This window comes from Ciconia boyciana, chromosome 3, assembly GCF_034638445.1.
Source record: "Ciconia boyciana chromosome 3, ASM3463844v1, whole genome shotgun sequence".
Lineage (NCBI taxonomy): Eukaryota > Metazoa > Chordata > Aves > Ciconiiformes > Ciconiidae > Ciconia > Ciconia boyciana.
The window spans coordinates 92,832,436-93,078,889 of record NC_132936.1 but is presented as its reverse complement, the minus strand read 5'-3'; the positions used below and the strand labels follow the sequence as shown (position 1 = coordinate 93,078,889).

At 39.1% G+C, this 246,454-nt stretch overlaps 1 protein-coding gene and 1 long non-coding RNA gene across 8 annotated transcripts; both read right to left on the bottom strand.

The window, feature by feature from the left end:
* Positions 1–26,229: 26,229 nt before the first annotated feature.
* On the bottom strand, positions 26,230–229,970 carry LTBP1 (latent transforming growth factor beta binding protein 1). Of its 7 annotated transcripts, none has more exons than XM_072856615.1 (33): positions 229,047–229,970; positions 228,284–228,354; positions 213,633–213,921; positions 184,092–184,267; positions 166,122–166,289; positions 144,303–144,527; positions 140,478–140,524; positions 128,446–128,548; positions 122,666–122,737; positions 108,723–108,845; positions 107,006–107,173; positions 103,544–103,777; positions 101,528–101,550; positions 100,424–100,526; positions 99,729–99,827; positions 97,530–97,655; positions 96,245–96,370; positions 95,406–95,528; positions 90,728–90,847; positions 82,605–82,727; positions 80,420–80,542; positions 74,423–74,545; positions 70,709–70,834; positions 62,704–62,829; positions 60,275–60,418; positions 52,824–53,006; positions 51,412–51,498; positions 48,901–49,029; positions 47,441–47,581; positions 44,954–45,124; positions 34,347–34,469; positions 30,592–30,741; positions 26,230–27,239 (listed from the first exon to the last, which is right to left on the bottom strand). In XM_072856615.1, exons 1-33 carry the CDS (start codon positions 229,511–229,513, stop codon positions 27,070–27,072), a joined length of 4,782 nt encoding a protein of 1,593 aa, XP_072712716.1. In that variant the 5' UTR covers positions 229,514–229,970; the 3' UTR covers positions 26,230–27,069. The 7 variants fall into 7 exon arrangements, with proteins under 7 accessions (XP_072712716.1, XP_072712712.1, XP_072712713.1 ...); XM_072856611.1 differs by having other exon boundaries at positions 140,478–140,755; positions 229,047–229,968; XM_072856612.1 differs by having other exon boundaries at positions 99,729–99,824; positions 140,478–140,755; positions 229,047–229,968.
* An 11,154-nt stretch (positions 229,971–241,124) lies between these two features.
* Positions 241,125–244,829, bottom strand: LOC140650164 (uncharacterized). The gene is made up of 3 exons (XR_012041866.1): positions 244,620–244,829; positions 241,979–242,060; positions 241,125–241,301 (listed from the first exon to the last, which is right to left on the bottom strand). It is a non-coding gene; the product is annotated as an uncharacterized lncRNA (long non-coding RNA).
* Between the last annotated feature and the right edge of the window lie 1,625 nt (positions 244,830–246,454).

The window sequence follows — 246,454 nt, the reverse complement described above, 5'->3', positions numbered from 1 at the left end:
CAATTCCTGAAAATTCTCAAAAATTTTGTAGAGGGTTTATTTTTTTCTGTTCTTTCCTATTTTGAAGCAATACCAACATACAAAAAAGATAAGGTAGCTAATGCAGACACAGTGAATATAATGTTGTGTTCTTATATCTATCAGATGGCATCTTCTGTATGACAAAAGCTTTGCTGTTTGTTACACAACAGTATATTAGCTTCTCTTTCTGTTGAGAAAACAACTCAAGACTGGATTGAAAAGGGTACATTTTTCTCTGTGGAAATTGATGTCTCAAATAACTAAGAAATGAACATAGATTTCTCAGACATGCTATGAGAAGTACTGAACAGGAACAACAAAACATGAGTACAGTTAGCACTGAATTGTGATAGGGATGGGTGCATATAAGGTTAAAATTTTAATGTCAGATATTAGAAAAGTCACAAAGAACTAAAGAATGGAACAGTTGCCCATTTTGGTTCAGTTTGAGATCAGGAAGTTGTTTGCTTTTATTGATGCTGGATAAATGGATCCAGAGCCTCTCCTCACTGTAGGGAGGCTTTATTTCATGACTTGTTTTTAACTATTGTTTCTCTTTTCAGACATGCTTGGCTATGTCTTGCCTATGCGTCATTTAACTAACTGTAGGTGCATTCATTTATAAATTGATTGCTGATAAAGAGCTTCTCTCAGCATCAGTGCTTTGATACTGTGCAAAATTTTGGAATATAGAGTTATTTTCTGAATATGGCAATTATAGATGGCTGTTTTGTGGGTTGCCTGAAAATGTCTTTTTCTGTTAACGTGCTCTTCTGGAGTTTATGTAACAGGAGGTAAGATTCTCAGTGGACATAAATGTCAGGTTATACTGACTGCAAGTCTGTGTTACTACATTTGTTTCCTAAATGGTTTCACTATGATTTGACTGCAGCCTTTTAGAATATGTGGGATCCATAACTAATAAACTAACCAGTGCCTGGTTTGCTGGTCTACCTCACTGCCTCAGATATTCTATAGCCTTCGCTATCAGCAGAAGTGAATGAAAGCAGACCATGGAAGCCTTCACGAGACAGGATGTTTTGTAAATACCTAAGTGCGATTAAAAAGTCTGCTATAAATAGTCCAACAGCTCTTACACTAAGCTGCCAGCTGAAGGGCATCAAAGGACATAATGGAAAGGAAATTTTGCTGAAAATATTTTTTATAAGTCTTTCTTTTTACATTACTTTAAATCAGTTTTAAACATCTATAGGCTATGTTATATCCCTAGCAATCTAAGTCAATTCCAAGTTCTTCACTTTAATGCTCTAGGGGGCACAGGAGTACTGCAAATGCACTGTGTACCTCCCCTTTCACACCCAAGGGTACACCCAATAGTCATGTTATAGCTAAAGAAAGCAAGAGCTGAGAAGATAAAGTATCATCAAATTAGGTCATCCGTAGATACGACCCTTGAAATCAGTCCTTTCTTTATATCAGCAATTATGTAATAGGTGGAGCCTATAGCAATGCCTAGACTTAAGGTTGTTGGTTGCTTTCCACTGGAAAAAAAATGCTTTTGAGTGATTTTAAGTATATGAGAATATACTAATTTAAACTGAAATTTGATATGCTGTGTAACTGCCTGAAATTTGGAGTTCGTGAATTAAGCTAAAATATCTGATAATTCCATTCTCAGAAATAATGGGGGGAAAAAATTGTGCTCTGTTAAACTTTTCTTCCAAGTGTGGCATTGAAAAACAATAACACTTCTAGGCTCTGAAGTACAGACCTGCCTTTTGACAGATCAGTTGCATCTTGGCAGGCAGTGGGGGATTTTTTTTGTTAACCTCGTAAACATTCAGCCCAGATGTATGCTTCTGACTAATATTTTCACTTGCTCAGTAGAAATTTGGGTGTTTGTTACTGTGGCTGCTGAATTCTCTGGGGATGAAGCCACTCTGCCAATGGTCCATGTCCTCAGTGCTTCTCATGCCATGTTCCAGAGGTGCTCCTACCCATCCTCCCAGCCATCTTACCACCACTTTTGGATGGCTCTTAGTTTTCTCCTAAGCACTTGGTCTGCATAGTGGAAAACCCAGAAGCAGTATGCCTGGAATGGAGGGGAATATGGACAAGGGCTTACTGGAGTTAGGAGGAGGGAAGTGCAGTGAAGGTGCTAAGGTGCAGAAGAGGTGGATAGGAGAGAAATAGAATAGAATAGAATAGAATAGAATAGAATAGAATAGAATAGAATAGAATAGAATAGATTATTTCATTTGGAAGGGACCTACAATGATCGTCTAGACCAACTGTGAAGCACAGATGTATAAGAGTGACAGAGGGGATCCAGGAGGTAGAGGTGGGAGGTGGAAGGATGAAGTTTGACGATAAGCGTGGATTGTATGTAAGAGTGGTGGGAATAGCATGACCAAATCACTTAAGGCAGCCTTTTCACTCATGTACATTACTAGTGGCTCCCCTCTCCTTTTCCTTCTTTCCTCTTGATGTCCAGCTTAGAATCTGTGCTCTGCTTTGTGGAAATGCTGTGCACTCACAGCTGTAAGTCAATGGTAATTTTGCCTTAACTCATGTAATATTTTCTCTGAAGAAATATAGGGAGATACTAGATTTTAGGGATTACAAATTTGGCGTGAAAAATAGGGGATAGTCTTAATTTTTCTGTACCTTTGGTCCTCAGATTTAGAAAGGGGATGGCAATGACTAATAGGGTGAATGAGGAGATTTTTTTTTAATGCATGCAACATTTCGTAAGAAACCTCAAACCTACTCAAAAAAACCCCAAACCTAATCAAACAAAAAACAAATCCACAAAACCAACTTTCCTCCCTTATTCCCTCCCTCCCAAAGCCCACAGTATTCACAGAGAAGCTGGCAATTTATAGGTCCTTCCTTATATCAACATATGTAAGAAATTTGAATTATTAAAATCGTTACTATTATTGTAAGACTACAATATTTTTTATTTCCAGTTCATTTTACTTGGTTCTGTTTCACAGAGAGAGGTCATAATTCTTATTTTTGTATTTGTCTTGTTGCAGGACATGTTTGTAAGAGGAATCACCTTGTTCAAAGCCTGCAGCGTAAACTGAGCGCTAACTGGCTGTTTCAGTGAAGAGGCTGTGGTGAAAAGTGAGTTTTTTTTAAAGTAATATTAAGACCCTTATCATATTAAGATGCTCAGTATTATTTAATTATTTTAGGTGATGTGTGGGTGAGCCAATAAATTTGCCTTCTACCCAGCGTATTGTCTTCAAACATGGAACTGCATCATAAACATCTCTTGATGATCAGTCAAGGTGCTTGGGCAGACCAGGATGAGGAATTCCTTATGTCTTGAAAAGCACCAAGTGACCAATGGTATGCAGCATAAGGCATTTCGTTTTCAAGTTTCTCAGTGCTTTCAGCAACTTTTTCTTGTTTAATAGATTCTTAGTTGCTCGATGACAAGATTGCATGCTGCTTGTGAGTTTATCCACAATGCTTCTCCTTCAGTACTGCGACGTCCATTTTTACAAAAGCAGCAGGAGTTCATGAAATAGCTGATCCAAAGCAACTGATAGACGAACGTGTATATATTTCTCACATTGTCAGTTATTGAAATGTAAATGGTTTCTTTTAGAAAGCATTTTTAGAAAGGATTTGTTTTCTTTTAGAAACAAATGAGAAATTTTCTGTTGTAATCCTTGAAGTACAGAGATGGATTGACAAATGTAAGTTGTTCTACACTGTGAATGCTAAAGGGTAGTGGTGTTGCCTTTACTAAGGCATAGGGTGAAATTGTGCCATGCAGTCAAAGCAGGTGATAAGGACCTCTTCTGTAGCAATAACAGTATATTAATGATTGCTTAAAGAAACCAACAAAACAAAGCAACAAAAGCTCTTCACTGTCTATTACCAACTAAATTGAATAGCTATTCCACAGGGTGGATATGCTCATTTCAGAAACAGAGCTTGAAGAGTGTGTTCTAGATTATAATTCTAGACCTAGATGCACACTAAGCACAAAACCAAATCTGTCATAAAGGGTGTTTTTTCCAATACTGCCTTGATTGTTCTGAAGTTTAAGATTTCTAAAGACTTGAGCATTTAGAAGAGGTTTGTTTTCTAGGTTTCTCCAGCCATCCTCGTTGTGGATGACCTGCTGAACAAGGATGGGGCATTGCTGCAATGTTGAATGTACAGCGGCTCTCAGTTTTTGTTTTCTTTTCTGCCTCTGGTAAGTTTGAATTAATCAGCAGTTCCTTTACTATTTAGAAATCTTAACAAGTATGTTTTTTTACCACAATTGTTGCAAATGAGTGCAAGTGACATCAGCGCTTTTTTTGGAGTTCTTCATTATATCCTCACTCAGACATGAAATGGAATGAGAGTTGCACAAAAAGTTTTCAAGTCAGTGAACGTATGTTTTATAACACATTTATTTCTGTTTTACAGAAAGTACCTAGCTTTCTGGGACTGTTGTATTTTACTTGTCTCTCCTATTGTAAGTTCAACTACTTTCAGCTTTGTCTTGCATAAATCAGCTCTGAGTATGCTTTTCACTCAAAATGTACATCAGAGAGAATGTTATTCTGCCAATTTTGCATTATACATAAGTAGTGAAAAATGTTTTTTCTGTTTTGTTAATTTTGATATACATGTTGCCACCACTGATGTCACAGTGGTTCTTGGTTTGGTAAGTCAGTCTCTTCTCAGTGAGGCAGCACGAGCTGGTACTGAGTATCTGAGTATCAACCTGAAGCAATACATCCCACCTTGCAGTTTGACATAGTCCATTTGCATTGACATTATAAGAGCAGAAACAATGGAGTCTAGTAACAGACCCAGAAAAGAGCAAAAAACCAAACCTCTTTCCTTCCTCTCCCTAGAAAAAAACTGAACATTTTTTTTAACAGTTTCTGTCAAAATAGTAAAAAATAATGCACCACTCCCTTGTAAACAATAGCATTTTAAGCTTGTGCTTGCACTGTAAAATGAGGCATGGATCACAAATGCCTAACCTGGTAGAATTGGCAGGCGGGGTCTCCTCTAAGTCCAACACACAGCATATTTATCAGTCAGACTATGTTATCCAGCAACCTGTCTGAGATCTGCTGCATTGCATGCAAACATCTTGGGGTCCATGCTTCCAAGCTTACTGTGAGATGCATGAATTTGGATCCATCTGTACCCTTTATGTACTCTATGAAGTACCCAGTGCAAAGATGAGAGAGAGGCTGTTGCTTCCATGCTCATTAGTTGTGAGGACATTTGCTTATTATAGTCACAACCCTTAATATTTTTGTATGCCAGACCCCCCTGGGACCAAGGTCTCTGTATACATAACTCTGCTGGATTTATTACACTTGTTTGAATCTGGGCCTTTCTCTGTAATGTTCCAGTTTCATGTCTCTTAATGGTATGAGGACACTATCCTGCTTTTTTATCTTATTTCTGCTTTAAATTATTGCTTAAGACAGTAAATCACCCTCCTACTCTAATAGAATAGATGTGAATGAATAGAATAGAACTATAATAGAATGATGTGCTGTGTCCAGAATTCCATATAGGCTGTGTTGCAGTATAAAACCACAGCATTATATGAAGGTGGTATGGAGGTTCCTTTTTTTAAGAGAAGGAAGAGACTAGCAATGAGTGAGAGGAAGGTCAAGCAGCTTGGAAGAAGTCAGCATTAGTCTACTCCCCTCCCTTGTCTCTTCCCATTTCTGAAATTATAAAGAATACTTTGTAGTTCATTTGAGATTGAATGCTATTTCAGTTTTCCCTTTAATAATGAGCCAGCTGATCTTTGAAGATGTATCTTTGACTCCAGCCTCCCAAGACCATTGTGACATGGTAATAATCCAAAATAGCAATCAAACATTTTATGATACTATATTGGAAAAATAAAGTATGTTAGGATATAAAGGATTCTAAGAATGCTGAGCTATCTAAAAAGAGATGCTGGTACACATTAATTTTTCTTCTCTCTAACTAAAGTGACCTACAGCTTTATAATGTAAACTATCATGAATTAATTATTGGGACAATGCCAGACCTGTTAGCTTGAAAGAACATTAAATCCCCCCCCAAATTGAGTTATTGCACTATTGAGTTATTGAGTTATTGCTTGAATCATGTTGGTAGAGCAGACTACCCACAATGCTTTGTATCACACCATAACTGTCCTGGCTGATAGTACCTTTGTGCTATCTTGACCAAGTGGCATTACTTCTTTGCAATACTGGCAACAGACTGGCCAATCTGCATTTTCATATTCCTGAAGGTGTATGATCCTGCATTATAGAACTGTTACAGCAGGGCTATATTTTGCATTGTGCAGCTGCTTGAGTCCACACAGTCTGTTTAGGGACCACTGCGATAAACTGGTCTGCAATCATTACTAAATAGGTGGCTGAGAAGGGTCATTTCAGAGATGATATCCAGTGCAGAAATGAGAGCAAATTGCTGAAATAAGTTTACAGGAAAGCTGAGGACTGAAACATAGTAGTGTGCTTGCCATTATCCCCTGCTGTCAAGAGCTGGGACAGGTTTCTCCTTCCCCTAGGGTACCTCTGCTTCCCAGGAAGTACTGAGCTAAGTAACAAGGAGATTGCCAACCCTGAAACTCAGTGGAAATAGGAAGAAGATAAAGACAAGAATACTTCTCAAAGCCAACATGTCTTTTTTGTGCTAACCCAAGACATGAAGATGCCTGCATGGTTACTGAACTTGCAGGCTCCTTAGAGGAGTCTTTAGCCAGTGTGTCCTATTGTATTTTTGATTAAGTTTTGCTATGAACAAGCATTGGTAATACTATGTAATATGGTGGAGTTTTGCTTTGTTCTAGGTGTTCTGTGAATACAGTCACTTGGGATGTATATCAGCTTCAGCATTTTTAGGCTCTTAGTCACATAAAGCACAGGCCATCCCATTTCCCCTAGCTGTGTTTTCAAAGAAGCCCTGGAGGCTGTACGTTCCAACTCCTCTGTTCTGCTGCAATGTGGGAGATCCTTTGTAGTCAAAGGATCTTTGCATCCTGGGAACAGAATATGAATTGTGGGCAAGGTGGACTTGTACTCCAAGACAGTCTTTCTTGTTCCCTCTCCCTTTGTTTTTTGTTATGACCGTATGTTGTATCCTTCCACAGCACTGTTCTGCTGTTGTGTGTGTTCATGTAATATAAATCCACTGTTACTGATCCTTGTAAAGGAGGTCCCAGGTCAAGTCTCCCACTTTTTCCTCTTGTCTTTTGTTCAAATAATAAGTCTTTTTAAACTGCCTACGTGTGTTCAAGTGATGATAAGAGATTTGACAATTTCACTTTTGCTGTATGTTTCCATTTGGTTAACACTTCTGTGTCTCATCTGCTTCTGAACACTGGCTCCTTATTTTGTACTGCAATTTGCACATGATCTGTGGGAAATGAGAGAACCAAAGACAAAAAAATATAGCTGCACTTTGGCATGAAGATTGACTTGTAAAGCAGCTTTTTCATTCATCCTTGCTTATGCAACAGTACTTCTCTAGTCCACTAGAAGAGTAGGAAAGCAACCAAAGTAAAGTTAATGGCTTTTTCTGATGGCACATAGACTTCTGGGAGAAACAGTCCACCTTCCATATACACATTCACCTTCACCCTTGTGCAGTAAGCTGGTACAAAGCCTGTGCAACATTTAATTCCCATTTGAGCTAAGGGATTTGTGTCAACTTGAACAGTTCTCACTGTAGTGACTTGCTACTCATGCATGTAGAACACCATGATCTTTCCCTTAAACGTTTATCTTGAACATACTATATCCATATGTTCTGTTGTAAGCAGGCAAGCTTTTGGGTTTTGGACAAGAGGAATGGTAAAATTTGCATGCTGTGTTTGAAGTCAGATTAGATGATCTAATGACTGCCTGGCTTTAAATTTTATCAGCCTGTTGAAATAATTTTGCTTGAAATCAATGGTACTACTCATATGCTTAAATTTAAGCACCTGTATAAACATTTGCACGAGTCAGGATGTTATTCAGCACATAGTTATAAGCTGGGTTTTTTAGACACTATCAAAGAAATTATTTTTTAGCACTGACATTTCTGTTGTAAGTGCTGAGCAGCTGCGTCTTTTTGTAGAACTATTTTGATGCTGTCCAATATTGAACTTTGATTTCTTAATGTGTTTTAGCTGGGTTTCTTTTTATGTTCCCTCTCCCCCAGTTCTGCTTTTTGAGTGAGACTACTGTAGACTGTACATGTGTTCTCAAAAAAATCTTGCTTTGACTGCCCCAAACAGACACACTGGTACTTCTAAGTCTCTGCTCTTTTTTTCCTGTAACGTTAGCAGGATTGACTGTGACTTGGAGCACAAAGCTCCCTTGTAAGAGCGTCTGGTATAGTGGAATAGGGGCTTAGGGAGAAATTAAGATACACTGGAGCAATTGCAATGAGCAATAAATCCTACTAAACCTGAGTTACCTTTGCATGAAACCATGGCGTGGTTTGTCTGTCACCCAAAGTGCATTATTTTTTGACTCGTGATTTTCCTTTGTCAGTCAGCTTTCCTGGAACCAGAAACCCACGCTGCCCACACAGTAGTGACAGTTGACTGAAGTATTTGTTTGACAACCCTAGACTTCTTTGTATCTCCAGGAAAAATAATGGCAGGGTAGGAAGCATGTGAACATCCACTTCCTTCTGGTATATCAAATTCTCCTATTTCATTTTTGGCTTGGAGTCTTAATAATTGCAACCCTGTTAGTACTTGTGAACACTCAAAAGTGTTTATATACAAAGAATCTCTTGCAGAGTAATTAGACTGTAGCGGGTAGAAGATTTTATAAGGTGCAGGGGTGTAAATTTCATTCTAAGGCCTTCTGGAATGGTTGTATCTTCAGGACAAAACTCTCAGTTTGCAAACTTTCAACTCATGAACCTGTGAACTCTTGCAGTTTTGAAACAAATCTTTTTATGTGTATGGGTTTTTTCCCCTAAAACTGCTACTTCTGTGATTATATGACTACGTAAGGCAGTTTCTGTTTTTTAAACTAAGGTTACTAACTCTTGCAGTTACAGAGACAAGCTTGAAAACACTGGGTTTAAGTTCTCGAAGACAGAAAACCTAACAGTAATTTCTAAGCTGTGTTTTTTCTAAGACAATCTGACTTATTTGGAAACAGCATAGTATGTTTTGAGCACCACTAGCTGTACTGCTGACACATTTTCCCTGATTCTGAGTTGCTTTTAGCCTGTCCTAGATGCCAAAATGGGAGAAGGGATTGAAGAAAGAGTAGGGTAGCTTCAAGCTACTGTCATGTTCCCTATATAGCATACTGTAAGAGGTAGAAACTAGTTGAGTAGCCCGTGGAGTACGTTGTCCTTATCTTCAGAACAAAGACTGTTCTCAGTGGTGTGAGCAACTCTCTTGGCTTCAGTGGGTTTGCATTTGTGCCTCTCATCAGAATTTGTTCTGTTAATTCTTCATTAAGGATATGAATTTATTAAGAGTATTAATTAGGCAATTTCTAAGTACCATCTATAATTTCTTTTCCACAGAAAAATGTGAAAGTTCATTAGTACATTATTTTATCACCTCTTCCTGTGTAATTACATTGTAACTGGCTGATTTGCAAATGATCTTCTTAAAGCTAAGCAATGGTCTCTGTTTTGCTACATTCATGCAGTGATATCTAGCTTTAAAATGATGTTGTGGTGAGTGCTGCAGATCTGAATAAATCTGAATGATCCAGTGTTTGCTGTTCAGTTGTATTGCAATAGCTGTGCAACTGACATCTCAGGGAAATTACTGCATTTGTTTAACAGCAGAAATTGCAATGCTTCTTTGCTTGGGTGAGTATTTATCCGCAGATTTGCCTCCATTCCTTCCCTCCATCCTATGAGTTTTACAAAAGCTTATCTAGTGTTACAGTGATTACACAGCTTAATCTTAAAATTTTTTATTAAAATCCTTTTTTTGGTTTCTGCTCAGTCTTTGTGCAGGGGAATCAGTTACTGAAATTCAAAGCGAGGAATGTTACCTGAATGAGAGCATGCTATGCTAGTTACTCAAATTGCAGTTTAAAGAGCTTTCTCTTGCAAATATCTGTACAGGCTTCTATTTTTACTCCCATTATAAGTGTTTTATTTTTCACAAGACCAGGCTTATAACCTCTGGGAAATGAGAATTACTGTAAATAACTGAGTACTTTGAAATCAGACAAAGAAAAGCCTGATCCTTTCTATAAGCATTGACTAACATCTGCTTCATTGGAGTTGCTGCTTGGCACCTCCCTGGATCAGATTTTCAGCTGACTGCTGCTGTTTACAATTGTTCTATCGCAGCTTTTCACCTACATGGATGACATCCTGCCTTGCTATCTTCACAATAACAGACTCTAAACATAATAGCATCCTACAGGGATACAGTAGAATAACAACACATCACACTTCCTTTTTACTCACCAGCAACTTTTTACAATAAACCACTAATCCTAAGCAACATCTGAATAACAAATTAATAATCTGAATGGCATATGCATAGAGGTAATGTGTTAACACAAGTGAGACTAACACAAAGGTTATTCTCCTAGATCGTTCAAAGAAGATGAAAATCGCGTGATGAAATCATGAATCTAGTATTCTACAGCTTCTATCCTCCTGCCTTCAAATCACAACAGCATTTCCTTTGTTAGAAGAGCAAAGGACATGTTGGAAATCGAAGAAATCAAACACAGTCTTAAAATAACTTTTCATTTTTCCCTCTAAAAGTCTGTTTTGTTGATTCTAATTCAGTGAATTAATATGGTCTGTACACTGGTATGTCTTAAAATGGAGCTTTTTACACATGCAGTCATGATACTGTAACTCTGTGTATAGTATCTGAAAATAAGCAGATTAAAAATTTCTACTCATATTCTACTGTCAGTTTAAATTAGACCTCAGAATGGCAACTACATGGTATTGCAATGCAAAACCACAATGAATAATATATATCGATATCTATATATAGTATATTTTTATGCACGCACACACACACAAATTACCTGCCATAATAAATTCTAAAACTATAGAAACTTTCAGGTGCTTTAATTTTGGCTAAGTTCCTACCTTCAAATGTACCTCATGAGTATAAGACTAAATTCTCACAAAATGTCAATTATAAATTATATACATTTTGATATGTTAATGTATTCTAAATTAATACGTTTTGTATAAATATATATTACATATACTTCTCCCTCCCTCTCTCTGTCTCTAAATCTATATATTTAACCTAGTGCGGAGCTGACTTCATTATTTCTCTTTAGGGCATATAGTTTCCATCAAGTGCATATAGTTTCCAATTAGTGCTTAATTGCAGATTATAAGATGAACACAATACAGGTGAGGAAAACAGCAAAGTTATCTTGTGGCAAAGGCTTCTTTTGCTTAAGGAAAGTTCTGAAGAACCCATAATTGAATTCAGATTTCTTTATCTAAAAATCAGACATCCTGCCAAACCTTTATCTAAAAATCAGATACAGTTCCTTCTCCAAAGCTCATTCTGTTTTCATTTACCAGTCTGGCCGCATCTGAAAAGACATGGAGAATGCAGCAAGCAGAAATGCCAGAAGGAGATACTTACCTCAGTTTGACAGGTATCTAACTTTCAGCACGCTCCTTTTTTTTTTTAAAGAGTTCTTCTCACAGTGTTGAGATGCTGAGATTATTTGCTGCCTGGCAGTGTCCTGTACATGACTCTCACACTCAGCAGCCCTAGCAGGGCCCTGGAGAGAGAAGCAGGATTGTGCTCTGTTCACTCCCAGCAGCTTCACTGAGGCTGAGGCTCTTTTGAGCTCAATTAGTTCTAGATTGTTTGGCTAAATGGTAACCACACTTCCTTCTATTCTTTCCCAACTTAGTTTTCCTGCCTCCAGTGGTGCTTTTTCCTTTCTTTGGACTATAAATAGGCCTGCCACAACACAGTCTATAGCAGTAAGGAAGGCAGGAAATGCATTTAAACAAAGGAAAGATCTTAGGTTTTTTTGCCCTCCCCTGCCAATATAAGTAAAATAATTTGATAAAGATTGCTCTGCAGACACAGGTCTCTTGCGTGAGGAAAACACTTGTTCAGAAAACATGCTAGGATGTCATATTTTGTACTCTACAAAAAAAATGAGGAGACACAGTAGCTCTAGGCCTTTTGACCTTAGTCTCTTGAGTAATTATCACTTCCCTTAAGTATTTAATTTTGATTAAATATTTGAAATTGTTTCAGACTGGAGAGTTGGAACAAAGATTTTCTTTGGGTTAGAAAAGAGGATGAAGATGGCTAACATTTTAGGATGGCAAAATATGTGTTATAGGAGGTGCAGATCTTGCATGGGTAAGAACGATGTTTAAAGTCCGTGAGTCATCATTTCATCTGAGTACTTTCTTCCTCAGTGAAACTTACCCTGTACCCTCAAGCCAGAGACTAAGAGGTTGGAAGCGTTTAAGCAAACTAAGTGCATTTACATGCAGGGAAACAGAATTGTTGTGGATGTATTCAATGAGGATGGCTGTGCAGCTACAGCTCTTGAATAGCAGCTATGTTAAAATCCTCAAATACGTTTTATGAATTAGAGATAAAGAATGATTTTGATGGGCTTTAGGTCAGTTTTTTGATCAGAGGCTTTCCAATTTTAATTATTTTCAGCATAGTAGTTTTAAAAATACATACCAAGCTTCCAAGGCCCTGTCAAGCTTAAAAAAAAAAATTAACTATTTTCACATTATATTCAGTTAAGATAATATAGTTCTGTACTTACCTGGCTCTTTATCTCTTCTCCCTGTTCCCACTTTTTCTGCTATCTGAGGTACATGCCTTTCCTTCAATTTATACAAATTAGGTAAATTGCTGTAAAAAAGCTTTCTGCTGGTCTTTACAGTGGTAGTTTCATGTTAGAATAGCAGCATGCTTATTGAAGATAGTTAAGACTGTAATGCATTTTTTGGGATTGGTGATTATTTTAGTGGGAAGGTCGAGACTTAAAAGATAAGTCTTGCTATGTGGACAACTAATTTTTCTTCTGTTTAAGATTTGTATGTGAAATATGCACATACGAGTCCTGCTGAAAGTGGTGAGAGTTAAGGACTTGTGGCATTTGAGGAATTTAGAAAACTTTAAACCTTTTGTTTCAGTCATACTATGTAGGCAATGATCATGACTGTTAGCTGGTATGTTGTTTTATGTATGAATTTGCAAATCTGTGTTAGCTTTAGGTAGACTAGATGATGCCAGAACAGTTTATATAAAAATCAAGAGCATCTTCAGTAAAGTGCCTGCCTTGTTGAACTTTGCAAAGATCCTGTTTCTCATGACAAGAATGTGATTGTTTATGAAAAAAGAAGAGACATACAAGTGGTGGGTGAATAAACATTCTTGTTGATTTATTGAAAATTAATAATAACTCAAGACCAAGGTTTTCCTTGAAAGTACTTTTGTGTAAAGTTAAACCAAAATAGAATGCTCCAAGCAAAACTCCTCTCAAAATCAGTAGTTTAATTTAAAGAAGGACCTGAACATTACAATATTTATGATATTCTTTCTTGTGTTAATATTGGTAATTAGCAGACAGGTTTAAAGTCTTAGGAAGATGTTGATCTTTGCAGATTACATACTACAAATCTGACAAAGAGGAATATAATTCTTTGTACTGAACAGTGGATCAAATACTGACTTCAGCTGAAGCAGGAACCAGTTTTGGCTGAGAAGATTCTGTTGTAGAGATGACTGAAGGCAAGCTGCAGTCTTTCTGGCTCTTTCAGACCTTAGACCAAGACTGAAGGACTGGCAATGTGTAAAAGTTGATTGAATTAATTGTTATGGAACAGCTGTGGAATAGGCCTAACTAACCCTGTTTCTTCAAAGTTGATCTCCACAATATAATAGCACTGAAATGCAAAGCTGCTTAGCAGTATTTCACTTGTGCATACCTTTATTCAAATATAGTTTAGTTTAAATCTTAAATCTGCTCAGTGAGTTGCTAGTGGTTACAGACTTGAATTTGAATTACATGTTCTCTGTGTGCTGTGGTGCAGTTAGCACCAAGCACTGCCAGAGCCCTGGAGAGGCTTAGTCTTGAATAGCTGCCTGCCTTGTCTCAGCACAGTGTCAGTAGAGACCAATTGCAGGAGCCTGCTTGCACTGATTTTGCTGGTAGCCTTTCTTTCAAACACACACATTCTTTCTCAATGTCATTCAAAACATCTCCAAACATTAAAAATAGAATGCAAGGTTAAAGCAGGATTTCTCTCTGTCATTCTGACTTTGCACACTGGAAGAAATTCTCACCCAGTGTGCAGACTTTTTCACTCCCACTTTACCCTTGCAGTCTTGAGGAGAGAGTCTGTCTTGAGAGAGGTCTTCAGAGTTTCCACTTGAGAGTTTCCTTTGGGGATCGATTAGGTAGCTGGTGGAGCCACAAGAGAGCTAGGAGCAGGGTGGGGAAGAGTTGCTGAGGGCAGATGCTTGTAAGGTGCAGTTAAATTTTTCTGTGTCAAAGCAGAAGACATGTATTTTCTCTCACAGCCCCGTTCTTACTAGTCTTTCTTATGCATTAGACTCTAGGACAAACATTGGCTGCATGAGCAGATGCAGAGTAACACTGTGGTGGCCATAACTTCTGAGGGTGTTTCTGGTCCCCTGGAATTCAATGCATCTTGTCTTCACAGTTCACTTACACTCTGTGCCCTGAAAATACATGCATGCGTGCATGTGTTAAGGATGTAAGCAAACTCTTTCTTTTCAGTGAGTTCCTGTGTGCAGAGTCAGCTTGTTCATGTAAAGAGAATCGTGAATTCTTCACTACAGAAAACTTAGACTGAGCTATCCCATGGCAGCATGACAAAATGACTGTTTTTTGGTGGACACCTCAAAGGGGCTTCACACAAATAATTTTGATTTCTACCAGTGAGCCACAAAACATGAATCTAGATGCTTTGATATGGTTTCCCCCCTAGTGCTGATTACTGAGTTAGTTCTAGATCTGCATCAGGCTTTTCATGATTAGAATGGTAAAAATGGTGTCCAAATTTCCATGAAATTTGAATATGGAAGCTTTTCAGGCAGCTTCCAAAATAAAAAGCTGAACTATCTGAGCCTTCTCCTCTGCTTTTATGCTGCCCCTCCTTTGTGCTGCTGAGCAGCATTGTGTTATGTCACTTTTTCCACTGACATCAGTGGGATTGGGTTTGACATAAAGTCAGCATGAGCAGGGCAGCACACTCTAGTTGTTGAGCTTATAATTCATTAAATAGCTTGAATTCTTTATAGTGTTATTCCTGTCCCTCTTCTCTCCTCAGTTGTCTCCTTCTTGCCTTCACGTTTCATTGCCTCATGGAATATGTTGCAAGAAATTACATAACTTTTCCTGGTAAAGCTATACTCAGGAAGATAAAAACCAGTTTTTATCTCATATAGCTCCTGTTTAGTCTACCTGACTTAACACCGTGGAAATCACTTGCCTCAATAGTTTTGAGTAAATTATAAGGACACAGAATTTCCTTTTGATTTCTGATCCTGTTAAACACAGATGGTCTGTCTGGACTGCAAGTGCAGGCTGTGGGCCAGATCCCTAGCTTCTACAAATTGGTGTTGCTTCATCAGCTTCAGTGGAGCAACACTGATTTGAGCTGTCTGGGGAATCTGTCCAATTGGTTTTAATGGATCTGTGCAGTTTATAGCAGCTGAGGAGCTGTGAGTTTAAGGGCCTTTCTAATTGTAGCTTATATTCACTGTATAGAAAATGTATTGTTTTCCTCCCCTCCGCCACTCAAGCAAATAATCAAAATATAGAAATATCCTAACAGATCTGCCGCTTACAGCTATGGGGCAAGCTGAAGAACAGTTCATTGTGATCTTAAAAAAAGAAGTCAGGGAAAACCGCAGGTCATAGTCAAGCTGCGAGTCAACATACAGGTAGAAGATAATGTGCTGGTTGTCTGCCCTGTGTGTTTGTGGCCTCATGAGGTTAGCACAGTTGTGGTCTGTAATCCCTCATGCCATAAACTCTCTGTGTTTTAGACTGGTTGTGTGGTAATGAAGTGAGAATATGAACAGAAGTCTAATTTGTTTTTCACCTTCTTGCTTACTAAAATGCAATGTATATTTTTTTCTCTGTTCCTTAAACAAACAACATACATTAAAACTGATGGCAGCATAATAGTGAAGATTAAAGTTAAAGCTCCATTTACAAAATGTTAAAGTTCTTAAGGCCCAAACCTTCTGTACATCCCCATCTCTTCTCTGTGATTGATTTCTGTACAAACAATCAGGAGTTTAAAGCTTTTAGGGAGGTGGTGACAGCAGGAAACATTATCTCCGTGGTATTGATGAGGAAATAGAGTAACTTGCCAAAGGTCTCACAGGAAGTAATACTTTTATCTGGAAAGCTTGTTCTGTTGGTTGTTTCTGCTTTTCATCTTTTTTCCCCCTTGTATTTTACTTGTCTCCTATTCCCTTTTCAGTCACATCTTTGTATTCAAGGTTCTTTGCATTCTACTTCTGTCGTGCTTAGGGTGTACGTAATTTAGTCTAGCAGAGCTGATCTTTGCTTCCAGCCAGCTCATGATTTCATCTTATGTTCCCACTTGTAAATTTTACATGCAAGCACCCTTGTGTTTTCTCCCCCACTTGCGAGAAGCTACTATAAACAACTGCAACATTACCTCACTGTTCTTCTTCAAAACTCTCCTTTGTCCTACCATCCTCCAAAAATGTCAACACTGTTGCTGCAGGGAAGCAGGTGGTGTTTTGTTCCAGGAAGGTAAAAGGGGCTACTTAAAATTTCAACAGGTTTTTGAACTGTCAGAAATTACCTCCAACAAGTTCTTCTGGTGCTGCCCATCTTTGTGGGTGGCTTCTCTGCTCTCCTGGCTGCTCAGGATGCCATGTCAGAAGTCCCCATTCCTGACAGCATCCCTTGTTTGTACAGGGTGGGCAGCTGCTCTCACTATTACTAGCATTATCTCATTATTTGCATGCATACTTTTTCCACCTGTATCCATCTTATTTTCTCATTTTATACCTCTGTTGAGAGAAAGCCTTTTTTACAGCACGTGGCACAACAAGGTGCCCATTTTTGACTCCCATGCACTATGACTCAAAGGTAATAGTAATGGATAGAAGACCTCAGGCATTGTAGTCCTGCACTTCAGCCTTTAGATATTTGATCTCAAAAGCCCACGTTTCTACTCTTGTATTTATTTTCATGTGTGTCTTTTAGAATTGGAGTTTCCAAGAAAAAAAAGGGAGAAAACATATAGCTATGACGAATTGTTTCTCCTTTGTGTATAATGTACTAATAACAGAGCAATAATGTGTTTTACAGGTAATGCATCTCTAGCAAAAAGACTTCTGTACAGGAATCTGTTAACTTTTTCATGGTTGCTAGAAGCTGGGTGCACACCATTTTACTTATCCCTCATAGGCCAGGTGTAGATTAGGAAAGAAAATACTTTCAAATGGCTAAAATCCATCTGCTTTTTGTTGGGCTGATGGAGTTAGGTTCTCATTTACACTAGTTTCCCCTTGCTGCAATCCACTGACCAAGATGAGTTACTTTCCCCATATATCAGTGTGAATTTATTCTCCTGTAGTTTCCTTTGCCACTCTTCCAAGGGGCTTCCATTTGTTGACCAAACACTTCTGGATTTCAAGGTGTTGCTTTCTTGTATCTGCCAGAACAAGGGAGACAAGTTAAGTTGTGCTAAACGCTGTTGTGTCAGCTTATGGAAGACACTGTAGTCTAAGCCCCTTTGCTGCCATTTGAGGTAGGGCAGTCTGTACTAACTTGCTTTTTGGGGTATAGCTACACAGTTCTCTGTTGGAGTCTGGGTCATACTGACAAACATGTGGTCTTCTGCTGGAACAGTGAATTGAACACCATAAATCATACCGGAACATGGACCCCTTTTCTGGCACATGTGCTGGGAGGGGAAGCAAGTGATTTGGCCTGCCACAGGGTGACATCACTTCAGTGCCAAATCTCTGTTGCTTGCACCTGTCCTGAGAGCAGCTGACTGCCGCAGTCTCCTCTTCTAAAAGAAAGAGGAAGAGTTGCTCCTTCATGGTTCCTGTCAGGTGCTGTGATAGCGTGTCACCTCCTGGCTGACAGCAGTCAGGCCTTTGAGAGGCCCCCCGGGGACAGGAATAGCAGCGTGCACAGTGAGACTCCCTAACCATGAGGTTTCTCTAGTGACTTCCTGGGGACAAGAATCACACAGTGGATATCTGTTTTGTTGTGTCGGGAAGATGAGTGTCTGTTTGTGTGTTTTGTTTTGTTTTGTTTTTTTTTCCCCTGCATTCCTAGGAATTGTTCCGGTGCAGTTAATGTTTTCCCTGTCTCTTTGACCTGCATGTATGACCTAACTTTACATGAGCTAGACCAGCTGCTCACAGCCTGTGGTAGGAATTTTGTTGTGCAGGGAGATTAAATAGTTTATTTTTCATGCATCAGGAAGAGTCCTCAGAGTGTTAGTCAGCTGGGCTTTTTAGGTGACAGCTTTTACTTTAGGCTAATGGGTGTTTTAAAAATAGCCATTGTTAGACTCTAATTGCTCTGTGGGAACCTTTAAACTTCTAGCATGCTTTTACTCTGATTTTCGGTTCAGGCTTTTAGGTTGCTGCTGTTTTCTTCTTTTTTCTGAGGCTTCACATTTCTCCCATTGCAGAAACACAGATTCTGTCTTCTTGGAGGTGCTTAAGACCACTGTTTCTCTATAAGAGTTGTGGATTTTCTTATCATTCCTTAAATGTGAACAGTGTGGCACTTCAGATGCTGTGCTGACCTCTAGTGACAAAGGCAGGAGAAAAAGTATCTTTGCTGTTAAAACCCGTGAACAGCAGGCTTCCCCGGAGCTCTCCTCTTTTCTGCAGTTTTCAGCCCAAACAAATTATAAGGGCTTAATCTGTCCTACTGTATCTTCAGGTCTTCATGATATTTGCTTATATGTCTGTCCAGTTGTTGAACAGCTGGTGCTGGATTCAGATCTTCTGGTGGTTGTGCAATGAGAGAATTCTATTAACTTTTATTAATAAATTTATTAATTATAAAATTAATAAATTTTGCAGGCTGCTGATACTTCATCCCATTTATGATCCTACAATAAACTGCTTTATATAAAGATAACTTAAACCCCCAAACCCCAGAGTTTAAAAAGTTTGGTTTGGCTCTTACTATTTGCCCTTTAATTACGTTTTAGTTCATGTTTCATGTTGTCAACAGGGGAGTTGGAAGGGTTCAGTGAGATACTACTTGTTTTGAAACATAGAAAAAAATGTATAATTAGCAAATTTCTCCAGCATTGCTAGATTTTTTCCAAAAGGTTTTAAACACTTTATTCCTCACAGTTTTGAATTATTTTATTTTTTTGAAATTTTGAAGCATTAGAAAATTGCTGTGGTTCTTTATGTATTGGGAGCACAGCTACTCCCTGTGTGAGTCACTGAAGTCAGTGGAGTTGCACCAAAATTAGGTGGGAGAATGTTAATACAGTGATATTAACAGATACTGTCAATTGTACTTGTACAGAAGAATGAAGAGATGACAGTGGAAATCACAGAGAACTGAAACAGAGACATTAGAAGTATAAGGGAATCATAGTGAGAGAGAGCTGCTGCAGGGACCTTTTGTTTGGTCTGCCTGGAGGCTGGTAGACCATGTGCAAGGAGCTCTTGGTCAAGGTCCTTGCCCTTGAGCCCTGTATGCTGCTGAGTCTCTTGGAGCTGTTTTGAGTTAGGTGTTTAGACAGGGGAAAATACCTATAGTGTTAGATTTTCCTGGACTATCTTCCTTGTGGTACACATTTGCAAGTGTTTTGTTAGGTCTAGGATGTGGCAGATGTAATGTTTTTAGCAAACACTCAAACATAAACCAAGTTTTACTGGATAAAGTAAGGGCCAGCTTGGCTAAAAATAGTTACTGCTGCCTTCTGGTGGAATAACCCAATACCAGAACTATTACCAGATGTGAAATTAATATATATGTCTGGATGCACTATGTATTGTTTCACTCACAAGTGAAACCTTCAAAAGCTCCCTATCATCTGCTTTGTTTTATATTCCATGTACCGAAATGAACTAACATTGCAATGATCAATATAGTTAATGTAGTTAATTTTTTTTTCTTTTCATCTTAAGGGAATTTTAAAATAATAATTCTCTATTTTTCTTTAGGTTTTGGAAAAAACATCTAAGCATGAGTAAATGTGAATGAAAATTCCATGTTCATTCATCTCACTGTTGTACAAATCAAAGGATTTCCCTTTCCTGTTTTATTTTTGAAACTTCCTTATTCCACGTTTGCTATTCAGCTCAGTTTGGTGATGCTGTAGGCCAAAGAAGAATACATTCATTGCTAAAAGCAGACTTGAAATTTCTTGCTTGTGGTAAAAGAAAGAAAATGAACACATCACATCTCTCTAGGTAGTTTTGGGAAGAATACAAAGTTGACTCGGTGGTGGTGCCTCCTGTTTCTGTGAGGAGAGAGACCACTGTGACAGATGTGATCAGTTTACCTTGGCGGAAGATTTTTCTAAGTACCGGATAGTAGCTATCAGTTTCACCACATGCCAAATCTGTATTTAGAGACTGAAAACTACTTTGTGGAGTCCAGTGCCGATGAACAGGAAGGAATGGGTGCATGGCATGCTGAGGCTTTGGGTCATGAGCAAATGACAGGATGTGTTGGAGGTGAAAAGCAGAAGCAGGACTGCAGTGAGGACTGGCCCTGGAAACGGGTATCAAATGGGACAGAAAGTAGGGAATGCCCTTGTGGTCAGAGCTGAGTTGGATGGCTGCTTGCAGCAGGAAGGGGAGGTGTGGATCATGAGAATGGTGCCCACTCACAAAGTGACAGGGACCATTTAGATGACAGGAAAGTTTAATTCAGTTTTAGATGGAAACAGGCTATATCCTGCTGGGGATTTTGGAACAGGTCCTACCCACCCTTCCGGGCAGTTACCTCCTGGATGAGAAGTGGCAGAAATTAAACTTTTAATGTGAAAGAAATAAAAAATCTGCTTAGCTGTACTCAAAAACTTTTCTGCCAGAGACATTCCTCATTAAACACACATGGTGGGATTTTTCAAAAGATCTTGGCACAGCCTTTGCTCTGCTCCCATTGGAATCCATGGAGGTGCCACGGGTTTCGGTGGGAGGTGAGCTAAATCAATATGGAGTGCTTTGTACAATCCAGCCCAGAATGGATCCTGGCAGCATGAGTAGATAGGGATTGGAGGTGATGCTGAAATTGTCACGTAGAAATTTTCCATGCTGGCTAGCAGTATCCTCTCCATCCCCCTTGGTTCAGAGCTAGTGGAAAGCAGTGTGTGGCGAAGCATGACTTGAGGGGAAGGGAAAGTCAGTGTAGAAAGAAATAAGAATAGCCTAATTTCCTCCCTCCTCTGGGTCTTTTGTCAGGACAAAAACTTTACTGCAGAACTTCCCTTCTACCTGAGGTTGTCACTTAACTCTTCAAGAACATATTGGTCGATAGCAAGCAACAGTGCACGTTGTGCATAATGCTCCTTCTGGATGGGATTCTCCTGAGACGGGCTGAGCAGACTGGTGTTCTGTTTTCTCCAAAGTGAAAGGCATGCTCCTGGCATGTGCTTAGGTGTGGGAGAAGAAGGGAAAGGGGTCACATCCCCTCTGTCAGGTTCTCTGCCTCACATAAGGATAGGGAGCAGAAGCTGCTGTGTCAGGTCACAGCCTCCTCTCATGGAAGAATGTAGTTTGGAAGGGACCTCTGGAGGCCCCTACTGCAATCTCCTGCTTCGGGCAGGGCAAACTTCAAAGTTCAGTGAGGTTGCTCAGCTGCTGAGGCACAGAGGTATCTTCCCAGCCCTACAGCTTGAGAGGGAGAAGAGCAGAGCAATCACAGCAAGCCCCAGACAGCTGGGACAGAACACGCAGCCTGAAGACTTCCATTAAGAGTCTCTGAGTCAAAATACATATCTGGTGATTCAGTGGTCTTGAAGGAAATCTGACATGGCTGACATGCTGCATTTCTTTGGTTTACACCATTCTTTCCCCACCAGATAGTAAAATAACTTATTAATGCAGGTCATCACAGGATAATCCTGTTTCAACACATGTTCTCTTTTTGGTACATGGGCGCTCAAATGGTAAAGGTTGGCAGGGGTGGTGTGGTGTTGAGGTTCAAGATCTTTCACAGCTTGGTGTGCAGACACAGCCTGTGCCAGCTGTGCAGGTGGTGCCTCAGAGGGTCCAAATTTTCTAGTTCTCCTGCTGTGTGAGGTTATTCCTGCAGGTGAATGCAGTGACTGTAGCCCAGTCCTTGGCATTCTCCCCAAAAATGCTGTTACTCTCTCTCAGGCTGACATTGTCACTCTTTGGGAAGCCTTCAGCAAATGGCTGATTCTCCTCATTCACTCACTCTTAGTTATTCTGCTTCTCCTTTGGACACATCACTTAGCTTCCCTAGGTAAATTTCAGATCTTCTGATAGAAAAAGCTATGTAAATACCAAATAATGATCTCAGAAGTGAGCAGTAGCCTCTGTCACACAGCAATTCACCTCTTCTTTGGTTGAATTGCTCCTTAATAGCTCCCTTTGCCTGCTTGGTGTTAGCAGAGTCACCAGCAAGTACAAACCACTTTTCAAAGTGGGTGGCATTATTAAAAGAACAATGCTGTAGTCTCTTCTAGAGGCAGCAGTGGGGTTTTTAAGTTTGCTGTGCACTTTGAAAGAATCCACTGTGGTTCAATTGCTGGCCAGATCAGGCCCATGACACACTCTAATGGGATCTGTCACCTTTCCTTTTTGAGAAGTTAGGAAAGAGTGCCAAAGCCAGGAGCCCCTCTGCTGCCATATGGACATCACTCAAGGGGCAGTGAGGAACCCAAAACTCAGATTCAAACCCCCATGAGGGTGAGGATCACTGGGAGCTAATAGGTCATGACAACCACTTTGGTGCCTTCAGTGTTTTAGGACTTCTCTTAGTCAGGAATTTATTTGAGTGCGTCAGTTGCCACTGACTAGCTGAATATTTGTCATGACTGCCAGTTTTGTCTCTTGGATTGAAATGATCTGTCCAGCTGTGACTGTTTTTTCCCAAGGAATGTTTGCGCTCACGTTGAGTAGTTTTAACATTGGCTAATTTTTCACTGAATAGCATCCCAACATGAAAGCATCTATTCATATCAAATGTCTTTCTAGCCGAAACGTGTGCCACTCTAGTTCTGTAGTAACTTAATTCTCATTAACACAGCAGCATTATAAGGGAACTAGCAGAATTCAGTTCTACCATGTCAGCAATTTCATTTTTTGTAGCAAGGAAATGGCTGGCTGAAAAAGGACTAATATTTTTTTTTAAAGGGTCCATATGGATGTAAAAAGTATTGGTGCCACTTGGTATAAATTGTAATCAGTTCCAGACTCTGCTGCACTCAGAAACTTGAATTGTGGAATTGTACATGGTGGTTTCTTTATTTTTAGGGCTCTCACCTAAACCACAGCTCTTGTAACAAGTAAATGGCTACATCCATGGTGTCCAATCCCTCGTCTTAATGATGTTAAGAAAATGTTTGCTTAACTATGAATCAAAATTGTATTCCTGAGCCCTGCAGCTTTTCAGGTGAAATGACAGAACCAGCCTTGCTACACTGGGGCAAAGTAGGTGGGCTTGAGAGGCTGAGGTCAGATCGGCTGAATTTCACTTAATTCCTTCAATTGTGGTTCCTTTGTTAAAGCACTTCTGAAGGCCTGGAGCCAGGCAACGTGGAATACTAAGCACTGGCATGTAAGTGGAGTTTAGGCTGTTTGGTCTGCTTTTGGCTCTCTGTGTGTGTTTTAAGGCATATTAGAGGAAAGAAGAGGCAAAAGGGAAAGGCAGAAGCATGCACAAAGTATGTTGTTTGCTTATATGGTGTCTGTAATAGAAGAGTGCGGCTGTGATGAGGACAAGGCTATTGAACCAGAAGAATGTTTTCAAGCTTCACTCAGGGTTTGGGTCAACTGCTGCCCTCTTGAATCAGGCAGGGGAGATGGAAGGTGGCTGGACACACCAAAGCCTCTTCTGTGAATTGCTGGTAACAGAAGTTGATAGGCCAAGAGACCACTTAGGCTTAGTTTTGCTGGTTGGTTTGTTTTCTGTGGAACCAGAGCCAGTGTATGCCATCTCTCTGAATCTACTGGTAGCTTTTAACCCTCTGACCAATTTCAACTATGTGTGTAAGGCAAATGAGACAAAAAGGCCAGTACAATCTGAGGTCTGTGAAGTTTGATGAACAGCTAGAGACAAGTGACCCAATGCAGAAAGCATGGACAACATGTGGTTTGGCAGCAGTTGTGTCAATGCATGTGCATCTGTCACCCTGTCCTGGCACCCACAGCTGCAGACGGGTGCTGCCTGTGCTTATAGAGTGGCAGAGATGCCAGGAGCTTGAGCTGGAGTAGTCTGCTGAGGAGAGAGTTACAAGGAAAGGTTATAGGAATTCAGGCTTCATTTTAGTTTTGTGGCTCGTGGAACAGCTTGGGTTTGGGTTGGTTTTTTTGTCTGAAATAACACAAAGTAAGGGGGTGAGAGTGTATATTGTCTGAGAATGGCAAAGTCCCAGGCTATTCTAAACTTGTTGTTTTAAAAAGATGTAATAAATCAGCAAGGAGCCAATCTTGTAGCTCAGAATTACATGTTCAGTACAGTGTTTGTCCCCAAGCAAAGACTTCTAAGGGTACTGAAGTTTGAGTGTTACTTCCTCAGCTGTCATACTGGTGTACTCCCAGGAAAAGCGGAGACTTGTACTGCTATTTTAACTCCCTAGCTGGGGAAGGATTGAAGGAGTACTGGGATGTTGAAAATCTGAGGCTGTGGTGCCGATTGCAATGGCAGCTTTGGGGCCTAGGCTGTCTTTCAGAGGTGAACACAGCCAGTTTCTGAAGCAGGAGGCAGCTGTCTGGAAGTGGGAGTGGGGGGAGCACTGTCTTGTCTATGAATTTTTGTGATAGCTGAAAGCAGACCAGAGCTCATCTTGAATCCAGTGAAAGGTTGTAACGGTGACTTTGGTTTTATTAAGACTGTAGGATTAACCTTAAGCAGGACAACCAAGAGCTCTTTAGTTACAGAATTCCCTAGTAAGACCAGACCTTCCTTCCTTCTTAACCACAACTGGTAAGCAAGAATGATTTTTTTTTTTGTAATTATACACTACCTGTAGTGTTTGTAGTCTACCTCTTTTGACTGAGAAGAGCAACTGTCCCTCCACCCCTCTCCTGCTTAAGTCTAGAAAAGTCAGGGGAGTTGGGCACTTCACAAAGAATCTCTTCCTTAAAGATCCCTCCCCTTACAGTTTTATTCTGAAATTTTTCTTGCATTTTACCATACCATCAGTTCTTAAACGTACAATATCTTCACTAGTCCTAGTGTCAAATTCCAGCAGATAGAGAGGAGGTGCCCTGGGAAGGACAGATGCTTCTGCACGTTAACAGGCACATGGGCTTTAATGAAATCTACTGAGTGCACAGTACTGAAAAGAATACAACTTATGATATTTTTCATTCAGTAGCTGACCTAAATATTGGAAAAGAAATTTGATTCAGAACCAAAACAAGTATTTCTTTTTTTGGTGAAATGAGAAATAAAAACCTAATTTTTGGACAATCGGACCCAATTTGACCCACTTTTTAAAGTCTCATGTTATCCTTTTCCTTTTAATACAGGGCAGGTCTAAAAGACAGCAAAAATGTTTCATTTGGAAAATGTCAAAAGGACCTGTTTGGGGATTTCCAAAGCAAACTCTTTCACTCTGGAGAAGGTCAAAGTGAAACATCTGTCAGTCTCCTAATCTCTTTCTCTCCTTCCACTGAAAAATAGAGCTGATGGGAAGGTACAGTTCATCAAGAAAAGGAAATTCTCCCCCTTCTCTTCAGTATTTTCTGAAAACCAGGCCATCATACTGAAGAGCCTTATTTGCAGATTTAGTGGGAAACATGCCTAAACCAGGAAAGAAGAAAAATTCCATGGGAATCGCCTTCCAAGTCAAACAGTTTCTGTAGGTCTGTGTTTGAAATCTTCCCTCTGGAAGTCTAACTTCAGGCATCAACTAATTCCTATTCTGGTCTTATTAAAACAGCATGAGAAGGAAAAAACAGCCAGACAACTCCCTATAACTATTGTAATGTAAATTAATTCTAGTACTGTAAACACCTGAGGGGTTGATTCTTGTAATATAAACACCAATAAAAGAAAAAAGCAAGCCTACAATTAGTAAATAGCTTTTTTGTAAAAAAAAAGGTGATTTTATTGAGTTTTAATATACAGCTTTAATATGTTAGGGTAATCATACAAGATCTATCTTGTGTTCAATTTACACATTACAATACAGACGTGAGCTAAAATCTTTTGTTTTAATGTACAAAAGGAATCCAATGTTGTCCACTAGCAGCTTTGAACTTGGCAAGAAAGGTTCTAAAGACTTTAAGTGCAGTAACAACCATACAGAATACAAAATGAATATAAGGACTTTTCGCCAAGGTATATAAACATTTGAAAACAAATGGTGCCTGCTCCACAGGGCAGACAAGTAGCAAATTAAAAAAAAGTCACTGACCAATGTTCCAGAGAAGGAGGAGCATTACCCTGTGTAACAGTTCTTATAAAATGGCCTAAGAATATCTGTATTATAGAATTTGTACTGATCAGAAAAAAGGTCTGAAAAGAAACAGTAGGCAAGGAACTGAACAATCAAAAAATGACATAGTAATATAAAATATTTCCATCACTATTTAAATGCCAAATTAATCAAGCAATAGTAAAAAACAAAACAAAACCAAAAAAACCAAAGCTCTTCTGTTTAAAATAACAGCACTGTTTTTGCTTATTTTCAAAGATACTTGTTTTTCTTATGAACACACTATATAGTTGATTTTCTCTCATACAGAGTAATGTGTCCATTTGGTCTGTCACTTCAGTGAAGCTGATACACAATCAGCCCATCATGTCTCACCTTTGACACATTTTAATGCTTTTCTCCCCTTACATTCGCTACTCCGGTGCCTTCTCTTCTCAAGTTAAATACTTTTCTTCCGTTTCTTTATACAGTGCAGAGTATATGGGCTTAGGATATGGAGATTTTCCTCTACTCCAGTTCACTGTCTAGTTCTGAGTTCAGTGGTGTGCAGTAGTTTGGCTTGTCTGAAGGTACGTACCCTGGGAGACACAAACACTTGTACGAACCTTCTGTGTTAATGCATTTGGCATTCTTGCAGAGAGACATCCTGTTGTTCAGCTCATTGCACTCATTCACATCTGCAAAAAGGGGACATCAAAACACGTGCACTTAAGTCTGGTGTGTAGGCAGAACTATTTATTTCCAGCATTGTCGGGGGTAGAATATGCTGTATGAATACACTGAGAACTATATTTTCAGTTCAGATCAGGTGGAATTAGGCTGGGTCAAAAGCTGTAACAGATGAGTATTTTATTGGGAAGAGGTGGAAGTTATCATAGGACATCAATAGTGTATTAAATGGCCTTAAACTGTTAGATCACCAAGTCCAAATTCAGCCTAAGCTGCAAACAAAAAATTTAATAACCACTTACAGGTTTTTATGTGATGACTGAAAAGTGGCTTACAAGAAAGAAGCTCCAAGTTCTTAGTATAATATCTGTATTTTAAAAAATTAAATACTTTAGGAGCTGTTAGTGTTGTCAAGTAAGTAGTTGTGAACAGCAAACTACCTGCACTCAATATTGTGCAGCACTGGCCTGAAATACACAGGAGCTACATCTTTTCTCACTAAGGATGCCAGCTTGCCATAAAGCCCTAAAGATTACAAGGCATGCAGGCAGCTTATGATACAGCTGGGAGACCTCAGATGTGGGTTACAAAGCATAATGCTAAGCAAGGTTAGTACAGACATTAAACTGAAATACCCACACATGGTCTGTACTAGGCTTCTACACTGAGAGGTGTTATTTTGCTCCATCTTCTCACTGACACTTGCCGTTCCTGTGTTTTGTTGTTTTAATTAAAGACATAGTCATTAGATGGCCTGGTTAGTAGTTGTGCAGATTTACTAGTTTGAGAGTGAGAGGAACAGTCTGGTCTGTTGACTGTTGAAAACCATGAGAATCAGGGGCCAAACTCCACCAAGTGGTTATCTGCATGTTCAGGTGATTCAACCACTCTAAAAATCTGCTCCTAAAATTACTCTTCAACTCTGGATCCACTTCCATCCTCTTAGCTCACTAAAGCCTTTGAAAAACATTTGTTCTGTATATTAGTGTTAAATTATTGAGTCCAGGAAGGCTGGACATTCTTTAAGGAGGAAGTGTTAAAGGCACAAGAGCAGGCTGTCCCCAGGTGTTGAAAGATGAGCCGGCAGAAAAGACGACCAGCCTGGCTGAATAGAGAGCTTTGGTTAGAACTTGGGAAAAAGAGGAGAGTCTGCAGCCTCTGGAAGAAGGGGTAGGCAAGTCAAGAGGACTACAAAGGTGTAGCAAGGTTGTGCAGGGAGAAAATTAGAAGGGCCAAAGCTGAGCTGGAGCTCAATCTGACTACTGCTGTAAAAGACAACAAAAAATACTTCTTCAGATACATTAGCAACAAAAGGAGAGCTAAGAATCTCCACCCCCTAGTAGACGGTGCAGGGACCACAGTGACAAAGGATGAGGAAAAGGCTGAGGTACTTAATGCCTTCTTTGCCTCAGTCTTTAATAGTAGGGCCAATTGTTTTCTGGGTACCCAGCCCCCCGAGTCAGAAGATAGGGATGGGGACCGGAATGGAGCCCCCATAATCCAGGGGGAAATGGTTAGTGACTTGCTGCACCACTTAGACACTCACAAGTCTATGGGGCCTGATGAGATCCACCCGAGAGTAGGAAGGAACTGGCAGCTGTGCTCACCAAGCCCCTTTCCATCATTTACCAGCAGTCCTGGCTAACCAGGGAGGTCCCAGATGACTGGAGATGAGCAAATGTGACACCCATCTACAAGAAGGGCCAGAAGGAGGACCCCGGGGAACTACAGGCCTGTCAGCCTGACCTCGGTATCAGGAAAGCTGATGAAGCAGATCATCCTGAGTGCCATCACACGGCACATAGAGGATAACCAAGGGATCAAGCCCAGCCAGCATGGGTTTAGGAAAGGCAGGTCCTGCTTGACCAACCTGATCTCCTTCTACGACAAGGTGACCTGCCTAGTGGATGAGGGAAAGGCTGTGGATGTTGTCTATCTAGACTTTGGTAAAGCCTTTGACACGGTTTCCCACAGCATTCTCCTGGAGAAACTGGCTGCTCATGGCTTGGACGGGTGTACGCTTCGCTGGGTAAAGAACTGGCTGGATGGCCGGGCCCAAAGAGTGGTGGTGAATGGAATTTACTCCAGTTGGCGGCCGGTCACAAGCGGTGTTCCCCAGGGCTCAGTATGGGGCCAGTTCTGTTTAATATCTTTATCGATGATCTGGACAAAGGGTTCAAGTGCACCCTCAGTAAGTTTCCAGATGACACCAAGCTGGGCGGGAGTGTTGATCTGCTTGAGGGTAGGAAGGCTCTACAGAGGGACCTGGACAGGCTGGATTGATAGGCTGGGGCCAATTGTATGAGGTTCAACAAGGCTAAATGCAAGGTCTTGCACTTGGGCCACAGCAACCCCATGCAATGCTACAGGCTTGGGGAAGAGTGGCTGGAAAGCTGCCCAGAAGAAAAGGACCTGGAGGTGTTGGTTGACAGCTGCCTGAATATGAGCCAGCAGTGTGCCCAGGTGGCCAAGAATGCCAACGGTATCCTGGCTTGTATCAGGAATAGTGTGGCCAGCAGGACTAGGGAAGTGATCGTCCCCCTGTACTTGGCACTGGTGAGGCCGCACCTCAAATACTGTGTTCAGTTTTGGGCCCCCCACTACAAGAGAGACATTGAGGGGCTGGAGCGTGTCCAGAGAAGGACAACGAAGCTGGTGAAGGGTCTGGAGAACAAGTCTTATGAGGAGCGGCTGAGGGAACTGGGGTTGTTTAGCCTGGAGAAAAGGAGGCTGAGGAGAGACCTTATCATTCTCTACAACTACCTGAAAGGAGGTTGTAGAGAGGTGGGGGTCGGTCTCTTCTCCCAGGTAACAAGTGATAGGACGAGAGGAAATGGCCTCAAGTTGCACCAGGGGAGGTTTAGACTGGATATTAGGAAATTTTACTTCACTGAAGGGGTTATCAAGCATTGGAAGAGGCTGCCCAGGGAAGTGGTTGAGTAGCCATCCCTGGAGGTATTTAAAAGACTTTTGGATGAGGTGCTTAGGGACATGGTATAGTGGTGGCCTTGGTAGTGTTAGGTTTACGGTTGGACTCAATTATCTTAAAGGTCTTTTCCAACCTATACAATTCTGTGATTATTGATATAAGTTTAGGCTTCATTACACAAATGTGTGTCTGCCCATTTCTAGGCTCTTAACTGAACACAGCTGTAATGACCAAGATGAACTGAGGAACACCAACATAGTTATTTCTGTAACAATACTTACTGGCCTTTGCAATAAATTAAACAAAGTCGGCATCTTTAATACAATTCAGGTGATCACCTGTAACTCCTTTGTTCTAGCCCCTCCTTAGGTCAAGTGACTGAGTAAACTGACAGACTAACAGAAGAAGGTGAAGTAATAGGCTATCCTCACCAACACAAGTCATTTTGGCCATGTCCAGGTGATAACCATCAAAGCAGTCACAGGTGTAGCCTTCCTGGACTCTAACACATCGGCCATTTTCACATCCATTCAGAATACCACATTCTTCTGCTTGTAACTCCTCAAAGCTGTTCAGAAAACCTGGGTGGAGAAAGAATTGCAAACAAGTAAGTTACAGAGCTGTTGAATCAGAATACCCAAATATATAGTGAGAGTCTGAAATTCTCTCAAAAGTCTACTGGAACGTGACTTGACTTTGCAGAAAATAGGTCAGCTTTAGCAGATCTGCACCATCTGGAGTTTTACATGCGCTAGAAAACTGCTGTGATATGTTTCAAGATGAAAACTGAGTAACTTTGTGAACTCTTAAGTTTTTAATTTGTGTTTAAAATCTACCATTTTTTTGTAAAGGAAACTGCATAAATTGACAGTATTTTTTTTTAAAGGATAAATCAGTGTTTTCTAAATAGCACCTTTTATTTGAATTGGTATGTGTATCAACCTTTATAGAAACAAAGGTAAGAAGTGGTAGTGCAGTTTGGAGTAAAAGTTCCTTAAAACAGTATTCTAGAAAAATAAAGCATGCATGGGGGGGAAGAGATGCATTCTAATTTATCTAGAAGAAAAAGTATTTAAAAAAAAAAAATCAATCTCAACTGCCTTAAGGAAAGTAAGAAGAAATCAGAGACTGCTTTCCTGTTGTGGTTTTGGTTAACAACCCTTTGGCTGGTACTTCAGCAACTGGTGCCAGTACAAATACCTATAATCTACCACTTGCTCCTGGTCATAATTCTAGATGGTGAGTATTCAAAGCTAAAGGGTTGTCTTTGTATTCAGTGGTTTGCACAATGCCTTTTGTGCTCCCTGTCTTTGGCCTTTTTTGACAGTTATGCTTTTATGTATAAGGAAGGATTTATACTTAAAAAATTATTTGACATTTTTACATGTTCAGAGATTCTCTCTAGGACTGAATTGCTCCTGTTAGTCCTGCACACATTTTTTAACTAGCTTTCTATTCATGGAGCAGAGATGTAACAGGACTGCAGATGGCAGCCCATCACATCAAAAAGACTTCTGAGGAAAAAGTCAAGAGCATTTGGGAGTCATAGGTTTACCAGCATAATGAATATATAGCATAGAAATGGAGGGGAAATTGGAGCTGGAGTGGAGTAGAGTATGATACATCTCCCCATCTGCCCCATAACTATTATAATTAATATAGTGACTCCACAAACAAACTATTGATTTATCTAAAATCTGTTTACTGATTTATATTGCTGCAACAGTTGTGAAATGTAGATTCGCAATGCTACCTAGGAATATGAATTTCTACCTTTCCTTGTACTTGTTCTCCTGTCTTTTTATATTTACTCCATCCTGACTTGGCTCTTGAGGCCCTCTTTTCCTCTTGTCCTACTTTGCCTTTCCTACTCTGCCCTTTCTGTATCATCCTCCATTTAACTTCTGTACTGTCATTTCCACCCCAATCCCCACCCCCCTTTGACTACATATATTGTTTCTATCCTGGATTTTCTCTAGCATGGTGGGACTCTTAGTAAGGATCATGCTGGTCAGTCATACACTGAATAAATTCTGGAGACACTGAACATATAATGTGACATAAGTACTTGCTGACATATGCCACATCTCAAGAACATATACAATACGTAAGATGTATACAAGTACACCTTAAGTGGGAAACATTACAGTCTTTTCCACAAACCTAGGAAATCACATCTCAGTGCAATAGCACTGAGGATATGGAGCAGGCTGTCATGATGTATGGTTACAATGTAGTAAGAAACTTGACCAATATTCATTATGTTCTCAAGTGCTCTAATAGACCTTGCAGAGGGCTCATGAGGGTGCTTTAAAGTGAAGATCTTTGCTAATTTAGAAAACAAACAGTGCCAAGAAAGGGAAAGGTGCCCCCCCCCCCCGATATTTTTTAAATAAAGAAAAGGCATCATTTGACATAGAATATATGTACATATATATATGCGTGTACATAGACATGTAAACACATATATACATATGTTTTTTTCCTCTCTCATAAATACAGTATGTTGTAATTTTAACTAGCTAAAACCAAAATATTTATCACTTGCAGCAAGTTCTACTTCACAAAATATTCTACTTCAAAACAGCTGAATGGGATCTGGGTTGTAATTCTAATTATGTGTGTTTGGTTTTGTAGAAGTTGATTACACACAGGTGACAAATATTACACTGAAGTATATGACCCTGCCATGGGATGGGAGGTATTGTCATATTCCTCATACAGACTGCAGCAGGATTGTGACTTAGAAGTCTTTGATGCCCTAAACATGTGGCAACTGTATCTGTCAGGGAACATGCCTCTGATCAGGACAGAGTCATACAGCTGTGTGTTTTGGGGTTTCTTATGCATTTACTTGCCCCTGTATCCGATTCAGTGACAGGATGGGAGCAAGAGACATGAGCTATTAAGCCTCTGTCCCTAAGATAGTGGACTCAGCTGTGGATTCAAAACTGTCCACAATTTTATTGTATTTATTCATCACTGATTATAACTTGTGAAGTGCTTCTTTCCCACTCAGTATTTCAGCTATCACATTGGTTACCCAAGTCATCCTTCTGGCCTTTTATTGTGTTTGGTAGTTATAATCTGTGTGACATTTCAATTAGACATCAACAATCAGTACTGTTTAATTAAAATCATCTGGATATAAAGAAATAAGACATTTTACAATTCTGTGTAGAACTAGAAGGTCATTTAGGTGCTAAATAGAAATGAACTCATTAACCTGATTTGTGTAGTTCTGTATAAATGTACAAAGTGCAAGAATGTGTGCAAGAAATGTATATCACTCTTCTAATCGTGTGCTGTAATCCTCCTGCCCTGTTTTGACTTATTACCGTTACTTTAAAAATAACTCCTTGTACAGGAGAAGCACTTTGGGAAAGAGCATAGTGGCAACTTGTAGGCCATGTGTATAAAGCACAGGGAGTTACCAGTTCCTTCTGATACCTCCACTTTTCTTCTCTAAAACTGTGACAGAATATGCTGGACCTATACAGGGTGGCTGATTTTGAGGACAATGCCGAGATCTGTAAGCATTCCTCTCCCACAAGTCTTAACAGTGAGCTGGGCCAGACCCATAAAGAACCCTGATACTCCTGAAGTACAACTGAGATGCTGTATACAATCCCTCACACCCTGCTTGGCAGGCCATTCTATCTAGCCTGAAGGCTATAGGCATGCATACTCTCTGGTCATACTGTGCTGTACATTTTCTCCGTTGAGCGAGAACAACTTGCATGCTCTCCATTTTCCCCATATAAATTCTGCTGGAAAATCATGGAAAGCTGGCGTGAAGGGAATTTTTTTTTTTTTTTTAAACTAAATGCATTCCAAAGAAATCTGTCCGATGCTCCAAAGGAAAATTAACATGTGAGAAGGAAAACTGGCAATCCTTTTGACCTTTAGCTGTAAATCTGTTGGTAAATACAGATTTAGTACACTTGGCACAAACTATTTCACTATATTAAAAATTAATATTGTACTCTGAGCCCAACTGCACTCTTATACAACACTGGCTCTTGAACCAGAACACCTGACTGAAAGCTAGTGTCATAGGAATAACTAAAACATAAATAGGCCACATTACTCAGAAGCAAACAGAAGAATGAAGCCAGCTACAGGGAAATAATCCAAGTTATAACCCTCATTTCAAGTATTTTACATAACAGAGAAACTTGCTTACGGTCTTCGACAAAGTATGGATTAGTTTCTGGAGTGTAGTGCTCCTCGAAGTCAACCAAAGCATCTTGTCCATATGGCCGTCGAGATCCTGGAACAGGAATGTTGCACAGCTGGGCATAATCCTCTGAGGGGGGAAAGAAAATAGGATATAAAATAATCACACTTGTAACACAGGCTGCATTACATTAGTCCCAGTGAGCTGTGGTTCGTATTAGCTGGAAATAAACTTATCTTCCTAGAAACACCATAAATCTGCAATTTCCACAAAGCATTCTCCCTTCAAGAAGAATGTCATTAAGATGTTAATGAGCCAAACACAGACTATTAAGTCATAATAGGGATAACACCAGGGATAGATTTGAGTCAATAACTGTACAAAAAGTTACGGGTCAGGTTCTTCTGGCCTGCACGGGAAGCAAGAGCAGAGGGATGCTATGTATCCCACTGCCAATGCACCCCTCTCCAGGGCTAGCTATGGTTACACCCCTCATTCTGGTGGAACAAAGGCTACCCCAGACCATCGTGGCTGCCAGCAGAAGCCACCCCAAAGGAAGCAAACTGGAGCAGGTGGGGCCATATTTCTGGCACTGTCAGCCAACCTGCAGAAATCACAGAATGGAAAATCCTTCTAAAATAGCACACGCTCATCTGCAAACTGTATCTTCAAACCACAGGCTTAAGTATGAGTGCTGTTCAAAGTCTCCTTGGCCGTGAACCTCAAAGGGCGAGGGGAAATACACAGGAGAAATAATTATACTCTGATTTTCTGCCTCTTTCCAATAGCTAGACTACACAAGTTGAAGCAGACCAAAGCAACCCTTCATTTTAGGAGTCAGAGCCCATGTCTGAAATGCTGATGCAGAGTTTGATTTTTCATTTGATTTAGTATGTAACCTCTGTTTCCATTACCATTTACTAAAATATATACAAGACAATTTATTTGAAAATAGAAACATTGTTAAAATACAGCAATCCAGGTACTCCTTTACTGTCGCTACAGACTAGCATCTGTTTCTGTGAAGATTGCTTGGTGTTCTGAGAATCAGGCAGAGTAAAGACGGGAAAGAAAACCACCAAAAGAGAGAGAGGAAAAAAAGCCCTAAGCAGATACAAAATCCAAGAATTGCAGATGGTTACAGAGCCAGAAACCTCATGCTGTGTAAAACTGTCCCAGACAGCAAATAGTTGGATAAATCCAGACTGCCTCTAGACAGTGCAGAGCACAGCCCTGCTTGCTGCCCAGCATTGTCATTTTATTTTCACAGGTAGTATCTCCTCCACCTGGAATGGTTTTATTTTGTACTGAAAACAACAAAGTGTTCAAAAAGTCTGTTTGAATTCTGCGGTCAACAACTTGGCTCTTTGAGCGCATAAAACTGTACAGTACAGGCAAAGCTTGTTTGTGCACATCACAGAACTGCCATGGGTGCTAGTCTGAGTCTGCAGAATTAACTCCCCAGAGAACTTACAAATCATTGTAAATCTCACCACCTTCTTGCTTCAAGTGCAAGGTGATTTCCACTGATGTGCATCCTCCAGAATATATTTATACACAGTAATAATTATATTCAAACAACCCTCTCCCAGATGAAAAAAGTACACTGCCCAAGAGGGACATCCCATGGCACGTGAAACAAAGCCAGCATGAGAAAATAAGCGGCATATAGCAAATGTTACTTACATCCCTTAATGCACAGCTTCCCACTGAGATACTATGATAATGAGCATAGCTTTAAGAGCTGTCATAGGACCAGAAACACCCTATTCTTCCTTCCCCACATCTAACCCCAAATAATATTCACATATGGGGACAGCCAGGTTATCATCTCAGACTGACCCCTTTCACTGTTTTGTGTTGAGCTACTCATGCCCAAGGGCTCTGATATGTACACAGAGAAGGCTGTGCAGAAGTGTAAAAGGACTTTCTCACAGATGCACACAAATGTTCTTGGCAAAGGAAATCTATGCTCTACCACAAGATACTAATTCATCTGGCCTGTGTGTCAGAAACCACCACACAAAACCAGTCAGTGAACGGCAAGGGGACAAGGCAAGCAGGTCTGAGGGATCACTACTACTTCCACATGAATGTGATCTGATGGAAAGGATTGGACAGAACCTGGACATTGGCTTCTCAGATTACTCAGTGCTAATTTTGCACTTTAGTGATACTGGTAATAGAAACAATGTTTTTCTTCTGAAGGAAGCGGTCAAAACATTTGAAATCCATAGCGCTGGAGCTCTCATGTACATGACAGTTGGGTAGTTTGAAGATTGTGCAAGACTATTTTATATTGCACATTTGCCAATGCAAAGTTGTTTATTATCTAAAGAAGAATAAAGAAATGTTGACAGTAGAAACTTGTTTCCTGCCACACTGGTCCTTCGCCAATCAAGTTCTGGATGTCTGCATTTTTAGGTCTCTTTGTAAGTAAATTAGTGGCTACAAAATGATGAAGAGCTGTTTTAGGGCATGCTGTAAACTTGGTATTTGTTGCAAGGAGTTGTAACTATATCAAGGTTTTCGACAAGGCTATACATATAACTGTAATAATCTATTAACACCTGAAAGTCTATTATGCTTAATTAACCGCTTGTTAATACACTCTAATCTTTCAATAATTTATACATTATTTGTATATAGAGCTTTGATACAAAAGCTGACAGAGCATTCATAGTCTTAAATCCCTTTAGAATGTACACACCTATCCTCCTTATATATAATTTGTATCATTGTTTTGATACATACTGTGATGATTTGGAATTACCTATAATACTCTCTTAATACTGTATGTCCTGTCTAGTTATCCAAGTAGTGTAGACTTTATCTCTTGTCTTTTGTAATGGGTTGATTCAGTTACTAGGTGCTTGGGAGATAAACCCAAGGAGAACAACAGCAACCCACCTAAGAAACCAACAGTAGACATTCAGGACAAATAACAATGGCAAATTATCTATGCCACCTTGCTGAGCTTGTCTTTTTTTTTTTTTTGCCAGGGAAGAAAAGGGTGGGCAGAGAGGAGAGTACAAAGACTGAAAGGCATTTGGGGGGCCACATTCTGGAAAGATCACGAGAACTGGCATTTTGAAATAAGTTAAGCTAGAGACTTGCATGCCTGAAAAAAATGAACCCATCAGAGTCCCCCCTGGAGGATAGAACAAGTTATGGCAAGACAGATGTGTACGTACAATTTCTGTTGTTTTAAACTTTTCCCCTTGCTATGCTATGTCCTACAGTTCAAATTAAAAACAGTGTATTTTGGGTCACTGTGCTCTATGCTGGTCACAATTTTCCAGGGAAGGGAACTAAATGAACAGAGTGCCGTAAGATTTGTGGGTAAAAGCATGACACACAAAGTTGCACAGAAAGTTGCAGCAAGTATACAAATGAGAGAACAGCATGATATTGCCCTAGGAAGATGACAGTAAGAGACTTAGATCAAGAAGGTGGTAAGGGGGCAGAGAGCAAGAGAAAATCTGTAACTGCCCCTGCATAGCAAAAACATTTTAGTTGTCACAGAAATTAATGGTCACTTTCAAAATAATATTTCATGTAAAGTAAACAAAAAATATGCATTTTCTGTAATTCACAATCAATGATAAAACCTTTTTCTATATGGATTTATTTTCTCTGCTCGCTCATCTCCTGGCTGTGATGAGGGACAATACAGCTGTGGTTTAAGAGGAAAAAAAAACTTGTGTTTTTAATATAGTCTACATTGTTCCATGTGTTTCTAAGTTTTTCTCATAACTTGCAAATGAAGCATTGAGACAGCTTGTTAATAACTTAGGATAGCTATTATAAAAGGAAGCTGATGTATGCTTCCCAAAACGTAAAGGACATTTTTAAAGTCAGCTATGTGCACATAAAGCAAGCGTGCTAGGGGATTACAGCTAGATGCGCATGCGTACTAGCACAGATGTTAGCCATAATTGGTGATGAAACCTAGGCTGACAGAGAAGACGCAACATAAATTGGATGGACTGACTGGCTTTTAGGTGCTTGTTAGCACAAGTGCAGCTGTGCAAATGTGCATCTAATTTGCATATACAGTTGTTGTAACTGCGCAAGCCTGTGTGGGCCTTATTGCATTCTCTAGTCAGAAAAAATACTCCACATTTCATGTATTTAAAGCAAAATATTATATAAAAAAGCTTTTCCTGACATAACCATGAAACAACTGCACCACAGCCAATCCTACCTCCTGCCCATAAAGCAAGCTTTATTTCTGTTCCAGCTCCTCAGAATTGCCACCATCACACACACAAAAAAGGAGCCAAAGCCATCAACGCCAAGGCAGTTCCTTCAAATTATTTAATGCAACAGTTTCACCATCGAAGAAATCACTGGAGAGAAGGACAAAGCCAAGAAAGCATTTATTACATGTAGTATATGTCCCTTCCCAACCAGAGGTTCTGGACATCAGTCTGAATTAAACTTACGCTCTCTCAGGAGATTGCAGCATCTGTGAACCAAAGCTGAAGATATTCTGCTCTACATTTAGATTGTGCTATTTGACAATTTAGATCATTTGACATCCTCCATGAACAGATGTGAGGTTTGTGGTGGACAGCATTCACATATATTCTACAACTCTTGGTGCTAAAGAAAAAGGGAAGGGTATAGTCTTAAAGGATTTTTTTCATGAGTTAAGAAGGATATTCACATGCTTACATGGAGATACTCTAAATGAAATCACTGAGGAAAAGCTCACAGGGGATGTAAAACTCTTGTTAAAATTGAAGTAATTACCAACCTGATTATTTTAAAACCTCTTGGTAGTCACCTTTTGCTCCTCAACTAAGGCTGCTCAAATTTCCTAAAACAATCTTCTACTGCTCAAGGTAGATTGATAGAAATTGTAGTAAGAGTCAGGTTGCTTCTGCCACAATCTTGCAAATGGCTTTCTGACTCCTTGCTGACTCCCATGTACACTTGGAATGTGAGGTTCCATGAGGAAAACCCTTCCAAGGCTATTCTGCATGTCTCTCCTAAACTTCAGGAGAAGCACTGAAAATCTTCATCAACAGAAATGAAAGCAGCCAAAAATCTGCACAACTGAGCATAAGACTTTGAATGTTCAAGGCCCAATCACTGTAATATTTTGAGCCCAAAAGATAATCCATTTGTCCAGAGTCCTTACCAGAAAGGAAGGAGGCACAATGCCATCCTAAACAGAAAGATGAACAATGGTCTCCAGAAATGAATCCAGTGCCTCCCTCCCTGCTGATCTTTACCATCTCAAAAGAGGACTGATGAAAACTCATCCTTTACACACATCAGTTTTCCCTGTACTTCCAGATCTTCATGAGTGACATTAGCCAGAACTCGAAGGGAACACCATGTTCTCATAACATGAAAGCTCAGCCCAGAATTAACTCATAATGTTTACAAAGGATACACTGAGTTCCTTGCAACAAAAATGCAATCCAAACAATCTGTCCTGCCAGAAGGGGTAGAATTAAACAACTACATGTAGGCATCTCCCAGGGTCTGCACCTGAGTTAGTCATCCAGTGTCCCTTTTTAGTCCATGGAAAGACATAACCATTTCTAGGACACCATCTAATCCTAAAGTAGATGTCTACAACAGGTCAGAAGAATCTAATGCTCAGGGTGCCTATTTCTCATTCCCGATGGAAGGGGAAACTGGTAGGACCAGCACAGATGTGGGTTTCTGTGTAAAAAAACATGTGAAATTGGCCAAGGGAAATCCTACATGATACGACACCCCAGATGAATCATGTTACCCACTACCCTCAGTATTCTCCTAGTCTGGGCTTTGCAAACGCTAAGGTGGGGATAAAGAGAAACTTCAACTACAACATGAGTCTTCAGCAGTTCTTTATGCGACTCCTAGTCCCACAGAACATCTGTAGCATCTACTGACTGGAGTTCTACCATTGTCCTTTCTGCAGATCTTCTAAACATAAAGCAGTTCCATAAAAACCCAGAAACTACAGAAGTTAAAAGTTACAGTAAACGAGTACAAGGCATGTATAAGGTTACACAAATAAGCAGGCTGATAAACTGAATGCTGGTGTCCTTTATAGTTGCCTAAGAATGTGTTCATGACATTATCTTAGTAGTCAGACTACCAACAAGTTCTTAGTTATAGATGTAGTCATGTACCCCCACCCTCAATAAATAGTAAAACATGTTAAAACTGCAGAGTCCCAGTCCTACCTTACCCCCTTTTTCCATATTAAAACTTCCCCAGGCAGCCACCTAACAGAAGGAGAAAGCACCCTCCTTAACAGACCGGCATATCTTTAGTTCAAGGGCACCGAATTCCACTTTCCTAGCATCCTAAGGTGTTACTGAAGCAAAGGGAGTACTGCACTGCAATAACAAACTCCAAGACAGGTTTCCAAAGATCACTTTACATACACAAAAATAGGTAGTCTCCCTAAATTAAACACTGACCCCAGCACACCACCTTACTCAACATTTTCTAGCTGTTACTTCTATCTCCTCCCTTCAAATTTCCTGTACCCTGTAACAATACACCTCATCTAAAATCCACTCCAGTCCATAAGGGTCTCACAGGAGCTAATGGAGGCTCAGCAGGTTTATAATTCAGGTGTTACATGTTCAGGTTAACATGAGATGTGTATGGCCTTATTTTAGATTCCAGATTTTTTCAGTCTTGGCCAGTTGCTCTGTTTTCTGGCATGGATGCTTTGACCCCACTGCTAAACCCATTAGTGCCTGTCCTGCTGCCAGTTACTAGAGCATGGACTCTGGATGGAGACAGTTGGGTCTTATGGCACCAACAGTAAACTGACCAAGGAAGCAGAACTTCTGAAGGCAGGTCATCTGACAGGTTTTTTGGGGGGTGGGTGCAATGAGGAAAGGATGTTTTGCTTTTGTTATCTAAAACAAAAGCATCCAATTTTCTTATTTTCCTCAGTTGGTCAATTATTGCAGATTGGAAATGACAAACCTCAAATAACACAGAGGTTCTTAAGGATAATTACTAAAAGTTCTTTGGGCAAGTACAGCCTAACACCACAATGAGCCCTGAGAGAATACATTTCAGTAGTTAACATTTTGGCATTGGATGCAATCTGTGAAAGCCTTTATCTGTACTATGATGATATAAGGTCATAACGTTAGAACGAATGTAATGGAAAACAATCTGTCTTTGCTTCCTTTGTTTAATGACAAGAAGGCCTGCCCCACAAAATTGTTTGTACAAGATGGACTCAATCACATCACTACAGTTCACGTTTGCCCTATTTTGATCAGGATTTTGAGCTAGTAGTTTGAGTTTGTTCCTAGATGTTGTCATCAAAATACTTATCAGTCTTACTGCTGTTAAGTTGCAATACTTTAACAAGTCCTACTTATTTTTGTCTCAGGCTCTGATGTTTAGTGCCATTGTCAGTGGGGTTTGTTTGATCAAGCACCCATTAGTAGTTTTTAGAAATCTTAGCAGCTATGTAAATTCTGTTTTCATGCTGATGAAAGGCTGGATTTCTTTTTCATTTATATAGATCAATTCTTATAGAAGTTCTCTATCTTCCCGCTGGTTTTATGCTGGATGCTACTTAAACAGGACATTTAAATATTGTCATGAAAAATGGAAGTGCTTTCAAGAAAAGCTGGGACACAAGTTAGAGGTTATTTTTATTAAAGTGTGAATTTGTTTTAGAAGGGACTTGCAAATGTATCACTTGTGGCGGTAGGCCTGTATTTCCTTCTAAGTGCAGCATCTAGATCCTCAAATACAAGGGGAGTACAAACAAGATAAAAGGAAACCACAGATCAGTGAATGATCCGTTCTGTGATCCAACCCATTTCATGGTGAAAGTTTTCCAGTGATAACACATCCCCAGGTCTTCTTTAACACGTGTTACAAATCTTCAGAATGCCCCTAACTTGGGAAATAAGCAAACACCTTCAGCAGTAAATCTAGCCAACACAATACACAAGTATTTAAAAATGGAGAAATTCCAGGTTCCCCAGCCAGGACTTGAACCTGTGACCTGCTGGCCCAGAGGTGTGAAAGCACTCTCTTGAGCCAATGATATCACTTTAAATGCTACAAAGTGAAGACATGTCAAATGAATCATTTATTCAGTTCAGTCAGCTTTAAATTTTTCTTGGTAAATGTTCCTGAAAACAGAGAAAGGCTTCCAGATTTCTGTGTGCGTGCGTGCACATATGTGCAAGGACACATATAGCACCTCCACTAAGAAATGTAAGCTTGTATGTTTGTTCTGACATAATGAAGATTCAATATGCGTTTGTTTCTTTAACGGTCTCTGTTCCCATCTACAACGATGATTCAAAGTATTTGGGATCAAAGTATGCCTTGTAGTTTCAGTTAAAGCAGATACTTTTCAATGCATATTAAACTTCACATAAAAATTGTCTTATGTCTGGGGGAAGAAAGATGTTATGATCCAACATAATGCTCTTCAGCTTTGACTGAGGGTCATCCAAATTACATTCAGCATCATGTTATCCATCAGGAACCTTTATGTCATTTTAAAAATTAATTTCTCAAGTTTCTTCACAGAGCTAGTTTGGATCTGCACCCCACTGTTGTCACAGGATTGCTGCTCCAGAATCCTGTGGTCCTAAGGATCAAAATTCATCTAATTTCAAGCCTAAATATGTTCAGACTGAACTTGTTCCCATTTTTTCCTCACATCAGCACTGTTATTTAACTTAAAAGCTTGTGGGAATCCTCCATGATCATGCTGTAGCGGATTTACCATTTGCAGCCTTTGTTCTGCATCTAGGTTTGGTTTTTTTAATCTTCCCTTGTAAGACATTCCCTGACCATCTCAGTGGTCCGTCTCTGTTCCTTTTCAGATTTACCCTGCTTTAAATGTAACTAGCTAGAAATCTTCGGAAGCAAGTCTCATACCTACCTGAACTCTCTCTACCAGGAACAGCTTTCCTTCCTTCTCTCAGGGTTGCATGCTTGCATGACACAGATGGGTTCCTGTCACCATGTGATGAACTTTGTACAAAGAAAAACTCCTTTATTCTGCTCTGTCTTTGCACCCAAGTAGCTCCAGGTCATAGCAACAATTCTGGCTATTAGCTATTGCCCTGTATTTTTTCCTTCTATTACATTTCATTTCATTGCAATTGTTATTCTAGCAGGTGTAGTAATTCAATGCCTGGGAATGTCCTCCTATAAGATTTGTTCTGACAAAGACATTTCAGAGATTTCCATATCTTATAAATCAAGCTGCTGTCATGCCCTGTTTTTCTTCTTCAGTCTCTTTCTGGGGTAAGCATTGGCCAGCAGGTACCCCAGCCAACACCATCAAAATCAGGTGCTTTTTTCAGTTGCTGCACTTCCAAAGCAAACTCAAACAAGTAATGATATATAAGAACAGGTTCAGGGACCTTGCAAGTAAATTATAAAAACATAAAACCCAAGCAGACACAAACCACCACATTAATGCTTCACTGAGCTTCTCTATGTAGTTTTAACTCCAGGGTTCCTGCTACAAGTAAAACATGTACTGCTTTAGCCACCACATTAGAGTTAGAGTAACACAAGCCCAAGTAAAAATCCAGGTACAATCAGAATAAAATGCTTTACTAGTGTAGCACGGTATTCCTACATGGAAAACCAGATTACTGAAAAACACATTTGTAGTAAGAAAGCTACATCCAAACTAAGGCCTTGAAATAGTTTATATGGGGGAAGAAGTTAGTATGGTACCAGACTGTATATACCAGGGCTGACATATCTCAGACACAGCATGACATATACCTATGCTGCTTCCACTGGTCTCTTCTCCAGTCCTTAGTCCCCAGAAATAAGCCTGTGTGTCAATGACAAAATTTCTCTCTATATCCATTTAGCTTTTGTAGTCACCACAAGAAGAAGCTTCTACCTGAAATACCTTGGCACAATGTCTAATTTCTAAACACATAAACAAAATACAGTCTTTCAAAAATATGACTGTGAGTCAGCTTTCTTTAACGTCAAGTTATATTCCCTGGAAATTCTTCAGTCCTTCTTGGTAATCCATTTCCTTTATCTATCTTAAATTGCTCTTCTATACATTTCATAATATCTGAGCATATAGCCATATAATAAAACTCATTCTCTGATAGGTTTAGTGATTCTAAACCACAACTTACCAAATCCTTATCAAGCAAACACATCTAATTGCAGCCAGCCTGGCAGAATATCACACTGAAAAATGCATCTGAATGTATAATACCAGCAACAAAAATCCAAACCAGTTATGTAGCCTGTTGAGTGTCATGCATGTGTGTGCACATGAACTGCATCAGTATTTTCACTGATAGTTTTTAATTTGTCAGTCATGTTAAGGAACTCTGCTACCCTTAAAATGCTCTCCTGTTTCCACCAAGGTTCTACGTTGCCAGTCACTGACAATTCCACCTGAAGGAAACGGGTCCTGTAAGTGCCAAAAAATAAAAGCAGCCACATTTTCAAAATCTAGACTGTAATGATTTCCCTTTAATTAATGAGAAAAATTTCCATTAGTTCTTGAAGGGTTAGGGTTTTTTGTTCTTTCTTATGTTAGTAGCCCTAGTATAAATACAAGGGATTAAACTGATTAAGTATTTCAGATTTCATTCCAAGAATTGACGTTTCCTTACCTGACTCTTTCATAGGACACAGTGCGCACTGCATGCCCCAGGCTTCGCCGTATAGGCAACAGCACTCAGTGTAGGTAGTCTGCTTTCCAACCAGAGGTCGACTACAAACAAAATCATCACTTAGATGCTGCCAGCAAAGATCCTGGTAGACCTCAGTTTCTTCAGTTTGTTCTGATGGAGAAGACAGTATTAGATCATTATCGCAGCACTGTTTTTTAAAAAAGATATTCACATAATGCAGAATTTGCTAAACTTAGATTAGGAAAATAACCTAGCTTTACAGACTTTGCTGAATACAAATTTAAGCTTAGAACTCACGACCATTTTTAAGTGCCTGACGTGGCTCATCCCTTGAGTGCTCAGCTTTGGAAAAATCTTAAAAGGTTCTGATTTGGCGCTATTAGGCCAATTTAAAAGCACATTGCGTTGGACACCCAAGAAATAAAACTTCCTAAATCAGTAGTCATTGCTGAACGCTTAACACTGACTCAGCTCTGCTCTCATGGAAGTTAACAGAGCTTGACAAAAAACAGTGTTAGGACAGAGGTGAATATTTGGGGAACTCCATCCACAGAATGAATCTTTAAAAGTTGTTATTTTGCTTTTCTTACATTGTCATCAATGGCATCTGAAAGAACTTTTACAGCTAGGGCAGAGCTGAACAAAAATTTTACATGGGCTCAACGGGAGACTGGACAAATACTTGGAAGAGAGTCCCATTAACTAAACAGACAAACTACATCAGGCTCAGGAAATCCCCTGAGCTGAAAATAGCTGGAGGCTGGGAGAGTGAGAAGTATTGTTTATCTGCTCTTCTGGTCCCTAATCATCCACTTACAGCTATTGTTAGAGACAGAATACTGCTGTGAACTACTGTCACATTCTTATGAACATTAACAAAAACATGTATTTTTGTCAAAGCTGGACTATTTCAGAGGCATACTAGTTCTGACAAAGATCTCAGTAGGAACAACTCCTAGTCCTAGCAATCTCTGATCACTGCTGATCGGAAGGAGAGGAACTGTAGACTTTATCTTCCACTTGGAATGTAAAAACCTCAGCACAGTTGTTTTGTAAAGACATCTGCAAGGTTTTGATTTTGTTCCAACACAGAGTGAAAAATAAGCATCACAAACCAAGATTCTGTTTTGTCTGTGCATATCTATTAACTGCATTTTTACATGATGCACTGGTACGTGGGCGAGTACAGAACTGAAACCTAGCTCAAGAGTAAAACAGCGAGTTCTGAAAGTGCAAAGGTGATCAGAATTTAGATACCTATTCTGCTAAGAACTTGCCAGAACACGCAGTGAAGAGCAGCAGTGGGTCTCTGCAACCAACTCCAAATTCTGCTGGCAGCAAAGCAACCAGCCTGCCCCTCCTCCCCTGCGTTAGGGAGGACATTGCCAGTAGTGATACAAGGCTTGAGCGCTTTGTGCTGGGTGAGAAGATCGTTGCTGTATCAGCCCCAATATCCCATGACGGAAGACCCTTTGGGCCCTTGCATTCTCTTCACATCCTGGATGAACCCAAAGGACAATCCTGCTCTTGGTTTAACTGAAGATTGAACAATAGAAAGAACCACAGGTTCTTTCACAGTTTCAGGCAAGAGGATGACCACATTACTCCTCAAAAGTATCATCCTTACAATTTGGAGTGACTAAAGCAGGCATTCAGTCTGTATTCCCATTTCCTTTCACAGAAGCATCTTAGGAAAATTCACTGCAAGTTGCAGGGACCAGAGGTCTGGATTTATGGCTATACAGTGCCAATATTAATCAAACCCATTGTAACATTTCTTTCAAAGATGCGTGTGGCATAGACAAAGCTGTGCAGACTGCATCATGCTCTGGATTGCTGAGATGTTTCTAAGAATCTCATAGTATCTAATATTTTTTCTGAAATCAGTGTCTACTGAAATTGAAAGAACATGCAAAAACCTTACTTTAATAGTGACACTGCAGCCCACAGCTTGAAAATGGGAGCTTGATGTACCCTCAATATTAATCAATTGAAAGCACAGATACAATTTCAGCTATTTCCTCCTGTGTCCTGTTATTCCTGCTCTTATTCCTTGCTTTGTTAGAAGCAGTCACCCACCCCAAACTGAATCTCCAGAGTTAGCCCACAGCCAAACCCCAGCCTTAGTGAGACAGCAAGCAGGCTGTGCCTCATTACCTACGAGACTGGACGAGGCAGAGGCAGAGCTGGTGAATCAGGGGGCTGAAGACTCCCCAGCCCAAGCCTAACCTCATTAATACTTCCAGCAGTCTCCTGTCTGCATTGGCAAAGTGGAGCCCTGTGGAGTCCTACATCATGATGCCTTCTGGATCAACAGATGATGGTCCAAGCATTGCCTTCCAAAATCCTCCAAAAGAGCAGGCTCATCCAAGCATGACCCAGCCTAAGCTTACTGGGGTCTGTAGCCATGTCAGCACCACCTTGCAGAGGTGTACTCACTTCAGTAATATGTATAATGGATCATACCACTTGAATCTGCTGGTCTGATGCATCGCTTTTCTGTTGCGTCCAGAACCATTGGGTGTGTACAGAAACAGTTGTAAGATCCTTCTGTGTTAATGCACTGGCCATCAATACAGCTGTTTGGGTCCTGACATTCATCTGTGTCTTTAAAATGGAAGGAAATGTATCAAGGAGAGCCAGCACAAAGTAGTTGCACTGTGTTAATCCATGTTTATATTTTCCTATATTAGGAGCAGATTTCCCTGCATGCCTTCTGTTAATTACCACAAATACCAATTGCTGGCAGCAAAATCCTGCCTGTGCCCATGGAGAAGGACAGACAGATCAGCAGGATGCTGACCTCTAAACCTCAAGTACTAGGGAGCATCTGGATGAGGAGGCTTGCTGGTGGGGTTGGAGTGCCAGGCATACCCTGCATCCAGTACAGCTGCAGCCGCTTCCCATGTTCCTATCCCTTTAGGACAGTACCAGCGTGCATTAGAGGTGGGCATACTCTCTGAGACTCTTCATGAGCTGGTCAGGAGAAGCGATCACCTTATCTAGCCACAGTAGTTCTACTCCTTAGTTTGTCTTGGAGAGGAAAAGCAGAAATTTAGCTCAAAGGGAAGAGCATGCCATTGTATTTCAAATAAATTACGTTAAATCAGCAAACCCCCCACCCTTTGTAAAGAACAACCATAGAATCCCAAGGTGAAAGGCTCGCTCACTGCGGTTGCAAAAATTACTTCCTTTCATTATGCTATTCTGCACATTATACATGGTTTTCTGCTTACCAAGCAAAAGCCAGGGTCACAGCTATGAGTAATTTTCAGTTGAATACCAGAACCAAAGGAGTATAAGGTTGTGCAGACTAAAATGGGCTTATCAGTGACCTGAACTGTAATTTCACATTGCATATTAACTCCTTGTGGAAAATATCTGTCTTTGAAAAAAAAAAAATCTGCGTTAATTTGATTTATTATAGTGAAACCAGCACACTTGCCAAATGAAAGGTGAGCTTCAACATACAGGCTTTCACTGCTCACCCCATGTACAAAGAACAGAAGGCTAAATTGTACCTTGGCAGAGTGAAGCAGCAGTGTGCATATAAGGAGGAAGCCACCTCCGATCACTTTGTGCTGCCTGCATAAAGGCTGGTACCAGCTCAAGACTGTGCACTCAAAGGAGCACAAGGGACTGTTTTGGAGATGCAAACTCCTGGGAGCAATTTGCTGAGAAAGGAAGCAAATAAAGCAAACCCTGCTCTACATGCCATCACCATGTCAGAACTGTTGCCCAGCCAAGCAGGAGGGAAGGGAAATGACCCAATGCCTGTTAAAAAGCTGCTACAGGAGTTCGGAGGCCCAGTGTTCTTCCCCTTGCTGGGAATACTGCAGTTCTGATGGGAATCCTGCCGTATGAGTCTGCTTGTTTTGCCCATCTGCATACCATTATAGTGACAAGACTACTTTAAATAAACTTACCAAAGCACTGGAGCTTAACAGGGTCATAGTATGTGCCTTGTTTGCAGTAGCACTCGTAACCTGGCTGCGTATTCAAACAGAAGCCATTTTTACAGATTTCTTGTCCAAAGAGTTGGCATTCATCAGCATCTGGGGAGAAAACATTAAAGGCTGTGTTACCATAATTATTATGAGGCCATGCAGAGGAGCAAGATGGAATGAAGCCTATACACTTCTCTGTTCAAGCAAACTTCACTTTAAACAGAGGGCCCCAGGAGCACAGACACCCACAGGAAAAAAAAAAAAAAAAAAGTGTGGAAGAGGCTACGATGTGCTCGTAGCCAGAATGGGAAAGAGAAAACTGGTGGACCATAACTTTCCCTTTCCCGTGTCAGTAAGTCCTGTGGCACAGAGAGACTGGAATAATCTGCAGCTCCCTTTTCTTTCCTCTGGTAACACACTGCTCTCAGCACCAAGCAAAACAGATGAAGAATATGGCCTGTGTTTTCCAATATAATTTGCTTTACCCAAAGGATTCCCACCATGGATCTAATTTAATCACACCATCTAATTACAAAACTAAGCAGTTATGCTTATGGATGGACTTTGTGACTGCTCTCCTCTCTCCACACAGTTTGGTGACTCTGCTGTGCATGGGAAAGCCTGGGAGTAGAGTCAAGAAGGCTAGGTGAGTATATTCACTTCTGACAGATAATTCCAAGTAATAAAAGAGGAGTTGCTCCTACAAGCAGAAGCTTGTGGACAAAAGCGACAGGAACATATGAGTTAGTGTAACAGAGAAAGATCACATTACTAAAAGTACTTGTCCTTTTATTGTTTGTCCTTTGTGCCATTCCTACAGTTATTACAAAATAAACTTACTGAAAACAGAAAAAGTCTTATTATGGCAAGGATTTGTGGAAGTATTTCCAGATGAACTATTTCCACCCTTCAATATTTATGTCAGCTAGAGATACTATCAACCCTGAGGTAGCACAACAAAAACAATGCAGATTTTCTCTGAGACACATTTGGACATGCTGACACACAGCATGTCCCAAACCTGCATTGCAAAGATATACAGAAATCTTAGATCTGCAGAGATAAGCACCACACTTAATCCTTGAACAAAAATACTCTCAGAGAGTATTAGGCCCTTTAAGATGAGCTCTGTGACAGTGTTCTGACTTGTCTAAATGTAAATTGTCAGTCTGTCCACCACTCGTCCCTGCTACCATCAGTCTCAGGTCTGGATTCGTCCCCTGGCACTTTGTTCTTTCCTCCAAGTTGGTGGACAAAGCAACACCTCCAGAGAGTGGAGGTCTTGAGTGAGTTACCCCATTTAAATGCCCGCATTAGTTTGAATGAATCTGGGTACTAGTGCCTTATAATCTTTAGTATCTTTTCATGTCCCATGCACTTTCCAGGTGCAAAGAAACACCTGTTGAGGATAACACAAGGAGATATTAGTAGGACAGAGAACTGAACTCAACCATCGTCTACTCACTAACTTGACAGGAAGACCAGCCTAGTAGTGTCCTAGTCAGTGAGGAAGGATGGTTTGAAAAAGTACATGTGACAATCACTAGGAAAAAAACCAGAAATCTTTTAAGTCCCACCAGTTTTTGTCATCTCTCAGAATTAGGTCTGACAGATTAGTGATTTATCTAGAAGCAACTCTGACAAATGCTTATCTACCAGCCATGTGATACTATGCCTCTATTAAGGTCTTTTAAAAATAGTACATTTTACTGCATTTTTATGTGATATGAACACACAGTACTTTCTGCATTTAGTTCTTACTTGTAAAACAGCAATTCCAATAGGAACAAATATATAAAATGTGTGTGCTTTTCTAAAGATCCAGTAGCTGCTATGTAACCCAAAGATAATACGTTGACTTCATTTTAGCTAACACAAATACAGTGTATTTATGCCAAGTAAAATTAATTTCACAAATTATTAATATTGATGGCTACTTCTGAAGCTTGAAAAGGAATTTCGTGCCTCTCACTCTTCCTTCTTAGTGATGCCAACTCCCTCCCGCCCGCACCCACAAATCCCTTCTGTCACTCTCATTCCTCTGCAATCTTTTGTTCAATAGTTATTTCATGGAGTTCTGTAATAAAAACATCATTGCTGAACTTCTCGTCAGTTTTTATATTCATTCTCACTTGTAAGTCTAATGTTTAACAGAACTTTTTTTCTCTCTCCCAACTCCCCATACATTTATTTACAAATTTAAGGTGGCTTTGTGTTTCATATGTAAATGAGTATTTGAGGTTTGTGGTCTCAGCACTTACTCTCACGGTATATAGCACTTAGTATAAATTAAACCAGAGTATTAAAGAGACTGTATAATTGACATTCTTAACAATCTGTCAAACGATGATTTTCAGTAATGTTTCATATCACAAGCTGTTTTTGTCACCTAATAAAATTTGAATTAGTATGTTTACATTACTGGCTCACATTTCTAGTCAGTCAACTACCAGAACTTCTGAAATAAACTTAATACAAGTCAGTACTGACCTTTGTAATTCTGAGCAAGAAGCCCGTAAGATGATTCTCCAGAGGGAATGAAACCTTTTCCTTCAGGACACAAATCAGTAAATTCAGCTAGGAGAGAGAGAAAACAAAAAATTATGTTGTTAAGAAAAAGTTACTCACATCCGTACATGTTACATATGTGTTTCAGGGTATTTTGAGAAATCTGAGGCAACGTTTTGCCTTTTTCACATCTATCAGGCAATCACGCACACCTTTAGCTAAATGGGGATGCTAGTGCCACAGCCAGACTTTCCCCTGCTCTCAGTTTGCAGAGCTAGGTTTGAAAAACCTAGCTAGGGTACCCACAGCATCACAGAGCTCCACGCAAACTAATTTCTCTTGCTGCTTGGCAGGAAAATGTAGTCCTTACTGGGTTTCATGGTGCACTGCAGTTATAACAATACCAGTAGCCAAATTATCTTAATTACAGCTAGCATGGGCCTCTCTGAGCTATACTGCAAGCTGCAATCTAGACATACCCCAACTGAGATACAAACCCCTGTCCACATTCTTCAGTCCTTATACAGGAAAAATACTAATTGACTGCAAGAGGAGAACATGGTGTGGATTACAAAGGGAAATTATTTAAAGTGTCTTGGAGACTATACAGAATCAAATGAACCTATCCAAGCAGAGAGAGTCTTTTCGTAACCCATTTCACTTCAGTTTCACTGATTCTAAAGTATAGTTAAAACAGGAATTAAACATGACGATACATTTGTGTGAAAAGTAATCTTTAGTGTTTAATCTCAAAAAGTTTACACATGTTCTCTCTTACGTGATTTTCTCCAGCTGGATTCTGAATTTCAGCCATCACTGTTTATGTTTCAAGTACTGTTTTCAATATTTGTGACAAACATCACATGGCTATGTTTTTCTAATTTAATATTTAGAGGTTAAACAATGGTCTGCAGACAACATGATTAACTGAATTGTTCAGTAAGTATCAAAATGTAAAACTAATGTCACAATATATATCAGTAATTCATAGTGCTGTGGAAACAACGTTACAAAGAATAGCTGCAGACTCGAAAACACTGTGATGCTTACCTTTGTTTTCCAGCTTGTGGGAAAAAATCTAACATGTTACCATAGCATCTGGAAAAACTTCTGTGAGAATCCATCTTTGTTTAAAATCAGTTGGAGATAATACTGTTCAGTAACAGGCTGTTTTTATCCCTAGGGTAACTGCAGTGAAGCCAATGGATTCACACCAGGTATGAATTATTCCTATTAACTTTTCCTCCGTGGAAGTCTCCCATGGATAAGTCATGACTAAATACTACAGAATATGGGATTTAATGGGCAAGCCTTCTCTGAAGGCAAAGCAGATTACTGTTAACATAAACACAATCCTTCCAAAGTTTGCGAAGGGACAGAAGGCCTCCTCTTACCAGTTCCAAAGACAGGGCATGGGAAGATTTCACAGTTATCACCCCAGCCAGCACCCAAGGTACAGCAGCATTCTTGTTTGGTTACATTGGATGTAAGCACATTGTCACAGAAATTAGCATCGTTCAGATTGTAGTAGCACTCCTTCTTTCCATCTTCATGTTGATCAGCCTCTATTGGTAATTCTAAAGGTGAAAAGAACACATAAACCACGTAAGATGACATGTGAAATGAATCAGTTTTACAGAATCAGGAGAGCCACAGTACCTCAATTTCACCACAGTGAAGAGCAGCATTGTCTGGCAGGGAAGAAATTGGTTAAGTACAAATTTTGGTTTAACTTTTTTGTTCTTAGGAAGAATGAGGGAAGTATATAACCTTCCTTTGACTTTTTCAGACCTGTTCTCCAACTTGGCCTCAAAGGGATTGTTCACATTCACACTTCTTTCATTTTTAAGCAATGCATGAACTGCCTGCTCTCATGTTCAACTATCTACCTACCATGCCCAACTACTGACATAGTGCTTTTCATGTATGAATCCTGAAGCTCTTCACAGAGGTGAGCAAACATTACAACCTAATTTTACAGATAAAGGAGCTAAGGCACAAACTGAAAAGGCCTGATTTTCAAAAGAACGAACATTTCCAGCCCCTTTTAATTTGACTAGGAAAAAAGCATGTTCCACACTTGAAAACAAGGCCCTCTATGATTTTTGCAAAAGTAACTAACTGACTCCACAGTAAGCAGAGGAATATAATGCAGATGTCAAGTTAACTGACTCTGTGCTTTACTTCAAAATAGGCATCCAGCCAAGAAGTCAGATTTTCTGCCTTTAGCAGTTGAGTGGGTCCTCTCACAATATTTATAAGCACTGGAGGCAAAATAGTCTCTCCCATAGATCCAATAAAAAACCCTATTAATAGTCAAAAACCTTTCTAAAGCAAGGCATTCCTAAAGTACACCAAGAAGCGAGTTTGAAAAGAAATATGTAGTTAAAGCTTCTATGTTTTCAGAACTCTGTCTGTCTAACCTTGCACTTCCACAAAAATTCTCATCAAGAGCTCAGAAGTGGGAACTATCACATAAAATTGTCATTCACACTTGATCAATATGAAAAACTTTTCATAGGCCATCCATAAGGTAACCGAGTTCTAAAATTACAAATGCTCACATTTATTAATCAAAACCAAAACTCTGTTCAGGAACTCAAGATAGATAAATCTTGAGGCGACTAGTTTACTTCCTTTTTATCTTGGGAAATTCTTCATGCTTAGCACTTAAACGTTTAGTTCACAAAAACCTACTAAAAATTACTGCATGTGGGCTGATTTTCCGTTGTTTGAGATGTCATTCATTTCTACTCAGGCTCTTGCACGATATGCCAAGCATGAGACATTTCTCAAGTTAATGCATGTATCCAGGTGGGAATCAAAACCTTATTTTATACCCGAGTGACAGTCCATTTCAAAATGCTAGAAGATTAGTAAACCCCAAAGAGTTGTGGCATATAAACTACCTTTGTTTGCTTTGCAGCTCTTTTCAAGAGCTTAAGGCTGGCCCACTTACAAGTACTGGTATACCTGGGAGAGCCAAGTTCACTTGACCACCTCATCTGTCTGCCTCTCGTTGTCTCTTGGAGGTCAAGCTCAGCCTCTTTATGCCAGTTATAGGGTGGATTTTCATCCAATCCCATCCACTTAAAAAATAATGGTTGTGAGGTGGGAACTTGAAAATAGTGACTGTCCAACAAACGCTGAAGGAATTAAATGAACTCCAGCTCTTGCTACCTCAAGCCTATTATCCCTGCCCACCCACATTCCCCCAGGCAGATGGGGCAAGGCAGTTTTACTGAACATGCAAATACTAGATTTGTTTTGAGAAAAGCAGGTTTCAAAATGCCAGTATGGATTGCCCATTATTGCACTTCTATAGTATGAACATGTGTAACAGTTCTTTTGGCTTCTAATTCCAAACAGACAATTGGATTTATTTCTGTGTTCCTCAGAAAAGTGACTGTTCCTGTTTTGGGAGGTTGAGGGGCTGGCAGACACCTCTATTGAAATTTAGTACAATGTTGCCACCTATAAGGCAAACTTTCCTTTGCTGTTTTGCCAATACAACTAAGTTGTACATTAAAGGAAACACCCAGCTGAGTGCTCATTTCATCTTTGTTAGTTTAGCTTGCGGTCTCCCCTCATCAGATAATTACAATTTTCCATAATGTGCTGAATTTCATAAAGTGCGGTGGTTTTGCGGTATCAGCTGCTATCCAATAGGAACTACGTTAAGACTATCATGTGTCACAGAAACGCAACTGAACTAAATCTGTTATTCCAAGGTGAGAGAGCAGTACTTTAGCCACAAATTATACATTTTCCTTGGCCATTTGCCATCTGTCTAACTGAATCAAAGCCAAATCTTCAACAGGGGAAAAAAGCATGGCAGTTTTCACGCTGTTTACCAGAGAACACCAGAAGCTGCCCCAGGAGGAAGGGGAGACAATCTCATCATGTCATTGTTTATTCCCATTTTACATATGATGTGTTGGTTTCTCCTCCCATTATCTGTTCAGCAGCTTAAAAGTCTGTTGTTTACACAGCTGTGACTGAGGGTTAGTCAAGCAGGCGTCATGAATGTTTGGAAAGCAAATGAGACACAAATCTTTTATTATTCTTTTTTTAAACCAAGACCAGTCTGTGTCTACAAGCTCATAATTTCTCTCTCATACATTATTAACCATTTATTAAACAGGTTGTTTTTGAAAGTGGTTTCATCAGGTATGTTGACAAAATATGATAGGAAATGGGTACTTTTTTTTGTATCATTGTTGTTTCAGTTTTTTTGTTGTTAGAAAATGTAAAATATCTCTACTTAAGGCATGCTGGTGAAGGAACATAATTTTATCAGGTCGTTGATATGACTACTCTATTAACAGCCTATAGAGAGATTCTGTATAGTTGCTGCTAGATTGAACTCCAAAATATTTATTAGAAATAGATTTATATACATTAGCATAACCTTGATCCAACAATATGCTTCAGCATGTGTTTGATGCAAAAATGTGCATTAGTAATATAGGATTCAGTGGATAATCAGGATATTAGCATATGCTTAGACTTCAGCATACACTTAAATATTTGCCTAAATAGTAGCCTGTTAACAACCGTGATCTGAAAAAAACAAAACATATAGAACTGATGGGATCTTAAATACTGCGACTGTGTACTGACGCCTGTTATTCACAGGTGGAATCAGTAAGGCGGTTGCTAAAGTGAAAAATCATCATTACAAGTTCATGACTTCTAAAACCTCAGCAAAGACTCCAGTGACGCTGAGCAAACAGCTTGAGTAACACAGACTTTCAGAACCTGGTTTTCAAAAAGACAGTAAAAATAGATTAGTACGTGCCTATAGTCAGAGTGTACTTGTTTAGATTTCTCAATTGGCTCCACATGTGGCAAGCTACACCACCTAACGTGTGTGTGTGCAGTGTATATGCATATACGTGCACATGTACAGTTCAGGGATTAGTGATGCACATTTAAAAATTATATCTAAGACTATGTTCATAGATGACTGAAATTCAGATTGTTATTTACCTTAGAAAACCATGCACATATTGCCATTAAAAAATGATACAAATATGAAGAGTTTTCTTTAAAGTCTTAACATTTAGAAAGCCCTTAAAGTTTAGGAAATTTAGAATCTGTACTCAGGCACCAGATTTCTAGCCTTGAGGAAGCTTTTGGATCAGATTTATAAAATGTTACTTCGACAGCCTCAAATTTTTTGTGCTGGTGGTTGGTTAGATGCAGGGGGGATTGATTTTGTTTTAATACCAATCAGTCTAGAAGGGACTCATGTTTGGACACCAAAACTGTGATTTGTACTTATAAACCCTAGTAAATACTGTTAAATATCTTGCCATAAATAACTGGTCACATTTCATGTAACCAGGAGAAAGCAACATCTAAATTAGCTGTAGGTACCCAAGTGGGCCCTGGTACCTTAGTGGAGTTCTGTCACTGGAATTCTTTTTATTGGCTGAGCTGTAACCCAAACTTGTGATCTTACTGACCTTTGTATATGTAAGCCAGATTCCTGCTGATGTACATATGTTTACATACATGCTTTTGTTTGCAATTCTTATTTTAAATCACACCTATTATAATCCTCAAATATATACTATCCTTTATAGCTTCTGGATTCAATGCAATGAGATATATTAGTAATATATTAGTATATATTAGTAATTTAGATGCACACTAGAATATGCATTTTTTCACAATGCATATTATCAACCATGTTAATACGGATTATTCCTCAAACTGCATTCAGCTTGGTACTTGCTAGAAATTAATCATAAATGATATCTTGTTAAAAGAATACATGAGAAGACTTTAACCCAAACCAGGCATTTTTTTCTCTCTAGGTACAAAGATGTATAACAGCAAAATTTCATCTAATACAAAAGAGTTCTTTCCTCCTTTATCTTTTCTTCCTTCTGAAGCATTTGCTACATTTTGTGAACAGCAGGGCAGAGAGGAGGGGAATAAGACACTCAAACCTTGCACTATTACTTTTTTTTGTTTTGCTACTGGAACATGACAATAGGGGCTAGAATTGCTGATACATACACCGAGAGGATTGTTTCAGGACACAGCTAACGATAGATGAATTTCCAGCAAGTGAAATCTAAATAGAAGGAAGTCTCTAGAGCCCTAATGGCCGGTGAAGAAAAGCATGAACACACCCCATTCCACAAAGCTAACAGCCTTTAACGACATGCAGAAAAGTTCCCAAATTAAAGTATCATTTCAGCAATCTTCACCTATTTCCACTTGATAAGAGGTGGACAAACATTTCTTTATGCACAAAAATACAAAATGAGAAATAAGCAAAAGCTGAGTAAACCACACTGAACTACAGATATCTGCAACAGGATAATGCAGATTAAATCCTTCCTTTCTGAAAATAGGCATGATGCAAGCTAATGCTGACAGATGATGTCCACATGCACCGTAGCTCTCAAAGCTCTCACCATGCCTGATGTGAGTATGTGGCTTGTCAAAGCCAGAGGATGTGTGGCTATTCCATTGCTCTTTGCAGGGAGGTATCATGCTATTCCTATATGATCATGCTGCAGCTGGTCTTGGGGGAGGCTGAAGTACTCATCATTGGGCAAACGATGGACTCATCCTGCAGTGAGCACATGGGGTTTATGCCACTTACAAATGGGAAGGAAAAGATTGGGTTTGTTCCCTCTTCAGTTTACAGCTGCACAAGGGCCACCCATTGGTTGCCAGAAGAAAATAGGAACAAGCAAAGTGAGCAGATGTAGAAGAATAAAGTGTGTATTGTCAGCTGCTGAAATGTCAAATCCAGAGGTACATGGGGCAGCGTCACCACTTGACTGGTCAATCTCTGAGGTCTTGAGAAACAGAAGCTAACTGATAAGAGAAAAAAAAAAAACAGCAAGGCTACAGGATGTACAGGAAAGCAAGAATCCTTTTTAAGAAGAACTAGCAACAGCACTTTCGTCCTTTTACTTTGGAAGAAAAAAACCAGAATAAATAGTAAGATCTCTGTTCCTAGTACTGCCACTTTTCCTTATTCTAATTCAAGGGCATATGGTGTATAAAGTACATCTCACCGGGTCCTAATTTGCCTGTCTTCTGATCTCCTATGTGAGATCTTCCTCCTTGATGACCTTATCAGAGGAGAGACAAAGGTGAAGCACATGTTTTGTTTAGGGCCTGATGAAGGCTGGAGGGGGAGGAAGAATGGCTTCTTTCCAAACTGATCACAGTAAAGCTATGCTCACCGGTGACAACAAAATGGAGTTAGTACTGACAGTAGCGTATTCATCCTGACAGTACAATCAGCCACACTGGGTTTTTCATCCCCTCCCTCCCCACAGTAACGATTGGGTATGTCCTTGAATGCTCCTTGGACTTGACTTCTTACATGGGCTCAGGTCCTCTGCTAATTTCTTTAGCTTTGGTTTTGTTTTGACAAGTAGCTGAATTCTCCCAAGTACTACCTCCTCACAGTACCAAAACAAAGATGGCATTTGCATCTCCTGCAAATCCTGAAAATATAATTTAAACACTCTTCTTCCATAAATTCATGCAAGAACTTTAAATGCTGCTACTTCAGTTATCGTCAGCGGGTATTTAAGCTAATCTGCCTCACGGTGGAAAGATACTGCAGTATTTTCCCTTGCAAACAGGAATGGAGCCAGTACCACTGGGTATTGCTCTGCTGCCTCAGCCATCTTACTTTTTTTTTTTCATTTCTCCATAAAACAAGCTCCTGTAAGCCTGAATCTTTCTCTCAAGATTTTGTAAAGGTTTCAGTTTGTCAATCAGCTGTTAATGATATTTCACAGGCATTTCTTGAGTGCTGCTGAGTGCTACACTCAGTGATCTAAATACTTGTAGCAATTAGGTCACAGATATTTCAACCTCGTTTACAAGTCTGAAAGACCATGAGTGATAAGAGAAAATAGCCACAGCCTTGTAAGCTGTAGAGTCTGCATCCTGGCACTAGAGCCAGTTATTTTAAAGATTTCCAGAAGCTAGATCAGCCTGCAGTGTAAGAACAAAATAAGAAAAACACCAAGATTTGCATTCTGAAGGGGAAAAGAAGCTGTGCAAGTAAATCCCTTCATTTCTTGTACTCTGTTGCTCCTTATTGTGGGCTTATTCCTTTCTGCAAACTGGATCAGTGTAGAAATGTGGAGGCAACTTTAAGAGTTCTAAACTAATTGTTAATGAGCGTATTTCCAGTAGTATTTGCAGCACCCAAACCACCTGATAACAAAAGCTCACAAATCCAGTACAATGGAGTACTAGGAAAAACAGGACAAAAGATGGAGTAAAACAGGGAAGGACACTCAAAAAGGCACTTGAAGAGACTGACAACAATTCAGTGTTTTGGTTTTTTGCTTTCCCAACTACCTATTCTGAGGACTTATGTTAGTACTAGATAATGCTAAGAGGATACCGCTATATACAGATTTTGGTTTTACTCATATGCTCCCTTAAACATTGTCCAAGCATACCAGTGGATGTTTGTAAAAATTTGAACAAAAAATAAAATCACTCAAGCCATAGACTTGATTCCATATCATATTTCATTGTTACAGTGCAGCAAACAAGAGACTGTTTACTCTCAACTCGTGTAACTGTTCATTATTACTGCCAAGTCTGTTGACGTACAAAATTTAGAAGGTGTTTCTGCTATATTTTCACTACTAATGATTCAGTGATAACATATTCCATCCTAGAAACGCCTCTTCTCATGCACACACACTTTCAAGAAGACAAAGTTTTAAATTTTTCTGTTGTAGTTAAAGCAACACCAGCATTTAAATCAACTTTACCTTTCCATTGGTTACATATGCAGTGGAAATCATGCCAAGCATGCAAAAATCCGCTGGCGTTTTACCTGGTGAGGTACGGAAGCGACACTGTCCGGTCATCGGATCATACTCCTGGTTTTCATCAGAGCACAGGCACAGGAAAGAACCATCAACATTTTCACAGAGGGCTTCGCCACATACTCCACTCAGCATTTCACATTCATTCACATCTGGGGAAAAAAATCCAAAACATAAATCAATTCAGACCCATTACTGACAGTTTGTTCTTTTATCTGCTGTATCTGTGCCAATATTGTCTGCCAGATTACAGATGTGATCTCTGGGGAAGGATTAAAAACTCACTAATACCTAAGTGGATTCATAAACAAGTAGTCAGTCCTTTGAAATAAAGACCCCTGAAAGCCACAGTACAGTTTTTATAGACTATTGGTGCTGATTAGGTGCTGCCTGCAGACCAGAACACTGCCTTTCATTTTTTTCAGGGTTTTTTTTGGTTTCTTTCTCATTTTTAAATACTTGCTTTTCTTTGTACCCTTTTCTTGGGATTTAAGATTCAGACTCATTTCATTTGTTTTCTTAACTTACTTTATTATCAAACTTCCACTGCATTCAAGGAGCAAAATGAGTAAGTTTCGGTGCGATTCAGACTGCACTATGAAAAGAGAAGTCCCTTTTCTCCTCAAAATCCCATTTTCCATGTGAACATCCACTGAACAGTGAATTCCCCAGCCCCACCACCCCCACGTGCCTCTTGTATGCACGGCCTCACAGGCTGTTCTGGAACCTACAAGGGTTATGCCCAGGTCACCCAGGGAGCCCCTGCCAAACACTGCAAATTTCCTCTCCCCAAAAAGACCCCACATATTTTTAACTTGGATTTCGTATACCTGCTCACTAGTCTACCCTGAAATGCTTTTTGATTGATGGGAGGGTTGTCTGCTGTTTAAACAAGGGTTACCAAATACTGTCGGGATCACTTAACTTTACTCTCTTCTCAGTTGCTGAAGTTTACGTTTGAAAGTCTACTTTGTGTACTAATGACAGCATCCGAAAATTATAATTTTCACATAATTATCACAATTCAGAAATATCTATAACTGAATGTGGTCTAAAGTATAACTCATGAGGCAATGTTTTATCTTTTGTACCTGTTATCCAGCAAGAATAAATATCTACTCATATGACAATGTTGATTTTTGTGTTTTTTTTTAAATATAAATATGCATTTTAACTTACGGTTTGCTCAGCACTTTTAAAATGTACTTACATTTTTCTTTATCTTTTTGCTGGATTCCTGTCATAAGGAATGTCTTCTCTGGGGAACGTTGCCTGGCCAGGAACTAAAGAGACTTACCTTTTCCTGAAATTGTTTTGGTAGATAACTGGCATCAAAATTTATAAGAGTATTTTATATTATATAGTGTATACAAGAAAAAAAACCTAAGACATTATTTTATGGTGCAGAATCAGTTCAGTGGCAACTCAAAATTAAATTTAGTTTCACACCAGCTTTTGCTTTCCTTTTTTTTTTTTTTCCTTTCTTTGCTTCATTTGTTTTCATCTGTGAAAAGTCACTGTATGCAAAAATAACATTGGTATGTTGCAAACTACGCGCCAAATGGCATAAAGAATTTTGTAATAAAACTATTTAATAGATTAGAAAACACATACAAACACTTCTGTAAAACTTCTAACTCCTCCTCTCTGTTCAGCATTCCATTTAGGTCTCTGTTCCTGGTAAGTGTGTTTCATCCTGAGTCTGGCTTGAAAAAATTGGTTAATGAATACCTTTCCTTGATCTGGTATTAATTTTATATTAGAAACTTGTGCTGCCTCAAATGGACCTCAGATCCAACCATCACTATTAACAACAGATCTGGAAACCTATTACTCACAAGAGAAATGTGCAGTATTTACACATCTACAAAAATCTCACATCTTTTCATGGTGATAAGTGTCTTTCCTGAGCTCGAAGCCAATGTTAAAATCTGTTCAAATATGATGTGCCTAGGGAGGTGTGCCATCTAATTCAGACTGGCTGTACCACATGCCAGACGTTATTTCCTGTAGGGGGTAGTACAGAGTTCTGGTTATTCAGCTAAGAGACTAAACAGATGTTGCATTTAAATAGGCTAAAGTAGTAAATTCAATCTATTATGATTTATATTTGTGAATGGTCCCAATGTGCAGAAATAGTGGGTCGTCTTGTTTTTTTTTTAAAGAGATAAAATGAGTGGCTCAGCTTATTTGCTGTTGGTTTCCATTCAATCCTAGTAACAGGTTCTCATTAAATGGATAGACAGTTAAGTTCCCAGCTGGCACAAAGTTCAGTGAGTAAAGCACAGCTCAACCTTATTTTACTCGTAAGTGGTACAACTTAAACAAAATATGTCAGAAAACAAAAACGTTCTTGTGAAGAAATGCATTTTGCTCATATGCCGCTTTTTGCTCACTAGAACCTTGCAGGAATGACTACTTGCACCTAAGAACTCACCTGTACACCCTTGCCCATCCTGTGCATCCTGATACCCTTGGTAACAGAGGCAGCGGTAGGAGCCATCCATATTTTCACAGAACCCGTGACTGCCACATATTGTGCCATTCGCACATTCATCAACATCTGCAAGGAAGAATTTTAACATCAGATGGGCCGCGTGACAGTCAAAGGCAGACATTCATGAATAGTGCAGAAAAACAACAGACAGGCCATTTTTGCAAACAGATGCAGCGATGTCCCTCTATCCGTTGGGAGGCAAACACAAAGGACAAGACACAAAAATTTAATGTAAGCAACATGTACAATTTAAGAAATTGTTTCAGTGTTAACTTCACAGGAAATATCTTCTGTCAGACAACGGTTTTGGTCAGCTGTCTCTCAACTGTTTCACCAAACCCACCAATCATGGCACGATGGCACAGAGTAAGATATAGTTTAAATATGACCATCTCTCTGACTGGCTTACAGATTCTGCCAGTGCAGCATTATACAGTCAATAACACGGGTGAAACTGAACCCACTGTGCCTACAAGAGCAGCTCACAGGTATGGTTGCATCCACTGGGCAGAAGTGCTGCACAGATCTCATTCAGGCTCTCAGCACAGAAGATAATTTCACGGTGTATGTGTAAGTGGTAAATATCTGCGGACTGAGCCTTCTGGCTTTAATCCTGTAAGTTTACACATATGAATAATCTTACTCAGGTAGGTGAAGTAATTACAATGCCTGCACGCTTTCTGTACTGGCCCTTTCATTTGTAGTTCCCATTTGTGGTTTGCCAGCCTTACAAGTAAGAGTCACTTGCATGAGTAAGTCTCTTCTTTGACTCAGCTGCCCATCAGCCTATAATGAAGCAGAGCCACTTGTGGCAGAACGTGGTTTATTTTTGTAAGTGTACTACAAGTGCTAGGAACATATTACTTTTATCTTCACTCAAAGTAAGACGTAAACCCAAGGCTCTGACCATCTGTGGTCATTAAAGATGTCATGGTGTGTTTTTCAGGAGGAAGAACATTAACTGAAACTGGGAACCTGCCAGCATACTAGGACTAGTACCTTCTGCCTTCTAAATTCCTCTGCAGTTAGAAGCAAAAAAATTATTGCTATACTTCTTTCCTAGAGACCATTATGACTGTTAAGTAAGGTTGCTGTCTGCTTAGAATTACCTTCTGCACTGTGCCGCCTCAGGGGAAATTACATTTTAAATGGTGAATAAAGTGATTCACTTTTGATTTATCTGGGTACTAGCTACTATCATTACATCTGCACATTAGAGTAGACCTTCATGTGATGGAGCCTACCATAATTCTTCACTGGAGCAGTGAAGGCCTTAGGGCACTCGCTGAACTAAAGGGCTGGTGGGACCGAATCCTGCATTGCCACAGAGAGGGGGCTGCTTTGAACAGGTGAACAGCACGGCTGCTTGGTCTCTTTCTGAAGGGAGAAGGTAGAGCTGTCTACTCCTCCAGCTGTGCACAGCTGTGTCAAACGAAGGCCCAGAAAAGTCAGCAAAGATGCACCTTGTTCTTCTTGTGACAGTGCTCACCAAGCAAGGACATTTTTTACTTTTAAAGTGTGTCTTACGCTCAGCTGAATTCTTGGTCTTTGAACCACGTGGTCACAGCTCCCCAAGCTACCCAAATTTGAGCAGCACATCATTACCATTCACACGATCCCTAATAGGTTACCTGTTGTGTGGCGCTCTCACTCCCCAAGTGCCCAAATTCATCCACACATGCTTCTGTCTGCCTCAGGGAGAGGCTTTTTGGGGGTCTTGAAAACCAGCTTTTCCTATTTGCTGTGGTTGGGGTTGGAACATGTTTAGAATTGCACATAGATTTTTAAGGCCAGAAGAGACTATCCACATCATGTAGCCTAACCTCTCAAATAGGTTAAAAAAAAGTGTCTGGCAAATTTTGTGAGTAAATTGTGGATTCTAACATCTTTTTCAGAAAGGCATCTAATTTCACTTTAGGATGTTTAAGTGATGGAAAACTTACCTCTTCTCCTACTAGACTGCTCCACTGGTTAACAACCTTCAGCTAAAACAAAATTCATGGAAAACCTGTATGTACTACATACACTGAAATCTAGGAGACATGAGTACAATTGATAATTGTAAAAAAATAATACTTGCAGATGGAACTGGCAGAATAATTTATTTGGTTTGTTAATAAAGGCTTTAATATCTTTATATTAATAAGGCTCTTTATATCGATTCATTAAACAAAGGAAAAATATTCAATGAATTTATCTTAGAAAGGGTTTATATTTGGCAAAGAATACAATAGCTCGTATGTTTGTTCTCAAGGAACCAAATATGAAAATTTGGGTGGTTTCTGCATACTGAACCTACTGAAATCTACCACAAACTCTCCCTAGTAGAATTAATTCAGCAATAAGAGTAAGCAATATATATCTGCATTGAAGACACTGTCAAAGGCGAAAGGTCAAGTATTACCTTTGATACCCTTTCCTTTTCCAGTCACCATAATGACAGAATTATAAGAAGATGCATATGGAGTTACTGGGAGAAAGAAGATACAAATTCTTTACAGTTGTGTTTTTCTGGTCCCTCGCTCTTGCTGCTGTGCATTATACCTGCATAACATACCTTATTTTAATTTTTATTTTCATGTGATCATCAGAGTTTCACATATCTGGTCAAAAAATCTGAATACTCTATCTCTTATTCAGAAAATCCTGTTAAGTTAAGAAAGGGAATTAAAAATGAGTAAACAATGGTGGATTGACCGCCAGGAATTTAAGACAACAGACAATAATGCAGCCTTTGTATTTTCAGTGGCCAGCTACAGTTTAATAACAAAAGTTCCTGAGCCACAGGACAGTTACTCTGTTAAAAGCCTAGACAGAAGAAACTACAACTGGGGATTTTAGAATTACCTAAATTACAGTATTTGTCTTACTTAATAGCTAAATGTTAAAGGAAACAGATAGAGGAATGGATCATGCAGCTGGTTCTCTGAAGGTAAACTAAGGTAATTGACTGAAAAGCTGCAGAAACAAAACCTGTGATTGTAGCAAGTGTCCTAATTTAGTATATAAGACAGCCACAGAAGACGGTTTTGTTTTAAAGAACACACAGTCTGAACATGACTGGATCTTTCAGTGTATGGGAAATTACAGAGAAGGTCCAGGCACCACATATTTTTCCTTGTCTAGACAGCTCATTCGAAGGACTCCTGTTTTACAGCCGGAAAGGGCATTTGTTTCTTTAATCACCCTGTAAAGCATGAGGCTTGTAATCAGTGATTCTCTTGCTATATGGAGACAAAGCAAGGGGAAAAACTACATATGAAACTAATACATCCTATGTCTATACAGTGACTAAAGCAGTTCTCTGTAATTATGACCTGTTTTAGAATCCATGACTCAGTGCTGCCTGCTTTAATCAAAACTCCTTTGATCTGACATCATCAGGATCTAAAGAAAGGTAAAGCATGTGTGCGCTCAAGCACACTCCAGCTCAACACTGTGTTCCTGTTTTCTGCCAGCCTGAACAAGATGAAGGCATACTCAACCTCAGGCGTGATATTTAAGTCTCACCGAAATCTACTTACATGGCAAAGTGTCTGGAAGAGGAACTGTTTCCTAGCAAAGTTCTGTACAGTGCTTAAGGGAACAGAGCTCAGAGAGTTCCAGGGCTGCCCGTAACACCCATACGTAAAAATCACCATCATGAGAAAATTAGAAAAATGAATACTTGAATGAAGACTTTGGCCATCTAGAGGCAATAATGCTGGATGGTCATTTCAACATTGCGATGATGTGGGTAAGAAAGAGATTCTTGTTTTCCCCTTTGTGTTCTTACTTCTCTAGCCAGCATCCAGATAAGAAGTAGTTGATGCCCTAAAACATCTCTATCAGCAAATGTGAGAAGGCTGGTGAAGTCTGTGAATGCTCACTGTGAAACAAGAAGGTAGCTCACAGGGGCACACTCTGGAGATGCATACTTGAATCTATGTTTGGCAGAAGGCCGAGCTTTCTTACTTCAGTATTTAACCAGAGATTTGGTGAAGCTGTGAAGTTGTCTACAGCATAAAATTTACTCCACGTAACAGATAATACTCTGCCCCAAAAGGAGTCCTAGATTTACCATACCCTTTTCCTAAAGCTGCCCTGTCTATCTTACATGGGCAGAATTATGGTTGTGATGTGCAGTTACAGCAAACATCTACTCTCTTAAAGTGTCTTTGGTGGCAGAGGTAACAGTTGTGCACTGTTCATAGCTCTGCTCTTTGTTTCGCTGATTTTCAGACTTCTTAGGTATGCAGCCACCCTGAACGATGGACAATCTAGCATCTTTGTGTACAGATTTGTAAATTATTCTTTCATCACAGAATGATCTGTGGATGCTCCGTGCAAGCATCCAAAAGGCTCAGACAGGTGACTTATTCAGTGGACAAGGAAAGGAGAACAGGAAACAAGACAGTAAGTGAGGGGAAAGGAAGAAGCAGAGGTTGGAGAGCTCTGGTGGGATGTGTACTTTTTGTGCAGTGCCTGCTGAGGCAGGCAGTGAACCTCGGGGCTTGGAGCAGAGAGAGGGAAAAGTGAGGGAGCCACTGAGAGACATATGGGACTGGACACGGAGACAGGAGAGTCGCTTGGGCAGGGTACTGACTTAAGCATCAGAGAACCTCTAACTTCAGTTTTTGTCAACACAGTTGACTAGCAGCCAACTGGGTAAAATGCTGCCTTTACAGGAACCCCAGAGAGCTCGACAGGGAACTAGGGAGCGCTCCGAGAGCCTCCTGTTGAGAGAGCCTCCTGTTGAGAGAGCCTGGTGCAGCCAAATTGCTGAGCCTGCGGCCAGGCGGCAGTGGAATGTCACTGCTACAACAAAAGTTTGTCTACACCTTGGAAGAAGACACAGTCTCCACAGCTGTTCAGTTTACCTTGGCCAATGGCCATAAAAACTCCATACCAGAACAGAACCACATGGGTTACTTAAATGTTTTATGTTGTTGTTGTTTCTGACTTTTCAAAAAAACGAGTCAAACTCGTACAAAAACAGTCTGGAGATATGGAAAATCTGCTCCCCAGGTACAGAGAGGCGTCTGAATCCAGCAAAATTTCCTCAGGTTCTTTCTCTGATGGTATAAACAGTTATTCTCACTCACTTAACTAAAAGTAAATTCACAGAGGCACCTAGTGTAAAGAACAGTAGCTCCTGCAGCTGGAAGCCACATCCTTTCTCAGTACCTGGAATGTCACATGTTCCTTTTGTTTCTGATGCTTTTGTTTTGTCTTGCCTTTTCGCATGAAGCTGACACCACTACAAATATTAACATTGATGCCATCAGTGCTCCCTTTAAATGCTTTTTTTCAGCTCTAGAATTGTTTTTATTAAAATGACAGAATGGAGAAACTAATCATGGTAGAAAAGGAGTGCTGCTGCTTCAGAAGACTAGAAGTACCCTTGCTTCGCCAAGTTATTAAAATACTTTTCCAAGTGCTGAATATAAAGTCTGATCTGTATTCCATACACACCACCAATTACTTGTGAAGCACGCTCAACTGGTTTTGTACTTGTTGTTTTATTCTTCATTAAAAAGTTCCAAAACTACTCACAATCTTGGAAATAAGATCTTGTGATTTCATCCTTTTCTATTTAGTAAAAGTTTGGCTTTTTTGTTCTAATAGAGATTAGGTTTGTACTACTTCATCATATGTGATGGTAACCCTTCCCTGGGAACTGTGCTACTTTATTAACTGTCAGAGATACAGACAGAGGGGCTTATTGGTTCTGATACGTCCCCTAAAATTAGATGCCACCAACTTTTTTTTTTTTTTCAAGTTTTGTTTCTATTCAGTTCTGTCTTTTTTTATTTCTGAGAGTTTGATTTCACAAGGTTAATAACTGTTCTTCTAACTTTGGTTTGGAATAAAGTGTTTGGTTTCTACTAAGAGCAGGCTGCATTCTTCTCTGACCACTTTTTTTTTTTTAAGCTATGCTTAACAGTGAGACAAAACACCTGCTACTACTTTTCTTGCAGAGAAATTGAAGATATTTAACCATATCCTTCCTAAACACTGGGTGACACATATACATGCTGCCAAGAGTCCATGAACATGCTTTGGAATTATCCCCATTACTTGAAATCACAAAATACTGCCTTGCCCATCAATCACTGGAGTTATTTAGATTCGCTCTCGCTAGCTTACTTGACCAGGCTTTTGTCTTGGCAGTAAGAGAATGTTTCTTTCAACTAATGCCATGATTACAAAGTGAAGTAAATGTTTAGAGAGGAAACAGCACCAAAAATACTGCAGGATTTTTTAAGTTATCAATAATAATTAAAACACAAATCATGTGTTTGATGCCACGCTATATCTAAATATACAGCACTTACTCCCTTACATCAGCATAACAGTATTCTTGCCAATAGCGTATTTCATTTCATTAGATACTATATTACTAACTATATGGCAGGTTATATGCCAGCTCAAATAATAATAATGCTGTAATGCTCTTTTTCCTCTGGTAAAAGTAGGGAGAATAAATGCAACAGTCAGACAGAAGTTTTAATACACCTCCTCCACTGAAGGAAGAACCTTTTCACTATCCCTAAGTGAACTACGACAAGAGCTGGCCCATGCAAATCAATCACATACGGGTTTACTGGCCTATAATTTGGGATAGAGAACAGCTTGCTTGCTTCTTGGATGCTTGACATCCACTACCCATAGGTTTTAACACCGAGCTATCATCTGCCCAGTGCTTCTCTGCAATGCATCCTGCCAAACTGCTACCATATAATTTTTTTCCCTACTGAATTATTACTTTTCCCACAAGGCTTGTCTTGAACAGTCCTCTCATCCATAAGAACAGCCATTCTTCCTCCAGTTAGGGGAATTTTTGTTTTCTGTCAGCATCACTGACTACACAAAGCTACATATCTTCTTGGTATCACTGAGCACAAGTCTCCTATTAAATTCAGTGCAGAAGAGCAGCATCACTAGCTCTCCTGCTAGTGTGTGTGTTCCATTAGTAACAGGATATATTCTCATGCTAGAACAAAATAAAAACCCTAGTTACACCTAAATTCTAGGTTCCTGATTGATGTTTCTCACCAGTGTTATTACTGGAGCAGCTTTTACAACTGTATATGACAAATACCTGTATAAGCATACCTGCATACGCTTACGAAGAGTAAGCTGGCTTTAGCACTGTAAAGATCTAATTACCGCTATCTACTCCATTTCTGCCCTTTCAAAATGTCTGAGGTTCTATCATAGATAGCATTTTACTACAATTTCTCACTGGAGTTACTTCTGTTGTATGGATGCTTCACCTGCATCTTAAAAAAAAAAGTTTTGACAAGCAAGGTTCTGTTGTCTCACGCACAGCAATGAGAGCATGCAGGCAGCTCAGGCTTGCTGCTAATGCACTTCAGAGTAGTTAAACTAAATAATCCTAAAAATTTACAGCAGAAGGGCTACCCACTTGAAACCTATCAGAAGTCTAAGTTCCAAACTCACTTTACATGCATTTTATTTATTCCTTCTGCCCTTGCTACAAGATAGAAATAACTTCCCATCTATGAATAGATTTCAGATTATTACAGATGTCCCCTGGTTTCATATATCTTGACATAAGAATATCATTCCCTCCTTTGCCATCATTTGCCATAGTTAGGTTAGTATTCTTTCTTTTTCACTAATTTCTTTTGTTCAAAAAAGATAGTCTAATGTTAAGATAGCAAAATTATTAAAAAAAAAATCAAGAAAAGTAAACCACAGCTTCTAACAAACATTAACTCCATTATATTGCCCATTTTGTACGTTTGCTGTTACAATTCTTATGATTCAAACAGCAACATAGCACCCCCTGCATTTACGAGAAAAAGAACAAAGGGCCCTTAGGTGGCAGATTGTGGAGTTAACAGTGGTTTTGGGGTATCAGACCCAAACTGACTACTTTTCTCACACAACTAATAACAGCAAATCAATGGGAATGCATTATGGTGACTTGTCTCACCTTCACATGTTCGGCCATCTGCAGACACAGAAAAGCCCCGCTCACATATGCACTGGTAGGAACCATCTGTGTTTAGACACTCCCCGTGAGGTGAACAGAGGTCAGATCTCTCACATTCATTGATATCTGAAAACACAGAGACATTAACCGCTTTGCAAGTCATCATACTCTTAATATTAAGCCTAAGTTCAGTTAGTCTTAAAAGTAGCTTTTATTTCCACCAGCTATGTAAATAGCTATGTAAACGGGGCTCATTTTCCAGAGTAACCAAATCTTCTGGGATCATTCTTAAACTCTGTATAGGCATCAGTATGTTCTGCTGCATCATACTCTCACTGTCACTCTCTGCGATGAGGATGAGAGTGATCTGTCAGATACCAGTTTAAGCTCCATATTAGCCAACGTTTCTTCCGTGTTAGGGGAATTCTCAGATGGCTCTGTCTCACTGTTGCTTGATTGCTGCATGCTAGTCAGCTTGTGCATCTGGCTTCATGTATTACCAGCAGGTCTGGAGTTGCATCATTCCCCGTAAGCTGATTTTATGTAATTAAAGGCCAAATGCTCTTTTTTGCTGATGGGGAATGGTCCCAAAAGGTTGCTATATAGGAGTCTGTCATAATTGCCTTTTTTTTTTTTTAACTTAGAAAGCATTTTTCAAACACTGCCTTTCAAACTTACTTTTGAATCTGAAAACCAAAGCATTTCTTTCTGACCGATGTCTCATCTTACCAACAAAACCTGCCATCAGAACTTAAGGACTGCATTCATTCATTAAGGAGGTACCACTTTTACATGAATTACCATTCACATTGTAATTGTACTTCTCAATAGTTTTCAATACCACGCTGAGATCAAACACAAATTTAGAAACAAAACTTACACAAGGCTCATTCATCCATCATCACAGAGACTAGAATTTCTTATTCTTAACCATGTCTTTCATGGCTTAGATTCTGGCCGTTGCTACAGCCGTACAAAATGCATCGAAGTAGATAATAATTTTGATAGGCTAGCGAAGTTATGATTACAGTACCATTATTTCAAGACCCATTACAGAATTTTCTTTAGATACAGACTGATTCTATCCTGTGTGTAAACCTTCTAGGCCAGTGTCCTGAAGTCATGGCACATATGTGGAAAGAACAGAGGCAGCTTGGGGAAGGGTAGTATCTGTATGAGGGGCACAGGGAAAAGTCAGTGTGCTGGGCTTCACACAACACCTACATGTATCAAGTCTTCTCTGAATGAATAGTAAATGCAGAGCAATGACATACTTCCTGAAGCTCTCTGAAAGTCAGGTAAGGTGGGAGATCAGCAATGACAAGGACAGTATGGTACCTTCTCAGGATGCACACTGTTCTCAAGACTAAGCTGCCAGTTTCTTAAGACTGCCAGAAAAATACTGGAAACCAAAACAGCTGATTACACAAGGTAGAACGATGTATTAAAAGACAGGAAAACAAAATGAACAATCTTAGAGAAACAGGAGTATAATTCATCTGAAAGAGCAAACTGCACACTTTCTAATGTTTTGGACTCTTTTCAACTTTACTCCTTACCAAAATGCATGTTCCTAATTTCTAGTCTAGGCCAGATTCAACTTGCAGACACCACATTCTGTGATAAATTTACCAGTTTGATTCAATAGCTTTCTACTTTCAATTATGGTTTCCTCTGAAGGTAATAAGGCTATGATCAAGGCTATGATCAAGTCACCCCTCTTTTTTTATTTTTTTAAAATAAACAGTTTAAAAGCATTCAATCCTTTTTCCCCCAGACCATCAGCTTTTTTGGGTTCAGCTCTGAACTCTCAGCTGATCAGCGTCCATTTTGAATTGTGGGCACCAGAATGTCAGTGTACAACAAATTGCCAAGAGCAGTTGTATCGGTGCAAAACAGAGGTAAACAAACCTTGCTTACTCCTGCTGGATATTCTGCTTTTTCAGTCTTCTGGGGAGTGCATTAGCCCTGCTGGCCACAGGGTTGCACTGGAAGCTCATATTCAGCTGACTGTCTTTGACCCCTAAATCCTTCTCAGTGACTGTGTCCCAGAGGGAAGTCCACTATCCTATAAGCATGGCTGAGATTCCTTCTTCAATATATAACTGGATATACTGAAATGCATATTGGTTGCTAATGCCCAGTATACTGTGTGATCAAGATCACTCTGCACTAGTGGCCTGTTATCTGGATCTTTTACCATGCCCCTAATCTCTCCAGGTAAATTATCTCAAAAATTTTATGGTTTTTTTTTTTTGCTATTACAGAACTCTAATAGAACTAACTTTCAGTCATTTAAAAATGTCTCAGTTTATCTGCTGCTTAAAATATTTTGAAGGTACTGTTGAAATATAAATATACTGGAGATTCCCATCTATGACGAATAAAAATTCCACTATTGCATCCTGTAACAGCTTAACAACAAGTAGTCAACACAGGAAAAAAAGTCTAACCATACTTAATTCTGCTAACCAAAGATCTCTCTCTATGTTCTTTCACTGTGTTCAGTTGTTTGCTATTCTAACTTGTCAGTATTCATTCTATCAACTCCTCCTTCCTTCCATTTGTTTTGATATTGATCTCAAGCAGTTTCACTCCCCTCTGCAGCAAGTTGTTATTTTTCAGTGTTGGTGGTCATCTTTCTCAAGTGTGGTGCTCTTACCTGAAATGATTTCCAATTTTCATTCACATTTTTCTGTTAAAAATACTGCCTATACTGTCTGCCCCTTGGTTGGCTCATAAGTGCTTTCAGTTTTGTTATATTTATCCATTTAAAACATAAAGCCTGTATACCACTACTTTACATAGTGGAGTGACGAGAATAGAGTGGTATCAAAGCTGGCATTGATTTATAGCTGGTGATCAATTCTCTTTTATCTGCTAAAGCAAGGTGTAATACAGCACTTCCCTATGTCGAATGCAACATTTTCTGAATTAGAAAGCAGTCACATATAATACTTAGAACTTCTATGGGGAATTTACTGTTGGTTGCACAAGATCTTCAACATAGATCAGCTGGAATACAGTCTTTCAGCTCAAGTCTAAATTGTGCATAAGAGAGCAGCCAAAACACAGTCCAGTCTCCTGCTTCTCCAGTAGTTTAGAGCACGAACATGCTATCACTTTCCAGCTCTAATACCATGATTCTTGTCTCATAAAAACGGATGGCAAAAGGGAGTTGTGAGGCATGCCTGGGTGCTGTGCCAACAAGGAGTTGGGATCGTTCAGAACTAAAAGCTGGGAAGTATTTTTCTGGGTTTGGCAATGCTGACTCAGCCTCAGATAACACATTCTCTTCCTCCCCGCCCATCCTCCACAAAGCACTGCAAGTGTCTTAGAGATGAGAGAGGTTTATCTAATGTGACTTAACACTACCTATACTGCTCTTTCTATTACATTGCTGATCCACAAACATAGAAGGTTCTGTCAAAATAAATGTTCCCAGGCTTTGGGAAAATGCAGCACTGTATCTCTGTTAGTTCTAATATAGATTCTCTTTCAAGTTATGAAGGCTGAGATTTCAGCCCCTTGAAATAATTTCTCAGCATATATTTAGAGAGAGTAATATAAAATGAGAAGAGTAAGAAAGTACTATAAATGATAAATAAAATTAGTTTCTCTTTCTTAGCATGATCAGTGACTATCACAAGTTATGCTTAACAAATTTGCACATTTGTAATAAAGGTCCAGGTATTTTTTATAGCTATTTCATACCTTGACATCCCCTGTTTGCTATCTGCTGGAAACCATCTAGACACGTGCATTTGTAAGACCCGTCAGTATTCATGCAGTTTCCTCCAAGGCAAATATCACTGTCTTGAAGGCATTCATCAACATCTGAAATAAAAATGTAACTGAATTATTAGATGATGTAAAAACTGATGAAAGTTTTAATAGTGATATTTTGATACTAACGTAGCAACTTGAAGCTACAATGTCATTTAATAACTGTGCATCTGTGGGGGGAGAGAAATCACGTTTACTACACTTTAGAACGTTCTTTTAATTTCCTTCATCTTATCATCAAACTTCTTGTATTTCTAGAGAGCTTTAAAATTTGAGTTCACATCATTTATTCTTAGGAAGCATGTCTAATATGTGCCATATGCATCTCTAATGAAAGCTACCACAACAGACCTTTATACCAATCTCCTCCCTACTTTAATGGTGGCTGTGGTGTTACAGTAGTACGATTAACAAGAAAATCCAAGCAGCTGTACATTTAGAAGACAGATACAAAAAATGCCTGCCAATGCAAATTTGTAGTTTGCAATATGCATCTTTGGACATGTTTAGACCACTATGCAGAGATGCCTGAGCCGGAAGTGACTTGACTCAGACATCCCCCTGAGTATGGGCAAGCCCGAGCACAGCTGGTGTGCCACACTAGACAAGACATGTCTGCAGAGACTACTCACAAAACAACCACATGGCCAGGAGGCTCGTAGGACAGGGGCCACACTGTGTGTACTGCTGTGCTAATGGTTGCTTTTTCAGAGGCAGTTCACGTGATGCAATACAGCCATTTTGCAGGCTTAGCAGCTTGGTCATGAAGCTGAATAGCTGCTTTTGCACAGTGCTGCACCCAAGCCATAAAGCCAGCTCCAGACTCAGGGCATGCAGGGTCTAGCTCCCAGCTGCCTATACACCACGTTCCCAGCGCCAAGCCTCAGGCCTGTAGACTCTGCCCTAATGTCTTGACATCCATGGGATAAACCTGCTGACTAACACATAGCAGGGCAAGTTTCAGGATACAAACTAGATACAAAGTAATCAAATATTTCAAGAACAGGACACTGGCATTGTCTCCACCTAAAGTCTTTTCTTTCCCAGAGGAAACAGAGCAGAGCTGCTGTGGGTTAGGATTAACTCAGCAAGTGCCTACGTTCCAGCGATATTATAGTTTTGCTTCACTACAGCTAAAGGTCACGAAGTATTTCATGACTGTGCCTCTAGTTTTAAAATAAAACAGAAAATAAGAAAGTAAAAGAAGCATCTCATAAGCAACTTTCCCCTTGCCTCCACATTGCCCTACTTTGTAATTCACTGAGTCTATTGCTCTGATAATGCAGATAGTTTCCTTTGAAAAACAGTTATCAAAGAGTTTTTCCACTGCCTTTGATTATTCTGACCTCTTAAGCATGGATTTTAGCTGACTAGACTTGTAACTTTTTCCTGCGTTGCAGGAACAAATAACAACTGTAATTAAAAAAGAGGATACGACCTCATTTCTACAGTTATCTCGCAAAACCCACACTATATCAGAGTGCAGCTATCCTTGGGATTTAATCTATTTGATAAAAATAAGAAACAGGGATAGCTTTCTTACATGAACGAATGTTATTGCAGATAAAAATGCACTTAGTGCTGACAAAGTTGTGACCTTTTGATAACCACATGTTTTATAATAATTTTCAACTGAGAAATAAATTGTGGTTTATTTAAAACAGCAATTAATTTTGACTAGGAGCATGAGAAAAAACTAACGACTCCCTTGCGCTGAGTTAATGCCAAGTCTCACAACAAGAAGGCATCTTCTGCCAAATGCAGTCAAAATGCATTATTTTCCGTATAGGATGCAAACCTCCCTTTCTCTGATGCAAGACTTCATAGGTCCTATGGTTGCTGCGCAAGAATCTCCAGAAAAATCAGAGACAGTAACTCATGCTTGAGATGTTCAGTGCTTTTTACCACCTTTTACAGGTGCATGTCTAGAGCATTTTGGCTAGCAAAATCTCTGAAGGCTCCTAGGAGAACACTGGAGCCTCCTAAGCTTCAGACATGCTCTTTTCCAGTAACCTGAGTTCTTTGAGATGTACAGTCTATATGCAAGTCCAGCTGGTGCATATTCATACTTCCTGTCAGCTGAGACAAGGCCAATACTTTTTACCCACAGGTGTGCTCACACTGTGTTCCCTCATATTTGGAGCAACACAGAGCAGAAAGTCTCAATGTCACTTCATCTCAAGAACAGGAGATGCTGAATGAGAGGGTAAGGCAGAAAGAAAATAAACATGCATGTGGTCATGCATCTTGAAGACTTCTGACTACTAGGAAGTAACCTCTTTTTCTGTCTTCAAGTGGAAGGTTGTGCATACAAGCCCACCTGTGGATGGTCACATACTTCCAGGCTACTAATTTCCAAGCAGATAACAGCAAGTCTCTACAGGTACTGCAGAAGGGAAAAGTTCTTCAGCCTTGGATAATAGGGTATACAGGCATTTACAACACGAATGGACATACAGATTACTGCTTTCAGACAGAACTGAAGGTATGAAGGCCTCAGTCCAGCTTTCTCATTTTCTGAAGAGTTCAGTGCAAGGATGCATACAGAGCACGCATACTGCACGTATAAACCGATGTATTGAACAATTATTTGCAAATTACCTTTATTCTTAAATAAGTGAAATACTGTGCAAAGACTTCAAGACAAAAACTTCTGCCAGAGTTGCAAAAAGCACAGCTGAAAATGAGCACAGCATAATTCTGCAATATCTCCAGAAGTTTGCACAAGTGTATAATGATCAAACCAGCAAACTCCTTCTTGAGCTGCTACATTTTTAAGAAAACTTCTGAAGTAGAAGAAATCCTTATTAAACAAACAAGCACACTTCTTGCAAGTGATCTGCCAATCACATTGGCTTTACAGCCTCATACATTTTTGGGTATCCTCTAACGTGACAAATATCCATCCCTGAGTCTTTGAGAAACTGGACAGAATTTGAACCACCCTCTTCTTTTCACACAACTGTGCTGTGCTATACCCACAGTTTTTGTCATCTCTTTCCCGCTTTCTCCGTGAAGTGTTAGAAAACATTCAGGAAAATAGGCTAATCTGAAAATCAGAGGCCATCATGTGGAGAAATGCTGGATGCCTTCTAAAAGCAATTTTGTCTTTACGGAAGCTCTGCCCTGTAGTTCATGCACACATCTGGCTGAACTAACAGTCAGGAGGAAAGCCATTTTCACAAAGATGGGAACGCGGCTGTGAGGCTGAGGACCTCCGCTGATATGAAAAGAATGTGAGATTTAAACCCGTAGTCAATTGAGTTCCCTAAACGTGCACTGCATAATTCAAGGAGCCTTCAAAAATAATTACATCACAAGGTGAGGAAAAACAAGAGAGGTGAATGTATAGCAGAAAAAGGAGTTGCACGAAATGTTCTTACTGACAGCAAAACTAGCACAGTCTGTTCAAACTTAGTCTCCAAGGTGCGAAAAGCAGTCTGTAATATCCTGTACTTCAGAAAATATTGAAGGGGTAGAATGCAAGCACAGAAGAATTTCTTCCACTTCAAGAGATGAATAGATTTTGTGCAGCACTTTTAATATTTATGAAAATCTTCAGCGAACAAACTGTCTCTACAGAAATTAACCACTCTGTCACTGGGTGGAGAAGCTGTACATTTGGTTACAATGGGAACTGTAACCCTTCCTAAGAATGAGACGAAGACCCCAACGTGAGGGAACAGCTTTACCCTTTTTCCCTGTATGATCCACTTCCTCCTCTTTTGCCTTGAGAGCTTCTGAAATTATTTTTTCTTGAAAATTGCCCTTGAACAGGATCAAGGAAGAGATGAAGATAAAGCATGGACCTGTCCTGACAGGCCACTGCATAGTGACGGAGAGCAGCAACAGCTACCATGACTTCTTGGGCTGTATGAAATGCACCAAAGCAGTCTGAAGAGAAGTTCTGGAAAACATTTGGTCCCCAACTACAATGGATTTAAATTCATTTCTATATTTCATTTGCTCTTCTTCACTACAAGATGGTTTAACTGACCATTTCATATGCTCACACATGCTAACAGCATTTACTAATTCAAAATCTCTCTCTGCAGACTTGATGGTTTGTAAAGCTTCTTGCTGAAGGAACCAAAATGCTTGAAACCGTTATGCACCCCACTCTCACCATCTCCCCCTCTGCTATGCAGAGGAAAGAAAGAACCTTTTCTTGTTTAAGGTGGACAAGGTAGGAACTCATCAATTAAACTGCAGCAATAGAAGATTACCATCACACATTTGGGAAAAAAGAAACTCTAATACAAGGACAGCAAAGCACTGGCACAGACTGCTTGAAGAGGTGTTTGGAATCTCATCTGCTGAAGCCTACTCAGAGCAGGTTAGATGAGTACCTGTCAGGAATGACACCATATGGTCTGTTCTACCTTTGGGAGGAGGAATGGACCAGTGATCCCTTCCACCACATTTTTCTTTGATTCTGGACACAGTATCTCCATATCTCTGCATCTGTTGCAACTCATGAAGATCTTGAAGCCAGGTGAGAGCAAAGTTCTTTGATGCAAGTTTCTAGTGCCTTGTGTCATCAGCCCACATTTCTTGAAGCTGATGCAAGTGATGCTGGCATTCACCAGGAACTCTGAGAAGACTGTGTCAAGTTATTCTATGACCAGATTCTCCAAACAGGTCAGTACCAAAGAGTACCAGTGTGCTGAGGAGATTTTATAAGATATCCTTATTCCTTCTTGGTGAGAACTTCAAGAGATGCTGTCACTCTTAAATGTGGACAATCCAGTATCATCATTGCTGATGAAGTCTGGTCTGATATTACAGGTTTGTCTTGAGAAGACAGCATTTGATTGGCTCAGGGGGAACCACTCTTCTGCCTGGATCACTTGAAGAGGAGGATTCCTGAGCTATTGCTATGGGTGAGAAGGTGGGAACTGCCTCCTAGAGTGCTGTGTGGAGGATAACCTAGCAGCAGAAGACTACTAGGTAGAACAGCAGTAAGGAGCTGTATCTTCCATGGTATCAGCAGCTACAGAAAGCACACCAGAGACTGGAACATTTTTATGTGCTAATACCACATGTACAGTGAGACCTTAACTGAGAGTTTTTTCCCCCCTAGGGTGAGATAAGGAAGCAACTGAGGTACAATGTTTTTCTGGAGCTCGCTAGTAAGTAAGCTCACATGCTCAAGGTGACCATGAGTAGTGCAGCAGATGTACTGTATCAGGTGGTACAGCCAACGATGGAGAAGAGGGAGTAGCTTTCAAATAATTCGTTAGAAAAAATCTGCTTGCCAATTACGGGACAATTAAATTGTCCTACTTGAGAGACAATAGAATGTTTCTGTTTTCTATAACACAGCATTTGCATTTCTCCCTACATTTACTGTACATCTTTCACCTCTTATTTTTGTTTTTACAAGCTCAGTGTGTAGACTGCCTTCTGAGACAGTGAAAGCTGTGAGCTCCAGCAGATCCCCCTGGAGCTCATCTTATACTATGTATTTTCTCCTGCCAGGGCACATGTGGGATTGTGGTGGCTGGCTACAGGTTCCCAAAAGCAGCTGGAGAATAAGTTTTAACTTAGCAGGCCCCCATGTGAACAGTGTATGCTGGCAGAAGCTTTTGTAATACAGAATGTCTGTGTCAGAATTTGAGCAACAAGGTTTGGAAAGGATTAATTGTTTTTGGTAACAATGCCAACTGCTCTTCCAATCTTACTGTTGGAAATGTGTGCTTATTTCTTGTATGTGGAAAGATGACAGGGACTATTTCTAAGAATCCATTAAATATGTGGCTGTGTAGGTGGGGACTGTTGAACGGCTGACAGTAAAGTATTGGGAAAGAAAGAGGAGCAACATATCTTTCTGCCCCATTCTCAAAAGAGCTCATGCCTGTAGCTGAAATACTCAAGATCTCATTGAAAAAAAAATGAATCAGTAGCTTAAGTGCACAAGCTTACCTTCACACTGATCTCCAGTAGATGATAATGTGTAGCCTTGGCTACAAATACATCTGAAAGATCCTTCTGTGTTCCTGCAGCGTCCATTCATACAGAGTGATCGGTGCTGGCATTCGTCTATATCTGTAGCACAAGAGACAGTGAAAACGTAACACATCTGAAAATACCAATTACTAATCAAATGGTGCAATGATCAATTCTGAACAAAACAGCAAAGCAGAGTATCAATATCCAATACTGCTTCTCTTGGTCTTATTTATTAACAAATGCAGACAGTCAATATGATGCATAAAAATATATGAAATTGCAGATTGGATGTTTTCCTTGAGATGACTGCATTCAGCATTCTCTCCTGTAGTGTCAATATATCCCTCAATGCACAAGCAGGTACACACAGACACACAAATACACACATATGCTGCCTGAGAGCTGCTTTTGTTTCTTTTATATCTGGCAAAGGTAACAAGTCAGCCGCTCCAATGAGTCAGCAAAACCCACAAAACTCTTTCCAGCAGGATCACCACCTTTTAACAGGGTGTGGTTTTCAGATGCACACTGACAGGCTGTTCCCCTATTAAGCTGTACCTTAAGGCTCCTTTAAACACTTGCCTTGTAACAGTATGAATCCTCTAAAGTATGGGGAAATGTCCTTTTGCTTCCGCAACAACTGCTAATCCCTCAGTGCTTCAGTTCTCATAAACTGGGGTCAGTCTGGGTTAACCAATGGATGTGAACATCAAACTTAAATTTTCCTATGAAAAACTCAAAATATTGGAGGGGAGCAGCACTTTGAGTTCAGAACACAGCACATGTCTTATTTGAGCTAAGAAACCTGTTTTCCCTCCCTTATTTATAAAATACTCATTAAGGAACAGTAATTAAATTGATATGGTAGGTTCTTAGTCACTTCTATGATTTAGGCACAGCTGAATGTCTGTCTGAAAATATACTCCAAACAGGAGAGTTACTCAATGAGGTTTTTCAGGGCTGTGTTATGGCTACATAGTCTGACCTCTTAAGTAATGGTCCCTTGTGCCCACTGAAGTTTTGAATTTAAGGATCACCGAAATCTGTGGCATGAAGCATCTGGGCACGTGTACAGGTCCTTACTTTAGAAGGGTGCACTTTAAGAACAGTCTGCACATGCCAGCTCAGCTTGGCAAGGGCCCTTTTCCATGAAAGGCTGAGAGGAAGCAGTCAAACTTTGTCTACATACTTTCCCCAAGACCAGTCTGCTGTGCGTCCTGGACAGCACATTTAACTCACTCAGGACACTTAACTTACACTGATGTTTTGTTTCAAACTTCCTGACAAATTTACATGAACAATCATTTAGTTTTACTGTATTATTTTTAGCACTCAGAAGTCTGAAAGTGTTTGGTGCTACACATAGACACTTAGGGAAGGGTGGGGGGAAGGGAAAAGAAAAAAAAACATAATCTGACAAGAAACATTCAGGTTTCTGTGTGCTTCCACAGCTTGGAGACATTCTCCCAGATTTTCACCTTTGGGGAGAGGTTTCAAGAAGTCCCTGCTCCCTAAGGAGAGGGATATTCATACCTCCTGTACACACTCTAGGTTCTCTCTCAGACTACTCCGCTCTGATTTCAGACCTAATTTTGTTCCACTGGAGCCGTCCTGGTGGGAATTTTAGATGTCGAAGAAATGTAGAACCTGACACTTTGGAGGTACAGGTACTGTTCTTAGAAATATGACACTAAACTCTCTCTCTCCTAAATGTACTACTTGAAATGCAGTGACACCCATGCGGACATCAGCTCAGTGTTAACTGACACTGCTGGGTTTCAAGAGGGTGCAGCCTGGGTTTTTTGATTCCACTCACCCACATGAAAGAAAAAAAAAGATGGAAAGAAAAGCAATTAAGGCAGCGAAAGCCACTGTCCCCAAACCTCCAAAATGACAGAAATGCCAAGGGTTTTGCAGAAATCCCAATTTAGCAATATAAGTATTACTACCTGTTCTTGATTGGCTTTATAACAAATGTCAAAATCCACAATGTGACCATGGAAGCCATAAAATGGAAATACATATTCTTACATTTTTGGTTATTTAGCTTCAGTGTTGTACATTTCTTGTTTCCCCATTAAAAGGAATACTATTAGATGAAAAATATTATCTAGAAGGTAAGTGCAATCTTATGAATTTTAATCATATTCTTTCCTACCTTCACACTGATCCTCTGATGCAGAGAGTTTGAAACCGTGGCCACAAATACATCTGAAAGACCCCTCCATATTTTCACAACGCCCATTTGAACAGAGATTGCCATACTGACATTCATCTATATCTGTGAATACAAAGAAAGCATAAGCGTATAATTAGCTTGGGTACAACCATCTTTCAGTTGAGCTTGGGAATTTATTAAAATCCTGCCATAAGCATGGTTATAATCAGTTTTCCTGTATATTTTGACCTTGACAATTCTGCAGCAGTTCTGATTTTAAAAAAGGATTTGAACTTGAGCTGCCTTGTGCTCAAACACTCAACTATACTCAGAGCCCACATGACTAAAGCAATGCTTTCATCCCAGCACTGCAAGGACTGCAGTTTAGGCTAATAAAACCTTTTTCTTCCTTTTCTTTTTTTAAATAGGGGTTGCATTATGAATTAATTATGTCCACATCATCCTTACCTGAATAAGTTTATTTTGCCCATAATTTTCCCACAATATCTTAAACCAGTGCAGCTTTAGTATAGAGAAGAGGTCAGCAAGTGCTGGCATGTTCATTCTTGCATTACACAGATTTACTCTTAGGATATGTACCTGTGATAAAAGCACTAGCAGCTGCCAATACCATGTAACCATTATCCCTAATCCTTCTGCTATCACAAGGAACAGTCCAGAAAAGCAGACACAGCTCAGGCTGGCAAGGCTGTGTCAGAAGCTTTCTCTCTGAAACCATTTTTAATCATGTGCTCTGGTCAGAATCCCCCAACCTGCTGCCTCTGCTTGTTTACCTGGAGCTTACCTATGGATGTGAGGGAACAGGCAGGTCCTCTCAGGAAGCTAGAACAGACCTCAACCACATTTATGCTCTTGAGTTTTTGCTGTTTAAAGCTAGGTCGATTAATGCGCAGGATTTAGAGGAGTTCTCCAGTGTATAACTAAAGACTCTATATGAAACACATGTACATGCGAGACCTTCACAGATGACATTTTTCAAATGGACTTGAAGGAGGCAGGTTCTACAAGGACTTAGCTGACACCTGAGGAATTTCAAGGGGATCTCTGTACTTCACACAGGTCCCTTTGTAAGGCTACTCTATATAGGCAACAAGGAACTCCACTGAATTATGCCTTTATAACAGAAGTTTTAGAAGCAAAATCTCTTCCTGGTTACAAGCCATCCTTTATTTACAGGAGGACTTGAAAGAAACCTTTTTTCTATAAGCTATCCCATAGACACCTACTTTCATCATTCTCTGAAAGAAGGGTATTAACTAGATGGGCCGCTCTCTTTAGCCAACATGAAAATTGCTATGTTACTAAAGAATCATTTTCAAGACTTCCTTCTGAATGCAATTTGTATAAATCAACAAAGAAAAAAGCAAACATATAAATAAATAACATCTTTTGTTATAAACCCAGACAGAATTAATTCAGTATTCTAAAATAATCAATATTGTCTTTTTCCTAGTAGTGGTTTCCACTTAAAAAAATGAAAGGTAAATTTTCAGATTTTATTTATTTATTTTGGGGATGTAGTTAACACAAGCAGGTATCCCTGTTTGTATGGAAAAAGCTGTATTTTTTAGCTTCACTGATGCAGAAAAAGAATTACACCTTATTTGCTTTTTTGTGCCCGAAATCATATTACTCCAAATTATCCTGTCTTTTGCCACCACAAAGCACACAAAATCTGACACCGTAAAAGAGTAAAACTACTGATTATTTGAGGCACTTGAGCTATTTAGGTAGCTGTAGCACAGGGAGAGCTGGATAAAGATTAGAGGTCTTTAAATCATTGTCATAGCTCTTATTAGCCCAGATGAAGTGTCTCTACACAAATGCATGCAGCATGGGCAACAAACAGGAGGAGCTGGAATCTACCATGCTGCTAGAAAGCTATGACCTGATTGCCATTACTGAAACCTGGTGGGACGAATCCCATGACTGGAGTGTGGCTATCAATGGCTACAGGCTATTCAGAAGGGACAGGCAGGGAAGGAGGGGAGGAGGTGTTGCCCTCTATATCAAGAAATGGAGAGTGTGCAGAGCTGTCCCTGAAGAATAGCCACAAGCAGGTCGAAAGCTTATGGGTAAGAATTAGAGACCGAGACAACAAAGGGAACCTTGTGGTTGGTGTCTACTACAGGCCACCTGATAAAGGAGAGCCTACTGATGAAGCCTTCTTCCTCCAGCTACAGGAGGCTTCACGCTCGCAAGCTCTTGTCCTACTGGGGGACTTCAACCACCCTGACATCTGCTGGAAAAGTAGCACAGTGAGATGCAGGCAATCCAAGAGGCTCCTGGAGTGCATTGAGGATAACTTCTTAACCCTGATAACAGACACCCCTCCCCAAGGGGATGCAATACTGGACCTGATGGTCACCAATGCAAGTGAGCTCATCAGTGACATCAAGATTGGAGGTAGCCTAGGCTGCAGTGATCATGCATTGGTGGAGTTCACAGTCGTGAGGGATATGGGACAGGCGAGGAGTATAGTCAGGACCCTAAATTTTAGGAAAGCAAACTTCCAGCTCTTCAAGGAGTTAGTCAGTAGGACCCCCTGGGAAACGGTCCTCAGGGACAGGGGAGCAGAACAGAGCTGGCAGATCTTTAAGGATGCTTTCCATAAAGCGCAAGAGCTCTCAGTCCCCAGATGTAGGAAATCAGGCAAGGAAGAGACCAGCATGGCTGAATCGAGACATGCTGGTCAAACTAAAGAGCGAGAGGGAACTGCACAGGCAGTGGAAGCAGGGACACGTAACCTGGGAAGAGTATAGGGACGCTGCCCACTTGTGTAGGGATGGGGTCAGGAAGGCCAAGGCGCAGCTGGAGCTGAACTTGGCAAGGGATGCAAAGAATAACGAGAAGGGCTTCTACAGGTATATCAACCAGAAAAGGAAAGTTAAAGAAAGCATACCTCCACTGATGAACAAGAACAGTGACCTAGTATCAACAGAGGAGGAGAAGGCTGAGGTACTCAACAACTTTTTTGCTTCAGTCTTCCCTGGCAACCGCTCTCCTCACACCTCCTGAGTCAATGGACAACATGTTGGGGACCAAGGGGGTAAAGCCCCTTCCACTGTAAGGGAAGATCAGGTTCATGACCACCTGAGGAACCTGAACATATATAAGTCTATGGGTCCTGATGAGATGCATCCCAGAGTCCTGAGGGAATTGGCTGATGTAGCTGCCAAGCCACTCTCCATGATATTTGAAAAGTCATGGCAGTCAAGTGGAGTCCCTAGTGACTGGAAGAAGGGAAACATTGTGCCCATCTTTAAAAAGGGTAGAAAGAATGACCCTGGGAACTACCGACCTGTCAGCCTCACCTCTGTGCCTGGGAAGATCACGGAACAGATCCTCCTAGAAGCTATGCTAGAGCACATGGAGGACAGGGAGGTGATTCGAGACAGCCAGCATGGCTTTACTAAGGGCAATTCCTGCCTGACCAACCTAGTGGCTTTCTACAATGGAATTACCACATCAGTGGACAAGGGAAAAGCAATGGATGTCATCTATCTGGACTTCTGTAAAGCCTTTGACATGGTCCCCCACAACATCCTCCTCTCTAAATTGGAAATATACGGATTTAATGGGTGGACTGTTCAGTGGATAAGGACTTGGGTGGATGGTCACATCCAGAGGGTAGCGGTCAATGGCTCAATGTCCAGATGGAGATCAGTGACCAGTGGTGTCCCTCAGGGGTCCATACTGGGACCAGTGTTGTTCAATATTTTCATCAATGACATTGACAGCGAGATCGAGTGCACCCTCAGCAAGTTTGCAGATGACCCAAGCTGAGTGGTAAAGTTGACATGCCAGAAGGACGGGATGCCATCCAGAGGGACCTGGACAAGCTGGAGAAGTGGGCCTGTGTGAATGTCATGAGGTTCAACAAGGCCAAGTGCAGGGTCCTACACCTTGGTCAGGGCAATCCTCGGTTTCAATACAGGCTGGGGGATGATGTGATCGAGAGCAGCCCTGTGGAAAAGGACTTGGGGGTAATGATGGACAAAAAGCTGGACACGAGCCAACGTGTGCTCAAAGCCCAGAAGGCCAACTGTATCCTGGGCTGCATCAAAAGAAGCGTGGTCAGCAGGTCGAGGGAGGTGATTCTGCCCCTCTACTCTGCTCTGGTGAGACCGCCACTTGAGTACTGTGTCCAGCTCTGGAGCCCTCAGCACAAGAAGGACATGGAGCTGTTGGAGCGGGTCCAGAGGAGGGCCATGAAAATGATCCGAGGGCTGGAGCACCTCTCCTACGAGGACAGGCTGAGAGAGTTGGGGTTGTTCAGCCTGGAGAAGGGAAGGCTGCGGCAAGACCTTATAGCACCTTCCAGTACTTAAAGGGGGCCTATAGGAAAGACGGGGACAGACTTTTTAGCAAGGCCTGTTGTGACAGGACAAGGAGCAATGGTTTTAAACTAAGGAAGGGCAGATTTAAGACTGGATTTAAGAAAGAAATTTTTTACAATGAAGGTGGTGAGGCACTGGAACAGGTTGCCCAGAGAGGTAGTGGAGGCCCCATCCCTGGAAACATTCAAGGTCAGGTTGGATGGGGCTCTGAGCAACCTGATCTATTTAAAGATGTCCCTGCTCTTGCAGGGGGGCTGGACTAGATGATCTGTAAAGGTCCCTTCCAATCCAAAGCATTCTATGCTTCTATGATTATTACCTATTGTGAATATCTGCAGTAATTATTTTCCTCATATATATTTATCATTCTTGGCTCTTTACAAGTTCCTGTACAATCTGACTTTGACAAAGCCCATCTCTCCCCAGATACAAATGAAATCACCATTACTGTCCATATTTCAAATGACCTACAATTCTTGTTTCCTCACTTGAGCCTCTAACAATGTAAGTAGGATGGCCTGTTGCAGCCTGGCCAAGAACACGAAGTGGCATCCTCCTGAGAGATGACAGCACAGATACACAGGTGCTCTGCTATGGCAGTTCAGTAGGCAATACTACTTACACCCTTCTGCAAGACTAATTTCTCAGATCCCTACTATTGCAAAATATGCTCACTCAACAAAACACAACCTTTCCTCTCAATGTATATGATCAATGCTCAAATTCAAGAATTTGTTAAAACACAGAGAACCTAATTTCAGGCACGCGAATTTCCAACTGAATAACAAATTGCTTCTTATAGATTTTTCATCTACTTATCTCCAAGCTACTTGAAAATGAAGCCTGCAATATTATTTCTGATATTTGGATGGGACTTGAAGATCAAGAGACTTTCCCATAAAGCCAGCAGAAAAGCCAGGAACAGAACCTAAATCTTCTGAGATGAAGTCCAGAGCTGTAACTGATTCTATTGAAGCTCCCTACAGTAGGGCTAGAGGTATATGGATCAGCTCTTCTGACCTCTGTATCAGTTTTGAAATTTTCTGATGGGGTCCCTAATGCTGTACAAGCTGAATATTGTTAGTTAACAACATAGCTGCAAAATCCACCACATTGATAACCATGAGGATGAAGAGGTCTAGAAAGTTTTGTCAACCTAATTTTTTTCATTTATTTGTCAATACACAGAAGCGTGCTCTAGATTCACATACTATTTTATTGTCATTCTATATAATGATATATCACTTTATTTGAATGTGCAAATGTGGAGAGAGAAAGATTAAAAAAACCCCGTGATTACAAGTAAGCTTTAAAAAAAAAAAAGTCCCTGTATGACACAAATGCACTGAGGGACCTGGGACAGTAGCAATTTCAAGACAATGAGGTGGCAGGGTGTGCAGGTGCCATTTTTAATTTCTTCTAATATGCATCTCACATCGGATATTCCCACCTAAACTGCAGTTAAATCTATTCCACATAAGTGAACCGATTGACTTGCCTTTATTAAACAAAAGTAGCTATGTTCCTGGCTTTAAATCCTGGAAGATTACCATATCAATAGCATCAAAGAACTGTAGAATTGTTACACTAGACTTTCTAGGGCATCAAGTACAGGCAGAAGAATGAGCCAAGGTAAAAAAAATTACGGAAAACAGCACTGGGGAAAACTAGCAGAGCTGCAACTGACCTAAACTAACAGCAGAAACAAATTAATTCATGGAACAATGGACTTAAATACCCTTCTTAGATAACTTGGGAAATATTTTCCTTTCCAGTGTATCTAAATTGTACCACATTGCAAAGCTACAGATTTAAGACAAACTCTGTCTGCATTACATTTTCTAAAATGTGTATGGCTCATTTCCAACATGATGTAAGTCTAGGATAAACAGAAAGTGAAGACTGATCACATCACTAATGATGTGAGATGTCTAGGCTTAGAACATTTCATAAAACAAAGGAAAAAGGGAAACTACATGCACTAATACAAGGAAAAAAAGTATCAGCAACTTGGAACCAAGACTTAACCCTGACATGACTTAGTTTCATTTGTAAATCTGAGCAGAGCAGTGACTTCTTTTCTCTCGTTCTATTCCTACTTACCTGGTTAGCAAGAACGAAACAAGTGAAAGTTATGTCATGGCATTTTCAACCAGGCTATTTTCATAAATATTGAAAGGAATAGTGAAAGGAATTGAAAGGAATATTGATTGGAAAAGAACTGAAAGAAACTGGAAAGGAATTGAAAGAAAAGAAAGGAAAGGAAAGAAACTGGAAAGGAATTGAAAGAAATATTGAAAGGAATTGACAGGAATCAACCTCAATATCATGAAAGAATGCAAAATTAAATCAACTTCACATTTTCCAAATAAGGAATTAAATAAGAGGAAACCTTTCTTAAGAGTGCATGTGCCACATTCTTTGCAACGGCAGCACGAATCCAGGCAGGTGGGAAGGAACAAAACAAAGATGAACATGACCATGTGCTAAGTGAACCACATCAGTTTGCTGTAAACATTCCATAGCTTGTTACAACTCTGTTAAAATCCATGAAATTACCTGAGAAATACATTCCTCCACAACACGTCAAATGACAAGACCAAATAATGTGGCTATAACATGCTGATAAATTGTAACAGGCAGATGTTCAGACAGAAATAATATGCCTTCATTAGAAAATAGGGTGGTTGAAAAAGGTATCATCTGTACAGCAAAACCAGTGGTGAGGCTCCAACAGCTACACCATACATTTTTCAGGTACTTCACTGTAACCTGGCTCTAGTCTTGCTCCACATCAAAAGCCCATTTGCAGCTGGAGCACAGTAGATGCCCACCTTCATGAACTGAACCAAATCACAGCAATTGGGAGCAATTAAGAAATAAGCTATGGAAGTACACTGCCAATCTGACCTACAACAATAATGCAAACACCTCCAATGTAGGTTATTATACAACTATGTTTAGGTAACCTGGTTACTCCAACCATCACAAATTATAGGGCATACGTTACACACAGAGTGGACAGGAGGATTCACAACAGAGAGCAGACCCTTCGCAACTGAGATCAAGTTTAAGTTTCTGGTAGTGCCCCAGGAAATGGCACTCAAAACTGCAAAAGATTATTTCTTTTTGCACAATGGATTAATTTGGTCTTTCTTACCTGTATCTCAAATAGCCAAAACTGACTTGGAAAAAAATTTAAATCTAACAGTTAAAAACAAATCAACAAAACAATAATGTGAGGAATCTGTCCTAAATACCTAACCTAAAGTGAGACAAGCTGTTTTAAGATGTGCTGAATGTTTTGCTGGAAGTACAGAAATGAAGAAGTTTTATTAATATGCTTTGTGAGCAAACTCCCATATCCTATTGTAAAGCCTGCCAGTCACGCCGATGTGTTAGCATTCTCATGTTTTTTCCCTTTGTTAATACCTCCAAACAATGGCCTACTAGCATTTCACTGGTAATACATCCCTTTCAGTTCCATATTTTTTATTTCAAGAATTTTGTTTTGTAATTATAATTGTATTGTTTGCAGTCTAGATTCAATATTCATTTATCTCCACTAAAACATGACTTCCTCATATATACCGTGTCTGAGAACATAAAGTAATTTCAAAAATCTCATAATTTCAATTATTATTGAATGAAATGGGGACCCAGGGCACAGTGCTGTCATCAGGTTGTAACACTGATGGCATAGGAAATACAGCATCTTGGAACAAGAACTATAACCGGAGATACAAAGAGTACTGAACGTACCATGGCACTGTCCATTCCAGCCTCTGAATCCCACTCTGCAAGGAATGCACTGGTAAGAGCCAGGAGCATTAATGCACTGTGCGTCTGGACAAGTAGTTGGAGTCAGGCATTCATCAATGTCTTCAAAAGAGAAGATAAAAGGAAATACCAGTCAAAGCCATAACAAAACACTGAACAATAAACTAATCCGGTTATTCTGACTGTGCTCATGTTATACTAATACATTTAAAGAGTTGCATACTTTATCTGTTACAGACCCAGGAAGGTACAAGTTCACACAGATTTGTACCAGTGAAGGGGCATCTCTGAGAAATAAATTAGGTCATAGTACGTGCAACTGAATCTGAATTTTCTGTTATACTACAAATCTTTGGTAGGCCCTCCATAACATAAAGGAGATCAGACTTCTGGCTTAGATAGGTAAGAATAACTTTGCTTATGTCACCCCTTTGCCATATTGAAGTGTCCTGAGGTTCTTCCCATAGTCAGTCTCAAGAGAATTTGGGAGTGCTTTGCAACAACAACAAAATTGTAACTCTGGCTTCTCAAAGCAAAGAGGAATTTGGTATTCCCCAGTGTCCTAGAGTTATGCAGCACATAAGTATTACGTGGACTATAAACGTAATTGTGTGAATGGTAATCAAAGACGTTTACAGGAGTAGGGAGTTAATTATGTCTGAAAGAAGGCACAAGCAACACACACATCACTGAGGCTGGCGATGTTTAGGGTGATAGAAAGACTTGTTGCATCAGGAGAGGTCCTAGGTTGCCCATGACAAAACAAGAGATAGGTCCTGAAAAACACATGTATTGGGTTTGTGTGGCAAGGTTTTGGTAGCAGGGGGGCTACAGGGGTGTATTCTGTGACAAGCTGCTAGAAGCTTCCCCTATGTCCAACAGAGCCAATGCCAGCTGGCTCCAAGATGGACTCGCCGCTGGCCAAGGCTGAGCCAATCAGCAATGGTGATAGCGCCTCTGTGATAGCATATTTCAGAAGGGGAAAAAAACCCCTGTGCAATTGCAGCCAGGAGAGAGGGGTGAGAGTATGTGAGAAACAAATCTGCAGACACAAAGGTCAGTGAAGAAGGAGAGGGAGGAGGTGCTCCAGGCGCCGGAGCAGAGACTCCCCTGCAGCCCGTGGTGAAGACCACGGTGAGGCAGGCTGTCCCCCTGCAGCCCGTGGAGGTTAACGGTGGAGCAGATATCCACCTGCAGCCCGTGGAGGACCCCACACCAGAGCAGGTGGATGCACCTGAAAAGGAGGGAAGCTCCGTGGGAAGCTGGCGCTGGAGCAGGCTCCTGGCAGGACCTGTGGACCCATGGTGAGAGGAGCCCACACTGGAGCAGGTTTGCTGGCAGGACTTGTGACCCTGTGGGGGACCCACAGTGGAACAGTCTGTTCCTGAAGGACTGCACCCCGTGGAAAGGACCCATCCTGGAGCAGTTCATGAAGAACTGCAGCCTGTGGGAAGGACTCACTTGGAGAAGTCACGGAGAATTGTCTCCCATGGGAGGGACCCCACACTGGAGCAGGGGAAAAGTGTGAGGAGTCCTCCCCCTGAGGAGGAAGGAGCAGCAGAAACAATGTGTGATGAACTGAGCACAAACCCTACTCCCCGTCCCCCTGCACCGCTCGGGGGGAAGAGGTAGAGAAAGTCAGGAGTAGCGTTAAGCCCGGGAAGAAGGGAGGGATGGGGGAAGGTGTTTTAAGATTTGGTTTTATTTCCCATTGCCCTACTCTGATTTGATTGGTAATAAATTAAACTAATTTCCCCAAGTTGAGTCTGTTTTGCCTGTGATGGTAATTGCTGAGTGATCTCCCTGTCCTTATCTCAACCCACAAGCCTTTCATTATATTTTCTCTCCCCTGTCCAGATGAGCAGGGGAGTGATAGAGTGGCTTTGGTGGGCACCTGGTGTCCAGCCAGGGTCAACCCACCACAATCTCATGTCCAGACTCTGAGCATCTACCAAGAACTTCTTATCCTGCACCAAAGAAACCCACAATACATGCAATACATGCAGTCTAAAAGAGACTGCATACAAAAATGACATTCAAAGACAAGTTGCTGTCAAGTGACCAATCATCAAAAGATGTTGGAATTAAAACTGTGTGGGCAGCCCCATTCCAGTCTGCTCCCATACTTGAGTATCATTTTATAATATGGTCTTTAATTACACAATAATTATAATCTTTCTTATCAAATACTTGCTTCATACGGTGCACAGAACTAATGAAATCAAAGTCACCTCTAAACCCAGCTTCCTAACCTCCTGTCCCTTCCCTGCCCCAAGCCTAGCGGTTGTGTCTTCTGCAATTAAGGACTGCTACTCCAGCACAGATAGTAGGGAGGCAATTTACTCCTATTTTTGGGAACAAGCTCATAGAAGGAACGTAGCCTCCAGCACTTGTAATTTAACTGGACAATGCTCCAACGTTCAGAGAATTGAACATCGCAGCTCCGAACAACTCACTGGATGTGGGCAAATCACAATTTTTCATAGAACCATGATTGTCCAGCTAAGAGTACTTCCTCATAGAAAAAGCAACAGGCCTCTTCAGACGCTACAAGGCAGATCTGCAAATGTTTCTCAAACTGCTGTGAGATTTATTTTTTTTTAAATTTAATTAACAAAAAAATCCACTTCTGCTGAAAACTGTTCTCCGAACTGCCTGGACTGTATCTGCCCTCAAAACACACAACATGAATGATATATTTGGTACAGAAATTTTCAGTCAAAATAAAGTCTAAATGCTGCAAAGCTTAAAGAAATCACAAGAAGATTTTATAGGAATACTTAATCATATGCAATGATGTTCAGCTATGCCTATAACACTGTTCTACATAAACAATAGACTCTACAACAACAACATATGTGCACTCTTGGGCTAGACCCACGACAGAGCTTGCGTGAGTATAGCTTGAAGGCAGAATAAAGATGGGTAGAGGAAGTATAAGTGAACTGTGTGTATCGTGTGCAGCTTTGAGGATTCTTGCCTTTATATTTGAAGTGTGGAGGAGGTAGAAAGGAGTTATTTGTGGAATCTGGAATCTGTCAGGGTAACTGTAACGTGTAGGTGTAATGGCATGGTGAAATGATTCCCTGAATGTGTCATTTCCTTGGTTTGATGTATTTAGTGCAGGAGGGTTTTTCCCTTAAGCAACCTTAAATAACTTTCAACAGAGAATTTGGTTTCAGAAATCACATATTGTTAAGTTAAATGATAGAGGACTACCACCACACTACTTAAAATACAAGCTAATAAGAAATTTGACACACTGTGATATTCTGATTTCTAGCCTATTTTAATCACAGATTCCCTAATGACAGAGAAGATCTGGAAAAAGTAGTTGTAAGAGTGGTGTGCGTGAAACTCCACTCTTACAAATTTATTTTAAAAAATTTATTAAAAAAAAAAGCCTGAATAGAAAGAGGTATCCTTTAGCAATGCTCAGAGCAGCAAATATATCCACAGCAGCTTTAAGTTGCTTATTTGCTAGGCAACCTAACATGTTAGCAATTTTATTCTGTCTTAAGTAACTTAGACTAAAGCATGAACAAAACTATGTTTAAAATGAAATGGCTGCTTGTGGTTTTTACTTCACAATTCAAGTTGAAAATGAAAAAAGAAAGAACAGCAAGAAGGCAAAAATATCACACTGAAAAATAATGTGACATTTTGAAGGTCAGATGTCCTAGGATTTCCTGGAACATGAAATACCTGCTAGATAATATATCTTCAAATTTTAAAAAAGTCAACTTATTTGCTACCTGTTATAATACAGGAAAAATTATCGAATTTTTTTTTTAAACAGAAACTTGGTAAAGTATGCAGGAAATGACTAACAATGAAGTTATAGATTCCATGGCAAGAGCTGTTAAAATAGCTGTCCCAAGATGGTTCTGTCCATAGTGGGGGAACTCCTCTGCAGTGTCTTAAAGCTAAATAATAGGAATTGAATTGTGGTTCCAGACATCAAATAACTGAAAAGACTGGAGAGCATTCAAAAAGGTTTCTTGTTTAAGATTGCACCCTCTGAGAATTCTCCCTTTGCAGCTCAAGCCACAGTGCTAAACCTCCCTTGAACAGCAGACAATGTTAATCATTCCAAACAGCGGTAACATTTGGCATTGTTTTTGTGATATGAATAAATGGTAACTTCACTTCATCATCCAGGACATACTGTAGATAAAACAAGCAATGTCCTTTTGAATGTTCTGCCATTTTCAGCTGGCGTGCAGGGGGAAGTTAAATGATCTGAAGTCAAATTAAATGAAGAAAGTAGTTGTGAGAGAAATCCACCAGTAAGGTTAAGCTAGAGAAATCACCCATGGAAATATGCACAGAGTGGGATGGGGAAAGGGAACTCTGAACACAAAGAGATATGAAACCACTGTGCCAAGACATTTCATGTAAAATCAAATAGCAAATGGAAATTGAAAGGAATTAAAAGAAATATACCAGGTAGAAAAATATTAAGTTAAACATGAACAAATCTGAGTTATTTTAATATTTCCACCTAATGGCCAGATTTCTTCAAAAATAAAGAAATAGATGTAAAGTTTTCTGTTGAGATCAGAAACAGCAGTCAATGCGAACAAATGGCTCTTCCTATTGCAGTTGTTTGGCTTGGCAACTGTTACTGTATTACTACTGGCGAAGAGTCCAAACCTACCTTCACATTCACCTCTCCTGTTCATTTGGTATCCACTATCACAGTATTCACATCTGTATGAGCCAACAGTATTTATACAAAAGCCTTCCCCACAAGTATGAGGTCTTGAACATTCATCAAAATCTGCAAGATGAAAAAGTTAAGAGAAACTTTGCTTCACCATGGGATTACTGAAAGCTTGCACCTCCCCTAAACTCTGCTTTAATTAGACATAAGTAAGTTTGGATTTTCAAACTGCTTGCAAGCCACAGCCCTACAGATGTTCTTACTGAGCAGTTCCATCTTACCTCATTGGTTGTAATCACAGAGCGAACGAGATCTAGAAACCACCAGGCTGTAGGGGGAAGGCCAGTGAGCAGCCCTGTGGTTGCAAACACAATGGGTGTCTCGGCGTGTGTATTGTGCCCAAGGCAGCACTAACCTGAGGAAGATCACAGCCAATTCAGGCTGTTTATATTGCTCTGCAAAGTCCATGGCTGTTTGCAGCTACATTTAAAAAATATGGTTTGTTACAGCTGCTAGTGACTGAAAGAGTTTTGAATATTTGTATTTTCCACCACAGAAGGTATTTTTACTAAATGGTAATTTTCCTAAACAAGCATGATACTGAATAAATTCTTGTTTTTCAACAAATAATAATTTTGAAAACTAGGAGGAGCTACTCAAATATTTTCCTCACCACAATACCTGGTGAGACACAATTAAATACACTTCCAGACATTAGACCGGTACCAATGACATCCAGGAAAAAAGCTGAAAAGGGGACTTTAGGGGGTTTTAGATAAGTTTCTTGGTTCATTTTTATATTTTTATTTTCTATAAAGGAGACCAGTAATTACCAACACAGTCGGTTCCATCTTCACTGGCCATGAATCCAGCTTGGCAAATACATAGGAAACTTCCTTCTGTATTTTCACAGCGTCCAAGGGAACAGAGATGGGGTGCCTGATTACACTCATTAATATCTATAAAAGAAATAAAAACATAAGACTATAGAATAACATATTTAGTTGTGATTCTTTTTGTGCATTCTATGCCATGGTTTTGAAAAGACTGATCTTGTAATTAACTATTTGAAGAAGTATATTTTTTCTCCTCCCTCAGAGCTGCAAAAAAGATGCATTAAATAGTTTTGGTTGGGAAAAAAAGCTCTTATTGGCTTAGACTGTAACAATATTGCACTGGCCTGAAGAATGCGAAATGATTACTATTCAAATCACTACATTTGAGTGCAAGCTGAGCACAAGCTGCAAGCATGGAACATTAACACAATTTGGATGAAATAGAAGGATTTTATGTTGCCATTTGGCTGTGTATGTGTATAAATTATTTTTTAATACTGTAGTTGCACCTGACAGCATGCGCACCAGTGTGAAGTTACTGAACTTTTGTTAGCGTGAAAAGTCAAATAGTATATAATCTGGCAACCTGATATAATAAACTCTTTCTGATCCAAGTTACAGAGGAACCAGCATACTCTGAAAGAAGGAAAGATACTGATACAGCTGCTTCCAAATCTGAAATGGCTCATCTAGAGCCAGTCTGAGCTCTGCTTCATGTTCATCAGAGCCCTCTTGTTCCAGAACGTACTAGCTTTGAAGGGCTGAAGACCTCACTTTGCAGATCTCCTAATGTGTTCTGGGATGCTTATGATATACTTTCTCTTTTCAGCAGAAGGTTGAAAGGAAGACCTAACAACATGCTGGATTTAGTCCAGCTGCAGAGCTGGTAGCTGGGCAAATCATTCTGAGAAGCACTAATTCAGTCATTCTTTCTCCAAACAGAAGTGTATTTCTTCCTAGCAGTCTGACTAGTTTAGATACCCCATATAAAGCCGAAAAGAGATGGTCTGTCTAATCACTTTTTCTCTCGTCTCACAATGGGAAAGGCTTTCATTCAATTTATTTAAATTCATGTTCAGTTCTGAGCGGCTGAAAGGCTGTATCAGAGACTAGCTGGCAAATTTTATTTGACATACAAAAACTAGTTTCTGTGTAGTTTGGAAGTATTCAGTAGAGGAAGCAACTCCTGACTGCACTGTAGCATATTTCCCCTGACCAGACTCTACATTTCGAGCATTTCATAGCATGGTTATTTCAGATTTTTGAAAGCGTCCATTCATACCAGAGCACTTTGTCTGCTGATCATTAAGTTTGTACCCCTCGTAGCAGATGCAAGTGTATCCCACAGGCAAATTAACACAGTGTCCTGCTCCACAGATATCAGGATTAACTGTACATTCGTTGATTTCTAAGCAAACAAAAAAAAAGTTTAATGTTAAACTCTCCCACATAATTCAGTAAGTGTACAATATTCTGTAATCCAAGTAAAAAGATCAGGCCTGAAAACAACTGTAAATCAAGTTTGTAAGTCCTGAGTTTCTGTAATGGATACCTTATCTGAGAGAATCTAGAAACCACCTAGGCTTTTCCTAATGGCATATTCTCATGTACCATCCAAGATCTATAAATGGGTACATAAAAAATAAAGTAAAATGAAGATAATATAAAACAAAAATTAATACTATTTAACCTTTACATCGAAGGTTAAGAAAATAACTGTAGTAGGTTTCTGATTATTTTTACAGAATACTGATCTGTTAATGGTTTGGATGTATTTTGTAAGATAAGGAGATTCAAATATGGGCAGCATTGGATGCTAAACCCTTATAGTATTTTTAGAAATTCTCAAAGTATATGTGTAACTGCAAAAAATACTAATGACTGTGTTTAGTTGCAATTTAAACTAAGGTTATACAGCAACATGAAATCGTAATTCCTGAAAAAGTTCTGAAAAGAAGAATCATTTACCCAGACTATTTAGAAATACGTTACATTTAAATTTAACTAAATCTTAAAGTACAGAATTAAGGCACTCAAAAACATCTCAACTCTAACTGCATTCAGTTTTTTAAATAAAATTTAGCATTTTGTCCTACAAATCTTTCTTCACTTGTACTTTACTATCTCTTAAATATCTGAACCACACTTGGAACTGTAGCTGAACAACAGATTGATTTATTTGTTTATAGCACACAGCAATTTCTAGTTCCACTCCTTTTTCTGAGGAAAGAAAAAACAGCAGAACATGGAAAACTACCATTTTTTTCTAACTGACATGAGTTCCCAGCAGGGTAACTTCCTCTCCCTATAAAGAAGCAGGGAGCTGGCTGGCAGAAGGGGCACAATCACAGCAGAGCTGACTTGCAAATCCTGGTTTGACAATCACCATTAGTAGAACTTTCACATGGGATTGACAAACTGTGATTATAGGTAATTGAAGGAGGCAGCTGAATGCTTACAGAAAGACAGGATTCTTTCTCTACTCTTAGAGTAGATTCAGGAGGATTTAAGTGCAGACAGAATCATACTTCAAACAACTGGGTGATTTAGACCCTATGACCCTATGCATGCTGCGTGCAACTCAAAAATCCATTCCTACATGAAGGAAAGCCATCTTTGAAGAGTTCAACTTTTTAAAGCATACACAATTTCTCCCTGTGAATGCAAACTGGAAAACCTCTTGGTAGGCCTAGATATACATATACTATATACAATATTGCATTGTAAAGTATTGACAGTTACAATTACAATATTGCAATTACTTCAAAGCCTGTGTTAATTCCGAGAGACTAGCCAATGTGACATTGTAATGCTCTCACGTACATTCACCTTTTTCTTTTCAAATGTACAGCAAGTGAAATTTTCATGCCTTTTGGACACAGCCATCACCTACACAAGTCTCAGCTATGACAGGAGCATTACTTGCATTTCTGTTATTTTCACTTCTTGACACGTGGATGTAGAAAAGGCAACTTTAATACATCAAAAAACGAAGAAGCACAAACATGAAAAGAACATTTCAAAATAGATGTTACAATAACTCCTCATCTGCTTTTTGTAGAACATGCTGATCTACTTCCCATGAAGTCTACATCCCTCAAAGAACATGATCACGTATACTTCATGAACACATGTGCAGACTGTCTAAAGACCTGACTTGTAGCCAAGAAGTCTTCAGTTCTGGACTTTGGTTGCAGATCATGTAATCTGAGGTGGAGTTATTAATTTTTCCTTCTATCATTTATTTGTGGGCACAAAAATGGCAAGTACATCCTGGGAGGGTCCAGTCCTAGCTCTATTGACAGCACCCTCATTGCTGTGCTGTTCTGTACTTTCTATCTCTCCCCAGAGTATTCCTTTCTGTTCTACAGCTATATTCTCTTCACTATTGTAATTCAGAAGTAGCATGGAACAAGTTATAGTGTCAGGAACTGACAGTCATTTCTTAATTTATTTTAGTTCTAAAAAGGAAGTACAATACCTGTAACTTGAGTAGGTGCAATTACTTGACTTGCACTTGAAGTAGAAACTTCAGGAGCAACTTCAACAGGCAGAGGAGGAGATGTTTTCTCAATCACTACTGTGTGACATGGAATGGAAATCAATCACATCCAAAAAAACCCCCTTAAAGCATTAAAAAAAATCCCCCCTTTAAGAATTCACACATGATACTGAGTGAGCCAGACACTATGGAGCTTTTCATTAGCTTATTCTGCTTAGATCTGGAGTAGGAAAAAAAAAGTATAATTGCATTTTCCATCATTCTACTGCTTGTGAAAAAAACTGGGGCGCTAAAGAAAGCAAGCACAATAGTGAAACTTTTGCAGCAAAAGTTATGCATAAATCTACACGGGGGCACCTAAGTAAAGTTTCCTCTTGAAAGGGGCATAAGGCCTCAACTCTGCTGACATTAAAATACTCATGTATGTAATCCAGGATATCACTTTTGCCTAAAATATGTCTTTGCCTCCTAACAAGTCACCCAGCCAATGTCAACCTCTCAATTCTGCCCACTTCAGCTTCCATGATTTTTTTTTTCCATATTCTGCTCATGGAAAAATTGCTTGTGAAGCTGCAATCAATTTTTCATTAAGCTCTGTTACCATTGCTACCTTCCTGTTCTTTGAAGAATTGTAAGCACTCTCTCATACTAAAAGACAAGTCAGAACAAGCTACCTGGAAACTGTGGATGCAGGTTAATTGTTGAAATTCCAGGAGAAAGCTGAGGCTGCCCAGGCTCTAGATCAGGCTGCTTTTCTTGATCAAGGGAAGTTAATTCCTAAAAGAATGATTAAAAATTTACATTCTGAAAACATTTTCTTAATTCAGCTATCATAACAACCCACAAACTGCTGGTTTGAGAAACTGCTAACATTCTCACGAGTGGCTTTTGATAGCAGATCATTAATTACCACCAATTTAAGCCTGAAAGAACTGGAATATTATGTTTACACAATGGCATACAATTTAACATTGATTTTATTTGAAGCAGCCATTTCATGGAGCTTCTAATTTTATCTTTGCCTTTGTTTCTCCATAGTTCTCCCATCCTCTGGTCTTTAATTGCTTATGAATAGTATTTAATTGCAGTTCAGCATCACACAAAAGTACACAATCACATATGTGTCTAAGTCTTTGACCACTGTGAAAGGTTCTCTCTTAGCTATTGCACTGATCATCTTATTTTCATAGAAGTGTTAGATGCTTGTAAGTCTTTAGGAAAATGAAATTAAGTACAGCTGCAGTTATTCCTAACAAATCCCATTATCTTCAGCATAGAGAACCTGGAACCTCCAGAATGGGGGACTGAACACAGATACGCACTTGCTCTTCTCCACTGAATACACAAGCAACCCTAAAAAACCTAGGAAACCAACAAGTCTCTTAAGCAGGTGTCACAAATGCTTCTCAAAGTTTATACTGTTTCTCTCCAACTCATTTTCTCTAGCTGTCGGTATCTGTGGCTCTCCTTCATACTGTCTGCCTTTTTCAATATCCTCTCTAAAATACAGGCTCCAGAATGGGATAGAACAATATAGTACTAGACCCTCCACCAATGCCCTAAAGAGAGGTTAAAGTAATCTCTTTCTTGTACCTCACTACCTGCCTGTTGCTGTATATAATAACAACATGAGCTCTTTTTGCCTCATGGTTTGCACTGTAAGTCCACAGTGAGTTGTTTGTTCCTCATAAATCCTAAATCCTTTTCAGAGTTGTCATATCACATCTCATACACGTGGTCTGCATTCTAATTCCTAGATAAATGACATCATGTTTTACCTGATCAGGGGCCGCAGTTGCCACTAAAACCAGAAAGAAAAAAGAAAATTAATCAGTCTTCCAATAACATTTACTTACACATTCTACTTAAAACTACTAGCACATTTGAAAGTGGTTGTTGCCATCGCAGAAAAATTTCAAACTCTAGCCTTATTCCAAAACAGTACAAACTTGAAGTAATGTTCCTGAAGCAAGCGTAAAAACTAACCTGAAACCAGAATAAGATTCTACACACTGACCAATGCTTATAATTATTTACTCAGTATTGAGCTGCCTTATAGGTTTCTCAATTGTTTCCTTAGAAAAAATCCAAGAAACTCACAGGTTAACTCACTAATTAAACTTTTTTAATACCTTCTAAGGAATATTAACATCTGTAATTATTTTAATGGTGAATTAATATCATAATGGCATATAACTAATGATTAACAAATTTGCAAGAATTTATTGTAAAAAAAAAATTCAAGTTTTAAAATTTGCCTTTTCTTTAAGGAAGCAAAAGTGGTTTGTTTGTTTTTTTTTTTCCTCCACAAAAGTGACTTTTTTCTGGGAAGGAGAGGTAGACATTTTATGTAAGTTTTTATTTTCCTTTGCAGTTTGCCTTTTTTGAATTTGTCTTTTACTGATGAAAATCTATATGCTTCTGTAAAGAACTCTAACAATATTTTTCTTTTCACAATCAACATTTTCCACAGGATAGATTTAAATAAATAAATAAATAAATCCTCTTGCTCTAGTTTCTTCAGTATTAGCATGGAGGCTGATTATCAATACTAGGAGAACTTCTAATAAAATCTCAAAAATTACAAATGCAAACATATCAAAAAATTGAATATAAAATTCAAACGTGTATGCGTCATTACTGACTTAGAGTAAGCATAGTTTTTAAAGTTTTTTATTAAAAAAAAAACAACTCCTTTTTTCTCCAGATTCTCTGTGTTTTAAGATTTACTAGAATGTGGCAATCTTTCTAATTACTGAAGTAATATTTTAGCAAATGATACACCCCTTTTTTCGAGTTTGTAACACAGAAAAGCCCAGAGGTTTATGTGAGATTATATAATCCAGCACAGTCTGTAAGTATATTTGAATGGCTTATTTTTCTCTCAAGATTCAGTTTAGCTCCATTTTCTTTTTGAAAGCAAAACTAGAGCAGTGGTTTTAACTGGAAAGTAACCGATGCTGCACAGAATTTTGCAAAGTCAGCTGACTGAAACTCTTTCTAATAATGGCCTGACATACAGATACATAACTGCTACTTGGAAATAACATATTAAGTACTCAATATCATGAGAGGGTTCTTCAGCAATGTATTTCTTCTTGTCTACAGTTAGTTCTTGCCAGATTTGCTGGCAATGTATTTATAATAGTGCTGCTTTCAGCATTTCTTTGCTTCTGCATTTGTTTTAGGCTCAGGAAAATTTCGGCTGCTACAAGTTCTTACAGGAGCTTGCAGAAAACAAACTCTGAGAAAAATCTCTTAGAGGAGTCAACTAATTGTTAAACAGCCCAGCAGAGAGGAGCTGATCCAACATGGTCATGCTGAGGGAGTGCACAGCTGCGTGGGTGAGAGCAGACCACATGAACAGCATGCATGCCCATATCAGGTGGTGCCAATCTACAGGAGTACATAGAAGCAAGATGATGAAAACCCCTTAGCTTCTGCCACCCCAAATACTAGTAAATCAAAGCCTGAGTTGAGTCCTTTGTTATATGTTAGAGATTATAAATAACTTTATAAAAGACTTAAACCAAATATTTACTATTTCTTATCATAAAGATTAATAAAATTAAAGCAGTCTCTCTCTCTCCATGGTGTTCTCAGCATCTGGTAGAAGCTATACATAAAATTTCAGAAGTAAATCATGTAACACAATACACTCCACGACATGGAACACTCTGCTGTGGGAAGTGATGCCTCTTTGTCCTTCACTATATGCAGCTACTCCACAAAGAAACATACCATTGAAGACACATGCATAGAAATATAGAAAGACTAAATTTTCCCACTCTCACCTTCTTGCACAGCCATCTCAGTCTCACTTTTCTGTGAGAAGGTCAGTGCCTCCACTGGCTCTTCCTTTGCTGGGAGAGGTGGAGGAGAAGTACCTTTAGCAACAGGTTGAGTAATCGGGGTCTTGCCAATGACAGGTGGCTGTACTCTAACTGCAGGGTGATGATATAGCTTGTTTCTGTGAGGGCCAGAAACCGTATAACCCATTCCACCAGGGCAGATTTCCTTAAAAGCAGCTAGATTTGGGATGGGAAAATATTCCTTTTAGGAGACTAAAAGTGCAATATGTTGACATAGTGGAAAATATAATGACTACCACTAATAAATTTAATCTCATACTGTATATACATTTTTACAAAAAAATACTTAAAGACAAGCTATGCATTGCATGCTAATATGACTGAGCATTCTTCCAAAAGCATGTTCTGGCTGTTATTCCCAGGAGGTTTCCACTCCAGTTTACCATTTTCTTCAGTTATGTTTAATCTATCATTATATCAAGATAATTTTTTGTACTAATCGCCTTCAAACAGTATAGCCTTTCCAAATATGAATTTAAATATGCAAATTGTCATCATCATCATCTACATTGCATAAGGAATGAAGATCACTATTTCTGTCATTCTCTTTTTGCCAAAACCAAAGGAAAAAAGCTCACCACCCTGTACTAGAGGAGCAGAAGAATATCAACCCGTAACAACATTCATTCACAGGATCCCATTTGACTCTATCAGAGGTCTCATACCAGCTCTGATCCAAATTCCACTGAACTGAATAAGTCTTTCCACTGACCTCAGTGGGCTGGATAAAAACAAGATGGGGATCATAAAAAGCCAAATCACCACTGGAAGAGAGGGGAAATAATCTCATTTATAAAGCTGCTACAGAAAAAGGTAATGAAAGTCAGGCAGCAGCACCTGCTCTGATCTCTGCAGCTGCTCTACATGAACATCAGGTTTTGCAGTCCTAGTGGAAGACTAGAATGAAAAAGAAATACAGGTCAGCCTTCCTCCCCATCACAGATAATAGCTATGCTCCTGTGTAAGGGACAGGGAGACCTTCAGGAGTCTTGAGGGGGCAGTGCTTCATTGTCCTCATTGCTCTAGGTAAAGCTATGTTGGGATGAAACACCAAAGATTTAGTCTCCCATGTGCCTGATGTGATTTCTTACAGCTTCTTAAGAGATGTGCTGAGTGGGGCATTGGTAAGTTCACAAATTCTGCTTTGAACACATCAGGGGTTTAAAATGAATTAGCATCTAAAATAAAACCACAAAATACTAGCTATAGGTAGTCCACAGATTAATTCATTAAATTATACATTAAATTGCAGTATGCATTAATTGCATACTGTGTTCTGGTGTTGTCTTAGTAATAGAAAAGATGAAGGGTCAAAATTATTAAATTGAGTGGATTCAGAATGATGAAATACTTTTTGTTGGGAAATGCTAATATCAAAACTTGTCACAAAAATACCCAATTGAGGGTGGGAATTCTGGTCAAAGGAGGAAGACAGAGAAAATTTGATGCCTGTCCCTTCAGATGCATACTCAGGATGTAGGAAATCTTGTTTCAGGTCATATTCTCTCAAATGCAGAATAGAACTGTGAGCCTTATTCTACCACAGCTCTGATAAGTGCTCTCAACACCTGGGTATACAAAGCTGGCCTCTCTCAGTCTCTCTTTTGAAGCTGGTCTACTTTATACAAATATTTTAAAAGCTATCAGAGAGTGAGATCATGACTTTTTAATTCAATGACTCTTAAAGTAACATGGGATGCTGCAGTAAATACATTACCCCATTCGGGAGTATCCCACTTTCACATATTTTTCATAGAAAACTCTGAAATATTATGAATTTAACCTGTTATAGAAAGGAACATGTTTTTAAATCATGAAAGTTGTCATGAAATGGGAAAAGTGTTTCCCACACAGCTCATCAGAATTTTCTACTTGCATATTTTCTCTCTGAAGTCTTTTCACTAAGAAAAATCACTGAAATAACCAATTCCACATAATATTCCATGATGTACTTTTTATGACTAGAGAGCAGTCAACTTTGCAAAGAGATATATTCTCTGCTCCAGAATACACACAACTGAGCATAAAGCCTCATGCAATATTCTCATAGATGTAAAGCACCTGCATTTAAATTGGAAGTCATCTCATGAGAATGTATTTTTTCTCCATTAAAAAGCCATAGAAATATTATTTATCTGAAAGTGAACTAGGCTTTTAAAATCCTAACCAGTGATCTAGCAACCCAATAGTCACGCAGGAACCAATGGCTTTAAAAATCAATTGAAATGCTAAAAAATGTTGGTCACTTCCATTTCTGTAAGCCCAACTTAAAAAAGTAAGGAATCTGCTGCTCTCATCATGTCTCTGATGCTAGCTGCAGATTTCCTAAAGCAGCTACCAGTTTTGAAAAATCTAGATCTTTATGAAATACTCCAGAGAAATACATGACCCGTGTCATAACAGTGACATCTGCAGCAGCAACTTCAGTAAGAACAGCGGATTACCATTACAAATACCTGTGCTAAAATACTGAACAGGCTGTACATCATGTATCTTACAATAAGCAATGATACTTTTAAAAAAGATTAATTTGACCATACATTTGGACAAAAAATAACATTCAACTGATTTTCACTAAAGACTCCAACTTTAGTCATTTAAGTTTTAAGCAAAATTGAGGAATAGAAGGTACTTGGAAGCAGCGATCAGTACCTATAATATGTGGTATCTTAATCTATGAGCAGCCTAAATGAGGGTGGTGACCAACCAAGCTGGTATTTTCCAAGTCCTTATATATTTAAAAACCATCAGGACTCCAAGTGAACACTGATAATACAAGTGAGCTTTATGTATCAAGGAAGGAATTAAGTGAAAAGTGGCATGAAATGTTTAACTACCAGATCATTGTTAAGAAGGCAAATCCATACTTAGCACATTCCTCAAAATGGATGGTAAAGACAGGAAGAAAGGTTAGAAAGCAGAAATACTCCCATACATATCCCACTAACTGTAATGTAAACTACAACACATGTAGTTCTGTAATCTAATTCTCAAAAGCTACCATCCTTTCACTGGTGCCTCTAACAACTGAAGAGTATTAATTAGATTTTGGGTTAATTTGTCTGTATCTATAATCAGAATATAATGCACAATGAATTTATCTTCATGTGATAGAGAATCAAAGTTCAAGGACATATTCTGAGATGCAAATATTGTTAATCTGGAATTCTATCACAACATATCAATTCCTTTGTTTTAATCACAAATCCCTATGAACAAAACTACTGTATGTGATTATTCTACTAGCATGTAGAGAACTGTCATAATTCACTGATGGACACTTCTTGTTTAAAATCAATTCTTGGATATTTTTATTTTTTTAAAGCATGCATAACAAACACAGGGTGTGGGCAAGAGCTTGTATTTTTAACGGACAGTTCTTACCTGTTCCTGGAAGCGGACACTTCTCACAGTGCGGGCCCCAGGCTTTGCCAACACTGCAACAGCAAAGCTGCTTGCTGAGCTGAACGGAAAGAGGATGCATACATTGCTTTCCTGCACTAACAAACCGGTAGCAGGGTCCTTTCTCTTCAGCAACTATGGGATTATCAGCTGCAATGAAAGTGGAAGAGAGGATGGTACTGTTCACATGAAAAGCAAAACAGAGAAACACCACTAGATTTCCAACACCAGTTAAGTGGATTAATATTACCATCTGCACAAGTTTTATTTCAAACACCTATCTCAAGCCATAATCACGACATAAAAGAAAATTCTTATTTTGCATCAAACACCCCTGAATTCCAATTCATCCTAGACCAAGGATAAAAAGTATTTTTAAAGAAAAAAAAAAAATTTCCAAACCAGCAGTTGCCATGCTGCCACAATGAAGAGTCAGAAGCAGCTCTCGCTTCTACGCAAGTCCAACTGTTGAAGACTAAAGTAATAGCAATATACAGTTGTGTCAAGCTACATAGCCACTGGAACATTCAGCTCTAAGTAGGCTATATAAATAAGAGTGCAAAAGGATTAAGTATCATACACTTTTTTAAAATAAAAGACACAATTATATATTTACATTTTGTTACGCTTAGTTTTAATGTGCAAGAGCCAAAGGCCATAAGCTATGACTACTATGAGGTAACAGGAAGCTAAGATCCATCCAGCTTTCTAATTTATGCATCTACATTCACATACAGTTAACAGCTCTGGGTAATATGTTCATTTAACTCAAAAGATACAAAGACTATCTGATTTTCAACATGACATGTAAAAGCAAAAATGAAAACCAACTCCTCTTTTCTGGTGTTAAACTGAAGTGATAAGAAATTCTTCAAAATGCTGAAAAACTTTCTCAGTAATTGAGTGTCATTAACTAGTAGCATAAGATAATTATGCTGAAAAAATGAAAGAATTCACCTACAGCTCTAGACTATATTTTATAAATCTAAAGACAGCTCAGATAAGGAGCTTAGGAAATGAGGTATTTTTCACTTGTAAATATTCTTCCCAAAATCTTGAAGTGAGAAATTTAGTTGTTCTTTATGCCTTCTTTTCTTCTTGCAGAGGTAGTTGATCCCAAACCAACTAAAAGCTGATTAACAGAGGAAAATATTTGCATTCATGCTGTTCACAACTTTTTATTTCTCCTAATTATTTCTTAATTTTTAATCCTTCTTAATCAGAAGGAAAATGTGCCAAAGATCATCCTGGGCTGAATGTTTAGTAATGGAAACTACCCAGGTCAAAGCTGCAGAGGTGGACAAGGCAAGGGCAGGACACAAAGATGATTTCAGCTGGGGAACCAGCAGAGAGCGGGGGGAAAAAAAAAAATTGTGGGAAGGAGAACTCCAGGCTGGTGAGAAAGGCTGAGTGTATGAGGAGGCTGGATGTGGCCTCAAAAGTTTTGTGACAAGAAAACCAGGAAAAGATGACAAGGATCCTGGACAGCCACTGGTAGAGACCAGGGCTTCCAGGACAAAGAGACAGAAAAGAGGCATGAGCGCTAAGACTGACTAAATAAATTGAATAAGCTGAGAAGAGGAGGCAGGGACAGCAAAAAAGACGGGGTAGCTTAGAAGAGTTGGGGCCAGTCAAATAAATCCTCATCTGAAGTGCAACTAAGTATCTGTTTTGGTACATTGATTACACTATTACTTACGTATGCATCTTGAGAGGGTAGGATCTGGCACAAATCCCATTTTGCAGGTACATCTATAGCTGCCCATGGTATTCAAGCACTCACCATTAGGGCATACTCCCTGTAACTGACACTCATTGATATCTGTGGGAAAATTGAAAATAATCATATACTGAAACATGTATTAATATTCTTCTTTCTTCAGAAGTTATCTTTTTTAAACTATGTGCAGGAGAACTGTTATGAGTTAACACTCCAATCAATGCTTTTTCCCCATAGTGACAACATTTGATTTATAACCTTTTAAAACATTGCTGAGAACATAACAGAAAACCAATTACATTTATACATCATTCTCAAGTACTCTGAATTAAAAACCAAATACACTTTGACTGGCTTATCAACCCCTCTTTTCCTGACTAGCTGATTGCTTGCGCAGTCAAACACAATTCACAAGAACATTCACGGAGGCAAGTTTTAAGCAATGTAGTATATTTTGTACAGGATGGAATGTTATTGCTTGACACATTTAATACAGTTTTTATTTGTATTTGTAGTCGGTAGTGCTTGAAGGTTCATTGTGCTGGAAGAAGCACAATGCAAAAATACCATCTCTAGTCTTAAAGAGCTTACCATCTTAATAGCAAGAATATGCTTCAGGAAGCACAGAACACACATGATGTGGGGCAAAAAGGATTGCATCCGTGGGAACACAACTTTGTAATAATTAACAACTGCTTTGATAAAGTTTGCTGTTATGAGGCTACCTGCATCAATGTCCCTTTCAGGGTCTCACTGAATTATTCTCCCACACCCCAAGCACTGGGCCTCAGGCCTTTATCACACTTGGGGTTGTATCTATAATTCACTTACTCTCAGAACAGGACCTGTCTGACAATCATCTGGATATCATCTGTAACTAAGTATGCCAAACTAGGATTTTATTTCAGGAGACAGTAACAACATAGCTTGCACTGATAATCAAAACCTTAAAATAATAATAATTTTAAAAACCCCAAAACCCTAACCTGTAATTGTCTCTGTCATAAATTGTCATGTCTCCTCTTTCAGAAAAATAGAGACAGCACATTGAAAGAGACCTACTTCAAGATGTTTACATGCATTATTTCTACGTAAGACTTTCCCTTCCTATCCCTAAGTTCGGAAAAAATGCCTACCTTGCTAGGTAAACAAGCTTCAAGTGGAAGTCAGATATTCCAGCTAGTGCCTTGGAAATCAGGTATTAGTGAACATTTTATCTAAAATATGTAATATTTATTACCTTTCCTCCTAGTTTTTATAAAACTTTCACCATTTTATTTGGCTTCATTGTATGTTGCTGCCTCATTCAACACAATCAATGAGGGTAAGAAGTTGAATATGTAAAATTTAACAGATATGCTGGAGTTTGCTTTTGGAAACCTACAGAAAGAAACTTCCACGTTCCTACCTTCTTCATTTTTCTCCCCAAGTTTGGCTACCTGTCCCACTACATAGGAGTGCAAGACTTAAGCTCACAGTACAGCAGACTGTAGCAGCTGCCATGTCAGCTGCAATTTTTCCCAAATATTCAGTGTTGAGCTTATCCCTCAGCTCTTCCAATGCTATACCCATCTAGTATCTTGACACCACCTGGATCAACTTCACCTCTATGCACTTAGCCACACGTGACAAAAAGTGATAATTTATATCCTAGAACTTTGGATGAAATGTGATGGAAACCACATGAATTACAAAGGATCAGCTGTGCCTTAAAGGATTTTTCAAGTGAAATTCCCAGATGACATGACTTTCTGACCTCAGAGGAAGTGGACTATTTAAAAAGGAGAATGGTATAAGAAAAGAGCACAAAAACCTGCCGAAATAGTCTCCTACAGCAGTCTACCTTTTGACCCATCCAATCTTTGAGCAGGAAGATACCCCGTATAAGCACAGGAGTATCTTATTTAAGGATTGCACTACTACAGAATATTTACTAAGCTAGACTTGTTCTGATGCACTCAAAAATTTTTAGACAGTTTCTTCAGCTGCTTAGTCAGACTAGGCTCTTTCTTTTGCTGTGAAATCTCAAAATATGATTGAAGACATCCACTCAAGAATCCACTATCAAATTTTCTACCTGTTGTCAGTTTGCGTTGTCAGATCAGTCCTCAAATACTAAACCATAGAACAATTTTACTTGCTTTAATGAAGTGCTGACTCTGTCGTCGGAAACAAGTTGGAGGAAAAGGCAGTATGCTTTACTCTGACTACAGAAAAAAATCTCGATACCTGGGTTCATTTCAAAATCAAATTCCTCAACACAACTACACAAATACACAGATTATACACATACATATATGTAAAAAGCACATACAGATTTTGGAGGAAGAGGAAAAACATAGGAGAAATTAAGACATGGAAGATAACATCAAACATCAAGAATTAAAAATTAAAATACATATTTTTAACAAGGACTGTGATCTTTTATTCTAATCTGACTTTTGCTTTTTATCGTTTAATATTAGTTACTCGTTGGTGTTGACATTGGTACATATAGTGAAAATAATTGCTCACTTTCTACATTGTAACAGCCAGACATTTTTAAACAACTTTCTCCCTTTACAAATTCTAAATATACATTTTTATTTATAGGAAAATTAACCTATACTCCTGGGAAAAAAAATGGAAGATATCTCCCAGGGGACATAAATAACATACCGCTTTTTCTTGTCACTTTTTCTGGAATATATATGCATGTAGAATTAGCAGAAATGCTTTGTCTAGTGAAGACAGCATTTAAATTTTAAATCAGTGAAAAAGACAACTTATTTTAAATAATATTAATTATGACTTTGATTTTATAGTTCTTATTTTCAAAGACAGACAAAGTCTCTTGTTTGTTAACCATTAAAATACATTGCTATTTGCTTATATGTCATAAATATGAAAAATTTAGCACCTTTCTTTCCTATCTAGGAGGGTAACTCTACCATTCTACATGTTTTTCTACCATTCTACATTTTTTAAGCAAGGTAAGTAATTACATAGCTTAACATAAGTGCATTCATACTTTCAATGTTGAAAATTATTAATGATGCATTTTTCATTTATTAGATAATGATTTTACTCATTGTTTGCATCAAGCTTCATTTTAAGGAACGTTAAAAATCTCTATATGAATAAATTTTATTATTTGAATACTGAAAGTATACAGGCATGTAAAAAACAAAAAGTAAAATCCTGCAAAGACACAGATAGATAAGAAGAGGAAAAACAGATTTATGAAACCCGCCTTCTAACTTGAATTTGAATCATTTTATTCACAATGCTAGTATTATCTGTACTACTCAAATGAACCATATCTTTTACGTTTGTAGAACTATATCTGTATGTTGTAGAAGGAAAAAATGGTGTCTTATTATAATTCTCAAGCAGTTTTTCAACTTTTAATAACTTAGCTACTGAACTGAAATGCATATATATATATTTACAGAGAAAAGAAGAAAAAAAATCCTGTTCTGCAGAAGGGGGTACAAAATCTGGCTTTGCGCTTAAACAAATTGTAGTTACAGGTTACAGCCTTCAACTGAGTGATCTTGAATACCTAGTAGCAAAACTGTGCAATTTGGATTATAAATTAATTTTTTTAACATAGCTTATATTTAAGTCTTTATACAGAGAAACTATAATTATGAATTTTAAAGTAAATTGAATTTAAATATCATCTATATAGAAATTATGCACATTTTTACAGATCTGAACTTTATTTTATGTCACTGCTGAGAAAAACTGGCACAGGAATGTATCAGATGCATTTGGTGATACTGGGAGAATCCCGTTTTAGACTTTTGCCTACTAATAGTGAAGGTTTCACGGCATTATTTACTGAAGTGGCTAATTTGCAGGTAGATGGGATCTTCCTGTAATTCATCAATACACAGTTATCTTTCTTTCCAAATGATTAAACTATTCTGCAGGAAACATTCACAGATGCTGTCATTACTGCCTCTGTATTAAATATCTTCCCAGATGAACTGTTCTTGTACATCTAGTATTTAAAAATACAACACCCCATTCACATGTACTCTGTTATTGCTGTTTAATATGGGCACTGCTACATCCAAGTACCAGCTTATATGTATGTATATACCAATGAATGTTCCTTCTAGAGTTCCCGATACGGATATTTCCCTTGCTAAATTTGTCCAATTTTTAAAGTTAACTTTATTGTGCATGTTCTGATGCCTCAGCATAACTTAATTAATACCTCTTTTCCAAGTCATGTCTTCTCAATGAGCTAATAGAATTACTAAGCTGTTGCTCTGTGCTGAATTACACAAGCCTATCTAGGGATTCAACAGAAACAAGCCACAAGTTGATTAAAAAAACCTTCACATTTTCAAAAGAAGCATACATACATGTAAGAATAGTGTTTATTTAACAACTTTCAGTAAAAAAACCAAACAAAACCCTTCCAGATTTACTATCTACTTCACTTTATTTCAGACTATGGTAAAAGGCCACCTACCCAAAATGTTTCCTACCACCTGCCAGCCTGCCCAGCTGTGCAAATTGCACTGGAATCAACTTGTTCCAGCAGCTGGAAAAGAAATCTGATTCAAGAATAACAGACTTTTTTTTTTTCTTTTTAGCCCTCTATTTCTTGTATACGGACATAAAAAATATTTCAGTTTTAAATTAGTATAGCAATGAGAATTAATTTGCTCCATTGTAAAGACCAGAGAAAAAGCTACTTTAAAGTTGTCTGAATAATCTTTTGTTGTGCAGAAGTATGAACTGATGGCATGCTTGTAGAGTGATTTGATCAAACACCTTCATCTACACAGAGAAAATATTTTAAGGGGCTATACCCCTTACCATACATATGTAAATATGTAAACCATACATATGTAAATAAAGCTTTCTATAGACCAACTAAATATTAATTTTCAGTTTCCAAGGAAAACAGAGTAACGAAGTTCCACTGGTAAAAAGCCTCTGCATTAGTGACACAGGAAAAAAAAGGTTAAGCAAGGAGCTTTTCCTCACAGCAGCTTGCATGGCTCCACAGCAAACTCCCACAGTAGGTGCTGTTATTTATGATCTATAAAAAAACCTGCTAAATAAAGCATTGATTTTGTAATAGTTGGTGCTTGACAATGTGAATGACTTGACCCTTCTAAATGGTAATAAACTGGTTTAACCCCACTGGCATGAAAGAAGCGTTGTCGTTCTGCACTGACTGACTGACCCTTTGCTGTTACTCTTTAGTATTATATGTGCCAAATACATGGAACTGGTCCTTGACACACTCTGCTCCTAGATTTGGTAGTCCATCGCCATGAAAGTTTGACAAGAAATGAAAGCTTTACCCTTACTTTGGATCTGTTGAGATGGCAGTGCCATCCCAGAGGCCCTGTTGGTGACTCCACTCTCACAAGTTCATCCAAATGCACAGAAGCTTTGCCATAATCAGGGTCTTGACAGTGGTGCTGCAGTACTGTACAGATGAGACTGCTGTGTCTCAGCTCCTCCTATATCCTCTTCTAAGCACAGAGCTTGATATATGGTGAGGTCAGCCACCACGGTCTCCTCCAGAACCACCACAGTGCTCCCAGCTTCAAACAATCCAGATGCTGTAACCAAACCGCTGCTAATCTATCCCACAATCTTCCCCACTAAGGAGAACTTAAAACAGGCTCTCTTAACAACAGTTAGTGTTTGATACCTTCCCACAGATTTTTATAGGTCTACCGGGTGTCAGGTCAACTTGCTCTCAGAAAATGCAATGTGTTAATGACTCACTGCCACTGAATTTCCTGGGGAAAAAAAAAAGCTAAAACAACCATTTCCTAACTGAATGCTTGTCTGCTCATGTGAAGAGTGTGACTATGAACAAAGTAATCTTCACGACTTAAAAAAAACAAAACAAAACAAAACCCTCCCAAACCAAGCAGAAGCAAAGGAGGAAGATGGGAACAACATAAGATGGTATTCATTTAAACAAGCACATGCTAACACTGAACTTGTTATAAACCATAATAATTATATACAGTTTTACTAAGTCCAAAACCAACTTCATCTTCAAAGACCTTTACGTACATTAGTTAGTAGACAGAAGATGGAAATGAATGGATAACTCAGGTATTAAAATGAAAATTTACTTTACTCATGGCTTTTTCTCCTTGCTTTGTAAAAACGTTCACAAACAAATTTTATTTGGATTTTTGTCCAGAGTATCTTCCAAGGTTTCTTCAGGCAATCTTCACAGTTTCCCATTAGAAATACCACAAAACACAACGGTGTTTTGAAAGCACTTTACCGGAATCTTGTTCCACAAATAGTTAACAATCAGAGAACTGATCTCAGTTTTTACTCATGACCACATACACACATTTCCAATTACATGGGGTGAATATCACAATACTAAATTAAATTTCATTAAGTCTAAGTACAGGCAACAGTTAATACAACCACCTATTTTCTTCTAATAACTGTGATTTAGGGAAGAATTAAATAGTCCAGAAGAAATTAAAAAAAAGAAAACTTCTGAAAAACAACCCTCATTTGTTCCTTTTCTCTAAACAGTTCTTCCTTGCTTAACGATCCAAAACCCCACTGGCTTTTCAACATCTCAATCTATATTATGGGGGTTGGGCTCTTTTACTCAAGTATTGATTTACTTGTTTGGCTCTCTTACATGCATTGCACACTGGGGAAATTGTGATGACTGAAAAATAAGTATATGAATCAAAACTTTAAAAGGAGAAAAGTTAGATATGGGATCAAACTCTGTTCTAAGGTACTTAAATTTAAGTGACAAAGCATTTGTACACCTAATGGAAGGTTTCCCTCTGGCTATCGTATAGGTATTTGTGTACAGAAGGGTACAATGTAATAGAATCTCTTTCTCTCTCCACTGTATGATGATGCATAGAAGAACTCTGCGCTGAAGGGGAGGACATGCTGCAGAAAGGATTATCTTCCCATGCTCTGCCTGTATTGTCCAATTCTGTAATGGCTTTTAAAGTAGATTAAAACAGTCTTTGGGGCTGCATTAGCTGCTGTTCAACACTGCTTTGGTTCTCAGCTGGAAACATGCAATGTTCTCCTACCTTTCCTTGAGCAATGGCACATCTAATTCAATCACATTCAGGAAGTGAATCATTTCAGCTTTATTCAGGATTAATGACACCATAACGTAGCCTGAGTATCCTTTCCCCAAGGATAACAAACCATGCCAAGTGTAAACATCCAGTCCTAGAAAAAATTCTTGTGCCTACTTATAACGAGATCTGTACCTGTCACTTACTGCTGAAAGAGTATTTTTGCTTGGTTACTGTAAAACATGCTGAGTGATTTACTGGATGCACCATAAAGCTACTGCAACCTCCTTTAATTTGCTCATTTAGTGAAATACTTCACTCAGATTCCACTAGCAAGCAAATATGAAAATGCTTCACAGCCTACTAGTCTTCTACACATTAACAGGCCAACACGACCTGAAGAGCTTGATGCCCGCTATAGCCAAGTGAAGCGGTGCAGAAGGACTAGTTGATTAGCAGAGAGCTGTTCTGAGATAGACCGACCTACAAAAGCTGATGGTTAGAATAACAGTCCTGTAGTGTTTCCCTTTGGCAGCCTGCAGCTGGAAGAGTATTTAGGAAGAGAAGTTCACTGCGTTTTGGCTGTGTTAGCCATTATAACAGCTCTTCAGACCACCCAGGCCCAGCTGGCCTAATGCAGAATCGCAGGAAACACTAAGGTGGTGTAAAGCTGTCTTCTCTCCCTTCAGCCTTGTAGTTCATTTGGACACATGGAGCAAGTCCACTCTCTGCCCTTTTCAGATAGCAAGTGAGGCCCATATTTGGTCACAGACATACTGGAATTTGAAACATTCCTATAAAATGAAATTCATTCTTTCATCTCCATGCTTAATGCAATGAGTTTATGCTCATCAAAATAATCACAGCTTGGAGCATTTAAGCACATTTAAACATTTAACTTAAAAACAAAATTCTAGAACTGAATGTACTTGTTTATTAATGTGTTCTGGTCAAAGTTGCAATCTTCTGACAGTATGTTATTTAAATCTATCTATTCAATTTAAAAAAAAATATTTTTGCTCAAGAAAAACAGTTTGAGTTCAAAAAAGTCAGGGGTCACTATAAGAATTTTGAACAATGCAAATGTAAACAAAAATAGTCTTTAATTTGTTTTTTTAAAGAAATCATTGCTACCATTCATGTAAAGAATGCAGTCAAATTTCAAGAGCACCGATAACTTTGAAATCATAGTGTCAACTATCAAAATTGGATCAGGGTTTGGTGGGTTTTTTTGTTTTTTGTTTGTTTGTTTTTTTACTTTATTACGTTGAACTAACTAAAAGACATTTAAAATTTTCATAAACAAGGCTGAAGAGTACCGAGAAGTGATTTAGTATGAAAACAATAATCCCTCTTTTGAAACAATAGATCTCATTTGTATACAATGCGTTTTCTATTTTACACATTTCGTAGGTGATTTTTCATAACATGAATAAATCTGTCTCAATAGACAATGACAAATTCAGATTCTCAAAGTCACATTACATGCATAAACAGAAGAAAACAACTTATAATGTCACAATTTTTAAAGACAACATATGACACAGATGACAAGGCACAAAAACTAAATATGCAACAGCCTCCAGCTAGGACAGTCATGATATCCAGAAGGTTCTTAGGAAAATTGGACCAAGAAAGGGAACTTGTAGAAGCAGAAAGTCTAGTCAGACCACCACAGCCCTGGTAGCTGCACTGAAATATTCAGAATAAACTTGCGGCTAGAAAGTACTGCATCCCTTCTCATCCCTTCTGTCCCAAGTACCTGGTGGTGGAGGACACAAGCAATCTCAACATCAGCAGCCCACAGCTGATTCCAGGCCTAAGCACCATGTAAATTTCTGAAGGGGGACTTCTGCACTTAGCTCTGAAATCAGATTTCTATGCTTTTCAAAAACTGACTTTTTTCAATGACTAAGTAATAAAACTGAACGGAAAATGTTTATCTCCTTTTGATGCAAAGCGAGCAACTTGCCTTTCAATAAGAACCGCACACACTTAAGATACTTTGCTACATTTAAGCAAAGCGAGCCTTCCAGGTCAATTATACACTAATTAGAATTTGTACTGGGCAACTTCTTAATTAGAAATGATCTAGTGGTCAGTCACTAAATGTTATTTAGTAACATCTGCCTTGGCAGATGTTTTCATGCAGAAGTGCTTTAATATGCACAATATCTCATGCTGCAAATTAAAGACTGGAATATATAATTTATGTCTTATTTGTGAAACTTTGACTTACTCTGGTAGGTATATGCTAGGCTTCACTGGGAGTGCCACCTGACTGAATGAGCTCCAAATTGGCTCAATGTGCAGGCATCAGTTTTTATTCTTTTTATGAAAATCAATTACAACTGTACCTACTAACACCACTGAAAATACTGTTCCAACTGTTTCTGCTATAGCTATATTGTTAAACACTATTAATATCCTCAGTTCTAAGAAAAATATAATATCTAGATTTTACTGCCCCCATTATAGTTTATTGTTTCAATAATAACCTGATTAGTGAGAACAAGGGGTAAAAGAAACAAACAACAAGGTTTGGTTGCTAATGAAATTATTGCAATATATTTTTTTTTAAATGACAGAAAAAATAGTTGCTTATTCTAAGAAATGACCCACTGATTTCTTTGGAGCTAACAGAGTAGCACCAGAAGAAATCAATCCAACTCGTTTTGTGCTTCTGCATGGAATTTACTGGAACACAAGTTTGCAGAGCGACACTTTTCAAACACATAATCAATGTCCAAACAGCAACCCAGCCCAGTTTCTGGAGATATATTTATTTCTCAGTATGATCATCATAAAAGAACTTCTTTGAAAAAAGGCTGTTAACTTAGTAGCTAAGTAACATTAAATAGCATTCCTTATGAAGCGAAGCTCTTTTATTACTTAAAAGTAATAAAATCATGCAGAGAAAACAAATTTATTACTGGTTTTAGGGACAAACATAGGAGGGCAGAATATACCTTCAAAATTTATTTTAAATCATGATGAAGCCAAGGGAAAAAAGCTTGAAGTCCCCAGAGCACATGATTACAGAATTTGATCCATCAACATACAAGTACTACTTTCTGCAAGCTCATATACATTTAATTTTAAGCATATGGGGACTTTTTAAGAACTTCCATGCACAATTTTTTACTTCATTGAAAAACAAGCTTTCAGGTATTTTTCCAGTTCTTCAAGATAAGATTTTTAAAGTGCTCTATTGGCAATATGTTAGTTTCCTGAAAAAGGAATCCAACCTTTTCACCAGCTGTTTTTTTCATTCTATTTCAGTTTTCCAAGAAAACCATTAGCAGAAAGAGGAAATAGTAGAGTATAATTCTAAACAGGGAACCAGAAATTAGCATTGCATGTGGATTCTGACAAAGAAGTTGCAACTCTGATAAGCTGTATTTTGGTTTTAATGACAGCCTTAGGGCATCCATGTGTGTACATGTAATAAATCATCCCATTGAAAAGATAATTACTCAGGGGGGAAAAGCTTTCTTGATAGCAATTACACTAAACTGTTTGAATTAGCATACCCACAGATGGTTCTTTGCTGTCCTACATACGCATTAGAGAGAAGAATGTTTCATTACATTAGTTCACTCACCTGAAAGGAAAAAAATCAGGACCTGGTTATTAATCACACTAATTCTATATAGGCTTTGTAAACTAAGGAGGCTTTTCACTGCAAAACCAATGTAGAACAAAAGGTTAATTAGGCTTTTAGGCCTGAGTTTTCAAAGGCAGTGAAAGTTGGATGACATCTAGGTGAAAACGGCAATCTCTTTTAGCTGCAGGCAGGGATTCAGAAATACAGCCCTATTACTATTTGATCTGGCAACGCTGGCCCTTTCAGAGCATGGACATCCTTTCAGCAAAGAATAATCTGATTAAAATGTATACTTGCATATGGGCATGCTGTGCCACTCCTTTCCAATTTAATTGTAAGGATTATTACAAGAACACAAATACTTCCCCGCCACCAGCTTAAACAGTTTTCTCTTCACAGCTACTGCTGTTGCTTTGCTCTGTGTTTGTGATATGGACAACTGTTTCTTTGTTAGCCCTGTCCTCTCCTCTTCTCGAAAAGCCTGCCTGATGCAGATAAACACAAACAGGACACTTTTGCCTGACTCATTGAGAAGCACATGCTAATGACCATTTCAGAACTGAAATTCACCCTGCCAGCAGCTTTCACATATGAAGCCAGCTTTCCTGATGACTGTTCAAACAGAGGTCAAAATCCTGACCCTCTGAAAGAAAATGGTAATCTTGTTACTTGCTTCAATAGGACTAAATTTTATCCTGGCTTTGTTTCATGGGTATTCCTTCTCTCAGTTCCTTCCTTATTTGTAGCTCCTTTTTGGAGTGTGCTGGTGAGTAAATTACAGAGAAGCCACCCAAGCATTGATAAGGCAATAAGGGGAACCTGCAGCAGTCACCACCTCTGTCCTCTCCAGAAAGTTAAGAGATTGTCCCCATCCTCAATTCATCGACAGTCTGCTTCTCGGTGGGATAATCTGACTCCCACCATATGATTAAACTCTATGTTATAAGTTTCCATGTATCAACGACAAGTTATATTTAGAGTCTACAGCTCGCTCTCTTCTGGGATAATGATATTGGTAATAAAACAAACTATTTAAAGCCTCATCTTTCTTGCAGTATTAGTTATGTAGTACAAAAATGTGTCAGGGGAAAAACTATCAAAACCCAGTACAACAATGACTAGCCTACCAGGTACGGATCTATTTCTGCACACTACCATGGCAGGACTTAGCTCCCTCTTATGCTCCCTACCCACAGACATATGTTCTCCCTCTCTATCAGCCTGTCACTGCTCAGCGAAACAACTTCCTGGCCTACTTCTGGCAACCTTCACAAGCACCAGACCATTTTTTAACTGCCTGTAGCCCCTGATTAAGGATCTTAGTTTCCATGAAATAAGGCTTGCCAACACCTAGGTGCAACCCCTTGAAACAAACTGAATGCCCTACTCACCTTTAAATGCCTGCTGAGCTGCTGCTTTCTGGGAAACCATTGTGTATGCAGTGGGGTTTGCGCACAACTACTGGAGATATCAAAAGCTCCTGTCTTTCCCGGACCATATTCAGAGGGATGCATGATGGTACTAATGCATCATGGCATCTTCCAGACACCTTCTGTGCTCAAAGTTAGAAATCCTCTCTTTTGCAGACTGAAAAACCTCGTAACTAATATGTGGAATGAGACAATCTCTTTTGAAATGGCTGGAAACATCTTGCTGAAATATACGCACCACCTACGTGTTTAACTTGAGGCGTGAAAAGGCGGCCATCCATGCCTTACACTCACGTCCTTCACCTTTTCACTTTGCAGTCCTCATCAGTAAGTTGCCATCAACATCTCTCCATCCCTTTTATTTCTTAAGAGGACTCTACAGTCTTTCACTGCAGATCAAGGAACAAGCTCTTGAGATGCTATTTGCAGCTGTCCTCCATTTAGTTTTTTACTAATTTGCCCCAACTCAATTTTTTCTCACAATCCTCCAAATGCCCCTACCCTGCAAGCTGGTAAACCACTAGGTAGAGAACTGAGCAGCAGATAGGCTTAAGTGCCTATACTTTCAGATAGCAGCTCACATCTCCCTCAGCAGCAGCAGCGGGACGTTTGTGTTTAGTGCTCTACATGCTGTATTTTTTTGGTTGGTAAAATAATTTCTTTATGTGGTTGGCTGCTGTACATTCCTTCATCGACATGCTAACTGAAAGTTTTTCAGTTAAATAAAATTAACTTTAACTCCAAAGTATATATATCCTTTAACGCAAATTACTCTCTCATTTTCTCCTTCTCTCCACCACCACTACTTGTTGGGACCTCTTTTACCCCTGCAGCATCAACAATGACTAACAAACCTGACCACAGGTCAGTGTCAGACTCACTTGAACTCATTCTTCCCTTCCTTCCCAAACCTCTCTTTAGAGCACCACTGCAGGATTGCTCACATCTTCTCAGAGTTCCTTTCCATTCTTTACTTGAGCTGGGCCAAACAAGTCGGACAAGCAATTAAGCTTTTTCCTACATCCTCACCTGGCACCTCTGTTCAATACTCCAGGATACAGAGAAAGAACAAGCACATGTCTATGGTCATCTGTTCAGCTTCGTCAGATAGAGACACTGTAGGCCAGGAGAACCTAAATGCCCCAAGCCTTTCTGTGGAGCTGCATGACCATGCAGACCCCACAACCGTGTACGTTTTGATAACTTCTATGCCTACAGCCAGGAGATACAGGGCATAATCTTGGCGTAACACAACTTACACAGTATCTAACTCCATACATTCTCACTTCCAGAATGTGCACAGTGCAGGTATGTGGGTCACCGCTTTACATGGCAGCCAGGTATGCATGGTTTTTCATTTCCACTTGCCAGTGACATTAGCTGACTGTTCTCAGTACTGTCGTGTCTAAACTCTTAAGTCCAAAAGAATTGTTCTATGGTTCCTTTATACTTTCATGATTATAGAAATTATTTTCTATTGCTAGTTTCATCTGACTTAACCGAGTAAGTCTGCAGGTTCACTGTTTAGCAAAATAACTGATAGAACACTGCGTTTCTACTGAAAAACAAAGTAAATGAATCCTTATAAAGTCATCTTTACACATAATCAAAAGAAAATGAGAATATACATAAAAGTTTTAAAAGTTTTTTGCCCTGGAGCAAAAAACCCCACCCTATGGAGTTGCCAGTATTTGGAAAGAGTTAGAAGTAGCCTCAACATTTTTTCCCAAATACAAATCAATGGACTGGATCCATTCATCTAAGTCATAAATATCAAAGAATCTGTCACAGAAAACTGGTACTCAAAATAATCACAATCAATTGTGGGCGCTATCATACCTTGACAAAACGTAGCATTGATCCTCTTGTAGCCTTGTGGGCATTCCATCATAGGACTGTATCCATGGTAAGCTGAAGAAAAAAAATTACATCAGTTAAATACTGCTGATTTATATGCTTATTTAGAGAGCCTGACAGCCAAATTATTATGTAACTATTAAAAAATGATTATAAGTTTTTATGATGTATAGTCAGGCATAAAAGGTCAAGAAATTAAAATTAAAGGTTGTACAGGTAACCTTAATTCCATCTCTTTCCACATGTATACCACTTAAGTCTTCAGTTATCCAGTCAAATTTATATTTTTTCCAAAAAATACATCTTTGAAATCAGGACATTATCTTTCATCCTAGTTGTTCTCAAATATTCAAGTAATTACTTTCCCAAACCAGCTACAAATATCATGTTGGGAAAAGCTGAAGATTCATTATGGAAACTCAATGGTTTCAAAACTAAAAGCAGCTTTAGAAAGCAGAAGTATCTTCGGTGTTAAGCAAAATTGTTGGGTACCATCTCTCCTGCCACAATGAATTAAAAAAATATTTGAAATATGCAGGAAATAGAAGAAAATGAACTTCTAAAACAAGGCAAAAAGAAGGGAAAAAAAAGCATATTTGTGATTTCCTGAACAAAGTCGCTGAATTTTAGAAGACTGTGTGACTTATTGGCTGATCAGTGTAAACTGTCAAGGGCATAACAACACTGCAAAATACAGACTGAATTCAATTTTGCCAAAATAGAAAGTGTTCAGTTAACTAGATTTTTATTTCTATTTATTGTTTCTTTCCTCCACTTAAGGTTGCCTTTGAGACTACAGAAAACTGTTTATTGATTCTTAAACTGTTATAACATCATAAATGAGAGCAGTAACTTCTTTGTATGGTTATGCATGAAAAACTAACCTCTTGGCAAAGCCCAGTACTTTATTAAACATATAGGAGTAAACTCTTGGCACTATGATCACACAAGTGCCTTTAATAAGAGTCAAGAGAGTTTTTCATAATTTGAATGCTACAATAGAGATAACTTACATTTGGTCAGATCTTTTGTTTTCCTTTAAAAGTGTTCTAAATGTTCAGCAGGCAAAAGACAAACAAACAAATCAAACACATTACTTTCCATCTTTACTGTATATAAACTGTTAAATAAGATAGAACAACTGAGTGAGACAATGTTTTAAATTGACTTCACTTCACATAAAATTCCTGAATTGCACATTTATCCCTGCAGCTTATTTTAAAACTGGTAACTGGTTGACTATAAGGGTGGGGAAAAAAAAGAAAAGAATTATTTTCATTAGTTCTAAAGCTTTTCCTATTCTTTGGAAAAAATTGAAGTGATGATCTTGAGTAGCAGCTTTTCAAGTGAGATAGTTTCACTTCAAATTGCTGTGAATTATTTAAAATAACTGCTTAATTAGAACATTAAGATTCCCTTTAGGGATTGCTTAAAGTGATAAAATGGTTAAACACAAAAATAGTATGGGTCAAAATACAGCAACAATGTTCTTACAGTTTGGAACACATACTTTTCCATCTTTACATTGACTACAACCATTTTAACACAAACTAAATTTGAAAATTTCATTTCTCACCAAAAAAGTGGCAGCTATGTATTTGTTTTAAAGGCAGCTTGAATCTTTTCACAATGTTAATATTAAAACCAGTTTAAATTTAAGGTGAGATTTTCAAAAGTGCAATGCATTAGTCTATTCCTGGTCCCCAAAAATGTCAGTGGAAAGTCCAAATGCTCATGCTGGCAGAGTCAGATTCATAACTGCACTGATTATGTCCTAACTTATCTGTGTTTGCCATTACAGACTTGATACAATTCACACTAAAACCAAGAGTGTGTGTCTAACTTTTTGTGGACAGGAATGGTACCCTGCAGTAAAGCCTGGCAGAGGAAAACAGAGGAAGAGCGGAGCTCTTCCAGTTGTAGATGGAGACCAGCCCATAAGCTATGCCAGGCCTTTTCCAGTGCTGCAACACATTTTCCCTTCCAGGGCGACTCAGCTGCTCTAAAAAGTGCAGTGGTGGAGTTAGGGCAGAGATTTTAACCTCTCCCTCCCTCCTCATCCTCCTACTCCCACACTGAACAGGAAGTAGTGGCTTACTAGCAGCTGTTTTCTTCCTTCTACAAAGAGCAGCAACGCAAGCAAGTCGCAGCAGAGTAAGGAGCTTATTCAGCGATGGCTAGTGATCCATGTGGGAGCTGGATAGAGTCCTACATTACTTACCCTTTACTCACTTAGACAACCTGTTTGTAATTATTAACTGTTAGCAAGAAGCCTGAACAATCATAACATTCCCCATGTAACACAGAAATGCACTTTGTCTTAAAAGTTGTCTTCTGTAGAAGCCCTCAAAAATGGAGATCTGTTCCAAAATTTCTTCTTATATTTTTCAGTAATACTGAATAACCCATAAACTTACAGACATGGGAGCTGCCTCAGGCCAAGGCACTTGACTTTGCAACAAGGCAGAAGCCCCAACTGAGCAGTGGCTATTACCCAAAATAAGCAAGTACATCTTTACAAAGTGACAAAGCCCTACTTAAGTCCATGGAAACAAGACACTTGCAAACCTAAGTGCATCCTTAAGTAGTTGACTGAAGAGAGAAGAAAAGTGCCTGCTAATGAGACTGAAGTATATGCTTAAATATTTTGCTGAAGTGGGTTTTGCAGAAGATCACATTAAATGCAACCTGATTACGTATTATTATAAAAACAGGTCAATCTTAAATGAAGTTTATGAAACATAAAACCATAAAAGCAAAAGGACGTCTGTTTTCTTCCAAAATGTCTACAATAAAAAGGGTAATACCAATTTAGTGAAGTATCAGAACAGGTCAAAATGACATAGGACTAATGTGGGACTATCTTTGCCTGTTGAGACACTACCATGGACACCACTTAACTGATAACTTACTAATAATGTACTTGACTCCCAAGTTTTTCCATCCAGTATCGTATATACATATATATTTTTATATATATATGCATACTCTTTTTACCACTGAAACAGTCTCATTATAAAAAACAAAAACAAAAACCAAAACTTGACAAAATATAAATCCTTAAGCAGGCACTCCACACTTTCATTAAATCTTATCATAAATTTACATTTATCTTGGGAAATTGTTTGCTCTACAGAAGCATAACACTGATACTGACATGAGGCTTAATTTGACACCTATGCCCAAAGGACACTTAGGCCCAGATCCAAAACAAGTTGTGTGCCTAAGTTCAAACTGAACATCTATAAAACGCTAAGATGCTGTAAGATCACTTAAACTCCTGCAACACTCCAAATTTATTACCGTAAGTTCTTAGAAATCTGAAAATTCACCATTTGCACTCATGCAGAATTGCAGTAAGTCATAGCATGATTGAATAGCATCATGCTTAACTCATTCCTAAATCAAATCTAGACTAAGAAAGTACATATACCTCTACCAAATCTTCCTGACAGATTCAGTGAATATTCTTGAAGCATACACCTACCAAATTATACTCTTGATATAATGTAGTGGTAGATGACACTGTATTTTAATCTGGAGAAAACAGACAGTGCACCCATCTCCTCCTCCCTTCTTAAAACACTACTGTACAGTGCAAGCTCCCACCTAGAAAGATGAGAAACGTATCCCATTATGTCTAGGAGACACAAACCCTTACTTTCCAGGAATGCTTTAATCACAAGGACAGGATTATCCAAGTGGCAACATTCTCTGTCTTCTCTTGAAAGCATACAGTTACGTTTAAAAAAACAATTCCAGATTGAGCCAGAAAGCAGGAATAAGCATGACTCATACCATAAGTAATTAAGGACACTGGGAAAGAGACTGGGTTCCCAGTCTTGTTCCAAGAATTGTTTCTACATTTTATGGGTTAGGGCATCTCCTCATAGGTATAAAATGTAGATTAGAAATTCTTCTGGCAGATGAAGGAACTCTGAATTGCCCCATCTTGAGCAAGTGTGCTAGCCATTAACCTTTTATAATAAAGGACAGTGCTCATCTCATTAGCATTTAAAAAAAATTATTCTTACTCAGTGCTTTGAAAATAGGGTGGTGGATTTCCCTTCAGGAGAGGTTTTAGGGTGAGTTCAGGCACCTCTCTGTACCCACCAAAGAAGCATCTGGGGACCAGGATTTCGGACATGGTTTGTCCCAGTGTTTCCCTATTTGCTTGCTCTTAACATCATGCTGATGGCAACATAATGCCATCGTGCTGGCATTAAGCAGCTGCCTGATCAACACATTGTCCATTGTGGATTCCAGGCTGAGGAGACCAGTGTTTTACCTGAGCTATGAAGAACCAGCACATGGGCTTCCCTTCAAACCAGGCACCAAAAATTTGTATTAGGAGTTCCAACCAGTTTTTGATTGGAGCATGTTTCAGGCTTTTGTGATTTTCCCATGGCACACCTATATCCACTAAGCAACATTCTGCATGCCCACATGCTTCTGATGACCAAATCTTTCAATTGTAGTTAAATTGCTACTTCTTTGGAGAAAGCTATAAATAAATTGCTACTTCTTCAGGAAAGCTACAAAATCATGACACATTTCACAATTCATACACCAATACAGAATGCATGTCTCTGCTAGAAACTGTATTTATGTGCTACAGGAATAAAAATTTAGGTACCAGATTCTTTTATTAATTATGGATCTCAAAGACCACAAGGAGGCTCTCTTTCAGAAGCAAATCAGAAGATAAACATACTCCAAAACACAAAATTTAAATGCTTCATAAACTAGCAGATCAGACCGAGTCAGTATACATTTATATCAGACTCTCCTGTGGAAGGAGGAGGAGTCAGAGAAGTAGGAGTAACTGTAGATTTTCTGCCAGAATTTTATTTATGTCCACATTAAGACTTGCAGACAAAAATATGCTTAAAAAAAAAAAAAATCAAACACTGAACATGTTTCCAGAGTTGCTATCTGTACAAATAACAGGGGCCTAGAAGACCTAGATAAGAATGACTGCATCTCTGTGCACTATTTTTGGCCCACTTAATTCAGGTCCATTACATCTGCAAAACAGACATCACATTATCTTTTCTCATCTTTCATTTAGTGATGAAAATATGACATGACAGAGAAGTATTACTATTCCTGTGCAACAGTAATGTCATTCACAAAAAGTTTAAGAGACTAGCTTCACCTATCGTGTAAATAATTTGAAGTTTCTTTCTCATTATAATATGATGTCAAATCATAACAAAACAGTGAAGAAAGTCTTTGTCATTGCCTACTTGTTGAGGAAGATATTTCAAAAACAGAGCAAAAAAATGTAACTGACAATTCAGAGCCTGGAAAACTTTGGCTTCGAACTTGAAAGTTCATTTGCAGTCCCAAGAGGTCACTGCATTCTCTCCAAGCAGTAACTGGCGCCTCTATAATTTAACATTTCTGTGCAAACTTTAAAAAAAATAAATCCAGCTGGAAGAGGCAAGATGATTCAATGTCATTATCCTTCCTGCACAGAGAAACGCAACAGTGCATCACTGACTTCAAGGAGGAGGAAGGGGAAAAAAACTCAACAACGTTAACTTCGCTGGCTCCAATGAATGCCTGAATATTGTAACTCTGCTGGCATGCAGGAGAATTCCAGTTTCTGCAACCTGTCCCTAATCAAACCATAGCATATTCTTTCTACTAGGTTCCTTTTTTTCCCCCCCCTCAAAAAAAGGAAAAATACTACTTGAGGGGAAAAAAAAAGAAAAGCCGTAAACTGCTCCAGAGAATAACAACAAAATAGCACTTACATGGCTTCTTGGGACATTTCTGGCATTTGTTAAAACCCCAGGAAGTACCCACGGTTCCACAGCAGTCTTCTTGCTTGGAAAGGCCAGGAAGTGCTTTGCCACACTGGAATAGTCAGGTAAAGAACACTCCGGTTAATGTATGTTGCTCACTTCTAGTACAACATTCTTTTTCAGTCAACTTAGGTCAACCTCTTGCTGAGACACTGAAGATTCACTGGAGCTCTTAGCTGAACTTAAATAGTGCCCATGCATTGCAATGACTCTCTACACAGGCACGAGCAAATAGGTGACATTATTATCTTCCCCCGTGTCAACTTGAAAAGAAGGAGAAAGAAACAGAAGAGAAGAGTATGTCACAAGAACGAGTGAGTATATTTCCAAGGTAGTAACTCGCCATTGGCACCTATTCCCTACATTTTTCCTCATAAAAATGTGCTCGTCCACTTTTTCAATAGCTGTATAAATTATCTCAAATACCTTTCTAATTACTCTCTTAAAGAAAGACAAAAAGTATAACTGTGATTTCTATAATGTTATTCCCTATTAAAAAGCCTCAACTTCCTGACAACTTCTGTTTAATGTTTATGACCACTTACTGAAAATTGCCAAATTATAATGACAGATTCTGCTGCCCAGATACTAAAGAAGGTAACACAGAAAAGAGGACTGTTATTCCAAACAAGTGTCTTTCCCCATGCAAATATTTAAATTAATCTTGCAATAATTTCTGAGGTCAATATTGCTTTTTTTTTCTGACCAAGAATATTCTTATTATGCTTTTTAGTAATAAGAATACTAATTTTTAGAATCTTACAAAATACTTTATGTTCTTGACTTTTGCAATTTTCTTCCATTTTGCATGATAAAGAAAGCTTAAATGTATTTCTGAGATGCAGACAAAAATACACCTAAACCCATCAATTAGCTATAAAATGGAAATGCACAAAGGACAAGAGAAGTACACAACAGCTGCATTTAGTAACATTTTCAAAGCAAATGCTGATATAAATAGGCACGGCAGCAAACAATTCAAATGTGCTGAAGTGTGAATCCTCAGTATGCAGTGAATAGACCCTCCCTGACCTAACTCCCCTTCCTGACAGCATATAAACCTCTGACCCAAATCCTCACTGCCGCATAGCTTTCAGCTATGGAACAGGCTGTGGCCTTGTGGTTGCTTTCACTTCTGCTGGTAACCCAGTCACTCTGCAGTAGGGGATGCAGGCTGAATGCACAGGCACTGATGGCTTCCTCCAACCTTCCCAAAATTTTTCCAGTGTGCTCTTAATCATACTGACACCCATAAGTCAATGATGTTTTCAAAGTACAGAGTTACTCTGCGTAGCTTGACAGTGTGACTGCTAAGAGGACAGCAGGCTAACACACAACGTCAGGGCTCTGACTCATCAGAGGGTTCCCTCTTTGCATGGTGAGGGCTGGCAAGGCATCATCCCAGCTGTCTTCTCTGCCCCTTTTTCACAGATACTCCCCAGGCACCACCTGAAATACCTCAGCAACAAACTGAAAGCCGCACCAGTTCACTGTTTAAAGACCAGACTGTAATGTGCAACCTGTAGCAGCTCTGCACTTGCTGCTTGTGAAGCTTAGACATCTGTCAAGTAAGGGATGTATGAGCAGCCAGGAGCATCCTCTGTCCCAGCCTCCCTCATGAAACGGAGCTTTTAGCACCAGGGCAACTTAGTGAAGTTATGGTTCACCTCTGCACATCACCCCTATATGGGATAGCACCACTTGTGCTTTCAGCCACATGTTAGGGTGACACATGAACAACGTAAAGAACAGAGCGGCCAAACAGGTTAAGAGGCACTGCTCAGTTATTGCGTAACTTTAGGAGTCTATTTTCACACTAACATCTGCAGAGGGTCTTGTGACAGATTTTCCCATGTTCCAAGGGGTGAGAAACAGTCCTGGTCCGGATGGTAATTGGCTGTGTTAACACAGTAAAGTATCAAAGCAAGTCCCATCTTTCAGATGAAGACCCAGGCTTACACTATGCGAACACATGTCTTTCAGGCTGTCTTGTGCTCCCCTGGCTTGGGCAATGGCAGAATTAGTACGAGATTGACCATTCCTGATCAGTCAGAGTCTGCTCTGTTCCCAGAAGTGACTCTTGGCCTAGCACTTCACAAAGGCTGTCAAGATGTACAAGCAGGGAATTCTGCACAACTCCCTCTGCTGCAGCAGCTCGGTGTTTTCAAAACTGGAACTAGCTCTTTCAACTGCCTCTAGCTAGATGATATACAGATCTTGCTGTAGTTCCCAGAAGCTCAAAAGTCTTTCAACTGGAGAGTACTCATAATGGCTCCTCCAAGTGCCTCCTCTAAAACCTTAGAGAATTCATGTTACATCTTTACACAATGCTGACTTCTCAACCCACATCCCAGGTGTGCATGCTCTAGGAAGGGCCATTTTACTTTATAATCACAGCTACTCAGTTTTACTTTATAATTACAGCTGCTCAACTCCCTTCCTAGAGCTGGTACTGCTTCTTCAAAGAAAGAGAAACTACTTACTGAAGTCATATACTGTGGCTGTTAGTGAGAATCAGCTAAACCAATTTGCACTTGACACTTCTCCCCCCGCCTTGTGCCTCAGTTTTACAACTCTCATCTCTCCGAAAAGAAGTGGGAGGAATCGAGGCTGGTGCTGCACCTCCCCTTATGATCTCAGAAATGGAGCATTTGGGCAGCGAGGCACATTACCTAACACCCAGTGTTCCTCTGCAAGGTCACAAGCCTCAAGGACACATCCCAGCAGCTAATGTGTGTCAAGGCAAGGCTCCACTGACGTGAGTGCCAATATGCCATGATGAACTGGCCCTTTTTTTTTTTCTTTTTCCCCAGAATAGAAAAGGTGTCATTTAACAGTAGTAAATTAAAAGCACATAAAACAAAGAAGGAAAAAAAAAAGAAAAAGAAAGGAGGAGGAAGATGGACTAAAGCCCACTTTTAGTTTAGGTGTGGTGCTACAGCATTTGCACTCTACTGAAAATCATGATCTCTGTGGTCATAACTTTTTCAAATTTCCATATAAAAACCATGAGCAAAAATAAGGATGCCAAAGTCTGAGTCATCTGGCAACTGTGGTTTTTAGTCCTGTCAGTAAAAACTGGCAATGATTAAAGCTGCTGCTCCCACTGCCTCTATGGTGAATTAAAGCTTGAAGAATCAATGATAATTTGGTTAATGTCCAGATCATTGTAGAAACTGGCCAGCGAGGAAAAGCAACTGCCACATGGGGCTCCTAGTGGTGTAAGATCTGTGTAATTTTGGAGCTATGCATCAGAAAAAATGACTGCTCTGCAAAGTCCTAAGCCAAGCAAAAAAAGAGAGTTCTTCTATGGCTAATAAACCCTGATTTCTCTAGTACATCTAATAGTGCTTCAGATACTTTCAACACTCATGGCACTGCACAAACTGTTTCCTAGCCTGCTACAATTTCTTAAGATGCTCCTCCCTTTCACAAACCCTAAGCATCTATGAACTGAAGCTCTGTTTCTAAAAGTCTCAAAAACTTTTAGATAATTTCTATCCACTTCAAAAGTCTTACCCACTTCCTACTACTGAGAAGAATTCATTAGCTCTTCAGACAGTCTGTTCCAGTCTCTGAGTCACAAGTGACTGAAAAAGTCACTTGGGGAATCCATAACTATTTTTAGTTTGTCTCACCATTCAACACAACTCCAACAACTAAGTAATCTAAAATAAGCAGGGAAGCTAAACACAAGCACACAGCTTGCACTATGCATGAAGATGACGCCATTCCCTAAGCTTAGGCTTACACTTTTCTATCCATCATCCACACGCATTTTAAACTAATCTAGCCTGTATTCCTGAGGGCTTCTGGAAAACTCCTCATAGACAGAGAACAGATTTTCATGAATGATGCATCTGTCACAAACTTATGATTTGAAGATAATTCTTACTGGTTCAGAAGGCAAAGAAGTCATGAAGGATTGGTATAAAAGAGCTCAACTGTGCTGAAAGAGGCTCAGCAGTAGCAGCAGTATGAGGCACACATGGTACTGCTATAAAACAAAGTTCTTCCTGGGTAAAGCACTCACAGACACTGAAAGTATTGTTTCGAATCCACATATTTTTCCCCATGTGTGCCTGGGCTTCTATGCCAATATTTTATATAACTGAAGGAAGTACTGAATATTCCCACTGGTAGACTGAAATTCTGGCTGACCCTGTGCTGGTGCACAAAGGCCACCCCAAGCCACATCACCTCTTTGTTCCTCTGTCCAGACTCCAGCCTCTGCCCCATCTCCACAGTCTTGGAGCGCTAACAGTACTTGAGTTGTGCACTGCCACCAGGGTTTCATGTGTTTTCCAATGCCAGGGAAAAGGAAGGATTATATCCTTGAAATCCCTCTGCTAAGGCAGTAGAAGGAATTTATTCAGCTCCTTGTAAAGTGCGGTAGAGAGCCCAGTCTGGCAATTAGTCTCAGGGCAACCGCAGAGGATTCTGGCCGAGGGACCACAACGTTTCCTGGGACTCCCACTCCTGCATGACCCACCTACAAATCCCTGTCACGAGCTGTTAGTTAAAACCACAATACAGGCATAAATAAAGGAGTGTCACATGATTAACTATGATTGAAATCGATAGGTGCTTTGCCTGAGTTAATAGCTAATGACTCTGGGATTCAGCTCAAAAGACTGCATTTCACATACCACAATAGCAGAAGTGAATGGATACACTGTCTAACTTTCTGTAAACTATTCAACAGGCACAGACCTTGGATTGTTGCTTCTTTTTTTTCCCCTATAGGTGTGACAAACAGAGTAAGAAACCTCAAACTTAATAAACTGTATTACTGAAACAATTAACAGACATACTTAATTAGCTTACTGACCAGCTGAATGACAGGTTGTTACAAATGAAGAGTGTTATCCCATGTAGCACTGGCTCACTAACAGGCATTGTCTCATAAAGCAGAGGAGAGAAACTTAAATACTTCCAGACTTTCTAAAAGAACTGGTAAAGAATTTGTTTTGGCTTAAGCAGAACATTCTTCATAGGCAAGTAAAAATTATCCAGCTTTCTTCTATTGAGTAATTAAAACAATGTTTGGTGTTTTTGGTATCCAATACATCTTTAATCTTCTGATATTTCAGGGTATTGATCTTGCAAAGAATCCATTGCGAATGAAGCATTAATCCTGGAAGTGAATCCACACTAATTTCTGACAGTCTATTTGTTTAAAAACTTCAGAAGCCAAACCATGAGCTTCAAGGAATTCCAGACAGTTATTTTATTTTAAGATGGTATTTTTAAGACTATTCTAAAGACAAAAAGGTTTTAAAAGTACTCCAAGAGAAGAAGTACCAGTATGAAGCACAGAATTTTACTTGTACCATTTTTCCTGCCTAAAGAATATAAATAGGGAAGTTCATTTCATACAGCTGTCAAAAAATGAAAATACCTGAAACTTACCTCCATAGGAAATGTTTTGTTAATCTGAAGTTCAACAGGGATATTTATACAGTTGAATGAGTAACTTCAACTGGTATATTACTACTGTCATCGCCTCCAGACTACATACACTACGATCATATTGCATACAGTAGTATCCATACGTTAGGGTTATGCATTAAAGAGCTATCAAAATATTTTGCTGCTCTGATTTCTAACTCAAAAATTTTGATGCTTTTGTTTAATATTTCCCATCGTGAAAAACTCAGTGATCTAACCCTAGTTCCTGACAACTTTATGTATATTCTCAAAGTTAAGTCTATGATCAGTGTATGCCCTCGTGTGAATCAAGTTAGGTAAATGCTTAATGATTTGCAGTCAAAATCTGTATCATGATACAATGTTGACAATTTCTGACCTTTTCTAGCTGCCACCTATCACTTGGCTTATTTTGTATTCTACTAAGTCTGACAGCAGAGAGAAGGGTGTTGCTCAAACCAAAACAAATGTTTCCTGTAAAAGACATTACTGAAACACCATATTAAATAAACTATTTCCATAGATATTTATCCCACTAAAGGTGCTGATCAACTAACATCTGTTTATCAGATATACTTGCTGTTTATCAGAACTAAGCAGCATCTGAAACACATTTGAATGCATATGTGAGCATTTTGATCACACTGAAAAATGGACAGCCCTTATATTTTTCAATAAAGTCTTTACTAGTGTTCACCATCAATGTTATTTAGCTTAATTTAAAAAAAAAATTATCAGAATATGCTTCTATTGTCTGCTATAGGTGGTATATTGTGTTTTTCTTTAATATGATTTTCCAGAGTATTATTATAATACACCAAATTTCACTTCACAATACCAGAACAACTCTAATTCAGGCATCCTTCTCAACAGAGTTGTAACAAGTATGGATCTTCTCTACAACACCTTTCAAAGTACTTTGCACGGGAAGCACAAAGCATCATTCAGCAAATAACTGACAAGTGAGGAGTGGAACATATCCTCTGAACACTGCAACCTGGAACTGATCCGAATTTAAAACACCCCAACAAAAAGGGGGGATCAGAAGACAGTATTTTTTAAACTCTTTCAGTGATCATTTTAGAGAGCAGTCCAGCTCCTCTCAGCAGTTACATCAGCACAACCGAGGCAGTGAGGAGGCATGAGCAAGCATGGGCAGACATGACTTCTTAGCCAGCTTCTCTTCTGGACATTTTGGCATATGTTGCCTTCAGCCAGGTAAGCAATTTCAATATCTGTCTCTCTTTAGAGTAACAACTCTTTTTTTATTTTGTTTTTAAATTACAGATACTGAGATCGCCAGAAGTCTCCTTCGGTAAAACTGATACTCAGAAATACCTGAAGAGAACAGCATTACTTGTGACTCTAGTCAGAAAGAGCCTGTGCTTTAGAGAAATTTGGAAATACCAGCTTCTCCAATTTCTTGCTGCTTTGCAAAAAATGCCTCCCTCTTTACAGTTAAGCAAAAAGGAGACCAAATCAATTTTGAGAAAAAAGAGTTTTAGCCAAAATACTGAAATGCAGTAACTACAGGAAAACACATGAGTATAATTAGTAGACACTTCAAAGTGATCTTAAGGGGGAAATGGGGGGAGGAAGCAGTGCTTAATTCTCTTTATATTAATTTTGACAAATAGTAGGCATCTGCATTCTTGTCTCGATTTAAATGCAAAGTAACCATATGCAAAATTAACAGGACTTGAGATTACCAACACAATCTTTACTAGGTGCACCACTGACACTAGAAGTATTTTGGGAAATAACAAGATATTCTGTGTCATAATAAAGGCATTTTTATTAGAATTAAAATGAAAAGCAGCTGAAGAGGAGGAATTAAAGAAGAGAAACATAATCTTCCTTATTTGCTTGCTTTTTAAATAGGACTGAGAATCAGTGGTCTAAGATGACTGACTCCTTGGGATTACAGAAACACATGGCTGTAAAGGACCTTGCAGGACACCACATCCAGTCTCCAGCTTTTGAAGGCACCATAACATAACAGTGCTCTCCACAAATCTACTGTTCTCAATCTTAAGTGGGATTTTTGTCCTACTGCTTCCATTGTATCTGTTTCCCAACTTCAAGTCTCTATTTTCTCAACAACATTTTCTATATAACAAGGTGCAAGTTTAGGTAAAGGTTTGTTTCCTATATTTTTATGACAACAATAAGTTTCTGGCCTGCAGCTTAACTGCTAGTTTATTATATACTCTGCAAAAATCTTTTTGGTACTAGGAAAGCATTTGATGAACCACAACTTTTGTATGCGACATATCATAGTAAGCTATCATGTAACATGGTAAGCTATCCTGGAGCAATCATCATTAACATCTCCCAGAGGAGAAATAATTGCTAAGTGTTCCACCCACACAAAAGAGGCAGCCAGGAAAAATGAATTGACTTGAGTAGAAAAGAGAACCATCCAGAACACTGGATATATAGCTTCCTATATTACTTTTTAAAAATTGAAATATTAATACTACTTTTATAGTTGTTCTTTTCACTTTATTTCCCAATGCTGAGGACACTTCAGAAAACAGTCACAATTAAGCAACACATACATACATGTGTATATGTATTTATGAAAACATACATCTTTATTTATCTATTCTAATTAAACTAGGCAATTTCATTCCTCTAGCCCCTCTCTCTCTCTCCTCCTGTCCTTTTTAGCTTGTAGACTGCAATCTTTTCACACATCTTTTACTACCCTTTTCTCATGGTTGCTGCCTTTGGTTATGGTCACTTGTGATACTATAGACAACTAAGCAAATAGGAGGTCTAGAAGAATTTCTGTGTTGTTAATTAGAAGTGATCGGAGGCCTGAGAATGTGACCAGATTCTTCAACTATTGGTACCATAATGTCTCCAAGCTTCAGTTCAGGCTGGCTCCAATTGCTAACTTTAACAATATGCACTCTGTTGGAAATACACTGCAGAAAATACACCCTGGCTCTCTTGAGATTTGAGTTTAGCAACTATCCTACTGTTTTTGCAGGACTACTGTTTTTCAATGAGATACATTAAAGGAATTTAACTAAGGTGGGGTGAGGAAGAATGTGTTGGGAGATGAAAATTATTCCACAGAAGGCTGTGAAAAAAACAAAGCATTAAAATCAGAGGATCTGTAATTGAAGACTAGCTGAAATTCAAGGAAGAAGGAGAGAACAAGAGATGGAGAGAAACGTAGAATGGTGGAGGTTACAAACACACAAAACCGCAGTAGAGATTCTGACACTGTTTTTATCCTGTGCTTTTACCCTAGACCAAAAGCAAGTTCAGCAAAGTCTTTATTAACTTGGTTGATTTGCCTACAAGAGGCCACACACATATCCTTCCATCAATCTGCTCTATAGATAGTAAAGTCACCTCTGATCCCAGGATATTTAATAAAACATTTCCGAAGCCAAATATACAATCCACCCTGCAAAAAAAATGTATAAACACTGATGATTGTTGAAAAAAGTACAGATATCAAAATTAACCAGCATAAACTCCAGAAAGGACTTGTAACACATTGCTACTAATAGGGAAAGCTCAGTTTAGCAGCTTGTCTGAGCAAATAAGGAGAACCCTCATATTTAGCAAAGCAAATACCAAAGAAACAAAAAACCCAATTCTTTTAGAATAGATCTATTTAAGAGTTAAAAAAAAAAAAAAATTAAGTGTCTTTCCCAGTTCAAGGTCTATTTAACATACAAATAAATAATATGCATGGCCTGACTGCAGGAAAAACACATTAACATTTCAGGTTCAAATTTGAAAGGTGAATGAGTTGCTTAAATCTACATTTATGGCAAGGTCTTAAATGAATGCTCTACAAAATGCCACCATACAACTCCAATTCTAAATTGAACCATTAAATTAAATAACAAAAGGCCTCTGAAATCATTACTATGCTCTTCTCCAAGACTGACACTGAAAGAATCAATGAAAACTGTAAAAAATGAGAACATGCATTATTCTAAACTAGGAGGTACTACCTCTCTTGAGAGCACTGCAAAGATACATTTTTCCAGGGGAATACTGAAAAAAACATTATAAAAATCAGAGACTAAGCATTTAGTAGGATTCCAAGTCTGGCCTGAGGGCAATGCAAGTATATTTCCCCTTTTCTCCCCCTTTAAAAGGAACACGTTACTACCTTCTGGTGAGTGACGAGTAAGCTTTAGTTTTAAAGCCACTGTAATGTGAGGGGTATGCATAGGACACCACAAGTTTTGGGTATGTCATTCAAAATACCTCACTCATACATGTAGCAGAAAGAACTGATAGGAAATATATCAAGCACAAGAGGTAAAAGATAAAAGATGCAGCACCCACTGCCAAGTCTAAGATTGAGGAAGGAATTTCATCTTCCCTTATATATGAGGGCAAATAGAAATACAAATAAATAATAAAAAACTATAAGTTATCATAATTACTTCCAGCATTTTATGATGGCACATTATAATGCCACGTTTGTTAGATCTCTCTTTCTTAGGAAATACAGAGAAATGGTTGTTTGACACAGGCCCTGCTTCATTTTGTCATGTAAAGTCCAGGAACTTTCATTTGAACATGTGCTTCAGCACTTGCCAAAGAACAAATTCAAGGTTTTACTATTCCTGAAACAGACAAGCACAAAGAGCTCATCAGTATATATTAAACACTGTGGATCCCAAATCAAGCATTCAACAATTAGTGAATACTAGCCTTTAATGTTCTATATGCAAACTTAACTCTGGTCTTCTAGAAACATTTTTGGGTCATGATGACATTTAAATTTACTTATTCCATAGCACTTTTCAGAATGAATTATTTTTAAACACCCTCACGTGATGGCCTAGCCTGAGCAGGTTTTGGGATCTTTACTTCCACAGCAATGACTTCTGAAACTAGAGTTAATTATGCCACTAGTAAGAATGCTACAATACTCTGCAGAAGCCAGTCACTGAAAGGAAAAGAGAAAAATATTTTACAGGAAAAAAAGTCAGTTCTTTGGAGCTGGCAGAGGACGACCGAGACTAAGAAACTGTGATTTCAGTTTGAGGTTCCAGAAGGTAAGTGCTATCACTACCTTGGGATCTGCCACCTACGTTTACCCTCACCCCGCTCTGACTGTGTCCTGCTTCTGCTCCTGTCTATTCCCCATCACTGATCCTCTCTAAAGTTCCTTGCCCCTCTGTGAGAGTGAGATATCTCCCCCCTTTTTTCTTGGGGGGAGGTGTGTGTGTGTGTGTGCTGCTTGGGAGCCATGAGGAAATTTCCTTGCTGTCAGTTCTAACACTTGGCATCACAGCATTCACTGACAGCTAGAAGAAACACTTGTAAAGGACATTTTGCTCCAGTCCTGCAATTCAGGGATGATGGGGTGCTGTCCCGTTGAGGGGAAGGCAGACCATGCTCTGTGCAGGTGAAATCTTTGGAGAATTTTGCTGCCAATGTCTAACAAATGTTTGTGGAATATATTGGAAATATATCTATTTTTAGATGCTTGAAAATTGGCTAACTTTGGGTACGTTATGGGAAGGACCAAAAGCAGAGTGACGTTTCTGATAAATTTAAGTTTCTACTTTAAAGCATTCAGATGATCCAAATCTTCATTGAAAGGGTTGTACATTATTTTTCTAGCCTGAGTAAAGCAACATATTCATTCTGTAACATCATCCCTCAAAACAAGTGAGTGATTTTTCTGAAACCTCCCACAAAATTTCAGCCTGAGGCATGCATTCAGTGTAAAAAAAAAAAAAATTGATCTGAAAAGTTAAATTTCAGCAAGGTGATAAGCAAGAAACAACAGGGTCTTACTAACTTTTTTTACAGTCTCTTCACATATGCTTTTTTTCCTTTCTCTGTATATCTACATATATATGCATATATGCAAAAATGATAACGCTGTTGCTTATTAAAGTGCTTTCAAGAGCTGAAAGAAGATACGCAATTTTGAATAGTCATATGTAAAAACTGATGTGAACATATTATTTTCAAATGAACTAACATTTTAATGCTCTAGCAAACGCTCAGTTGGCTTTCATGATTTTTCTACCCCATTCAATGGTCACATTTCAACAGATTCAAAACATTGGCCTATAATACTGTAAAACATAGGAAGTTGTTGAATAGGAATTTCAATGAAAACTGCAACTCCTTGAAAAACACTGGCTGTTGAGATATACATGCAAAAAGACTCATTAAACCAAAGGACAGTACAAGCTGTGGAAGACGGTGTAACCTTAGTTGTTCAATCAGGAGAGATGGACCTAGGATCTCAGTCATGTTTTTTAATTTGGAGAAATAGCTTATAAATGAAGAAGTTATGGCTAGAATAACTGAAATCAGAATATCAGGTATTCAAGTCTGCAGAAAATAAAGACATTAGCTTGAAGGAGAAGGAGGTTCAGAAAAATGTCATTTTGTAAAACATTTTACAGTCCATTCTCACAAGAATTTTCTTTTGAAAAAGAATGTCAAATGTGTCCTTTCCCCGTGATTGGTGAAAATTTTTTTCCTTCTTTTATGATATTGTTTTAAAGCTACCTGTCTCAAAAGCCTTAGCAAACATTTCTTACCTGTGTTCCAATAGTCTCCTGGAAGCAGCGCCCAAGCTGAGTTTTAACTGAAACAGGAAACATATGAGGCATGGGTTGTTGATTTGTGTAAGTAGTATGTCCTTTCTGGGTCTTCTGATACGGAAGACCTTGGTAAGAGACCTGTGGGTGTCCTGGCTGAGGTACTTTCACTTTTTGTCCTGTTGACGTGCTGTCAATTCTTGAAACTTGATGGATCTGAACTGAGGCTTCAGGGGGATGTTTCACATGGATATTCACTATGTTAGGAGGGAACTTCACTAAAATAATTGAAGGAAAAACACATTACAAAATTGGTAATAAAATATGTCAAAAAAGAGATCTTAGGCACCTCTAAGACATCTCTTTTTTGTACATTAGAATTTTCATAGAGTGCCTTGAAGTGACCACAATATAAACAAAGCCCAAATTTGGGGGTTAGAGGGAAAGCTGAAAGAATGCAGAGAGTCTCATTTACAAAGCAGAAAATGAAAACTCTTCACACAGGAAAGAACGACATTATAGCATTGTAAAGACTGCTACATAAACATGGATGTCCAAATTGGCTGGTGTGACATTAATATTTGTGGTCATACTGTGTAATAAGAATCCCATTCAAAGTTCCAGAATTCAAACTCCACTGGGTTATTTTTGGATATATAGTAAGCTTTATTTTCTTTTTCAGATCCATCATCTTTCTCTGGAACACAGAAAAAGCATCAGATTTCATCCCTTCACCCTTACATACCTGCCAAGTCCTGAGTTTGCCCCTGCAACACTTGCCAGCATCTCAACCATCTAAAACCACCACTCCCTTTACTGAACTTTGAATTCAGGATTTGGCAGATAAAGAGGGAGGAAATGTTTTTCAGATACTTCTGTTTTTAAACACAGTTGTAGTTTTAAGTCTGGGTATGTAGATTGAGACCCTCCAGTCAACTTAACGTGCTCAGAACTGTTTATGACTCTCAAGCTTCTTTTCATTGAAACACAAAATGCCCTTTAAACATGTAACTCAAATTATTACTGGGGAGGGGCAGGGAGGAGAGGTGTGTAAAAAGTTTTATAGTTTGTAAGCTGCATAACAAAGTTAGCAATTACTGTGTCTGGCTGGGTGTCTCTCGTCAGCAAGTAGTACTTGAGGCCAGCCAATCCATTAGATGTAACACCCCTTCCACACACCAAGAACCAACAAATATCATTTGACATACTTTCTCTATAACACATACTGGACTGTTGAGTCTTCTGAATTGTGTCCTTGCTTCCAGGAGGCCAGACTGTTCTTTGGAACTTGATTAGGCATTTTCAGTTCTCATTTACAAATTTCAGCCTCACCGCTCCACTTCCCAGGAAGCATATTTCATTTATTTTAGCTGCTTTAAAATTTTATTATTTTTTAGCAATTACTTTTGGTTCTTCACTTTTTTTCATTTCTCTAGGTACATTTTCAGTCTCAAATAGGAATTCCTTAAATAAATAGGAATAGGAAAATAGTCTCAAATAGGAATTCCTTTGAGACCAAAAATTGGTCTCAAATAGGAATTCCTTAAAAGAAACAAACTTATTTTTACTCTGCCCTGCTTTGTTTCATTTATGAAAATCTTCAACGTATTGCAGACAGAAACATCAGGAATAAGGTAGTAGAAAGTCAGCAAAATATGGCTGCAGGGCCTTAATGGCTCTTCAGATCTTGCCTGTAGCAGAAAACAACCTTCAAGCAAAATTTATGCTTACCTGTTCTGTCACAGGTAAACCCACAAGGAAAAGATTCAGTGTTACAAGGAGAAGCAGTAAGGCCCTTCGTAGGCTAGACTGGTTTTGCAGGGCAAGACAAGACAGCACAGTCTGGCTGTGAAAAGAACAAAACTCACCCCAACTTACTATCACACATTTTTATGTATGAAGAATTCCTTCAACTAGCTTCTCCAGCTGATAAATCTGAATACTATATTAGCCCCAAAAGAAATCACTGAACTGCCCTGCTTTAATCTATCAATCCACCTAGAGATGTTCAGATACTGAAAACATCAAATTTAGGCTGGCTACTCCCATGTAGTATTATCACCACAATCCTCTCCAGGTCTTGGATCACTGCCTAGATGTGCCGAATAATTTTTATTTCTGCTAGCCATTTCAGAATGAACTGTTTTATTCTTTCCTTGAAAGAAACGGAACATTCCTCTCTCCACAATCCAACATCCTCATTTGGGCATGGAAAAGGAAGAAAAACCATTGTGACTGCTGATGGTTCTGATGAGGACTTGAGAGTCAGGAAATAAAAGTTCAAGAGGTCAGACTCTTTAGCAATGAGAAACCTATTGTGTCTTTTAAGACAGCAACTCTAAATCTGAAAAACAACTATATCTTAAAAAATGTTATGGTCCACCATATGTCTAAAATAATTTAATCAGGAATTCAATAGTTGCAGAAATAAATTTCTGCTCTGCTAAATGTTTAGGTAATTATATTCTCTTATTCCCTCCCTCCTCTCCCCCCCTTTTTTTTTTAGAGTCAGAAAAGTTTTGGGGAGCTTTAGGGACTAATACTTGAACATGTCAGTGGAAACTGTTTCCCAATGGACTGCATAGCAGCCCCTAGAGAACAAATCCATTGAAAAGATGGAGCAGATACTTAAAAACATTAATAAAATATTGTGTTTCCAGAAGAATACTGTCAACACTTCCTTCACAGCTATGTCCCTGTCTGAAAACAGAATTACTACATTATATTATATTTATCACAAACATATAAATAGTTTGGCCTCTTTTAGCAAAGTTATTCAGGAACTAGTTGCCAGCAACTGAGCCTCCTCACATCTTTCCCCCCTATATTTTGTTTTTATTCAGAGGTAGCAATCTTGGAGAGGTAATTGTAAAATTACCCTCAACAAGAAAAAAAAAATAAAAAAAAATCATTGATCTGGCAATTCAAATAAACAAACAAAATTCACACTAATTCATATGTTGTGAAACTGAATTGCAGGGGTCTCTCCATACAGACAGGATCTCACCCAGATAAAATGCTACCTAGAGTCATAGGACACAGAGGAAACATTCAACAGTCCTCTTCGAGGTCATCAGAACTTGTCACCTCACAAAAAAGTATTAGGGGAAACAGAAACCTGAAGCTGACTGAACTTTATTTGACTGGGCAAAATTTGATTAACATCATAGATTTTCTTGTTTCTGATCTTCTGCCTTCTTCACAGCATTAGCAGTAGGAAATCCTTACCATTCTTTTCTATGATATTGTTAAATAGAACTCTCTTTCCAGGTCATATAACTGAATCATATCATGGCCTATCTACATTAAAAAGTTCACCACAAAATTAACTTATAGGACTCTACCAAATGACATAACAGAGATAAACATGGATTGTATTTTTAGCTTTACATTGGATTTAAATTTTGTTATGTTGAAAAGCATTGTCTCTTCCCTCCACTAGTAACCATGGAATCACCTGCAACTTTCTATCTAGGTATACTGCAATTTATGGACTCTGTTCAACCACAACCATTCTCTTTTTGAACAGGTCTACACTCCTGGAAGAAGCTCCCTGCATTATCCTTTGACGCTGCAATCTGCATTAAATTCCACCAGAAAGCGAACTAAATTTACTTAAAAACTCTTTTCAATAGCACTATTATTTCTTATTATTTCAGTCATTGAGCAAAATACTTTCCAGTCATTCTGGTGAGCTCACAATTCAAGTTGTGGTGTCAAGATTCAAACTACATAGACAGATCACTATCATTACTGGTTGGATACCCAAAATTAGTTAATAAAATCAACTCCAAAGGAAAATATATCTATCAAGAAAAAAGTTACCTTTTACACCTTGCTGTCCTGACATCGTCAGTGGTAAAGTATGAGTAGAGTGGATAATTTGCGATCCTACAGCCTTGTTCACCTGTTGAGGGTGATGGTACAGTTTTGGAGTATTGGCAGTCTGCACGGGGATCTGACAGAGTTTACCAGTGTAATTAGGAGGGCACTGGCATTTATCTCTAGAACTGCACTGGCCTCCATTCATGCATGGAAGGTGGCAAATAACTGAAATGAAAACAGAAAGAAAAATTTTGTTAATGACTTTAGCTTTAGTATTATCTGACCACATATCACACAGAAGTCAAGGAGGAAAGGCATAGGGCTGGGGCCCTTTGTTCTTCCGACATCTGAAGAATGACTACCCATCTGACATGCACTTTTAATTGCCTTGTGGCAGAATCACTCCCCTTCCCCTCTTTGTGACCTCTGCCTGCTTTGCATCTTCTCTCCATGACAAACCCTCCTTTTGACCTCTGCCTGGTTCGCGTCTTCTCTCCATGACAAACACGGCAAGCACATTCTTCCCTTAGAAATCCCAGCTATTTTAGTTCATTATGCTATTAAGTAAGATGCTAAATTAATACGGTACCTGGCTGCACCTCTTATTCACACTTCAGTACAGGTATTCTTATTTAGTCAGCTTCCCATTTCTGAAAATCCTGGGCTACCTACATTTCCCTGCAAGACTGGGGAAAAAACTCACCAGAGAGTAGACAGTACTGGGGATAAATTTTCCATTTTCACTGTAAGCCTTGGCTGTTCTCTGGAAAACCATGTCTTACTGAGTATCTAGATTTTTGCTTAACATTTATCTCTCAGATAAAAGACACTAATTTGTATACCCACCTATGAAGATCATAAAAATACTGAGAGATTGTATTCAAATGACTTCAGAGACAAATTCCAAAGTGTTAAAATATTTTAACTCCAATATAAAGACAAGGGTAATTACTTCTGTGCCAGCTAGTACTTGCACATTTACAGCAATATAAATTATCAGATGAAACATGAAAAATGTCAACATCGACTGAAAAATATTTCTTAACTCAGAGATACAAACAGTAATAGGCATGGTTCAGCACTTTCTAAAAATAAGATGTGGGACTTTCTAATCAACCATAATCTAGCTGAGCTGTCAACATTTTCAAGAACTAAATGATGTAAAAACAATAGGAAAAATACCGTAAGTTTTTGTTCAAGACAAACTAAGGTCATTTGTTCAGAAATCCAAGATTTTTGGAGAAATAGCATACAGTATCCATTTGTCAGCTTTAAGATAAGATTCTGACTGTAAAAATAAATAAATAAAAATCTAGACTTTACAGTAATTAGGCATTTTGCTGGACTGGTATTGCTCAGTCTATATTGAATTACAATAAAAATGAGAAACTGTAGATAACACAAGGTAATTAGGAACCTAGTGCTTATTATTCCAAGTGGTGTAATCCCTGGACAACTGCAGCCTATTGCTATTATAAATACCATAAAATGTCAGTATTAGAAAGGGAACCTGTGTGTTTTGCATCACAAGAAGACAAAGTAGGACATTCAGCAGCCCAAGGAGTTCCAACCCACCTACGTAATTCGCTTGGCCCAGGAAGAGTGCTCAAGAAACAGCGCAATCAGCTCGGCTCACTGCAGAGCACCCTCACGTTGTGTTGACAGGGTCCGGAACAGTGCTGCCTGATCACCAGATAGGTCCACGCACAAATGTAAACAGCCAGAATTGTTTTTCCACTCTGTTCTGCAAATGTGTATTTAATATTTCCCTTGTCTTATCTCATAATTTCATTTCATATAAACTGACTGAAAGTACTTCAAGCTGTAGCACTGTGCTAAAAAAGGCCTAGTTGACTTTGGAAGACTGTCCACGCCAGTGCAGGCCTCTCTTTTTTGGGTCCCAACACTGTTGGGACTTTATCTGAGTGTATAAAAGACAACCTTACAGAACTGCTGTTACTTCAGAGCAAAATGAAAGATTTTTGATCCCAGCAGTAATTAACGCACGACACCTATCTCTCTCTCCCTCTGGTACCATTTCTCCCTGAGCAGCCACAAATGAGCAGGTTTACTGCAATGGTGACAACATACAAAGAATTTTAGGTACTTGTAAAGATCCGCCTGAGTAAGGTTGAAAGCTAAGGCGGTCTTCCTGCAAAAGTAACATCGCACAATGAAATAGTGTAAAGTAGCGTTAAGGGGACAGCAATTTGGTGTTTGAAAGAAGTACAGCAAAACAAAGGCAAATAGAAATAGTCTTACTGAGACTATTTTGAGTGCAAGAAGCCTATCCCATAGATTTTCTTCCCATCCTCTCCAGCCTCGAGGCAACAAGGTAACGTGCAAAATACAGCTTTTAAACAATATAAATATACCCAGTTTTTCCACCAAAATAACTTTCTTCTGAGCTCCTGTTCCTATAAAGCATTCGGTGTCTGGAAGGCCATGTCGCACAGGTATCTCTGCATTACAGGGCACTCTTCAGGCTTTCCTCTCCTGCAGGAGCCCACTGAGTAACAAACAGGCATGTGAAAAGCTTTGCCTCAAGCAATCAGAAGTTTGTGTTAAAAATACTGAAAGGCCTACTGTGAGGTAAATAATGAAGAATGTTCAGTTTCTCAGTATTTACATATAATAGAAAATACAAATTCCAAGCTGTCCACATTATCATCTGGTGCAAATCACTCAGTCAACTGATTTATGTGCAAATATATTGATTTACTTCTCTTGAAGGTCTAGCCTATGAGGAATGAACTTTAAATGAGAATACATTAAATCTATTCTGAGAATATAAAAATCTGTAATGAAAAATTTAAAAATTCTGAAGTATACAATTGTAAGTTATACTCAGCCACGTAAAAACAAATAGGATACGATTGCCAGGCTAAACTGAAAACTTGATAATCTCAAATAGCAAATATTATGAGAACCCTAAAAAAAAAAAAAGAATGAAACACGTTGAAATAAAATACCTGATAATTTTGAATAGGTATAATAAGCACACATGCACACTAATTGCGATGTTTTCTCAGGTAGTTAATGGCCAGGAGAAAGGGCTACACTTGATTATGACACTGGTACTGGAAATCACAGGCACACAACTTCACCAGACCTGGAATTACACACAGACCATTTGAGAAAAGTGAACTGAAGGGGGGTAAGCCTCCAAAAAGACAGAGGAAGGAAACACTACTTTTCCTTGACAAGGCTCTGGGAATCTCAGGTTAACAAAGACCAAAGAGCCCTGGGGAAAGGGCCACTTAAGATAGGAACAGGATATAAAGCCAGGGTATGTTTGAACAGCTCAACTTCTGATGAAAGTTGTTTTGTTTTGTCTTTGAGATTAAAGAACTTAAACAAACAGAATGGCTGATGCTGCCAGAGGCATAGGGGATACTCCTGACAAAACCCAGACCCGTGTGCTGGGAGAGACTGTTAGAAGATGCTGAGTTTGCACATATGTTCACAACTGGCATTCAAAGGGCACACTAGAGCCTGATTCTCACTGGGCTGTCCCTGTTTCCTCTGAAAAGGAAAAAAAAAAGGAAATAAAAATATTCATTATGGTGTGAAATCCTCTATCTGCTCAGAGCCTGATAAAAATGTGGAGATAGGTCTGCACAAGACTACAAGAAATTTCAGTTCACATGTGGGTATCTTACAAACAAAACAAAGAATGTATTAATGAACCTAAGAAAGGCAACAAATTCTTCATTCAGATCTGCTGTAAGCCAAATCTCTCAACTGTCTCTTAAGGATCAGCCAACATATGATTGAACAAATTTAATGATTTCTTAATATAAATGAACATCCATCCTTTAGAACTGTAGAGAGAGGTTTAAGGAATTACAAAGATTAAGTATTCTTCTTATCCTTGGGCAATTAATTGGTAATAACAAGTTTTGATTTCTCTGGCATCCAAAGGCCTTAATTCTCCCCAGCCTGGCACAGCTTGGTGGGTATGACTGTTCAAAATGAGCCAAGCAGAGAAGGTGCGTCGAGATGCCCCCACAGGGAGTCCCTGAAAGGCTGAATGCATAGAAAAAGCAGAACATTTGCAATGTGAATCCCAACAAAGCTGCCACAGCTATGGGTTGGAAACACAAGAATAGGGCATGAAATCATCATCAAAGAAGCTAGGAAACCACTGATATACAGTTTGTCCATGTAATTACATCATCTGATTTGTTTTCAAGATACTCAAACAACTTTAAACAGCTCCAGATAAACTAATTTAATCAAATCCGAATGTTTTCATTTAATCAAAATATGTGTAACAAAAATTCCAAGCACCTAAATCCTCCCAATCCTTAAAAAACAGCCCACGCTCACCCAAACAAGCCCTTAGGATGGATGGAAACTCCCTTCCTGTAACCAGTGTTGAAGAAAATGAAGATGGGTTTTGAAATGTTCCTCATCTGACTCTCCAAATGCCTTTTCTTTTACACCTCAGGGAACATGCAAGTTTCTGTCTCGCTTTCCCTCATCACTCTTTGCCTTTTCTACTTACACGCTATCAACTATTCAAGCATACGCACTATTCAATTATATCAACAGTCTCTCCAAGGAAAACCTCAAACTGCTCATTAGATTACAGTATTTCCACTGGATGCATCACGCATCAGCAGATTAATTTTGTCTCTGAGTACTACACAGTTATCCAGCATTACTACATGCCCCACAGCTGTTTGGGCATCTTTCTTTCATGCTGTTACTAAGCATACAGAAAGTGCAGGGACTAGCACGCAGAGCTACCAAACATAATTTTTCATAGGAAAGAAAAGATGGCATTCACTGAGGGGAAGCACTGCCATATATACCATTCTTGTAATGTAGTGCCTCTAAACACTTCAGGTGAAAATTGAAACCCAGAGGTGCTATATATAGATCTGTGCAATCGCTCCAAACTTATTTCTACTTCCTAACTGCAGAAACTCTAACAGTAACCCACAAAAGGTACAGAGTTATGAGCTACAGTAATGATGCTGTCCTCCAGTTTAGACTCTTCCCTATTCCACTACTTTTTTTTTTTTTTTGCCACATCTTTCTTGTTGTCCCTCAGTTTCCTAACTACTTCATCCTAAACAGTTTTCTCTTCAGATTCCTGGTTGTAATTCAGAGGTGTTATATAAAGAATTGCAAGTTAAGTAACCAAGTAATTAGTTTATTTATTAAAGTAAGATTAAAAGAATCTTGATATTACAAACTTGTGCTTTGGGAAGCTGAGGAGAAAAGCAAAGCAGCTTTAAGTGGCTTTGATTTAATAGTATAACACCTCTACATTCACCTCTGAATTTATCCTAATGTTTGTATTTTGACAACTTTTAAGAGAAACATTCTATTGCAACAACAAAACACAATTTTTAAAAGTAAATCTGATGGCGAGAGCTCCAAGAGCAGATGAAAAATGCTCTTTTCTGCTCACCACTGAAAACAGGAAAGCGATGCCCCGCTCATCATCAACAAGCCTAGTTACCACCCACAAACCCCTCGTTACGTACCACTGCTGTTCACTGATCCAAACAGTGAGGACAGAACCAGATTTGGTTCCAGACACAAGCAATCCTGTAGAAATGGCTACTCTCTGCTACTGCTGAGAGAGGAGTCTGGGTATGTGACAAATGGCAGTATGGCATGGGGGATGAGCCTCCCTGTCACAGCACTTTTTAATGCAATCTCTAGTATTCAACAAGAAGGGAAAAATGTTTTGAGGCTCTCCTCTGGTTTCCTTTGTTGAATGCAATCTTGTGCGTAAACAATAGCTTAAGTATAAGGCGTGAACTCAGGTAGATTAATACCCTGTAATTAACCTTGTAATATGCATAATAACATGCAATTATATTTTGAAAGATGCTTGTAAGAGTGTTGCTGGAAAATCAGTGCAGGAAAGGTGCGTAGAACAACAGTGCACACTTTCTCAGTTGGGTACAACAAAAACATACAAAGTAAAAAAAAAACAATGAAAGAGTTGTCATATAGAAATCTCTCTAGTAAATAGTTTCATTTAGTTTACTACTAGTTTAATTTGTTTTAAATTAGCTTACACAAATATAGATTTCCCTGAAATGGCATGAATTTAAACATGTAATATTTTTACAATGAATAGTTGTAAAATAGTAGGAATGCCAGACAATAAAATAATATAGGCAAGGGGCATACTTTAAAGAACGTCCCTGCTGAAGTACACTTCTTTATCATCAGAGGCTGTTATCAGACTTCATGGATACCATTTGTGAACAAGAACACCAAAATCTAGTTTGTTTATACAGTCCCAAGATTTTGCTTCTTGTTATTTTGTGCTTCTGTAGTTATAATTATCATCAACATATTCAAAGCTGTTATGCATGTTCCTTCACATATGAACTCTGAAGTCTTACCTCTTGTGAAAAAAACCTACTTGAGAAAAAATGTAGTAGTCATTTCAGTGGGTGCATTAACATCCACATTTGTTCAGTGAGAAAGAAATAAAACAACTAAAAATATTAGCAAGTGGAAAAAAAACCCCAAACTATTTTATGTCATTCAAGGTGGTATGTTCCATTATGCCAGACTTCTGACCAGAAAGTGATATAGAGGAACTATATCGAATGTGGTCCCTTATACCGTCACCTTCACACTGCTTATCAGTAGATGTGTAAATATTATAATAAGGATCTTATCAAACAAATTTTTACTCTGAATGCTGCAATACATTAATAGAAATCATCCTAAAAGGCTGAACACGATACTGAAGGCACTCCAGATGTCTCCTCTGGAAAGAAATAAGACCTACAACACTGCAGGGAAAATTTTCAAACAGGAACTTATCTCAAACCCAATGGTATGATAAGAAAAAATACGCAGCTACTAAACAGGGTTCTCAGCTATTGTGAATTAACATGGTCACTGACTTCATTGGAATTTATCTTATACTCTTAAACTATTATTACTAATGGATCTTTAATAAAGTAATGCAGCCCCACTTGGGAATGGGATTATAAATATTGCTGTTTATCCAGACAAGGAAATCAAATTATTGCCAAAATAAACAAGCTTTGTGGTGTTATTCCTGTCTGGATCATGCACATTTAAAAAAAAAAAAACCAAACAAAAAAACCACCAACCACCAAAACAGTCTCAAAGAAAATCAAGAGAGTTAGCCACAAAGAACAGTCCTGAAACAAGTTTAACACTTCCAAAATACAAACAATCTTTTCTGCATATAAGAAAATAATTTTACCTACAGAAAATAACATTTACATTTGCACTGTTAAAATTATTTTTAAAAACCCACACAACACTATGGATAAATGCAGAACGATGACATCTGTCAGGAATTCTATATAAACACTTATTATTAACACCTCCCCCTCCCACAAAATAATATTAATGCTAAGCTGCATTGCAGGGGTCATTTCTTTGGTTTGCAGTTGAGCACACATGACATTTCAAGACTGTTAACATTGAAGATGTAAGCAAATATCAGAGTCTAACAATGAACTCAACTAATACGGAATTCTCAAGCGAGAGAACAAATCACATTCAAGTAACAACAACTGTGTTTACTCTGCTCTAACCCACCTGCAACCACATTTGACTCTGTTGAGAAGACCAAAGCAGCAGGCTGCCTCTAAAAATCCCAGAGTAAGGAGATCTGTATACACGCCATGTACAGAGGTACGCACCTTCCTTTTATATAAAACTTCTTCTTTATCCAGAGACTACTAACAAGGATATATGTGCCTTTGAATGACTTTCTGCTGCAAAGAGCACTATAAACTTCTAAACATTAGGAGACCATGGGGCTTCTAAAAATGGATTGCTTTAGGGAGAAGATAAACTGTCCTAGAAATGCATCCCTCATTGTATCATATTATGACAGAATAGATGAAATACCCATATTTAAATGTAAGGAATCCAGGCAGAGCAATTAAGGAGAAAAGAGTTTTAGCCTCCGTCTCCTGCCAGCAGCATAACACAGCATTTGTTTGACAGCTTCCAAGGACATGCTGTAAAAATGGTATGCCTGGGCCCTTTCTGAGATGGACTAAATGTTGTTGAGGCTGAGATTCTCTTTTCCTCTACTTAAAAGGCTCATTAATAGAACCAGAAGGCTACTTAGAGATATCCCTTACATTGTGAAATTGATGAATATTTTTTAAATCTAGTTTTTATTGATCCAACATGGACCTACATTTTTAAAGAAGAGGAAAGAATATTGTATCCTTCTCACAAAGAATGAGATTTCATCCTTTCAGCCCCTTTATGAAGATCACTGTCTTGAATTTAACAGCTCTCATGTACTAGATGGTACCTACGTCTACTTTGAAACCATCTCTAACCAGTATTTCTAGTTACTAACATTCCAGAAAGTAATCAGGCATTTCTGTGTGATGCACTGTACTGAAGAAAAATTGTATACGAAGATTTAGAGAAAAACACAAGTAGCTTTGAGGATTGGATTCAAAGCACTGTTCTTAGCTTGAATCTAGTCTCACGACAGAACTCAGTAGAGTTGAGAATCACTGAGCAGAAGAGCAAGTAGTCATCACTAAAGCCATCTGGATAGGCATGCTTTTACACTTTAAAATAAGCTGCCAAGAACCCTAGGGAATTGCTCTTGCTCTAAAAGGATTTTTCTTCCCAACAGAAAAAAAAAAGAAATTCCCAAACAGCTTTCTCCTTCTGTCACTCTCCCTACTCCATGACATGCAATACTGCACATGTTGAAAATTTTAAAAAAAGAGACACTGCACTCAGTAAGCTCAATAGCTGTCATCATGCCTATGGCTATCTGATGATTTATCAATTCAGTTATTTTAAAGTTGCTGCATGTTTACATTTGTGAAGAAAAACCTTACATATATACTATGTGTCTGTTGTAGTCATGACCGTTTTCAGGCTGCAGCCATATTATTCTACAAAATAAACTGTTTCTACTCTTTTTTTTATAGACGAACATGCATTTTCTTTGCACTATACACGTTGACAACATAGTTCCAAAATCAGGAACTAGAGCAGTTGGTTTTGTTTTTTTTAATTCTGTTACAGATCTAGGATAATACTTTTCAAATAAACAGAAAGAAAACACTAAAAAAAGAAAGCCCACTGCTAGAATGCAGTCTAGCTATTCTCTTAATATTTTCACTGTTGTTCTCAATTTTAGAAGATGTACCTCTTTAAATGAAACTGTACTTTACTATTTCTTTTTAAACTCCTCCATGTACCACTATGAGCAACCAAGCTTTAACAAAGCACATAGTACCTTTAAAGCCTAATTGGAGGAATATCTGATGCACTACATGGCAATTACCAAGGAAGGCAAGTAGAAGAAAGCATCACAAAATCAGATCACCTACATCTTCAGGCATTTTACATTTTCATATCTCCCCACACTCAACCTTCCATTTAAAATTTATTCTCTAACTCAGCTGGTACGTACAGGCTCAGCTTCTGGGATGATCATTATCTCCACAAGTAATTGAGCTTTATGTGAGCTGCTGAAAGGCTGTCTAGTGATTAGCATCACTTAATGGTAGCATCAACTCACTGTAAATAAGATGCAGTAAGTGTAACAAATTAGGTATACACTAGAAAAGAATTGTTTACTTATGAAAAATGGGGAGGGATGCTGTCTTCACTGGGGATGGAAAGCTGTGCGATCTCACCCAAGGAAAAACAGCCAAGTAGGTATTGCCTTAGTTCTCTGTGTCTGTATTAGAGTGAGTTGAACAAATTTCTAAATCTCCCTTGACTGTAACGTAAGTTTCAACATGCACCTCATATGTAGATGCTGACATTTAAGCTGTCTCAGTCTACATGCTTGTCCCACTATGTCTCAGTTTTTCATTATAAAAGCATATCAATAGTGTAGTATCAGCCATTCTTTAATGCAGGCTACATTGTCAACTATGAGATCCTAACACGGAAAACTGGGGAGCAGGTTCAGATCATAAAGGACAAGGCTGCAATACATTTTCAAAAAATATTCATTTGTTGAGTGACTATCACGATCAGCAAGAAATCCAGAACGAACATGCACAAGATAATTTCATTCATATGTGAAATTGAATACTCACATGTCTTCCTCAGTTTTAAACTCAGTACTTTAAAACACCTCAGGAAGAAGAGTTGGATGTTAGTGACTTGAAGATATGTACACAAAGTAAACCAAGAGACATTGATATGCCCACAGGTGTTTCACTCATCCCTCATTATGGGTCCAAAGGGCATGGGAGTCTCATAGGACCTGCATCACATCCTTCCAAGCTCATGTGATAAGCCAGCTATCCTCAGACATGTCAAATGCAACCGTAGGCCTGTGTGTAGGTGACTGAAATAAGCACCATCTGACCAACAGCTGCCAAAAAACTATCGAAGTGTTACAGTGTGGAAAGAATGGGATGGCTGAAAAACAATATTAGAATATTCAAATGCTATCAGAAAAATAAAAGGCATGCTGTGTCATGGAAAATGGCCTAAAGCTGTGGTTACTCAACATAAAAAGGGTATAGCAAAAACTATGGTAGTTGAGAAATGATTGACAGGAGGATTCTGGCTCACTAACAGGCATGATGCTCACAGTCACTCTTTGCTAAATCTGCTTCTAATATTCTCAGTATCTGAGACGATTCAGACACTATTTTTAGAGACAAGGGGATAGACAGAGTGTTAAGGGATGACTCACTCCTACCCTGATCATATTTGGTAAATCTATTGATTTTATTGAGCTGATCCTGATATATTGAGTATAACACAAGAGTTAGGCCTAGAATCAGTATACTAAGGAAAAAAAACACTAGTTGCTGTTTATCAGGAATTAATGCATTACAAATGGACAGTGTCAGACCTTTGATAATATAGAAAAGCTACTCCAGGAATTTATTCAGCTTTCTACAGTGTGTTGATACTAATTTTCCTCTTTGTGCAAGACATATGCAACTGAAATAAAATCTCTAGAGAAGGCTGGTTTTAAAAGCGTAGCAAGCTAGCAACACTTTTTAAAAACCATCATTCTTAAAACAATTTCCTGCAGAATACAAAAGGTAAACAGATTGCAATATAGTATGTTGCAGTATAAAGACTTTATAGGTATCATTTTAAGCAGTCCTGAGTAATTTATTAATTGCCATTGTCAAAGTGGGAATATTGAAATCAAGGTGCCCAGTGTCTGATGAAAACTAACCCTTCCTGTGTTCCCAGTGCTTTTAAGGCTCTTCCTCCTCTGTATAGCATATGTGTGCCTGAGCATGTGCAATACTAACCTGTATTAGTTAATGTTGTATCTGTTTCCAACAGACAGAGCAAGAATTCAACAGAAGGACAGATAACAAGGAACAAGCATCTTTATTGCTACAGGATCCTTCCAGGCTGTACTCTTCCTTTCTGGTGTCAGCTGAGCAGCATTACCCACCTTTAAGGACTACAGGATTAATGAGTAACTTGACCATAACGACACTAAGCTGTTATTGCTCATGCACTGTTACAATCTGGTGAAGTCACTGAACTGATCCTCTGCTCTGACACCATTCTCCTATTAGGCTCTTTGCAAAAAACATACTGGACTCTTGCATGGAGTAAAAAAGCAGTAAAACCCCATAGTGTAAGGCAGAGAAAAGAGCTGCTCTTAGACATCAAACTACTTGATTACCATCAGAGAAAATGGCAAAATGTCCTGAGAAACATTTAAGCGATGTGGTCACACCTCTGTTATGCAAAGGCTCTGAAGACCACAGAAACAGCAAAGCTGACAGTGGCCAGGGACATCATCCTTACCATTTCTGGCAACTGAATAATAGACATTTAAGCTGAGATTCATCCCATTTAACCTTTTGTGCCTTCTTGAGCCATCTAAGTTAGGAGTGCTGTTACCTGAGGTTTCCCACTGTCAGTGAAGAGAGGCTCACTCAGCAGGCCATTCAGGCCATTCTGCCACAAAGGTATCTCTCATCACTGACTGTTAGGCTCCTGACTCAGGCACCTCAGTAAGATTTGGTGAGTGGGATGAACCCCTAACCTTAGATCCAAAGGGTCTATGAACACTGATCCACTGCATCCCATACCACAAGACATCCTCCAATAACAAAGTTATGTTTAGAATAGAAAAAGAAAAGCCACAAAAACTGCAGTCATTACAAAAATTTCAATCATTCCCAAACATCAGGAGACTGCTCTGTGATTACTGTAACATTACCACAGTGCTCATTTTTGTGTGAAAAAATTTACAAGAAGAATAAAGTAGGAATACATTCTTTCAAGTGGATACCCATTAACATACAAATAATAGCTCGTAATCCAAACCTTCCTGGACTAGTTAAAAAGCATGAAAAACATAAGCTATCTAAGATTTTCTGGCACTGGCTAGATCACAAGAAATTGGAAAGTTTTCTAGGGAGTTGACCTTGAGGAGGTGACACAATATGAGAATATTGGGAAGGATAGTATTCAGAGTTTGAGTAATAAATTAGGTCATAGGAGACCAGTGAAAAGCAAGAGACTCAAATCCTGGAGTTCTGAAGAAGGAAAAGAGCAGAGTAGGTTCTAATGAGTAGGAAGGATAAAGGTTATTCTGCAGAGAGTGTACAGTTGTGTGTTTTTTAATGAATTTCCAACTTCAACACTTCTCATTGTGGTTCTTTTAACAACACATAATAGCTGTATAAATTGTTGCACAAGCTGCGTAAACCTGAAATACAGTCAGTGCTCTGACTGGTCATGTCCAGTTCCAAGCAATTAAACCGTGTATCCAACTCCCCTGAGCTGTGTACAACCCCATTGTCAAGCTTCACACCACAGTGCTGTACCTGACCCTATGCGCAAGTACAAAAAATCCCTTTGCTCCTATTGTTGCAATAGGCATTCTTAGACCTATGTAACTTCTGATTAGATTGAAAAAAGGTGTTCTAGCACCTACATATAGAGCATCTAACATAACAGGCTGAATTGAATATAATCAAACAGTAACTAAGAGAGACACGATGGACACATACTAACTGCAGGAAGATAATATTACAGCGTATGTTATGAAGCTGGTCTCCTTTGGTTCCCTTTACCAGCGTTCTCCAAAGCAGGGTGTGCTCACCCCAGCCGGTGTGCAAGGCAGTCTACTGGGATGCCAGAAAACTGTTTTGTACCATTAATAAATAAAATAAATTTTCAAAATAGAGTTTGCTTCATCTTTATCTCACCCATTTTTAATTTCTATTTTGTGTATGTTTTATAATGTACATATATATTATATATACGGTAATACATGTATATAATTTATAAATAAATAAGTATACATATATTGGGGGTGCATGCTCAAAAACCTTTTACTGATAGCGATGTGTGATCAAAAAAGTTTGGAGACTGCTGCCCTATACAATCCATGGACAGAGGCAGTCCCTCTCAGGCAGGAGTCAGAGAACTCGTGTTCTTAAATTATGACATGAAAAGTTGCTGAAAGTTCCCCTAAACTTAAAGTATCTGAATAACATAAAATATAAAAATTTTACTTCATAGCTCAGCTTATCATCTTCAAATTAAACTAAAAATACAACCAATATGACAAAGCAACAAAGTATTTGGCTGCATAAAATACAGATGAGAAATACTCTCTGTTACTTGGTTTCTTAAAACTCAACCCCCTTCCTGTGGCAAGCAGCAAATATCCAATTCTCCTTCTATTCATTGACTGGCATCCCTCAAGACTTTGTAAGAGGTTTGTAAAAAAAAGTTTACAATTCCCATGGACTTCAATTTGATTCACATTTGTAAATGCATGGTTAAAAGTTCACAGTTCCCTTTTAACAGTTCAGATTTTTTTACGGATAGATAGAAAACTCAAATAATTTAAATGTGTGCGTAATGAAGATACAGTTCATGTTCCAAAAGAAAGATCCAGAAATCTCTGTGCCTCTATGCTAAAAAACAGGCCTCAGTTACAGTGACACTCAAACCTAAGAACTAATTATAGGTGGAATGGATAGGTGAAAGTTATACAGGCTACACTGTGCAGAGACAGAGGAATTACCTGGAGCAAAATAAACAAAACCAGAATAGACAGTAAAGAGGCTGAACGCAGAAAGACTGATCAGTAGAGCAGTGATAGCTGCTTGCTTCCTTCTGGTTGTGTTATGTCCAAAAGGACACATTAAATACAAACCCATTTGCTAAGAAATCTATCCATGATAAATGCCGTATTTTAACCAGTAAAGAAATTTGTCACTCTTCTGTGCTTGCATAATTCAAAGGCAACTTTCTTCTTTTTTAAGCAAAAATTGGCATATACTTGATCTTCAGTGAGGTATGTGCAAAGACATGGTTTAGCAATAACAAAATTATAGCTGTACAAGGTAGTGTGTTTATTTGAATATGCAACAATGTAATCATTCAAATAAATGCACTCTTAGTTCTCTTTTTACAGTACTTCAAGTCAGATGTACATAAACTAATCCCTAGAAATTAAAACCATATACAGTAAAATAAAGCATTATGCATTTTAACTTTGTGTTCTGTTTTGCTTTAACTTTGAGGGAAACATACTCCATGTGTTTTTGAATGGCTGCAGGTGTGGATTTTGTACCATTTCCATTTGTGGTTTTTCCTATGACTGCACATCCAAAAAGTGTGTTCTCTATAATATACAGTTTGGTGAGTGCTTTGAAAGCAGATGGACTTTTGCTTTACAGTTTGCTTTACACTTTACAGCAAAAGTGGTCTGAAGTCCTTAAGGTGAGCAAGGGAGTGGAAATGAGTTGCTAGCAGGCTTGTCTAAGTTCAACCTCATTAAAATCATCTGGCTGAACAATGTATTTTCTTTAAATTAGCATCTGGCCTCTGTTAGAATCAGAGGGAAAGATGTCAAATTTGAATAATTATTTTAAGATTATGAAGAAAGAGCTCACAGATGCTGTAAACTGTATGGTAGAAACCAGAACTATTTGTTGATGACAAGTACTGATAAATACATGGGGGAAAGAAAGCATTCCTTCTGAACAGATGTGGATATCAACAACAAAAACAAAATCCTTAAGGTATAATTTTTCTTTGTAATTTGAGTATAGGTGGCCAGTAATTGAAAATGCATTAAAACCCTGAGCGCTGCTCAGACTACGAAGTGATACATTTACATTACAGGGTAGAATTTTAGTCCACTAGTGGTTCAGATTAGGAAAGCCTACACTACTCTACCTGGGCTGTAAGTAAATGAACTCATTCTCCTATCTGCTCAAATTTACTTTACAGAACAAAAGGAGATTGGAAAAAAGGAATATCTGTTAAACTGGTGCTCATGATAAGTGGTTCCTCCCAAATTGTTTTACATTGGCTCTTCAGGCTGGGAAATACCTTTTTCCTAGTATCTTCTATAAGGCAGAGGATGTAAACAATTCATAAAATAGTTCCACTGTTATTTGTCCTTCTTTACATTTTAGCCACTCAGTCCAGTGTCTGGGGAAAAATACTTGGCCTTCATTTTGCTACAGCTGTTACAATGCTGCTGCATGGATAAATATTTCAAGCATGGTCATCATTTATCCAGATTAAATTTCAAATTACCAGCTAAAGCAGTGAATAAACTCTAATGTCCTGATCCTCTTTTTTCCTGAGAGAGACTCTGACAGACTGACCAACTTCCATGACTACTGTTGCAGAAAGTTTAAAAAGTTAATCTTTTAACCAAGTTGTCCGAGAATTCTGAAATTTTCATGTGTCTGCCAGTGTCTATTAAAAGAAAAAATATTTCATCTGGCAGCAAAAAAAAGCATAAAACAATAAAGCCTGACAGAGCAGAAATTATAATTACTTCAGGAACAGCAGAAACAAAACTTTTACCAAATAAGGCTACAAGGTAGCCACTACAGAGACAGTAAAAGGACTAAACTGATAATACTGGGGGAACAGCAAGGTTCTTACATCATAACTACTTCAGAAAAGGATGATACTATGGCAAGTTCAAGTGCAAAAACCAAGGATATTTTAAAGTAACACTTCACTCTTACCCACAGAGAATACACTACTAAACACAGACTGAATTATCATACACTGTTCTTGAGCTAAGCAGTTATTCCAGAAATAACCTCCTCATCAATTAGGATGTCTGATGGAACATAAACAAGTTTAAAACCAAAGCATTTTTAAAAAATCAATTCTCCTCAGTTATGTTATCAAAAGGAATTCAAAAATCTCTGCATGACATTTGTTATCAATTATTTTAAATTCTCCATTTGAGAAGCTACATGTACATCTGCTAAGTCTCAGCTGAAGCCATAGGAATAATGTTTTGCTGGGTCACAAGTTACATAGATCAGACATGACGGGTCATCTATCCAGGCTGACACCATTCACCAAGTAGTAAACACCACTTCATAACAGAGAAGAAAGCATCTCTTCTAACATGTTGCCATTCTAGCAACTGTTACTAAACCCCACACAACAAAACAAAGAATAAAATACAATGGGTAGAAAACTGAACAGCATAGACCTCACAAGCTGCCAGAAGAGCCTGTAAATCCTCACAAATCTACACAAATACTTCTACAAGATGTTGGTCTTTTTTGCCTTTATATTTCATCAAATTTGCCCTCCAATATTACTTACAATAAATGCCTTTTCATACCAAACAATCTTGAAAAATCTTCCTCAAGTGTCATAGTGTTACAGTACCTCTTAAATGTAGTCTGATATGTGTAGTGTGTATCATATGGAGCAAAGAAACAACAACTTTATTACACAGTAAATGGCAGCAAGAAAACGCCATTCATTGCCCTTGGATCTCCTGTCATATACAAACTACAGATAAAAATGTACTGGCTTGCTTACAGGTCATTGCCATTTTTAAGCAACACAATTCTTTGATAAGACCAGAAGTGCTTGAATGAAAAGCAATGTTAACTTCTACAGCACTGAGAAATTCATGATCATGTATATGGGAATAAAATTCAGAAATTCTATCAACTTTTTGTAAAATAACTGCTTTACATTTTCACAGTTCTAAATAATTATGCTCTCTAGACTCTTTCCGAGATAGGAAATTCTGTTAGAATAATAATTACATAGTGAGTCTTTTTTACTAAATTCCCTTTGAATAATTTACAGTTTTAAAATATATTGGTCAAATTTTCTTTCATTACTTTCATCAGAAGACCAAATAAAATTTGAGCAAAACGTTTATGCTGCTGCTTGGAAGTTTCTGTCTATACATAATTGGAAACTTCTGGACAAGCTCAATTATCCAAGAACAATTGTGCAGAGTCAACACAGTAAAACAGGAAAAATTGATACAAAATTCCAATAGGGAAAGTGCCAAAATTCAATAGGCAATATAATTTGAGCATTATTGCAACAGGGTACAGGATATGCAGATCACTATGATCCATGCTGAAAGTTTTAAAATTTATGACTAAATAAATTTATCTGGTCCTTTGTACTTTGAAGGACCAGATACATTTTCACTTCAGAAACCATGACGCCACATCACCAATGATGTCCAGCGGATCCTTATTAACATATTAATATAGGACCAGAGACAAATGGACCTTTTATAGATGAGCAGAAAGGAGGATGGATAAACATCATCTCATTCTCTTTTAGTCTCCCAAGGAAGAATGGCTCACACGGACTGCAGGCCACAACACACATATCTGACATCATTCTCAACCTCCCAGCAATTGCCTACAAAGACGAGTGAAGCTGTGGGAGAAACACTAACTTCCATTCAAATTCAATGAAATAAGAAATAAAGGGTTCCTAAAAATCTGCCCTTCTTCCAAGGGAAAGCACACAACAAAATATTCCCTCCTCCTCAGTAATGGCCTAAGTAAACTATGGTTGTGCACAGCAAAGCCAGGAGGAAGGACAACTGTGCAGGCTATATGAAAAGGGATCAGAAGAAAAGGGGAAGGGAATGTTAAAAGAAGAGATACTGATAAGAGTTGAAGAGTGACAAAGGGGAGTAGCAGAGCAAGAATTCTATCACCACCTCTGCCACAATCGTCTCCTATGGTGTTGGGAAAAAATTCTTAAACCCTCCTTGGTCTCCATCTGAAGAATGCTGCTATTTCCCCGTTTGACACAGATACTGCCAAGTGCTCAGTCACAAAATTTCTGCAGAAAGATATGCACTTCCACTGAATAGCATGTAACTCTCTAACTTCTCATTTATAACAGTTTGAATGAACCACTTTAAATGAGACACAGGCCTGCAAATGAACAGTGAATATAAACTTGAGTATTAAATGACTGCTTCCTTTACTAAGTTCTGTCATTCCTGTGCAATGAATGAGGCGGGGATTCTGTGGAACAAAAAATAGAATGTAAATCTATAATTAAATACATATGCAGAATAGGGGAAAAAAAAATAAAAAGCATGAAGAACATTAATTTGGGCATTTCCTAATTCCTTACTGCTTCATTTTACAGTTACAAATTAGTCGCTGTCCGCCCACTCCTTACAGAGGGAAAATTCATTTCAAAAATAGGTATTTCGGAATGCGGAATAATTTTGAGGAGAAACAGGACACATCACTGAGTAACGTCAACAGTGAATGAGACAGAAACCTCATGTTATTCTACAAGCATCCTTTCCTATGCAAATATATCGATCCTGTTTTACAAGCCTCTAGATATATCAGGACTGAAATACCATACAAACTGCACATGCATCAATCCAAAAGAATAATGAGAATCATCTATTCAGCAGAAGCTTCCACTCAGATTAAATGCTTTCATTCTCCAAGCCAATGAAATATTGGAGGTTGGTTAGTTTAACTGTGCAACATATCCCATTCACAAAATGAAACTGCAAAAAACCCCAAAGTTTCACTGAAGCAGACTGGCAATCAAGGAGACCCTTCCTTTTAAATAGCAAGCTTTCAACACCTTCAATTGAAATGCTAGAGCTCTTCATGAGAACAGCCAAAATCTCAGCTACCTGAAAAGCTACATTTCCCCCAATCTGTTTCTTGTTGTATGTTTGTTTTTAATGGCTTAATTGTATCTAATAAAATTTTCAGGAAACAGGATTTGTTCCTTGCCTGGACTCACTGGTACCAAGTTTCAGCTGAAATGACAAACTGAGCACATTTTAAGAATCTGAAATAACCCATGGAAAAACTTGAGTAGCTTTAGTACAGGCACTGCAACTTATTCTCTCTGAAAATAAAAGGTGTTTACAAAGTTCAGCACAAGGTTTAAAACATATACACAAAAATTTACTCTGGTTCATTATTAGAAAGAACGGATTATTAAGAACAAGGCAAAGTGATGGCTAACTGCAATCTGTCATCAGAGAATCTAAATTCAATCTTGTGTACCAGCATGCTGCTCCTACTACAGAAATACATTTAGATCTAACAACCTAAAGCAGTTTCCCAATTTCCACACCCATAGTAAGTATCTATTATTAGTAATAGGAGTTAGTTTTCCAAACAGGGCATGTGAATTTATCTTTTCTGGCTCTGGGAAGCACAAATACTTTAAAAAACATACTGAAAAAGTCCTGTTTGCTGCTTTAAGTATGTATTTTTTGACACGACATTCTGTTTCACGGTTGCACTTTTAAAACATCAAATGATCAAAGTAAGACTTTCCATGCATTTTGGATAAACAGTAAGTAAACAAGTTTAGAGCAGGGACTTAAAAGCAAAAAGCACAAGAAAAGCATAATACAGATGTTAAAAATATAACAAAAATAAATGATCTCAGAAGACCCAAATTACTTCTGCTTTATGTATTAGGAGACATCTCTATCAGGACAAGCCTAAGCTAACAAGAGGCAGTAGTTAGAGAACAGTTATAAAAATTATTTCAGTAGTATATACTTTAAACCCTGATTCAAAAGCTCCTGAAAATCTGCCATCAGTGAAAGAACTCAGTCTACAGGTGTAGGATCTCTCCTCTCTGGCTATTAAGAAGTTAAGTTCAGTCAGCATTTTTATTTTTAACTGGGGAGCCTTGAAGTCACAGTTTAGACCTCTTTCTTACTCCTCTTCTGTAAAAACGATGATACTTGAGATGTGGTGAATGCTTTTGGTCTTTTAACGTTAATAGGGAAGATAGATAGCTACAGGCAGGTTAAAAATCCCTATACATGTGTAGCAACTTGTTTTTATACATTTTCAAACATAATGCTCCCCTATCTTTCCATCAAATACTATTATGAGCTGCTTTTGTTGAATATTTCTAGCAGCCTATTGTACACAGTGCATCACGAGCTGCATGGCCTGAGGCCAGGAAGGAAGGTGTGGAACATGCCTTCACAGGTTGATTTCCACCCTCCAAGTTTTCAAGTATTTGAGAGAAGGTCGTGTTACAGCACAGATTTACATAGCAGACAAATTACATGACTGCCCGTTCTCTGCATTTCATAATTTCAGTAAAAAATTAGGTCAAATGAAAGGGGGGGCGGGGGGAATAACCCTATCCTTTCACAGTAGTCAGAAAATTAATAAAAAAAAAAACTTAGCTGTGGTTGTTGACAAAACATTGGTAAAAATCAGTACAGACAGTAAACGCAAGGATCTACCATTCTTTTACAAAATCCTTTTTTAATGCCTCAAAACAACCATAAACAAACCCAAAATGTGCTGTATTGCTCTTCTAAAACATTGTTTTTATTATCATTAGTCCAAAACATATATATTTTTTTACAAACATGCATATTACCAAGGAATGTGTTATTAATTTCAATAGCTTTCACCCTCAGTCTGATAGTCTAGTAGGAGTGTTAAGAGAGGGAACTGTTCTTTGTATCATCTGTCCGTATGAAAAGAAGAATAATTTGGAATAGCTTTTTTCCCCCCTCAGAGCCTGAAATATAGTGCACTTTAAAAAGGGCAGTATTGGCCAGCCTCAACACTCCCTGACATTATGTTTATACTAGATGGAGACTAAAATTACAATGTTCATATCTGGCATTCTTTGAGTACAAATTGGCAAAATAATTACTTTTTAAAGTTTTTTTAGAAAACAATACTATGATATTTTCAGGATAACAACAAAATACTTTCCAAGAGCAGTTAAGGATACCAGTGTGAAACAAAGATTTAAAAGTGTTTAGGTATGTACTCATATATCTGTATTTCTCTTAGCTTACAAGACTGATACTTGCACACAAGTTCCTACGAACATCATATAGTGTACAGTTAAAATATGCTAATCATTATCCTAGATAGCTTTCAGCTTTCAGTATCCAGATAGCTTTGTTTCAACACGGTCAAGCAGTTGTAGGGTTTAGACTGGCATACTGCTGATACTCTTATTGAGCAAGCAGAAAGAATAAACATTAACAGAGAAATTACTGGCTTCAATAACTGCAACAGGAGTTAACATTATTTCAGTTTCTAAAAATGACAACTATGAAATCTGATTTACTCTCAGCAGTAAGAAAAAGTTCTAAGGTGATGTATTTTTAGAAAGGATTGTAGTTTTAAGGAACTCCTGAACAATTTTTTGAAGACGAATTCACTGTGTTAGCTAGATTTTATGCACATTTGATATCTATTCAACAAGCAAAGAGAGGAAACAGAACTTTTTGTGGAATCTGACATTTTCTCTATTTACCAACACAAACTCTGAGGGATGAATTTTACCAAAAGCTTCAGCTTAGCATGTTGTAGCCCTGCAGCTGAAAATTCAGACGAAAAATATGGGAGTTTTTTTCCTATGACACAAAAGGAACTTTTGGGAACATTTCCGAAGGATACCAGAAAGCTTGTCTAACATACAATGGTTCCTACTCAGCACAGCCCTCCAAACAAAGAGTAACAGATGCACAACTGGTATTAATAACAAAACATCTCCTCCCTCTGTTAGTCAAGAGAGGACAGCTAAGGACAAATACAGTTTCAGGGTACTTACCTACTCGGAAGTTAGTGGCTGTCAGAGTGTCAGCAGCATGGCCGTTTTCACTAATGAGGGTGGTGGTATTTCCCTTCTCACAGTTGTTCTGACAGTTGCCTTTGGTACAAGTCACTTTACAGATGCTGGGTGTAAAGACAACCTTGATGCGACCAGTGTGATTTCCCACTGTCAGCGGAGGCAAAGAAAAAAAGAAAAACAAACAGATCACTTTGGTATCCATTGATTTCCTTCAAAAAGTTTTGGGAAAAAAAAAAAGGCAGGGGGGAGAAAAAAGCAACAGGTCTACAGGAGGAGGGCAGTCTGCAGTGCTCTCTCTCATAGATCTCCAGTGGTGTCTCTGAAACAGGAGTAGGAAGCTTAGCAAACAGAACTCCGGGATCTGCTCCAAAACCACATTTAAAGTCAAGTCACTGGAGTGGGATTAGTAATCACAATGCTGCACTTTATTCACAGGCAGACAAAGAGCAATACCAAGGGCATGACAGCTTAAATAGCCAACCCTGACAGGCAGATGTAATGTAAAGAGGCTGGCTGTGCACCTAGGGGTGAATAAACTCTTGTGTCCTCCTGCATACTTTTCCTGTTTCTGCACTTATTAAGTCACTATTTGTAGCTCGACCCCTGGAAATGTTTTAGGCATGCGGCATGTCTAAAAACATCTGTCTCAAATCTCCTGGCACCCCAGCCCGAAGTGGTCAAACCTTGTGACGCAGCCGCCTGGACCCATTTTTTCACAGTTTTTTGGCACTATTTTTCTACAAGGATTTACATATTATAGACTGAGCTTTACTGTCAGCCTTTGTTTAAGTGATAAATAGCTCAGAGAAAAGGGTAAATATCAATGCTTGAAAATATGGTTCTGAGCTGAAAGATAAAAAATGGCTAGATTCTCTTTTTTTTATATACTTCCTTACAGTCATTTTAAAAAACTTGAATGTAATGAAGACTGAGCAAACACTAATTTTAAATTAAGCTAATTAGAAGGACTTCTTGTTACAGAATTTGATTTAAAAACAGATGTATTTGATTCCACATCTAACAGCTGAAGACAAAAAAGAGATTAAAACTACTCATTAGGAAAATTAGGGAAAAAGAACAGATTCCATTTGCAATTATTTAAAAAGAAAACAGTTTGTGCTCTGCACACTTACTAATAAATTTAGTGAGTTCTTGTAAATATATCACAGCATCTTTGTGGAAACTATTAACAAATACATTCATATCAAACCTTACAATCCCAAGAAATGGCGCACAGAAAAAGAAGAATCTCCTTCTTCCTCATGTCATAGAAATAAAAAAGTTGATGGATAGTTGTCTAACCTAGTTTATGAAATACCCTCTGGACAAACATTTTTTTTAAAATCTCAAGAAAATGAAGAAAATCTTCCCACTTCAAAAGAATATAAAGCCTTCTTATTTCTGGCTCTTCATAAACAAATAAATTAAAACAATTGTGCCAACTGTTTTGTCTACAGTAAAGGCATTGCTCTATTTGAACAGCAGCTGTAGTACAGATGCTCCCACCTTATTCTCTCCAAACAATAGTTAGAAAAAGCACAGCCCAGATAGATTCAGGAATAAAATATTTCAATTAAAGGCTAGTATTGTGATTTTAGTCAATTTAGAAGACACCCTGGATTCTTGGATGCCAAGCATTTCTTAAGAAAATTAATACACCTTTCCCAATGAACAGACATAAGCGGCTTGTGAACTGCTGAGGCTCAATCTTCTAAGTTTTCCTTTTGTTAAACACAGCTTCACAAGCAATACTGCCATATTTGCATTTTATTTGCATAGTTTTATAGATATCTTCTCACAGAAAAGCCTGATCCATTTTATATTTTATATTTTCAGATGTTTTAGTAACATTTTTCCTTTAGGATGTGATCTAATTAAAAAAACATGGTTAGTTGAGTCACAAAAGTCAGCCCTGCCTACACTGTAAAAACCAGTATTGGGGGACCCACACAAGTTTTCCAGCTTAGCAAAAAAAAAAAAAAAAAAAAATTGGCTTTGCCAGTATAGATGGAACTAAACCATGATTTAATTTTCCTTCATAGTATTCTGCACTATTTTGCCGAGTGCTGAGCTGTAGCAAAATTTGGGCACAACATTTATAACAAAAAATCATATTTTTAAAATAATTTTTATCACATAGTTCAGATTTTACCAGAAAAATTCTGTACCATAATTTTTGTTTGGTAGAAGCCTTAGTCTGAGACTGAATGGAAATTGTAAATCTGCCTTTCACCCCTTTTAGGTGAGAAAATGTTACTCTAAGTTTGGGAGTAACAATATAGGAACAGCAGTTGAACAGTACCTTCAAAAACACAGGCCAGTATCTACAGAGGTAGAGTATCCATGAAAGAATATTTAAATGCAGATTTTCAGGGAAATAAGTCTGAAAAACAACATGATGTAAGCCCTAGCCCTGACAAATATTCAAATCATTATTCAGCAATGTTTTTGCTATAAAACAAATCCAATTCTCACAGATATTCCTGTTTTACTAGTTGCAAAGAGCCAGAAATAAGACAGCTTCATATTCTTTTGACATGAGAAGATTTTCTTCATCTTTTTCAGATTTATGAAAACTATAATGAAACTTATTTTCTTCTCCTTGCCTAGCAGGCCACAGCTTTTAACTTCCTCAATTCTTCTGGAGACATTTAGGAAGGACACAAAGCTAATGATGGCCTCTGAGCTGAAAATTGACCAGTGTATGAGGAGGTGAATTCAAAGCAGAGACGTTATCTTCATCCTTCTCTGTAGTTGTACCCAAGTAGACAGTACTATCCTCACATATCCTAAGATTTAGGGACCTTAACAGTGAGCAGAATACATACAGATTTAAACTGAAAACAGACCACAAACCCTCCTCCTGAAAGGAAGCTTTTGGCAGAAACTCTGCAAGGTTAGACTCTTGGACTTCCTTGAATCCTCCCCCTTTCTTCTCTTCTGTAGTTGTTTTTTTTTTCCCCTCATCTCCAAAGATGGGATTCTTTAATTCTAAATGAGAAACTATATCCTTCAATATCTCTGAGCTGGTTTGGCAGTATTAATCTTAAAAGCCACAATTTCAGGCTAGAAAAAGCCCATTACTGCTATAGCCTTGACCTCTTGGTTTTGGGCTAGTTCATATTAAAGAAAGACAGGTAGAAAGACAGATTTTTAAGGTAGCATACAGATTATTTTCCTCTTTAAACTCCAGAAGCTTTACTGATGATGCCACTGTGACACAGACATGACAAGATCTGCAACTTAGATTATCTCAAATTCATTTCTGGAAAAAAATGATGGTGCTACAGCACTGCAACATACCTGGAATCTTTTTTATATATATAGACAGAAAATATATATAGACAGAAATGTATCATAAACTCTTCAAGACCAATTTTAAACACGTGGAAATGAAACACCTCACTCTGCTCTGAAGTATAACACCAGACTGAAGAAATACAAATGTGTGACCAGATAAATAAATGAGCCTAATGAAAGACAACAAAAGCAGAAGATATAAACACCAAATAAATAGCAAAGCTACTGAAAAAGATAGCAGAACTAGAGATAAACTCAGATTGTTGTTTTAATAAAGATAGGACTAATCAGGATCACTAATACTGGCTAAAGCTTCATCCCTGAGCTAAACAGCAAATTAACAGCAAGGAGGCTCAGCCAACTGCACCGTCATCCTGCCTCATAGTCCAGGCTCACTTATATCTAACAACACTTAGATACATTTGTCAAAGGAGATCAGTGGAAGAATGTATCCATAATTTCCAAAATCTGTGAAACTCTCTTGAGCCAGATTCAAAAAAGAAAGATGCCTGGGTAAAGTGATGAGATTTTAGTTGAAAATTGGCATCACATGTATGCAATTTTCTTTCCATCTCTGTAAGGCACTATGATATAATATTATGAACATGGCAAGCTCCTGCTGTGATAAATTTATGATTTAACAACAACTGCAGGAGAAATGGAAAATATAAGTAAAAGGATTTCTTCATAGACTCCCTTCTGCCCCCACTGTTCATCATGACAAACTGATTTTTTTTTTTTCTGCATTAGCAGAAAAGGTGAATTAATTAAGACAAGGCAGGTGGCAGGTTTTAGGTCCAGGTGATCACAATGGCTCACACAGCTATGCCTGGGCAGAGTTGTACAAGAGGAAGGTTTCCTCCTCAACCTCCTGGGCCCCTTTGTCTGTAATGCTACTCAGCCTTCGTTTCTTTTTAGAAGAATTTCTATAAACACATTTTTTTTCTTGGTTTTATGGCTGCCCTCACAGCTCCAGCATTCTGCAAACTTTTAACTAGACGGTATTCAATAGCTGTAGTGGATCTCAGAATATTTGTGGCATGTCCCTGTTTTGCGGGAAGACAATGGGCTAGCAACACTAGTGAAAGCAGAACTGGTATTCAGTTAAAAAAATGACTACACTGTACTGTCTCATAGGTCAAGTGGGGCGAAGAGAAGAAAATATTTTAATGTGTTGAAACAATGATGATGTTATTGTGTGTATGATGTTTTTGTGCTTCACAGTGATCTAATAAAAAAGATTCACAATACAAATCACAAGCAGTGGCTTATACTTGGCTAGTAGAGCTTACACATACCTCTCCCATAATCCCTGCACAAAACTTCTTTCTGACTCTACTTTTAGAGGGGTTTGTGTTCTTTTTAATACCTTCACTTATGACAAATATCATAAGCAAATCTCCTGAGGAAACAGAACAAAGCAAACTGTAGGCTTTCCATTAGTACCTCCAGGAATGAGATACACTACTCTGTTTTCATGACACCCTCTTTCTGCACTGAACCCAGTATGTTTTCATATATGTATCTACTCAGAATCTCATCAGACCTGAAGATTCTATCTTAAAACTACATCTTCTTCCCAAAGACAATAGATTATCTCAGGCAATTTCATATTTTCAAATCTTAACCATGATGCATGAGAAGAATTTAGGAATGAAAATCTATCTTCTCAAATCAAAGCTGATAAGCTTTTAAACAGCAAACAGATTCAATATTTTAAATTCTCAGGTGACCAACTCCCTCTCTTTTTTCTTGATTAAATGCTGACAGAAAGAAAAGTAAAGAAGCAGAAGGAAATTATTTATTTCCTAAAACAGGTGTCTCCCAGTTATTTCACCAGACCACCTGGTTTAGTCCTTACTACTAGATATGCCTGTTCAGCCAAAAGGAAAGCTGACATTGTATAAAAATCAACCACGTAAGTAAAATAGTTAAGCTTCTACAACTATTGTCAAATGACCTTTTTACGTTTTTGACAATATATGAGGAAGTTCTGTCTTATCACCACTTAGTCATCAATTTAAAACAATACCAAAAAAACCCAAAAAACCTAATCCCCAAAGATCAGAACAAGTTGAAGCTTGGCTATAATACAGCTTAGGTATATCAGACTCTGGGAGACTTACTAATGCTAAGAGCTAAGAAAAATGGGGGGGGGGGGGGGGAGAGAATAGATAGAGACACACTACATTCACATACAGACCAGACGCAGATCTTCCCTAAATTTCAGATTACACATTTAGAGGAATACAGCCCTTGCTAGGCATAGAAAGGACTGAAAGAGACTCTCAGAGATCACCTAATCTTGCCTCTCTTCTTTCTCCCAACAGAAACAGCAGCATTACACAAAAAGCTTGTCCAGCCTATTCTCAAAACCCTTCTATTATGCAGATTCCACAGCCTCCCTAAGAAATGTATTTCAGTGCTTCAGCCTCTCTTATTATAAAGGTTTTCCTAATACCTAACCCACATTTCCCCTGTTGCAATTAAAGCATATTATGGCCCTGCCTTATCTACAAAATCTGACAAAACCTTATTCCTCTGTGGATCAATTTCTGACATACTTGAAGACTGCTACTGTGAATCTCCCTCAGTCTCATTTTCTCCAGACCAAAACCATCTAAACTTTTTCAGTCTAACAGGCCATATTTTGCAGACCTCCATTCTTTCTTCTTTTGCTTTTGATACCACTCACTTGGTCCTCATCTTTCTTCAAATACTCTGTCCAAAACTAGACAATACTGCAGCTGAGGTCTGATCAGCACTGGGGAGAGCAGCAGGATTACTTAATACAGCTTATGTAAAATGCTTCTATTGGTACAACTTATTTTCTCCCCCAACAGTGCACTATTGATACTTCATACTCATACCCAGTCTGCAGGCTAGGCCAAAGGGGCATAGATCTCCCAAATCCCTGTCTGATCTGTTGATAGGATGTCATCCCAGTGAAGCAAACGTGCAACATTCCTTATATGACCTTAGCAGGCCTGAACTCAGCCCCTACTCTGCTTTGAGTAAACCTTCTGCATTCAAACCTCCTGCATTCAAGCCTCGCCCATCTGAAAACCAGGCAGAATATGAGCCTTATTCTTTCTGTAAGTCACAAGCACAAACAAGTCTGAAAACTACGTGGATTCAAAATGGCAAGGCACAGCTGCTGGGTAATTTCATTTTTTGCTTCAATATACAGTTACCATCTTCAGGTAGGGTAGTGCATCTTTGCTCTATCCAGAAACTTTGTTACAGTACACTTGCACACCTCACCTGGTTCTCTTTTCACAAACATTGGGAGAAATTAGACACAGCAATGAAATTAAAAATAAGATGACCCAGCTTTATTTCATCCAAGATCCAATGCCTTCTCTGATGCTTAAAAGCACTCCACAGAGTTCTGCATGAGGCGAGGTGTATGTGTGCACACCCACCCAGTCAAACATTTTGAACGAGAAGGCAGTATGTCAAGGTGTACTTTATTTACCATGTCTAGACAGCTATAGCTACACGTTATTGACATTAATTCAGCATTCCTTCTACTTCTTGTTATTTCTGTAACTCCTTATTTTTGTTGCATTTGTATGATCTTACAGGTATTTCATTAGTTAATACAGCTTAACATTTGATATTTTGTCACTTTTCAAGTATTCAGTTCTATTGCCTTTATGCAAACCAATGGGGCTTCAAAGAGCAAAACACGATCCAGCTACCTATTATGACAGTAACTGAACAGTGATCTCCACAGCTTCTTTTTGTTGCCATTCTTATTGCCACTGTTGCTATTATACACACTTCTCTAAACACCTATTTCTGACTAGCCATGTCACTACATCTTCACATCATTTCCTCTTTCTGTCTTGTTTAGATGTTCCTACCACAATCTTCTCCCTCCAGTCAGAAATGAGCTCTCAGATTTCTTGCTTCTATTGCACTCTTGTTTCTCTACCCTCTTTTTAAGCCCTGCTTGCTTCTTCAGCATCCTTGACAGACAGGCAAAGAAATCATCCAGAAGACTTGATGCTTCCAAGGTAAGGAAGAAGATAACTGAAAATAAGGTATCTGGAAAAGCCTTTTTCCTTCCTGATTATCACAGGGATACAACCTCTTCCTCGCTCCCTGTCACAGCAGAGAGAAGAGGGACTCCTGCCATTTTCCTCATCACCACCCCCACTACCCCCAAAAAAACCTATTCTAGGAGAGGCAAGTAACCCACTCTTCAGTTCTCTTAATATTAGTTTAAGATAGTTAAGATGAAAGTAAACAGTTAAGATGAAGGTAAACTGTATTGTTTGAAGCAATTTAACCTTCAGTTAAGATGAAGGTAAACAGTGTATTGTTTGAAGCAATTTACTACAGCAAAACTTGCTTCATTCAAGTAGGTTTCCTTCATTAATTTTGTCAGATTCTGACAAACTCTCTGCTGTCCATAACACAGGCTTGTTGTGTTTTCCTTTATATGGATGGCTGTCACTTAAGTATCAAAGGAGCACATGCAGGCACAAGTGCTGAGATTGTTTTGAAAGACACTTATAATTGTATTTACATGCCCCCCAGAAGCCCCTTGCTGATAAATTCTCCTACTGACACAACCTTTTTAGAGCAAGTCAGAGGAATTCACAGTAATTACAATAATTTTTGTCCTGTGCAAGTGCATAACATAGAAATCACACAGATTTGAAATCTGGGATCTGTCAGCAGGTTCTATGAATCACCTTTTGTCTTCCTTGTCTTTATCACTACAAAGATTCTCTATAAGCAATCCTCAGGCAACGAATATCTTATCTTGAACTACAGCCACTTTCCATGCTTAAAGCAATCTTAAAAACTCTAATCAATAGTTGGTAATGAGAAATATAACTACCATTACCCTTTACATAGTTTAGGATGTTCCAGAAAAATATACCAATCCAAATAAATTAATAGAGACTGTAATGTGGTTTGAGATGTCCGACAGAATAGCCTCAACTCTGTTCAGTTAACTTTACTGGGGTATAATTCTTTTAATCTGTTTTTTATTTGTTTGAAAGGTATTAAACATAGACTAGATTCACAAATGGATACGATGCTAAAAAGCTTAAATTTTAGCCTTGAGTTATACCACTAATCGGTCTGAGGTCTCTTGTACAAGGGATGAGAGAAGTTAATTGCATAGAGCAAGCAGCCTAACCAGCACACTGAACAGGAATGTGCCCAACCCATTAAACAGGAAATGGTGAGGACGTAAGACTGCTTAGTTCAAATCCTTTTAGAGCTCAGACACATTTCTTTGAGGAACTGGGCGACTCTTCCTGACAGCTGGGTTCCAAACCCCACTGTGACTATGCTATAGTGCTCCTTAGGGAGCTTAATCATGCAGGATAGTTTAACAAGGCTTAGCTGACTGCACTTCTAAGGATAGGCAGGCAGGCAGGCAGACGAGCACTTCAGCTGCAGGTTCAGGTGGGAATTCAGCAAAATATTAGCACCAGATGGCCTGGCCTGTCTTCTTCAGAGCGAAGCACTTCTCCTGAAACAGAACTTCAAGCTCTTCAAGAGTCTCATGCTTGAAAATTCACATCCATGCTTCAGGTTTGGGGCTGGAGACAACTCCAGCTGTAAGCAACCCAGCACAGGATTGAGGTCCACAAGCCTTTTTTAACTCCCATTCAAGTTATCCAGATTCTTATGTACCTAAAGCATATCTGGACCCAAAAGGCTTTCACTTGAGCAATAAGGGAACAAAAGCCAAAAAGCCACATTTAGACACAGACAATTGTCTTTACATCTAGGACAGAAAGCCATTCTACACAATGCTCATCTCAGCTGTAATTAAGCAGCAATTACTTCACAGCCCACCATAAGCAATTTTCTGCTAATGGAGGCTACTGCAGGAATTGCACACTCAGATAGTGAAGTCAGCATCTTTACACACAAACTTACAGTCATACAGGAGCTCAGGTGGGCACAGATGAGCTCATGTTATTAGTGTTATTGATACTTTAGTATTACCAGCTAAATACAACCGTTACTGTCCACTTTATCCACAGGACTCTTTCAAGAAGGTCTGAATTAGGCCTTTATGCACTGGGAATGAGACTCATTCCCTGCTGATCTCACTCATCTGAAATTATGCATTTTGCCTAAGGTAATTATCTAAGCTCCTTTCATGATCAAGACAACAGACTTTACCGTGCCATATGATAGTATTACAAGTCTTAAGTTGGAAGAGTGTTGTTTCTTTAGAAAATAATTTTTTGAGATAGACACAGTTTCCCCCTCCCAGGGTACGTGACTCCCTTAAATGAGAAACCAAGTCTTAGCACTCTAAAAGTGTTTACCATTTCCAAGAAGAATAGGGAATACAAATTAAATTAAAATTACCTTACTAAGTATATTCACTTAACATTCCATTTCCTGAAAGGAAGCAACTGAAAAGCACTAAGGAAGTCAACAAACTGTAAACAGTGACAAAGGAGATAACGTCATGGAATTAAGTTATAAATGAACACAGCCCTCTCCGCATGCTGAATCACCATTAAAAATCTCTCTCAGCACTGCACGAAGCCAAGATCTTTTTTTCCTTTAATTTTCTGAAGGGGGAAAAAAATGACAACAGAAATAAGGATGTCACTGATCCTGAAATCTCAGTTTCACTGGGTATCAAAGGACCTTCTTCTTGCAATACTTTGTCAACATTTGTTCTTTCCTTCTGGCATGGATGACAGCACTGACATCAGAGAAGAGCACTTTCACATCTCCTATGAGTAAAACCAGACTTAGCTACTTGCAACAGTCAGAACCAATTCTTGGTATCCAAGACTTGTATCACAGCAACTCTGGAGTTAGCTTGGCTAAGGGACTTTTAATGTTTATTTGTGTGGGTTCAATCAGTCTTTATATCCATCTAAATTACTATTTTTCAAACACGTCATAGAGGTTTTCCCCTACAGAATTTTCTGGAAAGCCTCTTCTCTTTTTCTTCTTGAGAAATCTTTGGGTCTGGAGCCAATTCTCTTTCATCACAGCAGTTGAGATGCATTTGTCTCAGTCTGTGTTTTCCCCTAGCTATAACATGTTTTGAACTGATTTTAATTCTGTTCGCCAGATCACCAATCTGTTTTTCCAACATTTTTCCCCACACTGTTGTTTATCAGTCTTGGCCTCCATATTTTAAAGCGTAGAGAGATGATCGTTCATTTTTGGGTGAATGTAACATTTAAATTAGTTCCTATAAAAGCACCAGCACCCTTTGTCTGTCATGCAGACATTCAATTATTGGTGAGCTCAGGGCCATAAAATCTTTTTGGAGTCCAAAGAGAAAAACACAGTACTTTTTTGGGGGTGCTGATTTACTGGCCTCCTCAGTTGTGACCCTTTATGGATACACAAACAATCACGAAGATAGCTTAGAAAGGGTATTGTTAAAATGCCTGCAGCTATAGTATATTGAGAGAATTAGTTTGTATTTATACAGAGTTGTTCTGTTTCCAAGGATTTCACAGAACTCCATAGTCTTTTATAATTGCTAAATAAACTATGTTCATTTGTTAAAGTTATTTTTTTCATAATTTGTCGCTCTACTTTTTAAAGCAAAAGCAAAGTAAATGTGCTGCTTGATTTGATACAGCTAACTGCATTAGCGTGAATCTAGTTAAGCCACTTAATTTATACTTGGAGTTTAGCCTGTTGTTTCCAAGTCCCACTGGAATTAAATGCAAACTTTAAATGGCTGTTACAAACTGTCATGCCTTTCAATAGCAGTATGGGTAATGCTCTTAAACGGGAGAGAGAAAAAGGATGCTTTACTAAAATTGTTCGGCTTTTGTAATCAAAAAAGCCACCCTGTTGTTTGACCCTGATGCTGGACTGCACCAAAATTTTTTCTTAAACGTTTTAAAATGTCCCTGAAAAATCCCCCCCACCTCTTCAAGGGGAGCAAAGGCTGTGAACACACATGCAAGTATTTTGTATTTGAGAAAACAAAACAAGTCCCTGACATGTTTATACACTTACCCCATTCCCTTATTTGTATTTGATTATGTACAACTTCAGGAACAAGACATGAATGTCAGTTCCCATGAGTGACTGAAGTGAATTTGACTCTACATCCCCTCCAAACAGACTGTGTTGTGATTTTTCAGTTATTTCTGCTTGTTAGTCTTCTAACTGTTCATTCTCTTTTTACCCACCTCATTTTGGTGGCTATACCTTGTTTAATCAGAGTACAGCTTTAACATCCCTCCCTTACCTCCAAATTTCCCAAAATCTCTATTTAGAAAAGTTACCAGTGTTCAACTCTAATATCCATACATACGTATGTAGGCAGAAGTTACGAGGAACACAATGCAATACTCTAGTTAAGACAAGCCAGTGAGAAAATTATTTTGCTGTTTACGCAGAACAGTTCCACAAACAAAGAAGGGTGAAAAGATTATCTGACCCACTGAAGACCTGAGGGAGCTTTTCCCCTGAAGTCAACAGACACTGAATTGGGGTAGAATGTCAAATCATACAGATGCATTTTTCCCCTGAAGTCAACAGACACTGAATTGGGGTAGAATGTCAAATCATACAGATGCATTTACATGGAACACGTCATATCTCTATATGTGTTTTTTTAACCAGTAAAACATTTATGTATTTTACAGCTGTTTACCCATACTTACTGATGGGGAAATACTATTATTATGATGTAAGTGTCACATAGTGAAGTAAGAATGGTGCAATTTCACAAAAATAGTTTAAATTAGAATTTCAAAGCAACACCTGTTTTTGCTTAAATCAACCTATGAAGTCATCAGTGAAACCAGCATGTGTAAATTATGTACGAGCTTAAAAAAAGAGCTTCTTTAAGTTATCAGGGTATTATGCTTCCAATAGTAGAAAAGCTATTGTTATGCCAAAATTGTAACAGAGTATTCTGCACAACACAGTTCTAAGTGGCAGGACATTTTCTTCCATATTAATCTTATTTCATGTATATAAACTTATGTAAAATTATGTTGTAAAATATGAGGGAATATAATGTATCGATAGTTAGAACAGTTACATGAATTTCATATGATTGTTTCAGCTTCATCTTTACACAAGGATTTAAGCCCTGCCCACAGAACCATGTGCAGATTCTAGAAGTCTAATACCCATACACACATACTTATCCAACTTCAAGCCACAACACACACAACTAAGCCATAGTAGGGTGCCGCAAGCCTGTATTCACTAACCATTATGTAACCTGCACTACTGAAATTCGAGACATGTTTTTGTTTTCTACCTAAAATAGAAAGGAGACAAGTCTCCTTAATGCATTTTATAAGGAATTTTGGTGAAGACCAAAAAACCACCATCTACCTAAAAGAACGGAAAAAAGTCGTCCACACTATTTAATTGTATAAACTTAGCATGCAACTTCAATTGCAAAATGCACATACATTTTGTATTGCCTTCCTGAATAAACAGATTATGTTCATTTTCCTTCTTAAGCATATATTTATCCTTGGGATAACTTTGTTATAGAAAGTGCTTTAGTTTATTTACTTCACACGATGCCGTTCCAGCTGTGGTAAGGTACTCTCTACCTATTCTTGAGTTCTCCTTTTGCTTTTAGTGCAATTTCTGGTCACCTCAGCTGCTAATTAATATATTTTCACAACGTGCCTCTAAGACAGGGCAGCAGTGGCATCATCACTGTACACATGGGGAATTGTAGCCCAGTGAGGGGTGTGCGAAAGTATCCTACACATGCAGGCAACACAAACTCCAACAACACTGAACAACTGATTTCAGAAGCAGAAATTCCACTTTTTTCAGCACAATGGGCAAAATGCACAATGCCACTAAAAACTAGCCCTCAACTGTCTCAGGCTGGAAAATGAGGTGTATATTTAAATGCATTTTCTGAAGAATCATTTAACACCAGAAGTGGATAAAGTGAAACTGAGAACTTCCTAGCCTCTTACCTGCTGTAATAAGCAGTTCTCACAACAACTGTGTTGAAAGGAATTCCAGAAAGTACACATTCAGTTTAGAATTTACTTATTATGATATATTTATACATTTTAGACCAATAGAAACAGCACAGAATTCCTTTAACTAATTTTCTTTAGCATTGCATTTATAAAGGCAGGGAGATCAGCACTGATATTTAGAGGATCCATGCTCAGCTCACCCTGACTAGTGGTTACTATTTAACAGTGCCATTAAAAGAGTAGTAGAAAATGTCTGAGGTAGATGTACCTGAATTACTAGAAGTATCATCTTCCAAATGACTACTAGGTTGCAAATAGAATTTTACAGTTGAAGTTTCTGTGCTGATGCCATTGCTACTGTTAGAATCTTAAGAGGATTTTTAACCCTGAGGTTTCAAATATTCAGGCAGATTATAGGTCAAGTGTGCCGGTATGTACTTTTAAGAAAGCAATACATCCCTTGAGAACCACTCAGAGCTCACAGTGAGCTTATATAAGATAGGCTATTTGGCTGGCCTCAGCTACGTGTCAAAGTATTTTTGATGTTTACATTACAAATGTTGACATCCACATGATCTCATCCTTTTCAATTATTCTTTGCTGATCATATCAATTCCACTGCAAGCTTATTTTCATCACTATGTATTCAGTCTTCCTACTTGTGCTAAACTATATTTATACTTTCTCTGCAGCTGTCAGTCTATCCAACATGAGCTATTTTCATTTGCTTGAGAAGGCTCTGAATTTCCAAAGCCTTATCCTTAAGTATTTGCTAATACTGCACAAATATATCTGAAGGTTAATTTGAAGTAGCTTAAATATACCAGCATACTGATTAAATAGAATCAGATATACGCTTTACAGTGTAATAAATTTAACAGATTATTTAGAAGCATGCGAACAGAACAGCATTTCAGCTCCGAAGACAAGCACTTTAAAATTATACGATGCCATATTTATGGGTCCTGATTTTTCTCTCTTTCTGTACTGAATGTGGTATGAGCCCTTTGAAAAAAAGCAATATATGGTCATATAAGTAAAACTGTATTACAATACTAGGCATAAGGAGACAGAATTAATTATGGAGTAAAATTGTGACCATTCTGAAAATCCAAATGAGTCAGTGCACTCAAAAAAGTGTTTAATTCAAGATCTTTAACGTTATTTCCAGGGTGGGGTTTTGGTTTGGTTTGTTTATAAAAAACAAGACTTTTTAAAAAAATCACTATGAACAACTAACACCCTCCCCACTTAGGCATAATGAATGAGAATTGAAAATTTAGCACTAAAGAACTTTAAAAGTTTATGTGAGCTTTATGACTAATTACACTAGCTATTCTTAGGAGAAGGCCTATAACCCACAGCACAAAAGATCAAAATGCTTGATAGTAGAAATGGCTACTGGCAGGTAACTGCATTTCACGTCCCAGGGTGACTAAATGCTATTATTGTAACCCCGATGGCTTACTCAGTTTAAGCTCTGTTGATGCGATATATAACTTTACAGTAAAATTCCGTTTAAAAGGCAAAAAAAGAATAGACCATTTTGCTGTCTTTAATAAGACTACTATACTGCATGTTCTGAAAGCTATCAGAGAAATGAAACTGCTCATAAATACACCACAGTAAGTGTTCCAGGAGGAACCTTAAATGAATTTTAATTGAAAAATGTTTAATGTGGCTGATCTTTAACATGTTTTCCCTAGTATCTCCAAAAGCTGATCTGGCAACACTGTAACGGGACATTCAAACACGACTGAAAGTATGAATCAGAAGATGCCCAGAAGCACCTACTCAGGGTTGGCAGGTTTTCCTCCCAAAGCACCATTAGCCCACATCTCATTTGCCTCTGCCAGGACAGACCTGTCTCTAAAGGTGTATCAGGACTGACACTTGTTCCAGTTTCAAGTCTATCCATTTCATGTCACAGGATTGAAATAATCTGTAAAAGTCCAGAAAAATCAACACCAATTGCAGCTACAGCTAGAAAAATAGATTTATTCTATAGAGTACTACTTTCACAGATGCCAATCTCTGTCACTGTTAATACTTTAAAATAAAATGCACAGAAATGCTCAGAAAAAAAAAAAACCACAAACCAGAATTACTTGCTTTGCACCCCATGTTAATTGATAACTATGAACTCTTGGGCAATGCCCTCAAGTATTATATGGCTACTATTTCTTCTCTTCTCTGAAAAAAATTATTTCATGATAAGGGGAAAAAAAAAAAAGGTCTTGAAGTATCCACTACTAACTTTCTGGCTTTTGCTTGTTAATAAAATTATTAAATTTTCCCCTCTTCCTTTTCAAGTATCTCCACATTGCCATTACTGATGCCTTTGCTCAGTAGAGGCTCTGCCATGAAACAAGATTATACATTTAACAGCAGTGACAAAATACCATGAGATCATCAGCCACTCTCAAATTTCCTCATATTAAGTAGACAATGAACGTCAACCCTGCCATAAGCATGACATACTTCGCAGGAGCTCATCCCTAAGTTCACAACAGGGCTAGGAGCTGCATATTGGTGGTTATCACAGAACACCTGACATGAAATTTCACATCCTAATCTTACCTCACTGTAATTAATTCAAATATTCCTAACATTAGAATACTGACAGTTGAAGTTTAACACCCAATTTTTACGGAAACAAGTAGTCTTCTATACTTGGAGTCCATTCCAGCACCTCTAGAAACCAGAAGCCACCAGAAGCCTAAATAGATATAGCTGGCCATGTTCTAGGTCTCCTGTTCAGGCTAGGGATATACAATCTTAAACTCTAATAACACACAGCTCAAACTGCACTCTGTACTAGCAGATATCTAAACTGCTTCATCATAAGTTGCAATCACTGACTCCCACCTCACAAATGTAGAAGTGGAGGCAAAAAAAGTAAAGTGACCATTTTTAGGCTGCTCAAAAGCCCAGTATCAGATATTTCAACACCAAACAAATAGCCTCAGACTTAGTCCTGCATTTTACCCCTGAGGCAACACTTAAATCACGACTGATCTTATCAGGCTATGAAAACTGTTTTAACTATCTGTCCTTTGGGTGTTTTAGGAATCATAGGCTTTCCGATAAAGGTAGAATGTTTTACTAACACACCGCTCACTGAGGGGCTTCTTAGGATTTGATAACAAATACTCTATGTCTTCAGCTCCTGGCCTTCCTTCTCCCAGTCATGTCCCTCAGAGTACTGTAATTAACAGAGGAGCTCCAATAAGCAAGAAAGAGCTAGAAGCACCGGCTCCTTTGTCTTAGAGTTTCTTAGAGTTGCATGGAGGTATTTCCTTAGGCTACGATACAGAAGAAAAATTTCACACAACCCATTCGTTTGGTGGCAGTTTGGTACTCGCAAGCAACATCTAGAGTATATCTAAGGCAGACTGACTCAAACAGCCTGAAAGAAGGGGGCAAAAGTGAAGATTTTCTTGGCTAGAATCCAACCAGCAATAGTCACTGCAAGTACTGGGAGAACTATACAATCTGGGATTTGTATACTCTTTGTCATAGGAGAGGGACACAATCCAATCCTGGTGGCCCCTAATCTTATTTGCAGGAAAATTACAGCTGCTTGGAAGAAAAGCAACGGTATCTTATTCACAAAAGGGACAATGGGTTGATGTTGACAATGTGATTAAATATCTTTTTGAAGCTTCTAAGAAAGGGATGTAGTGCTTTGCAAGCAGTATACTTCACCACTCTGAAAGTGTTAATTGAAAGACCTCCAGCTGCCCCCTGTTCTTCCCATTAGGGCCAAGATTCTAATTAACCACTGATGAACTTACACTTGAGGAAAAGGAAGCAGGGGGTTGCATTTAAGTATAAATGGACAGACCATAAAGATATGCAATGCAGAAATGCGAAGATACTCACACAAAGAAATCATATTTACAGATTTAGAAGGAAAGACTCTTCCCTAAATCCTCAGCAGATCATATTTCTCTGTGCTACAGCAGAGGATGTCTGTCAGGGGACTGCAAGTACCTTAGGTCTCCATGTTAATCAGTTCATTATTTAACTGCAGGAACTTTTCTCCAAATCAAGCCAGCAGACGCTCTGTAATACCTAACCCATAATTCATCAAGCTCTTCATCTTTTAAGCCAAAACTTGTCCTCAAGCTCCCCACACAATGGGGTATGAGCCAAGGCCACAAGCTGGGCACCTACACAATCCTTTTTTTATAAGTATGAAGCAGAAACTCTCATGCAGCCTCCATACTGTGCAGAAGTTCATAAACACATAATAAATTAAATATAGAGAAACAGTCACCAATGAGACCACAATGCTGGACTCCAGCTTTCCAAGAAGGGTATCCATCATATTGAAGTAAAGGGAACTGTCGTCTTACGCTGACGACACTCAGGGTTATGCCTACTCTAGTAAGTGCTCACAAAGTACCTTTTATCTGAAAGAAAAACTATCATCTAGAAATAGCATTATGAGATTCCAGCAGTGAATCAGGTTTAATTTTTTTTCTTCATCCAGGAAATCTGTTTTGCCTCTCAACAGGATGCAGAATGTTGGGGCATTTGCTAATCTAAGAATTATCTCATGTTTAATTATTTTAACCTTTTTCTGTCGAAGTGTTACTGCAATTCAGGTGAAGAAAAGAAATTTGCAAGATGTTAAAAAAAGGGAGGGGGGGAGGCTTCTGGGGGAGAAAGAAGGGAGTACACTTTTTGCAGTTGTACTCACATTGAAAAGGTGATGCAAGTTGATCCTGGCCCAGTCTCAGTGGTAATGAGCCCTCGGTGGACTGTTCTCCTGAAATCACTTTTTTTACTGGATAATATTTGGGTTTGATCACATATTCCTGTGTTTGGCCATGATGAAGATTCATCATCAATGTCTGAGATGAAAGGGGTATCATCCTGTTTTAGGGGGAAAAAAAAAAAGACAGAATGATGTAAGAATTAATAAATTAGACTTAGAAACTACTGGTAAAAAATTAAAGACAAATTCATCTGTACTCCAAGTTCTCAAAATACAGTTTGGGAAACTTAGTAACTTCCAATTAAGCACTTGATTTTCCATGCATTTAGCATTCTCATTGTCTTGTCAGCTCAACACACACCTAACAAATAAAGACTATAGGGATTATATCACTTTCTTTTCAAGATAGCAAGAGAAGTATCATGGACAGCTCAGAAAAACAGGGAGGAATGGGAAAAAGTCTTCCTCAAAATGATGAGTTGGAGCTCAACTTTGTTAGCACACAGAACTTTCCAGACTAGTCAAAGAAGCAGTGGTGCATTTAAACCTCTCTCTCTTTCTTACACCTACTATTTCACACCAGGTATGTTAAGTAGAACCTAAGCCCAGCTGACTTTCCCCCTCTGTTCCCAGAAACCCTGTTCCCTTCCCCACCATACCCCTCTAGCCATAGAGCAGAGCACTGCTCCTCTTCCTTTTTTGCAGCCTGTCTCCCATCTCATCAGAAGGTCTGTCTCTGTTTCCCAGCTCCACGTTACTTTCCCCATCCACTTTCTCTTTGCCTATTGAACATCTGAGAGATGTCCCACAACAACATGGCTTCCTTTCACAGCAAAACTATTTCCTCTTCCTGTTAAACAAGATGATTCCTTCAAGCTCACTGATTCTCTCACTGCCAATCCCAGTTCCTTACTTGTATTGTTAGATTCCTCCCCAAGACCTCAGCTTCTCACTGCACAAGACCTTGCTAACTTTCAATAGATATTTCCTTCTCCCTCTCTCAAAAACCATGGTTATTTAGTCACCATCAGCAGTAGGAACCATTTCTTTACTAACAGACAAACTGGCCTTCACTATTCCACAGTGCTACAGCAATAAACAAGAAAGGGAGCAAATCATGCAGCTGTTAGCCACATGCGATGAACCTGCAAGCTGCTTTGGGGCCCTGGGCTTGCAGAGTGCCACTGCCAAGTAATAGCACACCTTCAAGTAACAAACCTACTAATAGCAAGTCTTCAAGGAGTTGTAGCTAGTGTAGAACACACAGTAGAGATGCATGTTCCTCAGAGAGTCATATCAATTACTAATCTAATAACAGTGGCTACTAGGTCTACATTGTCCTTTGCTCAAATGAAGGCACAAAGAGTGGGATGCTGTAAGCCTCCCTCACTTTCTTCTCAACTAAGGGTCTCTAACAAGTTTGGTTTGCAAAAGTGGAAAAATGGGAAAGTCGTGGGATTTGTAACAACCATCCCTCAAAGAGTCACAGTTCTGCAGAGTAAATAAGTGTCCTCTGAGAAAAAGGCATGGGCCCTATATCACAGAGGACAGCTGAGCAGCACTTCCCCACAGTGGTGGGACTGAAGAGTTTCAGCTGAGTGAGAAGTCAGACGACTATTGTACTGTTTTCTGACATGTGGAGCCTGAGCCAGCCCCTATCTCCAAAGCAATGCCTGATTCTTTAGTCATGTTATTCGAGGATGCTTAGTAACTGCTGTAGCCAATGGATTTGTGGTTAGAACAGACAATGGGGTTTTGTCCTACACAGATGCTCTTGTTAACTTGGATCAGTTTGAGAAAAAGTGCATTTATTAACAGAGACATTCTATGACTCTTACATACAACAGAAACATAACGCCTCAGACTACCTCCAAGTCAAATTTTTGTAATACAATGCTTGCACGGTCTTACTATATTCAGTAAACGTCCCTTCCCTCTATTAAGAGAGAATACTGTACTTTCCGTGTTGTCTTTAGGTTTCCTACCAGCAGATCAAAAGAGGAGCTTCAGGGATGTTGGAGGTCAGGCTCAGAATTCAACACAGTCTGATAAAAAGTTTCACCAGGAAGACCTCAGCCTGCAATAAAGCTGAAGTCACTGCCTTCAGTATTGCTTACATATGAATTTCATTTCTTTGAAGAGTCACTACAATCCTTCCTGTGCAACCTGTTTTTTCTACAGATCTCATTTAATGCCTATGTATAAGGACATAAGGGGTCTATACTGAATTCCTCCCTTGTTACGCGTAAGCAGGTCACGACAACAGAGGTCTAAATACTACAGAAGTTGATACTACAACTATCTAATAGAAGTTCTATATATTTAAGTTTAATGGTGTTACCTTCTTTGACTGGACACAGACAGATGCTGCCATTTAAGTGCCTGTCTGTTTTCTGTTAAGGCTATAACATGTTGTAAAGTGCTACCTTTTATATTGCCACATATCTACCCATACTGTAGCCCAATCCTGTCAACCTACAGAGTCCATCATAACACTTGAGACTAAAATAAAATTTTAAAAAATCATTAAAAAAACAACACCACACCAAAGACAGTAATGCCATATGTTGGAGGCTGAAAGTTTTACCACCAGAATTTATAAAAGTTGCCTCTTCCTTCCTTCTCAGGTATTGTAGTTTTCTTCCTTAATTTAACTTGCCTTAAGTATTAATATTAATTATTTTTAAGGCAGTATAAGAGTAAGCTCTGTTTTGCAAGAGAGCGGTTTACTCAGTAGTACACAGGAAAGCTGTAATCTTTACTTTAGAAACTCCAGTTCTTTAAAAGGAAAAACCTTCACCTGATGTGTGAGTCATTAATCTTAATTTCAATACAGAGTAAATCACCTATTCTTGTATTAAGGTGTATGGTTACAATAGTTGCATGAAACCAAAGTTGAGAGTTGTTTAGACCCTTTTTCTTGCATGTTTACCCTCAGTTTTGATGATCTTGGTGTGTAACTACCAAAGATCTTGAGTATAGGTACGCACGAAAAGTTATTTAACATTTAAACTCCAAACATTTAAAAGTTGCCCAGTATTGGACATCTACTGCTGGTGTGGATGCAAGCTAACTGGCAGCAGGTTTTTGCTAGCCATCTTACCAGCTCGACTGATCCTGCTCATGAGAAGCGCAGTTCCAGTAGGAGCCGACATGGTCAAACATCAAAGCATTTATGAGATCCTTCTGTTCTGACTGTTCTTTTGATATTTAAATTATTCTCAACATGACCTAGTTCTCAAAGATGTTCATTCATAATCAAAAGGATATTGCATAGCTAAGTGCAATACTGCATCTTCCACTAGAATCAAGGATACTCCTCTAACTACATCATGGGAGCTATATGAGACCAGTCATGTAGCTCTATCAACGGCTTGGGTATATACACTAGTGAAGGACTTTTTTTTTTCTTCCTAGACCAGCACTTAGGGAGGGGGTCCTTCAGCACTGCAGGACTTCTTACTTAGAAAATATGATTTCTGTAGTGAGCTCAGCAACACAGTGAGGGGTATTTTTTTTCCCCCCCTTGTACTGATCCCTGTGAAAGAAACCTTCAGAACTATCCCTTCTAATTGACCTCAGAAGACAGACCAGAACTTGAGCCTCAGAGAGAAGGCAAGTAATATGTCAGCACTTAAAACAATTAATACAAATGTAAGATGTCAGAAGGAAACATTTCAGGCCTAGTCTGGTAACAAGCATCACCCCAGTCCCTGTTGAGCCTTTGGAAATTATCTTAACACAGCTCTACTACAATGCATTCCCAATCCTCTAAAAAGCAGTGGTTGTTGCTATGACTGTTGATGTCAGCTTGCCAAACAACCCTCCTACCAGCCCGGGAGTACTACTGCTTCTTCCCTTTCCTGTAGGGTGGCCTCTGCCAAGTTCTGGAGCTCTGCCTGAGCCCCTCATGCTGGTCCTGTCTTTGCATGGAGACCCAGGTGCTGTATCCACAGTCATATTGCCTGTGCCAGGGGCCCCTGGCACAAACCAAAAGCCAAGCCTGCTATCATGCTCAGATTCATTTAGCTGTCCCAAGGCAAATTATTCAGGCAGTGTAATCTCTGTTCAGAGTACACTAGGGCAGCAACGCTAGGCACTGAATGGAATGTTTTCATCTATTCCCAGTGTTGGAATATCCAAATTAATAAGTAGCAGGATAGACTGATTTTTTTCTACAACACTACTCAAGGTTCAAGGCCACTAGGAATAGCTGGTCCTATCTTGCTACCACAGCCCACAAGAGGATACTTGAAGTAGGTCACAGATGCTCTAAACCAGGTTTTTATAATTTAAAACAAAGAAATGAAAGGCATACTCATCAACTCATGGCCACTACACTTAATATTAAAAGATAAATAGTTCTTATCTATTAGTAACAACCATCACTGCAACTGAAGGTATTTTATTGCTTCCCAACTTTACCATGTTCCTTATTGCACATTTGACCGCTGCACAACTCAGTGGAACTCCCAGGCATTGTTGCAATACAAAATATTCAAGTACTACTATGCTCCCTGTAACACTAGTTAAAAAGATGCAGTCATTAGTTCCAATCTTTACATTTTGCATGAAACAGCCAAGACTACACAAAATTGTTGCATTACACAGGCTTATGTCACTAATTTATCTGGTAGTTTGTAATTAGATACTCAAAACTGATGTTAACTTAATAAACTTGATTAAAACTTTCCATTGCTGAAGTGTACACTAGGCATACATGTGCCTAATTGCATTTTCAACAAACAAACAACATGATAAATACTAATATGGCTACAATAGCACTGCAGAGGGAGAACAAACATTTGCAGCTAACTATCATGCAGAAGAAAGCTCTCTTGCTTGATAAAAGCAAACCAGGAATGTGATGTATCTGAGTAACTCTGGCAAGCAGAAATGAGACCAGCAACGTTTGGCATGAAAAGTACTGTCTAGACTAAATAAGACAAGCCTGACTCAGGCTGCTTTCTTCATTTTATTTACTGTAAGTCTGATGCTCCCATGCTTGGCTTCTAGCTAGCAATACTTAAAAAAAAAAATCTAAATTGCTAACACAATCGTTTTATACAAACCTACGAATTAATTCCTTCTTCACTACCTCCTCTCAATATCACAATGAACAGTCAAAAGGAGAAGAAAACCCCAGCATTTCCTAAAATTATGAAATAATAAAGAAAATATGCAGGACAGTTTACAAGGCATGAAAATAGAACTAAATCCCCCCCACCCTGTAAATTATTAAAATTCAGTTGCTAGTTCAGCCTGACCTTTGCCAGTTGCTTCCTCCTTACATTGCTTCTCTGATTTTTTTTTTTTAAAGATACATGAAAAAGTTTAACTTCCCAGCTGATGATGAACAGATGGGATTTCTTCAAAGCCCTTTACATTATCATACCCAACATTAATCAAGCATGGCCTATTTCACAATGTCCTACCAGTCACAAGAAACGAAAGAGAGGAAGTGTTCAAGTTTTTCTTTCTTTTCACCATTGCAAAAATTCTGCACAAAATTGATTTTATGTACAAAAATGTATTTTTGATGCATAATTAAAAATCCTGTCCCTGAAATACAGTGCAAACACTACAAAACAAGTCCTGAGACCTGCCTGCCCTAGAATAACTAGGGTTGCATTAGTATTTTCATTATAAACTGACCTTGACTTTGTATCTTTGTGATACACTTTTCCCCAGGCAATAATTTGCAAAGATCATGATTTGGTTATGACTAATTTGCTTTCAAACAATGCCTTCAAGTTATTAATTTTTACTTTTTTTACCCCTTTAAAAGGTTAAGATGTTATGTACACCATAGACAAGATCTTATTTTATCATAATAATGTTGATTTGATTTGTAAAGGAAGCAATATTACAAATATTAATAAAAGATATTTAATGTACACCAAGATTAAAAAAGGTAAACAGGGAATCAAACTTGTTTATAAAGTTTCCCACAGAAATGCAAAACATTAACTTTTATCCACAACTACCAGTTTTGCCCAACTTAACTATAATTTCTGTGGTAAAATCCTTGTTGAAGACACTTTCAGAGATTATCTACTCTCTTAAGTGTTTGCTAATAAAGCTAACACTGTATTTGCAGACTCAACTGAATCGCTTATTGGTTAGAATCCTTTTGCCAGCATAAGCTGGTGTAATAGCTGAACTAAAGCTCTGTGAAACAACAGTGTTTTCAAGCTAAGTACAACTATGGCTCCATTGATTCATTCCATCTTCTACACATTTCAGTTTGTTGTTTTGTATGCAGATTTATGAACAGTCTTCCAGGTTTCTAAAGAGAAGAGGTACACTGAGTTTTCCAGAATCATGAGCAATGATTCATTTCCTAGATGTCAAAAAGCAGAAAAAGGTCTTAAGGCAAAAGAAATGTATGTGTTGTTTGAATATTCAGATACAGAGCAAAAATAGAGGTGCTCAGACACATAATTCAATGGAAGCTACAGTTCTTGCAAGTTATGCAACAGCAGACAAGCATTTCTCATATAATAGAGCATTTAAAGATTAAATTTGAAGAATACTCCTTCTGAAAAGGAATTAAATTATATAAATGGCAATTCTATCAGTGAGAAAAAGGAAAGCTTGCCTACTAGATCGATCTTTTCAGTAGAATGAGCACAGAGTTTGTTCCACCCCTCTCCCAAAGTGCCATCAAGATACAACTGATGCAAGTCTAAAAAAATCTTTCTTAGAGTATCTTAACTATCCTCAAAGTAAACCAACACTTAAGGAAACAGTATGCATGAAGGCTAGGAAAATCCGATATAAGACAACAATGAACAGAAAACAGACACAAGTCTGTAGTCTCACAGTAACAGCAACTTACAAAATTCCCTTTTCCATGCACCAAATGAACAACTAGAAAGTACAAATGGTTCATTATTATCATATGCATACCTTCACCAACACTTAACCAGTGAAGCTCTTCATGAATTCAGATTAATGGCAAACTTAATCAGAGCACTGAACAAGTTCAATAGATAATCTTTAGTAAAATTAACATATGATATCCCTTCCCTGTTTCACATTACATTTTCTACAGAAAAATCACTTTTGTTTTCATAGGGCTAGTGGCATGTTACTGAATATTACACTGACACTGTGTAATAAAAAAATTACTCTGGTAAAGACACATTAACTATTGATAATTTCTAATCTGTCCACCCATGAGACAGACTTTGGTATTAGAAAAGTATGCTGAAATTACAATTAAAAATAGAAACAAACTCCCACGATGGATGTTATACGATAAAGGCAAATGAGCACAGCTGCTGCAAAGGAAAACCATGCATCACTAATCTACTCAAATTCTTGAGCATGTTAAACAAAACAGCAGACAAAGAGCCCAGTTGGTTGACATAATTTATTTGAAATTCAAAAAAGACTTTGAAGACTTATCTTACAAGAGATGACTAAGAAACCCTGAATTATAAAAGTGTTGCAAGCTTAAAGTGGGCAAAGATATGGAACAGAAGAGATACACTTTTTTTTCTTGGACATATATTAATTATGGAATGTCCTTTCAAAGTCTACCAACACATACATGGTTTGGTAATACCACACTTCAGTTAAATAAGTAACTTAGAAGTATATGAAATTCTGATACAGTAGTTCAGAAAACCCTCAAATCTAATTTGGTCTTCCAGACTAGCAAGCATATATTTACACAAGATAAAGTCATTTTGAGAATACACTTATAGCCTTGTCTGAATTAAGCAGAAGTCTGTAATTTAGGAATCTAATAACTAAATAAAAGTAAATACGCCAGTAAAGAACCTAAAACCTTGGTCTACCCTTGAGATTCTGACAGGTAAAGTTATGATTATGAAAAAAAAAAAATGCAATGAGCAAGTAACTACACCATCAAGTTTTTGTGCAGATGCAGATGGATTAGCAAACGTGTTGTCACTACAACTTGTTATGTCTAGGAAATGTTTTAAAAATATGACCTTGCTGGTATAAGCAGAGCTTCTCAGAAGGGGTCAGAAATAGGGAATACATAATTGGTTTATAACCTGTTTATAAATTAGACTTATGTACAAGTAGGAAAATGCACAAAAAAGACAAGACAATTAATAGTTGCTAGATAGGAAGAGAGAAGGACTCAGAGTATCTGGACTGTAGATGAAATCGAGCACTGATGAACATGGCAATGTGCATCAGAAGCAACCAGAACCTGTCATGCACATTACTGATGTCTATGCTGACTGCAGCCAACCAAGAGAGTCTAGCATCAGCCTGGTGAAAGTTTCCAGTGTACAAAACTGGATTAAAAGATAAAACTCAAAGCATTACTGAGTGTAAAAGCTGAGGGAAAATAACAAGGAAGGCTTTTAAAGGCACTGATACCCACAAAACTAAAAGAGAGTCCATGAAGCGCCCGTGCCCGGGCAGGGGAAAGCCAGACTCTGGTTGGTTCCACAGAAAATTATTTAGGGAATGTATGACAGAAAGATACAAAATAACCCTTAACTCAAAATGAAATGCAATAAATTCTAGACTAAAAAGGAAATACTTTTTCCATATATTGCAGAATCAGTTTATGGAAAGAACTATCACAAGATATTATGGATCATAATTGCTTCCAAGGATGCCAATGTAAATGGATGATGAGCACACCTCAAATTCAATTATGAGATCACAGAAAAAAATCAGAAATCCCTGTGCTGAAGAATATCAGTTTCCTACATAATAAACAATGTAAACCAACCTTAATTTTTTGTCCTCATAAGGAAGTGCCAACAAGTGTGCAACTCAGAGCACTTTATCCCTCTGTAATACACACCAATTTCGTACATAAGCAACTACTAGCAGATGTAGTATGATATTGACTTTGCCCAAGTATTATACACAGAAAGTGCCATGTGCTCATTATATGAGAATAAACTGTGTCTTCACGTGTTTGAATGGGGAGATGGTTATTGCACAATAACCATCTTAACCATATTTACTGAAAGCTTGCTAAATTTACTTGACAAGAAGCATAAAATGCATAGTACTTTATGACAGGCAAGCCTAGAAAATTTCAAGATTAAATCCAGATTCCACCTTCAGTACGTGAATTTTCAGCAGAAGCTCTTTTTGGTATACTAAATCAGCAGCAAGAAGCTCTGACAGACTGTGCTGGCTAGAGGATACACTCCCTGAAACACCCCAGGGACTGCTCTTACTAAATTATGCCACAGAATTTAGCAATCCTAAAGATGGAGAGTCAGGAAAAACAGCAAAACCAAAAAGTTTATCCAAGTCATCCTCCACAGTGGCCACCTAAATTCAACTGATGCAACAACGGCATGCTCCCAGCCCCATCTGGGAAGTCTGGAAGTGATGCAAGACAAAAACAGAAGTACATATTGTGCTGTATCCCTGATGAAAAGGTAAGTGGTGAAAAGTTTTGAAGGTAGAAATATTTGTATTAGGCCACAAACACTTCCAACATCTAAACTTTCAAATGTACAACTTCATTCTTAGCTGAACTAGATAAACAACTCATATAATCTATTTTTTCATACCACAAAATTGAGTAACAAAGATTATCCTTAAGTTATCACAAAAATTGAATGTTTCCATTTGCGGGCAGAACCAGGGAAGGGGGGTGGGGGGGCAACAGCAAGCAGTTACACTTACCAGGAGCCTGTCTAACTTTGGGGGTCAGGAGCTTCCAAAGCCTTGTGACATACATCCACAAGTAGTTTGAACATAACATCACACAAAAAACATTTTAAGTAATTAAGGTAGTAAATTCATGCAGGATCAGAGGACAGCAACTTCCAAAAGTTATTAGTGAATTTTAGTTGTTTCTTGAAATTCAGCCATGTAACTTTTTCTTTATTAAAACTTCATACACATGATGCAGTAGAACTATGTTTTCATCATCATGGATTTTCAGATAAATAACATTCAGGGAAACTGCATGTTTGTGCCTACATGGTATAATGTCTTAAAAAGATAAATAGAAGGTAGCTCTAATCCTGTTTGTGTTGGTACAAGATCCCTAATGTAAAAAGGTCACTTCAGCAGAACTAAAGAACTGACTAAAGCTAACAGAAGTAATAAAGCATTTATTCACTGTCGTGACCTGGGAAATTCCTCTGCAGAAAGAACCTTGACAAAGAACCTTGACAACAGATTAACAAAAATCAACATGCTATATTTATACTTCTATTAGAGATACCACAAAAAATAAACCCCACCAAAACACTACTTATCAGCTTATCAGCTTGTTTAATAATGGAGACCAGATATAGCCAATTTCACCTACATGACTAATTGCTTTAAGGCTTACCAGGAGCAGCACTTCAGGAGTACCTCTACTGGCTTAGTGTCCCAGAATGAGGAGAGGTACAATGGCTTTTAACTTCAGACATTAAAGGAAGAAAAAATAAACATCAACACTAACTCTTGGCATATATATAGATCCCTACAACACTTCATACAGCAACTAAATCTAAAAACAGCACGCAAAGTATCTAGATTTAAAAATAGGCTTTTTCTCATTTACTTGCTTAACTTAATCCTACTAGAAAAAGATTGGTTGCTTGAAAACTGAGTGTTAAAACAACCTTTCAGAAAGCAAACAGATAATATAAAGACAGTAATGTTTTTGTCTGAGAAAGGTTCATGATTTTCAGCAAAAATTACAGGGCTAAAGGTGAGCATAGATTTCAGCCGAATAGTGACTCACCATTCCACTGCTAATGAGCCCAACGAATGCTATAATTATAATTATTACTACAGTGATGCACTGTTGTTATTTCTAAAATAATTAGGTAGAAGGTAAGCTTATCTAGTGCACTGAGGTCAATGATGAAAGCTAAACTGTTTCACATCTCAATTTTACTACTGATCTTGCTATACTGAGCAATACAGTTTACTCCAGAGACAGAGGAGTTAGCATAAAAAGGTTAGAATAGGTAAACAGTTTTTCTCCTCTCCACTTCTGTATCTGTAAAACAATGATCTACATCACAATCTAATCAGATGCTGCAAAGTATTTAACAGTGAAAGATTTTAAGATTGTACAGTGCTCGGTACACATGCAAAAGAATACCAAAACAGTTAAACTGGTTTTAATACAATCTGTTTGCCCAGACACTAGCATAAAATCCTGATTCTGCTGAAGTCAACAGCAGAACTCTCATTTATTTCATTGCTGGCCATGATTTCATCCCAGGACTTTGTTACTTGTCAAACACAGCTTTGTACCTTTGGACTTAAAACCCATAGATGCTACGTTCAGCGCCCTTTACCCTGCCGTCAAATGCCAAAGTAGAGATTCCTCTTGATTCCTGACTCTAGTTTCTGAAACCCACATTTGTCACCCTGGAAGGCAGTGAAATGGAAACAAACTTAAAGAACACTGTATCCCAGACTTCAGCCCATGATCAACACAGGGATGAAGTATGTGAAAGCGATCTAATTCCTTATTATAAAAATAAGTCCAACTACAGTTCAATTCAGCTTGCAAGAAAGCAGCTATGAAGAATTTCTGACACACGGCTGAACCAACAATGTCTGGAAGAACTTGGATCTCCTATTCCAAACCACTTCGCCTACTTTAAAAAAAATAAAAATACTGTGACCAAAAGCCCAGACTGCATTCCAGAGGTCTAGGAATAGCTTGTTTTCCTATTTGCAGAAGGTAAATTTGAAGTCTGTGAGGCATTCCTCTGGTTTTTAAGGATGTCTCCAATTTCTCCTCAAAAATTCACTTTGCTTCTTTGTCTGCATGTAAAATTTTGCTTTCCCTAGAACTACAAGCTTTGTTATAAGAAATATTTTTCAGAGTGAATTTTGAGAAAATGTAGTTGCTACACATGCCTTCTTTCTGATACTGTCCCAGTCCTGGGTGTTGATTCATAGATTTTGGTACAATGTGTTACACATATATTCTAAGTCACTGAAGTTTGTGACTTACAGGTTTGTGTTATACACAGGCATAACAGTAAACCACATTTCACAGTACTTAAATTTTTTTTCCCCTAATGCATAAGGGATTTCTTTTAAACGTAAGCCGAATACTGTCAATTCCAACAAGTCTAAACTATAAAAAGGACAGGTTACAAGGTGTTTGAAATTACATCCTTGGGGTTCAATTTAGAACCTTCTCCTCACATTCTTTTGATTTGCGTGCTTCGTTATTGAAATGTCTGCTAGAGTTCTTTTTCTTTGCTCATTAATGACTTCAAAGAAATACATGCTTGAACTCCTAAATATATTAAACTAATTTAAATTATCTTAAAACACCCAGTGACTGCTCAGCAAACCAGAAAAAGCAGACTTCTGGAAATAACATACTATTTAGTTAGTGGACTGCACACACAATCATTTAAAAAATAAATACATCAAATTAAAGAATACCATCAATACATATAATTTGAGTTTGTTAAAGTTGCTGAAGCACCACAGTAACCTAGAAACATAAAATTAAATTCAAAAAACTCCTAGAAGTACCTCATTTTTAAAAATTTTTACTTAAAAAAAGGTTTTCATGGCATACCATTTATGCTCTTTATTTCCTGAGGAGAAAAAAAATAAAAGAAAAAAGCAAACATTTATGCACCTTCCACAATGAAACAATTCAGATATGCAATTCAAATCGTAAACTGATGAGTTTGTAGGTATCATTTTAACTAGCACCTGATATATCTAGGTTTGTTAACTTAATGAAAAACAAAAATCTAAGTACAGCATTTCCCTCTACAGGGATAAGTTCTATTATAGAATTTTTGAAAATTAAAACAATATTTCAATTTATTAAAAAAAATTATACATAGAAATGAAAAACCATCCTTAATGTAGCTATATTTTGGGCTGTAAAGAAAAAAAAAGACAAAATTATTCTGTTACTGAAACAGGTATCTTAATTATAAACCAAATAAAAATTCGTATTTTCAAATCAGATGATTGACAGTGACAACTTACTGCCAAAACTAACACAAAACTGACTGTTCACAACACTTGCACAGGCTAATACATGTCGAATCACAAAACAGATCAAACAACCTTATGCACATACTGAAACGTATACACCTTGCAAACAAAAATCTACTGAGATAATTTGTCATGGTAGGAATATAAGCAAAATAACTCAGTACCATCTCAGGACCACTGATAAAAGCCTGTATTTTGAAAACATCCTATTCTGTGGTGCCAGCTGGTTTGTGAATTACACATCCTCAGCAGCCCAGCAGAACTCGTTCCACTGAACTTTCGGAAACTGGCATTCCTGCCAAACAGACCTTTTTGAGGCTTGTGTTTAGCCCCCCATCCAAACAGCCTGTAGAAACTCTGCAGTCCTTGGTTCTACATGAAGCAAATCCACCTCTACCTTAGTAAAGCAACAAGGATTTCAGAAAGCTGTGGATATTACTGTGAAGCCCACAACATTACACATTTCCAGGTCACTTCACTACCTTGAATCATGATGATGCTGAGCACATTCTTCCTGTTTCCAGCACTTAAACGTTCCTGTAATTACCTGGAACGTTTTTGAGTTCGACACTTTAGTCCTTTGGCAGGACTCACTGCTCAGTGCTATTTTTAGAAACTCCAGCAACAAGTACCATAGGTGCCTACCCTTATACACCATTTAATGATGAAAAGGCATAGCTGTTTGGAACCCCTGGGCTTAACACACTACTTTTGAACAAAGAGTGAGAGATGGAGCAGTCACTGCTCATCTCCAGTTCTTTAAACGCTACTTCGGGCTTAGCTCGTTCAAATGCTTCCATCCTCTCTTGTCAGATCCAGGTTTATAGGTACACCTGATCGCATACAATGTGAGCAATGAGCAAACACTGTAAGCTCCACTATGCACACCCACAGGCAACAGGTTTGAGTGATGAAGGCCTTGGTTCTGCCCTTTCAGCTGACTAGAGGATACAGAAGTCCTGCAATCTCTCCTTGGTACTTGCTGGCCAGGCAGCCTGCCATCTTGAGATTGGTGCCTCTTCTTCTGCAGAAAATGGCTGAATCATCCACAGGTGCTTTCTAAATCTGCAGCCTGCCTTCCAGGGGAAGAAATCTGCTGCCAATATTAAATTCACAACTGAACAAATTGCGGGGGATGGGGGGGAATGAGACAAAAGGTTGGAAGAAAAAAAAAGGCAGCCCCCACACAGGAGCCACAGCATGCCTATGTTATTGGGCCTAGGTCGGTCACAAGCAGAACTGACTGGCAGGCCTTTTATAATCCTTACAGCCTGGTGCTTCTTAGCTTATAAGGAGCTTTTTCTCATAAATAGACTTCTACATACATAGAGATAGAAACTGCTATAGTAGAGAGGCTTGTTTTCACAATTAAAACAATCTAGTTACACCAAAATAGTATCTCCTGTGCATACTTGTTCTTAAAGAGCAGCTTTTTTCCAGTTCAGCTTAACTCTTGATGCAGCACAAATGCACTTAACACTTAGCCAGGAAATATCCCAAGTATCTTCCTTGACAGAACTGAAGACAAAAACCCACAAGCACCTGAAAAAATACCCGATTTCAGATGTACAGGGCACGCAGCAATTTCCTACTAAAATTAATCAGCTGGATGTTGAGAATATTTTTACTTTAATAATACCTTTAAATTTTTTTGCATTCTCTGTTCTGTAGCTTACTGCATGAGCTGCTGTAGCTTTTAGCACTGTTCTGTACTGTATGAGGCTCTACAGTTTCGCAGTTCCAAGTGCTTTATTATTAATTATGAAATAATGCGTAACGATAAAGAACAATATTTTAAAACAACATACTGAAGGGTAAAATTTGAGCTGCACTTCCAGCCATAACTATTTTTCCTGCCTACTCATCACTTGAGTTCTTAACTACAGCTCCTATGAATGCCAAAACCTTTTGTATAAAACTGACACACACAGAACGGCATGCAATCTGCAATAATTTCATTTTACTAAATTCAAAATCAATTTAGAAAACAATTCAATAAATTTAGTGCACAACACTTACAATTTACTTAAACTATACAGGATAGGGGGGTTTTGGTTTGGTTTGGTTTTTACCCCTGATAACATAGGAGGGATGGGAGGAAGAGAAGCAGGAAGGAACAGAAAAGCCAAGAGCTGACACTTGAATTTTATAATATAGGTCCATATTACTTCTTCAATTCTCTGTAACAAGTTTGACAATTAACATGATATATTTTCAGAAGACAATCACTGTAATTCATAGTTTAACTGAATCTGAAACTAATTATTTACCTGAGTTACATAACCCCAGTGAAAACCAGCTATGGCTCCCCGCAGCATGTGTTTAAGGGTACAGCTGAAAAAGTAGTTCTGAAAGCTTGTGCCAAGCATGCTAGAAGTCTCTAAAAATAAGTCTTTTGTAGCAAGCACTATCATGTTAAGAAGCTAAAGATTTCAAGAACACATGCATACTGTTTTCTATATGGTTAGGAAATTTCTCAAATTATTTTCAATTACTATAACTGCATTATACTCTGTGTACCGGGAGGATGTTGAATCAGAATAGCAACAACTTCCGATATGAGTCACTGGTATTTTAGAACTTCATTAATATTGTCAAGAGATGCAAACTTCGTAAAGCCACACCAAGTTCAATATGTCAAGCAACTTGACAACTATTATACACAGAGCTTATAATCTACCCCCCTCAGCATCAAAAAGGAACTTTGACTTTGAATTGTAATTGTGGGAAGAAAAACATTTAACAAGCCTTCCCACAGAATTTTGTATCTACAACAGCACAGCCACCAAAGACTGAACAGAAAGAAATGTGTGGCAATCACCAGCTTTTATTGCCTCTTTTATTTCATTCTTTTAGGCTGGAGGAATCTCCCCCCCTTCCTCTTTAAAGAGAAAATAACAGACTCTTAAAGTGTTTTTTTTTAATGCCATGATCTAAGTAAAATGGCAATGTGTAACCTTTTGTGTTAGAGATGCATTGTCTACAGTGTAATCTAACAAACTGAAAGTTATGCCTACTAAACTCTGCACCTCGAAGCCCAGGTACACAACTCTCACAGCATTCAGGACATGTTTTGTAACATTTGCTGTGAAGAATCTTTCAGCTTAAAAGACTAAGGCCGAAACTTGGCACACTTGGTCTTGTTTCAAGAAGGAAACTTTCTTTTGCCAGACTTGAAAAGGAGTGGACTTTAACATTTCCAGCTCAGAAGACAAAAAAAGATTTTTATGATCACATAACTTAAAAAAACCAAACACAGAAAACCAAGCAAACAGCAGCTTTATGTTTTAAAACTCTAACATATCTTAATGAGGATGAATATTTTGCCCATTTAAAGAAAATTAATTGAAAATGTCGAGTGCCCATGAAGCATGACATTTTCAAGAAGGGAGCACAGCCAATGAAACCAAAGAATGCTCATTTTAATTTGAGAATCATCTGCTAGTTTCCATAGCTACTTTTTAAACAATTGTAAGCTCTATCATTTCCTAGAACAACCTTGTTTACTATGAATAACTTACAAATGGCTGTTCTCAGAAAAAGCTACACAAAAGCATTTACAAAAAAGTACAATAAGTAACAGTGGCTGCTGTTTTAAACTTTTTAAAGACAAATAGGCAGTGTTAAAATGCAGACAAACAGCAGATAATATTTACCTTTTTCATAATATTATTACTAGTAATACAGTGTAAGCCTTCGATATCTCAACTAGGATTCCAATCTTGCCACTTGCAAGACTTCAAAAATACACAGCAAGGCAGAAATTACAGTGCAAGTATCATATAGGCCAAATACACACTGCAAGAAGTAGGAATGAAAGAAGAGCAGCTCCTAGAGAAAGGAACAGATTTCCCAAAGTGAAAGAGAGGATGAGCAAAAAAAAAAAAAAAAAAAACCAGTCACCAGGCCTCCCCCACGTCATTTTTATAAATAATTTGTTTCATTTTCAACAATGACAACACAAGTAAATATCAATTAAGTAGATAGCAGCTATAACATCTCATCATACTATGAATAAACTATGCATCATGTAACATGAACTGCAGCTGCTTTTTCTACATGACAACACATGATAGCACAACAACATCCTGCTAGCAGCTCTACCCTGTACAGAGCAACTTAAATGGTGTATAAATTAAAGGAACTCTACGTCTCCGTCCATACTTAGCAGGCCTTACTATATCTTGCCCTTGGATAAAGTTAAAGCACTCAGTACAGAAGCTATATAGTGTTTACACAGTTACCCTGTTTCACTTCATATTCGACCAGAGAATCCAGTAGGCTGAAGATTAACCCCCATGACATCTCCAAAAGGAGCTTTGCCATAAAACATGCAAACATTTCAGGAAAAGCTGCATTCATAACAGTGAGCCCAGGACTTTCCTCTCACTTGGCTGAAGGACTCCACGTGCAGGTGGAGTTAAGAGCACTAATAGCATAGCACTCAAGAAAAAATGGCAATGTCTACCCAAAACAGTTCTCCGAAGATGTGTTAAGCGCCTGAAGGCAAAATGGCAGGAAGGCTATGAAAAAAGTGCTTATGTCCTCTTCCTTTAAGACCTTGAGCAGCCAAAGCAGCCAGAAGTAAAACCTGCTCTCCCCCCAAAAAATGGCATCCCAGCTATAGGAATAGGAAGCTAGGAGGCATGTGTATCTCCCTTCTCCAATGAGAACCTGAAAAAGGTTCACGTTCATTTCACAATGCCATCCCTCCAAAACAGACTAGCTGTTACAGAAAGGACTGACAGACTGACTACTCTGGGATGGTCCCTAAATGATCTCTTTACCAGGAGTACTGCACACAGAATTAGCAGTTCCCCCTCTACTCTTTCAGTAATAGCAGAATTTGGCAATGAATGGGAGGAAAGGGGGGGGTGGAATAGCCTTCCAGGGTGCAACAGAAGGAAAATACTTCAGGATGCAAAACATACCCTGCAGTGAAAAGCCGCTGGAATAGTGAAAGGGGGGATGAGGGGGAGTTGGCTTCTTGTTAAGAATCTGCATGTGTGCAACAGCTGGAATTCCCAAACAGGCATTATATAATCACAGCAAAATCTGTTCAAAGCGGTAAGGAGGCACAGCTGGGACTGTGGTGACCAGCAGTTGTCCTCCACTTCAGAGCTTCAAGGTTCTAGTGCAGGAAGCAAGAGAGACACCAGAGCTTTTGCTCCAGTAAAAAAAAAATTATATAAATATATTTCGGCTTCACCATAATTATTAATTTGATAGTGGCATCAATTCTGCAACCATCCTTGTCCACCATGCAGAAACCAGAACAGAATCCATATCAAAGCAGTAATTAAGATCAGAGTATTCATCAGTTGTACAGGGTTTACATCTGATTGCTACCTTTTCCAGAAGCATATACAGGCTATAAAATGTAAAATGGTCTAAGGAAAGAGCTCTCCCAGTGTAAAACCCATACAAATGCTCCCAAAAATTGTCATATTCTAAAAGTACTTTTGAAAGTACTTAAAGCTAAGGGGATTCTAGGCTCAGATATTGCTGTCCAGAGGTGATCACTGAAGATGATTACCAAAGTATTAACTTTGCTTCAAGGTGATCTGGGAGTGTGGTTCAGAAAGTAGTTGAGAAGCATCCTGGGGGTGTGTGGAATCATGGTGATACTTTAAAAAAAAAAAGTAAGTGTATTAAGATTGTAAATTTTCTAACTCCGAAGCTGATGTAAAGACAGGAGTACTGCCTACAGCCTGTAAGTTTAGATCTTGGTTGACTGTTTCCTGTACCACAACTTTAATTAGACTAATTCTAAAGAACTTACATTCTTTGTGTTATAAAAATATTTTGGAATCATGTATATTATATAGAGGCATTTACTTCTTCTGTGTTACCATGACCTTAGCTATTGAAAGGACAAGGGGCAATGGTTTTAAACTGAAAGAGGGACATAAGGAAGAAATTTTTATGATGAGGGTGGTGAGGCACTGGAACAGGTTTCCCAGAGAAGTTGTGGATGCCCCATCCCTGGAAGAGTTCAAGACCAGGTTGGATGGGGCTTTGAGCAACCTGATCTAGTGGAAGGTGTCCCTGCCCATGGCAGGGGGGTTGGACTAGATGACCTGTAAAGGTCTCTTACAACCCAAGCCATTCTGTGATTCTGTGAAAGTGCCAAAAGACAGTGCATTTGTCTCATGCTCTAGAACTTGACACTCTTTGCTAACAGTTTGCACAAACAAGGTGCCAGAGAGGTCAACAATTTCACTGCATGGCTCAGAAAATGGTATAAACATAGGGGACTTCAGAGTTGTCAGAAACTGGAACACAGAAAGCTCAATGGAAGACACAACTCCATTTAAAGCTTAATGGAACTAGGTTGATGGCACTTACAAATATCATAGGAGAATTTTTAAATTGGAGACTGGAAAAGCAAGTATACAGCTCTGAACGATGCAGTCACACTTCTAGTGAAGTCAGCATACTCAAGTAAATAAGAAGGCAAAAATTGGTAACACTTAAACAGGTAACAGTGAGAAACAGAACAAACTGTATGCTTTATAAACAGTATGCTTTTTAATAGAGGAGGCAACCAAACCAGAAGTACCTGTGCTTCTACATGAAACGTTACAAGTTCAAGAAATAGAATGGAGAAAGAATGACCAGCTTTATACAGGCTTATTAGGAAGGAATCATTCCTACCTTGGGAAATGAAAACTAATGGGAGAATTGGGAAAAATCCATGGAATATCCTGGATATGAAACAGACCAGCTGGTGGAGGAGTTATGCTACTTCTCAAAGAGTAGCCTCTCAAATTAGATCAGCAACTTAACCATATCAATCACTAACAGAGCATCTCTGTGAACTGTGATCTCCATGCAAAGTAGAGGAAACACAGCATTAGGACTATATATAGCTGCCTAAGATGGTGACAGCCACCATATCACTGAAGCTCCAAAGACAGGAAACAATAGTAATATGAAAATTCAATTACCCCCAAACAACAGCACAGCAGTAAAACAAAATTTTTAGATGTGACTAACAACGTCTTCATGGATCAGCTCATCAGGAACCCAGAAGAAAAGAATAAAATCTTGTTTTGGCCTAACCTGTGTACAGGGTCCAATTCAAATGTTACCACTGAAGAGATGCTGCAAGAGTGAGCAAAACTTAGAGTTAACATCCTTGAAGGGGGAACAGAAGTCAAAGATTCACTACAGCAGATCACAGTTTCAAATCAGGAGAATGAACATAAAACAGAAGCTAGTTGAAAAAGTTAATGAGCTAAAAAACTGTCCAAAAGTCTTTCAAACCAATTAAGCACTGTATTAAAGGAACACACAGAGAAGAAAAGGCCAGACAAGAAAGTCTCAATTAATTCTTCACATCTATGTTCATCATGAAGGAGCTCAGAAAGGTTCCTATGCCTTTCTCTATGAGGGATTCTCAGGATCTGTTTCAATTGAAGGACAGAGAAGGTGACAGAACAGACAGTCAGCCAACACCAGGAGGTCATTAGACCAGATAATTCTCACATAAAACTTCTAGAAGTTAAGCAAGATTCTACCTGTCTACTAGGTAGTACTCTGGGCACAACAGAATCCGATAGAGAAGAATACAGTAACTTTCATCCAAACAGAAAAAAAATTGGATGGGGTTTTGGGGTTTTACTTGCCTTACCATTGATGTAAAACATGGGTTTGATACAGTTTGTTACAATCCATGCACAGTGCCTGGAGAGATTTATCAAACACAGTGAGCTCCTGGAATCTTGACCGAGCTGTTTTCTCTCTCAGTGTAAGGAAGGTTGTCTGTGCTGGCTTCCTAACATAGCTGAGTCATGGCTGACTGATAGGGGAGGGGGTGAAGGACTCTCCTACACACATTTGGTTGATCCTTCCATCACACTACAGTAGATTAGTAGAAGAAATTGTACAACAGTAGAGCCAGGCAACAATTTCCCTGATATTACTCCAACACTGACCACCCTTTTCTTGCACCAAAGCTTTACTCAGGCAAGCGGTGTTACATAGCCATATAAAACCATAAGCCAACTGGCTGTTGCCATCACAGATTAGCTTCCTTCTCCTGTCTGGAATAAGCTCTGGCTGGCTTGAGGTCCCAGTTGGCTCCCTATAATTTAAGTCTCTGTATCAAAAAAAGATTCTGAGAATCCTTTTCCTGTCAAAGATACTAATGAAAATGTTGAACATCCTCTAACGCCTGTTTGTGAGACCTTCACTTCACTAGATGATAGCTCAAGTGTGGATAAAATGAGATGTTCATGCAAAGGTAGGGTGCATCATCTCAGGAACGTCAATAATCCAAAACATAGGACACTACAGCTGAATCTTATGAATGTCTTGTGTGGCAGTGCAATGCTGATACTTTATATTTTCAAAATTCTTTCCAAGATATCTCTGCTTTTCTAGTGGATAGAAGTCAACGTACTGCTGAGAGTTCACTGCATATGCACAGTACTTGACATGGCCAGATGCTATCTAGCTCCAGTCCATCGAAAGGAGTCTCTGCTGAACTCTCAACACAAGTAAACTGGATACTTGCAGCCCCAAAGATTTCAACCAAAACAGGTGTGATAAAAAAGTCAAATGTTCACATCCAAAGGTCTTACAAGTCGTAACAACAGACTGGACTTCGTCCACCAAAACACCAAAGGCTTCCTTCAAGGCAGTTTCCCATAACAATATGCCCACTTCTCACAGATCCTGTTAGTTCACAATGGTATCAAATGACTAGCCTATTTTGTAATAAATTCATGTTTTTCTGCGTTTCACACCACACTTAAGTAATGCCACGGTCTTTAGGCCCAGGTCTGTTACAAACCAATTAACAGCAAGAATACTCAATCCAACAGAGATAACTACAAATTATCTGTTAGCCTATGGACTAGCACTGAAGTGTGCACTGGCACCGTTCAAAAAGGACACCAGGACTGAGACTGATTATTATCATCAAAAAGTCACCTCCATCTTCTCTGCCAACATAAATGATCCCAGTCCTGAGGGAGACCAACCATTTCAACTAAACAGTGACTTCAGCTCCTGCAGTCCGATGACTACATTCCCCTAGAATGATGAATGGAGGTGTTCTTGAGGACTGACTCAGTGCCTGGCAGCACAAAGAGATGAGTAACTACCTTTGAACCAGTTTTGTTCTAGCACACATACATCAATAGCACGGCCAAAAACTACAGAAGTGAGAATAGCTGCAGTATCAGAATCTCAAAACATTGGTCTCAACTTACCAATACTTGATGCCAAAGATCCTTTATGTATGCCTAGTGCTGCTGCAGCAATTAATTTAACCATGCCCTCAACTGACAGCTCAGAATCGCATTACTAGTCCCAAAACACTTCTGACCTTCATTAGGAATAGTGTGAGGACACAAAGCCTCAGCAGTAAAAATGTAAACTCATATGCAGCCCCTATTTAGGTAAGGAGACCCCTGTGCAGAATGCCCTGCCGTAGTAAGAAAAAAATGTTAATTACTGCTTTAGAATTTCTAGGATGACAATTAAATAGCTATCTATATGAATATGTTTATGTTTGGGATCAAGAAGATCCAAGATAGCTGATCTTCCTCAGAACAATTATTATAAAGTAAATGCAGGACAGAGCAAGAGAGAATGAGAGGAGTGTCATTCTTTTAATCCAGAAAAAACTTTTTAAAAATTTCAATAGCAAAGCAAGAAGAACTCTAAATCAGTCACTATGAGGAAACCCAATGAAGAATTAACTTGGCTAACAGGTAAAAATGTGTTCTGGAGAACAGCTGAGGATGTCTAAGCCAGACAACAGCTGAGAGGAACTGCACAGGAGGAGAGGTGCTGTGCCCCCTGTATCCTTGGTACAGATATACAGCTGGCTGCTAATTCATTGGATGTCAGGTGATTGGCTCTAGGCAAGAAGTCTGAGCAGAGAAGGGGTATTAACAGTAACCCACAATAGAAAGTACCTAACGACAAGTACTCAAGCATTGCACTCTCTACACACTCTTAGTTTTAGCTAGGCAATTTGCTGCTGCTTTATCATCTCCATGCCTGACCCTACACATCAGCAGAGCAGGCTGGGTTTGTGAGGACAGCTATACCAGACTAGCAATTCATGAGGGGAATGGGGGGGAGTGTGGGAACAGACAGACCAGGACACAGGATGGGACACAACATCAGGAGAAAGGCAAAACAAACATTCTGTTATTTTTTCCTTTTCAGTTACTAGTTACAGAGCTAGAAGTCTAAGTCCCATTTTGGGAAAATGCTGTGTTAAAAAGAGGGTGTTGTGCACCCTCCCCCCCAGCTGTACTGTGCTCCACAATAAAAGCTGAACAGGAGCATCCCAAATAATTTAGGATTGACTGTGACAAAACTCATTTGTTTTTAATTTGTATATTAGTAATCTGCCTACTGAAGCCATAAGAGAATACAAAAGAGCTCACATATATTGATTTGTGTCCATCTCATCTGAAGAGGGGCTTCACTTCAGTATTCAATAGAAAGACAATTATACACAATGAACAAAATAGATGGTTCAAAAAAACTGTACTGCCAATAAATGATGTATTCCAGTGAATTCAAACCACCCTTTTCAAAATCCTGACGTTCTGCAATATGAAAATAAACTCTAAGTAGAAGGAAAAGCAAAGCTTGCCACCTACTGCCCAATGACATAATAGTATGTACTAGTATTGTCTCTCTCCTTTTAACAGACTATCCTGCCTTTGAAACTTGTCTCCCTGACACACAATGTACAGAACTGCATCTTCAATTGTCTTTTTAATGAAACAGAAAACACAAAGCCAATGCATAGAATATCCAAAAGCAGTATTTTCCTTTAAACCAATTTTAAACTGCTTATAAAATCCCTGACAAGCCTGAAACATCATTTATCATAGCATCCAAACTGACAAGGAATTCCTTTTAATATCCTCCAGTGGTGCTATGGGCTTTAATGAAGTCTGTCCTCAGCTGCATGATAAGTTTTCTGTATAGAGAGTACTTTAAATTAAAAAAAATATTACAAAAGATAAAGCCTATCAGAAAATGTTTTTTTTTCCTGTACACACATCTGGTGGAGATATTTTTAAAGCTATAGACTGCATTAGTAACAAAACAGGGCTGTAATGAAGGCTGCTTTATTGCAAATACTTCCTTTGTCCTGGAAATGCCATGTCTCAACAGTAGAAACGATGCTTCTTTTTGTTTTCAAGCATGGCTAAATTCTCTTCAATAATTACAATGCTTCAGTGAGCTATTCGGAAAATAAATACCTCCAGACTAACACACCACACGTAAAGAGTCCTTTCTGAATAACAGTAGATCCTTTGCTTAGTGTAGGAAGCTGCTGAACAAAGTAGTCATGATTCAATTGCCTACATAACTTCTGAGTACGCTAGCAGACTTATCTTCACATGCAATGCTGTCTATGCTAGACACTTCAAATTAGCCAACAGTCCACCTGCTGGTCCTCCAACACCTCTCTGTAAGGCCCTGTGAGGTAATTCAGGGAAAATTTGCTGAAGAGGGAAATTGACAAGGATTTACTGCAGAGCCCCTCTAACAGACTGGTTACAAAGTGTCAATCAATATTTGAACAATAACATCAGAAGATCTGGCTTTCTCCAACTGCCTAGTGTTCTTCACCATTTATGCTCATGTCTTAAATCCAGTCATACAAAAAAAAAATCTGTCTCTCACCAGATAATGATGAACAGTAACACCCAAACTTCAACATAAGACATGAGTAATAAAATTCCTTGGTAGTGGTTAGATTAGCAACTGATTACACATTCTGTAAAACAATAGTTTTGGATTCCTGGGAGGGATTTATCAAAGTACAAGGATATATGTCATATGTAACCTTTATGGAGCTTAGGTAAAGTGGAAGGTGCTTCTCAGTAGGAAAAACTCTGCTTCTCAGTGAAGTATTCAGATTCTAGCACTGAAGAAGAAAATAAGTTTACTGGAGATGAAGTATATGTGTCTCAGGGCTCCTAAATCATGAGCAGAACAGGCTCTTCATAGATGAGGAATCAATGAGGCATTTGTAATTAATCAGACAGGCCCACTCCCAAAAATACGTCTGCCTTTGTCTAAGGCCAGCCCTCATCATTCTCTGAATGGAAGATTCTTGAAACATCTAGTTATCGGCTACGCTAGCAAAATGCCAAGATTAAGTAAATGGCCTGAAGAGGGGTTCTTTGTGTCTTTGTTACCTATTTAATAAGGTTATTAAGAATGAATTCTCAATATAGACTGGAAGTGTTAAGACAATACCAAAAGTTATACTAATTCACAGGACATACAAATCAGCTAATAGTTGCAGCTAATTTTATTTTTAAAGGGCTGAAGATCAAATATTAAGCAAGATTTCTGATACAAAGACCAAAAGCAGACACATCTACAAACATAGTAAGCCTTTTCTCCAAGTTCAGTATACCTAAAACAGAGGAAAATGTCCCTGGTTCAGCGATCATTACAACACTAAACAAAACACGTCAATTTTTCTAAAGACAGAATACTGTTAAATTGTAATTCTATACCTGAAATCAGTAATAAACCCTATTCTCACTTTGGTTTTCTTCCTTTGGAAGTTAAAGGTACAGATTATTTTCACAATACACGTTAGTTTTCCAGATCAACCTACCGAGATCTATTCCCACAGCTCTAAAGAGGGGGGAATGAAAATGACATGAAAATTATTCCCATTAGCTTATTGATCATACATGCTCCAAGGGAAATGGCTACTTGCAATGTTGTTTTTATTTCAGCCACATCCTATAATCACTACTGTTGCACAGTAGTTTGCTTAGAGGAACAAACTTTAACCTAAGTGGGTTACTTTTACCTGTTTGGGTAAAAAGTCTCAGTCAAGTATAAAATTGTTGCATAGTTGTTTTGGTATCACAAACATTTGCTCATAGAACAACCTTTTTAAAAGTAAATGTTCTGAATGTCTAGAAAGACTTTCTGCCACATGACAACAGCATTATGTCAAACCAAATCTTAACAATACAAATACTCCTTCCTAAAACTGAAAACACACTGTCATGCTATCCATGAAGAGCCATGCTCATTCAGTCCCCAGCAAGCCATTGGAAAGAAGTAAAGTTCTTTTGGTTGTTTTCCAACATCTCCTGAAATAATTCCTTGATGATAAATGGTAAAAGTTTCAACAGTAGTACAATTTAAAAAAAAAAAAACAAAAAACAAAAAACAAAAAAACCCCTGGAAAAGCCACATTGGAAGAGAACATACCAGTTCGCAACACAGTAACAAATACCATTCAAAACTCCACATTAAAGCCATCACTACACATCTCCATGCAAACACTGAATGGCCAGACACACTTTTTTTTAAGCTAGAAAAAAATAAGTTAAAAACACTATGGTTTGGAATGGTGGCTTACAGTCCTCTTTTCAACTAAGCTGAAAGCATCAGTATAGTTTTAGAATTAATCTACTTTCCTGAAAAGCAGTTCCTCAAAAGCAGAGGCAATGATTTCTACACACATGGAGTATGCCTAAATTCTTATGTCTGTATTTCGCTGTTATTAACATACATTAGCATGAACATATTCCAGTACCACTCAAAGCAAATAACTTGTCATCAAGTTAATTAAAAAGTTGAGTTTACCTTGTGGAGTGTGTTCAATTTGCTGGGATTGTGGGAGAGAAGGCTACCCTGACATTCTCAAAAGGAATGTGCCTTACAGGACAACATGGATAACTGACCTGCATAAATGCTTTTCAAGTTGATCAGGAAGAAGGCAATAACCTGAGGGACGGTTAGGACCTGACCATTTCCAAAACTGTACTAGAAAGTTCCCTTAAAAAAGAAAAAATATTTTCTGCTCCCACAGCTGGTACATGTAGAAAAATCAAGCTGTTGGAGCTCTACTATTGCCAACAAGTGAGTGAATGAGATGTGAACAGGACACCCAGAGTTACTGGAGAGCTATCACAGGAATTCAAGACCACAAAGCATGTCTGTTATTGAGATCAGAATTCCTAACAGGTTCCAATAAGAAGCAGATTTTTGTTTCTGAGACACCACTTGTTTTCAATTACAGCCATCTACATCTTCTGCTAACATTCTTCCAAGATGAGATCTTGTACCTGATAATATCCATCTTCAGCCCAGGGCTATGACAGACTTTGCTAGTGCTAAGTGCCCATGATCTAAATGCAGGATACTCCAGGAAATTAATCCCTCTCCAGGTTTCCTTCTGTTCAGCATCATATTCTTCAAAAATGATCTCTGGGAAGAAATAAATGAATTCCCTGCTTCCCTAAATATCATTGCCACCATGATCCTAAGAAAACATGTAAGAACATATCTCAATGACTGAAGTTGGAAAAGTTGAATTCATACACAAAACAAAAAAAATTGACAGAGGATGGCAAAACAGAAGCGCTGTAGAGACAAGCCTCCTCTAGGAGCTTATTTTGGTGTTCTAGGTTGGGTTCTGCCCTGACTCTCACCAGCCCTTGACAGCTCTGCATAGCAGCATTGTCTAGATCAGCATACCAACTGCACTGACAATGGATGATTCCACTCCCGCCACAGCCTTCACTATGTTTCTAGGAGTGGGAAAAGAAAAAAAGCCATTCCAAAAATATCTGGGCAGCCTCACACAACATACAAGATCACAAGACATTCAAAGAGGAACTGAAGCAGGAACTAGCCCATTTGCTCTGCACCAATGGTACAGACCTGACCTCAGAAGGATCTTTCAGCCCCGTAAATTGTCTTAAGTCTACATGAGAACTACTGCTAGCACTCCTTTCAACAGTTGTATTTAATCATCCACCTTCTTCTGCTGCACTTCATATGACTGCTTTGGTTTGTGAAACAGCCCATTTCCTCTCCATCTCCTGCTCCTGTGTCTGGCTCCTGCCAAGGTTGTAGGCTGGCTTTCTCATGACTCCGAAGATGCAGTTTTCCATTTTCCCACTCTATTATTAAGCTGGCTGAAATAGATTTATCTTCCTGTGCTCTCAAAGACTAACAGTCCTACCTACCTGAAAAGGTCTCTTTACATCTAGGAGAAAACCCTTAGGTTGAGAAAGGTCACATGAACAACAAAGCCCACCTGAGTTAACACTGCTTACAGAAGCATGCAGAGGTACTTTGGATAGCAGATAACAGATGACTGTTTTTATTAGTCCAAATTTGCTTCCTCTACATCTGAGATGTTGTCTCATGCAAGGAAGAACAGAGATTTTGGTGAAGCATGACATGCTGCAGGTACCCTCTAGAAACACTTTGAGCATCATAGCCTGGCAACTATCATAGCAGCCTAGAAGAATACCAGTTTATCATCTTCTCTTTTCATACGAGAGGAACCCTTTATACCTGGACTCTGCTTTTCCAGGAATAATGGAAAATAAGTCTTCTCTAGAGGCATCCACAAGCCTTCTAAGCACAGTTTCAAAGTGCTTGGAAGAAGACAGATTATTTTTTTCAGGCAAGAACAAACTGCATAAAAGGAACTGGAAGAGTTTAGGAGGAAAGAACCTGATAAAGAGGTTACCAGACAACACCAAAAGTCACTAGCAGCCTATTCTCAGATGCAGGTTTGGAGAGGGGTGGCAGGATGTACTTTGTTGTCAGGAGCATATAACTACTCAGGTGCAGACTTCTATAATCATACACCACCCTTCCGGGTTAATTTTTATAGTTTTGGGCATGGGAAAACACAGTTTATTTCCCAATCCTGATTATCTTGCTCTGGAGGCTAGAAGCAAGTCAGACTGCACCCTGCTTACAGCTAACCAAAAGCAACACCTGTTACAGGACAGAAACACTTTTTGTCACTGACTTCAGCTGAAACTGGAAGGACAGTAGTTGCTGCAGACACCTAAAACTGCCCACATTCAACTTGACTGCCACCCTCCTGTGCACCTCCCTCCCCCCATATCAAACACAGCCCTGAAACAAGTTAAGGTCAGACACATTAATAAAAACAACATTATAATTAGAGAAATTTCAGACTCACTTGAAATATTTAAACTAATGAAAATAATATCAAAGTCTGTCTAAGTCACCAGCCACTGAAGAGGCAGAGAAAAAATTCTCCAACAAGAGGGGTGTTTCCTTGCTACCCATGACAGGCAGATACAATCCTGAACCCCAAATGCAAGCAAGCAGAAGTATCCACTGTAGTAAAACCATACACACTTATTTTAAAAGAGAAAATATAATGCAAATGGAATAAAGAAACCAGAACTCAACACAAGCACCAAATCTTACTCTCTTCAGTTATGCGAGGTGTTGAAATTCCACTCCAGACCATTCTAGGCTAAACTCAAAGAGTCACTAGTGTAAATTAAGAATAGCTCCTCTGAAATTAGTACAGCATTGCTATTCTAAGGAAAATAAAGTTTACTGATATTAAAGGATATTCTGTGCAGGTGTGGAGATCTGGCTCACAAGTAACAGAAGTTTAAAAACCCACAGAAGTCTGACAGTTAAAATAAAAAACTCTTTAAAAAAAAAACCTCTAAGTTTCCAAGTATGATTATTTGAAAACACTTGCAAGGCACAATGTTTTATAAATCTAACATACTGGACTTTTTTGAAAGCAAAGAAAACACTTACTGTGGTTGCATTTGCTGAGGTAACCCAACAGGAGGCTTCTGCTTGATGGTGAATGCCATCTGAGTCATAGGGCCAACCTTCGGTGGGACCTGCACCTTCTGAGAGAAGGTCTGCTGGGCAGCCTGCTGGGGTATGGGCCACGGGGGAACAACAGGGCTCCGGCCTCCAGTAGAAGATGTGTCTTGCATGACTGTATCCTCACAGGAATTACCTTTTGTTCCTGGTTTACACACACAAAGCTGAGGTCGCAGGCACATCCCTCCATTTTGGCACGGTGGTGCACAGTTAGCTAAGAAAAGACATTTTAAAAAGTACCTGTGAAACAAAGCATGAAGGAGAATGCAAGCCCTCCGCGCAATAAAAAAAGACATTAATTACTAATGTTAATTGGAGTAGGAGAGCACAACATTGCTAAGCTCCACAAGATAGTATATGAGTTGGTATAGCTTTTACTGCTTTCCTACATAAGACATGCACAACATTTGAACAACTTCAAGAAGTAAAATGTTGGTGAGCAAAAAAATAGGAAATGCACAAGTTAAATCAAGAAATATAGCACTATTTCAAATCTTCCTGTTAGCTGCCTTTTATACTCTCATTCCCTCCATCCTCCTTCCCCACTCTTTAACAATCAAACTGCATCCAATGAACCAGTATTATGCAGACTGTAGAATTTTACTACTGATCCAGGCTTGGACTCATTCTATTACTATTTAAAATCACAGATCCTCCATAGGTACCTAGAAGGAATCCTTACAGTCATGTAATAGATGACCAAAACGATGCAGAGAAGCATGAAGTGATTCAACCCTTCCCCTCTAAAGCCCAAATGAAATTCCCTCCAATATCACCACTGTAATAACATAAAAAAGGAGACGCATAAACTGCTGCTACAAAGACATAGCTACACCTAGGGGTTGCATTCTTTGAAGAAACAGACAGGTGCTTGTGATTATCCTGAACTAGCTTCTACACATTCTTTGTACCACCAGTGAAAAGGGATGAGATTCTTCAAAAGACAATTCACTTTCAGATACCTGCCTTCAGATAGGATTAATTAGTTTGTGTTGCTCTATCCACTGACTATAGAGAGTCTGAATAGTCAGCCTAGACACAACACCCAGCTTGTAGACCTTGTTAACAGAGGATCAATTCCATTCTGAATGAGCAAGAAACTTTGAGAAGCAGCAAATCCCACCAAAATAAAAAAAAGCGCAAAAGCAGTTGCTGATCATATGCATACACAACACCGCAAAGGTATGCCTCATTTGAGGATTTATTTTGGATGCTTAAGCTTATGATGCTATTGTATTTAGAGAATGTTAAAATAACACCAAGATGGCAAAACAAATTAATTCTCTTATCCAGAGGATAAAATTTAACAGTACAATACAATTCTAGTTAAAATACCTATCAAAATAATTTCTTCATTAGACCTATTAGCAATGGAATACAATGAAGCATTTATAAGAAGAATCACTCCTGAGCTACTTTGCTCCTTCAAACTAAGCATACTTTTAAGATTGTTAAAGATCTTTTAACATAGACAGAATGATATGCCAGGTCATAAAGTCTACCATCTCAAACCATAACATGTGATTCTGCACCATATTCAGGTATATCCAATTGCACAATTATTTTATTTTTTAAGAAAGTCAGTCCACAGCCCTGGTCCAAATAAACTGGAGCACTTGTCACTTCAACCAAGTTTTAATACATATATTTATATATAAAAATAAAGTAAACACACAAGCATACATATGAAATAATTTATTAGGATGGGACTCTTAATTTAGAGGACTAATTTGTTAACTGATAATACCATCTGATACAGATGTATCATGTATATCACCTGTCCACGACACCAGAATTGCCCTACAGCTTTAACATGAGCTTTGCATGGGGTTCTTCTCACATATACTTTCCCCTTCCATATGTTGTTCAGCAACATATATCCTTTTCAATACTACTTAGCTGAGCTAGCTTAATTGCACATTATGCATCTTCCTGGCAACAAAAAAGTAATCATTTGCTTACTTATATTTGTTTATTTTTGAGACTATATTTTGTCTTTGCTGAAAGACTGAAGACCATTTTCACTGTAAACTTGAGAAGGGATTTACAATAAGGATATGTTGTAATATACAAGCCAACTCTTTCTTACGCATTGCTTTAAAGACCTAGATTTTGCTACGAACAGTAAAAATTTGCTTATATGCACATGACTGAAATTAATTATATCTTTGGAAAATAGATTAAGGAGCTTTAAATTCTAATTAAGTTTCATTGGCTTTTGAGAGACTAAGACCAGAACAGTGACCCCATCATCTTGGTCATCTGTAGAAAATGTGCAAACATCACAGTGAAACAGTTTGGGCATAGTTGGGAGTGCTTTAGAAAAATATCACATAAAAATTTCTGTAAAAAAAAAACAAAACAAAACCGGATTTTCAGAAGTCCCAGTTTTACAACATTAAAAAAACATTCATACTGAACATATATTTACAGGCATACATCTATATTAACCTCCAGGCTTCTCAATCAGTTATTCAAAAAACAAAAATCGAACACAGGAGTAAGCTAACAAGACCACCCCAAAAGTCAACATAATAAAATATCCACTCTGCTAGGACACTGATCACTGTGTATCCCCTAACTCTCGAAAGTGAAATAACAATTTCTACACACACAAAAGACAACCCTGAGAAAACCGCAACTCTTTTTTTTCCTGTAGTTAAGAACCAAAGCTGTGCTTCAGAACCCTAAGAAAACTTACATTTCCACTTAAAGTGAACCTAATAAGGTTGCAATGAATTTAAAACTATGCAGCTGAAAATAGAACCTGTTTTGAAAAAAACCTTATCTTTTTTACCCAAACTTGAAGATTCTTACTTCGCTGACAGCAATGTAAACCCTGAAAGTTTCTCAGCTTTCCATATACATAAAGCATATGAGGCTCTGCAGGACAAACTGCATTACTCTAGCGGGCCTTATAACAAAACAAGCAACTATGTTATGAAAGACCCAGTTCGTCTCAAATCACGTGAACAGTGACAACAGGTTAAAAAAGCGATCTATTAGATCTTCATAGCAATGCACCCTTTGATTGAAGTTCTTCATTAATGTTGTGTAACAGATCACAAAATAGGATAAAAGATCACATTTTTAGGAAAGAATTAAAATGAACATTTTAATTGACATAATACAGCAGTTTAGTTTTAAAAATGTTCAAAACAGCTGCAGCGTGCCAAATGCATGACCTAATTATTTCATTTGAAGACAACAATAATGGCACATCTAACTGAAAACACCATTACTTTCCATAAAGCTAAGCTTCCAAAAACTGGGGCTTGGAAGTATTAAGTTTAAAACTGAAATGCAGGCCAATATACTCCTGTTAAAGGCAATAGGCTTGGTCCTATTCAATTCAAGGAGGTCATGACTGGAAATTCAAAATGGATCTTGGCAAAGATGCAAATAATGAGACTAGGCGTAGTGGGTCAGATCAAAGATCCACTTAGTCCAGTCTCCTCTCTCCATTACCAAGGTGGATGCTTAAGGACAGGCGTAAGGACAGGATGAGAAGCAGTAAAAGTTTGTATCACTACAGCCTTCAAGAACTAGAGGCTCAGCAATTTCCTGAGCAAGGGTGCTGTTTTTGTGTTTAATAACCCTCAACAGATTTTTCTGTCAGGGGTCCACTGATCTGCTTTTTGAACCTGTTAGTTTCAGCATCCAAAACCTGCTGTGCCAAGGAAGTTGGCCACATTGGAAGGCCAGGCATAGACAACATAACCAACCTCCCCCCACTTTCCAGAAGTGTAGTGAAGGAACATGGGGTTCTTTTGGGTTGGTTTTTGTGTTTTAAGACCATGCAATCTGTATCTACTAAAAATAAAGCCACAGTGCCACATTTGCTTTGGAAGTCCCTAAATCACAAAAAGCTGAAAGCATTTTCTGTGGCTGTATACCAACATGTTAATCCTTTTTATGCATCTTTCCCTAACCAACTACTGCTCGCCACTGTCGCAGACAGAATACTGGGTTAGAGGGACGCTTATCAGGCCTGATATTGTTGTATTTACGACATTCTTTCAGAAAGGCAAGTATAAAATAACAACATAACCATTAGGCTTAAACTCACCCCTTCCAACACATCTGTATATTGGTTTGGAACTGATCTATACACCTGCACTTTTCAGTCCATGTTTTCATGTTATTTTGGTTAAAGAGTATATAAATATTTGCAGGAGCAAGACCTAAAATAAAGGTGTATAACAGTTTTAAAATATGTAAATATTTTAAAACTTCTACATATACAGAATGTATTTCTGTTTTAACACATACTAAATTAAGCATAATTTACTATATTAAATCAGTAAGCATAAAATATAATATATTGAAGAAGTTTAGATAAAAATTGCTTTTTTGGATCTTCTGAAAGAATGAAAATACAGGTATAACTAACTCCACTTGTCATGAAAAAAAATTTCTATTAATTCAAGAATTATCAGGAATTTAACATCATTAAGATCTGATTCCCATGCTAATCACTTTGATTTTACCTTGATTCACAATTACCTTCTTCAGACAGTAACACTTCATTTACAAGTTTATTTCCTTGTGTCTCTAGATCATGTGGAAAAGTGAAATTCACAAAAATGTACTTTTCAGTGAGAAACTCACAATAAGCAATTTAAAAGTCCCAAAAGTTTCCTGCACCCGAAAGTTTCTAATCTTTTAGCCTCAGCTCCACCATTAAGCATCCCTTTATCAAGCAACTGCTGTTGGTTAGTATTTAAATGACCACAAAAATTTTTCAATGTCATTCCTGAATTTCTAATACCTTGATACAACAATTACACTACAGTGTTGGGAGTCGTGTTATTTCTAGTAAGCCCATCCACTATATTCTTCCTTTCTGTTTCCACATAAAATCTGACGTAATTTTTTTTTCCTCCTCTTAACCACACATAGCCAAGACTCACTTTAAGCAGAATGCACTGACTTCTAACAAATTTCATCACTGCACACATTGCCACAGTATATATCAACTTCTCTCATAGGACTGCATAAATCCTGTCAGGTAAAATGCATGCTAGAGGACAAATAACAGAAAATATAGTAATCAGAAGGAGGATTCAAAGTGTGGGGCTTTTTCAGATTCCAGCATAAAATGGTCAAGAAATAATGCATGCATCAAGTTTACAGAAATGGGAAAAACCAACACAGTGACATGAATATATGTGTGTGAATATCTGTGCTAGAACAGAAATTTCAAGTTCCTTTACATGCAATGTAGGAATACTGTTAAAGGCATAGCAAATACTGTCTTTCTTATTTCATTAATTCAAGATTTCTATTCCTCAAGCACACAAGGAAACCAAACCAAAGCCCATCTTGGTTGAGTGCGCATCCTAAACAAAAAGTTGTGATACAAAGGCACCTTTAACTCCTGCTGCGTTGAAAGACAGTGTGATGACCCCCCACCGATTCCACAAGAAAAGCAGTGAAGCACTTTCTCTGGAGAGCAACAAGCTGTGGGTTCTGAAAGGAAAGAGGCTTATTCCAGTTTCCCTCAGAAAAATCTGAATATGGTGCCAACATCCTGGAGAATAGTAAAGTTTAGAATAATTTCCCATTCTCTGAATTGCCTTATTGATTAGCTCACCACTTATTTCTACCCTTTTATTCTGGATAACTTTTTGAGTCTTTTAAGTAATTGTAAGCATTACAATGGAGACCAGAAACTCAAAGGGTAACTGAAGGAACACTTGGTGCTCACCATCTAATGCTTTTCTGGGGATCCAGTTCTCTATCTGAGTATCTCTCTCCAAACAGTTTTCAAAAGTTGAATTTTACCAGAAATATATCCAACGATTCTACAAAGTCACTGAGGATGGGGGAGAGAAGCATTTGTGACCAAGGGTGAGACAACCATGTTGTAAGACCATTCTACAAAAAAAGTTGAAATTACTTAAATAATCAGAAGAAATTACATTAACTGCAGAAAACCTGTGTGATCTCCACACTACTAATGGAGGAAGTATTACGACCATCTCTGTCTTCCTACATAGGAACTTTGTCTTTATCATAATGATATGGTCTTAGGGAATTTAGGAATTCTTTCCCTAAATATACTTCAAATAAAAGCATGCGTCACTGTAGGAATTCTTCACTGGTCCACTTCAAAACATCTGATGCACTCCCACACTGGTGTGGATGGCTACATAAACATGACCTCCAAGAAAGGAGGGAAACAAACAACAAGGCTTTTGGCATACATATTTCTTTTAAAACAAACAAACAAAAATCACAGAGTTTCTCTCCTAACCTAATGACAACATAACGTACTTTATTATTTTCTACGTATCTTCATAGCATTATCTCTAAATGCCAAGATTTATCAGAATTTAATAGCAGCTATACTCAAATACTCAAAAGTCTAACTTCAGCAAAAGGACACATTATTTTATGAGTCATAAGAATATAACATGCTGTTTGATACTTGGCATTTTCATTAATGTTGTGTTTACTGGAGTTTATATACTATAAATACTTACGTTAGACTGTACAATCTAGGGGACATTTTAAAGTATTTAATTATATGAGATCATAATTATACATATTCTGAGAGTATGAATATTTCACATGCTATAGATCCTTCTATCATTTCACTATAAAAAAAAATTCACTACAGAATGGACTACGCCAAGGAAACCAGCAGATTCACATGTTACATGCTGTTCTTGCTTGCTGGAATGGTTAACACTCCAGTCGGCAATCCTTTTCTCTTAACCTTTCTCGTTACAGTGCTTATTCATTTTGTTACAAAATACTTCCTAAGAAATATGCAGGAAACTGAACAAACTAAGAGAAACTCAATAAAGAGACAATTGAAAATTTTTAACTGGATGCAGGATTCAGACAACTGAAGTGTTACAGAAAAGAAAGACCAGAGAAAAGACTCTCGTCTAATCATAACAGAGTAATTAAAAATGTTAAGAACAATAAAGTTTTTCCTAAATCCAACCAACTCTCAATAAGAGTTCACCCTTTAGTTGAGCTTCTCTGAAAATCCCAGCCTAAACTGCCATCTAGAGATAATAAAAAAACTGATTTGAATTATGAAAAAACAAATCTTGCCATAGGACACAAAACAATCCCCCTTTATCAGGAAGCAGGTCTCCCAAACTCTAGGTTTATGCAGGGATTACTATCTGCATTTCACAAAAAATAACATGGCCAAGAAGAACTATTTTTAGCTCTGTATTTAAATGAACATCTTGCCTTGCTAACATGTAAAATCCTTGTTCTCCTTCTGTGTGCAGTCAGAAAAGCAGAGAGATGCTGAAGCTTTGCCTTCTTTCTGTAGTCAATTGAGAGAATCTGTTTTCTAGGAATAAATTACGCTATGCAAGTCAAGTACTGGTGCTCTTAAAGGCAGAATGAAAAAGCTAAAGCAAAAATCTCAAACCAAACCCAGTATGAGTCCATGTTAGTTACAGAACACAGACTCACTTGACAACCTGAACCACCCATAATCTTCTAACTCAGTACTGCTGTATTTCAACAAGGAGCCAGTTGAGGGAGGTGCGTGCCCCTCTCCATCCACCCTCCGCTAACCCCGTAGCTCCCAGGCAATCCAAGCTTGCTTTAAGGCAAGATCAGTTGGCACAAGCAGCCCTTCATGTTGGAGGCTGCACAGAAGGGTATCATTAGAGGTGCTGCACCCAACTTCTCAAGGCCCCGCACAGTGCAGAACCTCACCCCTCACTACAGCCCTGCCCTCCCAAAGGCTGGGAGGCTCGCTGATCCCGTACACACGGCCGCTTTGCCCTGCTCTCTCACTTTGCTGGAGAGGAAGGAGAGGGGAGCATGCCCTGCTTCCAGCTCTTCCCGTCTCCACGCTCAGGAAGAGCAGCTGTACAGAAGAGAGGTGTAAGACTAGTATTGTAAGTATCAAAGTATCACTTCACTGTCAACATGTCATTTTGTTCCTGCACACGTGCAGAACCAGAAGACTGCGCATCGCTAGATGAACCACAGCTCCCCCCAGCACCTACACAGCTTTCTACACCACTTCCAAGTTACACATTGAAAACAAAGAGCCAACAAATCTGAAAGGGGAAAAAAAAAAAAAAAAACCCACAGCTTTCTGGGTTCCTTCTGATACCATATTAACAGGGGAATTGTTCAGGACTTTTTATGCACTGTAGATCTACCACAACTTTACTATATGTCCTGCTTCTTTGTTAACACTAACTGCTGCAATGAGCTGAATGAGTTCACTATTGATCTGTTGTCTGCTTCAGTGCAGGAGCACAACATCTTGGGAAGTTTCTTTTAAGTTTCTTTGTTTTAAATCTATTTACACATGTCGTATTTGTATGAAACAGAGACTATGTATCATTATAACCTTATTTATTTCCAGTAAAGTCCCAAATGACTCACAAAGAAAAGGCTGGGTAGGTTTCACCTCATACTAATCGTGGACTTGCGTTTCCTCACCAAAATGTGGCAACAGCACACGGCACGGTCATGTCTGTACAGCAGGGACCAGCTAGCAGCTCCCTGTCTTCTCACAGCTCTTACTGCCTCCTCTCATGGGAGGGAGGCTGGCTGCCATCAATGGCAGGGGACGGACACTGTGCTCAAAGTCTGCGTTACTGCTTTAGCTTGGGTCAGGATTCTCTCCTGAAGCAAATCATACTCACCAAGGTTTGGTTCGCATTGTGGAGCCATCTTAAGGCACATGAACTGTATTTCTTTTAGATGCAGACAAAAAAAACCCCAAACAAACAAAAAACTAAACCCAAAACGTGAATACTCCAAGAATGCACCTAATGTATTTCAGCCTCATATTGGCATTCATTCCATGACAGCAGACTACACCTAGTCCAAAATAAAACACTAAGCCCTGAAACACACATACCATAAGCCTCAGGTCATCAAAACCAAAGGCTTTAGTCTATAGACCTGCTCCAGTTAGTCCATGCTTCTTGCTAATGTAGACAAAGCCAAAGATTACAAGAATCTGGATCCTCTTGTTCCACCCCCTTCCCAAGGACAGTAAGTGAAAATAAAGCAGAGTGGAACTACCACTGAGGGCTAACAAGAGCTTTCCCACTACAAAAGCCAATCTATTCCTTGTATATGAAATTCAAAAGTTTTATTTACATATTATAGTAGCAAGCACAGAAGAGGCAAAACCAAGCTACTCAAGTAATGGCTTTCAGTTTTTCAATTTTGAAGTGTTTAAAAACAACATCAAAGAATAGATTAAAAAGGATTAATGTACAGGTCAGTTACATGAGGTCAAAGTAGTTATGTCTTTAAAATTGAGACATTTAATTTTGATTTAGACATAATTTGAAGGAGACTGACACTGCTTTTACTGAGATGATGGTCTTAGAATGAGAAGAAACAACATTTGGGGAGAGTATGTTACAGTTAGGCTTTGTATACACAATGTAAATAAACAGAACTTGGTAAAACTCAAAGCCACAAAACTGATTAAGCACAAGCCTCAGGAACCGTTTATGACCAGAAAACCTCCATGAAGCACAGCTGCAAACATCTGACGTACTCAGTTCCAATGATGAGAAGTACAGCTCTCCTGGATACTACCATTTCTAAGAGCTGAACTGAAGACAGAGAAAGAGTAGATTCAGAGCAACCAATATTAAAATATTTAGTGGTACAGAGTTTTATATCTAAACTGGGGGACCCATGTGTGATTCTAAGTTTCCAGGTCTGGATCCTAACCCTATATCAGAACAAGACCTAAGCATGCAATCTTTCTCTCACCTCCCCCAAGAAAATTCAGCAGCACAAGCTAGAAGCAACCTAGGGTATACTCCATCTAGGTCTTGGACAACTGGGGGTCTAGAACTACTGGTCACACTGTGAAGTGTCCTTGTCGTGAAGAAGACGCAAAGCTGTAGCATGCTAACTCAGCAACAGTGAGAAGTATAGCTCTGGAGGTTTAGAGATTAGATGGCTCAAACTGAATAGCAATGCACAAGCAGAGGCCATGCAGTTTTGGGAACTGAACAAAAGGGACCTTGCTCTGGACAAGTATTAAGACAACTTTCTAGTCTCCTTCTTGTCCAGTAGGAAGACCCTACTGTTGTATATTTTCTTATTATGAAAAATAAATTAAACCTTGTTTATCTATAGAGCATTTATTTAATGTTGAGTCAGGAAGTCTTTCAAGAGAGAAGAGAATAAGCAAGATAATATTTTAATACAAAAGAGACAACAGAATGTTTGTCATATTTTCTGATGACCTTTCCAAGGTGCCTGAGCACACGACAGACAGGATAAAACTTCATGACCAAACTCAAAGAATCTAGTCCAGTTCCAAATCCAAAATCCTCAAGTTATACGCATGCATGGAATACATGCACGCATACATACAACACCTTCAGCTGACAAAGACACAAGATCCTTTTTCTCTTAATTGACAAGGATGGTGTACACTGGTTCTACATCTACACAGACAGTAATTCCTCTCTATAACAAATTTACTCTAAGCGTAATCCTGCAAAATCCACTTCCTCACCTGTTTGCCTTATGAGCCTTCCTTACACCTCTGCAATAAGGAGCTCATACTTCAGTACTCCATTAACAACCAACTCTCTCCTTCCCACTAGCATTTGTTAATTCTCATCATTATGTTAGTGAAAGTTAGAATTCCTCCAGGCAATGCTATTTTTTAAACTATCCAGTTTACATTGAGAACACTCACAAACAATTTATATTAATACTCCAGACAAAACATATTATTATACATTTTAGAAGGGGTCTACTATTACAATAAGGTGGTTCTGTTAATTATTTTTTGTTAAGATATCAGATACTGCATACAATAAGTAATTTCTTTCTTGACTTCCCAACATGAAAAATAGCTCCTTGTAATCATTAAGAAAAAGAAAACAAAACTAGAACAAATAGAAGAGCATATTTTGTAGGAAGTAGTATTAACTAATAGAAATTTAGTAGCAAGTAACAAAGTAGGAGACAACAGGTTTCAAAAGGATAAACATAGAGTTGAGAGGCAGGAACTCCTAATTTCCAGCTTAGGCCTTCCAGTCAGTTGTTATAACTTGTCCAAGGCTGCACTTAACCTATGGTTCCATTTCCATAAATGAAATAAATAACAGAAAACCCACACTCAAGGTTTTACTTGCCTTACAGCCATGTTAGAGTGCTAATTAATGTTTGTATAATGCTCTGGTAATGCAACAAGTACTAACAAAACATGATGTCTCCAGCCATGGTGGTATCTTATTATTGCGCTTACACAGATTATAACCTGTGATAACTATGACTGGAAGACAATCTTTGTCGTAAACCCTTTCACATGCTTAGAACTTTCCAAGGTGTTTATTGCTGTGGTTGAATTTTTCCCACCTTTGTCTCTACCCAAAGGCGGATGTTCTGAACGCTTCAAAAAGGTTATTTCTGGTTGTTAGACATCATTCTCCCAGCGTAAAGCAATTCTGAATACTTTAAACGCTGAGCTTTATGATTTCATCTTTTTAATTAGAATGAGGCAGTTCTTCATAAGCAAGTTTGAAAAAGAATTTCTTAAGATAAAACTTTACAATGTAAAACTTAACTATTAGGCACAGAGGGGGAAAACCTATATGCCTAAAATCAGCTATGGTAGACATTCTCATACAGGTAGTTAACAAGAAAACAGAAGCTCACCTTCTGAGGACACACAGTAAGGCTTCCAACAGAACATGAATACTGTACATGAACACAACAGACAGTTCAGCTTCAAACTAAAATTTAGAAAAAGGACTTGAAAAGTCCACTTGCCTCCTCCATACAGATGCTGCCCTCTGACCTGCACAGAAACATTTCAAACACCCCCTGTTGCTGCTACTGAGGGAAATGCCATGCAGCTGCCACTGCTCCCAGCCAGACTGCCACCTGCCTGGGATGGAAGTCACCCAAGGGAATGACAGCCTCAGCCATAGTCCCATGTATGAGAAAGCAGGGCTAGCAAACACCACCATGCAAGAGAAAGGGAGAGGGGCAGATTAACAAAGCCTGGGCTGCAAGACCATACCTCTTCCCTTCGACCCCCTCTTTCTGTGGGTTACAGGCAGGCTTATTCACACAGGTGCAGCAGAGCAGAAACACATGGTGCTTGCTCCAGCCTGGGACTACACCTGAGCTAATAAGCCTCGCTGGTCAGAGCTGGCTCTCAGCACTCTGGTTTTGGAAGCACAATGCAGACAAATGGAAGTTGGCTCTGGAAAGAGCCAGTATGGGTCTGGGGTTTATTAGCTCAGGCTTTGCACCATGCAAAAGAATATAATCTGGCCCTAGAGGCCAAATAGCTTATTAAAGTGATACTGAGCCTGAGCTAATAAACCCTGACAAAGCCAAACTGACTCTGCATGAAGTCAGCTCAGGTGTGCCTGCATCCGTGGCACAATTAATCCACAACTGGAATAAACCACTCAAAAACAACTGAGCCCACTATCTGAATTTAAAAATCACTTATTTTTACAGGAAACAAAGGGGTTAACTTTTGTTCAGTTATAGGGTTTCTGTTCTTCTGAAAGGAACATCGGGAGGTTCAAGAAAAGGAGATATCTGGCTTTTATGACTGTGAGACTAATCTTCCACAGCTAAATCAAGTCAGTGCTATCTCATGGTTTGCCTAAGTTACAAAACAGACAACTTCAGTAAATTTAGTGCTTCCCTTGGCTTGCCAAGAGAGGGGTAAAACTGAGAAGATCCAAGCCAAGTGTATTATACCACTGCTAAGAGGTATCAGAGTAGTATCAGAGCAGACAGCAAAAATACTTAATGTGAAGGAGAGCCCAGTATCAGAGACACAAAATGAGAAAGAAAGGTCAAAGGGAGAATCCCCCCACCTTTCTTTTAACTCTTTCTCTGCTACTCCATTCCTCTAATAACTATATGAATGAACCAAGTAATTAATGGATTTAAGTGAGATTCTACGCAATTATTCCATAAAAATGTAATTGCCTGACTTAGTCCTTATTGAAGGCCCTAAAAATAGAAAGGAAGAAAAAAAAGACAAGACAAAAGAACAGTTGGATGATAATGGGAGAAGTCAAAAAGAAGACGCTTAAAGGACAGAAAGTAAACTACTTAATTTATAAACAAAAGTTTAAAAGGATTAAGTTATCTGGACATAAAAGTTACTAGAAGACAGAGAAAGAGCCACGAAAAAGAAAATAGTTTGGGTTTTGTTCAAAATAGTGAAAATAAAATTGGTTGACAATAGTATTACAGTTGAAATATAGTTTTTGACTTTTAAATCTCCTGAATTTATTAGGAGGTTTTTTCACTTTGATTAGTCTTTCAGCTAAGGTAAGTGTTTATTAAGCTCTGCAATTAGCTTCAAAATACCATCTCAAACAATGTAAGCTGAAGGAAATAATTGTAGTACTCATAATGTGTGTTAAGCAAAAAAGGTGACTAACCTAACACAGCAGCACGTATTTTAAGCTGAAAATGTTAATTTAGATGACTACCTTAAATGCATGTCTAAGTTGGTCAAGGAAATTGTGAAGTTTTGTCTTTAACAGCCTTCTGTAATAAAGTCTTTGCCCCTTAGCAACAGCTCCATGCAGGTCAAAGGTACTTGACCTTACTGGGGATTACAAATGTGATTGCTCCCTATTGTGAAAAATCCCACACAGGGACAAAAGCCACTATAAAAAACCCCAAACAGAGCTTGCATCTTGAAAGCATTGTTTACTCCAATTCTCTCAAGGACAGAAGTCTGTCCACCTGAACGAAAGTGATGTTCCAAGATCTGCCCAATCTCGCTGATACCTAAAGGGGTTTCCTGAAGAGTCTGAGTCTTTTGAGTGACCTCATGGCAACATCACTCCAGTTTAGCCATTTGCAGTCATCCTGAATCCTGCCTAAATTAGCAGAGATTCTTCCTCTTTCACATTAGAAAGGACAACCTGGCTATAATAGTATTGACTCGATCAGTGTTACTTTATGCACATTTTTTGTGTTTCTAGATATCCCAATAAAGGTACATCCCTGTACAGGAGCTTCTCCAAACCCATTTCTTCCACCTTCTTCAGCACCTCAAAAATTCCATGCCCTAAGCATGGGATCATCCTGTGTGCTGCTGGTGAGAGGACAGTGTGGGTAGACAGCAATTCATTCCTCCCCACCTGTGCTCCTCTGGCGGGTTCTCTACCCTGTTAAGCCCTCCTGTTCAAAAAAATTCCTAACACCCAAGCATTAAGGGGGGAGGGGCGGATTTTCCACAAAAAATAACCTCTGCAAAGCTCTCTCAAAAAATGCCACTACCTATACTGAGAATAAACATAAGAAGCACTTGCTGTTCATCCTTTAGCAAAGCTGAAAGTTAGCAAGCCGGGATTTAGAGATGAAAAGTGGAGTGCTACAACTGCTGCACACCACGATACTGTGGGAGAAGGGCTCGAGCAAGCGCACTGGTGAACCACGCCAGTGCGGCGCAGGTGGGATCTGTAGCTCAGCCAGCACCTCTTCGCCTACAGCCGGTGTCGGGATCCACCACCTCGCCAGATGCCAGCGCGGTTCTCACAGGTCCCCCCGACGCTGACTGTAGCGGCGTCCCCACCCCCCCCCCGACCCACACGGCTACTCACGTTTGATGCATCTCTGGGAGCCCGTGGCCTTGCTCCAACCGTGGCAGCACTGCCCCCCGCAGACGTTGACCCTGCAGGAACAGCAAAGAGGGGCGAGGGTCCGGCGGGGCCCCGCCCGGCCCCACTCCCCATCCCCAGCCGGGCCGCGGGGCGGGGGCTAGGCCAGGGAGAGAAAAGGCGGGAAAAATTAAACGCTCCGAAGAACGTTTGAGGTAACTCCTCGTCTGGCGCCAGCTCTGATGGGAAAGGCGGGCTGGCGCCTCCCGGAGAGGGCCGGGGACGGGCGGGCACCCCGAGCACTGCTTTCAGGGACGCAAACCACAAAGGCGGGGGCCGTGGCTCGCCCCCGGCAGGGCCGAGGCCACCCCCGCCGCCCCAGCGGGAGGACCGAGAGAAGGGCGGCTGCGGGGCTCCTCGCGCACTCGACGCCTCAGCCCGGGCACGGGACCCGCCGCGGGCTCCTGGCGGGGGTGGGGGGCGGAGCTGGCCCCGCGCCGGCCTCGGGTGCCGCATGGAGGCGGCAACGAAACGGGGGGTTACGCGCCCACAGCGGGTTTGCAGCCAGGCGGGCACCGGCGGCGGGCAGGTAACGCCCGGTGCCCGCCGGGAGCCCCCCGCCCCGAGGGTAGGCAACAACGGCCGCGACAAAGGTGCTCAGGAGGGAGGGAGGCTGCAGGGGGGCGGGCGAGCAGCACCACCGTCGTCTCAGCCGCGTTGGGGAGCGGGGGACGTGCGGGGCCCGGCGGGCAGGAGGGCGCCTTACCCCGGCAGCGGCGGCAGCTGGTGCTTCTGGCGGAGGGGCAGGCCGGCGCTGCTGTTGCCGTGGGGGCCCGGCGGCGGCTTGGGCCGCGGTCCGAAGCGGGCCGGCTTGGCGAAGGAGGCGGCGTGAGCGGCGGAGTTGGGGTGGACCTGCCCGGCGGAGCTCAAGCGGAGCTGGACGTCCGCGCCGGCCGGCTTGCTCATCCGCCGGGTCCGCTCCAGAGTGCCGGTGCCGCCGCCGCCGCTGTAGCGCGTGTTCAGCTGTACGTTAAAGGTGCGCTGCTGCTGCTGCTCCCCCCCGAGGAGGGCCGGGCGCTGATGCCGGCTGCCGGAGGAGCCCGCCCGGCCGGGCTGCAGGACGTACGTGATCCTCCTCAGCCTGCCCTTTTCGGAGGCAGCGAGCGCTGGTGACAAAAGTGCACAGCCAGCGAGGAGGAGGTGGAGGAGGAAGCCCCATCTGATCCGAGCCATTTCCACAGCGGGAGCCCCTGCAGCCGGCGAGCTTCGTGGACCCCCGGTACAAGGGTTTCCTCTCTTCCAAAGGACGTGTGTGCGTGCGACCCGCTCCCTGCGCCCCGGGTGCGGATCCCTCCTCCGCTCGCTGCCCCCTAACCTGCTCCGGGGGGGGAAAGGAAAAAAGCCTCAGGTTCCCCCCACCCGCCCCCCAAACTGTTAGAAAAGTTCAGCAAACACGTCGCCCCGCGGAGCAGGAAAACATCGTTGGGAGAAAGGAAGCGGCGGGTGCGAGCGGAGCTGCGAGCAGGAGCGGGAAGGGAGGAGGAGCAGCAGGGGAAGGGTGTTTGCTGGAGGGGGGTGGTCGCAATGGAGAGCAGATGTTTCGGTTGCCGGAGCTGCCCGGGGTCTGCGTGCGCGTGTAAGAAACGGTCCTTAAGCCAGTCCGGGCTGGGAAAAACCCCCTCTTTTTAAGAGTTTCTCCGCGAGTGAGTGCGTGCGTGCGTGCGGGAGGGGAGGGGGGAGGGGGAAGGGGGGCGGGAGGGGGTGCCCCTGCCCCGGTGCCGGCCCCGCGCAGCCAATCTGGGGCCGCCGTGACGTCAGGCGGCGCTCCCGGGGCGTGGGGGGCCGCGGCGTGGGGCCGGGGCCGGGGCCAGGTGACAGGGATGGGGACGGGGAGCGGGGAGGCCGCGGGGGTCCCGGCTGCGAGCGGGGCGATCAGTGCCTGCGCCAGACCCTGCGCCGCTAAGCAAGCCTCAAAAATACATATTTCAACTTATGGGCGCTATAACTTGCCATCTGCCTGTGGCACAGACGACACTGCTATGGCGTCCAGTGGCGTAACGTACCGGTACGTTTGCAACAGTTGGGCATTTCTTTTCTATTTTAATGGATACGAGGGAGTTGGAAGAATAAAAGGGTAATACCTTACTCGCTGCCCGTGTCTTGCTGTGGGGCTCCATGCAACAGATTAAGGGTCCCTCTGGGTAGAGCAGTGATGTCAGATGGAGGTAAGGCTTTAAACCCCCAAAAGTTTTCTATACATGCGGCACTTTGTAGGTAGGAACTCCATGAAAGCACTTGCACACGTTAAAGGTAAGCATATTCCTCAGTCTCTGCCTGATGAGAGCCATAGATTTGAGATTGCTCTTAGTAGAAATCCTAGCAGGATTAGGAGGGACCATATTCTTTCTTGTTTTTCTTTATGTTTGTAAAGCAGCATGTATTCCTAAAGAACAAAATACAAACCACAACTGTACACTTGGAACTAATATATAAGCAAAACTGCCTACATTTTTCTCCAGTGTGTCTTTAACTGATGTCACCTTTTAGCATTGTAAATAAAGAAACAAACAAAGTTCACAAAATAACCCAAAGGTTACATCTTTTAAAATACTCAGAAGCTGATGTGTCCGAGTTCTTTCCAAGAAACTTTGCAGAGAATCAAACAGTTTGCAAATCCAATAGCTTGGAATCCAGGTCCTCCTCCCTGGGTTCTCCTCTGCTCTTTTCCAGAGCTTTAAGGACACTGACCCTGGCTCCAAACTGATGAGATTTTGTTCTTAAATGCTCTTGGCGCAGCTACACAGCCAGCACGGGGAGCAGGAGGGTTTTACATTGACAGGATTCCAGGCAAGAGCCAGTGTTAGGAGCACAACCTTCCCTTCCTCCTTAGTTCTCAACTATTTAAAACTGCTCAAAAATAAATAGATGTTTTAAATAGATGAGAGTTTGGAGCTTTCTATAGTCAAGAGTGCAAGGGGGCCACATTGGCATTAAAGGCTTCTGCTCCCGTGCCTCCAGCGCTCTGAATCAAAACCCAGTGTTGAAAAGAAAATGCCATTAGCACTGGGGGCTTGTAAATCTACAGTGGGTTAAACTAGAATGAAACTCTGTGGTGGTTCAGAAAAAAACCTGAGACAAAGCCTGAAAGTAGCTCCAGCTTGAAGATAACTAAGAAGTTAACTGTGAGACCACTGCCTCCTCTCTTAGAAAACATATACATCTGTTGTTTTTTTAACTTGCAAGACATTCTCAGCAACTGAACTGTTCAGTCTTCCGAAGGCTAATTATTGTCAATCCTGAGTATGCTAAGTGTTTTCACAGTGTTTAGGGAACAAAAAATACCTTGAAGCCAGAGAGGTGGGGTGAGGACTGTGTAAGTAGAGAGAAACTGGTGTGCTACTCAGGATTGTTGCTCTGCACAAGGCCGCTGTCCTTCAGAAGTTTTCCAGAATGAGATCACAACTACGTGTGTGGCTGGGTTTGTTGAACAGAGGGCAAAAACTGCATCATTCCACAGCAGAAGCCAGTTGCTTTTAAGAAATGTGGGGTTTAAGTCATGTCAAGCAGGGGGCAAATGCGGTGTATTACTGGCTACTGTACAGCAAATGGTAAGGGACCTCAAGGAAAATTATCCACAAAGGTGGATGCCTTGCATAAAATGATTGAAGTTCAAAAATATTATTGAAAAAAATGTTAAGTATTAGCTGAGATTAATTGGTAGAGGTCAAGCACTCCTCACAAATTTACATGGCAGATCTGACTTTCAATGTTCTCTTTTTTCCTCTAACAAGGAAATCCACACTTTTCTTTGTTCATCTGGCTTTGGTCACTTTTTTTTTTTACTTTCCACACACCCCCCTTGGGTCTGGAGGGTCTTGGGTGTTAGGGACCTAGTTTGGCTGCAGTAACACATTGGGTTGGCTGTAGAAGTTTTATCAGCTAAGAGAGCACTTCAGTGAACCGCCACTACAGTCTAAGCAGTGTTCAGCTCAAAATTTTTGCTCAGCTCAAAATTTCTTCACACGTAGAGTCCCTGCTTCCAAAGGACAAAAAGCGCATCTGTCCAACACCAAACAGCTAGATGCTGGCCTTTCAAAAACAAGCCAAGTGGCTATGAAAGGATTTAACTCAGTGGTTCCTGAGGATCCTCTAGTAAATGGTATCACTGCTCCTAAGAAACCTCCTCTGGCTGCTTCCCCAACTCCTGTGGAGAAGGCACCAACTGAGTTTGCAGTTAGAAGCAGGAGTCAGTATCTCACACCACCTACCAGCCACACCACTCTCTTAAGAGTTGGAAAACAATTCACACTGTTTCTGTTCCTTTCCCCCGTGGTTTGTGACTAAAGGGTGAACACAGGGAAACATATAGAAAGGTCCTTAGTCTGTACACCTCCCGCCAGAGGGGCAGCCCTCTGAGAAGGCTGAGGAAGGCAGAACTGGGTGGAAGATTGGGAGCAGGAGGGATGCAGGAGGCAGAATTGCTGCCCAGTGAGATGGCAGGATTGCTTCAAGGGTTAAAGGCTTAATGGACAGGGGAGAAGCCAGTTTGAGAGTGTGAGTATCTGCAACAAGAACCAAAATAGCATTATTCAAACCAAAATGAAAGCAAGAACTAAACTGCCATGTATGTTTTTGTTCAAGTCTCATGACTTTGGGGCTAGTCCCATGAGTTGAGTGAGGAAGGACAATTGTTTTGAGCCATCAAAGCTGGCAGCACTCAGACCTCCACAGTTCTTTTTCAGCAAATGAAGGAGACAGGACTGTGGCCTGGTGTCTCATGGAGGATATGTCTGGTGCATAGGCTCGCAGGGCAAAGCAGGGACCTTCACAGGACGTTTCAGGGAAGATGTATGTTATGTTGAGGGTGAAGTCATCTGAGCATGTGTGATCACTCAGCCTTCCTTATGCAGCATAGTGCCACAGTGTCTCCCTGTGACCCTATGTCCAGGTTAGCCAGGCAGCAAGCTGAATGATTGGCAGTGCCCGATGTGTTGGGCTACGTGGCCAGCAAGTGGCCCTGGTGCTCTTGTAGATCCACCAGGCAGCAAGCCTTAGCCTGCAAGGAAAGCTGGGTTGGAAGCTCACAGTTAACATATTAGAGTTTGACAAGGTTGAATGTCGTGTTCAACCCCAATTTTGGCTATAGAATAGCACTTTTACAGTAGTGTAGCTCCATTAGCTTCAATAATATTACTCCAAACTTCTTCTGACCTAAAGGAGGAGAAGCAGTCTCTGTAATTTCTTGTAAGCTGAGAATCAGCTGGAGACCTGCATCTGCTGTTTTCCTTTTCTGTACTATACAAGTATCTGCAAAAACCCCCTGTATTTTGCAGGTCAAATTATACCTTTAGCCACAGCTTTGTACAGGTAACATGACTCTCATTTAGAAGGTATTTCTTTTGAACAAAAGATAACAGCTTCGTCTGATTGTCATCGGAGTAGGGAAAAGAAGTAATTGACCTTTATTATGTCACTAAAGTATATAGCACACGTGACTCTGAATACATACATTGAAGTAGATTTGCAGAGTAACACCGTGTCAATGTTAATATAATTTCTACATGGTATTTTTTGAACAGAACTGTACCTTCCAACCATGACTGTTGTTTGTTCCTTCAGGCAGAAACTGTAATTACTCTACAGTTTGCAACTAACATCCTGAGGCCTGAACCGTTCCTGAGTGTTACCACAGTATAAATATCATTAATAATGTTTCACGAAAAGACAAGTCCTGCTCACTCTATTCATTTAGGCACTTACATTCACTTCCAAGGAACTCAGATAGTCAGACTAGGTCTGGACAGATGTGTGAGGCTTGGAAGGAAGTGGCTTAGCTTTGCTGAACCCATTCGCTACCGGTGGCCTTCCTTTGTGACTTGGAGATCTGTAATGATCAACCCTGGCATGTCTCGATGTTTCCAGACTCACACTACATTACCTTGGGTAAACAACCTTCTGCCTCCCCCTCCTTGGATTTGCTACCATGAATGCATCTTTGTAGTGTGTTCCCCAGCACCTCCTCTGAAAAAAGTCATCGTCTCCCAATGCATCATTATTGCCACTGCAATCAGGGCTCTGCGCATTAGGCACTACACACACATGCCAGCAGATAAATCATACCGGCTCTTCTGACTGGGAGTCACTTGGTCCTGAAGCAGACTAGCTTTTCAGGGACGAAGGAACTTTTATGGTGAGACTTAGAGCTTGGTCCGTATATGAATTCGTATCTTGGAGCAATACAGGTCCTGTGTGGCACTGGGTGTCTGAAGCAGTCAGATTACCATGCAGGTAGTCTAGAGCTACAAGTCTGGATGGGAAAAGAAGACAGACTAATGATAGCCAGGGTAATGGTCATCACGCCGCCTCAGACTACTACCAAAAGAGATTGCCATAAGGACTTTTTTTTTTTTTGCATTAAGTCACACTGAAAGTTGGATCCATTTGGCACAAGTCTAATGCTAGTCTATCACTACTGACCACCGCCATATCCAACAAAATACATGCTTACGGTAAGTAGGAGTTGGCTTCTTTTCAAGTTGCTGACATAACTGTAGTAGTAAAAGAAGTTGTGTGGATTTGCATAGTCTTGAATTCCATTTTCCTGAACTAGCAGAAATCTCTGCTAGAATATTTGGCAGTTTCACAGTTATCCTCACATACATAAAATAACTGATTCAGAAATACAAGATTTTTTTCAAGATATGAAAATCTCCACACTGTGCTGTTGCAATTATTCTTCCCCTCAAGGAAATAAATATATCTTGTCTACAAAACAATTAAAATATCCATTGAACTTTTTTATTACATTATTCCTTGCAATTGCTTGTTTCTTTGTTCAATCCCGTGTACACTGAAAATAAATAAACTGCAGAGGAAATTAGGTGGAAAGGACCACAAAAAAGAGAAAATACATTTAATGATTTCACTTTACCTTAGGAGAAGACATGTTTAAACTAACACATTCTTCACAAAAGCAAAGTAAATATTATAACTAATATTTGAAAACTCTCACAGCATGGCTATGTCATATGCCAAGAATACTAACCTCTACAAAAATAAACTTCAGTGGTGGATCCTGATTTTTCACTGTTGCACTGTGTGCTGCTCAGACTTACGAAAGCTGAAGGAAAATGCATCTGTGTAAAATAAAGCTCCTCCTGACTTGAGTTAGCATTGAAGAATGTCTTAAAGATTTCATAATTATACATAATCCAGGCAGACCAGCCCATCAGCATAAGTGGAAGAGAAGCAGACAGAAGTGGTATGAGATTATGAAAAGAGGAGCCACAGCTCCTGGGAACACCAGCCATGATTACCCCTGCAGCAGCTGCTTAATAACCAAAAAGTAATGTTTTCACTCCCTTGTCTGTGCCTGGTCTCCCCCACTGACAGCTTGGGATGATGCTGGGTGCGCAGCTTGGGTATCTACTGTCCACTTTAACCTTGCTCTCCATGTGACAAAGAGAGAAACCCAGCCCTGCTTAGACTGCTGTGCTAGAAACTAGTACCTGAGCTTGACTGTCAGGGTAAACAATTGTTTAAAGACCAGCTGGGCACACAGAGCAGCTGATCCTGGCTCTCTGGATTAAAAAAAGGGCAGAATACTACTTCTAATGATACATTTGGAGCAGCTCCCAGCCACACCAATGTTAGAGGCTGGGAGTATGTGTATAGGTCCTCTGTCTGCTGCTCTTTCAAGGTTTGTGGTGGAAGGTGATGAAATGAAAATTACAAGCTTTTTTTTTTAAAGTAGGTAGGGAGAAAAATGCTGGGCTTTCATTTCCATCACTTTTTCTCTAATAGCAAAAGGTGTCTGCAGAGGTGTTTAATGTCAGTCTGCAGTGTGTCTGTCTGCGTTTTGCATCAGGATGCTTGAACGCTGACCCTGGTCTGAGCAGGAGCACCTCTGAGGGCCCCCTCCACCCTCAGTTATCGTGCGAGTCTGTGACGAGGTGCGGCATTGCGCCTAACAAGCAGCCTCAGGTGTAAACAGGCACAGCTTGTGCCCATTTTGGGTGGGACAGAAACCAGTTTCAAAAAAGTAAGCCTGCAGGGTAATAATGTGCAAGGCTTCCTGGTGTAGGCTGCAGGTGGGAAGGAGCTTGAGGACTGGAAGAGCTAGGACATGCCAGAAGAGATGAAGTAGACCCCAGAAAAAGGCTAAACACCTGGGCTCAAACACGACGCCAGGCACAGCCTGAACTGATCTTGCCACCAGGCAGGTTCTAACATAAGAGTACCGTAGAGAGACACGCCAGCCCAGCACAGAGCCTCACCTGTATTTAGAGAACAGAAATTCAGCGCGGCCTTATAACAAAGGGGCTTAGCCAAGAAGGGCCTGGTAGGGGCTGAGAACACCAGATAATTGAAACATGGTTTGTAACTAGCCAAATCAAAGTGATGTGAGTGACTACCTTCAAAGCAGATGAACTGTAGCTGTCCCAAATAGCCTGCAAGATCCTGAGCAAAACAGGCATGTGGAGGTCAGAGGAAGCCAGTGACTTGATTTGTCCTTATCACACTAGCCTCACATCTGATTCCTAATTAAGGGCTTTTTTTTCTGAGGCAGGCTAAGTATGCCCAGCAGTAGGTCAGATGCTGTTGCATTCCTGTGCAAAGGGATGGCAGTGAGAAGCCCTGCTCCAGAGTGGTCTTCCTTGAACACAAGAGGAGTATTGGGGGAAGGACCTGCCCAGCAGTTCTCAGCAAGAAGGGCTGTGATCCTAAATTGCGTGCAATGGACCACCACCCTCCACAAAGGGGTGGAGCAGGGGCATAAACAAGTAGATATGCTGTTTTTCTGAAAAGGCTTCAACCTCACTGAGCTGCAATCGACGGAAAGACTTCCTACTGATTTTGCTGGTCTCTGGATTGAAGCCCGTATGTGGGAGAGTAGAGTATTTTGTGCAACGGCTTTAACCTGCCTCAGAGTCTGTCACATCCCTAGAACCTTTTTCCATTCCTGTTGGTTAGAGTCAGTTTTGCAGTGTTCGCCTGTTGGGCGCAGGACACTGAGCCTAAACAAAGGATGATTATGAAAATTATAAATTTGTATCCTCCCTTAACAGCTGTGTTTAAAATAAGTCTCTATAATTGTCAGATTGTTTTAAGCTTACCATCATAATTTACCATGCTTCCCTAAAGCAGTAGCAGATGAATCTAAACAGTGCACGGCTTGTGGTCCATCCACAGCATGCCCACAACATCGTCCTGCTCTCAGACATTCCCGTGGCGGCCAGCTGGTGAGTCACACAACCGCAGCTCCTCATTGCCGGCAAAAGGAGCCCACCTGAGGGGCAGCCTTTCACTCCTTCCTTCGTTTGGGCACTCCCTCACTTCTCCCAGCGGGGCTCCAGTCTCCGGCATAGGCGGTGTCTCCGCAGAGGCATGCTGATGGTCTCTTCAGAAGCCTTTTGCACACAAAAGCAGGCACTCCTGCTACACATCTGCAGGCTGATTTATTAGAATACAGAGATTTGCAGGGCAATATAATATCGCATGCAGCAGACAGGAACAGCATGCACAGTGTCTTAGTTACACACATCTGTATTCCTATCTGGAAATAACCTGAAGATGTGCCTCAGTGCTAAATAGTCTGTTTGTGAGTTAGATTATTTTTTGAATCACCTGTAGTTGGGGTGTAAAGAGTACAGCCATTATGTGTCCAGACTAGGGTCATCCAGGAAAGCAAGCATTTGTCACAAGAAGTTTCAGCTCATGTAGCCCTTTTTTCTTTTTCCTATTTTACTTGTGTTGACTTTTAGCCAGCAGCACACAGAAAATGCAGAAAATTCTCTAGATTCAGGATCCAGGTGTAGATGAATTTGCTAGCTTTGTTCATACTAAAGTTTAAAATTATCAAAAAAACCCCCGCAGATTTCTATCCTTTTCTTTCAAAATAAGCATAGCATTTTCAAGGACCACAATTTCGACCTATCAGAGTATATACAATCTTGAACTGAAAAGATGTAATCTGAAGACAAAAAGAATGATCTACCTCTGTACAGAAGCTTCTCGTCTATTCCTATTCAAGGCACGTCGATGGCTATCTCTGACCTAAGATCAAGTAACTCCTATACTCCTTCTAAGCTGAATTCATCTGTGTTGCCCCTCGTTTTCTGTGGGGCTGTAGCCATGGCTGACAAGTTTCGGGATTCTTCTCCAGGACAGTAAGTTTGATGATTTCTGGCAAGGTCCCTTGCAGGAGTTTTTCAAGCAGAGCTGATTTAAAGGCAACTGCAATTATGAAAATTAGAAATTATCACTGCCAACTACTTAAATTGAGAGAACCCCTCTCCAGTTGAGAGAACCTGAACAAAGACCATATGTAAGTCCTTAGCATTGACTGGCAAAAACACCAGTGGGTTTTTTGAGTGGTTGCCAGTTTTGCTTAAGATACACTACATAACGTTCTCAGGGTCTGCAGGAATCTCTTGTGATTCCTTACAGTTCAGTTCATCAAATACTGACATTTTCAACTTCAATGTTTCATTATTTAAAGCAGCTTTTGCAAGCCACAATCACACAGTTCTTCAGTCTTCTCGTCATCTATGTTATCATGTATCTTTCAAAGTCTAGAATAGATTTCTACGAAATTATTTAGCTCTGCTCAAAGATAGGGCTGATAAATTGAACTTTCACTCCTACTACCTGTTATTATGTTTTATTAGTTTTAAAATGAGGTGGTTTTTTTCCATCTGAAAGAACTTAAGATTTGCTTTTATTGCAGAGAGGATCTAGGTGATTTGACAACACAATTAGGTAGAACAAAGTCTTTTTACAAAACTATACAAATAGTTAGTTACTCTGAACAAAAGAGTCACAACAGCAGTTTAAATATTTCCTCATTATTTGATGTAGGGTTTGTAAAAAAAAAAAAAATATATCCATATTAATAACTAATGTATTAAAAGTGTTTGTTTGGAATCTGCATCCAAATCTCATCTCATCTCATCTCACCTCTCTTCCTCTCTGTCATCTTCAAGTTTTCAGGCAGGCAGCGCCTGAGGATTAAGTTCTGCCCTGTTCTAGAGAAACTGGGGAGTTTTGCTTAACTTATGCATGTTTTAGACTGTTATTAAGAGCTCTGATCAGCACATTAGGGAAGTGGGGTTTTTTCCCTTTCTTTTAAAACATGTTTGTACAGATGAGCTGAGGCTGAATTTGCATTTAAACTAAACCTCTTTAGCAATTAATTTTTTTGAGTGTAACTCTTTCCAAATGTTTCCACAGCAAATTTTTTTAAGTGCCCATAATGTTGTCACCAGACAGGTGGCTTATTATTCACATTAGGAATAAAAATCAAAAAAGAGTTTTGACTGAATTCCCTAATGTAGCTTTTTGTGAATGAGAATATGGGTATCATATTGTTGAAAGAGCTACTAGGGATTCTCAGTAACTCAAAGCAGAGAGCATTTTTCTTTACTTTTTGCTAAGTGTATCTGCTGTGAAGAAATGTATAATGGTTTGTCTTGTGAATTGAAAAAGAGTTAACATGACCATCTAGTTAAGTACGACATGTGTTGAATCCACAGCTAGTGGATTCCATTAGCTAGTTTTCACAGTTAAAAGAAACATGCTTTAAGGCATCTTTTTCCTCTCTCGCTGTGCAATGATCTTCAGTACATGTTAGCCTTTATCCTGTATCATGAAAGCTTATCTTCTCAGCAGAGGAGGCTTCAAGTTCTCTCTCACTGGTAAAGTAGTTTAGCTCTATGCCAAACTGGAAAATTTCACCCTTCCCCAGGGGTAAATAAAATCCCTATAAGCATGAGTTCAAGTCGAGCAAGTTCTTCACTAGTTACTCTTTCCATGAGTCACACGCTTCTCTTCTGCAGAATCTGTCCAGCTCCTTGTCTCAGCGATGTAAGATCAGCGTAACCCAAATTATCCTTTACAGACGAAAAGAATATTAACCTCTAATACTAACAAGAATAAAATCCCTCTGCAGTTACAAACCAAACTGTTTGCCTCCTTTCCTTCTGCAGTTTTCTTCACTTTCCCACTCCTCTTGCTGTTTTCCTAGGTCTGTCTCTCAAAACAACATGCTTACCTTTTAGGTTTCTCATATTGATTATTTCTAAAGTAGCCACCAGTCTTCCTAATGTTTTTCAGTCAGGGAGATGCTCTTCTTTTCTTATACTATCTGATTGCATCTGCATTAGGAAATTATGTTGTTCACATGTGATAATTCTTCATAGCGCTCCAGCGCATAAGGCTTAGACTGAAATCAGCAGCAGTGTGGGGGTAGACACTGAGCCTGGGTTCAAGGGCTAGCACCGCCTGTTACAGTCCACTTCTAATTTGTAATAAGATTCTTATCTTGGGAAAAGCTAATGCTCTTTGAGCATACTGGCTGATCCTGTAATCAATTAATCCTGCACAGTGTCTTAACTATTCTGTACAACAATTGTTTCCACAGGGTAATTCCAGTAAGAACAATAAATAAGAAAATATTTTTACTTTTGTGACTTAAAAAAAATAGAAATAGTGTCTCAGAGGATAACCTGTTTTGTCCAAACAGGGAAATATAGCACAGCGATTAGCATCTTCCAGGGCTAGGTGTTATGTATGGTACATGGGAAACCTTTCTTCAAAAGTAAGAAAATAACGCATTCAAAAGAACAATGAATGCTTAAACTGAGAATGTGGGTGAGAAGCCGTGAGCTAGCTTTTGTCACTGATAGTGCTGATTCCACATATTACCAGCCCATCTGAAACACTGTGCACAGCAAGCAGAGCGGTCCTGAGGGGGAGCTTTGATTTTTATTGGGTATTATGGCAATACATGCACAAAGGTCTGTGTATTGTCCAAGAGGATCTTGTCATAGACAATAATCCCACTGAAGCGCTTGGAATGTTTTCACAGTTTCATTTTCCAGGATATCTCCAGAAGTATAGCTGGTGATGTCTAGGCATTGTGGAAGATGAATTATATTCTCCTGACCTTCAGTAGTAGGTTAAGCCACTAGGTAGCCTGTTGAATCCAAAAGGAGTTCCACTAATATTTTGGCGCCTAAACCTGTAATTTAAAGATGTTTAGAGTCACAGGTTTATGACTATACTGGAGTAACACAAATTATAGCACCAAACACTTTCAACTGCAGGCAATTAATTATTCTTTGTTTACCTGTATTTGTTTTACTAGGTCTCTTTTTTCTACCTATAGGTTTTATAGTATACAAGAATAAACATAATCAGGATTTATATATAACAAATGCCAAAGTACTTAGAGGAAAAATCCAAGCCCCATAACAGGTTTTGCTTTGTTTTAAAAGTACAATGGTGTGAAAAATGAGCACATGTTTTAGGTTCCCTTTTATCGCTTTAGAGTGTTGTCTGGCTTTTCCAAACCATATACATAAATATGACTATATAACCTGGAGATAGGAAAGCACTTGTTTAAACATGCGCATGCCCACAGTACCGTAATTTACAGAGGCTCAGAGTTGGCACTGTGTTCTGACATAGAAATTTAGGGTTGCACCACATGTACTGAACAATTGCTCTAATGTTTGAAATACAATGGCCACACTGTTTTGTTTCCAAGTTCTTTAGGAAAAATCAGTACAGACTTTTTGGTACGATATTACCTCTCTAGGTACTGTAGAAAAGTATTCAGTGTATTATTTCTGATATAGCTGTTACTTATACTACTGTAAAAAAAAATCTTCAAATTAAAGCTTAGGCACAACTTACCCACTGGCACTTGGGGCCAAGCCTCTGAAATTCAGTGGAAATGCTGTGGTAGCCTGTGGATTCAGAAGCTGCAGGTGGAACACTGAAACACAAACAAACAAACAGCGTTTCTAAAAAAATCTCCAAGTTACATATACCAGTTTCATTGTTATAAACCACCAAGTCAACCAAGCACTTTGTTTTATGAGGTGTTACAGAGTCAGAGGAAAAGGGGTTGGGAGACTGTATCAAAAAGTAACAGTGCAAGGTAGGGGAGGAAAAAACCCACATTTGTCCCTCTTAGAAGACAGTTCCCTGTGCTGGGTGCAGTTGCAATATATGGTGTATAACCACACACATCCTGGTGCTCCTCAGCCCAGAGAAGTTCACCCAGAAAACCCCAAAGGTTTTTCCAGCTTAGTCTCACAGGTTTTCCCTCCATAACACTGCAGGGATCACAGGCCAGCCACCTCTGCATACGGCCACTCCTCAGTGAGCAGTTCTAAGACAGATTTTGGTGACATGTTCATTCTAAGCTTATTTCTTCATGGGAAGTCCTCCCTCTGCTTTCCTGGTGTCCACAACTGACCTTCTCATCTCGACTCAAGGAAAGCAGCTGTGTGGGGCGACTGCACTGAGCACAGAGCTGCCAGAAGTGTGAGAGGACGTACTAGCCTGTCAGGAAATCTCTCTGCAAGGCTCTAAGAGGAGGAGAAGGCAGATCAGCTGTTCAAAATGACATTTTTTTGAAAGCGATGTTGAAAAATGTGAGCCAAAAAGTGATCTTTGTAGCTTTGCAGGACCTCCATTGTCTCTGCTGCATTTGACTCAGCTAGACAGAAGCCTTTGACAGAGTTACAGGAATGCTACAGCAATTATTTTTTCCTTGCACTTTAGTAGTTCTCAGCAAAAACTTCAGCTATCTGGGTTTAAACTGACACTGCTGTGGCTCACTGTCTGCCTCAGGTTCATTTCTAATGCTGCCTAGTTCTAAGCAGCTAATAATACTCACACCTATGCAACACTTTTCATTTATAGACTTCAGCACACCGGCACAGCTGTACCCCCGTTTTACACAGGGGAAAAGTCAAGGAAAGCAAGACCGACACTGGACTTTCTAACGCATGCTGCAGTTTGGGTGGCAAGAGGCTGACAGATATTACTTGTTTTTTTCCTCTGGTGTGCTGGAAAAGGGTTTAATTAGCCACAGTGGACTTCAAGCATGCAGCCATTTACAGGGCTGAAGGCCCCACAGGGTTCCCACACGTCCTGCAGGCACAGCTGGTTGTGGTTTGGGTGCAGGGGCTCAGCTCAAAGTGTGGCAGCACCCTCCTGCCGCAGCCCCGGGGCGCAGCACATGTGCTACACCCAAACGCAGCCTGCTTCCACATTACAATGATAAGCAGAAATAAAGAGGAGGGAGACATGCAGCCTTGGAAAAGTCAGTGCATGGGGTCAGAGGGAAGGTGAAGGGGAGAGGGAGACTGTGTAAAGAGGAGGGGACACACTACAGAAACTTCCAGGACAGTGAAGGAAAGTGCATTCAGGGAAGGAGGAGAGGGGGGACAAGTGCAAGGTCCTGCACTTGGGCCACAGCAACCCCATGCAACGCTACAGGCTTGGGGAAGAGTGGCTGGCAAGCTGCCTGGCAGAAAAGGACCTGGGCGTGTTGGTTGACAGCTGCCTGAATATGAGCCAGCAGTGTGCCCAGGTGGCCAAGAAAGCCAATGGTATCCTGGCTTGTATCAGGAATAGTGTGACCAGCAGGACTAGGGAAGTGATCGTCCCCCTGTACTCGGCACTGGTGAGGCCGCACCTCAAATACTGTGTTCAGTTTTGGGCCCCTCACTACAAGAAGGACATTGAGGGGCTGGAGCGTGTCCAGAGAAGGGCAACGAAGCTGGTGAAGGGTCTGGAGCAGAAGTCTTATGAGGAGCAGCTGAGGGAACTGGGGTTGTTTAGCCTGGAGAAAAGGAGGCTGAGGGGAGACCTTATTGCTCTCTACAACTACCTGAAAGGAGGTTGTAGAGAGGTGGGGGTCGGTCTCTTCTCCCAGGTAACAAGTGATAGGACGAGAGGAAATGGCCTCAAGTTGCGCCAGGGGAGGTTTAGACTGGATATTAGGAAATTTTACTTCACTGAAAGGGTTGTCAAGCATTGGAACAGGCTGCCCAGGGAAGTGGTTGAGTTGCCATCCCTGGAGGTATTTAAAAGACATTTGGATGAGGCGCTTAGGGTGGTCTGTATTAACAGTGGTTTAGTGGTGGTCTTGGTAGTGTTAGGTTTACGGTTGGACTCGATGATCTTAAAGGTCTTTTCCAACCTATACAATTCTGTGATTCTTTGATTCTGTGGGACACTCTCCACCTCATACACTCAAGTTTTGATCCAGCAAAAAAACTAAGCATCGCTTAACTGTCCTTTGAATTTGGGGAGCTGGAATACAAATGAGGTGCAGTGTGCACCTGCACCTGGCAAGGTGTGAATTAAGGGTGTGCAGGCAGATTTAAGCCTGGAATTCCTTATTTTGAGTGCCTCAGTTTTGCAGTCTTAACATTTTTCCACATAGACATCTGTCCATGTTCCTGCCCTGTACTGGAAACATTCACAGATTTATAGTCCAGTTCTCCTGATTACCATGCCCAGGTAAATGAAAGCTTACCAGAACAGGAAGCCAAGCCCCTATTGTTACGTGAGAATAAGGCAAGATCCCAGGGTTAGATGGGCCAACAGTGCAGTCCTCATTGTCAGGAGCAACCCCATCATCCATGGTGTAGAGGTATATCAAGCTTCATTTTCATAGCCTGTGGAGTTTTTGCCCCACCACTTCTTTGTAAGGCTGACACCCTCTTTTAATTTCCAGCCTCCATTTATCCATCACCACTTCATATCGACTCCCTGCTTTTGGTGTGAGAATTTTCTTTCCATCTTAGCAAAGTTCCGGGCTTTTCCTGAGTGGACAACAGGTATGTTGAGTTAACTGCAAACCTATTGGCACATCACCTATGGATTAATAACAACTGCTATGTTAATACAGGACTCTGTATTAGAAGATCCCAGTTCTGGGTGTCAGAGAAAGACTATATAACTAGTGTACTTCCTAACACCTTGCCATTGTTAATATAAAAAAATTAATTTCCTTTACAGAGGTGTAGACAATGTTCTTGACTTAAACCACTAACAAATGTGTGATGTTTAAGAATTATTAAGCAGACTAACAGATTTATCAGTTAAATAACTAAGCTTTAGCCTTAACAAAACATTTAAATAACATGGAATTAAGCCTTAAATAATTAGAGACATTAGAGACAACACACTTAAATAACTTTTTATAAAACACCAAACAATAGAGAGTTTAGTCTAACAGTGAAGCTTATCAGCTTAAAAAAACATGAAATATTGGGAAGCATACAGTTACTTGACAATTAATCTTATCATGGCTCATGTGTTGAACAAGAAATACACACTTGGCCCCTCTGTTGAGTATAAAATACTTTTTATGTGGTTTAAGTTTTAAGGCATTTGTACATTTACCAGTTAGATTGCTAGGTCAAAAAAAAATCAACAATGAACAGAAGTATATTCTAAGAATAGGCTATCAATTTTTCATAGCATATGCATCCAAATACTCAGAAAAAACATAATCTGACTCTTTCTAAAACAGTTTTAAGAAAGTCACCAGCAGCTGCTAGGTTCTGATTTCCCTTCAAAATTAGATTATTAATTTAGGTGCAAGTAGAAGGTAAATTTGGCCATCCCGGTTTAAATCTCAGTCTTCGCATAATGTTCCTTATTTTGTAACGATTCGCTATTTACAAAGAAATTCTGAGTTGCTGGAAAGCTGTGCTGTCAAACAGCTGGCACAGCCAATCAAAAATAGGATTTTCTTTTTAAAGTTAATATTGCCATTCACAGCCGTGGGTTGTGTGTGGCTCTAACCCAGCTGTTCAGGATAACAAGGGAGCGTATAAAGGCATATTTCGCCCTTTCAGACCTTGCTGCACTGCTTCTGCTTAGCTTTTGCTTTGGGAAATGAAGGGAGGGCATGGGCTGCCGGCTGGGGGATGACCTGGGAGCTGATGGGCAGAGATATGTTTCCTTCAAGCTCCTGCCCACTTGTCCACATGGGCACAGACTAGGACAGAAACATGGTGTGGGGTGAGGAAGCCGGAGGCTGCAGCCCAGCTTCGCTGCCGCTCCACCCGCTGCATGAGGGAACACCCCAGGCTGGAGCAGGCCCCTCCGAGGGCTCCCCTCCTCGCCAGGCCTGCTCCCTCCTGGAGACTGAATACTCAGCCTAACCATTATAAGCAGAGAGCAAATTTCTGCCTAGCAGCTGGGAAGGGGAAAACCAAAACCAGGCACCCCCACCACTTTGAATCTTTGGTCATGCTTGAGTGAGTGAACATAAACAAGTGTGCTGTGATACCTCTTGCATGGGAAAGCAGGCAGAAGGCAGGGCTGGAACATGCACCCAGGAGGTACGCACAAAACCCT

Coding starts and splice junctions, on each gene's coding strand:
- LTBP1 (XM_072856611.1), bottom strand. CDS start 229,513: ATGGCTCGGATCAGATGGGGCTTCCTCCTCCACCTCCTCCTCGCTGGC. Junction 101,551..103,543: donor TGAGATGGCTGTGCAAGAAG/GTGAGAGTGGGA, acceptor TTCTGGTTTTAG/TGGCAACTGCGGCCCCTGAT. Junction 80,543..82,604: donor ATCAGAGGATCAGTGTGAAG/GTAGGAAAGAAT, acceptor CTTGTGCTACAG/ATATAGACGAATGCCAGCAC.